Source organism: Hemiscyllium ocellatum, chromosome 6 (genome assembly GCF_020745735.1).
Source record: "Hemiscyllium ocellatum isolate sHemOce1 chromosome 6, sHemOce1.pat.X.cur, whole genome shotgun sequence".
In the NCBI taxonomy this organism is placed as follows: domain Eukaryota; kingdom Metazoa; phylum Chordata; class Chondrichthyes; order Orectolobiformes; family Hemiscylliidae; genus Hemiscyllium; species Hemiscyllium ocellatum.
The window spans coordinates 4,719,576-5,007,933 of record NC_083406.1 but is presented as its reverse complement, the minus strand read 5'-3'; the positions used below and the strand labels follow the sequence as shown (position 1 = coordinate 5,007,933).

General features: G+C 41.3%; 1 protein-coding gene across 2 annotated transcripts; it reads left to right on the top strand.

Annotated features, from left to right (window-relative positions):
* The first annotated feature begins 102,278 nt into the window (after positions 1-102,278).
* LOC132816350 (protocadherin-17-like) lies at positions 102,279-228,378 on the top strand. Of its 2 annotated transcripts, none has more exons than XM_060825803.1 (4): positions 102,279-104,831; positions 128,943-129,001; positions 129,120-129,292; positions 225,603-228,378. In XM_060825803.1, exons 1-4 carry the CDS (start codon positions 102,345-102,347, stop codon positions 226,292-226,294), a joined length of 3,411 nt encoding a protein of 1,136 aa, XP_060681786.1. In that variant the 5' UTR covers positions 102,279-102,344; the 3' UTR covers positions 226,295-228,378. The 2 variants fall into 2 exon arrangements, with proteins under 2 accessions (XP_060681786.1, XP_060681787.1); XM_060825804.1 differs by lacking the exon at positions 225,603-228,378 and adding an exon at positions 136,215-136,290.
* The last annotated feature ends 59,980 nt before the right edge of the window (positions 228,379-288,358 follow it).

The window sequence follows — 288,358 nt, the reverse complement described above, 5'->3', positions numbered from 1 at the left end:
AATAAATATTGATTAATAGTTTTATAGATTTCCAAACTAAATTAACTACATTACTACTTTTTATAACACCTACTGTCATTTTTCCCTTGTCTCTCCTACATCTCCCCAGTCTTTGACTTGATGAATCTATTTCAATACATGGATTCAGAAAGTCTATGACTAGGTATCGAATAATTTGAGGTTAAAATGGTGATTTTTTAAAAAAAATTCCCTCCAATGTGGAAACAGGCCGTTCAGCCCACCAAATCCACACTGACCCTCTGAAGAGTCACCCACCCAGACCCATTTCCCTCTGACTAATGCACCTAACACTATGGGTAATTTAGCATGGTAAAAACAATGACTGCAGATGCTAGAAACCAGATTCTGGATTAGTGGTGCTGGAAGAGCACCGCAGTTCAGGCAGCATTCAAGGAGCAGTAAAATCGACGTTTCGGGCAAAAGCCCTTCATCAGGAATACAGAGTGCCTGAAGGGTGGTAATTTAGCATGGCCAATTCACCTGACCTGCACACCTTTGGAGTGTGGGAGGAAACCGAAGCAAACCCATACAGACATGGGGAGAATGTGAAAACTCCACACAGACAGTCGCCCAAGGTTGGAACCAAACCTGGGTCCCTGGTACTGTGAGGCAGCAGTGTTAACCACTGAGCCACCATGCCACTCCTGATCTTGCTCCTTTCTGTTAAATTAGAGTTTCAATGGGTCTGGCTGAACGAACTTGCACGGGCATAACTGCGTTAAAAGTGACACAACACCAGGTTATAGTCCCACAGGCTTATTTAGAAATACAAGCTTTTGGAGCATTGCTCCTTCATCAGGTGGTTGTCTGCACTCCTGCAGGAGTGTATAAAGATTACAAGGTGGTTATACTGTTCCTGCTCCATTATTAGTGTCAGATTGCATTGGTTTTATCCCCTAGGAAGAAGTGAAGTAATCCATCCCTGTGTGTTGCTCTTCATGGAAAGGAGCTTGGTTCCTTGTTGTGTTTGCCTGTTATTTAAGGTTGTTTTCCAAGATATGAATGAACATGTTGGCTTAGGAATAACATAATTTGTTGCTTCTTGTGCTTTTAGACTGTAGCAGATCTTTGAGAAGTAACCTTTTAAACTGATTTTGCGGTAATGAGATTTTGGAGCAACAACTCTAACAGGAGACTGGAGCATTAAATTGCTTCGGATTTTGTGTTGATGTTATCATGTCCAGTATCTTGTTTGGATGAGAGGACTGTCTCCTCTGCTCAGGTGGCTTATTGCATTTTAAGTCGACACTCTGTGGAATATACCATGTTAACTGAAACCTTTGCTGTAGAATGCTTCTTGCAAAGTATTGTAGAATCTGTATCCACTGCAATAGGGACTGCTTGTTCTAGACTTAGATCCTCATGTGTTTGAAATAAAATCAGTCACTGATTTATCTAAAAGGCTAATGGCAATTCGGTGAGCTCTTGATAGAACAGTGTGGTTAAGATTGTCTCATTAATAACAAATATATATGATCCACAGATCTCCAAGAGAATTTATGTACGCTATTGAAGCACGATCTTGCCAGCATTTGTTTTTGAAATGAAAAATTGATCAAATGCTGTTTGGCGGTTGTCCAATGCAGTCTACTTCTCATTTATCTGTTGAGTATGTAACACGTGATCTTACCCCATTCCCATGCAGCAAGGAAGTGGGCTGACATGTTTTTTACTTCTGTCAGTTCATTGATCTAACAAATGGATCTGAAAGTCTAATGTTGTGGAAAGATTAGTACTGATAAATTTTGTTATGCTGTTTGATAGCCATTTGAATTTGCTGATGATTTTCTTGATTTGGATGAATATTATTAGGCATTCGTGTTCTTGTACTCCATTAATTTTATCATCTTATGATAAAGCACAATGCTCCAGCTGAAGCCTAACTAGTGATTTGTAAAAGGCTTATTTCCTTGTTTTTTGTGTAGATGACTTCATAAATAAAGTTGAGTCCTTTCTGAACTTATCGTTCTACCTTCAAAGATTGGTTTCTGTGAACCCCCAGGGTTTTTGCATATTCTTTCAGATTGAATCATTTGTTATCCTGTTATTCATAACATTTGTTCTGCTTCAGTACTGTGTTAACATTTGGGATTTCAAAGATATGCACGTTTCTGTTTACTTTGTCCTCTATAATTCACTGTAATTTGCTTCGATGACAGATCAGACAGATGAGAAACGCACAGCAAAATGATTCAACTTCTACATGTTGAAAGTGAAGAAGATCTCATTAAGTGTAAATAATGGATTAGCATTATGTACTTAAATTGAACAATAAACTTCTGATGTTGTGCAAGACTTAATAACTCATTAAAAAATCACTAGATTTAAAAGGATTTTCTGTTACTAGGATCAAGCGACAGAAATTGTGTGCTGGATTTTCACTTGTCTAAACAGCTGGAAGCAGAGAGTTGGATGTGTCATTAGTTTGCAGAGTCAACTATTATCAGCTAATGGTTGGGCTAGAGAGCTGATATAAATCATCCTTTCTATTTACCTAAAAGCAAACTTTGACCAGATTAAGTTAAAAATCACATAACACCAGTTATAGTCCAACAGGTTTATTTGGAAGCACTAGCTTTCAGAGCACTGCTCCTTCATCAGGTCATTATGATAACCACCTGATGAAGAAGCAGCACTTTAAAAGCTAGTGCTTCCAAATAAACCTGTTGGACTGTGAGCTGGTGTTGTGTGATTTTTAACTTTGTACACCCCAGTCCAACATTGGCACCTCCAAGTATGACCAGATTAACCAGCCTCTATTGAGGCACTATAAAAAAGATAAAATCAAATGGTTTTTCAGATGTCTGTGACCATTGGTGTGCCATAACGATTGATGCTAGGTCCACTGCTTTTTGTCATTTATATAAATTATTTGGATGTAAACATACGAGGTATAGCTGGTTAAGTTTGCAGATGACACAAAATATGTGGTGTATTGAACAGTGAAGAAGATTATCTCAGAGTACAACGGGACCTCAATCAGATGGGCCAATGGACCGAGGAGAGGCAGATGGTGTTTAATTCAGATAAATGTGAGGTTTGCACTTTGATAAGGCAAACCAAGGTAGGATTTATACAGCAAATAGTAGAGCTCTGGGGAGTATTCCAAATAAAAAGACCTAGGAGTGAAGGTAGAGTTCCTTGAAAGTGGATAGAGGGGTAGACAGGTGGTGGCACGCTTGCCTTCATTGGTCAGACCATTTTGTGCAGGAGTTGGAACACCATGTTGATGTTGTACAGGATGTTGGTGAGGCCAATACTGTGTACAGATATGGTCACCCTTCTGTAGGAATGACGTTGTTAAATTTGAGATGGTGCAGAAAACATTTACACGAACATTGCCAGGACTGGAGGGTTTGAGTTGTAGGGAGAGGCTGGAAAGGCTGGGGCTTTTTTCCCTGAAGCATTTGAGGCTGAGGGCTGACCTTTTCGAGGTTTATAAAATCATGAGGGGCATGGATAGGGTAAATAGGAAAGGTCTTTCTCTAAGGTGGGGAAATCCAAAGCTAGAGGACATAGATTTAAAGTGAGAGGGGCAAGATTTAAAAAGGACCCAAGAGGTAACGGTTTCACTGAGAGGATGGTGCATGTATGGAAAAAGCTGCTCGTGGAAGCAGACGCAATAACATCATTTAAAAGATATCTGGATGGTTAATGATTAGGAGGAATTCAAAGGGATATGAGCCAAATGCTTGCAAGTGGGATTAGGTCAGATTGGAGGACGGCTGGTTAGCATGGACGTGTTGAATCAAAGGGTCTGTTTCCATGCTGTATGACTCTATAACTGGAACAGAACCTTATCAAAATCCAATCAAAACATTATTATCAAGGGTAACAATGCACTCCAGCCTGTAAAGGTCTCCTCCTTTCTAGATTCTTTTCTTAATCTACCTGCTTGGATACAGATCTAAGACAAGCCAGAGTTTAATCTGGGTGTCCTGGCTCAGAGGTGAGTCCACTACCACTGCACCACACCAGTCCTCCCTTTCCCTTTTCTATTCTGCAACCATTGATGAAATGTTTAACATATATCCATATCAACCATTACATACCAGTGGAGCAGATGGGACTTGTATCTGGTCCTCCTGGTCTAGAGGGAGAGACACTTTCCTTGTGCCACAAAAACACTCCTTCTCTTTTCGATCCTGAGTGTATTGGCCTCTTCGGTTAACAACGGTTGAGAATGAAAACTAGTGACTCTATGTAGAAAAGGCACCTGTTTAAACAACAAGATGTAGTTGATTGTTTAATCCATCATGTACCACATTGGCTAATTAGAGGTAATTAGGAAGGCTATCAGGGTCCAGGGGTGGCATCTCTGACCCCTCAGGATCTCGAGTGAAACTCCTGAATTCCCCACACAAGACTGTTCAGCATGATCACATATTGGCTGGAACTGAGTGCAGTTTCCAATATTATCCATTTCAGAGGATAATATTGGAGACAATATACAACAGGGCAAGGCACAAGGAGATTGACAGGAAGGATTCTCCAATGTGTTTCAGAGTTTAACTACACTGTGGGTGTGTCAGACACAACGAACTGTTTCTCCATCCCAAAGTCAGTCTAACCCGTGCACTCAGCTTTTAGTTGAACAGTGAATAACTGCTTGTTAAACATTGGAGGACTTTAAAATATTATATCCTCAGAGTTAGTTACAGTCATGGAGGTATATATCATGGAAACAGACCCTTTGGCACAACTCAGTTCCAGCCTGTCCAGCTCTCCTTATAACTCAAGCCATCCAGACCTAGTAACATCCTCGTAAATCATTTTACATACTTGCCAGTTTAATAACATCCTTTCTTTAGCAAGGCGACCAGAATTGTACACAATACTCCAAATGTGGTCTTTCCAATGTTTTGTACAGCCAATAACATAACATCCCAACCCCTGTACTCAATGCCGTAACTGATGAAAGCAAGCATGCCAAACTTCTTCACCATGCTGTCCATCTGTGATCCCACTTTTAAGGAGCTATGTACTTGCACCCCAAGGTCTCTCTGTTTAACAACACTCCCCTGGCCCTACCATTAACTGTGTAAGTCCTGCCCTGGTTTGTCTTACCAAAATGCAACTCCTCACATTTAACTGAATTAACCTCCATGTTCCATGCCTTGGCCCAATGGTCCAATTGATCAAGATCTGTTATACTCTCAGATAAGCTTGTTCACTATCTACTATAGCTGATCTTTCGATTCACCACCCACTAATTAGAACCCAGTATACGTGGGTTAGAAGTGAATTTGGAGTGGAATGCAAGTTTTTAAGACTTTGGCATGCTAGTATTACAGTTTTAAAATCTGCTTCCCCCACACATTTTTGTCACCCTGTTGTACATTGTACCTTTTGTACATTGTAATGAGGCATGTAATATACAAAAGACAGTATGGGTTCTAACTTATGAAGCAAATAACCATGAGGAAGAATTCTTTATAATTTTTCTTCATATTCTTGATTATGTGATTATCAATAAACCATGAAAGAAGCTTCTATAATTGACAAGGCAGCTGTGGTTATAAATTCTATGCCTCCTAAACCATCTGCATATTGCATTCAGAGTTCAAGACAAGAAAGAGTTGCAGTTAGATATGAGGAGGCTGTTTGTTTTGGCTAGAGGGTCCAGAAGTAGAGGTTACACACCCAGTCATTCAGTACTGAGCTGAGGAGAGCTTTTTTTTCACTGTTTCGTAAGTCTTTGGAGTAAAATATTGGAGAAACGCAGCAGGTCTGGAGATATCTGTGGAGGCAAAAACAAAGTAAATGTTTCAGGTCGATGACTTTTTATCAGAACGGGAAGATCATTTGTCAGAATTCTGATGCAAGGTGATTCCCAGCAACCTCCCATTTGCACACAAGCACCCACAAACTGCAAACACTCCATCAAAACAATGAAAGTTTCATAGCATTGTTGTAATGCTCCTAACCAGGTCACATCTTCTCCAGAGGAATATTAGGTCACGTATGAACATGTGACTAAAGATATTTATCACCTGTGGGCTTGTGACCTTAACAGTTAGCCCTACTTCTCTCTCCACAGATACTCCCAGGTCAACTGAGTATTTCAACAATTCTGTTTCTTTTTTACAATATGTAACCAAGTTTTGTTTTTCTTTTTACATTTCTTTTTGATGGATACCTATTGGCCTGGCTGTCAGACAAAACTCCAGTGTTCCTCTTTGCCCTGGGATCTTTTACATCCCTGAGAGAAGTAGCTGGCAGCCAAACGTGAGCACCAATTAAAGTTCAGTACTCCCGGAGATTTTATACTCCAGTGTCTGCTGTCTTACCTAAACTACAACTTACTCATTTGCAGGTGAGTGGAGCCAGTGAGCCACAGGAACAATCACCATGGTCCTACCAAACCATAGGACTTCTCTCTCATTACAGAGAGATTTTGGAAGGTCAAATTTGAATACAGAATTTAAAGACAGGATTCTTGGCAGTGTGGAGGAACAGAAGAATCTTGGGGTCCATGTCCATGGCTCCCTCAAAGTAGCCATCCAAGTTGATACAGTTGTTAAGGGGTATGGTGTGTTGGCTTTCATTAGCAAGGGGACTGAGTTCAAAAGCCGTGAGGTTATGCTGCAGCTCTAGAGAGTCCAGGTTACACCACACTCGGAATACTGCATTCCGTTCTGTTCGCAAACTATAGGAAAGATGTGGAAGCTTCAGAGAGAGTACAGAGGAGATTTGTCAAGATGCTGCCGGGACTGGAGGGCATGTCTTATGAAGTAAGGTTAAGAGAGCGGGGGCTTTTCTCATTGGAGTGAAGAAGGATGAGAGGTGACTTGATAGAGGTGTACAAGATAATGAGAGGCATAGCTGGAGTGGATAGCAAAAATCATAGACTCATAGAGATGTACAGGATGGAAACAGACCCTTCAGTCCAGCTCGTCCTTGCCGACCAGATATCCCAATCCAATCAAGTCCCACTTACCATCACGCAGCCCATATCCCTCCAAACCCTTCCTATTCATATACCCATCCAGATGCCTCTTAAATGTTGCAATTGTACCAGCCTCCACCACTTCCTCTGACAGCTCATTCCACACACGTACCACCTTCTGCATGAAAACGTTGCCCCTGAGGTCTCATTTATATCTTTCCCCTCTCACCCTAAACCTATGCCCTTTAGCTCTGGACTCCCCAACCCCAAGGAACAGACTTTGTCTATTTATCCTATCCATGCCCCTCATGATTCTATAAATCTCTATAAACTCCTCAGCCTCCGATGCTCCAGGGAAAACAGCCACAGCCTGTTTAACTTCTCCCTATAGCTCAAATTCACCAACCCTAGCAAGATCCCTGTAAATCTTTTCTGAATCTTTTCAATTTCAGAACTTCCTTCCAATAGGAAGGAGACCAGAATTGCATGCAATATTCCAAAAGTGGCCTAACTAATGTTTTGTACAGCCACAACATGACCACCTGACTCCTGTACTCAATACTCTGACCAATAAAGGAAAGTATACCAAACACTTTCTTCACTATACTATCTACCCATAACTCTACTTTCAAGGAGCTATGAACCTGCATTCCAGGGTCTCTGTTCAGCAACACTCCCTAAGACTTTACCATTAAGTGTATAAGTCCTGCTAAGATTTGTTTTCCCAAAATGCAACACCTCACATTTATCTAAATTAAACTCCATCTGCCACTTCTCAGCCCATTGGCCCATCTGATCAAGATCCTATTGTAATCTGAGTTTACCCTCTTTGTTAACCACTACACCTCCAATTTTGGTGTCACCTGCAAACTTATTAACCGTACCTCTTACATTCACATCCAAATCATTTATATGAATGATGAAAAGTAGAGAATCCAGCACCGATCCTTGTGGCACTCCACTGATCACAAGCCTCCAGCCTGAAAAACAACCCTCCACTACCATCGTCTATCTTTGAGCCAATTCTGGATTCAAATGGCTAGTTCTCCATGGCTTCCATGAGATCTAATCTTGCTAACCAGTCTCCCATGGGGAACCTTGTCGAACGCCTTACTGAAGTCCATATAGATCACATCTATTGCTCTGCCCTCATCAATCCTCTTTGTTACTTCTTCAAAAAACTCAATCAAGTTTGTGAGACATGATTTCCCATGCACAAAACTATGTTGACTATCCTGAATTAGTCCTTGCCTTTCTAAATACATGTACATCCTGTCCCTCAGGATTCCCTTCAGAGACTTTTTCCCCAGGGCAGAAACAGCAAGGAGACATAATTTTAAGGTGATTGAATGAAGGTTTAGGGGAGATGCCAGAGGTAGGTTCTTTATGCAGAGAATGGTGGGTACGTGAATGCACTGCCAGCAGTGGTAGTAGAGTCAAATGCATTAGAGACATTTAAGCAACTCTTGGATAGGCACATGGAAGGTAATAAAATGAAGTGTCTGATCTTAGAGTCAGAAAAATAGTCAACACAACATTGAGGGCTGAAGGGCCTATACTGCCCTATGATGGGAGGTCACCATACCTCTGACAAAGATAGAGGTTGAGAAGGAGGTGCCCTTCACGGTAACCTCAGTCATGGCACGAGTTGAACCTATACTGTTGACAGTATTCTATATTGTAAATCACTGATGTGACCAACTGAACTAACCAGCCAACCATGGTCTTCAGCTTTGTTTCTGCAGATGTATTCACCTATAGTTGGCACAAATAAACAGAGAAACATAACATTTAGAGACTGAGTACCTCACTAGGTTTAAGGTCTCTGTGTTTGTTATTTGGTTCTGTTTACAAACAAAAAACAAACAAACAGTGACTTCAAAGTAACATATAACTTGAAGAGCATGGCTTGGCCTTTACTATTCTAGGTAAGGCATCTGCTCATCCCAAGACCACAGGAAATTACAGAGAGTTCAGAACACAACCCAGTCCATCATGAAAACCAACCCATTCCATCCACTGACTCCATCGACATTTCTTGCTGTCTCAGGAAAGCAGTCATCAAAGACCACCCACCCCCCCCACCCCGGTTATACTCTCTAACACCCTCGTCACCCTCTTCCATCGGACACAAGATACATAAGTTTGAAAACATGTAGTAACAGATTCAAGAACAGCTTCTTCCCCACTGTTATCAGACTTATGAATGGATCTCTCATCTTGATCCTTCTCTGCACCTTCTCTGTAGCTCCAACACTATATTCTGCATTCTGTTCTATTACATAAGGTACGATTTGCCTGGTTAACGTGCAAAACAACACTTTGCACTGTATCTCGGTACACGCGATAATAATAAATCAAATCAAATTAAATGAACATGCTCCCTCTGACAAGATCGAGCAAAGAAACCCTTTCACTTTTGCTCAGTGTCAATCTTTGTGACAGTTTGCAAGTTGCTACAAGGTAATTATTCATTGCAAAATTATTCTTTGTCACCTGAAATTGTTTTACATATAAAATAGATTACCATAACCTTGTCTGACTAATTGGCAATGGTAAGAAGAACATTGTTCTACTTTCAAGAGAATAATGATGTTTGAGAGAAGGCGGCATGGAATTAGTTTTGTTTACCTCAGTAACAAGCTAATAGTCACAATAGACTGCATGGTTTCCTTTCCAACACACCATGGGTTAGGAATTGGCCCATGGGAGTTTAGTACTAAATTGCCATAAGACAATGATCGTTGGTCTCCATAATCTTGATTAACTTTATTTCTCAGATTGACAGCATAGAATCTGCTCATTCATTCAAGTTGGCACCTTTCTTTTTCTTCGCATGAAAGATCCATTTTCTTTTGACTCCACGTTCTGGAGAAAAAAATGCTACAAGTTAAATTTACTTCATACTGGAAATGCCATCATTCGGATCAGATGGTTAATCTGCCCTGAAGGACATCAAATGCCAAGCAAAAAAACAGAAGTTACTAGAAAGGCTCAGCAGGTGTGGCAGCATCTGTGGTGAAAAATCAGAGTTAACATTTCGGATTCAGTGACTCTTCCTCAGAACTGGACCCGAAACGAGATAATGCCAGACCTGCTGAGCTTTTCCAGCAATTTCTGTTTTTGTTTCTGACTTCCAGCACCTGCAAGCCTTTCAGTTTTTATTGAGAGTAAATGATGTTTATTCTATCTACGTGTCTGGGGAAAAAAAATACTCTCAACCAGTATCAATAAAGCAAATTACCTGCTCATTACTGTTTTGGGGATCTTGATATGTGCTGTGTTTTCTGTGTTCCCAAAAGACTTCTGTGAATCTAGTGAAACAATGAGGACTATGACCATATCCCAGGAATTTCCTCAGACTGGCCTGTAGGTTAAGGATTTATATATAGCTGGACTGGCAGGTAGTTCTGAGGAGTTGGGGAGGCTGCAGAAAGATTTAGAGTCAAGATTAGAGTGGTGCTGGAAAAGTACAGCAGGTCAGGCAGCATCCAAGGAGCAGGAAAATTGATGTTTCGGACAAAAGCCCCTCATCAGCCATTCCTGATGAAGGGCTTTTGCCCGAAACATAGATTTTCCTGCTCCTTGGATGCTGCCTGACCTGCTGTACTTTTCCAGCACCACTCTAATCTTGACTCTGATACTCCAGTATCTGCAGTCCTCACTTTCACCTTGCAGAAAGATTTAGGCAGTTTAGGAGAGTGGTCCAAGAAATGGCTGATGAAAATCAACATGAGCAAATGCGAGGTCTTGAACTTTGGAAAAAAGAATACAGGCATGGACTATTTTCTAAACAGAATTCTCTAAAGGTTAACTTGCAGATTGAGTCAGTGGTCAAGAAAACAAATATTATCATTGATTTCAAGAGGACTGGAATGTAAAAGCAGCAATGTGCTACTGAGACCTTATAAAGCTCTGGTTAGGCCCCATTTAGAATACTGTGTCCAGTTTTGGGCACCACATCCCAGGAAGGACATACTGGCATTGGAGCATATTCAGTGGAGATTCACACAAATGATCCCTGGAATGGTGGGCCTAACATACGATGAACAGCCGAGGATCCTGGGATTGTATTTATGAGAGTTTAGAAGGTTATGGGGAGATCTAATAGAAACTTAAAAGATAATGCATGGCTTAGAAAGGGTGGATGCTGGGAAATTGTTTCCGTCAGGTGGGGATACTAGGACTCGTGGGCACAGCCTTAGAATTAGAGGGGGTCAATTTAGAACTGAAATGAGGAGACATTTCTTCAGCCAGAGAGCGGTGGGCCTGAGGAATACATTGCCACAGAGCGCAGTGGAAGCCGGGACGTTAAGGGTCTTCAAGGCAGAGATTCAAGGAATTAAGGGATACGGGGAGAGTGCGGGTAAGTGGAGTTGAGATGCCCATCAGCCATGATTGATTGCAGAGTGGACTCAATGGGTCAATTGGCCTTACTCCCACTCCTATGTCATATGGTCTTATGGTCTTATATGTACTCGGCCGCCCCTTTTGACTTTTAAGTGTTTCAATTTAAAAATAATCAGCAACGTGTTTAAATATTCACATGTTACACAACTACTCTTGACAGATGCTTCAATAAAAAGTAGTAAAGTTATTAGTCAGAACACAGTGCCAATGTCAAAAAAAAGTAAGCATAAAAGTTACTTGTGAAGGTGAAAATAAAAGCAGTCACTAATATTATTGCAGATTTGTCTCTTTATCAAGTGAAGGGGTTGAAGCCAGATACAGTGGCTCTGATGGTTAATAGAGTCTGGTCCTAGGTGGCCATAATGAGCTAAAGTCAGCCAGCATTTCCTATCTGTCACCTGCAACTCCGACAGAAAGTGCACTTTGGCTGCAACAATGGGTGGAACTGCAGATACATGTTTTATCAAGGAAGTGAGAGGACCAGTGAAGCAGTAGGCCAGAGAGAAGCCTCCCAGGTTCTCTGTGCTGATCTTGGGCCACAGTCCACAATCTGTTCCTGACAGATTACCCCAAACGGTGAAGTTCCCAGCTGAGGAAGGACGAATTGACTCCCCTTCTTTATTCAAACGCCCCTCAGTTAGTTGTAACAAATTTCATTTGAAAAAGATCCCTTCCCTTGTGGATCTCTTTCAGCAAGATTGAAATAAAATTATGATTTAACTGCAGCCATGGTTAACCAGGCTTTCTTGAATTAATAAAGAAAAAATGAATCTATTAATCACTAAATGCGAGAAGAATTATTAATGCAACACATATTCACTCAGATTAGAAACAAGAGACAAGTCCAAAATTATGTAAGTCAGAAAAAAAAACAGTGATATGAATCAGTCTCTGATTGTTCATGATGAGTGCATAGTTGCAGCCAATAACATGAAGTTTATCGGTTGTGTCGATCTTGGCATTTGAACAGGTGATTTTTCTAGATTCTTGGTTTTGTAGACTAATTAAAATTTCTTTTAACCTGATCATTGCTGATTAAACTGCTTTGTAGTACAGAAGTTGGAGAGGGTATTTACCTGCAGCATAATGGTAAACAGGGGATAGTTCTTCAACTGTGATCTTTACAGCACACTCACAGCCTTCTCCAGTCTGGTACACATGAAAGCATTCAGTCCCACTGGTCCACTAAAGTCCAATTAAAACACAAATATGACTGCAATTTGGAACACAATCTATGATTTTCTGATCAGCAAGGAGTCACCAGCCCCTCAATGTCTTTGTTGACACAAGACATCACATTCCAATGTGTTTGAAGTTTGTTGGACATGTTTAGGTGTTATATCCCACAGAGAATTTACAGACACCTGCCATCATTGTCACTGTGCCAACCTATTCTTTTAAAAATAAAAATGGCACATTTTGGAATTAAAAATGAAAACAAAAAGTCTCTATGTATTTTGGATTTCTGAACTATTTTAATAACAGCAATGCATTTTGGGAAGTGGAAAGGAGGAGAGATGTGGTACTTCTATAGGGAATACAACTGCCCTGTAGGATACATTGTAAGAGGGGACATCAATGTCAACAAATGGATCTGGCCTTGGGGATTTAACTGCAGCCTTACAAAATGCTTGATGTCATACAAGTGGTTACAGGACATTTAATTTAAAACATCATCACCTAGCTATTGTGTTAACACCTCACTCAGAGTTTAATGTTCAACAATACTGGGGTTGTGTCTGTGTGGCTGACCTAAGGAGATTGCTGAGAGGCAACAACAGAGGTTTAAAAGACCTGCATTGGTGGTATGTGGGACTTTGTACCAGCTGAGTAAAAAAGGGGAGGCTTTCTAGCCCTTGGCCCCTCAGATTCCCTGTGCTTCATCCTTACCACCTCTTATTCCACCACCCACACCAACTCTGGTCCCTCATGACCCCCAAGCCAAGGTGTGCCCCACCTCCTATCTGTACCTTATGCCCTCTCATGCATCCAATGTCAAGCTCTGGTACACTTCCAAACTCATTCACCCATTACACATTGTATCGAACGCATGAACCTTCGAGTGAATCTTACAGAATTAAAAATCACATAACACAGGTTAAAGTCCAACATTTATTTGGAAGCACTAACTTTCGGAGTGCTGTTCCTTTATCAGGTGGTTGTGGAGAATAAGATTATAAAGTCTTTATGGTCTTATTCTCCACACCCATCTAATGAAGAAGCGTCGCTCCGAAAGCTAGTGCTTCCAAATAAACCTGTTGGACTATAATCTGGTGTTGTGTGATTTTTACCTCTGTCCACTCCAGTCCAACACCGGCATCTCCAAATCATGAATCTTATAGTGGTAGTAAAAAAAACTATTGGTTCATAACTTGCCACTTCAAAACAACCCGTGTTACTTCAGACTGATAAAAATGTTAATCAGACAGACAAATGTTAATTAGAATAGCAGGAACTGTGTAAATAAAGGTTATACAATGGACAGAAGAGATCAGAAAGCTTCAGACCTTTTAATCAAATAGTATTATCCCTGGCGTTCAAGTGTTTCAATACTCTAATGAATATCGAGATTCAGAGCCAAGACTGGTTTTTAATTTGAGGTGTGAAAGCCCATCAGTCCTTTAAAAGCTAGCTCAACTTGATGAAAACTGCAGAAGTCAATGTCAGGCCTGATACTACAATGGAGCCAGACCAGGTGAGAGCAGTCTGACTTGAGCCAGACCGCATCTTTAGAAGTCACTGCTGAAAACTACAATCCCCAGAAATAAGATTGGGAATCCGAGAATCCCCATTTACCCCAGCTGGAGTAAGTCCTAGAATTAAAGAGTAACAAGGTATTGGTTGTTACAGTGCATTCCCACTTCCCTTCAGGATGTTCCTGCTGTAGTTTTTTTAAGATTAGATTACTTACTGTATGGAAACAGGCCCTTCGGCCCAACAAGTCCACACTGACCCACCCACCCATTCCCCTACACTTACCCCTTCACCTAACATTATGGGCACTTTAGCATGGCCAATTCACCTAACCTGCACATTTTTGGACTGTGGGAGGAAACCCACACAGACATGGGAAGAATATGCAAACTCCAAACAGACAGTCACCTAAGGTGGGAATTGAACCTGGGTCTCTGACGCTGTGAGGCAGCAGTGCTAACCACTGTGCCACCATGCCGCCCATTTACATCATGTAAACTGATACTTCACTGACAGCCAAACTCTCCCTTTTTATACTCCTATTAGAAATTCACCAAAAATCCTCAGACAGCATCTTCCAAACCCATGACCGTTTCTGTCTAGAAGGATAAGGGCTGCAATTAATGTGGAATTCAAATCCCACATTCAAATTCCCTTCCGAGTCAATCACCATCCTGACTTGGAAATATATAGCCGTTTCTTATTATCACTGGGTCCAAATCCTGCAATTCCCTCCCTAACGGCATTGTGGGTCAACCCACAGCAGGTAAATTGCAGCGATTCAAAAAGGCAGCTCACCCCCCCCACCTTCTCACTGACAGTTAGGAACAGGCAATAAATGCTGGGCCCAGCCAGTGACACCAACATGCCTCAAATGGGTTTTTAAAAAAGCTGGCTTTGAGGTTATGAGCTGCATAATTCAACCAATTCCTGAAACATTCCCAAATTCCAGCAGCTATGTCTCTATTCCTTTAAAAGATCCCTGACTGTTGGCCTGAATATCTGAATAAGATCGCGTTAAAACAAAAGAAGTGCTGATAATGATCTTGGTATATTATTATATTATAAATATTATAATGGTGGATTTTGTAATTAACTTTTGGTTATGGCTAGGAGTAAGTCTAGCAGGAGAAGACCCATGTGTTCCCAGACCTTTTCAATAAGACCCTGGAAACAACTTCCTCAACAGTGCCCTTTCCAATGATGCCCTAATCTAAGACACTCTCCCTAGTACTGCTACTCTCGGTGGGGGGGTGGGGGGTGGGGGGTGGGGTGGGATGCTGCAGTGCAATTAGAAATCTGCTAATGCACCACCTAAGTAACAGTTAACATTTGAGGTGTCAGCAATGTCTCCAGCAGTCTTAAAAGACCTAGTTCTGCAGTCTATTCTAGATGAGGAGAGGTTATGAGTTGCTGACCCAAGTGACAGAGAGGAGAATGCAAAATGACTGTAATAACACCAATTAAGTTCATGAAGTGGAATAATGGGTCCAATTAAAGCAGGCCATTTTCTAATTTAGGATTGCTAAAGCAGTCTACAAACATATCATTTATGAGTCAACCTTTGGCGAAGGTGTTAATGAGGCTAACTCTTCACCAAATGAGCAAATTGGAGTTTTGTCCTGACTTGGCTGCCATCCTTCCTTTCAGCGAAGGAATGACATGAACAAAAGACTGAGGAAAATACAATTGCCAAATTTCACTGAAGAGAATCTCTCCGAGCAAGGTGAAAATTGTTCTACATCAGGGTGACACATACAAGGTCCTAAGTTCTGCCAGGTGGCACAGTGGTTAGCACTACTGCCTCACAGCGCTAGAGACCTGGGTTCAATTTCCACCTCAGGCAATTGTCTGTGTGGAGTTTGCACATTCTCCCCGTGTCTGTGTGGGTTTCCTCCCACAGTCCAAAACTATGCAGGTTAGGTGAATTGGCCATGCTAAATTGCAAGTAATGTTAGGTGAAAGGGTAAATGTAAGGGAATGGGTATGGGTGCGTTGCTTTTCAGAGGGTCGGTGTGGACTTGTTGGGCCGAAGGGCCTGTTTCCACACTGCAAGTAATCTAACAACCCTCCACTTAGGGGAATCATTAGATAAAAGTTTAAGTTGTTGTTTGGGGATGGATAAATCATCAGCATTACTAACAGTGCCCCTTTTTTGAGAAACCAACAACCATGCCTACAATTTCAATTGACCTTTGTTCAAATACATTTAGAAAGGAAACAAGTTGTTTACTTAAATGTTGAAATAAGTCAATACCAGGTGGTCAACATGAAATAAGTCAATACCAGGTGGTCAACATGAAATAAGTCAATACCAGGTGGTCAACATGCTCATGTCTGACAAATTCAATTGAATTCTTTGATGAGGCGACACAGGCAGTGGATGAGGGTGTTACTGAGGATGTTGGATATTTGGACTTTTAGACATATCAAGTCTGTTAGCAAATTTGAAATGTTTGGGATTGATGGGTCCTTGGCAGCATAGAGTAGAAGGTGGCTAAAAGAGACTAAAAGAGGTATAGGTAGGCATTTCTCAGACTGGAGATCAGTTGCATTCCCCAGGGATCAGTGTTCGGAACCTTGCTTTTTCTGATTTATATAAACAGTTTGGAGATGAGTGTTGAGGGTAAAATCTCCAACTTTGTAGATGCTTCTAAGCTAGGGAAAATAGTGAATTGTAAGGATGATACTGAGTGACTTCAGAGGGATGTTGACAAATTGGTCAAATGAGCAGACACCTGGCAGATGATTTCTCAATGCAGAGAAATATTAAGGACTACATTTTGGCAGGAGGAACCCAGAGAGACGATGCAGGTTCAATGGTACAGCTTTGAGGAGGATACAGGAGCAAGGGAACCTTGGGGTTCATGTACATCATCCTCTGAAAGTGACCAGGCAAGTTGAAATAGTTGTCAAAAAGGTTTGTAGAATCTTTGGGTTTATAAATAGATACACAGGATATAAAAGCAACAAAGTGATGTTACACCTCTACAAGTCACTGATCAGACCACATTTGGAGAATTATGTTCAGTTCTGGGCATCTTATTTAAAGGAGGACGTTAAAGCCCTGGAGAGAGTGCAAAGGAAATTTACTAGACTGAGAGATTTTAGATACAAGATTAGAGAGATTGGCTTATTCACCTTGGAGAAGGAAGATTAAGAGGTGACCTCATTGAGGTGTACAAAAATATAAATAACATACGGTATTGAAGGAAATCCTTTCTCCACTAGTCAGGATGTTCATAACTAAGGGTCACAATTTCAAAAGTCCCAGCAAGAGAGCTAGGGGTGAGAGGAAGAGAAACTTCTTTACTCAGAGAGGTGTGAGGATTTGGAATGCACTCCCTCACTCAGTGGTGAAGGCAGAATCCATAGGAGATTTCAAAAGAGAGCTGGATCTATTTTGAAGGTAATGAAGTTACAGGGCTATGGAGATAGGGCTGGAGAATGGGGCTAGCTGGATAACTCTTTTGGGGAGAAAGTGAGGTCTGCAGATGCTGGAGATTAGAGCTGAAAATGTGTTGCTGGAAAAGCGCAGCAGGTCAGGCAGCATCCAAGAAACAGGAGATTCGACGTTTCGGGCATAAGCCCTGAAGAAGGGCTTATGCCCGAAACGTCGAATCTCCTGCTCCTTGGATGTTGCCTGACCTGCTGCGCTTTTCCAGCAACACATTTTCAGCTCTAACTCTTTTGGGAGCCAGTTCAGACATGATGGGTTGAATGGCCTCTTTCTGTAATGTAATTCTAAGTTTCTATGATTCTATAATGTGTATTTTGTGTGTGTGTGTGTGTGTGTTCCTCCCAATGGAACCTTTTTATTTTTCCCAACTTATGCCCACTCGTTGTGAAGGCCCTCTGTGCTGACCTTCTGACAGCGGTATCTCTCCGTAAGATGGCTTATTCAACTAATGAACAAATAATTGTCTGCAAGGATAGGGGAAGCAGTCATTAATAACTGCACATGGACCTGTACAAAAATACAATAATGCGGATGCTGGAAATCTGAAATTAAAACCAATGAAGCTGGAAGTAATCTGTAGATCAAGTAGTATTTTAAGAGGAAGGGTTATGATTGACACAAAACATTTACTCTGTCTCTCTGCACAGTTGCTGCTTAACTTGCTGAGCATTTCCAACAATTTCTGTTTTTATTCCAAATGAACGAGTAATCAGTTAAGGAATATTCTGTCCTCACACATTGAAAGATTTGAAATATCTGAGTCATATGCCAAATGAAATGTTTATAAATGCCAATACCACATTTGGAAAAATCTTGTGATGTGAGTTCCAAAGTTTTATCTGTGAATTTCCATACCTAGAGTATGAGTCAATTACTGTATATTGCAGTTCCTACCCTCCACAGGCACCCGAACCACAAACTGAGGATTGGAAACTCAGTGAAATAGTTTCTTTTAATTGAAGTATAAAACTATAGATAATCATATCTGGAAAACTCAACAACACAACCTGTCTGAAGATACTGCTTCTATCAACTGCCTGAAAAATAGATTAGGAGAAATTGAGGATTGCAGATGCTGGAGATCAGTCAAAAAGTGTGGTGCTAGAAAAACACAGCCGCTCAGGCAGCATCGAAGGAGCAGGAGAATTTATGTTTTGAGCATAAAATCGTCATCATTCCTGATGAACAGCTTATGCTCAAAACGTCGACACTCGTGCTCCTTGGATGCTGCCTGACTGGCTGTGCTTTTCCAGCGCCATACGTTTTGACTGAAGAATAGATTACATGAACCTGTGTAACAGAGCCCAACTGGAGACACACAACAGTTTTAAAGGTGTATGACAATAGACTGTAATTGCACTGAGCTTCCAGTGATCTTTCTGAGGACACATTATTGTACTTCCAAAATATCAGAGAAATTGTGTTCAAAGCTGTGTCTGTCCAATCTTGTGTATTCCCAGCAGCACTAGTTGGACAATAATATTTGTATGTGTTTCATCTATAATGGCAAGAGTATACTTACCATCTTAGATCTTATTTGCTTTCGGCTGTGCATGGTCATTACGACATGTATATTACATGAGTTCTCCAATACCATTATCTCTATTGTTCCTTCTTTTCCAGTTTGGGCAATGGCCAATAATTGTCTCTGGCTACTCTTGAATTGTTCTCAAATTGTGTCCTCCTGACTTAATCAATGTGGGACTGCTAACATTTAAATAAGTAAGAAATAACTCGCATTTACATAGCACCATTCACAATCTCAACACATTTCGAACTGTTTCGCAACCACTGGAGCATTTTGTTGTCATGTCAGGAAATTCAGCAGACAAATTACACACAGCAAGGATCCAAAAACAGCAATGGGACAACTGATCAGATAGTCTTTGTTTTTAAAATGCTTTGATATAGTAGCCAAGGAATATTGTAGACTAACCTTAGTTGCTCACCTCCAGAGCTTTAATGTAGAAGGGAGAGTAACATAAAAAAAGGCTGACCATCTAATACTGATCCTGCTTTCTCGCTGTATCCTTTAATCTCTTTAGTTCGAAGAGCTAGAGTCTGAGAAGCAGTGCGTTCAGGAAGATTTACAAACTTAAAGAGAAAAGTAGAGGCAATAAAATACCATAGCAATTTGGATTAAGACAAGTGAAGTGGTACAGGAAGAGGCTGGGATTTAACATCCACAAATAATTGCACAATACAAATATTGGAAGTAAAAAGATAAAAGCAAAGGCTTTTTATATGCACTCTCAATAAAATAAATGAACTAGTGACACAAATACAGATTTTTAAAATTCAAATGAATCACCATTGCGGAAATATAGTTACTATGTGAAAAAGATTTGGAAAAAGATTCTCAAGCATATACAACATTCTGAAATCAGATAAGATAGTGAAAGAAGACTAAAGTTGATGGTTAATGTTGGCAGAAAGGCATTGTAAGAAGGGACCATAGCTCAGAAGATGAGGAAATAGAATTAATATGAATGGAGATTAAGAATACCAAAGGCAGTAAGTGTTGGTGGAAGTATGTTTCAGGCTATTTAAGCCTGGCTGTATGATTGGAAAAAAGATTTAATCACTGTAGAAATAACTGTAGTAAATTTTAATCTTCATCTTGACAGGACCAATCAAATTGATAATATGTTGGTAGACTATTTCTGTGGCTGTTTCCCTGAAACATCACTAATAAATTATGATGGCCAGAGGGTTACTTGAGCAGAATAGACTGGAAATGGGTGTCAGGACAATGCAAAAATCCTGATACAACTGACTCCACAGAAATTACACAGGAAATCCAAAATTTGAATCATCAATTACCATCTTTTTGGAATCCTCTGAAAAATTTCCTCAATATTGAACATTTGAAAATTCTGAGGTTAAAAGAACCACCTACATTGTTCTCTAAGAGGTTGCATACAGTCTTCAACAACGCTCTTGATGTTTCAGAGAAAGCTAGGTACTGCAGGAGTGGAGTGCCTTATCTCCTGCTTCCAACTCCATTTTGACTTAGCCCCCTCCCTCATTCCCTACCTCTCCCTCTCCTTTGGTGTTACTGCATCAGCCCTTATAGGTTATTGATCAATTGGAACATGAGTGAGTTGGTGTGGCAGTGAATGGATGAAAAATACTATGGGTGACTTGGTGGTGAGAAACTGATACTGTTTGGTTGTGTGCGATAACGTTTCTGGATATACAAGAAAGATGGACCACCTTCATTTGCAAAGACATAGACCCAATTCTGCAGATAATTGTCCTATTATCTGTTGTTTGCCCCATTTATTCCTTCATGCTCCTTATCATCTTCACAACTTTCTACTCTCTTTATTCCCTTGTCTCACTCACACCCCCTCATCCCCTTCCTCTAACATTATTTGTTACTTAGAAGGCAGCTAACCAGGTTAAAAAAATTCTTTAAAGAATTTAATGAAAACTTTGACAGACTGAAAATTTACTACAATCAAACAGATGGCTGTTCTTTAAAGAATGAATAAAAGCCATTGGAAAATTTTAGCTAATTAGCTGTTGATCTCATCCTGTTGTATATCTTCAATAGTATGTAGTGCAGAAAATCAGTTGATCCACTGAACGATCTATTCTAAGGTATCTTTTTCACTTTTACACTGTTGTTACTTCACTTGTCAGTTGTAAAACATAACTACCTAGAAGCATATTATTTAATGTTCACTTCCCTTTTCCAATCATAGTACTGTCATAGCTGGGTTCAATAAACACAGATGAAACAAGTTACAGCATTTTGTAATGAATTGTAAGGAGAGTAACATTATTTCTGCTCACCCCTTCTGTTCTCCCAATGCTCATGTCTCTAGTCAGCAGGTGTGATAAAGAAAGGCTTCCAAAATCTATCCTCCTCCATGAAAATTGCAGGGTTTCTGAATGTTTACTTCCAGAATGATGCCAGAACTGCTAGCCAGCTGGGTGCAGGAATTCTGAAACTAGCCAGAGATAGAAAAGAGGTGGAACTAATGGACCTACGGTCCGATCAGAACCTTTTTCCCTCTCTCTGATTCTGTCATTTCAGATTGTCAAGAGAAATCTGACTTTATTTGTCAGGAACATGTTCGAATCAATTATTGAGCAGATCTTAATAATACACTGAGAAAATCATCATACAATGTAATGTTGTCAAAATTATTTTATGGAAATTAAATTGTTTCTGACAGATTCATTAGTGTTATTGTATTGCAACTCGTGGTTTGTCTGGGTGAACTAGGACTTCTGAAATGCATCACTCAAAAGTGAAGAATTAATACAATTGAGAGTAATCATTTTTAATATTCTTTCATAAGACATGGGTATCTCTGGCTGGACCAGTATTTATTGTCTATTCCTAACTGCCAGACAATGGTTAAAAGTCAACATGGCATGGGTATGGGTAGGGATGGCAAATTTTCTTCCCCAAAGGACAACAGTGAACCAAGTGGGTTTGTACAACAATTGACGGTGATTGCATAATTGCTGTTAGACCAGCTTTTTCCCCATTGAATTCAAATTTCACCACTTGCCTTTATGGGATTTGAATCCATGTTCCCAAAGCTTTACCCCTCAGAGTCTGGTTTGGTAGGTCATTGACATTACCCCTTAGTGCAGCTGGGTCACTCCCAAGTTCTCAAATTTGTTCCTGACATCTCTTACCCTGCTTTCTTCTATGAAAGCACTTCTTAAAATATACCTCTGTGGACAATCATCTCACCTATCATCTCTTCAGTTAGTTTAATCTTTTTATTATTATTCATTCACAGGATGTGGACAACACTGGCCAGGCCAGCATTTATTACCTATCCCTAACTCCACAGAGGGCAGTTAATTGTCAATCACTTTGCTATGGGCCTGGAGTCACGTGTAGGCCAGGCCAGGTAAAGATGGATGTTTCCTCCTTTAAACAGACATTGGTGAACCAGATGGGTTTTTCACACAATCAACAGTGGTTTCATGGTCACCATTAGCTTCTTAATTCCAAATGTTTATTGAATTCAAATTCCACCACCTGCTATGGCAGGATTCAAACCCCAGCCTCCAGAATATTACCAGGGTTGCTGGATTAATAGTCCAGGATAATTCCAGCAGGCCATCAGCTCCCCTATTCATACACACATCACTGGGTCAGGTGGGATTTAAACCCAAATATTCTGACCTAGAGGCAGGGACCCTCCCATTGTGTCAAAAAACCCTCCTAATACCTTTTTATTTTGGTCAGCTTCACTTTATTTCATAATGCACCTGTAAGCATTTTGGGAAATTCATGATGTTAAAGGTGCTATATAAATGTCTGCAAAGAATTCTCCTTCTCAGTCTCTCCTCTCACCTGATGCCTGGTGACTGTCACTTTAAACTCCCACTAGTCCTCTCTCTTTCTCTAATGAGAGAGTAACCCTATGGGTCTGGCAGGACTATGATGGATTTATTATTTGTCTTCATATAAGTAAGATGTGAAGGAGCAGTGATGGGGTGTACAAAGTTAAAAATCACACAACACCTGGTTATAGTCCAACAGGTTTATTTGGAAGCACTAGCTTTCGGAGCACTGCTCCTATATCAGGTGATTGTGGAGTATAAGATTTTAGGAGCAGCGCTCCGAAAGCTAGTGCTTCCAAATAAACCTGTTGGGCTATAACCACGTATTGTGTGATTTTTAACTTATTTTAAGTAGCTATTGATGGAAGAAAGAACATCCCTTTCTTTGCACTGTAGCAGTTTTTGCTCACTAGTCAGCAGAGAAGAACAGTTGACCCGTGACGTCCTGAGATTTTCCACTGGCCATTCCAATCATTATTCTAGTGTAGATGGGAGTTGCTTGTGGGGACAATGCAGAATCCCCCTCCTAGCACATGCCAAAGGAATTGTCTGGGCAGTTGAAGATTCTGCTGGACAATTTGTCTGCACCTGGAACCCTCCAAACTTCACAATTCAAATCTGAGAATTCAAAGGTTTCCAAAGAAATTAAGTAAAATGGTTACTCAGGATAGATTGGACACTCCCTACTCTCCGAGCCCTCTGAAAGTTGTTGTCAGGATCTTTAAATGTCAGAATACAGCAGCTAACTGCTCTGGGAAAGGGTCAGCATTTACCTTCTCCTGACATTTCTATGTTGAGGGAAAAAAGTCAGATTGGAAGCACAGCTCCACATTTCTGAGGGGGCCCTGAGCATTGTCCCTTTTCTGAAATGCAGAGCTCCCTTTGTTCATGAAAAGGGAGCTCAGCATGAAAACCTGCTGGGGATTCTATCCCAACCCTTCTGTATATGAAAGGAATTGTTTCTCACATCATTGAGTGGGATAAGCCCATCTGACTTACATTTCTCTAGCTTCCTGCAAAGCTGGCTCAGGACTGTTTAGCTGTTTTACTTTTGAGATTGGTTTGTTTCTCAATCCTCCTTCCCTAATACAAGTTAGCATTATAAACATAACAAACCGAACAGCTGCACATCTGCAAATATGATTGTGGAATTGACAGCAAGCAACAGAATTTTCACAGCAACCTTTCCAACTTTTGGTTTGGGAAACAAAGCTTGATTGAGATTTTCTGTTAAGGTGATTGTGCAGTTTTAGCTTTAAGTATCTCAGTTACTACAGATTTGCGGATTAGGGCATTTGGAAATCTGATCAGCTTGGTACACTTTACTGGACTGATAGGAGGTTACATTTTAAGATGTTAAAGGAACATGAGGCACTGAATTTTGCATCTCACAGAAATAAAACATGCTTCACATTTTCCAAAGAACATTTATTCAAGCCTTTGAATTGAAACATTCTTTTCATAAACAAAACAAAATTGTGCTACCTTTTCCAAAAGAAAAATTGTTCCATTAGCAAACTGCACTTTATTAGAGTGGGCCATTAAACATAGACTACATGTCTATTGATCTGCCTTCCAATAACGTGGAGCTGAGTTTTATGAGTTATATTTACAGTGCTGATTCCCACGTATGCAATACAATTGGACAGAATAAGCTGCTGCTCAAAGATTGCACAGGGGCCTTTGCTCATTGAACTACACTGAGCTGCTTGGGCTGTCACTTAAGAACATAGGAACAGGAGTAGACCAATCAGCCCCTTGAGCACCCCCCCCCCCCCCACCCCACCCCCATCACCGCCCCACACACACACCCACCACCTCTGGAACCCTCTCAGGCCAATACATGGTGTGGTTGCTACTCCTTATCAGCCACCATTTTGTATGGGGACCATTACCACCAGGGCCCTCCAGGCTGAGGGATGGTGCACTCAAGGAGCCAATAGGGGGAGCAAAGACAGCAAGGTGGGCAAATGAAGGATTAATGTCAGGGTGCAGGGGCTGGGAGGAAATCTGGGATAAAGATCAATGTCGATTCTCCTGCTCCCTGGACGCTGCCTGGTCTGCTGTGCTTCACCACTACCACACTCTCAACTTTGGCTTACTGTAGCAACATTTCATCATTGGCTTTTGGACCTACAGCATATGAACATATTAATCTGATTGCATTGCTCCTTAATCTGGTTGCCTGAGCTTATTCTGTAGCACTGAATCTGCCACCTCTGGAGCTCCCATTTTTCCTCATTGTGACCCTTTCACATTGTCAAATTGTTGAGATAATGGCAAAGTCTCTGCCAGAGATACCATCCCTCTTGTGTCTGACTGATGTGGGTGAAAACTTGGGACTTTCCTTCTTACTGTAAAAGGGCTTAATTCTGTATTTGTATTCTCCAGAGTATTGCTGGTTCATGCCAAGCCTTCCAAGATATTTTATCCGAGAATAGGAAAGTTAATGTTTCAGGCCAAGCCCCTTCATCAGAGCCTGAGGAAGGGTTTCAGTGGGAAACGTTGCTTTTCCTTCTCTTTGGATGCCGTCTGGTCTGCTGTGCTTCTCCAGCTCCACATTTATTGACCCTGCTTCCAGCATCTGCAGTCCTCACTGTCTCCAAGACATCTTACCCATTGTTTGGAGGTTTTCTGAACTGTAGCTTTAGAATTATAATGTCCCCAAGTTCCATTATCCATCTTCAGAGGCATCTCATTTTCAGATTTCTTTCTTCAAAATCTTCTGAGGTTATGGAGTGCCTTTGGGGTCTTCCTGCCTTTTATTCAGATGCACAGTCAGCATCTTCCTGTCCAGCTTTCAGAGCCTTCCTTTCTCAGCTCTATGGTCTGTCTTTTAACTTGACATGGTGGCTATGGACATTTGTTTTTTTTTCCCCCCTAACTACGATTATGCTTTATTTTATGCTTTCAATCCGTACTGCACATTGAGATACTGGCCTGGTGTATCTCTGGGCTGTAGGTGACGCTGGGCCAGCTTGTTTATTATCCCTAAGTATTTTAGTGCTTCTATACTGTAACATTCCTTTATTTACCATGCAATCCTGCTTATGGTACACTTAACCCTACAGGGCTTCACCTCATCTTTACTAAACTGTTGCAAACTTCTGAAAGTCAGATCCTCTTTCCAACAAATGTTTGAGCTTTCAAAGTAGTCATGTTGATTTCCTAACAAAATGAATGCTTATTTAAAACATTGGGAAAACAAGCAGAACCCTTTTCAGGCTAACTCAGATTAGATTCTCCTGGATTTGAACCCTTATTTGTGTCAAAATCCCTGTGAGGGGAACCAAAATGATGACATGTACTAGCTGACTCCCCTCACTCAAACGAAGAAACTACCGAGAAGATTTCATATTTTGTAACATCTGATTTAACACAACTCAGAAACAGAAGTTAATCATATATAATCATGTGATACTTAGAATAGTCAACAAAACAAAGTTTTGACAATATTGGAGCAACACAGCCCACCACAGATCAGTCCAAGCTCCAACTCCATCTTCACTAGCCCAGTGTTCTATTCTATGGACACCATTGTAGTGAGGGTACTGGGACTGAGGGAGCAATACAATACACTCAAAAGGGAATGCCTTCTTTGGTCTGACACCCTACTCATCCCAGACCCCGAGAATCATAGAATAGAATCACCAGATTCCTACAATGCAGATAGAGGCCATTTAGTCCATCACATCCTACTGACCCTTCAAAGAGCATCCCACCCTATCACCAAAACCCCACATTTACCAAAGTTAACCCATATAACCTGCATATTTCTGAACTATGGGACAATTCAGTGTGGCTGATCCACCTATCCTGCACATCTTTGGACCCACCTCAACCATTCCACTTTCTACTGCATTCACCCGAGTCCATGGTCATCCTTATACAACTTTGATGTTCCCTTCCTTCCACTGCAGTACAGGAAGCTCCACTAACCATGGGGCAGTTTTCCCCAGGACTTCCCTCCTTTTAATTAATTGCCCTCGCTCTCACATCACTGAGTTCACAGTGTTAATTTAGCTAGCACCATTGACATGGTTCATTGCGCCTTTGACCAACAGTTGATACACAAACTGCTTTCTGTATGCATTAGAAATCAACAACTTAGTTGTAGTTTGCATGTTTCATGTACTTGTCCCTTCAATGTGCCAACATCCTGAGAACATAGATACTGCAGGCAGAAGTGGGTACTGCAGATGCTAGCAATTAGAGTCAAAATTAGAGTGGTGCTGAAAAAGCACAGCAGGTCAGGCAGCATCCGAGGAGCAGGAAGATTGACATTTTGGGCAAAAGTCCTTCATCAGTTGATTTTCCTGCTCCTCGGATGCTGCCTGACCTGCTGTGCTTTTCCAGCACCATTCTAATCTTGACATAGATACTGCAGTATTGCCCATTAAAGTGACACTGACTCAACTGGACCTTGGGCATGATCTAAGACTTTTTGCTACATTGTTCATCCCTAAAATGGCAAAAGATGACAGGGAATGGAGCTTGTGTTGGACACCATCAGTGCCAGGCTTCAGCTAGGTGTCAGGTACTTCTCCCCATACTTTTATGTTCCCTTTTACCTTGCACTGCCCTGACACCCCATTTCCATGCCCAACATGTTAATTCTCCTGCTCCTCGGATGCTGCCTGACCTGCAGTGCTTTTCTAGCATCACACTCTTGACTCTGGTCTCCTACACCTGCAGCCCTCACTTTCTTCCAGTAAGCCAAAGCCTGAAATAAAGCATCATGGAATATAATGTGTTGATTAAAGGATTCAACATCAGTCCCATTTGGAATTTTATGCCAGAATGGAACTTAATCAGCGATCTCAGCTCTTGGGAGAGCCTGTGTAGTGGATTTGTATTATCTTGCAAGATATTGCAAGTATGAATTTTGAAGGATGAATTAATTAGAAACTAGTCAGTAGACAGTTAGTTTGAGAAAGAGAATGTGTTAGACTGTCTTCAATCCAAAGAGGTTTTATACTGGAATAAGCAATCTGATTTTCAACACAGACAAAAATCAAGATCTAAAATCTCTCAGTACTGTCAGAGAGATTCTTACAACATGGTCAGATGGGTAGGTTTCAAGATAGCATTGTCACCCTTCCAAAAGCTTGTCAAAATGCCAAAACAACTGGAATGAATCATTGGCCGTATTAGATTGGACACAGTGTGGCTCCATAGAGAATCACAAATGTGACAAATGTGTCCAGGTGAAGGAGCTGAATGTGAAAAATGTGTCCAGTTGAGTTAAATTGGAAAAATATGGTTACAATATAGCCTTCAGTTCAAAAACAAAGAGAAGATCTTGCAAAAGGAAAATGTCAGGAGTAATGGAAATCATTCAACAAGAAAAAAAGTTCAAGTAATTAAAGATATTGAACAAAAAGTGAACACAATATTTCTGGGAAGGTCAAAGAGAGTCAAAACATAGTCTTGACCATCAATTTGAAGTTACAAAATTGCACAAAGATATAGGATTCAAATTTGACATAGGAACAGTTGTTTCAATGCCATGAAACAGCTTGCTATGGTTGAAGTCTCAAACCAACAAATATAAAATTCCAAGGGTCAGGAAGCACAGAACTCTGGCTGCATGAGGAAATCATCCATACACCTTAATCAGTGAGGATGAAATATCAGTGAAATGTTATTTGTACTGAGGAATTAAAATGGCTCTTTTATGAGCAAAGAAAATGCATGAATTCACCCGATCTGGCAGCATTTGTGAAGAGAAATCAGAGTTAACATTTCAGGTCCAGTGACCCTTCCTCAGTTCCTCAGCTTTTCCAGCAATTTCTGTTTTTGTTTCTGATTCACAGCATTTGCACCTCTTTTGGTTTCTATCATGTATTCATCTTAGTCTGTTACAGCATAGGTACAGTACTTTAATTTGCAGATGGGAGAGAATTCCAGCTAGAATTTCCAAAGCCATTTAAAGGTTTAGGCAAATTAAAGGAGGTATATCGCATTACTATGAAATAAAACACTACACATCTGCTTGTCCGCTCCCAGGAGAAGCCAAAGTAACAGTCAAAGCTGTGAAGTCACTGTGAAGCATAAGATTCTCGACCAGAGATTAGCTCAATGCATTAACAAGACAACATCAACGAATAATAGATACACACCAGCAGAATTGTTAGAGTTGAAAAGGTTAAAGAGACCAATTTTGGAGCACAGCCTCAAAACAAACATAAACTTTCAAGACCACAAGAAGATAAAACAATTAGAGAAAAACCACCACAAAATGTGGCAGAGTTAGTATAACTATAGACACAGGGCAATCTCTGTCAATCTTAAAACCAGGCAGAAAGTCTGGTTAAGACATAAATAGTCAGATGCACACACTCATTAAACAAATGGAAAAATCAAGGCCTTATATTGTCACAATCTTTGAAGGGGCATTCAGGAGGAACAGGAAGACATTAACCTTACTTGAACAAAGAATGATGTGGACATGCTGGTGTCAAAGGTCACCTGATGAAGGGGCAACTCTCTGAAAGCTTGTGTTTTCAAATAAACCTGTTAGATTATAACCTGGCATCATCTGAGTTCTGATGTTGAGCAAAGGAGGGAGATTATCACAGAAGGTGAGTCAACAACTTTGGAACAACATCAGAGAGTGCAGGGAAGGGTGACACATTTACACTAATGTTAGACCCAAGTGGCTGTCTGAGTTCCACACTGTCTAGACCTTGGAGTTTGGAGTTGTGGAGAGGTGCTAGGACAGTGGTCCTAGATCTTCTGATAATTATGATGGCACTAATGAAGTGTAAGTAAGTACCAGAAAGTAGTTGATGGATAATGTAGAGAGTCACATGGGGGAGCATATTAATAGGAACATAGAGACAGAAGTGGGCCATTCAACCAATTAAATCTGCTCTACCATGCTGATCATTTACAAAATTACTATCTTCCCGCACTATCTCCATTTGCTTGATTTTAATCATCTCCAGACACCAATAAATTACCGCTTTGAACATGCTCAATAACGTTTTGTCCTCAACCACTTTCTGTAGTAATAAATTCCACAGTCCTACCACTCTCTGGGTGAGGAAATTTCCCCTCACCTCAGTCCTAAAAGGTTTATCTCTTATCCTTAAATTGTGACCTCTGGTTCTGGTCTCAACTATCATCAAGAACATCTTTCCTGCATCTACCCTATCTAGTCCCATTAGAATTTTATATGTTTCTATGCGAGCCTTTCTCATTCTGCTAAACTCCCATCAATAAAATCATAACTGACTCAATCTCTGCTCACCTGTCGGTTCTGCCATCCCATAAATCAGTTTGATAAACCTTTGCAACACTCTCTCTGTAGCAAGAACATCCTTCTTCAGATAACAAAACAAAACTGCACACAGTATTCCCCATGTGGTCTCACCAGTGCCCTGTATATATCTGCAGCAAGACATCCTTGTTCCTGTCCTCAACTCCTCTCGTTATGAAGACCAAAGTAGAGTTTGCCTTCTTTACTACCTGCTGCACCTGAGCAATTACTGTCAGTGACTAGTGCACAAGGTCACCCAGGTCCTGTTGAACGTTCCAATCTCTCAATTTATGGCCATTCACATAATAACCTGCCTTCCTAGTTTGGCTACTAAAGTGGATAACCACACATTTTTCCACATTATATTGGATCTGCCATGCATCTGACCACTCAGTCAGTCTGTCCAAATCAAACTGTAATGTCTCTGCATGCTCATCACAGCTCAGCCTTCCACCCAGCTTTGTGTCATCTGAGAATCTGGAGATATTACATTTCCTTCCCTCATCTGAATATTTAACATAGATCATGAATAGCTGGGGTCCTAAACCAATCTTGTCCAATCTTATTCTTCAGAAATCTAGGAAAATCCAGGCTCAGTCTCTACAATAGCTGCTCATATAATGGATAAAAAAGGGAGCTCCAGGATTTTAACCAAGCAACAATGAAGGTATGATGATACAGTCCCAGCTCAGGATGGTGTGGAACTACATCGCAATTCCATCATTGGAGCAGTGGAGGGGAACCTGCAGGCAGTGATGTTCACACACATCTGCTTCCCTTGTGATAGAAGCCATAGGTTTGGAAGGTGCTGTTAAAGAAGCCTTGTTGAGTTACTGCCATGCCATCTTGGAGATGGTAGGCTCTGCTGACAATACGTGTTGGTGAAGGGAGTGAATGTTGAAGATGGTAGATGGAGGTGCCGACTATCTTCTTCAGGGCAATTATATCTGGGCAATAAATGCTGACCTAGCCAGCGATAACAATTATCACTGTCATCACCAACCAAACACCTTCTTGGAAAAAGAGTTATCTGGACTTGAAATGTTGACTTGTTCTCTCTCCATGGATGCTGTCTGACACACTGTGATCTCCAGCATTTGTTGATTTCAGTACCATTGGTCAGGCAGGGACAGCACCATTGGTCAGGCAGGACAGCACCATTGGTCAGGCAGGGACAGCACCATTGGTCAGGCAGGGACAGCACCATTGGTCAGACAGGGACAGCACCATTGGTCAGGCAGGGACAGCACCATTGGTCAGGCAGGGACAGCACCATTGGTCAGGCAGGACAGCACCATTGGTCAGGCAGGGACAGCACCATTGGTCAGGCAGGGACAGCACCATTGGTCAGACAGGGACAGCACCATTGGTCAGGCAGGGACAGCACCATTGGTCAGGCAGGACAGCACCATTGGTCAGGCAGGGACAGCACCATTGGTCAGGCAGGACAGCACCATTGGTCAGGCAGGGACAGCACCATTGGTCAGGCAGGGACAGCACCATTGGTCAGGCAGGGACAGCACCATTGGTCAGGCAGGACAGCACCATTGGTCAGGCAGGGACAGCACCATTGGTCAGGCAGGACAGCACCATTGGTCAGGCAGGGACAGCACCATTGGTCAGGCAGGACAGCACCATTGGTCAGGCAGGGACAGCACCATTGGTCAGGCAGGGACAGCACCATTGGTCAGACAGGGACAGCACCATTGGATTCACTTAGAATCATACAGCTGTACAGCATGGAAACAGACCCTTCAGTCCAATTCATCCATGCCAAACAAAGATTCAAAATTAATCTGGTCCCCTTTGCCAGCATTTGGCCCAGATCCCTTAAACCCCTCCTATTAATTTATCCCTCCAGATGCCTTCCTTCCTGTAATTGTACCAGCCTCCACCCCTTCCTCTGGCAGCTGATTCCATTGATGCACCACCCTCTGCATGAACCAGTTGCCCTTTAGGTCCCTTTAAAATCTTTTCCTTCTCATCTTAAACCTATGCCCTCTAATTTTGGACTCCCCTATGCTTGGGCATACACCATGGTATACCTTATCTGTGCTCCTCATGATTTTATGAACCTCCATAATGTCAACCTCCAACACACCTGCGAAAATAGCTCCAGCCTATTTAATTTCTCTCTATAGCTCAAACCATCCAACCTGGGCAACATCTCGTAAATCTTTTATGGGCCCTTTCAAAGTTTCACTGTATCTTTCCGATAGCTGGAAGACCAGAGTTGAGTGCAGTATTCCAAAAGTAACCTAATCAACGTCCTATACAGCCACAACATGACCTCCCAACTCATTTAATTAATGCACTGACCAATAAGGGCAAGCATACCAAACACTTTCTTCATTATTCTGTCTACCTGGAACCCCACTTTCAAAAAGCTATGAACCTGCATCCAAGGTCTCTTTGTTTAGCAACCCTTGATTCTAAAATTATGGTCATTGTGTTGCCCCGCCCTATGTACTCTCTGATGTAGTCTAGATATGGCTATTCCTCATCTCTGATAATGGGCACAAGAATGCCAGTCTAAGCAGTGATGCTCACATACCATGAATTAGCCCACCTGTATCCTTCCAACTCACACACTATCCTGACTCCTTCACTGTCACTGGATCAAAATCCTGGATCTTCCTTCTAAGAAAGCTCTGGGTGTACCTGTCTGTCAAGGACTACTGTGCTTCAAGAAAGTAGTTCACCAACAACTTTCTCCAGGGCAATCAGAAACTGGGCAGTAAATGCTGGCCACTGATGTCCACATCCAATGAGCTCCTGAGGGAATTGAAGAATGTCCTTCTTGAGTTAATAGCAGGTTAAGAAGACCAGCCTGCTCTTTTTGTCACAAGAATGGGCACTGAAGGTTAAATGTTGCAGGTATATTGTGTGGCTGCTGACATGGTTTACATATCATGTGAAAATACCACTGCTAAGGACAATTTTCAGCATATCAATATCAATAGTGGTCTCTGAGACATTCTGACATGATCCACAAGTTTCCCTTCCTACTGAAAATGTCATATATCATGAAAGGCCAAGTAAGTGCTAACTTGCAGATTCCTCTACCTTCGGTTTGTGCCTGCCAACCTGAATTTGTTCAGCATCAGGAGAAGAAAATTCAGCCCTGTATAATTTCAAAATCATTCAATTTCCAGAGCACCATCCAATAGCAACAAATTCATTTTCATATTTGGTTATAGATCACTTCATTGACTTTTGTCGTTTCCCAAAATTAATAAGATTCTGTATTATTCTGCCTATCAGTAAAAACATACCTAATCCATTCAATGTTATAAAAGTAGAGAATAATAATTACAGTATTTTGGATGTGAAATCATTGAGTCATAGAGATGTGCAGCGCGGAAACATATCCTTTGGTCCACTTCGTCCATGCCGATCATATATCCTAACCTAATCTACTCCCATTTGCCAGCATTTGGCCAATATCCCTCTTAACCCTTCCTATTCATATATCCATCCAGATGCCTCTTAAATGTTGCAGTTGTACCAGCCTCCACCATTTCCTCTGGCAGCTCATTCTATACACGCACCACCCTCTGTGTGAAAAAGTCACCCTTTAGGTCCCTTTTAAATCTTTCCCCTCTCACCCTAAAGCTGTGCCCTCTAGTTTTGGACTCCTCTAACCCCAGAGAAAGAATTATCTATTTACCCTATTCATGCCCCTCTTGATTTTATAAGCCTCTATAAAGTCACTCCATAGCCTTCGACACTTCAGGGAAAACAGCCCCAACCTATTCAGCTTCTCCCTTTAGTTCAATTCCTCCAAGCCTGGCAACATCCTTGTAAATCTTTTCTGAACCCTTTCAAGTTTCACAACATCCTTCCGATAGGAGGGAGAGCAGAATTGCATGCAATATTCCAAAGATGACCTAACTAATGTCCTGTACAGCTGCAACATGACCTCCCAACTCCTGTACTCAATACTCTGACCAATAAAGGAAAGCATATCAGTTTGATATAGCATATTAAATCTTTTAATGTGATTCCAAATAATGATGAGTCTTAGTTAATAGCTACTTAGAAGCCTGTTTGTGCCAGTATTGTACCTGGCGGGTGTTGCTGGAAAATATGACAGCTTTACCTATGTAGGCTGGAGTTCATAAGGGACAGCAGCACTGCCTCATCGATGGCACATTTGTACCACCAAGGATATCCTCAACTCTCCATCCCCAGCTTACTGAAACTGATATTTCACTTTCCCAACACAGTGCCATCAACCCACACACCCCTCCACCCCTCCGCCCCACCTCCCAATCCATTAGCTGAGACCTCTGGTCAGTTTCAAAGAAAGGGCATCCTCCAAGGAAGGGAGTGGAAGCTGGACCTTAAATTGAAGAACAGTGCCTCTGTTAAATTGCTGTGGGGCATCTGTCAGCATTATGAACGGTTTCACCCTGTTGTTTCAGATCATGGGCTGAAACTGCAGAGCCCCGTATAATTTCCAACACTAATGCAAATACGAACACAAAAGATTTTGATTTTCCATTCATGTTAGAAAATCCACTTTGCTCCTTAAACAAAACACAAAGAATCAACTGATTTGATTGGCAGGAAACTGATCAAAACAGATGGTCAGTATTATGGTGCAAAGTTGATTTCTATGTGCATTAAGCTTCCTCACAATATAAGTAGCTGTGTTGTATAGTGTTTGTTTACATTAGATACATCATGTATGTATGGAATTAAAGATAATGGTCGAGTGGGTTTGATTACAACAATCTCAGCGAACTTCACAGTATTAATTCTTTCACTACCTCCTCAGCAAATTACATTTAAAACAGATTACAGCCCACCTCTAATTCTCGAAACAATCTGGTATACACTTAAAGGAATAATGCTGTTTAAGCTATGATGACATTATATCTTCAGCCTATAGTTTAACATTTTAATGAAGAGTTAATGTTGTATAATCTTAACATGTTCACTCAGATTTCTCCCAGACTGAATGTGCTGGATTGGGATTTATCTGATTTGCAACTTGAGCCCAGAGTTTTGTTGTGGCAAATCGGAATTCCTAAATCCTGCCTTGAAACATGGTGTATCCTATATTCAAAATGGCAGTGTTGAGGGCAGGTTGAGTCTCATGCACACATTATTTGTAGTGGTGACTAGCCATTTAAAGCACATATGATTTTGGCATCACTTTACTATGGAAGCTGATAGGTACAGGTTAAACCCACTCAGAATAGACCTGAACTTTGTGGATTTGTTTAGAGAGCCCTCAGTAAAGGCACGAAACCAATTTAGACCCGGACCTTTGAGAGAGATAGGGTGCCACTTATTAGAGGCAATGGTACCCTTTGGGAGAAGTCAAATACCCGTTGGGATTGTTAAATGGCAAGAAAATGTGTTTAAAAAGTGAATAAACTCATTATTCTCAAATTCACATTGGATAGTTCAACACACCTGACAAAATGAAATGCCAAAATTGTCATAGCTCCTGTCGCAGGTACCAAGCATGTCAACATTATCAACAAGTGATTTCTCAGTGAGCTATCAATAGTGCCTAAAACACCTGGCAATAGCGTCACGCTATTTTCAACTGCTACCATTTAAATCTTTTAAATATTTCTGAGTGCTAAAAAAAAATGATAGCTTGCTATTTCCCTCTGCCTGTTAGCATAATCTTGAGGCTTTACATTATTAGATTGCTGTTGCATAACTGATTTGACATCAATCTACCACCACAACACTGTGGCTTCCATTTTTCAGTTTGATCAACAACTGTAGATGGTTTTGGGTTCCTGAATATGGGGCTATCAGTTCCAGAGGTTGTTGTGTTATAATGAAATATTTGTTATAAGGCCTCACTTTGTGGAAGGAATGTAAATGTAGAAAATATTTTTTATGAATGAGAGAGGTATTCTCAATATAATGAAGTCTGCAATATACACTTGGAGCTTTATTTAGTCTCAATTCTGCATTGCTCTTGAAGTCTGACCATAGTGGATGCCAGGAAACAGTGACGTGTGCAGATGCTGGAGATCAGAGTTCAGAGTGTGCTGCTGGAAAAGCACAGCAGGTCAGGCAGCATCCGAGGAGCAGGAAATTCGATGTTTCAGGCTGGAGCCCTTCATCAGGATGGTGGATGCTAGCTGAGTTGGCCTGATAGGTCAAAGAGCAAAGGGTAGTGGATGGGTGGCATGTGTTGGCATTAAGTGACACTAATTTGATGGGCATGAGAAGTGAGTAAAGAGGGTTGGGAGGTGATGGTTGGAGGGTTTCTTTTCACCTTTTATCCTTGAAGTTTGAACAGAGTTCCCAATCGGTGAGATCTGCACACAGCAGCATCCCTCGAACTGTTCACCCTGCATGCCCCTGGACTGACAATCCTAACAGCAGGCGGGTATATTTGAAAGTAATGTTTATGGAATCCTCCTGACTCCGTGATGCTGTGGTGAAAACTGGATCATGTAATCTAGACAACACATCCTTGATTCAAATCCAGAGAAGTGTTGAATTTTAAGATATTCCATCAAAGCAGGCTGACAAGAGGACAAGTGTAAATTTGGGTGTAGGGATGGTAGCACTGCATTCATGTGGCCTTCCCCTTCTTTGCTAGTTTTGTTTATCAGCATTGGGAGGGTGTATTGAGTAACCTTCCCACCTTTAAGCTCAGTGGCCAATTAAAGGCCTTAGAAAGCCTCTTCCCACTGCTGCAGTGATGAGGATGAGTTGTCCAAGACACATAGCAAGGCTGCCATTTGAACATTCATGGCCTAGGGGTTGCAAGCTTCCTCCCATATGAGAACCATGAGCCCAACAAAGGTCCCATGCCACATTATCTCTCACCCCAATCTGCTCCTAAACCTGGCACCTTACCATCACTCTGTCATGCTAGAAGCTGCCAAGTTGTTCCCGGTAAAATGTCTGACTTACATCCTGCTCACTGGTAGATCAGCATTTAAGACTGCACTTCCACTGGTGGCCTTCACTCCTGCTGGCATTGTTGGGATGGAAGAAACAATAATAGGCATTCAATTGACTGGATTTTCAGAGGAAAGACATCCTCTCAATTAGGTTGTAGGAGATCTGTTCCAAGTCAATCAATGCCCAAAGGCAGCACTTTGTGGCCTGCAGAGGAAGACTTGTCCGTGATTTTATTTTGCCAGGGGTGGGACCAACACCTTCAGGAAAAATTAGCACAGAAGATGTCATTCCATTCACTCCACATGTTCCAACTAACTAACTCACTGAACTGCCCCAATTCTTTCCCAGATCCCTGCAAGAGTTTTCTTTTCAAGTTTAAATAACCATCCCCTTTTAAAAGTTACAATTGAATCTATTTGTACTATCCATTCTGTCAATAATTTTGAGTTTATAAAATAACTTGAAATTGTCCAGTGAAATGTTGGTGCCCATCATTGTAGCAGAATGTTTTGAAACTTCATTCGGTTTCAAATGTGACCACTGATGCACAGAACACAAGGTTACTAATTCTGCCATGTTGATTGTTGCCTGATCTATGTGTCTCCTTGAAAGGGAATGCATGGGCTTTAATCACAAGGTGGGTGGCTCACCCATTCATAAGCCTGTCATTAGCTTGAAGATGGCTGTTGAAATCCAAACACAACTTCTTCATAATAAACAAACATGTAGGTAGGCAAACATCTCAAATCTTGCTGGAGCTGTCTGTTAGAGCCATAGAGTCCTACAGCACAGAGATAGGTCCTTTGACCCAAACTTGTTCATGTCAACCAAAATGTCCATCCATGCTAACCCTGTTTCCCTGCACTTATAGAGTCTTAGAGTCTGTTGTTATTATATTTCCTCTATGGACCGGTGGTAGAATTTATACTTCTGAGTGAGATTGTTATAAGATGTAGAGTCACACTCCAGAAATTTTAGCACAAAATCCAGGCTTATACCACAGTGCCATATAAAGGGAATGCCATATTTTGTGAAGAACCATATTTTAGAGAAATGTTAAACTAAAGCCTGAATTTCTTTTGCTTAGGGCTGTTTTCCCTGAAGCATTGGAGGTTGAGGGGTTTATAAAATCATGAGGGGCATGGATAGGATAAATAGACAAGATCTTTTCCCTGAGTTATGGGAGTCCAGAACTAGAGTGCATAGGTTTAGGGTGAGATGGTAAAATTTTAAAAGGATCCTAAGGGGCAACATTTTCACACAGAGAGTGGTGCATGTATGAAATGAACTGTCAGAGGATGTGGTGGAGATTAGTACAATTACAACATTTAACAGGCATCTGAAGGGATATATGAGTAGGAAGGGTTTAGAGGAATATGGGCCAATTGCTGGCATATGGGTCCAGGTTAGGTTAGGATATCTGGTCTGCATGGATGAGTTGGACAAAGGGTCTGTTTCCGTGCTGTACATCCTTATGACTCTATGACTCTCAAGCTAGTGTAAATGATCTTGGCACTATTTGAAGTAGAAACTCTGTTGATGTCCTGGCCAACATTTATGCTGTGTTACCAATACCTAAAATAGGTAGCACAGTGGCTCAGTGGTTAGCACTGCTCACAGCACCAGGGTCCCAGGTTTGATTCCAGCCTCGGGTGACTGTCTGCATGGAATTTGCACATTCTCCCTGTGTCTGTGTGGGTTTCCTCCAGGTGCTCCGGTTTCCACCCACAGTCCAAAGATGAGCAGGTCAGGTGAATTGGCCATGCTACATTGCCCATAGTGTCAGGTGCATTAATCAGAGGGAAATAGGTCTGAGTGGGTTACTTTTCGGAGGGTCAGTGTGGACTGGTTGGGCTGAAGGGCCTGTTTCCACACTGTAGGGAGCCTAATCAATTATTTATTCAATTCTGATGAGGGGTCAGTGAATCCAAAACATTGACTCTGCTTTCTCTGCACAGATGCTGCCAGACCTGGTGAATTTCTCCAGCTATTTCTGTTTGTGTTTCTGATTTCCAACATTCACAGCTCTTGAATTTATATTGACACCATTGCTGTATGTGGGATCTGACTTCACACTAAATGACGGTACTTCAAAAGTACTTCATTGGTTACAAAGTGTTTTGGGATGCCATGAAAGTTACTACACAACCTCAATATATGTTTCTTTCTTTTGCTGCTTAAAGTTTGAATAGAAAAGCCATAATCATCCAGTCATAAATTGATACTGCAATTCCTAATCCTTGCCCCATCAACTGAGGTTATATGACATGAATACACGCTCACCAGAAATCTATCTCCACTAAGTGGCACCAATGAGCAGATAGTGAAGATTTCTAGAAACCCCATATTTCACTATCAGTTTCCCTGCCATATGCTGAGGGTTTTACTCTGCAGCTCAACATCAAGTAGTTTATGATGCTGTTGAATTTCCATTCTTTTTGTTATGTGTATATAGAAGAGGAATTACTTTGCAATTTACAACAAATCTTTTGCGACTAATAAAAGAAATTGCTTATTTGACTTTCATATTTCCCACTGGTATAACTTTTCTTGCTTTTTTTTCACAACAATTAAATTTTGCAATTTACTGCCTGGTAGTATCAATCACGTTGGCAGTAAGTGAAGTCATCCAGCTTATCTGAAAGCTTGTACAGAGAACACTGCGCTACATTTTAAAAAAAATATAAAACTAAATAAAGATTAATTTTAAAATGGGTATTATGTTAAATAAGAATCAGGAATATCACTAAATTTACAAGTCCTCTTCAAATGGAGAAGTTATGGAAAAGCAGTGTAGTCCACTGCAGTTTTAACCATTGCCAAACACCATTGTACAATTTTGGGAAAGTTCACCTTCTACAAACAGGTCATGATGCTCTGAATCTTGCAGATAACAAGCCTCATCATTTCAGCACACACTTGAAATCTTACAAAAGAGAGTTAGATTCAAATCTGTGAGAACCAAGGTTGCTTCTGAATATATTGTATCAGCATGGATATCTGGAACATTGTAATAAAAAACACAAGTTCTGAGGATGGGTCACCGGACCAGAAATGTTAACTTTGATTTCTCTTCATGGATGCTGCCAGACCTGCTGAGCATTTCCAGCAACTTCTGTTTTTGTATCTGGAATATTATGTTGGTTGCAGTTGCTACTTGGAATATTTAGACCAAAAATCATAGAACTGCCGATGCTGAAAATCTGAAACAAAATCAGAAATAACTGGAGCCTGGCAGAGTCTGTGGAAATAAAGTAGAGTCAATGTATCCAGTAACCCTTCTTCTGAAACATTAACTCTGCTTTCTCTCCACAGATGCTGCCCGACCTTCTGAGTTTTTCCAGTCATTTCTAATTCTGTGTTGAACATTCTGATGCCTACTAATCGAAAAAGCTACATGAGTGTAACTTACAAATGTGGCAGTTCAATGTAGTAGTTGCTTCTCATATGTTGTTGAAGCTGTCCCATTATCAATGGTATTCAGCAACCAATTGGCAAAGAGATCATCACGTCAATATTAGAGTGGAGAGAGGTTCACAGCCGGAAAAGAAGAATTTTTAAAGGTGCAATGCTGAAAAATGGTGATAGATAGAACAATTGATGAAGAAAAATGAGACAAATAAGATTAAAATGGTTCATTGATATTCAGGTGGTGAGGTGATGAATGTCTTTGAAACAAGTAAGAATGCTTAAATATAGCACATGCCAACTGTGTAAAGGCAAACTCCGAAAGGCAGGAAGTAATAACCAGGAAGAGGCAACTGAGAAAGATGTCCAAACAATATAACAAGATGTCCATTTATAATAATAGATATGTAAGAGCTAGGGGAGCAGTGAATAGAGCATTTTCAGCCTTGCCTCCCTGGTAGAAATTTCACTCTTGACTATGGGTTCAAGAATAATTCCAGAAACTTTAATATATCATCAAGGTTATGAATCCTCTTCAGTGCTAAAGGCTTGCTGTACAGTCACAGGTACCATCTTCAGATGTGATGTTAAATCAAAGCCCCACTTGCCTTTGAGTACATGTGACAGTAAAGCTAATTTTAAAATTCTCTCCACTCACCTCAAAGGATTCCATTTCATTATTTGAAAAAGGTACCCTTTAGCCAATGCCTAAAAATTATCTTAATGATCATTTATTGTGTGGGACCTTAGTGTGCCCAAATTAGCTATCTTATTTCAATTGATGTAAAGTGTTTTTCTGATAACATGAGATCACAATAGGCACTATAGAAATATAATTTCTCTTACTGTCACCTCAAAGATGTAATTGTTCCCATTAAAAGCTGAGGGCATGGAGGATAAAAATCTTTAACGAGAAGCTTATGGAAATGAGCTAAGAGCAAGCATAATTGGCATAACCTAGACATGATTGAAATCAGATAATGACCAGAAAAATAAAGTTATTAGAATTTAAATTGCTGGTTTTAAAATGTTTGGAAGAGAAAGGGACATGATAATGGTGTAAAGGTTGAGTAGATTTATTCCTTGGAATGGATTTTGTAGTGACTGAAATAATAGTCACGTGTAACAAGAAATATGGGAGGAATAATTTTGGATGACTTTGTGGAAACAGAGGACAAATAAGTGGAAACAAGGAGGAAGTAGCTACATTGCTGCAGTGGGCTCCCATGTGAACCAGAATGACATAAGGACTTAACAAGCAAAATAAATAACGTTATAGTGCAGAGAAAGAGATCTAGTAGAAATAACATTAGCTGAAAATGTGTTGCTGGTTAAAGCACAGCAGGTTAGGCAGCATCCAAGGAACAGGAAATTCGACGTTTCGGGCCAGAGCCCTTCATCAGGATGAAGGGGTCCGGCCCGAAACGTCGAATTTCCTGTTCCTTGGATGCTGCCTAACCTGCTGTGCTTCAACCAGCAACACATTTTCAGCTCTGATCTCCAGCATCTGCAGACCTCACTTTTACTAGAAATAACATTAACCTGGTAGTAAATAGAACAGGATGTGTGAGTAATGGTTAGACTAGGATGAGGAATAAAGGTGATGTGAACAGTTATAGAATGTATAAAAACTTTTAAATATAAAGCAAGGGACACAGTGTTCCAGTGGTTAGCATTGCTACCTCACAGCTCAGGGACCCAGGTTTGACTCCGCCCTCAGGCAACTGTCTGTGTGGAGTTTGCACAATCTCCCCGTGTCTGCGTGGGTTTCCTCCGAGTGCTCCGATTTCCTCCCATAGTTTGAAAATGTGCAGATTAATTGGATTGGCCGTGCTAAATTGCCCAGTGTGTCCAGGGATATGCAGGCTAGGTGGATTAGCCATGGGAAATGCATGGTCACCAGGATAGGATGAGGGATGGGTGTGTCTGGGTGGGATGCTCTATGGAGGGTTGTTGTGGACACAATGGGCCAAATAGCCTGTTTCTCCAACATAGGCATTCTGTGACTCTCATGCGAGAATAATTATTAAAAACAAACTAAAAAGAGCTTGAACAATAGTGTGCTGAACATTCAAAGCAAAATGGCAGGCCTGGAGGCAATCATTCAAAGAGAGGTACTAGGTGCAATTGGGATAACTCAAAAATTTTCACATCTAGATGAAGGCAGTTAAAATCATAGGATATAGTATATTTAGAAAAAAATACAAAAAAGGAGGTGGAATAACCGAATTAATTGGAGACAACATAATAATAGTAGAGAAAGGACATGAGATTAAACTGTCAACACAATCCATATGAATTGAGATAAATGATAAGTAGGTATCAAATATGATAAATAGGAGGATTCTGCACACAATCTAATAATGGAAGGGAAGTGGAGGAAAATTTATTGAATTAATAAAAGATGTAGAATAATAATAACAGAAGAGAGTTCAAATACTCAAAAATTAGATGAAACAGAGGGCAGTGAAAGAGAAAAAGAAATAGAGTCTGTACTCAGTAAGTAAGATGAGAGCAATTTATTGTGAATGTGGTACTGGAAAGTAAACTGACCAATTAAGAGAAGTAATTATCGGTGACAATTTTGGCAAAAGCAATAACAATATAGAAAGTTTTAAGATAATGATCAATAGAGGCACAAGTTAAAAATAGCAAAATAGGAGAAACATTGGTCATGAGCCACAGGGTTTTATTTAAAAAATAATCAATAGAGTTACAGTGATATGTATTCCACTACAAAAATATTAAACCGAGCAATACTAAAATATTGTGGATAAATAAAATGCTGAGAGCAAAATTGAAATTATAGAAAATGGCACACAAAAGTACAAAATAAATAAAGCAAAGGATGAATAAATGAGAATATAAAAATAAATTGCAAATTAATATACAGACTCATAAATAAAAGAGGAAAATTAAGATAAAATAAGATACTGTGGGCAAATGTTACCTTCTCCGGTGTTGTATGCATAATGACGAGAAAGGTGGAAAATTACACTGAGAATGAAAACGTCTAATTCTCAACAGCATGAAAATGTTTCTTAATCTTCTCGTCAATCGGTAAATGGCTAATTCATGATCTCGCCATTAAACAGCGATACTTTATTTTCATGTATCTGCATCTCATTTAAACCATTATCACCTTATTTCTGAGCTACTTCCAATTCACCTCTCCTTTGCTAAGTAACTGGATGGGGCAAATTCACAACATATAAATCAGAGTGTACATGGTGACTGCAGCTGACTGGATTCTTGCCCCTACCACTATGCAAATATTTCTTTCCAAACAGTGCTGTTGTGATCCATGGTCTCTGTCCTTCTCAACTCTTCATCCAGGCATGTTACCATTGGTAAATCTTCTAGAAGAAAGTGAGGACTGCAGATGCTGGAGATCGGATCTGAAAATGTGTTGCTGGAAAAGCGCAGCAGGTCAGGCAGCATCCAAGGAGCAGGAGAATCGACGTTTCCTGAAGAAGGGCTCATGCCCAAAACGTTGATTCTCCTGCTCCTTGCATGCTGCCTGACATGCTGCGCTTTTCCAGCAACACATTTTCAGCACCGTTGGTAAATCACCAATCTTGGCACATCATCATGTCACTCTCCCATGAACTCAGATACAACTTCAGCCCTTCAACACTTTCCTTTGGAATTAGAGACATCAATGTATTGTAGACTTCCGTCAAGTTTATCTGCAGGGACATATATGTATGGCATCTACCTGCACATGTGCTATATCCCTCTGAACTTATCATCCTAGTACTCACTCAATTTTATCGCTTACCTGGAGCCTGCTTTCCTTTGTAAACTTCACATTGCTTTCTTAACACACACTGACTGACCAACACTGACTAACAGCTGCCAGGCACTGTGTGGTTTATATTGCTTTTGAGCAAGCAGCTTGTATTGTGCAGACTACTGAATGGTTAATCTATCAATCAGTCAAATAGGAGAGGAGATCTCAGTATGCAGAACCGTCGATGTCAATGTTAGAACTGCAGAATGTGCTAACTGTTTATGTTGCAAACACATTAGTTGTGCTTCAAGCAAATTGTGTGTTTAAGTCAAAAGAGAACAGTCAAATGGGAATAGTCCGCAGTGGGGTGAAGAAGGACTACAGTCAGTAAGAAGGTACCATCATTGTTAGTCAACGTAGTTGGTAATGGTTATTCAGGAACTTGTTTCCAGCAGCCTTTGAGATCTGAGTCTGGCCAGGAAGGATTAGGAGTTTTTTTTTGGACAAGGTGGGTGTGAGCCATTTAATGAATTGATGCATGTGACATTGAGAGTTATCTTCAACAAGAGTTGGTGGGATGGAATGCAATGATGTAATTAAAGCGAATGTGAGACAACAGAGAGAAGATGGTGACACTTGTGGAGCACAGAAGACCATTTACCTTCATCCTGCACTGCTGGATGACTCTTTACAAGTGGGACACCACATTGACCTGGGCTGCAATCCATGTCTGACGGCATGGCCTCCTGTGACAGTCAGCTGTCCATCACCCAATGCACCAATGCCTCCCAGCTCCCTGTTTGCAAAGTGCTATGTTTTCTTCTGTACCGTGTATTTGGTAATAATGAGCAAGCCCCAGAATGTGAGGGTGAGTCCCTGGCTCTCAGTGACAGAGGGGACAGGTAACTGCGCTTTAGTTACAATGGCAAAGGCATAAACACAAAAAGGTCCCACCAATGGCAATGGCTTCCACCTCTCTAAATGCATGATTCCACAAAAAAGGCATTAATGAGTCTGAGACAACAATAGAAATTGATGGAAAACCTCAGCAAGTCTGGCAGGATCTGTGAAGAGAAATCCAAGTTAATGTTTCCGGTCTGGTGACTCTTCCTCAAAACAAGGAATAAGAATGCTGTCTATGTATTTGATAATAAGCTTCTAAATGAAGTGGAGGAGAAAGGGATCGAAAGATATAGAGATCCAAGTTGAGGACTAGATCTAAAATGATCATTGAAAGCATTAAGTAAGAAGTGGAGTCTCAGATAGATAGGATAGATAGGAAGGCATTTGGTATACTTTCCTTTATTGGTCAGTATTGAGTACAGGAGTTGGGAGGTCATGTTGCAGCTGTACAAAATATTGATTAGGCCACTGTTGGAATATTGCATGCAATTCTGATCTCCTTCTTATCGGAAAGATGTTGTGAATCTTGAAAGGGTTCATAAAAGATTTACAAGGATGTTGCCAGGGTTGGAGGATTTGAGCTACAGGGAGGGGCTGAACAGGCTGGAGCTGTTTTCCCTGGAGTGTCAGAGACTAAGGGGTGACCTTATAGAGTTTTACAAAATTATAAGGGGCATGGATAGGATAAATAGACAAAGTCTTTTCCCTGGAGTTGGGGAGTCCAGAACTAGATATATAGGTTTAGGGTGAGAGGGGAAAGATATAAAAGAGACCTAAGGGACAACTTTTTCATGCAGAGGGTGGTACGTGTATGGAATGGACTGCCAGAGGAAGTGGTGGAGGCTGGTACAATTGCAACATTTAAGAGGCATTTGGATGGGTATATGAATAGGAAGGGTTTAGAGGGATATGGGCCGGGCCCTGGCAGGTGGGACTAGATTGGGTTGGGATATCTGGTTGGCATGGACGGGTTGGACCGAAGGGTCTGTTTCCATGCTGTACATCTCTATGACTCCATGACTCTAAGATAACAAAGTTACACAAATACAAAGAATATAAATTAAATTCTTGAGGGATAGAATCAAAATTATATCAGATTTATGCAGACCTTGATTAGGCCACTCCTTGAGTTTTGTGTACACTTCTAGTGTCTGTTTGCAAATGGAAATCATAAATAATAGGAGTAAGGAGTATCGAGATGACCATAGATCTGCTGTTCCAAGTGGCCTGTTCATGCGTCTAATCTCTATGTAAAAGAATTCCACAAAAAGAAATTTCTTATAGCAACTGAAGAAATTTCAGTTTTAGAGAGTAGCTTTTAAAAACTGTAAAATAAATCAGCAACAATTGATATATTGCCCTATAAAATGAATAAAATTAGAACGACTGCAATAATGCATTAAATGCAAGGTATAAGCTGGAGGAAAGGTATGGCAATTTTCCACCATTACAATATCCCAGAATCCATACATGAGCAAACGCACCACAGATACCAATAGGACCGCAGATACAAACACCCTGCAGATACCAACACACCATAGATATAACACTCTGCAGATACCAAAACCCTGCAGATACCAGCGCACTGCAGATACTAACACCCTGTAGATATCAACACACCGCAGATACCAATGCACCGCAGATACCAACACTCCGTAGATACCAACAGCCTGCAGATACCAACACCCTGTAGATATCAACACACCACAGATACCAACGCACTGCAGATACCAACACCCTGTAGATATCAACACACCACAGATACCAACGCACTGCAGATACCAACACTCAGCAGATATCAACACCTTGCAGATAGCAACACACCACAGATACCAATGCACCACAGATACCAACACACCGCAGATACCAACGCACTGCAGATACCAACACTCAGCAGATATCAACACCTTACAGATACCAACGCACCACAGATACCAATGCACCACAGATACCAATGCACCGCAGATATCAATACCCTGCAGATACCAACACACCACAGATACCAACGCACCATAGATACCAACACACCGCAGATACCAACACACCGCAGATATCAATACCCTGCAGATACCAACACACCACAGATACCAACACACCATAGATACCAACACACCACAGATACCAATGCACCACAGATACCAATACACTGCAGATATCAATACCCTGCAGATACCAACACACCGCAGATACCAACGCACCACAGATACCAATGCACCACAGATACCAATGCACCGCAGATATCAATACCCTGCAGATACCAACACACCACAGATACCAACACACCGCAGATATCAATACCCTGCAGATACCAACACACCACAGATACCAACACACCATAGATACCAACACACCACAGATACCAACGCACCACAGATACCAATGCACCACAGATACCAATACCCTGCAGATACCAACACACCACAGATACCAATACACCATAGATACCAACACACCGCAGATACCAACGCACCACAGATACCAATGCACCACAGATATCAATACCCTGCAGATACCAACACACCACAGATACCAACAACTCGTTCAATTCCTCTTCTTTTCCCCTTCGACTTATTTGCTAATTATCATACATTTGTGCTCTCTGGTTACTGATCCTTTCATCAGTTTCTTTAGTAGCTCCTTCAAAATTCCTCAGCATTTTGAACACTTCTACTGAATCTCTTCATCACCATGTCTATTTCAAGGAGAATAATCGGAAAACTCAGAAAAGTCTAGAGCATAAAATGCATTATAAAATTACAGAAAAATCCATATGATTTCAGTGTAGTTTTCTTTAATTTCTGAATTAAGAACCATTATTAAAATTGCAAAGTATCATGGTTCTGAGACCTTTGATTTCTCATAATGCAATTTAATAAACAATTAACAATAAAAACCAATCATGATGCGATAGTGAATGATACTGACATTATTCTCAAGCATATGATGGTACTCTAAGACAGTATAAATGGGTGGACCATTATAAAAGATTATAGTCCAACAGGTTTACTTGAAATCACAAGCTTTCAGAGCACTGCTCCTTCATCAGGTGAAGACTTCATCTGACAAAGGAGCAGTGCTCCAAAAGCTTATGATTTTAAATAAACTCTACATCAGAGTGGTGCTGGAAAAGCACAGCAGGTCAGGCAGCATCCGAGGAGCAGGAAAATAAACTGTTGGACCAAAACCTAGTGTTGTGTGACTTCTGACTTTGTCCACCCCAGTACAACGCTGACACCTCCACATCAACAATATAAAATGACATAAATGTGAAAAAGCAATTTATTTTGTTGTGAAAGTATACTACATTTAATATAAGTAACTGAAATTTGATTGAACAATAAGATTGTGCAAATGCAGTATTAGCATGAAGCAGGGATATTTTTAATGAAATGTTAGCAAATATATACCAAGTAATATATTAGCAGGGGAAGACAGCATGGTAATGCAAATTATACAGTGCCTGTCAAAATAAGAACAAAAATACTTGCTACAGAGAGGAAGTGCAATAGACCAAAGATCTTAGCAAAACAACTCTTGGAGTCACTGGTACTCAGTCATGAAATCTCACCAACAATACAATGGAACCCTCCCTCCCCACTGGCACATTGCTTCTATTGCACACTATTTGAAGTTATGTCAATCCTTCAGCAGAATCTCGAGGGGAATTTCTCAGCCACCAGTCTCAGTCCCCAGGTAACACATGAAAAGGAAGGTAGAGCAGTTAGCTGCTGGCAGAGGTCCATGGATTAGGGAACTTACATCAGAAACCATGGCTGATTTGAATTGGAAAGAAGGTTTAGAAAACATTGAGCTGTGGCAACTGTGGAACACAACAAAACTAACAGTACATACCATGGTGAATGCTCCTACTGAATACAGTCAGAATATTCATTAGGATACTCCTACTGCAGCTATAAAAGCTGAATTGGAGCACTTCAATCTCTCAGTTAAAATATCATGGATTTAAGGCCCACTCCAAAGATTTCACTACATAATCCAGCCTGAAACTTTGCAGTAGTATTGATAAGGAACTGCATGATTGAAGATGCCATCATTTGGATGAGACTTATATATGCCATCTCAAATAGTTTTTACAATGCCCATGGCAAAATTTGAAGATGAACAAAAGAGCTCTCCTACAAAAGCATAAATTGTCGGTAAAACTCAACAGGTCTGGCAGCATCAGTGGGGAGAAAGCAGAGTTAACATTTTGAATCTAGTGACTCTTCATCAGAAATTTAACTCGAAACAGTAACTCTGCTTTTCTCCACAGACACTGCCAGACTTGCTGAGTTTCTCCAGCAATTTCTGGTTTTGTCTCAGACCTGCTGCATCCACAGTCCCTTGTCTTGTAAAAGAGTTCTCCTGGTGTCTAGACCAATAAATATCCTTTAACTAAACCAGGTGATCTAGTTCTATATTTCATTACCTTGCTCCTCCTACTCCACAACAGTAAATAGACATCGAGTTATTGGCTACACATCAAACTGGAAGGCTCTCATACTACAAGAGGCTTTAGGTGTAAAGACCTCTTAGCTTCATGCATTTATGATTGTGGATTGAAATAGAAGAAAGGACTATTTTGAAAACCCAGGATTATGGGAAGGATTATGGCACTTTTTAAAAACAAGTTACCAGACTTGGACTGGACTGGATTGGACTGGATAGGAATGCTGCTTGGACTGGAGGGCATGTCTTATGAAGAAAGGTTGAGGGAGCTAGGGCTTTTCTCATTGGAGTGAAGAAGGATGAGAGGTGACTTGATAGAGGTGTACAAGATGATGAGAGGCATAGATAAATTAAATAGTCAGAGATTTTTACCCATGGCAGAAATGACTATCATGAGGGGACATAATTTTAAGGCGATTGGAGGAAGGTTTAGGGAAGACATCAGAGGTTGGATCTTTACATAGAGAGTGGTGGGTGCAAGGAATACATTGCCAGCGATGGGAGTTGAGTCAGAGACATTAGGGACATTTAAGCGGCTCTTGGATTGGCACATGTATGATTGCAAAATGAAGGGTTTGTAGCTTAGTCTAAACTTAGAGTAGGAGAAAAAGTCAGCTCAACACCGAGAGACAACAACCTGTACTGTACTGTACTATTCGATGTTCTATGACACTCACTGTGAGTACTGTTTACACTGCTGTTTGCTCAAGCTATGGGGAAAGTCTAGTTGCAGACGAGCTGGAGTCAAATGATGGGTATGAATGGAGATTCAGCTGACAACAAATTCCTGATGGAGGGGTTCTGCCTGAAATGTCGACTTTCCTGTTCCTCGGATGCTGCTTGACCTGCTTTGCTTTTCCATGTCACACATTTCGACTGTGACTCTCCAGAACCTGGAGTGCTCACTTTCTCCTGACAATAAATTGCTGATTGGCCTGTGAAATGGAGACCAGTTATTGATGACAAATAACTGCCTGACAACCATTGTGTGATTGACTCCTGTGTAGCTGAACAGCTACTGGGTGTGAATGCTCGGGGAGAAGCCATCAGATCTATAAAGGGAAGGAGCTGTCCCTTTTCTCTGTAGTGAAAGTTTCCACCCTGACCTTAAATTTACCTGGACCATCTCTGACACCTCCCTCCCCTCTCCATCTCCATTAATGACGACAGACTTGACACTGACATTTTTTACAAACCCACCGACTCCCACAGCTACCTGGATTACACCTCTTCCCACCCTACCTCTTGCAAAAATGCCATCCCGTATTCCCAATTCCTCTGCCTCCACTGTATCTGCTCCCAGGAGGACCAGTTCCACCACAGAACACACCAGATGGCCTCCTTCTTTAAAGACCGTAATTTCCCTTCCCATGTGGTTAAAGATGCCCTCCAACACATCTCGTCCACATCCCGCACCTCCGCCCTTAGGCCCCACCCTTACAACCGTAACAAGTACAGAACGCCCCGGTACTCACCGTCCACCCTACCAACCTTCGCATAAACCAAATCATCAGCCGACATTTTTGCCACCTCCAAAAAGACCCCACCACCAGGGATATATTTCCCTCCCCACTCCTTTCTGCCTTCCGCAAAGACCGTTCCTCCATGACTACCTGATCAGGTCCACGCCCCCCTACAACCCACCCTCCCATCCTGGCACCTTCCTCTGCCACCGCAGGAACTGCAAAACTTGCGCACATACCTCCTCCCTCATCTCTATCCAAGGCCCTAAAGGAGCCTTCCACATCCATCAAAGTTTTACCTGCACATCCACTAATATCATTTACTGTATTCGTTGCTCCCGATGCAGTCTCCTCTACATTGGGGAGACTGGACGCCTCCTAGCAGAGCGCTTTAGGGAACATCTCCAGGACACCCGCACCAATCAACCACACTGCCCTGTGGCCCAACATTTCAACTCCCCCTCCCACTCTGCCGAGGACATGGAGGTCCTGGGCCTCCTTCACCGCTGCTCCCTCACCACCCGACGCCTGGAGGAAGAACGCCTCATCTTCCGCCTCGGAACACTTCAACCCCAGGGCATCAATATGGACTTCAACAGTTTCTGCATTTCCCCTTCCCCCACCTCATCCCAGCTCCAGCCTTCCAGCTCAGCACTGTCCCCATGACTTGTCCTACTTGCCTATCTTCTTTTCCACCTATCCACTCCACCCTCCTCCCTGACCTATCACCTTCATCCCCTCCCCCACTCACCTATTGTACTCCATGCTACTTTCTCCCCACCCCCATCCTCCTCTAGCTTATCTCTCCACGCTTCAGGCTCTCTGCCTTTATTCCTGATGAAGGGCTTTTGCCCGAAACATCGATTTTGCTGCTCCATGGATGCTCTTCCAGCACCACTAATCCAAAATCTGGCTTCCAGCGTCTGCAGTCATTGTTTTTACCTTGAAGAACGACAGTCTATTTCTCCTTAGCAGTTGCTGTAGGCTGCACTTTCTTAACCAATTGGTCAGAGACTTTATAGTTTGAACCAGTCACCCTGTACCTCCTGTAAGCAAGTAAAAGTCTCTGAAGAATGATTATCAAGGAGCGGTGCAACCTGGCATCGCAGTCGACAACATGGAAACAGACCATTGAGCAGTCTTTTCTTCTGTCTCCAGCATCAATTATTTTGTGTTTGTCTGCATGAAAGTGTAGGAGGAATTTATAAGGGGATTAAAGTTATAAACTGTCAGAGTAATAGGTCATGATTTGGAGCTGAAAATGTGTTGCTGGAAAAGTGCAGCAGGTCAGGCAGCATCCAAGAAGCAGGAAAATCGATGTTTTGGGAAGGGCTCATGCCCGAAACGTCGATTCTCCTGCTCCTTGGATGCTGCCTGACCTGCTGCGCTTTTCCAGTAACACATTTTCAGCTCCGAACTCCAGCATCTGCAGGACTCACTTTCTCCTACATGATTTGGAGTTGCCAGTATTGGACTAGGGTGGACAAAGTTAAAATTCACACAACATCAGCTTATAGTCCAACAGTTTTATTCACAACTACTTGATGAAGGAACAGCGCTCTGAAAGCTAGTGCTTCCAATTAACCTGTTGGACTATAACCTGCTATTGTGGGATTTTTAGAGTTATAGGTCAATGGGTCATAATTGTTTACCAATAGTTACAAACCATTTACTTGTAGTATATAATAATTCTCACTAAAAATAGCAACCTGATCTGTGTTTGCTGTCAACTTGGGTCGCAAAGATAGTTAAATTGGGAATTCTGGGTAATTTTTTAAAAGCTTTAACTTTTGTGGTCACTTTGGAAAGAGCAAGACTTGATTTCCATCACACTACCCTGGTGAGATGTAACTTTAATTCTTCCTGTTCTTTCAGTTCAAAGACCATAAGACCATAAGACATAGGAGTGGAAGTAAGGCCATTCGGCCCATTGAGTCCACTCCGCCATTCAATCATGGCTGATGGGCATTTCAACTCCACTTACCAGCATTCTCCCCATAGCCCTTAATTCCTCGAGACATCAAGAATCTATCAATCTCTGCCTTGAAGACATTTAGCGTCCCGGCCTCCACTGCACTCTGCGGCAATGAATTCCACAGGCCCACCACTCTCTGGCTGAAGAAATGTCTCCGCATTTCTGTTCTGAATTTACCCCCTCTAATTCTAAGGCTCTGTCCACAGGTCCTAGTCTCCTCGCCTAACGGAAAAAAATTTCCTAGCGTCCACCCTTTCCAAGCCATGTATTATCTTGTAAGTTTCTATTAAGTCTCCCCTTAATCTTCTAAACTCCAATGAATACAATCCCAGGATCCTCAGCCGTTCCTCATATGTTAGACCAACCATTCCAGGGATCATCCGTGTGAATCTCCACTGGACACGCTCAAGTGCCAGTATGTCCTTCCTGAGGTGTGAGGACCAAAACTGGACACAGTACTCCAAATGGGGCCTAACCAGAGCTTTATAAAGTCTCAGGAGCACAACGATGCTTTTATATTCCAACCCTCTTGAGATAAGTGACAGCATTGCATTCGCTTTCTTAATCACGTACTCAACCTGCATGTTTACCTTTAGAGAATCCTCGACTAGCACTCCCAGATCCCTTTGTACTCTGGCTTTATGAATTTTCTCACCGTTTAGAAAGTAGTCTATGCTTTTATCCTTTTTTCCAAAGTGCAAGACCTCGTAATTATGACTGATCTCAAATCACAAGAGGAAGGGTCATCAATGAGAGAAAGTCTGAAATGATATAAAACCATTATTCTAGCCCATAGAGAAGTATGTGTTACAGAATGGCGAATATCTTAGGTAGAAATAACTAACCATTATTTAATTACTGATTCTGCAACATCACTCGTCCTTGGGTCGGTGAGAACAAAAAGGCCAAAACTAGAGGGCATAGGTTTAAGGAGACAGAAGGAAGATTTAAAAGGGATTTAAGGGGCAACTTTTTCACACAGAGGATGGTGCATGTACGAAATGAACTGTCAGAGGAGGTGATAGAGGCTGGTCCAATTACAACATTTAAAAGACATCTGGATAGGAATATGAATAGGAAGGGTTTACAAGGACATGGGCCATATGCTGGAAAATGGGACCAGAAGAGTTGAGGATATCTGGTTGGTGCAGGTGAGAACAGGCTGTATAACACTATGATGCAATGACTTTTTGATTACTGAACCCATTGTGACTAAAGCAAAACAATCCTCTGCAAGAGGATGAAAGTAAAGTCACAACAGTCACAAATACATGTAATTGGTATGGGAGCCATCCGTGCACTGCTGCTTCATCCAGAAGAGCAGTTTCAGTAAGACACATCCAGAGCGAACTGTGTGGCCCTTTAAGGGCAGAAAGAGCAGCAAATACATCAAGCATGCACATTACCAGCAGTGAAAATGAATTCACTTTTAATATATTGTCCCCTCTGTCATTCTGCAGAAAATAAAATGTCAATTGTCTGCTCGGCAAACAAGGAAAAATGGTAATTCCTTATTTATTCTCTGTGGGTGCCTGGAAGGTCATTAAGGTTGAGTCAGTGGTGATCTTCAGTATCACAATAATGCATTCCCAAGTGGCTAACTGCTCCAGCAAAGATTGGTAAACCAAAGAACACAATTCTATAACAGTATCTCTTAGAAGCCTCAGTCTATTTTTATGATACAGAGATGACTGACCTTGTTTTGTCCCACAGTGGTACCACCTGACTCAGGAACTGTGTCTCCACTGCCCTTTGCATTTTCTGATTTCTTTTGCCTCCAGTCTTACCTACAATTGATATCTTACATCTTTGGAGACAGAACAGGACTCCAACATCATTGTTTTCCATATTGATGTTTTGGAATCCTTCCCTTATTAAGTTCACTAATATAAGGAGCTAAATTTTTCAAACAATCAGGTTAAGAAAGTTTGGGAGAAGATTTGTAGCTCGGGTGCTCGTTGTTGTGGTTCTGTTCGCCGAGCTGGGAGTTTTTGTTGCAAACGTTTCATCCCCTTTCTAGGTGACATCCTAGAAAGGGGACGAAACGTTTGCAACAAAAACTCCCAGCTCGGCGAACAGAACCACAACATCAGGTTAAGAGTCAGTACAGGGAGTTACAGGGAGGATTTCCTCTGAGGGACATATTCTGATGCAGGAATGCATGACTCACCTCATTACAAAGGCACCACAGCTCCATAACACTGTGTCTACTCACTCATTCGGGACACCTCACTACCCTCTCCTCCACAACCTCATCAACCTCCTTTCACCATTAAAAGCTGAATAGCTGTGCCAGCCATTGTTATCCCACTCAATCCCTTCTTTTGTCTAATTCCAGGGAAGAAAATGTGGAAAAAGGATGGAGAGTCAAGATGGATGGTAAGGTGCCTGACACTCATCTCACCATCCTCTCATTTTCTATGAGGAGAGAATTCTTGCCTTAAAGGAAAAGACCATAGCCATTCGTCTGATGATGTTGAGGCATTATTCTCTATTGCCAGCATGGTGAATGTATTCTTCACGCAGGCAAACTTCTACCCCATTTACAACTCATCTCCTTTCTTGTCTTCTGCTGACATAAATGGCATTGACATAACCACTCCCCCCCTTAAAAAGGTTAGTGCTCCCAGACACCACCCATGCCACCACCTCTGAGGAACAAGACACGGACTCTCTTCGGAGAAGCTTTGGCAAGGCTGTTGCCTGCACCATCCACCAGCTCAGATACTGAAACCTCAGAAGGTTCTTTATTGAGATGTACTCACCAGGATGTGCTCCTGAGTCTATCACTGACATTGTCGCAGCAACAGGCTGGGGAAGAAATGTCTCAGGTTGCCAGCTCTTGGAAGATTCCACAAAATCAAGCACCTGGATGGCCGCAGGCATTACAGGACCCCCTGGTGTTAGCCATTCATTACTACATCAAAATGTACACCTTTGTTCGAGGTAGTCATTGCCTGGCATTTGTGTGATGCAAGCATTACTTTCCAATTGTCAGCCCAAGTCAGCATATTGTTCAGATCTTGTTGCATTTGATACTGCTTCAGTGTCTGAGGGGTCGCAAATGGTGCTGAACATTGTGCGATCATCGTCGAACATCTCTACTTCTGACCTTACGATGGAGGCAAGGTCATTCATAAAGCAGCTGAAATAGTTGGGACTCGGATACTACCCTGAGGAACTCCTGCAGTGATGTCCGAGAGCTGAGATGACTGATCTCCAACATTGCAACACAATAACCATTTTCCTATTTAGATAGAACAATACAGCACAGAACAGGCCCTTCGGCCCACGATGTTGTGCCGAATATTTGTCCTAGCTTAAGCACCCATCCATGTACCTATCTAATTGCTGCTTAAAGGTCACCAATGATTCTGACTCTGCCACTCCCACAGGCAGCGCATTCCATGCCCCCACCACTCTCTGGGTAAAGAACCTACCCCTGACCTTCCACCCTTCACCTTAAATTTATGCCCCCTTGTAACACTCTGTTGTACCCAGGGAAAAAGTCTCTGAATGTCCACTCTATCTATTCCCCTGATCATCTTATAAACCTCTATCAAGTCACCCCTCATCCTTTGCCTTTCCAATGAGAAAAAGCCTAGCACTCTCAATCTATCCTCGTACGACCTATTCTCCATTCCAGGCAACATCCTGGTAAATCTCCTCTGCACCCTCTCCAAAGCTTCCACATCTTTCCTAAAATGAGGTGACCAGAACTGCACGCAGTACTCCAAATGTGGCCTTACCAAGCTCCTGTACAGCTGCAACATCACCTCAAGACTCTTGAATTCAATCCCTCTGCTAATGAACGCTAATACACCATAGGCCTTCTTACAAGCTCTATCCACCTGAGTGGCAACTTTCAAAGAGCTATGAACATAGACCCCAAGATCCCTCTGCTCCTCCACCTTACTAAGGACCCAACCGTTAACCCTGTATTCCACATTCTTATTTGTCCTTCCAAAATGGACTACCTCACACTTGACAGGGTTGAACTCCATCTGCCACTCCTCAGCCCAGCTCTGCATCATATCTAAGTCCCTTTGCAGCCGACAACAGCCCTCCTCACTATCCACAACTCCACCAATCTTCGTATCATCTGCAAATTTACTGACCCACCCTTCGACTCCCTCTTCCAACTCATTAATAAAAATTACAAACAGCAGAGGACCCAGAACTGATCCCTGTGGAACTCCACTTGTAACTGGGCTCCAGGCTGAATATCTACCATCTATCACAACTCTCTGACTTCAACCGGTTAGCCAGTTCTCTATCCAACTGGCCAAACGTCCCACTATCCCATGCCTCCTGACTTTCCGCATAAGCCTACCATGGGGAACCTTATCAAATGCCTTACTAAACTCCATGTACACTACATCCACTGCTCTACCCTCATCCACATGCTTGGTCACCTCCTCAAAGAATTCAATAAGACTTGTAAGGCAAGACCTACCCCTCACAAATCCGTGCTGGCTGTCCCTAATCAAGCAGTGTCTTTCCAGATACTCATAAATCCTATCCCTCAGTACCCTTTCCATTACTTTGCCTACCACCGAAGTAAGACTAACTGGCCTGTAATTCCCGGGGTTATCATTATTCCCTTTTTTTGAACAGGGGCACAACATTCGCTACTCTCCAGTCCCCTGGCACCACCTCCATTGACAGTGAAGATGAAAAGATCATTGCTAACGGCTCTGCAATTTCCTCTCTTGCTTCCCACATAATCCTAGGATATATCCCGTCAGGCCCGGGGGACTTGTCTATCCTCAAGTTTTTCAAAATGCCCAACACATCTTCCTTCCTAACAAGTATCTCCTCTAGCTTACCAGTCCGTTTCATACTCTCCTCTTCAACAACACGGTCCCTCTCATTTGTAAATACTGAAGAAAAGTACTCATTCAAGACCTCTCCTATCTCTTCCGACTCAATACACAGTCTCCCACTACTGTCCTTGATCGGACCTACCCTCATTCTCGTCATTCTCATGTTTCTCACATACGCATAAAAGGCCTTGGGGTTATCCTTGATCCTACCCGCCAAAGATTTTTCATGCCCTCTCTTGGCTCTCCTAAACCCTTTCTTCAGCTCCCTCCTGGCTATCCTGTATCCCTCCAACGCTCTGTCTGAACCTTGTTTCTTCAACCTTATGTAAGCCTCCTTCTTCCTCCTTACAAGACATTCAACCTCCCTCGTCAACCAAGGCTCCCTCACACGACCATTTCTTTCCTGCCTGACAGGTACATACATATCAAGGACATGTCGTATCTGTTCCTTGAAAAAGTTCCACATTTCAATGACATCCTTCCCTGACAGCCTATGCTCCCAATTATGCTCCTCAGATCCTGTCTTGCAGCATCGTATTTACCCTTTCCCCAATCGTAAAACCTGCCCTGTTGCACGCACCTATCTCTCTCCATATCCAAGGTGAAAGTCAACCACTAACAAGCCCATCACTTGTCTCGGTTCATTACCAAGTACCAAATCCAATATGGCCTCCCCTCTGGTCGGACAATCTACATCCTGAGTTAGAAAAGCTTCCTGGACACACTGCACAAACACCGCCCCGTCCAATCTACTTGATCTGAAGAGCTTCCAATCAATATTTGGGAAGTTGAAATCACCCATGACTACTACCCTGTGGCTTCTGCACCTTTCCAAAATCTGTTTTCCAATCTGTTTCTCCACATCTCTGCTGCTATAGGGGGGCTGAGAGTAAACACCCAACAAGGTGACAGCTCCTTTCCTATTTCTGACTTCAGCCCATACTACCTCCAAAGGCAGATCCCCCTCGAACTGCCTTTCTGCAGCCGTTACACCATTTCTAATTAGCAACGCCACCCCCCCTCCTTTTTTACCACCACCAACCACCCCCCCTTAATCTTACTGAAACATCTGTATTTGCCAGGTATGTCTCTAACCAGGCATTTTTGCCCCTGATTTCCACTTGCTCTAATTTTGCTGGGGTTCCTTGATGCCACACTCATTTAAATTTGGTTTGATGTCAAGGGCTGTCACTCTCAAAATACCTATTGCAGATCAAGTCTTTTTTTTCCATGTTTGCACCAAGTCTGTAAAGAGGTAAGGAGCTGAGTGGCCGTGGTAGAACCCAGACTGACCAGCAGGAAATACGTTATTGCTGAACAAATGGTACTCATTAGCTTTGTTGATGTCTCCTTTCACCTCTTCACTGATGATCGCGAGTAGACCAGGTATTTCTCTGTGTAGATGCTGGTGTTGTATTTACACAGGGATTGGCATGTTCTGCGGTACAAACATCTAGTGCCTTCAGCTATTTCCTGGGATCACATGGAATGAACAGTAGAAGACTACATTACTGGAGACCTCTGGACAAGGCTGAGATGGATCATCCACTCAGAGTTACTTGCAATTTTGAAAATCTTCAGCCTTATTTTTTGTGCTGATGTGCTGTGCTCCTTGGTCATTGAGGGTGGGGATATTTGTGGAGCTCCTCCTCCAGTGAGATGTTTAGTTGTTCATCAACATTCACACCTGGATGGCACAAGACCACAGAGTTTAGATCTAATTGACTGGTTGTGTAATTGCTTGGTTGTGATGGTGGGCACGTAATTATCCATGCTGTGTCTTCACTAGTTCAACACTTCATCATTGGGTAAGACTGATGCAGTTCCAGCATGCGCTCTCCATTGAACAAGTGTTGAATCCCTGGCTTTTGGTAATGGTAGAGAGACAGAATATGCTGGACTATGAGCTTTCAGATTTTATTAAAATACAATTCTGCTGTTGTTAGTGGCCCACAGCCCCTCATGATTGTCCCATCTTGATTTACTAGATCTATTCAAAATGGATCCCATTCAGCATGGTAGCTGTGCCACACAACCTGATGGAAAGTACCCGCAATGTGAAGACAGACTCTCATCTCCACAAGGACTATGTGACGATAATGCTAACAAATGCTGCCATGGACAGATGAATCTGCAGAAGGCCCTTATTCACAATTATTCTCCTGCCAACTCCAGCGTGTTGCCTCCAAAAGCCACAACTGACCTCCCACAACTTCTCTACCACAGCAATGGCTGCTGTTAACCTCAACTGACATTCAGTGAAGAGGATCCCAGGACCGACAGTCTGACTGACTTAGCATTACAGTGTCAAAGACCCTGAAAGCCCTAAGCAGGCAGCTGTCCTTGTCCAACACCTTACACTGACGTCAGATACTGTCATTAACTGACTGTACTAGTCCTCACAGACTGGCTATAACCTCCCTTCAATCGACTGAAGACTGGTCCCCTTAGACTTTCAAACATGGCCTTTTGGTTGTGGCACATGCTCTGTGCTTGCCATGTAAGCAGTTGGTACATGCTGCAGATGTGACATTAACATATGAACATGACCATCCCATCACTGACCTTTACTGCCAAACACAACTGGATGCCTGGTTTTGAGTCTATGTTGAAAAGCGAGGTAAGACAGATTTACTAAGAGCCTGTATATTCTGAAAGAGGTAGCTATGTGCAAAAAAGCAAACAAAAGAAAGGCAAGATAGAGAAGCTGTGAAATTCAAGCTTCTGCACATGGAGTGAACATCAGAATAGAAGCAAAGCGTCTTGCATTGAACCCTGATCTGATGCATGAGGTGGTGTCTGTCCCTGCATGCAAAGTGGCCTTGCGCAGTTTTGCAACATGAGGTGTGAGTGAGTTCTAAACTGCACAAATGAAATTGCTGCCCACAGCAAGTGTTGTGATGTTGGGGCATGCTGGCCATGATGGAGATCTGGTGATGATGCCAGTGAGTTATAGCAACCACATCATCTCTCCGATTTTCATGATGGGCATTGTCACCATTTAGTTTATCTGTGTTGCCTGGGAGAATAGCAACCCAGCGAAATTTAGTTATAATAAAACACTAATGAGTATAAACAGATCCCTTACTGTTCACTGATGAGAATCTGTCCAGCAAGTGAAACTTTGTGCATAATGTCAGACTTCTTGTCTTGACATGGAGAAGCTCCATTTTCCATTCTCGTTGTATTTTTCCAGCAACCTCACCATTGCCTTTGTCGTACAGAGATGAAAAATCCAGCCTTAACTGGACTTCTCTGCCTGTCATTTTGGTAAGTTTGATGAGATGTTGCAAGCATCTTGGATGACCTCAGGAAGTTTAAAAATAAGGGGTCACCGATTTAAACCAGCGATGAGGCAAAGTGTTTCCGAGAGGATCTCTCAACTTTAGGATTCACTTCTTGAAAAGATGATAGAAGAATCTTGCAATATTGTTTAGACTGAGGTGGATAATTTCTTGTCGGAAAAATTATTGCAAATACTGGAATCTGTATTGAAAACAACAAATGCAGATGATCATAGCGGGCGATCTCAGTGTAGGTTCATCTAGACTTGAAACATCCAGCTTGCTCTTTCTAACCCATGTATGCTGTCTGACCCGCAGTGATCTCCAGCATTTGTTGTTTGCAGTGGATAGTTTCTTGGTAAGCAAGGGGGTTTAAGGTCATCAGTGGTAGATGGGAATGTAGATTTAGGGTTACAATCAGATTAGCCATGATCTAATTAAACATAGGAAGGATAGGTTGCTGAATTATCAATTCCTATGTTTGTGATGTCTACATGTAAAATTGGTTGGATGTACAATGAAGTGCTGCTGAAATATGATCAGTGTTATCAGGGTGGAATTGTACCAGCCCAATTCTAACCCAAAGAGATACCATTATAAAATCACTACAATATGGAAATAGGCCATTTGCCCCATCAAGTCAACCCTCCAAAGATCATCCCACCCAGACCCACCCCTCCATGGCTAGCCCACCTTGCCTGCACTCTATGGGGCAACTTAACACAGCCAATCCACCTAATCTGCACATCTTTGGAATGTAGGAGGAAACCCACCCAGACACAGGGAGAATGTACAAACTCCACACAGACAGTCACCTGAGAGTGGAATCAAACCCAGGTCCCTGGTGCTGTGAAGCAGCAGTACTAACCACTGAGCCACTGTGCCACCTGAGTGATACCATAGATAGCAATGAAATAAATACCAGCATCTAAAAGAAAATTAACATTCTTGTTAATGAAAAGATATTGGTCATCCAGAAAAAGAACTTACTTTTTTTAAATCAAATTTGATAGCAATGGCAAAATGGCAGATCATCTATCAACTCTGCCCTATCCAAAAAAGAAACAACAATGACTACTTCTTCAGAAAACATTGGAGATTTCAAATTCCTTGAAAACATATTTGGGAACCTAAAACAAAGCTAATAAAAAATATGCTTTGAAGCAGGGATACAAAAGATGTCATACCTTCTTTCAATTACAGTTACAACAAATCATTATGAAAAACATATATAAAGTAGTCTGGACTTAGATGGCAAGCACCCTCTAAGATACTGACAATATTTATTCTTGTGTATTTATCGGCAGATATTCGTAAAAATATTCAGAAAGCTGAAGCCACATTTTTCCTAAAGCCCAGTAGAGTATTTAGTTCAAGTATGCACTGAAACGTAATTAAGAAAAGCTAAATGTACTTATGCAATTATGTCAAGGAAGCTGGAATCTGAAAATATTAAAGCAACTGAAGAAAGATGTGATGGGAAAATTTGGAACAGTAGTTCATTAAAAGTAGAGCACTTCCAATGAACTACAAGATAGTTAATGTAATGCCATTATTCAAGAAAGACCAAAGGCATGTGCTTTATGAACTGCAGGCCAGTTAGTTTGACTGATTCTGTGCAAAATATTATAGGGAAACAATTCAAAGGCCATTTATCTAAATTGAACATGATCAATGACAGGCAGTGTGGATTTAGAAAGGGGAGGTCATGCAATATGACTCATGCTTTATAAACTCAATTATGTTGTTTTGCACAGATGTCAGGGCCACAGCAGACATGCAGATACATATCTGCAAGACATATCTGGATTTCCTGAAACTATTTGATAAGATCCTCATGAGAGACAAGGTGATGCTCTAATGCCAAAGGAAGGGATTTGGAAATTGCATTTGCATTTCCACTGCAATCTCTGTTAATTAACCATCAAATCCATTCCAGTTCTATGTTCACTGCATAGCATTGTTCAAGCAGTCTATTGTTCCGGAGCTGAACTTTCCATCTCACATGCTCTCAATCATCAGTCCATACCCCTGTTTCAGCTCATCTATTTCCGCGTCTTTGTTACTTGTGAATTTAACTTTTCCAATGCTTCCCTGGCTGGCCTCTCAATGAGCACTTTCCATAAATGTATGCACATCCAAAACTCTGGAGCATCCGAGGAGCAGGAAAATCGACGTTTCGGGCAAAAGCCCTCTAATCTAGACTCTGGTTTTCAGCATCTGCAGTCCTTGGTTTTACCTACATCCAAAACTCTGTCTCCTAACTTCCACCAATTTCCAATGATACATCACTCCTATGGTTGCTGACATACCTTTGCACCTGGCTCAGCAAATGTATTGATCTTAAGTACTGATTTTATCCTTATTTGTAAATGCTTGAGGACCTTGTGCTTCCCTATCTCTATAATTTCCTCTAGTCCTACAACATTGAGCTTTCTGTAACCCTCTAATTCTGGCCTCTTCCTTCTCCCTGATTTTAACCACTGCACCATTGGAAACCAACATTTTAATGGCCTAAGCTTAAAGCTCAAGAACTCCCCCAAGATACATCCATCAGTCAATCAATCCACCCATATCCAAAACACTCAAAGCCTACTGTTGTTGGTAAATCTTTTGTTTATTTGTTCTAATATTTCCTTGTGTGACTCCATATTGAATTTTGTCTGAAAATACTCCTGTGAAGCCCTTGGGATATTTGATTAAGTTCAATGTTGCATGCAAAAATGAGTTGTTATCTTTGAATTCAAATAATCAATAGATTTCTGTAAAGCTGCAGCTTGTAGTTTTTTCTCAACTTGATTGCCTTATGATAAAATTAATTTGAGTTCAACAATCGTACTGTACAAATCAATAAGGAAATACAGTGCCTTCAAAAAGGATCAACTAAAAGCTGAATGACACACATTTGAAATAGTAAAGGGAGACAATGTATCATAGAATGTCCTATCTATTGTCGAATATGAATTCAAGCCCAAGCCAAATATGCTGGTTTAAAGGACACATGTAAATTTTAGAATCCCTGCAGTGTGGAAGCAGGACATTCAACCTAAAAAATCCTCCAAAGAGTATCCTACCCGACCCAACCCATCAGCATAACCATGTATTTCCCATGGCCAATCCGCCAAACCTTGGAGTGTGGGAAGAAATGAGAACACACAAAGGAAACCCACGCAGGCCCGGGGAGAATGTGAAAACTCCCAACAGACAGTTCCCTGAGGGTGGAATTGGGCCCAGGTCCCGTTGCTGTGAGGCAGCAGTGTTAACTACTGAGCCACCATGCGGCCCGTCTGCAGTATTTCACAGTCCTCCTCTCAGAAGTGCATCCAGGATGTCACTGATCCAACGTTTGCCAGTGTCTATCCCTTCCTCTCTTTCTCGCTTAATGCAGCCTGGTGAGAACCAGGTTCTCACCCGAAAGCTGCTGCTTTCCTTTCCTCGGTAGGAGGTGATCTACTGTGCCCACCTGGCTCTGAGAGTGGCCTATCACCAACCAGCGGTCTTCATGAGCAAAAAATATTCCATTCCTGTAACGTTCAACTCATTGTGGCCATTATGGCTAGATTTTCTAGTTCTACACTCGAGCGAAGCAGACGCTTTCTATTTGCAAACTCTCATTTAATTCCAGCAGTTGGCATACAGCCCTCTGAGTGTTGCACTCCACACTGAAAACAAGTAAATCAGTTACCATGACTCATTATTCTGTGCAATAAAAAGTTCAGATCTTCTTCCAAATGTGGATCTGATGTCTACACCTCCCCGATAAAGCAATGATGGAATGCAGGGCTGAGCATGTATCTGGCATCCACTGAGCATTCCCCTGGACCTGGATCTCCATTCAGGCTGCCAAGTATGCAAATACTGGACTCACAACAATCATGAGAATGTGGGTGAAATACTCCGTCTTTAGATCCTGCCTACCCAGGGCCATCAGCACAGCTGTCTGATGCTCCCACTCTCGCCTTTCTCTATACATTAACCATGAGACTTCTGGGACAAGTCCAGGGACACCTCTTATGCGTGGGGCTCTTACAATGATCACTTTGATAATACTAAACATTCACCCATTATAAGAAGAATATATTTAATAGAAGTCAGAACTGTCTCCCAGGGCTATTGAACCTTGGCAAAATACAGTGTAATGAAACCTGACATAACTGTCTTTCATAAAGCATTAAAAACCTTGCGTTTTTATGCATGCCAAGGACATGGTTTACTGGAACATCAGTTCACAACCAAAACAGTATCTGTTACATAATGTCAGTAATGTTACATGTTACATGTTACAAAGTTACAGAGTGTTAGTATTGATCTGAATTGGATTCTGCTAGTCAATTACACTTGATCAATTTTTTACTTGTCATCTGGTAGTATTACAAAAAAAAAGATTCTTCTTAGTCTCATAGGCATTCTCATATACTGCACAAATGAACAAATAAATAGTGAGAGGAACCACAGGCATGTACTATCAAACAATACAGTGGAGCCAGCCAGATGAACTGCAGTGATCTTTCCAACCTTCTGTCTTCCTAAGCCTGTAGAATCATTCAAACACATGAGGAATTCATTCACTCACTAAAGCACCATTTAATTATCCCATTCACTGACTCTTTCACGAGAACTCTGATTTTTTTTCCCTTTCTTTTCAGTTTCGGAGAAAGTTACCTGTTGTCCTGCAGGCAAGCTTCAAATATACCTAGATTCAAGAGATATTTACAAATTAGCCCCAAATCCTTCACTAAATTACAGTGTACTGCCTCCTATGCACTATTTTGTTTACTTTCGAACTCCGGCTGAGTAAGTCGAGGATTTGAAGAATACCAGTTATCAAATATGTGATCAGATATCTCGAGAGATCTTTTTCTTTTGCATTTACCCAAACAGAACTAATTTTTTTAAAAAAATTCATTCCCTTACAGGATGCGAGCATCACTGGCCGGGTCAGTATTTATTGCCTACCCTGAGTTGCCCTTGAGAAGGTGGTGATGAGCTGCCTTCTTGAACCGCCTGCAGTCCATGTGGTGCCTGGAGAATTACAAAGCCGTGAGGAAGGACGTTCTAGGATTGTGATCCAGTGACACTAAAGGAATGCAGATACGTTTCCAAGACAGGGTGGTAGCTGACGTGGAAGGTAATGGCGTTCTCATGTTGCTCTTGTCCTTCTAGATAGCAATGGATGTAGGTTTGGAAGGTGCTGTCTAAGAACTTTGAGGAATTTCTGCAGTGCATCTAATAGATATAAAATCTAATGCACATTGTTACTCATGAGCGTTGGTGGTAGAGGGAATGGATGTTTGAGGATTGGTGCCAATCAAGTGGACTGCTTTGTACTGGATGGTGTTAAGCTTCTTGGGTGTTGTTGGAGCTGCCCCCATCCAGATAAGTGGGAGTATTCCATCACAATCCTGACTTGTGACTTTTGGATGGTGGACAGGCTTTGGGAACTCATTAGGTGAGTTACTTGCTGCAAGATTCTCAGCATCTTACTTACTCTTGCTCTCTCACGGTACTTGTATGACTCGATCTATATCTACTTACATGATAGCTCATCCAAAACATGGCACCTCCAACATGCAACATTCCTGACTGTACAGTAATAGAATGTCAGCATCGATTTTTGTGCTTAATCCCTTGATCAAAACCTGAGCTGTGAACATTGCAACACAGAGGCAGAAGTGTTAGCAATTGAACCACAGCTAACATATAGATGTTTGAAGTGGAAAGATAATTGAGACAGTCATGTCATTAATCACACAAGTGTGGATCATAATGTAAACATCTAAATTGTTAAAATGAGCTTGTCTTGTTTCTGATTTCTTGCAAGTGGTTGAAATTATATTCAGATGAATTGTCACTTCAACACTTCAGGACCTATTTATTTATAAAAATGGTTTGCACATGAGAACAATTGGCTGCCTTCAATGGAATATTTTGGCAAGATGTATTTTGCAGCCAATTTATCAAATATTTGTCAGTAAACAAATGCAGCGATATTCTTAATAAGATATGATCACAAGGGGTTTTAGTCACCAATTTCATAAAGAGAGAGAATCTTATCCATTTAGAGGCACATGTGCAAAGTACACAAAACCCTGAACCAACAATTACAAGGACAGTCACATTGTGAAATTTCCATCTATTCCACATTAAGATCAATTTAATTTCACAACTCTGCCTGTTACGGTTGTAGACATCTGTTGTGTGCTGTAAATATTCCAACCACCCAAAGTGTCAGGTGCCAAGGTAAATAATCCAGATTTTCCCATTTCATTTTCACTAAGTTACAGTTGTTTAAATGTCCCTGTGAATATTTTGCAGAAATATAAAACATGCTCTAAAGGATAGACAAAATATATTAATCACAATGGTATGTAATGTATCAAAATCAATTAACATTCAGGTACACATATTTCTTTGACAATTCTATGTGACCTCAGTTGTACATTTATGTAATATTTAGAAATTAAATATATAGAAATGCCTTGGTTCAGTAGTTCACTTGTCTCAGTGATGAGGATAAAGTCTCATTGCTGTCTATCATTGGCACACACATTTGTTTCAGTTGAGGAGTTGGGAAGTAAAGTCACTACTGGGCTGACAAAAGACTGGAATGCAAGGTCCATGTCATGTGTATCAAGCCTGACACAAACAAGAATACAGAGTCTATGCCAAATGTGAGGGTTCAGTGAATTTAACCATAATTACATTGAGCATGGTGCAGCAATAGAAATGCTTTGATTTTGACATGGAAATACTTAGAAACAGAAAAACTCCAAGTATTTTGAAGTGCCAGAAGAGTGGTGGAGGCTGGTATAATTACATTTAAAAGGCATCTGGATGAGTACATGAATAGGAAAAGTTTAGAGGAATGCTGGCAAATGGGATGAGATTAATTTAGGATATCTGGCCAGAATGGATGAGTTGGACCGAAGGGTCAGTTTCTTTGCTGTACATCTCTATGACAATGACTCTTTCTGAAGAAAACAATTACTGAAGCTGTTAACCTGAAATCTCAGGCATTCTAGATTTTGATATGAATCAGACAAAACTCATTCAATTCCCCAACTACTTAATGTTCCAATGCAGACTTGCCAGAGTAGCAGACTTTAAAACTAGAGGGCATATGTTTAGGGTGAGAGGTGAAAGATTTAAAAGGGACTAAGGGGCAACCTCTTCATGCAGAAGGTTGTGTGTGTATGGAATGAGCTGTCAGAAGAAGTGGTGGAGGCTGGTACAATTACAACATGATTGGCTACATGATTAGGAAGGGTTTAGAGGGTGTGGGCCAAATGCTGGCAAATAGGACTATATCAGTTTAGAATATCTGGTCAGCATGAATGAGTTAGAGTGAAGGGTCTGTTTCCGTGCCGTACATCTCTATGACTTTGTGACTTTATCCAATTAAATTCAGCAAATGCTTTCATTTCGATAAGTATTTCATGCTTCTCTTTCTCTCTGCTACTCTGCAAAACCCATTTAAATATCCTCTATATACTTTTTTCATTTCTATATTTGTTCCATTATCATCCATTTTTGTCTTGCAATTTATCATCCATTTTATGATGTAATTAATCCTCCCTTTCAGCCTTCCCAGATGCTTCTATTTTGTTCTTTGGCTGTCCCTTCACTCGATATGTATTTGAAAAGCTAATAGTATCTAAATCTTTGAGCTCTGATGGAGGGTGAGTGGCCTGAAACTTTACTTCTCCCTCCAGAGATGCTCACTGACAGAGTGTTTTCAATGCTTTCAGTTTTTAAAGTCCAGATTTCTCACAATCACAATTTTCCTTTTGTTTGAATGGCGCACCCTGCTGGATTGTTGACAAATGACATGAGGAAAATCCTGCTAGAATTCCCTATTTGGAGAATATCTTGATTGAAAGAGTTTATCATCAAAAGAATTTTTTTAATTGCTGATTTAGTAGAAACAGCAAGAGGACTCTGTAAAGTGCCATTGAAACTGTAAACTTAATATTTTCTATTAAAAATCTATCATGCAAAACTACTTTTCTTCATACAGAATCTTTCAATTCAAATATTCTCATGATCAAGATTGCAAGCTCGTATTTAAGAAACTTTCTGTATCATTTACATTAATCTAATAATTCAAATTAGACATTCATTTTCTCCGTGCAAATCAATGACTTAAAATTATCTGGAGTATCCTGTCTTAACATTTCTTTGGAAATCAGATTCTTTTGTTGCTGGGAATCCTGCATTGATATTTATGACATTGCCATGCACCTAACAACCAAGTTGATAGATAAAGGACATCGTGCTAATGTCAGTGTTTCAGTATTCATTAGAATTTTCAGAATTAAGGACAATCAAAATTGGATGTCTGTTTGGTCAGTTGCATAGTTTTCCAGAATCACAATACTGCAAATGTTATTTGGACATCAAATCTCTTCCCTAAAATGGTCACTGGCTGCAAACAAAATGGCTGCCAAAGCCAAATTATTCCAAATTTTCAAGATCTACTATATCTAGGTGCAAAATTGTCGATCAAGCAGAAAGCCTATTCACTGCCATGCATTTTCTCTCGCTTTGGTTGCTGTGCAAACCTTACAATGCATAGCAACCAGTTTCTCTACTCTGCATAGTTTTCAGTGAACTAATTGCTGATATGATTTTATGGGTAAACTACACCGCACAAAAAAAAATGCATTGAGATGCTGATCAGTCAACTGTAAAATGTAGCAGCGAGGTAAAAGACAAGAAAAACCACCTCAGACTGAAGAAGGGCTTGAAAATAAATGACAAGAAATTTGTTAGAAAAGAAAACTATCTGGAAGAAAGAAAGAAATGGAAAGAAAGAGATGTATTTATATCAGACCCGAGAATGTTGCAATTTGGCTATTTTTGAAGTAGAGTCACTGTGATAATGTAGGAAATGCAGAAAACCAATTACACAATTTCCCACAAACAGCAATAACTGAAAGGACCAGTTCATCTGCTGAGGTGTTAGTTGAGAGATAAACATTGACCAGAACTTGGAGAACCTCCGTGTTCTTCTTTAATTAATGGTATCTGATCTTTTATGTCGAATTCAGCTGGTAGACAGGTCCCCGTTTAATGTGTCATCTATCCAACAGCACTGTCACTGTATAGCATGTCCTTAGTATTGAACTGAAAAGACAGATTAAAAGCTGGGATCATGTCTCTAACATGAAGCTTGGACTTATAATCTTCTAACTCAGCTGAGAACACGACTGAGCCAAGGCTGAGCGAAGAATTAGAGACATATATATTTCAGGGAAAATCTGCAGCAAAAACATTTCTGAAATGTAAATCCAATCTTTCTACACAGATAAAATATTTATAGGCATGGAATATTTTTTACTGTGTTTAGATTTCTTCCCGATTGACATTTTCTCTCCTGCACAATTTTTCTTTGTCCCTGTACTAAAAGTTAATTTAGAGTTAATGAAACACATGAACTAACCAGCTGAATCCTGGACTTGCACAACAGAACAAAAAGGTGATACCCAGTTTGCAACCTGTTCTATTTGTATTTGAAGACAATAAAAATAAAAGCTGGGAGTAATGTAAATGGTCCACCATGTTCTCATTGTCCATTTAGGTCATGCACAAAGTTGTCAAAGTTAAAATAATCAATATAACAGCAGCAAATATATTGTTCTACTAAACAATAATAAATTCCTATCTAAGCTGATTTTCATTTTCCCACTGAAAGGAACCTTGTGAGAACAATGCAGCTGTTTAAACTGGCTAACATAGAGGTTAGCACTACTGCCTCACAACAACAGGAACATGGGTTCTGTTCTAGCTTTGAGCAACTATTTGTGTGGAGTTTGCATGCTCCCCCTGTGTCTGTGTGAGTGTGTCCACCCACAGTCCAAAGATGTGCTCATTCAGTGGATTAGCCATGGAAAATGCAGGGTTACAGGAACGGAGTTGTGGCTGTCTGTGGGAGAGGCTGAATGGCCTGCTTCCCCACCGTAGGAATTCTATGGTAATGTATTTTTCATTTCAGAGACCATTCCTTAAGGTTGACAGGTCATTGTAATTTTTAATAAATTATTGAGAGGCTAAACAATCTCCATTTTCACAAAGTTAATGGCGTCTGTAATTAAGGTTAGAGTGACTAAATAACAAACATTTTCTGCTGCTCAGAGAGTTTGTACAGATTTGTATTGGCAAGTCATTCCAGACAAACCTGATTGAGATTTCTAAAGAGGTGGCTATATTGGTAAACTGGGAAATGGCTATGGACATTGTATATAGATTAACATTCACATTTCAAAACACCCTTCAGCAGAAACGTAGCTAAATTTGAAGCCTGGGGAATTGCATCTGTACTTGAATAAAGAGAGGTAGAAGTCATCCTTCAACATACAAATTCCTAAATTCACTAAATGTGGAGCAACTTGAAAGGATATATCACACCTGAAGGACTTACAATGTGTAGATTTCCCAGAATTATGACATCCAAAGGTTAACATAACAGGTGAAATTACTCAAAATGGAGTTATATTCCCTGGAAATGGAAAACTTGATGGTTGATTGATGGTTTACGTGACATTAAGGGCAATTGTTTGGGTAGAAACTAATTCTGCTGATTTAGATGTCTAGTACAGGTGAACATAGTCTAAAGTATGAGCCAGGCATTTGAGGAGCAATGAGAAATTATGAAGCCCTTCTATAGGCTAATGCAATTGAAATTTGGACAATCATATGAAAGTGATAGATGATGCTCAATTTTTAAATCTGAGCTTGGTTAACAAAAATCTCTCATAGAAATGAAGGAATATGAGGCAAAGGCAAATTATGGAGTTAGGGAAGCATATTCCAGTGAAAACCTGCAAAAAACATTTTAAAAATTAGAAATAGATTTGTAAATTTTCCATGTCAATAAACATGGAATACATATTACTGAGTTTAGTCTTCTTCCATTTTTACTCTTCCTCACCAATCATTTTCCTTTGTGACTAGACTAAAAATTAATTTTTTGGTAATTTCTTTTAGTCACAGATCAGCTATGATTATATCAAGGAGTAAAATAGTTCAAGATGGAAGCATAAAATACTGGGAATATCCTAAGATTCTGGCAGTTTTCCTGCAAATAAAACCAAAAGATAATGTTTCAGAGCAATCAGGTGGACACTGAAGCCTAGAGGCAATTTTTTGCAAAGGATGTGGCATGGGCAAGTTGGGCCGAATGGCCTATTTTCATGCTGTAGATCGCTATCACTCTAAATAATTAGTGGAAATCAGGAACTTTCTGAACTTCACATTTGATTTTCATTCATACTTTATCTTTGTGTTGGCAAGACAGGCCTGGGCTGAAAATGGGTCCATCACCACTGGAAGCAGACTGAAGGGGCAATGGAGGTTTCCATTCACAGGGAACATTGATCCAATTGTATTTATGGTTGACCCTCACCCTCTAAGCACGCTCATAGACCGCCATCCTCCCTTTATACATCCTCATTTCTCCAATTCCCCCCCCCATTAAAGTCTTACATCATCCATACCTACTTCATTCCCCATCTCCCAATCTCCTCCATGCCACAATCAATTCTCCATGTTCACTTATCTAATATCCACTAGGTAAAGATTCGTGCACCATAGAATAACATTGTCAAATTTCTCAAATATTAGTTATCCTCTTATCCCTTCATAAAACTGTCAATCAAACATAACCAACAATCTTATTGAAGAAACTTTTAATCCTGTCCAAATGAACAAACAGGCACAGGTCGCCCTGCTATAACACGTGTTTCATTAATGCAAATTCATTATAACACAATTGATGAATTGGAGATACTGTTTCTAAAGCGCAAACTTTTAAAGCGTGTATTGGTTATAACACAGTTCCGGCCCTGTTAGTTTAAATGGTGCTGCTATTACACAATTTTCTTATAACATGGGCTTGCACAAGAAAGGAACTACTGCATTTCAGCAGGACCAACTATATTGAAAGAAAAACCTTTACAAGGGTACAAAAATAAGAAAATGCTAACACAGCCCTTTGCAATTGTGTAAGTAGCCCACCTATCAGGCTGAGTCCATGAGTCATTTTGGAATGTAACCAAGTCTCCATAATTAGGCCATCCAGCAAAACAGACCTGACCACCTCATTCTTGGAGCTACTCTACCTCCGTCTCATCGATCACCTTCAGAGCCCTCACTCACTGCCAGTGTTCAGGACAGGGAAGTGGCTCACAGCAGAGTTAGGGAGCTGGAGGTTCAGAGATTGGAAGGATTGGTGAGAAAGTGAGACAGGGTGAAAGAGGGACCTTAAAACAGAAGATCAATACTAGAGGTTGGTTAAGGAACAGGAGAAGCCTTGAACTAGAAAGGCAGTGAGAGGAAGGATACCTTACTGAAGGTTCAGAATATGGGATAAGTGGCAAAAAGGAGATACAGGAATCTGGCTTCTGAGAAAGAGTCATTTGACCCAAAGCATTAACTCTGATTTCTCAGCATAAATGCTGCTAAGCCTGATGAACTTTTCCAGCAATTTCTGTTTTTGTACAGGAATCAATATTGGCATCAAGCAGGGCGAGAAATGAGTAGGATGCACTGTAAATAGAAAGTTAATCATTTTTTAAAAATTATTATATAGTTTATCTCATTTACCAATGGAAAAATTGAGCACTGTGAAATATTTCTATTTATGGAGGATTTCTTTTAAAACAAACAAGGTTTTACAGAACCTAATCACAGTTCTCACATTGGTTAAATTTGGAAAGTCTCATTTGCTTAAAGTCATTTTACTTAAAGTGTCATTTTAAAAATTACAACTCCATCTTTGGTGTATTGAAATCAGCAGAAAAGAATATTGAGAGGGGTATCTAAATGATGTTCCAAACCAATCCTTCAGAATTCTCACGCAGGCAGAGAGATTAAAATTATTGCAATTGTTTCTGCAGATTAGTTGCCCCACTTCACACATAAACCATGTCATCTGATTCTATGGTTCATCTCAAGCTGAAATACATTATGACATATATTATCCAATCTCTTAAAAGTCTTAGCCAAAATCCACTCACTTAAAAATTCCTTTTGTAGTGGGAAGACCCAATTTGCATAATTGCTCCTCTCAAGCCAATTCTTACAATCATTCTTCTTCCTGGTTTCTGTATCCTTTCTCGGCTGAAAATTATTTGTCTTATTTTATCTTTATTGCACAAAAGTGAACAGAATGCTTCAGCAAGTCCAAGATCAAATGTGGAAAGAAAAAGGGCAGGCAAAATATAGAGATGTTAGCTTGAATTGCAATGTTTTCTTTATTAAATATGGAAAATTAACTGAACATTTTAGTAACCATTACAGCCACATCTTAAGACACAAACAAAAGTTCACAGTAATATTAATTATCATGAAATTGTAGATGGGATACATTAGAATTGTTAAAATATACTGTTGGCTCTCATCAACAGACTTGTAAAATGATACCTGAACAGTTGAGAAGATTTATCCTTTTTCATGCAATTGCAAGCATGTCGTGGAGACAGCAACATTCTACGTACAGAATTTATCAGATCATATTTGGAGTGTTGTCTATAAGATCTGCTACTTATAATAGTCACCAGCTTTAGAACATATTCAAATCTGTAAAGAATATTACTATCTTATTTTATGCAATGAGCAAGAAAATTTGTTGATGAAGCTAAGCTTTATAGAGGAAAACATTTTGACAAATATTCAATTTCTAAAGACATGAAGGAAAAGTAAAAGATGGGTAAAGAAAAAAAAGTAAAAGATGTTTCTTACTGAAACAGGATAGAAGTAAGAATTAAATTCTAAACTAAAAGAGAGAAGCAAACTTCAATTTCTGAATAATACATGCTTCACTCAGTTTGTGTAATAACCTTTCACCTTGCACAGCAATTGTGGACTTGACCCGAACACAAATAAACTGAATAGCTCTTTAGTTCAAGTGCCGTGGGAAGGCAGGAAGAAGGTAGACTAGTGAAATACATGAAATCAATTGACAGAACAGTTTGATGACTGTGTATGTTTTCTTACCTTCAGATTCAATTCATAAAATACTACTCTATCATTTCTGTAACAACTGTTGAACAATTCTGTTTTAATTCAGGTTAACGATAAAAGTACTGAACAATATAAAACCAAAGTAAATTAATTAAAGAATTGTTAGTTTCTCAGTACAGTGCTTATTTCCAGGCAGTTAATGCACCTATATTCTGGCAATCTAATCTTGTAAACTACTTGTTCCTGTCTACTGATATCAAATCACATGTGGCAAAGTAAAGTAATTTAATGGCACTGATAAGAAAAAGGCTTGGTGCATGTAAATGTGAATAAATATGTAAGGGGAAACAATACCCACAGATGAATAGAGATTTATAATAAAGATCAAATATTATCTGAAAATTTGTTCAAGGATGTAACTAGGCTTCCAATTTTTGATATTTTATTGGGGAAGGAGCATTAAATATTTTATTTCAGTTCTGCTAAGTCTCCTTCACTTTTTATTAAAACTCAAAAATTGATACCAGCTCAGCCTTTTCTTCAGTTACTTTGTGTATTGGTACTCCAGTACGTGAACGTGACAGTGTGGAGTCAAAAATTATATTGTACTAAAATTAAACTTGGAACAGCAAATTGTTATGAAACTACAAACTGACAGTAAGAGTGTCCTTTTCTGAGTCATTTTTACCTGCTTTATTCCAATCTCAAGTTGGTCCCTAGTGCCAGATTCAGGTTACACTGACACTATAGGTTTTGTATTGATGCACAGCAAAAGCAGTTACACTGCATCTCCAATTAAAGTTCTAAATGCTATATTAGGCCCTTGGTTATTACTAGATAGATGAATTCCCCAGAAATTTATCCTGAATTTGGCTTGCTCACACAATCTATGATACGTAGTCCAGAACATCCTATCCAACCTTCTTTCCAATCCAGTGGCCCTCATAAATCTCCAGAGAATCCCAACAGTGATCCAAAATGCCTGCATAACTGTAATAATTCAAAGCTGTGACTCACATTTCACTAAGTAGGTTATTTATTGCTGATCCATATATCAATTAGTCTTAACCAAGCAACATATTCTGATTGCAGAAAGTATCCAAGCTAATCGGAGAATTGAATAAAGAACTTGGTGACCTAGTTAAATTCAATGATTTGAGAGCATAATGTTTTTAGGTGCCTGTCTGTCTACTCACTGTGTCAATATCGTTATATCTCCACTCTTAACTCCAAAAAGGAAAACATTAAAAATTACCATTGGTTTCCTTTAAAATGTTTTTTTTCAACTTGTTTGGTAATTATTCATTTATAAAGCACAATTGTTTTTCTGCAGTGGAGCTTTAAGTTGTCTTTCTCAATTTATCTCTTGATGACCTTCCCTCTTAAATGTTGTGGGTTTTTCACCGAGTTCACTTGGCTTTAAAGCTTGACTTTCAGCATTCTGTCATCCTGTTTCATTACATGACTGCCCATCTCCAATCATCGCAAGTCAATTTGGGACAGGTCAAACAGTGAGACAGAAACCAAGACAGTTTTCTTTGGGAATATTAACTCGTTAGCCTTATTTCGTTTTATGCCTGGAATGGCTCAGCTTTATTGTTTTTATTATTAAAGCTATTTCCTAATCGCGTTATTTTAAGATGTTATTACACACCTCAGAAACAGGTGGGACTTGAACCTGAGCCTCTTGGTTCAGGGCTGAAAAATGTGTTGCTGGAAAAGCGCAGCAGGTCAGGCAGCATCCAAAGAGCAGGAGAATCGACGTTTCAGACATGAGCCCTTCTTCAGAAATGGAGGAAGACAGCTTCTTCAAGGAAGACATCATTGCAAGAGGATTTGCAGTAGGTTAAAATCTTCTAGGAGAAAGTGAGGACCGCAGATGCTGCAGATCAGAGTTGAAAAATGTGTTGCTGGAAAAGTGCAGCAGGTCAGGCAGTATCCAAAGAGGTTGCTGCCTGACCTGCTGCACTTTTCCAGCAACACATTTTTCAGCTCTGATCTGCAGCATCTGCAGTCCTCACTTTTTCCTCTTGGTTCAGGGGCAGGGGCACTACCACAACACCTTTGAACTACTAGTGACTTGGCTTTACATGTATCAGTTCCTTTCATGTATCAGTTCCATCTGTAGTCAATTAACCCCAATCACCTGCTGAGCATGATTTTGATCCAGTGACAGTGAAACAATGGTTATATTTTTCCACATCAGGATGGTGACTGGCTTGGAGGGGAATTTGCAGTTGGTAGTGTAAATGCCTGCCCTTGTCCTTCTAGATGGGAAGACTGGAGGTTGGCAAATGTGGTGCCACTGTTTTAGAAGGGCGGTAAGGACAAGCCAGGGAACTATAGACTGGTGAGCTTGATCTCGGTGGTGGGCAAGTTGTTGGAGGGAATCCTGAGGGACAGGATGTACATGTATTTGGAAAGACCAAGACTGATTAGGGATAGTCGACATAGTTTTGTGCGTGGGAAATCATGTCTCACAAACTTGATTGAGTTTTTTGAAGAAGTAACAAAGAGGATTGATGAGGGCAGAGCAGTAGATGTGATCTATATGGACTTCAGTAAGGCGTTCGACAAGGTTCCCCATGGGAGACTGATTAGCAAGGTTAGATCTCATGGAATACAGGGAGAACTAGCCATTTGGATATAGAACTGGCTCAAAGGTAGAAGACAGAGGGTGGTGGTGGAGGGTTGTTTTTCACACTGGAGGCCTGTGACCAGTGGAGTGCCACAAGGACCAGTGCTGGGTCCTCTACTTTTTGTCATTTACATAAATGATTTGGATGCAAGTATAAGAGGTACAATTAATAAGTTTGCAGATGACACCAAAATTGGAGGTGTAGTGGACAGCGAAGACGGTTAACTCAGATTACAACAGGATCTTGACCAGATGGGCCAATGGGCCTAGAAGTGGCAGATGGAGTTTAATTTAGATAAATGTGAAGTACTACATTTTGGGAAAGCAAATCTTAGCAGGACTTATACATATAATGGTAAGATCCTAGGGAGTGTTGCTAAACAAAGAGACCTTGGAATGCAGGTTCATAGCTCCACGAAAGTAGAGTCACAGGTAGATAGGATAATGAAGAAGGCATTTGGTATGCTTTCCTTTCTTGGTCAGAGTATTGAGTACAGGAGTTGGGAGGTCATGTTGCAGTTGTATAAGACATTGGTCCGGCCACTGTTGGAATATTGATTGCAATTCTGGTCTCCTTCCTATCGGAAAGATGTTGTGAAACTTGAAAGGGCTCAGAAAAGATTTACAAGGATGTTGCCAAGAGTGGAGGATTTGAGCTACAGGAGACGCTAAACAGACTTGGGCTGTTTTCCCTGCAGCGTCAGAGACTGAGGGGTGACCTTATAGAGGTTTACAAAATTATGAGGGGCATGCATAGGGTAAATAGACAAAGTCTTTTCCCTGCAGTTGGGAGTCCAGAACTAGAGGGCATAGGTTTAGGGTGAGAGGAGAAAAGACATAAAAGAGACCTAAGGGCAACTTTTTCACGTAGAGGGTGGTATGTGTATGGAATGGGCTGCCAGAGGAAGTGGTGGAGGTTGGTACAATTGCAAAAATTAAGAGGCATTTGAATGGGTATATGAATAGGAAGGGTTTGGAAGGATATGGGCCTGGTGCTGGTAGGTGGGACTAGATTGGGTTGAGATATCTGGTCAGCATGGACAGATTGGACCAAAGAGTCTGTTTCCGTGCTGTACATGTCTATGACTCTATGGGGTTTGGAAGTGCTGTCTGAAGATCTTTAGTGAATTTCTGCATTGCATCTTGTAAATACTGAAGTGTGTGTAGTGAAGGGATTGCGTAAAGTTTTCTTCAGACCAGTATCTTGAGGAATCAACCAGGGAACACATTATCCGTAGTGTGATCTTGTGCAAGGAAAAGGGGTTATTGGACAAATTCAGTAGAACTTTCCTTCAGAAAATCATCAATATACATCATAAAGATACTTGCCAGCTTCTCTTTCCAATACCAGTATAACATTATTGGGTCTGCTTTAAGGGGAATAAAATCCACTTTCATCTAATGTCAAGAAATACCATACCCTTACTGCATCCTTCAAATACAAACACGTTTGTTTAAATCCCATAATTTCCTTTCAAAGTGCTTCTTTAAGTGGTTTAAAAACTATATTGCTTTGGAACATTTGGTCTGTAAAAATATAGTTTTTATATCAATTGGCATATATTTCCATGTGTAAATAGCTAAAAGGGGGTTAAGAAAATCTTTAAGATCACTTTTGCTGCAGTAGAGTAACCTACTTTAACATCATGATGTCCATTTTCTTTTCTGCAAAACCCTGCAACAATGCTTTAGCTTAACTTGTCCCATCAGGAAGCATTTCTTTTCCCAGTGTATACCTATCTGGATGACAAAGCTTGCTCTCCCCTACCTTGTACTGCGGTGTAGGTATCAAATTATTTTCAGTTCTCCAATACTTTCTGTTGATCTATCTTTTAATTTGTTTGTAACCACTCAAACTTCTTGATTATGACTGCATTTATTTGTTATTGTATTCCCAGCCTGTTTTATAGTCTTTGTTCTTTGTCAAACCATGACTTCTACTCACCCTTTCATCTCATGTTCACCTACAACCACAAGACCTTCCTTCCTATGGTCAGAATTTGATTTGCAAGCTTGTGATCTTTTCCTAGGGTTATATTCACTTCCAGGTCCACTTTCAAAACTTGCACTTTGTTTTCTTGCATTACATATCTTTAGTCATTTTGCCAATCCATGGATCTAATTTCCTGACCGCCAGCCTAAACATTTAGCAAAATTTGTATTTGCTACTTGCTTTCCCTGCTCTCCCAATAATGGTGGCATTGCTCCATTCACTGGCCCCTACTTGTATATATGTTACTTTAGTGCCAATGTCTGAATGTTGTCTTCTGGGACAAATACCTAAATCCTGCGTCACATTATAACATTTTACATAATCAATCTTCATAATCTGATCCTCGTGATTGTCCACCACTATATATATGCAAAGTGCAGGCATCTCATCACTTTCTCAGACTTGTTCATGTTTTCTAAGAGTGTAATTAGTCTCAATTAACCTCAAACGATGCACTCTAATGGTTTATCTGTCATGTGTTAAAATTGCTGTTCACACATAACACATTACCTGAACCTTTCCACTCTTTTTGCCCTCCTCTTTTATAGCGTATCATGCCACCTGGATTAAAATTTATTGCTGATGGCCTTTGCCATAAGTTTCATTGAATTTTCTTTTAAATTGCAACCTCAACGAATGCATAAATACAGGGCTCAGGGAAGTGGAACTAATTGTAATCCTTTCCCAAGTCAGGGCATAAACACTCATTACCCAAGGAAATTTTGGATTTCCACCAAAAACCAATTGCTATGATCATGACCTTTAACTATATACATGGACTTTGTATGCATAGTCCTTGCTAAAGCAGGTGTTAATTTATAATTTTGTTGGTCCACTATGATTTTCTGAAATATGTCATCAGTTTCTACAGGATTTATTTCACACACTCCAGTACTAAAGGTATTTTCCCACTGCCACATTCATTACTACAATGGTCAAGTACTTCCATATTGCCAAATTCATCATAGGCAAACTCCCCCCATATCAATTGCCCAAATGATCAGTTAGAAATCGAGCCAGCATACTCGGTCTGCTCCTTATCTATTTCTCCATTACCTTGTGTACATTTTTTTTAACTGGATATATTCCTGCAGACTGAGGAATCCAACTGCTTTATTTATGAAATGCAAGGTGAAATTGTTATTTCCTTATCCAATATTTTCAAGTCTGTTGCCATAACTTTATTAAAGTCTTTTGCTAATATCTGTGATGGTTCCTCCTATATTTTTCATATATGTCACTTTTATTGCTGATCTTGTCTAAAGTGTTCTTCTCTATAATTTAGTATGATTTTTAACCTGTGAGAAGACAAATGCACAAGCTGCTGATATACTTTTGTGATAGATAGCCTTCTTTTCCATTAAATTCCTATCTTTTGATGCCATTAACACTTGCTTAACATTTTGATGAGAGGAGTTATAGTCCAAATGGTTTATTCAAAATTCCAAGCTTTCTCAATGCTTCATCAGGTCAATACCTCACACCTAATCTAAAATAGGCCAAGACCATAACATATTTTGTTTGTAAGGAGGTATCCAATATCCACATATCCATTTCATTTTTTCTATTGATCATAAGGCTTAGCTTCTCAAAACATCTATGGGAATCTATCCTCACACTTTGTACTTGGTTTAAGCCATTCTACTTCGAAGCATTTCTATTTATTTTATTCATTGCAGGATGTGGGTGCTGTTAGCTAGCCAATATTTATTGTTCCTCCCTAGTTGCCCTTGAGAAGGTGGTAGCAGGCTGCCTTCTGGAACTGCTGCAGTCCACCTGCTGTGGATTGCCCCACAATGTCCTGAGTGAGGGAGTTCCAGAATACTGACCCAGCCCCATTGAAGGAACAGTGATATATTTCCAATTCAGAATGGTAAGTGGCTTGGAGGGGAACTGGCAGGTGGTGATGTTCCCATATATCTGCTACCCTTGTCCTTCCAGATAGAAGAAGATGTGGGTTTGGAAAGTGGTGTGTTGGGATTTTTGGCGAATACGTTCAGCACATCTTGTAGATAGTACAAATTGCTGCTACTGTGCATCGTTGATGGAGGGAGTGGATCCTTGTGGATGCTACATGCTACTTTGTCATGGATGGTGTCAAACTTCTTGAGATTTGTTGGAGCTACATCCATCCAGGCAAGTGAGGAGCATTCCATCACACTCCTCATTTGTGCATAGTAGATGGTGGGGAGTCAGGTGAGTTACTCGCTGCAGTGTTCCTAGCATCTGACCTGCACTTGTAGCCACTGTTTTATTTGGCAAGTCCATTTGAGATTGTGATCAATGGTAATCCCGAGCACATTGATCATGGGGTATTCGGTGATTGTAACACCATTAAATGTCAAGGGATGGTGGTGAGATGATCATAGCGTGGTATTTGTGTGGTATAAATAGTACTTCCCAACTGTCAGCCCAAGCCTGGATATTGTCCAGATCTTGCTGCATTTAAGCATAGATTGTTTTAGCATCTGAGGAGTTGCAAATGGTGTTGAACATTGTACAATAATCATCAAACATTCCTACTTCTGACCTAATGGTAGAGGGAAAGTCATTGATGTAGCAGCTGAAAATGCTTGGGCCTTGGACACTACCCAAAGGAACTCCTGCAGAACTGTCCTGGAACTGAGAGCACTGACCTCCAATAGCCACAATCATCTTTCAATGTCATGAGGTGAGGGGCTGGTGTTGGACTGGGATGGACAAAGTCAGAAGTCACACAACACCAGCTTTGTGTGTGAGAAATCATGTCTCACAAATTTGATTGAGTTTTTGAAGAAATAACAAAGAAGATTGATGAAGGCAGAGCAGTAGATGTGATCTATATGGACTTCAGTAAGGCGTTCAACAAGGTTCCCCGTGGGAGACTGATTAGCAAGGTTAGATCTCATGGAATACAGGGAGAACTAGTTATTTGGATATAGAACTGGCTCAAAGGTAGAAGATAGAGGGTGGTGGTGCAGGGTTATTTTTCAGACTGGAGGCCTGTGACCAGTGGAGTGCCACAAGGATCGGTGCTGAGCTCTCTATTTTTTGTCATTTACATAAATGATTTGGATGCGAGCATAAGAGGTACAGTTATTAAGTTTGCAGATGACACCAAAATTGGAGGTGTAGTAGACAGTGAAGAGGGTTACATCAGATTACAACAGGATCTGGACCAGATAGGCCAATGAGCTGAGAAGTGGCAGATGGAGTTTAATTCAGATAAATGCGAGGTGCTGCATTTTGGGAAAGCAAATCTTAGCAGGACTTATACAGTTAATGGTAAGGTCCTAGGGAGTGTTGCTGAACAAAGAGACATTGGAGTGCAGGTTCATAGCTCCTTGAAAGTGGAGTGGCAGGTAGATAGGATAGTGAAGAAGGCATTTGGTATGCTTTCCTTTATTGATCAGAGTATTGAGTACAGGAGTTGGGAGGTCACGTTGCGGCTGTACAGGACATTGGTTCGGCCACTGTTGGAATATTGCTTGCAATTCTGGTCTCCTTCCTATTGGAAAGATGTTGTGAAACTTTAAAGGGTTCAGAAAAGATTTACAAGGATGTTGCCAGGGTTGGTGGACCTGAGCTCCAGGGAGAGGCTGAATAGGCTGGGGCTGTTTTCCCTGGAGCATCGGAGGCTGAGGGGTGACCTTATAGAGGTTTACAAAATTATGAGGGGCATGGATAGGATAAATAGACAAAGTCTTTTCCCTGGGGTCGGGGAGTCCAGAACTACAGGGCATAGGTTTAGGGTGAGAGGGGAAAGATATAAGTGAGACCTCAGGGGCAACTTTTTCACGCAGAGGGTGGTGCGTGTATGGAATGAGCTGCCAGAGGATGTGGAGGAGGCTGGTACAATTGCAACATTTAAGAAACATTTGGATGGGTATATGAATAGGAAGGGTTTGGAGGGATATGGGCCGGGTGCTGACAGGTGAGACTAGATTGGGTTGGGATATCTGGTCAGCATGGACGGGTTGGATCGAAGGGTCTGTTTCCATGCTGTACATCTCTATGACTCTATATAGTGATTTCAAATAATCCTGTCGGGCTATAAGCTGGTATTGTGAGATTTTCAATCTTTCCATGTGTCAGATGTGAATCCAATCAGAGGACAGTTTGCCCCATGGAACCCATTGATTCCAGTTTTATAAGGGTTCCTTGGTGTTACACTTGGTCAAATGCAGCCTTGATGTAAAGGGCCATCACTCTCAGTTCACTTTGAGAATTTAGTTCGTTGGTCCATGCTTGAACCAGGGCTGTAATGAGATCAGGAACTGAGTGGCCCTGGAGGAACCCAAACTGGGCATCATTGAACAGGTTGAATTGAATTGAATTGAATTGAATTGAATTGAATTGAATGTATTGTCACGTGTACCAAGGCACAGTGAAAAGCATTGTCTTGCAAGCAATACAGGCAGGTCACAGAGTTAAGTAGCACAGATAGTAAATAATAGGTAAACAGCGGCAAAAACCAAAACACAGGGAAAGGGGGAACGTTAAGAGTTTGTGAGCCCATTTAGTATTCTAATAACAGTAGGGTAGAAATTGTTTTGAAACCGGCTGGTGCTTGTGTTCAGGCTTCTGTACTTTCTCTCCGATGGTAGAGGTTGTAGAGAAACATTGCCAGGGTGGGAGGGATCTTTGAGAATGCTGGTGGCCTTTTCTTGATAGCAGGCCTGGCAGATGGATTTGAGAGATGGGAGGTTTGCCTTTGTGATTGTCCAGGCCGAGTTCACCAATCTCTATAATCGTCTCCAATCTTGAATGGTACAGTTGCCGCATCAAGTAGTGATACATCCAGATAGATTGCTCTTGATGGCTTATTGCTGAATAGCACTGTTAATGACACCTTCCATCACTTTACGAATGATAAAGAGTACACTGCTGGGGCAGTAATTGGCCAGGTTGGGTAGTTGTTGAGTGGATACCAATGCTGTAACTGTACTGGAAAATCTTGGCGAGGGGACTGGCATTGCTAGTTCTTTTTAAATCAAATTCAAATTCAATTCTGCAATGGTGAGATTCAAACCCAGGTCCCTAGAATATTAGCTGAGTTTCTGGATTAATAGTCCAGTGATAATGCCACTTGGCCAGCTTACAATTGCCTATCTGAAAACAACTCTTAGCTCCCAATCTTCAACTTTATGCAACCGTTCTTTACTCTTGATTTCAAGTTGGATTGAAGCCAGTTGGTAAGACAGAAACCAGAGCAGAATTCATTAACTACTCCATCTTATTGCTCCCTCCACGCTCTTTTTCCACCTTGCCCAATTGTTTATATGTACTCAGCCAGTTGATCAATCTATTAATCTTAATCATCGACTTAACTACCTGTTATATTGACAGGCTGACCCCAAGTACCAACTGATGATATGTTCTTCCTCAACCTCTTTTCTATATTAACTGTAAAGTGAACAGATATTTTTAATGTGTTTGGGTAACTTTTCATTACAAATTAGATTTGCGCAATCTCTAATATTTAGTACAACTTAAAAGGAAAGATGAGAATTAATAAATGCTTTATACTCTGAAGAATTTTCTTCACAGTTACATATGGCAAATGTCCAGGAGATTAATTTTTAATTACAAAAGACTACAGAACAATTCAGAAGAGTTGGCAACTCTATTTCGGATAGGATTTGAAAATTTTATCACTAAATCTTCTCTGTGGATTCAAAAGTCATTGTGTCTAGTTTACCAGACTTCCTCGAATCTCAGTGTACTGCAACTGGATTTCCTGCATCAGCTTTTTGCAAATGTCGTTGACCATAAGACATAGGAACAGAAATTGTGAAATTCAGCCCACTGAGTCGGATCCACCATTCAATTATGGCTGATTAGTTTCTCAATACCATTCTCTTATTTTCCCCCCATAACGTTAATCCCCTTGACAATCAAGAACCTATCTATCTCAATTTTAAGTAGACTAAATGACTTGGCCTCCGCTGCCTTCTGTGGTAGTGAATTCCATAGATTCACCACCCTCTGGCTGAAGAAGCTTCTCTTTATCTCTGTTCTAAAAGCTCTTCCTTTTACTCTAAGGTTGTACCCTCAGGTCCTATCTCTCCTACCAATGGAAATGTCTTCCCAACATCTGCTCTGTCCAGGCCTTTCAGTATTCTATAAGTTTCAATTAGATTCCCCCCTCATCCTTTTAAACTCCATCAATTATTGACCCAGCATTCTCAAAAGTTCCTCATATGTTCAGCTTTTCATTTCTGGGACCATTCTCATTTTATGGGATCATGTTGGTCTTCTTTTGAACTAAATATTGGCTTGTGCAAACATTTATTCACTGCAATGCATATCCTAAAGGAGAATGAAAGAACTTGTATTTATCGAGAGCCTTTCACCGCTTAAGGATGTCTCAAAATACTTCTAGTCAAATGCAGTCTCTATTAGAATATGGAAAACACCACAGGCAGGTACAGCAAATTCTGTAGAGACAACAAGCTGATAGTGACTAGCAATTTGTTTCAGTGTTGGTAAGGATTCATATTAGTCGTCTAAAAAAATGTTCCACATTATTTTTTATTCTTATTCATTTGTGGGGTGTGGGTGTTGCTGGCTGGGCCAGCATTTCATTGCCCATTCCTAGTTGCCCTTGAAAAGGTGATGGTGAGCTGCCTTCTTGAACCACTGCAGTCCATCTGCTGTAGATGTATTCAGAATGCTATGTGAGCGGAAATTCCAGGATTTTGACCAGCGACAGTGAAGAAATGCGATATATTTCCAAATCAGAATGGTGAGTGGCTTAGAGCGGAACTTGAAGATGGTGGCATTTCTATGTATCTGTTGCCCTTGTCCTTCTAGATGGAAGTGGTCATGGGTTTGGCAGGTGTTGGCTGAGCATCTTTGGTGAATTTCTGCAGGGCATCTTGTAGATAGTGCACACTACAGCTTCTGAGTCTCAATGCTGGAGGGAATGAATGTATATGGATGTGGTGCCAATCCAGTGGGCTGCTTTGGCCTGGCTGGTGTCAAGGTTCTTGAGTGTTTTTGGAACTGCACCATGCAGGTAAGTGGGGAGTATTCCATCACACTCCTAACTTGTGCCTTGTAGATGGTGAGCAGGCTTTGGGGAGTCAGTCTGAGAGAGCATATATTGGTTTAAAAGACCTTCATATTTGCTCAGCAAAGCAAAGAAGTGCCCTCCTAGATTATGTGATCAAATCCTGGAGTTACAGCCCTCTGACTGAACAGCCAAGTGATATCAACTGATCCACAGCAGTTACTACCAATCTCCCAACCTACTTTCACATAATTGCCATTCATTCAGAACTTTTGAAGGCCTTGCTTTTTCTAACCTTTCTATTAGATTTCAGTTGGAAATTGTTCTGAGTTAGAAAGAAACTGTTCTCAACTGGTGTTTTCTATTTCATCAATGAATTCAACTTCTACTCAATAATAATCATAATCATTGCAATTAAATACTCATAATTTCAACAATGTACATATCCTTTTTTTCCATTTTAAAAGTGCAGTGCAAATCTAACAGCACATTTATAGTTTATTGGTTACATATTAGTAGGAATTCAGCCATTTCCCCTCAAACCCATTCCACAATTAAATTTGATAAACGCTGATCTGTATTCCAAGCCCATTTGCTTCACTTGATTCCACATCCATTAATACCCTTATATAACAAAATTATGTCTCATTTTAAGGGCATGCCAAGGTCATGGAATGGATTGTATATTGCAAATGAAATTTATTTCTTTTCTGATTTTTTTTATCCTCTTCTGTTATTCTGAAAACCACTGCAATATTATTATCTAGCCAGTCTGCCATTTCCATATATTTAATCGCAATATCACGTGCCCCTGCCCTCAAGGTGCCCACAAAGTCCTTAAGCACTGCCTTTCCTTTAATATACTTGGAATAACTTTTAATGTTGTTCTCGATATTGCATGCATATAATTTTTCTTACATAATTTGTCATCCCTTGTTGATCATTACATTTCATCTCATATGTGTGATTTCCACTGTTCTGTGTATTTATATTTGTACCAACGTTTATGAGCCAAGATTGCTAGTTGTTCAAAAAAAACCTTTATTCCTTGAAGATTTATATTGATATTCTATAGTACATGAGACATTTCTTAATTGCTTTTTCCAAGAAATTAGAATCAGTCTCTAGCACACGCATACTACTCAATGGCTTAAATTCACCACAAACATTTCTTTCTAAATTTGTAGATTTCTGTTGAAATATGGTGCTCCAGGTGAAATGACCTGATTCTCTTGCATGACACTGTAATATATTCCTCATACCACAGTATGGAAGAACTGAATGTACTGTGGTTTGGTTTTTGACTACAGTCATATCTTACTTCTGGATTTCTAACCAGCTTCATTGAACAGTTGTATCTTCTATACTTGTCATCGGTTGGTAGAACTCTCGCCTCAGAGTCAGAAAGTCATGGGCTCAAGCCACACTCCAGAGACTTGAGTACATGATCAAAGCTGACATCCCATTATGGAGCAAGGGAGTGTTGCCCTTTCGAATGTTCTGGCTTTTGAGTAAGATGTCAAACACTTTCCAGTTCTGATGAAAGGTCATCAACCTGAAATGCACCTAAAAATGTAACTCGTTATCTTTCCACAAATGCCATCTGATCTACTGTGTGTTTATATAAATTTCTGTTTTACCTGAAAATTTTCATACATTAAGCAGTTACCATGTTTTTTAACAATGCAGATAGAAATGGAAGAATGGCTTCATGCATGGTATCTTTCCTTCAACTTTAAACAGTAAACTGTTTACCAGTCCATCTCTATAGTTGACTGAAAAAGTGCAGGAAAATGGAATTAGAAAAGTTGCTGATTGTTTCTTGACCAGCAGAGATTTGGTGGGTTGAATAGCCTTTTTCTGAGGTGTAGTCCTCTATGACTATGATTCAATGATGATGATATGCAAGGAATTAAGTTTATTTTATGCAATATGATCTGGAGTGAAAAAAATGCAAATGCTTTAAATCAGAAACAAAAACAGAGATTGCTGGAAAAGCTCATCAGAGCTGAAAATGTGTTGCTGATGAAGGGCTTATGCCCGAAACGTCGAATTTCCTGTTCCTTGGATGCTGCCTGACCTGCTGCGCTTTTCCAGCATTCCTGATGAAGGGCTTAATCCCGAAACGTCGAATTTCCTGCTCCTTGGATGCTGCCTGACCTGCTGCGCTTTTCCAGCAACACATTTTCAGCTCTGATCTCCAGCATCTGCAGACCTCACTTTCTCCTCGGTAAAGCTCATCAGGCCTGTCAGCGTCTGTGGAGAGAATTCAGAGTTAATGTCTCGGGTCGAGTGACCCTTCCTCTTGATCTGAAAAGTTAACTCTGATCTCTTTCCACAGACACTGCCAGAACTGCTGAGCTTTCCCAGCAATCTCTGTTTTTGATTACAATCTGGAAAGTATGGCTTCAAATGGTGGCAGAAAGAGATTCACTAACTATCAAAAAAGAACTAGGTATACACATGATAATGAAAAAGTGGACAGAATTACAGTAAAACAGCAGGGAGCAGGACCAATTGGATACTTTTTTCAAAATGCTGGCTAGACATGATGAACTGAATGGCCTTACTCTGTTCTACATCATTCTTGAATTCTAAGAATCATGATACAATTATAAATTAACTTCAAGTTTTGGAATTTGGAGTCTGCCTGGATTTCCTGCAATACTTATACAACTATTTAAGTTGGCGTAAACAACAAACACCTGCATGACCCTCAGAGAGAGGTAGGGCCGATCAGGGGTAGTGGAGAGAACTTGTGCCTGGAGTCTGAAAAAATAGGGGAGGCCCCAAATGGGTTTTTTGTTTCAGTATTCACTAGAGAGAGGGACCTTGTTGATAGTGAGAACACCATGGACCAGGTTAACAAACTTAAACAGATTGACATTAAGAAAGTGGATGTGCTGGAAATTCTGGGAAGCATCATGATAGATAATTCCCCAGGCAGGACCAGATATATCCAAGATTAATGCGGGAAATGAGGGATGAGATTGCTGCGCCTCTGGTGATGAACTTTGCATCCTCACTCTCCACGGGAGTAATACTGGCTGAATAGAGGGAGGCAAATGTTGTTCTTCTGTTCAATAAAGGGAATAGGGAAATCCCTGGAATTACAGACCAGTCAGTCTTATGTCTATGGTTAGTAAGATACTGGAAAGAATCCTGGGAGGTAGGATTTACGACTATTTGAAGAAACATAGTGTGATTTAAGATAATCAGCATGGCTTTGTGAGGAGTAGGTCGTGCCTCACAAGCATTATTAAGTTCTTTGATGACGTAACGAGACAAGTTGACGAAGGTCAAGCAGTGGATGTGATGTATATGGATTTCGGTAAGGCACTTGGTATGGTTCCCCGTGGTAGGCTCATTCTGAAAGTTAGGAGGTATGGAGTACAATAAATTTTGGCTGTCTGGATACAGAATTGGCTGGCTGAAAGAAGACAGCGAGTGGAGAGTGAGGATACAAAGGTCATCACTAGAGGTGCAGCAATCTCATACCTCACTTCCCGTAGTAACCTTGGATATATCTAGTCCTGCACGGCGGTGGTAGAGAATGGAAAATATTCCACCTGGAGGTCAGTGACTAGCGGTGTCCTGCAGGGATCTATTTTTGGGCCTCTGCACTTTGTAGTTTTCATAAATGATTTGGATGAAGAAGTAAAGGGTGGGTTAGTAAGTTTGTCAATAACACAAAGGTCAGTGGTGTTGTAGTTAGTGTCGAGGGCTGTTGCAGGCTACAACAAGACATTGACAGGATGCAGAGCTGGGCTGAGAAGTGGCAGATGGAGTTCAACCTGGATGAATGCAAAATGATTCATTTTCGAAGGTTAAACTTGAATGCTGAATACAGAGCTAAAGGCAGGATTCTTGGCGGTGTGGAGGAACAGCGGGATCTTGGAGTCCACATACATAGATTCCTCAAAGTTGCCACCGAAGTTGATAGGGTTGTTAAGAAGGCATTTGGTGTTTTGGCTTTCATTAACAGTGGGATTGAGTTTAAGAGCTCTATAAAACCCTGATTAGACCGGACTTGGAATATTGTCTCTACTTCTGGTCACCTAATTATAGGAAGAATGTAGATGCTTTAGAGAGGGCCAAGAGTGTGGTGCTGGAAAAGCACAGCAGGTCAGGCAACATCTGAGGAGCAGGAAAATCGATGTTTCGGACATAAGCCCTTCGTCATCATTCCTAACAAGTTGTTATCTCTATCTTAAAATCTCTCTTTGAGAAAAAACAGGATGAAATAACTTCTTAAAGCCACAGTATCATCACACTGACTTGCTATTTGGTCACATCTATCTGCAAAGTTAATTTCTTCCCCTTGCTTTATCTTTTTAAAATAAAGTAACATTAATTTCTAAAAGTATCATTTGAACCTTGTCTGAAGGCTGACCATTCATAAGTTCAACTGGTTTGTGAGTGTGCCTAATGTGTGAAAACATGCCACTCCTGGTCAATCACAGTCATGTAACTCATGTCTCACACTAACGTGACTGACCATTAGATACAAAATCATAAGGTTTCGGAGAAGAATTAGGCCATTCAGCCCTTGACTCTTAACTGACCCCTGAAGTGTACCAGCAGTGTACCTTGAGTTTTATACCGTGTACTCTACTGTATAAAACTCAAGGCAACTGGAGATGGGAAGTAATTGCTGGCCTCACCAAGCACACTTCCATTCTGAGTTTGAATTATCTAAAAAAAATTGCAAAGCATTTATTTTCATAAAATTGCAATTTAATTCGCGTCCGCTGAACCTGGACATCTGTTTTACTGAACGTCATCTCAGCGAGCTTATCCTTGATATTCAATTTTTGCTTACTTGTATGGACAGTTTATTCTTTGCGGAGCTGCTTCATTTAAAACTGCAACATACGTCAGTTCAATAATCTTACAAGTATCTGCAAGGTTCTTCCACAGTAATATAGTGATCTTTCAACACCCCCACCCTTTCCATTACTTCAGTTGGTAACATGATTTTCATGCATAATATGATTTCCCATTAAGTAGAATTTTTTTAAGTTTCACCGTAACTTCTCAAAATTGCCTTTGGCAGTTATTGTATGTTATATTAATAATCAACAGATTGTTACATAAGTAAGGGAAGGAAAACTGTGACCTTTGGTCTTATCTTGTATTATTTTATAATATCCATAAGTTACCTAAAAATCAGCCACATTGCCTAAATTTCTCTTTGTTCCACCTTAAATTCCAGTTGGAATTATGATTATTAAGCTATTTAGTTGGCAGATTTAAAGACTTTTGATACTTTTAATGATATCGCGGATTCCATAACAATACCCACAAATATTTCTGCTTTGTTTGATTATCTGTTCCCACCCAGTTGTGGACAAACCAATATATTTGGCAGTTCAACATTGGCAATACCAAAATCACCTTGTTTGTCTTTCACAAAAACTCATGTTTGCTTAAACCCCAGGCAATACGGTGCACCTACAATATCACACTCAACCTCGAACAGAATTTGAATCTCACATTAGTCTATCGTGAAGACTTTTAAATATGAAACAATTAAACTCTTAATTTAAAGCTTTATTTAAACCCATTTCAATCCTCAAACATTCTGAAAAAAAAGTCACCAGATGTTTTCATCCAGTGTCAACCCTCCCAACCTTAATTCAGATCAACCACGACCATATTGAATAGTAGACTAGACTCAAGGGGCCAAATGGCTTACCCCTGTTCCTACTTCTTATGTTCTTATAGATTCCACCTTGTCCAGAATTGCAATGCTGTAACCCATATCATACGAAATCCTGTTCATTTTAATGTTTCTTTAATAGAAATTTAAAATATCTTCCTCCCTTCTGTTTTTTTTGGATTTTTCTATGCTATATAATGTTGTGACAGTGTTGTCTGATTACCTGCAAAACAACCAAGGTATTTTTTGGCCTTGAGGGTAGTTGAGAAGAGGCAAGTACCATTCAGATCGAACAAGTGGCAGGCAATGATCATCGCCCTTTGGAGAATCTGATCAGTTCCCTTTGGTATGCAAGGTAGCATCAACATTGAATTCCCTCAATAATATCCTGGACCACTAGAAACAATCATTTTGATGAGATCAGCAATATAACTGTAGAATTGAGGCTGGGATTTCTGCAAAAAATTATTCACCTCCTTTCCACAAAACACAAGGCATAAGTCAGACTTGCATTAAAATATCTCTACTTGTTCAGTTGAAAGAAGCTCCTGCAACACTCAAAAGCCTCAATAGCATCCAGAAAAAAAAGCTATCTTTTTGATTGCCACACTATTCGCTATCTAAAGCATTAACTCATTCCCATAACAGCAAAAGGCAACCACAGTGCACGCCATTCACAAGATACAAATAACAATACTCCAAGGCTTTTCAGCAATACCTCCCATATCTGCGATCTCTACCACTTAAGAAATAAATGCAGAGAATGATAGGGGGCACCACCATCATTTTGTTTCCCTTCAATTCACACACCTGACTTTGACATATAAATTCATCATTCTTTCAACACAATGTACAAAATCCTGGAATGTCCTCCCTAGCAGTATTGCGAGAGTACCCTTGTCACAAGAATTGCAGTAGTTTTAAGAATATGGCTCAGCACCAGCTTGCTGGTAATTGATGATGCACAATGTAAGTTGGTCTTGCCAACGATGCCCACATCCCATGAATTGAGACATTTTAAGGATTATTTGAAGTCCTTCTACAGAGCAAGCAACTGCCCTCTTTAATTCAGGTATTAGGAGCATTAATGAATTTATTAATTACATCAATGGCTGTGCTGTCTCAATGGTGATTATGCACCACTCCAATGAAAATCACTTCCAATCTGATAGTGTCAGACTCTTTCAGATGTGTTCATCATATTGAGGTCTGCACTTTTCTTGAAATATATAGCATTATGTCAGGGGGCAATTATTTCACAGGGGTTATATAGTGCCCTGTTTTTAAACAAATTATACCTTACATGTACAGCAAATCCTGTTATCTCCAGGAATCACCCATCAGTCAACCTCTCCAGCCCTGGACTGATTCCCTGGAATTGAGGTAAAAACAATGACTGCAGATGCTGGAAACCAGATTCTGGATTAGTGGTGCTGGAAGAGCACAGCAGTTCAGGCAGCATCCAAAGTGCAGCGAAATCGAGGTTAGCGTTTCGGGTAAAGCTAGCTTATCTCTCCACTCTTTAGGCTCACTGCCTTTATTCCTGATGAAGGGCTTTTGCCCGAAACGTCGATTTCGCTGCACTTTGGATGCTGCCTGAACTGCTGTGCTCTTCCAGCACCACTAATCCCTGGAATTGAGTATCTCCTTCCTGACACTTTTATCCCGTCTATTGTCTTTATCAGCAGATCAACAGACAAACAAAGAAAACTCCAAAAAAAATCTGGAAATGGAAAGATGCCAAAAACAGAAGGGGATTAAGTTTGTGATGCATATGATACACTGTAATATACGTTCTCATCATTCCCTGACTTCCAAGTAGTTGGAAAGCAGTGCAGAAAATACCAGTGAAGACGGCCATCCTCACAATGTCTACAGAACCAAATTTCCTATTAAATTTTGCAATTTTTCATCCACTTGCTATACACTTCCATTTTAACTTTGGAACATGATGGGAATGTTGACTGTCTAATACCAGCTCATTACAGTGTTGTGATGTTGTCTGGCTAAAATCGCCGAGTAGCTGCAGGTGTTCTCACTGCCATACAATTTTATTTGCATGCACTAATTCTGATAGAAACTCCTACATACAAGGGGTATGTCTACTTTAAATTTAATCTTATGCTACTGACAAGAAACTACCGTAAAGTACTCAAAGCAACCAGAAAAAAATATTGCATATTTCCAGTGTACCTTTTAGCAACAAACAGGTAAAAATGTTAAGTCCACAGACATAATATTATGTCCGGTCAACAGGACATTACAGTTTTCATTACAGTTCCAGATAGGTACTCCAAATTGTTACGCTGCTGAGCACTGAGCTATGAATTGGCTCCCTTTTTTTATTTCCATGACCCCTTAGTTGTTTGCAACATGCATACTTTAGAACATCATTGGTTGAGGTTACCATGAAGCTCCCACTATCTCTATCTCAATCTCAACACTCAGGTGAGGTTTGATGACCCTCAGGTTTACAGTGGCACAATGGTTAGCACTGCTGTCTTGCAGCACCAGGGACCCAGGTTGAACTCCAGCCTTAGATGACTACTCGAAATGAAGGGCTTTTGCCCGAAACGTCAATTTTATTGTTTCTCGGATGCTGCCTGAACTGCTGTGCTTTTCCAGCACCACTCTAATCTAGAATCTGGTTTCCAGCATCTGCAGTCCTTGTTTTTATCTATGTGGAATTTGGACATTCTGCCTGTGTCTGCATGGGTTTCCTCCCACAGTCCACAAAGATATGTAGGTTAGGGGCATTAGATATGGAAAGTGGGAATATAGAGTGAGTCTGGGTGAAATGCTTTTTAGAGAATTGGTATGGGCCAAATAGCCTACTTCTACACTGTAGGGATTCCAAGATTCAGGTTAAACTACCAGCAGTTGTCTCTCTCTCTGAAGAAGCAGTCCAATGGTCTTTTGGGGCAATGGTCTTACTTATTCATTTAGAAATGGATCCTTTTCCTTCTGGATACCTCTCCCAAACCCAAGTGTACCAGTTTTTTTAAGAGGAGTGAAGTTAGCAACTTTTCTTGAATAATTAGTGAGTGAGCAAATGTACAGCCGATGAAGAATAATCTGAATAAATGTGAGGTTATCCACTTTTGTAACAAAATTAGGAAGGCATATTATAACTTGAATGGCTGCAAACTGAGAGAGGGGAATGTTTAGTGAGACTTGGGTGCCCTCGAGCACCAGTCGCTGAAAGTAAGCATGCAGGTGTAGCAGTCAGTGAAGAAGGCAAACTGTATTTCAGCCTTCATAGTGTGAGGATTTAAGTATGGGAATAAGATTTTGCGCAATTTTACACGGCATTTGTGAGGCCAAATATTTAGCTTTGGTCACTTTGTCTGAGGAAAAATACACTGGTTATAGAGAGAATCTAGCAAAGGTTTACCAAAACAGAATCCTGGGATGGTAGGACAGACGTATGAGGAGAGATTGAGTTGGTTAGGATTGTATTCACTGGAGTTTCAAAAAATGTGGGTGGATCTCTCATAGAAAATTTTAAAATTCTGACAGGTTGAGACAGATTAGATGCAGGGAAGATGTTCCCACAGTGTCGGAATCCAGAACCAGGGGGTCATAATTTAAGAATAAAGTGTAAACCTTTAAGGACTGAGAGCAGGAGAAATTTCTTCAACCAGAAAGTGGTACGCCTGTGAAATTTGCTATCACAGAAAATGGTTGAGGCCAAAGCATTGTGTTTTCAAGAAGGTAAATTTAGCTCTTGTGGCTAAAAAGATCAAGGGATATGGGGGAAGAGTGTGATTAGGGCATTCAGCTCGATGATCAGCCATGATCATATTGAATAGTGAAATAGGCTTGAGGGGCTAAATGACCTAGTCTGCTCCTATTTTCTATGTTTATTGAATACAGAAAGAATTAACAACACACAGATTAGGAAAAGAAATGAAACCAAAACAATGAAGTTTTTTTTCAAATGCTTTTGAAATCCAGATGTCTCTGCATTGTTTGTGAAGTGCAGATAGTTGAATGTTGTGGCCTCTGCAGTGAAGCAGCATTGTCATTTGTAGGTGAGCAGTCATTTCACGATCTTAGCTTTGCAAAGATCTTGAGATTCTATAGTACTGACTCCTTTCAATCAAGATTGAATTCCAGCATTCAGGGTACGATGTTTGGGGCCTGGATTTTCTTTTGGCTGGCTGTTAGCTTGCATACTTTCAGCAGGAAGAGTCTTCATCAGCAACACAGGGGGTAACAAGGCTGTGGCTCTTTGACTGTGGCCTTAACACACACATTAACACACACACACCCAGACCAGCGCAAATTACAGCATTCAGTGCCATCTGTATACTCAAGCATAATTAAAATTGGTTTTTGGAACCCCATCCTTTTTTTATTTTCGAAAGGAAAAACACAAAATTTATCTGCAATTTGGGACATAATGATCAGGCAGAACCTTGCTATTGAAAAGGGAGTCAATTGTCCCTTGTTATTTTTGTATTCACAAGAGTTAACAGTTCAGCCTGTTTTCAGCTGCCTCATCTGCCCATTCGATGAACTGTTGTTTGAAATAGCCTTCACATCCATAGGTGTGAAATTTTGTGTTCTCTATCTCTCCAGATAATAATTTCAATTCATCTACAGCATTTTTTGCAGCTGCATCAGCTCTCTTTCAGAAAGCAAACTTTGGGATTACAAGTTTAAAATGTCCACAGTAGATCAGGTTTTGACTCATGTTCATGACAGTATGTTGGTAAATTTGAATGTTATGATCACAATGCAACAACGATATTCATTACTTTTTTTTGTTAACTGATCAGAAATGCAACCAGCCTGATCTGTATACTCTAGTAGCCACATGTGACTAGTGCCCACTATTATGTCAATTAATAATTTTATCCAGTTTCAGACTTTTGGAGAGAGAGAAGTTGCATATGACAATAAAAACAAATTTAAATTTATACAGGATTTTTCACAACCTGAGGACCTCCTAATTTCAATATTTAGCAAGTACTTGTGAATTATTACCAGTATTATAAAGCTGGAAACATAGCAGCCAATGTGGACACCACGGGGTCCACAAACAATGAGAAATTAACCACAAATCTGTTTAAATAATGTTAGTCAAAGGATAAGTATTGACTAAGAAACCTTGAAGATCTTGCTAACATTTCGAGTCTAGATGACTCTTCATCAGAGTGGACCTGCACTGATTTCCAGCATTTTATTTTTGTTTTCAGTACAGCTTCCAGCACTTACAGAAATTTGTTCCAATCTTGAAGATCTCATCTGTTTTTCTTTGAAGAGTGTCACAGGATATTTTATGTCCACCTGAAATGGAATCTTGGTTGAACAACTCTGACCATGCAGCATTCAAGTGTCACTTTAGAAATGCTCATGTCTCAGAAGTGGGGCCTGAATCCACACCTTTATGTACCAGAGCAAGTGACACTGTAAAGATCATCAAGAATTGTTTCCAATACAAGTCTGCTCCGCTGCTGCTGCCCATAACCTGTTTAATATTTGACCCCAAGAGGAAGTACTAAGCACAGCAGGAATAAAACGGCCTATTTCCAGCTCTGTAATTTCTATTGTTCAAATCCACCCTTGCTTCAGTATGTCTGCTGATGAAATCCTCATCTTTGCCTGTGTTACCTGGTAGCCTTAATCTCTACAACGGCTGCCTTGGCAACCTCCTGCATCCCACCCTCCATAAATTTAAGGGCAGTCAAAAGTCTACACATCCCATTCAGATGTCACTCCTATTGCTGATCTATATTCGTCTATGGTTAAACATCACCTTGATTTTAAAATGTTCTTCCTTGTTTTCAAATCTCTTCATGGCCTTGCTCTTATCTCTGTAAAGTCCTTCAGCACCCAGATCTCTCTGAGACATCTACATTCATCAAATTCTGGCACTTTCTGTGTTCCCAATTTCAATTCCTTCACCACTGATATCTGTGCTGTCAGCCTCCTGGACCCAAAGCTCTACAATTCACTGCAGAAACCTCTGGGCTTCTATATCTCTTTCCTTCCTTCAGACATTGCTTAAAACTTGCTCTTGACGGATCCTGTGATCCTGAACTTTAATACTGCCTCATGCAAATCATTGTCAATTTCTTTCCCTGAAATGCTTCTATGATGATCCCTGGGAGAATGCAGTGTGGTACAACAATATAAATTTGAATGACTGTTATTGTGGAGAGTGGAACTTGCATGAGTTGCAAGCTCACAGTGCATAGCTTTCCATCCATGAGCATCAACAAACTGAAAATAATAAGCCCGGCACTCTACTAATGCTGCTCCTAACTTGGAGTGCATGACATCACCCTGTCAATATGACCTACTATTTCATTTTCACTTATGTGATGATCTAGATTCCCTATAAATGCAGTTTTAATTCACTGAACAGCCCTGTGTGACAGCGAGTTCCACATTCTCACTATGCCTGATTGAAAATGCTGCCTGAATTTCTATTGCATTTATTGGTGACTACTTAGTATTTATGGGCCTTTGGTACAAACTCTGCAGTAAAAGGAAACAACCTATGTCGGCTCCATTGAACCACTCCTTAATTTTCAGGGTCTCGATCAGGTCACCTCTGTTTTTTTAATGATACAGAGGAAAACACTAACTTGGTCTCTTTGAGATGGTTGTATTCTTAGTTCTTGTGTCATCCTTGTAAATGCGGAGATTTTGTCGTAAATCTAAAATAAACTAATTCATTGTGTGGTTGAAATACTGTGAGAAAGTACAAAAAAGTACTGAAAAAGGGCTTTGCTACAATAATGCTCGCATATTACTGTCTAAAGCAAAAACAAACTATCTTGGACACACGCCCCTATAAGGACCTGTAGAAAGACTTTTATAAAATCAAGGACTGCAGATGCTGGAGACCAGATTCTAGATTAGAGTGGTCCTGGAAAAGCGCAGCAGGTCAGGCAGCATCCGAGGAGCAGGAAAATCGACGTTTCGGGCAAAAGCCCTTCAGCAGGAATATAAAAGCATGGTATTATGCAGAATTCCTGCTGGGAATGTTTACCCGCATTTTGCTGTTTTATCGATGTTTACCAAAAATAGACGACGATATCGATATATTTGAGTGACATCGGTGAAACTGGGGAAATGGAAACTTGTGGCTGAACACGCTGGATGGGTTCAGGCAGTTTGCAAACAACTGAACCGCTCTCGGAGCCTATCAAGATGTATCAGAAAACATTACCTCCACGTCTCATCAATCTCTTACGGCCATCTGCTATTTTCTACATCAAATACACACACTAGAGTGTCTCCTTGTAATGTGCAGTGAAATAGTTCAAATTACATGGTACAATAGTCCGTCTGCTCAGAGTACTGTGCGATTTAATCAGAGGCGAGTAGCCGCTGCCCACTGTACCTGTCAGTGGCGAGAGTATAATCTGGTACTGGAGGCGGAATAAATCTTTGTCTCGATTTGAGCGTGTCATTGAGATCGCTGCACTCGCTACAGGCTCCTGGAGAAAACGTCTGAACAAGGAACAATTTCGCAAGCAGCTCCCCCCCCCCAAAAAAAGTTAAATCTTCCGACTGCTGGCTACATGTCATTACTTTGCAAAAAAAAACACTGCAATTCTTTCAACTCGTGCTTTATTATGACCATCCAATCCTCTGTTAAACGCCACTTGCTACAAACTCCGCTTTCGCTCCTCGGACAGAATAGATTGTAATTAAGCATTTCCACCCACATCGGAACAGATGCCAGCTTCAATACACAACTGCCAACTTTTAAATCGATTTTAACATCGAGCAGAATACCGGGATATGATCTATTTGACGCGCATTATTGTTGGAGATCGGTTAAAGGAGATGTTGCTGCCGTCAATTCTTCCAGTAATGCTCCTGACTTCCTATTCGTGATCTCGCTATAGGGATTCGGCAAAGCAGCCGAGCCCCTGAGCACACGCCTTCGTTGGGAACTTAACCTGGGCTGTTTGGTTTGATGTTGTGGTGCCTATTTACAGCTATGTACCTGTACACCCCGTTCCCGTTATTGACACTCGCGCGAGCGAAGTGACGATATTCCACACAAAATAACACGAATCCAAAACTTCTATCTGTGGTGACAATGAAAAGAGAAATCCGCCTTGTTTGCCTGTGATCTGTTTGCAAAAATCACGTACACAAGCTCTGGCAGGTTTATTTTGGACCCTGTGATTTTTTTTTGTCCAGTCCTGCACTCTCATTCTGTCTCCTACCTGTTTGCATCATCACATGCACCATCAATATATTATACATTTTCTTAAAAAAAAGACATTGTGCCAGTTCCTTCGCTATGACGATCATTTGTATTAAGTTGCCTCCTAACCGGTATCTACTTTACCCCCTAGTCGTCAGCACTGACGCACACTGAACGTTATTGTGAGTTCGCATTCATATGAGAGATCCAGTTCCCAACGCTGTCATCTTTCCAAGCACTTTCTTCCCCCCATCACCCGCCTCCTGAGAACATTTCACTTTGGAGATTTTAACTCGAATTTTACAACAAAAAAATAAGCTTCCAATTAAATTGCACTTGGCTACCGGATCCATTCAGAAAGAATTGCCGGCGGGATTGCAGGAGCACATACCCGCGGTCCGAGAGCGAGCCCTCGGGAGCGCGCATGGTCATGCTCGCTCCCTGGCGGAGACCTCCCTCCCCCTCTCCACCCATTCCCCGGTTTGCAGAGTCCCCTCCGCCCCGCACTATCCCCTTGCCCAGCTCCATTGGCCGAGGTCGGTCTGCTCGAATTGGGCGGTACCACAGGAGTCCGAGCACTTCATTGGCCGGAGGAGCCTCGGGTTTTTTTTTGTGCAGCCCCTTTATAGGTTTTAACGGAGGAAGGAGGAGGGAGAGTGGAGCAGGGGAGGGGGGGAGGGAAAGGAGGAGGAGGAGGCACGGTGCTGGAGCGTGTCGGCGAGAGGTTCATGTCCAAAAAGGACACTGGAACCAGCGAGGGCGAGGAACATAACGAGAAGGCAAGGGGAGTGCGAGAGAGAGAGAGAGACACACACACGCAGAGACAGACAAACCAAAAGCAGAGGGAGGAGAGAGAGAGAACATCTCAAATCTCCACGTCCTGCAGCACTCAAGACTGTTGCACATCACAACTGGAGAGAATCAACAGGGAAAGTAACGTGTATGTGTCACCGAGAGCTTAAGGCTGCTGCAGAGATTCGATCCGATCTCATTTATTTATTTTTCTCTCTTCTTCCTTCACTAAGTGTCACCGAAGCTTCGCGTCGCTTCTCATCGTTTCTTGAGTCGACTTTTTTTATATAAAAAAACGGGAAATCCTCGGGGTTCCAAATGACAGCTTTTTTATTGAGAAGAAAAATTCAAACGGCCGCTGTCCGACTGCGGGGAGAAGGAACGGAAAAAAAGGAGAATGCTTTTATTTTAATGTTTTTTCCTGCTGTTTGGTCCGGAGTCACAGAGAGTGGGAGAGAAAACAGCTGCCTTGGATTTTGAGTGGAGGGAGAGAAAGAGGCGCAAACACACACAGATAGATATTCATCCAGACGCTGTGAGAGAGTGTGTGTGTGTGCAGCATGCAAAAATTCTGACCAGCTGCATCTCATGAAATTGGAAGGAACACATCGCAAGCATTGAAAGTGGAACATCGGCGGCGCCGCGGTTTGCGGATTTCACTTGAGGGCGAAAAGGCAGGGGGGAGAGAGAGAGAGAAAGGGGAATAAACGGGGGAAGAGAAGATTTTGTACCTTGTGTGCAGTTTCTAAAGAAAAGCCAGATCGCTGGGTGGCAGAGAGAAGACGGGGGGTGGAAAAAAAGTGTTCAGCAAGATTATCAATATACCCCACCTTCCTCGTCCTCCCCACCTCTGAAGGATTTATAATGCAAGATGGTGACCAGAGACTTTGCTCTTGTGGTCAAACTCAATAACAATTGGAAATGATTCTTGGAGTGAGGTCTATCGACGCTGCTGCATGCTTGTTTGTTTTGCGAGCTGTTAATCAACAGGTTTAACGCCCTGGGACTGAGAGGTGGGAGGGGGGGGGAATATATAAAATAACAAAAGAAAGTGAGGGGTGGTGGGGGAAGAGGGAGAGAGAAAAAAATAAACAGTGAAAGGAGGGGGGCAGGAGGAAAGGGACAAGTTCTGGGAATGTACCTGCACACTGTAATTTTTGCCTTATTGTGGACTGGAGCGCTGACCTTGAAGAATCTGAAATACACGATCCTGGAGGAGCAGGGACCCGGGACGGTGATCGGGAACATCGCCAAGGATGCGCGGCTGGCGAGCAGCAGCCCCGAGCAGCGGAAGGCGAACTTTCGGGTGCTGGAGAACTCGGCGCCGCACCTGCTGGACGTGGACCGGGAGAGCGGCTTGCTGTACACCAAGCAGCGGATCGACCGGGAGGCGGTGTGCAAGCGGGCGCCCAAGTGCCTGGTCTCGCTGGAGGTGTTCGCCAACGACAAGGTGCTCTGCATGATCAAGGTGGAGATCGTGGACATCAACGACAACGCGCCGAGCTTCGCGAGCGAGCGCATCGAGGTGGAGATCCCGGAGAACGCGGCGCCGGGCACGCGCATCCCGCTGGCCAGCGCGCGCGACCCGGACGCGGGCCCCTTCGGCCTGCAGGGCTACGAGCTGAGCGGGCCGGGCAGCGGGCCCTTCGGCCTGGAGGTCAAGTCCCGCGGCGACGGCACCAAGTTCCCCGAGCTGGTGATCCAGCGGCCGCTCGACCGCGAGCAGCAGCCGCGCCACGTGCTGCAGCTGACGGCGCTGGACGGCGGCGAGCCGCCCAAGTCGGGCACGGTGCAGGTCCGCCTCGAGGTGGTGGACACCAACGACAACAGCCCGGCGTTCGAGGAGCCGAGCCTGACGGTGGAGGTGAGCGAGGACACGCCGGCGGGAACCGTGCTGGCGCGGGTCAACGCCAGTGACCCGGATGAGGGCAGCAACGGCGAGGTGCTCTACTCCTTCAGCCCGTACGTGAGCGCGCGCGTGCGCGAGCTCTTCTCCATCGAGCCGCGCACCGGCGCGCTCCGGCTGCGCTCGCCGCTCGACTACGAGGAGAGCAGCATCTACGAGATCGACGTGCAGGCCCGCGACCTGGGCCCGAACTCCATCCCGGCCCACTGCAAGGTCTCCGTCCGCCTGCTCGACGTCAACGACAACGCGCCCGCCGTCAGCTTCGTGTCGGTCCACCAGGGCCCGGTGAGCGAGGCCGCGCCGCCGGGCACCGTCATCGCCCTGGTCAAGGTGACCGACCGCGACTTCGGCCGCAACGGCCAGCTGCAGTGCCGCGTGCTGGGCGCCAACTCGGCGCCGTTCCGCCTGGAGGAGAACTACGACAACTTCTACACGGTGCTGACCGAGCGGCCGCTCGACCGCGAGCTGGCCGAGCTCTACAACCTGACCATCGTGGCGCGCGACAACGGCAGCCCGCCGCTCAACGCCAGCCGCTCCTTCACCGTGCGGGTGGCGGACGAGAACGACAACGCGCCGCGCTTCACCAAGCCGGTGTACGTGCTGCAGGTGCCCGAGAACAACATCCCGGGCGAGTACCTGGGCTCGGTGCTGGCCCACGACCCGGACCTGGGCCAGAACGGCACCGTCTCCTACTCCATCGTGCCGTCGCGGGTCGGCGACGTCTCCGTCTACACCTACGTGTCCGTTAACCCGTCCAACGGCGCCATCTACGCGCTCCGCTCCTTCAACTACGAGCGCACCAAGTCGTTCGAGTTCAAGGTGCAGGCCAAGGACTCGGGCTCGCCGCCGCTCGAGAGTAACGCCACGGTCAGGGTCACCGTGCTGGACGTCAACGACAACGCGCCGGTCATCGTGCTGCCCGTGCTGCAGAACGACACCGCCGAGATCCACGTGCCCCGCAACGCCGGCCTCGGCTACGTCGTCGCGACCGTTCGGGCCGTCGACAGCGACTACGGCGAGAGCGGCCGCCTCTCCTACGAGATCGCCGAGGGCAACGAGCGGCACCTGTTCGACATGGACCCCAGCAGCGGCGAGATCCGCACCGCCCAGGCCGCCTGGGACGAGCAGGCCGCCAGCGCCGAGCTGGTCGTGCGGGTCAGCGACCACGGCAAGCCGTCCCTGTCGGCGGTCGCCCGCCTGGTGATCGTCGCCTACCTGGGCGCGGCGCCCGACGACGAGCACCGGCTGCGGCGGCAGCAGCGGCCCTGGGACATGTCGCTGCCGCTGATCGTCACCCTGAGCTCCATCTCGGTCATCCTGCTGGCCTCGATGGTCACCATCGCGGTCAAGTGCCGCAGGGAGAACAAGGAGATCCGCACCTACAACTGCCGCATCGCCGAGTACTCGCACCCTCACCTGGGGGGCAAGGGCAGCAAGAAGAAGAAGATCAGCAAGAACGACATCATGTTGGTGCAGAGCGAAGTCGAGGAGAGGGATGCCATGAACGTGGTGAGCAGCCCCTCGCTGGCCTCTTCTCCCGTTTATTTCGATTACCAGACCCGCCTGCCTCTCAGCTCCCCCCGCTCGGAAGTCATGTACCTGAAGCCCACCTCCAACAACCTGACCGTCCCCCAGGGCCATGGGCTCTGTCACACTTTCTCCGGACAGGGTTCCAACCCGAGCGACGGGACCTCGACGAGAATGTCACTGATTCAGGTAAAACGCACGTTCAGGGCGGCAGCACCCTACCTAGTACGAGCAAAGGTGGCTGGCACATGCTGGGATCTGGACCGAAAGCAGCCGACGCCGGAGATCTCCGCTGTGATCTCCAGCATTTGTTGCTGTTCAGTAAATGCTGGAGATCACAGCGGGTCGGGCAGCATCCATGGAGAGAGCAGACTGACGTTTCCAATCCTAGACTCGGATCAGGCAGCATCCAGGGGGAATCAATTACTCCCAACGTTAACTTGCTCTCTCACTATGGATGCTGCCTGACCCACAGTGATCCCCGGCACTTCTTGTTTTCACAACTCTAGTGTCATTCATGCTTTCGTTGCGTTAGACCTGTTGCTTTTGGAAAGTTATTGACCACATTGTGCCATGCGTCTTTAAGGCTTGGACATAGAGTTCTGTGCACTTAATATCGATCATGAGTCAATACTTTCATAATATAACGCGTTCCCTCGTGTGAATGTATTGACTCCGTTATTGATCTGCATCGGGGTTAATGACTAAAGTCGTATTGTGTAAGGTAGAAATTGGACCCATGAAATTCTGGACCGGGGGAATGTAAGGATCCCACATAAGCACGAGTCCAAATTTTCTTTTTATTTCCTTGATTGCTAAATGCACTCGAGTATGTCTGTTCTGTTGTTGCTAACGAAACAAAAAAACACTTCCACAAGTCAACCTTAAAACTGAACAGACTTTGATTTTATTGTTTGACTTTGAATCACATTGATTTTTTTTCAGAGGAAATGTATCTGTGGATGTAATCCACAGAACTTTTTATGGTTTCATTGAAGGAATGCAAGGCAACAATGCTTAATATAGATTGTGGGGAGAAAACACACCAAAATTATGCCTCATTTTAAATACGAATAAATGGCATTAACTTTTCAAAACAGTGATATTTTCTTTTGCTACAATCAAGCATTTAATTTTGTAATAATTTGGACATCTGCATCGCACAAATTTACTTTAGAAAAGCTTAAACCGTGGTCACTACTTTAAAACGTTTTGATTATCACAAAGGAACATTACCTGAGTGTATCAGTAATAAATGAGAGCAAATGTGATGTTTATGCTGTTATATTTAGCACAGCAAAATGTTTCTAATACTTATTTATTCTTGTATGTGGTTCAGCCAGATTTCAATGGCTACCTGTGACATCTAACATTTTAAAACACTCAAGTGGTGAATTCCACCACCTTTTATATTATAACCTCTGGAACCCAAGCATTAGTCGCAAGGCGGTGTTTATTCTCAATGCCAATTTCTTCTGGTAGGTTAGTGGTTCTGTTGGCTTGTTTGCTACTTTAAATTGCAGTTGAGAGCCAACTTCATTGGTGTGGGACTGGATTGACATACATGCTATACTGGATACAGGCGGCTGTTTTTCCTCCTTACAGGACTTGAGGTGAACTACTTGGGGTTTTACAGTAATTTAGCAACTTTGCAATCCCTTTCACTGCTACTCATAATTACACTTCTCACTGAAAGTTGTTTGCACTTGTCAATTGACAATAGAAACGTAACTGCAAATGGTGATGTTGATTATTCTGAAAAGGTGAAAGTTATCGTCCAGTAAATGTGGTTGGTTGATTGAAATGTCTCCTTGGAAGAGCTAAATGATTGCATGTGATCTCAGTTTAATTTACAGAAATATTCTCATTTTGTGCAATATGGCTTGTGAGTAAGAACAAGTCTTAAGATTTTCACATTGAAAAATAGATCAACTTTCCATTCTAAGTCCAGAATGCCTTGATTATTGTTGCACAGTGATTCTCTGATACCTTTCTGTCGGTGAATGGAGAAATTAGTTGTGGAATATCCTGTTACTATCACATGCCAAGACTTTTTTAAAAATAGGATTTGCTGGTAGCCTAAATTATTATCACATGAACAAATTTACCTTGAAGTCAGTATCCTTTAGATTTACGTGTAGGACACTCTCATGTACTTTCACCTATTCAAGTGATTGAATTAGACTGTTTTACAAAGTTTAAATCTCTCAATGATAAATCAATTTCTGAATTGCTACATAAAGCATTTTCAGTAATTATGTGAGGAATGAAAATGGCATAGCAAACCATTACAAATAGCCACATCTGCATTTATATAGTATCTTGTACAATATTAGGATCTCCCAAAGCACTGTGGAGTCAATGAAGCACTTTTTGAAATGCAGTCACTTGTGCAATGCAGATCTAGCAGCAGTCAATTTACACTGAACCATAGTCCCACTGGCAGCAATGAGACAATTATTTGATTATATAGAAGAATAGTTATACCTATTTTAAAAAGTTAATGAATGGATTTACATAATCAATACATAAAAAACACACTCATACAAATAGTTGATGTATAGTTTTACAAGTTTACAATTGATAACTGAGGTTGCGAGATACTTAGCGAATACAAAAGTTTAGAACTGTTGCATTGTCTATAGCTGGTTGGTGCAATTTAGAATGATCATATATTTCTCATTGCTTCCTCGTAAATCCATGATCATACTGAACACAGTTCTGCCAAATCAACATCACGTTTCAGCAGTACATTCAGCATACACACAGATAATGGTACTCTTGCCAGGAATAATTGAATATTTTCACTGTAGGTTTGGTGATAGAAAAAGCAGAATAAATATCACGATAACTTGTGACTTGTAGAAGTTTTATTTATAACAGAAAAGCATCATTTTTATTTTGGACAAACTCAGTGCAATACGAAATCAAATAAGGAAAGTAAAGGGCACAAGATCTGCTTCAATCAAATAACAGCTCAGGTGAAATCAATTAATTTAATGGAAAGTGTATAATTGACAAAACTGAATACATATATCCAAGAGGCCACCTGTAAACGTGTATCAGAAATAGATTAATCAGATAAATCCAGCACAGCTGTCATTTGCTAAGTCTTTCATATTTAGTCTATAATAGTGTAGGTGAGATACAGAAGTTAATTTCTGTTCAACATTTCAAATTAAACACTGGTGAATGTGTTGTAAGCACCATTTAATTGTGGTGCCTTTGTTGTGTTTGGTAGCAAACTGATATGTGACAATATAATGTGTATCTATGTTTACCTTATTCAGTTTGCAGATATTGAAAACATATGATCTGAATATAGAATGCTAATCTTCTCTTCTTTCCGAAACCAAGGTGAATGTATTATGCATAATATGACAGTGCCTGTCTGTGCATGATGTTTCTTGATATATCTCCAACATGAATCTTATCATATTAATTTATCAAAAAATATCTTCATAAGATCCTATGACTGGGTAAAAAATTAGTTATATTGCCATGTATGTTTTGGCATGTTTCCTTTTTTGCAGCAAAAGTGGCCAGGTTAACTCGAGTGCTTAAACCAACACGAGAGTAAAGCTCAGAGAGGCAACTTGAAGTCTCATCTCCATTAAGAGTTTCAAACCTTGTCCCCACTGTTAATTATTGCTACCCAAGTCACCGTGAATGCCTCAGTCAGTGTAAGACTACTTAAGCTCCCATGAGCTTCCATACCAAGAATCAATGACCATTTCTCCAGTCAATGTGAGACACCTATCAAGTCAGTATGTATCTTCAAAATCAGTCTGGAACACTGACCCCTACTCAATGTTAGATCCCCACTACCATTTTAAGATATCAAACATTGGTATGAGACAGACTTCATTAAGTGAGACACCCTTACTCATTACTCAGAGACCTTTGAGTGTCTTTGGGACCCTTAACACTCAACTCCCAGTCAGAGACCATTCCGTAGTGAAAGATCCTTTTGTAAGAATGAAACTGTTGCATCATTGTGAAACTTCCGAGCAGGTGAGATTCCTTAAAGGCTTTGTGTACCTGGTCATTGTGAGGTTACCCTATTCACTATGAAATTGACCCTTTACTGTGAGTCACCAGTGAATGAGAGACCTGCAATCAATATGAGAGCCCTAATCAGTCTGAGCTCTAGGCCACTGAAACACACCTCAGGCATTTGAGATTCTTCCGGTCAGTTTGAACTCCCCTCTGCTAATGAGAAAGACTTCCACCCATCAAGGCAAGTTGTTATGACCCCCCTGTTTTTCAAGTGAGGCTATCCACTTAGTTTAGCCTCAGCCACTCAGCGAGAGTCGAAGTGATAGACCTGTCAGCGTGAAATACACAATACTTGTCAATGGCAATTCCATGTAAGCAACCGACTTCTTAGTAAATGTGAGACACCCCATCTCCGGTCAGTGAGAAACTTCTCTGTCAGTGCACAGCATTGTGCACTCTTGACTTTCTACACCCACTTGCATTTTTTGTCTTCCCTTCAGAGGTCTAAGCCCCAAACTTGATACCCTTTTTCACCTCATTGGAAGTAATTCTGAAATCTACCACTGCTGTTTTAATTATTCTTTGATTTGACACCATCTTTTCCTAATTATATATTTTTGAAGTGTCTTTACTTTCATTACATGTGTGGTACTATGTAAATGCATGTTATTGTCATTCTATATCACATTCCACTTTAACATACTCGTTTTAGCTTCTTGTAACTTATGATGTCCTCTTGTGAATGGGTGTGCACAGCAATGCATTTGCTAACCTATGTTTCAACACACTGACCTAACAGTTCAATGATTTTAATTGGCATTTAAATTGTTTTTGCTTCAGTAGCTAATGTTGCTGGGATAAATCTGCAGAATGTTCTGTTAGGGTTACACACATTATCTTAGTATCTCGAGCAGTTCATCACTGTCATCAACCATGATATCAAGTAGCACTTGCACAGCAGTAACCTGCTCACTGATGCTTAGTTTGAGTTCCACCAGGGCCTCAAAGCTCCTGACCCCATTACAGTCTTGATCCAAATGTGAACCAAAGAGCTGAACTCCAGAAGTAAGGTGAGAGTGACTGCCCATGACATTGAGGTAGCATTTGACTGAGTTTGGCATCAAGAATCACATGCAAAATTGAAATAAAACACCCTGATTTCCATTTATTTCAATTTTGCATGTGTTTCTTGATGCCAAATTCAGTCAAATACTACCTCAATGTCATACCTAATGCAGAGGATGATCTAATACCTAATGTCATGCCTAATGCATAGGAAGTCATACTTAATGCAGAGGAAGATGGACATTGTTGGAAGTCAGTTATTTCAGTCTCAGGGCATACCTGCTGATGTTTGTCAAGCTAGTGTCCCCAGGCCAACAAGCTTCAACTGCTTCATCAACTACCATTCCACTCCCCCCCCTCCCCAAAAACAGACATCAGCAGTGGAGATGTTCTGTAAAGATTGCATAATGTTCAACATCATTCTTGACTCCTCACGTAGTGAAGCAATCCATGTCCATATGCAGGAAGACCTGGACAACATCCAAGCTTGAGCTGAAATGTGCACAACTATCTGTCAATGACTAACTCCAGTAAGACAGAATCTAGTGATTTACATTTGACATTCAGTAACCTTAGCATAAACATCCTGCAGACTACCATTGACAGAAATCTAACTGGTCTAGCCATGTGAATGCTGTGACAATACACACAAATCGGAGGGTTGGAATATGCAATGGATAATTTAACACTCAACTCCCCAAAGTTCGTCCACATTCAGAACTGCCGCTTCACAAAGACTCTAGAAGCTTAACACTGTCCAAGACAAGACAGTCTGCTGGATTGGCAGCCCATCCAGCACCTTAAACATTTATTCTCTCCATCACTAATGCAAATTGGTAGCAATGTGCACAATAAACAAAGTGCACTGCAGCAAATCACCAATGTCCCTTCAAATACTCCTTCCAAACCTGCAACATCTCTGATCAAGAAGGACAAGAGCATCAGAGCAGTATCACCTGCAACTTCCCCCTCAAGTTACACATCATCCTAACTTGGAACTATACTGCCATTTCTTCATTTTAACAGGGGCAAAATCTTGGAGTTCAACACTAGATGGACCTCAGCAATGTCCAAATCTCTTGAATGAAATTTAAAATAGTCTGTTAAAACAATTTTTTTCATAAAAGAGAAGTAATCAGCCTAATTATTCATACTTTCCTTTCAAATTAGCGTGGGAAATTTTGTCGCCTCAAGGTGGAAAATGTTGGCCCAGGAACTAAATTTCTTTCCCTCACTTATCTTTTTCATGCAGAAACAAGGCCCATCCACTTGCTCCCAAAAATCCACCTTAACCTTAATCTCAGAAGATGCTGTACCAACATGACTTGTTTAGTTTATCACACAATTAATCCACAGGATTCCTCATAGTCAGATTATAAATTTATTGCAGATTCTTTGGCAGCTTTGTGCTTTTGAACTATTCCCAGCAGGTGTGAGCTCTAACTGTTCATATTGGTTTAATAACAGCTTGTTAACGTCATTCAAAGAATTTATTTGATTGGTCTCAGTTCAGACTCAAATTTAGACCTCTGTAGCAATGCTCAAAGGTAGTTCACTGCAACCCCACTAGGAATGGTCAAAAGTATCCTAACCCGTTTGTTCATATATTTATATGTGTTGTTTTCATTTAAAGTTTTCAGAAGCAAATTTAAGGGTGTTTGGTGTGGGATCTTATCATATCTGTGCTGCATAGTTTCAACTTTCAAATGCTTGTAAGAAAGGAAAATTTGATTTTCCATCAGATACAACATGGTTGTGACAATGAAAATATATTAATGTTGGCATGTTAGAAGTATTTTTACTTTACCTGGCTGAATGTGATTAAGCTACAAATCTTCAACCAGACATTAATACCCAATAAAACACAATATTTATATAAATTTCTGTATCAACATGGATGTAGTAAGCTTGAAGCATGGAAACATGAGAACACATCCAAACATCTAAGAAGGTCTAAGAGGGTGAGGTAACCACAGAAACTGCATAAACGTTTCAAATTGGCTCTTAGGTATGAATACAAGTAAAGTGTACAATTTAATTGCTGTTATAAAGATGTGGTTACAGGATGTCCAAGACTGGGAACTGAATATTCAAGAATATTTGTCATTAGGAAGGATAAGAACAAGGGCAAAGGAGGTCACTTCATGCTTTGAATAAGAGATGTGATCAATACATGAGGGAAAGAGAATCTTGGATTGAAGAATCAAGATCTAGAACCAGTTTGGATGGAGTTAAGAGATACCAAGGGGCAGAAATCATTGGTTGGAGATGTCTGTAAGCCATTATCTGGGATTGGTGATATTGGTCATAATAAAAATCAGGATTTAAAGTTTTTGTGAAGATCTGTAGTCTGGGAACTGGTTTGTTTCGTTGTTGATCGGCTCACCGAGCTAATAGGTCTGTTGGCAGATATTTCATCCTCTTTCTAGGTGACATCATCAGTACTGTGTTGCTTCCTGTGTCACCTAGAAAGGGGTCAAAATATCTGCTTACAAGCCCACTAGCTTGGCAAGCAGATTATCAATGAATCCAAAAATCAGGATATTGGAGATGTGTGTAACATGAATAATATAGTAATAGTTTACATGTAGACATGGTAAGCTTAACCAGCATATTATGGAGGATGAATTCCTGGTGTATAGATGAGATTGGTTTCTGGAGCAGTATTAGGGATTGGACTAGTTGAGAATTGATGGACTGAAAGTGATATCCTTTATTCTGAAACTAATGTCTTAAATCTAGCAAAAGAAACTGAAGATTGACTGCACCTCTTCACCCTTCTTCTCGCAAGGATTCCAGTCCAATCTCCCAGTTTTTCCATCTCTGCCACATCTGTTCTGATGATGCCACCTTTCACTGGCAGCTTCCAACATGACCTCTTTTTTCCCTCAACTGGTGACTCCCCCGCCAACACATCTCCCTGTCGCAGCCATGTCTTGTGTGTGTCTTATTTACTTTGCTCTTTGTAGAGAGGACCTATTCTCTCTCTTTCACATCCTAATTTACACCTATTGCATGTTGCATCTCTTTTTGTCTTACACCACCATTAATAACTCCCACATTGTTTTTTTACACTGGAACTCTACACCATTTGTCCCCTTACTCCTCCTTATCATTGTCAAAACAATATAAAAATAATTTTTCAAAAATGTTCAGTCCTGAATAAGACTGTTTCTGTCTCCACAGATGTTGCCAGACATGCTGATTTTATCAAGAATTCTCTGTCTTAGATTGCCAAATCCTCAAAATTTTGCAATTAAACTATTAAGTATAAGACACAGATTGGCTATGGTGGGCTGCGAAAATGCACAAAAAAGATTTGTCAGTAGACAAGCAATGTTTGGTCTTTAAAGAGCTATTTGGTAGTTTTTAACAAATGTACATTCTTCAGCCTCACAAAAAACCATGTTGTGGGGGTTCCGGTATTGGACTGTGGTGAACAAAGTCAGAAGTCGACACCAGGTCCTAATAGGTTTATTTGTAATCACAAGCTTTTGGAGCACTGCTCTTTTGTCAAGTGAAGTGCAGTTCACCTGATGAAGAAGCAGCATTGCTTGCGATTTCAATTAAACGTGGTTGTCTATAATCTGACATAAAAAACCAACAAGAAACGTGAATCAGCTGTGGCTATCAAAGGGACAAGTTACTAAAAGCCAGGCTGTGGGTGCAGCTAGCAATTAGGAAACTAAGTAGTATATTTTCTGCACTGCAAAGAGATTTGATTACTAGAGTAAAGATGTCTTGCTGCCACTAAATAGGGCCTTGATGAGACCCCACATCGAACTGTGTGTAGTTTTGCTCTTAGTATCAATAGAAAGATACACTTGCCATGGAGGGAGTGCAACAAATGGTCACCAGACTAATCCTGAGAAGGTGGTTTTATGAGGAGAAATTGAAGATCCTGTGTCTGTTTTGAGTTGAAAACTGTGAAGAATGAGGAAGAATTCACAAAATTTGAAATGACATGGTATGTGTAGGTCAGGTGTTTCAGCTGGCAGGTGAGTTGAGAACTGAGGGACTTAGTCTCAAAATAAGGAGTAGGCTACTTAAGAGTGGAATTAGGAGGAATTTCTTAATTGAGAGTATGTGAATCTTTGGAATTCTTTAACCCAGAGGGTTTTGTAACTCTGTCATTGAGCATGTTCAAGACAGAAGTCAGTAAAGTTTTAATGACGACAAAGGGTAGGGGGAATAAAGGATATGGATTTGAGAGCGAGGCAATGGCCTGGTGATATTATTACTAAACTGTTAGTTGAGAAACATAGCTGTTGTTCTATTGAATACCGTTACAGCAGATGGCAGAATTTGAATTAATTAAAATTGTCTGGAATTAAGAATATCATGGATAACGACCATGAAAATGTTGTTGATTGACAGAAAATGCATCTGGTCACTAATATCCTTTCAGGAAGGAAACTGCCATCCTTACCTGGTCTGGCCTACATGTGACTCCAGAGCCGCAACAATGTGGTTCACTCTTAACTGCTATCCAAAATAGCCGAGCAAGCCAATCAGTTGTAACAGTCATGATGGAGTCTCAAAGTAATGAAATTGGATGGACCACCTGATATCGACCTAGGCTTCAGAACAGCCCTGACATCCCTGCAAAGTCCTCCTGACTAACATCTGGAGGTTGGTGCCAGCATTGGGAGACCTGACTAACAGACTGGTCAAGCAACAGCCTGACATAGTCAGATTCATGGAATCATACCTTAGACACAATGTCTGAGACACCACTGTCACCATCCCTGAATATGTCCTGTCCCACTGGCAGGACAGACACAGCAGAGGTGGAAGCGCCTTGTTATACAGTTGGGAAGGAGTTACCCTGGGAGTCCTCAACATTGACTCCAGGCACCATGAATTCTTATCACTTGATTAAGTGGCATATCCCTACTCAAAAGCAATAGCTTAGACAATGAAATCATTTTGTTGTTGTCACATGTACCTAAGTACAGTGACAAGTTTCATTTTGCAAGCAACATAGGCAGATCATAGCATATAAGGTCATACAGAACATAGGGTGTTTAACAATTGTAAGAAATGTGAGAATAAGTTATGCTGTCGAGAACTCGCAAAGAGTCGCCTGTTGTTGGCACCATCCTGAATATTGTTTAGATACACTGGAGGAGGACGCTCCACCAATATCCCCATTCTCAATGATGAATTAGCCTAGCATATCAGCGCAAACGATAAGGCTGAAAAATTCACAACAATCTTCACCAAGAAATGCTGAATGGAAGATCTATCTTGGCTTCCTCTGATGGTCCATAGTATCACAGGTGCCAGTCTTTAGCCAATTTGATTTACTCCATGTGGTATCAGGAAAGAATTAGAGGTACTGGATATATCAAAGGCTACGGATCCTGACTACATTCTGGCAATAGTACTGAAGTCTAATATTCTAGAATTTGCCGCTCCTTTAGCCAAGTTGTTCCAGTGCAAAAATAACACTGGCATCTACCTGACAATGTGAAAAACTGCTTGGTTATGTCCTATACACAAAAAGCAGGACAAATCCAACTCGGCCAATTATCAATCAGCCTACTTTTGATAATCAGTAAAGTTGATTGAAGGACACGTCAGTATTGCTATCAAGCACCATCCACTCAGCAATAATCTGCTCACTAATGCCCAGTTTGAGTTATGCCTGAGTCACACAGCTCCCGACCTCATTACAGCCTTATTTCAAACATGGACAAAACAGCTGAATTCCAGAGGTGCGGTAAAAGAGCCTTGACATCAAGGCTGCATTTGATCGAGTGTAGCATCAAGAACCCCAAGCAAAACTGGTGTTAATGGATACTGGGGACAAAATCACAACTGGTTAGAGTCATACCTGGCACACAAGAAGATAGTTGTGTTTGTTAGACGGCAGTCATCTTAGCTCCAGGACATATCTGCAGGGGTTTCTCAGGGACATGTCCTAGGACCAACAAGCTTGAGCTGCCTTATCAATGACATTCCCTCCACCATAAGGTCACAAGTCAGGATGTTCACTGATGTTTGCAGAATATGCAGCATCATTCATAACTCCTCAGATACTGAAGCAGTACCGGAACAATATCCAGACTTGGGCTGACATGTGGCAACAGACATATATGCCACACAAATGCCAGACATTATCTATCTCCAGTAAAAGACAATCTCGCCACTACCCCTTTACCAACACTGAGTCCTCCACTATTAACACTATGTGGGTTACCGTTGATCAGACACTCAACTGGACTTACCACATAAATACAGTGTCTACAATTGCAGGTCAGAGACTGGGAATATTGCAGTGATTAACTGACGTCATGATTTCCCAAAGATGTCCATCATCTACATGGCATAAGCCAGGAATGTGATGGAATACTCCCTAGTTACCAGATAAATACAGCTTCAACAATACTAAAGAAGCTTGACACCATTGAAGGTAAAAAGCCCACTTGATTGCACCACATCCGCAAGCATCCAATTCCTCCTCCGCCAACATTCAGTAGCAGCAGTGTGTACTATCTACAAGGTGCACTGCTGAAATTCATCAAAGATCCTTAGATAGCATCTTCCATTCTCATAACCACTTCCATCTCGAGAACAAGGGTTGCAGATACATAGGAATACCATCACCAGCAAGCCACTCACCATCCTGACTTGGAAATATATCGTTCTTCCTTCCATATCGCTGGATCAAAATCCTTGAATTCTTTCCCTAAGAGCTTGTGAATCTACCTATAGCACGTGGACTGAGCAGATCACCATCAACTTCCCAAGGGACTGGCAATAAATGCTAGCAAGCAGGCAATGCCCGCATCTCTTGAGAGAATTATAAATAATGGGAAGGTGGAATTGAGTTAAGTGATCAATTATATATAGAACATAGAACAATACAGCACAGAACAGGCCCATTGGCCCTCTATGTCGTGCTGACCTGTGAACTATTCTAAGCTCATCCCCCTACACTATCCCATCATCATCCATGTGCTTATCCAAGGATTGTTTAAATCTCCCTAATGTGGTTGAGTTAACTATATTGGCAGGCAAGGCATTCCATGCCCTTACAACTCGCTGAGTAAAGAATCTGCCTCTGACATCTGTCTCAAATCTATCACCCCTCAATTTGTAGTTATGACCCCTCGTGACCAGTTTGAATGCAGAACAGGATAAACAGGTGGAATGGCCTACTCCTTTTCCTATGTCCGTGTTATCTTGTTCTGTGTTGTAAGGGCAAAGGGTGTTTATAGGCATGTCTTGAAATCAGTGTAGAGGTAAGTTATGTCATTTTATTTTCCTTTTAAGCACTAACATTGACTAAATTGACTGCTCGATAGTTCTTGCGTATACACTGATAAAAATTCTTTCAGCTTATATATCCTACCCAGTGGCTCTTCAGTTTCAAAGCACATTCACGCGCTTGTGTCTGTTTAATTCCAGACATTTTGAATTACTCACTGAGTAATCTGCAAAACCTGGTCATTGATGTTCAATTCAGAGGAATTTTTGACATGACTCACCTTTTTAATTATTTGTGGTGGAGAATATTGAAATAAGGAAGAATTACTGTCTAAGTGTGGCAATACATTGGCAAATTAGTTTGCTGCTGGTAATTAAATGTGCCAAGCAACAACAAAATAATCCTCCAACAGCAGTTGAAAGTTGGATTTTGATATTTACTGAAATAGTGGCAAGATTTAGCATTGACAAGGATGCTGCATCTAAACATAATTCAGTGTCCAGAGCAACCATTCATTTTGACTAATGACAGTGCCTACCGAAATGTACACAAATGAAGTTCTTGTAGTGTGCAAGTTTCTGTACATTTAAGCAAGTGAGCTATTTGAAAATGGTCGTTTTTATTTTGTTCTCTTGCAAATCTATTTAATTTTATTTAATTCAGCTCATTCAGAAATGCGGCATTTACAACTTTGTTACTACATAAATCATGCTTTTCTCCAAATCATAAAGAACTGATGAAACAAAAAATCTATTCTAATTGAATATAATTCAGCCTTATTTTGGCAATGTTGGGCTTTAATGTTCTCTTGTATTTCTGTATTGCACAAATTCTGACAGTCTAACATACTGGTACCTGGCTATAAATGCAGAGGTGTCAGCCTTGGTTCACTGGGGAGTATGCTAGCCTTTGAACGAAGAGATTGTGACTTGATAATACAAATTCGTGAAAACAGTGAGAACATATAATCTAAGACAGTTTTGTGGAACAGATAAACTATCAGAGGTGCTGCCTTTCAGATACAATATTAAACCAAGTTTTCTCAGGATGAAAATGATCTTGGATACTATTTGTAGAAAAAATAGGGCTGTTCTCCTCAATGTCTTGTTCAATATTTATCTCAATCTGCATCCTTAAAATAGTTTATCTCATTGTTCCATAAATTAATTTTGAAAGTCTTGCTTTGTAACAATTTTCATGCTGAGTTTCATGAATCCAAATGCTTCAATTTAATTGACTGCAAGAGTGCTTTGCAATGTCCTGAGGTTGTAAAATGCATTGCTTACCCGTGCATGCAACTATAAATGCACTCATCACATACTATAACCACTGGTTTGCTATCAGATGCATGGACTAGATGCATGATTTGTAACAGTACCGTCCAAAATAATCAGCACATAATAGTTACTTGTTCATTTCCTGTATTCTGTATGATTCAAAGATTGTTCCTCATTTGGTAAGGCTGCTTGATAATTATTACTTGTATGCATATATGTGGAGAAACCACGTAGTTTAATAGTTAGATTTCAGAGAAAATTTCAAATTTCAGATAAATTTATATGCAGTACATCAGATAGACACAAAGTAACCCTATAATCCCATGCTGTAGGTACTGAAGAGGCTGCAAAATAAGAAATCAGATGATATTGACAGGATAGCATCATTAATAGGATTCAGAACTGTTTTATTGACAAGACAGTGCTGTTAATATGACCTACTGCATTAAATTGACAGGAGAAATCTGGCAATAGAATCCTTTCTGTATTGTAATTGACAGGGAAACCCTTTCAATAGGGTCTTAATGTGCTTTTTATTGACAGTGAACCTATTGCTAAGGACATATTTTTACTGAATGATGTAAATACGTTGCTGTAGTATAGCCAAGCTAGCAGCGCTGTTACTGGTGCTGTTGGATTAAGCAATAAATGAATGAGCTGACACATATAAAAGATCACATAAATGTTTATTAAAGAATAATTATAATTGTCAACAACAGCTCCATATTCCAAAATAATTGGACATATTCCACATTTTGCAAAATAGATGAAAACAAACCAGTGACCTTTCAACACTGGGGGCATTTCTTAACGACTGTTTATATTTTTTAGATTTTTATATGTTCGAAATCTTATTGTGTGAAATTCATTTAGCTTGCCTAGTCTTGGAGCATCTTAACAGTGTTAGGAACAAAGCAAGAAGAAAATAGTGAGTTCTCAAACAAAAGCAGAAATTACTGGAGAAACATTTCGGGTTCAGAGACTCTTCTTCAGAACAAGTTCACTGGACTCGAAGCGTTAAATCTATTTTCTGACCACACAACCATCCTCTGCTGTGTGAATTTTGGCAGTGGCAGTTACATGGGTGGCACAATAGCTCAGTGATTAACACTGCTGCCTCACAGCACCAGGAACCCAGGTTTGATTCCAGCCTCAGGCAACTGTCTGTGTGGAGTTTGCACATTCTCCCCGTGTCTGTGTGGGTTCCTTCCCACAGTCCAAAGATGTGCAGATCATGTGAATTGGCGATGCTAAATTGCCCATAGTGATCGGTGCATTAGTAGGTGAATGCGTCTGGGTGGGTTACTCTTCTGAGGGTTGGTGTGGACTTGTTGGGCCTGTTTCCACACTGCAGGGAATCTAATCTAAACATGCTGTCAGACCATGGAATTTCTGTTTTTATTTCAGGTCTTCAGCATCTGTAATTGTTTGTCTGATTTCAGTGGTGAGTCTTCAATCGACTGTAGTCATTTAAACAAAAAATTTAAACAAATCCAGCTTCTTCCCCAAATGTGAGTTCACACTTAGGATATGGGAGTTCACACTTAAGATATGTGATAAGGTGATATCTGAAACGAGTCTATCCCAATTTAAGTTCCTGACAGATTTGATGAATTTGTGTGGTAGTAATCTTGATTATTCCATGGCTTTTAATAGATTTTTTTAAAGCTTTGATCGGATTTGCAAATAATTCTGATTTCAGGACCCTTATTTGGAAACCCTTTTACCAAACTTGCTTTGGCTTTTTATACAGAAAAAAGGATAACTAATAAGCAAGCGAGAAGATGGATCGATAACATTTGTTTCAAATTGGGTGGTTCAGGTACTGTGTTGAGGTTTCTATTGCAGAACTCTCAAAAAGAAAGCTCAGTCATTGAAGTGGGGAGTTTTATGACTATGTTTGTAGCTAGCATCACTGCATACAGAAACAAAAGCTGTTCATTCAGCTTCATGTTTATTTATTTTACACCTCCAAAATTCCTTGGGGTGTTTTCAGTGTTAAAAGTGGTATATTTATGTTTTTGCTGTTTATGCTTTATGTTTTCATATTGGCTGGGAAATAACTCCACAGAGACTGGTATCCCATCACTAACTCACCTCTTATTTACATTTGAATAGTACCTGACAATGGTCCGGTTTGCTTAGATCCAGCTCTCAGAGTGAACAGAACCTCTGACACTTTTGTGTATGTCTGTCAGCCAGGGCGCCCTGATTAACAGTTCCAATCCATCACTACAGTATGAGTCTCCCTTATTTCTGTTACATAATTTGTGTCCAGACAGTTTGCCCTTTCTTTGAACTGAAATTAAGTGAATGAAGACATGTTACCTAGTGGTATTAAGTAACACTTTAAGACTTACACATGAATGAGAGGCGAACAGAGGCATAGAAACCACATATGGGCAATAAGTAGCAGCTCTAAATAAGGACGAGGAATCAATGCAGGCTTGGTGGGATGAAGGGCTTGTTCCTGTACTGTAAAGTTCTTTGTTTTTACTTGAAGAGGCTTCTGAGCTGAAACCTTACACGGGCAGAAAAATAGGAGTTGTCATGATGTCATGGGTGCAACCTACACCTCCATATTGTTTTGGGAATGGATATAGCTTGTTGCACATTTTTTTCACTTCTTTCTGTAAGTGGGATATTTGAATTGCAAACAGAATTGCGACCAGGCTCATTAAGGCTACATTTAGACCAGGACATATTTGCATGTCACAAACAGATAATATGGAATACTAATATGATACAAATTATTTCTGGAGTAGCATTAGGATAAACAAAACTTGCAATATTAGGTGTGGTAGGTTTATGATATCTGCCAGGATCATCTTATCTGTTGTGCCCAGCATCATAGGAACACCAGGAATTGGATGAAGCCATTAACTTCATTAAGCAAAAAACTGAAAGAATGGCACATGTTAAAATCTGAAACAAAAACAGAACTTGCTGAAAGATCTCAGCAGGTCTGGTAGCATTTGTAGAGAGAAATCAGAATTAATGTTTCAGGTTCAGTGATCCTTCTTCAGAACTGATGGTAGTTAGGAAAATAATGTATTTAATGTAGAAGATAGAGTAGGGGGAGGAGTAAGTGACAGGTGGAGATAGAGCCCAAAGAGAGAGAAAAACAGTTGGACAAACAAAGCAGTAGGGGATTGTCACACTGGGAGAATGAATCAGTAGTTGCAAATGGAAATTGTTAGTTGCTGACAATGAGTTGTGTATGGTAGCAGCCCATGTGTTGGCAAGGCCTGGTGTATGTACGTGGGGGAAAGCTTGGACAAAAGTGCTCAAGCCCTCAAATTGCTGAACTCAATATTAAGTCCAGGAGACTGCAGAATTCTGATGCAGAGAATGAGGTGTTGTTCTTCCAGCTGAGGTTCACTGGAACATTGCAGCAAGCCTGAGACAGAGATGTTAGCTCGGAAACAGGTGTGTTGAAGTGGTAAGGTTCTTCCCTGGCCAACATCTCTCTCTCAGGCTTGCTGCAGTGCTCCAGCAAAGCTCAATGCAAGTTGGAAGAATAACATCACATTTTTCACTTGGGATAGCTGGAGTCTTCTGGACTTAATATCGAGTTCAACAATTGTAAAACTTGAGCACTTTTCCACATGCTTTCCCGAGTCCCATACACCTGGCCCTGCCAAAACACAGGCTGCTACCACACACGATACATTAGACAATAGACAATAGTTGCAGGAGTAGGTCATTCAGCCCTTCGAGCCTGCACCGCCATTCAATATGATCATGGCTGATCATTCCTAATTAGTATCCTCTTCCTGCCTTATCTCCATAACCCTTGATTCCACTATCTTTGAGGCTCTATCGAACTCTTTCTTAAATGAATCCAGAGACTGGGCTTCCACTGCCCTCTGGGGCAGAGCATTTCACACAACCACCACTCTCTGGGTGAAGAAGTTTCTCCTCATCACTGTCCTAAATGGTCTACCCCGTAGACCCCGTTAGCTACTAATAGTTCCCATTAGCAACTATTCATCATCCCGGGCTGGCACTCCTCCACTGCTTTGTTTGTCCAATTGTTTTTCTCTGTCTTTGGGATCTATCGCCACCTTTCTTTTACTTCTCCACATTCCCCCCCACCCTAATTTCTACGGAAGAACCATCCTTTTCCTAGCTACCATCAGTTCTGAAGAAGGGTCACTGGACCCAAAACGTTAACTCTGATTTCTGTCCACAGATGTTACAGACCTGCTGAGATTTTCCAGCACTTCCCATTCAACTCATTGCCTGACCTGATGACCATTCAATTAGATTATGGCTGCTCTACACAACACCTGCATCATGGATCAAATGTTTTATTTTCCTGAGAGCTCATTTAAGATTTCTCGAATAAGACTTTTTGACTTTGGGTACTTTTCCTGTCTCATTTACCCATTCATAAGGTAATGTAGTCATTTAGTCCTGGGTTTTGGACAGGATGGGGAGCATTCCTATTGCCAGAAGAAGATAGGAAACCTGAGTCTCTCTTCTGAGCTCGGTATCTCACATTTCATGGAGGTAGGATTGGGGAGAGTTGTAGTTCATGCATGAACAGTTCCTGAAAGCAGTGACCATTTAGATAATCAATGGCCTCCATGAAAATTTGGGTTTTGGAGCCCCTGGAATGTAGAACTTGGGGTGGCTGGGATGTAAAGATTAGAGTAGATCTGTTCTCGGTGCATTTTTCTGGATAGCCAGGGTGCCTTTTTGACGTGATAAGATATTCATTTGGGTCTGGTCATAGAACACTACTGATGGAGGCGGACTGTCCTATGATAAAGGTAAGGAACCATTTGGGAATGTGAAAATTTGCATGCTTTTGCGTAAAAAGTGCATAAACATATTTACTATAATGTGGGCATTGTTGGTTATACCAGTCTTCATTCCCCTTCTAAATTGCCTTTGAGCAAAAAGATAGTGGTGAGCTACCTTCTCAAACCACTGCAGTCCTTCAGAGTTTCATAGTGCTGGGAGGTAGGAAATTTCAGGATTAGACTCTGTGACTGTGTTTACGATGTTGTCGTACTTGGAGGAGAATTTGCAGGCAGTGGTGTTCTACACATCTGATCATCTTGTATTTCTGGGTGGTAGTGGTTTCAGGCTTAGAAAGTGCTGTTATTGGAGCTTTGTTGAGTTATTATGATGCATCTTGTAGCTGGTTCACACTGCTGCCACTGTGCTTTGGGTGAAGAGAGTGACTCATTATAGGATTCATGACGCATGACTTATTTCCCAATCAAGGCATACCTATCAAGTAAACATTTTGATGAACAGCCAACTGCTTACAGATAGAAGTGTTTGCTCTTCCAATGAGATTAGCTGAAGGAATTTCAATGTGTTGAATTTTTTTTGTTTCTCATGAATGACAGTATCAATAGATAGATTGCTTTTTGCCAGCATGCATCCTGAGATATGGCCATGCTGTTAATACGTGAGTTGGCATTGGTCAAGAAGTGCAAAGGGTGGTGGGTGTGTGATGAGCTAGAACTGGGTTAGCACAGGATCTATGGAGATTGTGGGCCTTTAAGTGTATGAGCGTCTATGGGAGATGGTTATCTGTGATAAGGTGATGACAGGGATGTAGCTTTACACGTGCGGTATAGGTGCAGGGGGACAGTTTGGCATAGAGTTGGGGACCATGGTGGTGGCTGCAGTGTGTTTTGTAGTAGGGCTTGGCATGTATGAGCCACGGACAGTGAGGAGATGAGAGCAGGAGGAATGATTTCTGTTTTCATTTTTACTTTTAATCTTTAACCGTAGTGCCAGAGGCCCCAGACAGACTTCCACCCAGCTCACTTCAGCAGCCTGGCAGCCTTCTCCAATCTTCCCAGACTCGAATCCCAAGCCAGTCAGCTCCCAGCCTGGAAATGAGAAGTAGCTGCTGCCACGTTTGCATTTGTGGAACTTGTATTTTTCCCACCTCAGTGCATCCAACTTGAGAATGAAAATCTTAGTTAAGAACACTAAGAGTCAAGAAAGGATAATTGTTGATTGATGGGGGACTTGGGCTCATCCAGAAATAGAATTAGAAATGTTTGCCGACTTCCCCAATAATCATCACCACTCCATTAAATTGAAAGGCACAACACACAAGGGAAGTATTAATTTCCTAGACACTATAAAATTTGAATTGGCATGGTATAACAGGCATGAGTTAAGAATTTTTTTTAATACAAACATAACTGACATATTTCTTTATACACAAAACCATCACTCTAAGCATGGTTTCTGTGAACTAGTGGGGTCACAGCTAAATGATTGTTTATTTGTCTCTAACACAGATCACTGCTCCTTGAGTAATTCTCAGTATGTGACATGCCCGAAGAGGTGATAACATATAAGTGCAAGTCTTTATGAAAGCAAACCGTTCAATATTAAAGAAAGCAGTTGACTCGTGATTATAATAGCATTCTCTCATTTAGTATCTCCTGTTCTCTTGTAGCTTTAATCTAGAGATGACCACATTAATTCATTCGGAATTATTTGCATCAGTTTTCCTGTTCCCAGTTAGCTGAGTATTTCTTTGTTGAAAAACTTAAAGTCAGTTCCCTTTTATAGCTGTGCTCTCCCCACCTTTTGAGGACCCAGTCCACCATCTGTGGAGTTTCCTGTTTGCTGCTACTTTCCTCTTGTCTCTCTCTCTCTCTCTTCCCCTTCCAGCTCCTCAGCCTTCCCAGCCAGCAACTTGTCATCCATTCGTAGCCCCTCTCCTCCCACTTTGCTAACTCTCCCCACTCCTTACAGCCCTTCTCCCCACTTTAGGTCCTCACTCCTCCTTTCCAGTTGTTCCTCCCTACCCCAATTTGCAACTTGTTCTTTATCTCTCCCTTGTAGCTTGTCTGTTCTCTCTTTACAGTGCCTTAGGCTACGTTGCTGAGCCCCAGGCTCCCTCTACAGACCCTTGATCTTCCCAGGCACTCATCCTCACTCCCCAACTTTGCTTTTGGCCTCACTCACGGACCTCTCTCTCCCCGATCAGACTAACGTTCCTGACTATTCTCACTGGCCATAATCTCTGGCCGCAGTAATCTTTGCTCTTTGGCCTCATTGACTTTGCCCACTGGCCTTGCTCCCCTTCCTGACAGTCTTGCTATCTGTTCCCTCCCAGTTTTCTCCAGCTTTCCTGACTGCTGCCACCCTCTCTGCTTTCCAATTACAGAGCAGTTCTTGCCTGCATTTACTGATGTGAGGTTGGAGCTGAGGTTTTCACTGTTCCCTTTTATCCCCAAACAATTTGGGGATTCTGAAGATGAATCCACTCACTTCCTCTGCACGGTTTCATGCTAAGCTCCCATTTACCTGCCTTTGCTCCATATCCAATGACATGCATTTTAATTAAAACCTATACGTATCTTGGTGTTAAAAGCACCAATGTTCCCTGGATTAACAGGATTTTATACTGAGTTGAGTTCCAGACTTTACTTTGGAGGTGTTTGGAGAAGGAGGGAGAGGCAGAGGGGATTCATTAGATGTATAATTTTACACAAAGTACCACAAATGTTATAGCTGATCACCTCCAATCTTTTGGCTTGTCAGTGAGTTTCATTCTGGTAACAAGAGATCCAGTTATGTCATTAATAAAGTCTGAGATAACTGGAAGGATGGTTATTTCCTACATCATAATGCTGTTTTACATCATCCTATCATAAGAAACTCATAGCATGAGGAGTTGCTACCTGAGTTTGATGTCCAACTAGTGTTAGAATATTTCCTTTTTTTTTGATGGATTCCAGGCAAGATTAGTCAATATTCAGTGTCACCTTCTCAGGTAGAGCATGACTCGTTGCATTGCCAAAATCCACTGCAAATGCAATGTCAGCATTCATTTCAAGAAGGCTTGCATGCAAGAGCAAAGTGTTCTGCTTAAGCTACATAAGGCCTAGTTCGGGCTGCATTTGGAATTTTGTGAGCAATTTTGGGCCTCATATCAGTGGAAGGATATCCTGGCCTTTGGAGTGGTTCCAGAGGAGGTTTACAAGAATGACTCCAGGGATGAAGGGCTTGTCATATGAGGAGTGGTTGAAGACTCTGGGTCTGTACTCAATGGAGTCTGCAGGTAGTGAAACTTACAGAATACTAGGAGGCCTGGATACAATGTATGTGGAGAAGATGTTTTACTAGGAGGAGAGACTAAGATCTGAGGGTACAGCCTCAGCATGAAGAGCCAAGAGATGAGGGAGCAATTTCTTCACCCAGAAGGTCGTTAATCTGTGCAACTCATTGCCACAGATACAAAGTCATTGAGTGTATTTAAGACTAAGATAGATAAGTTCTTGGTTGGGAAGGAAATCAAGGGTTATGGGGTGAAGGCAGGAGAATGGGCTTGTGAAACATATCAGCCATGATGGGGCAAATGGCCTAATTCTGCTCTTATGTCTTTGGTCTTCTGAATTCAGATACCCCAAGACTCACCAGGCTGGTGGTGCACTGTGAGCTAATGAACACTGCACCTGATGCCTTTTTTTTGTGCAGATTCTATTCTGGGAAGTTTGCCCAGAGAGCAACCTTCACAAGTAGAAAGTAAATGACTACAGGTGGGATTTCCCTGATTCAGATCTAAGTCCAAAACCTGGAATGTTTGGTGGAGAATAACCCTACCTTGTTTGGAAACCCCTTCTGGGACCAGATGCCAGCTCTACAGCTGATTGGCACCCACTGGGCTTTCTTGTGGCGAGATGAAAGACCATGCTCTGACCTAGAACTGCCAGCCAATCAGAAGTCTGCATCTCCAAAACTCGTCAACAGTTTTCTGTTGCCTGCTACCCAGATAATTGATCAGTGGTGAGAAAGGCACACATTGTTAGTTACTGGGGTCTGTGTTCAGGTCTTAATTATTTACATCACTTGTCAACAGCTTGCGTTCTGCCAACACCAGAGAGAGTAGGTTTGCAGGAGAGAGCAAGGGGTGGTTCTCAGATGTCTACCCACCTCCCATTTTTCTAGATCAAGTACCTCAGTCTTGCACAACTTAATGCAGATCCCCATCCTGCCACCTCCATCCCAAACTGACAGCCTGCCCATCCTGGTTTCACCAGGCAATTAGGCCAAATTGTTCTTGTTCTGCCTGGAGTGGACACTCAGACAGATTGGGGCCTTTACATAGTTGTTAATTAACAATTTAAAGGCCTTAATTGGTGGGTAGTAAAGGTTAACAATGGGTCTTCCAGCCCAGAATTTAATTTCTCGGGTAGTGGGAAGGGGGTGGACATCTCCCAGTGCCAACTATTTGGCCTGCATGCCATCTTCCCTGAGAGAGGAGGAAATCCCCTTCCCATGTGCCAAATGAAACAAATAAAACTAAGAGCTGCAGATTATGGAAATCTGAAATTGCTGGAGAAACCCAGCAGGTCTGGCAGCATCTGTGGAGAGGGAAAGCAGAGCCAACATTTTGGGTCCAGTGACATCTTCATCAGATAACCCAAGGCATCAACTCTGCTTTCTCTCCACAGGTGTTATCAGACCTGCTGAGTTCTCCAGCAATTTCAGTTTCTTTGTGTGTCAAATGAAATGCATTGATTTATGTTGTTTCTGTAGAAATAATAAGATTTGCATATGGTCCAGCAATAAAAGTTAACAACAAGGGTTTGTAACATGGAATGAAATTTTATTTTGTGTGGACATACCTTATTTCAACTTTTAGTAGTGAAATTCAGCAATGCCAAATTGGATCCAGCTTCTGTGGTTGTTACACACCAAAAATCCAAATCGTTGCTTATCATGTCTGTTTATTACTCTGTACATCTTTCTTGAACTAAAGACAAAGCCAAATGTCACAGAATAGTATGAACAATGTCTCAGTACTGTAGAATATAACAAATACAATGACTGTTTGAGAAATCTAATTATATTTCACTGACAAAATTTATATCTTTACATTTTCTTTGAAAATGTGCCTTAGAATGTTCAGCAGGAGAATAAAGCGACCAACATCTGTCACTATCTAAAACAATTGAAGTGTCAGTTCATTACTCATGTTTGTTTCAGTATTTTACGCTTACATAAGATCAAAAACTTCCTCATTGTTTCTACTCAGTGGTGGCAGGAATTTTGCATGGTTACATAGCTTCTTGCAATTCTGCTCAACAGTTCTTTTGCACTTTAGAAATTGAGGAGATTTTTACACTTCTTTATCAAAACATTTGGTTACTTTGAAAGTTCTGGGGTGAGTTTAACCTCATCTCACTATTCTCTACTTCAGTCATATACTATTTGCTGTGTGATATACAAAGTAATTTATCCAATTATTTTCGATACCCTGAAATAATTCAAAGAAACACAAGCACATTAACCAGCTCTCGATCAAAGAAAATTAAACACAGTCTGTCAGACAAGAAAGCTGTCACTGCAATTCTGCGAATTGTGTTATGCAATATTGAAGATATTTCCAAATACTAAAGTGATTAAAAATAATAATGAATTGAAAATCCCAACCAGAATCGCTTGATGATAATGGAAAGCCAGTGTTTTCCTTATTTTCAGCCACACTCAAATTCAAAATTAGCAGAATAAAGACTTATTTTATCTTCCATTGTTGCACCAAACCAGCAAAATTCTTGCCCTGTGGTAATCTGTTTGTTTAGCATACGCAATTATAGAGATTTTTTTTAAAGGAATTATACTGGACAAATCTAAAGATAAAAATGAATATTTGAATTATTAATCATCATCCTCTTGGAAATTTTGTTTCACTCTAGGAGATTTTAATACATACCAATAATCTTAAATTTCTTCATCTATTCTTCACAGACAGACAATTTTCCCACAGAGCCCAATTACATGGGCAGCAGGCAGCAGTTTGTTCAAAGGTAAGTGCTGTTAAATGTCTTGCTCAGGAATTGCATTTGCATTCCTGTCTGCATTGCTCAGTCAGACCAAATTACTGAAAATTGATGTGGTGATGAACAATGCTGTCTTTTGTTACAGTAGTTCCACGTTCAAAGATCCAGAGAGGGTTAGTTTGAGGGACAGCGGACATGGAGACAGTGACCAAGCCGACAGCGATCAGGATACTAATAAAGGTTCCTGCTGTGACATGTCTGCCAAGGACGCACTCAAGATAAAATCTACAACAACCAAACCCCCAGTCCCTGAACAAGGTTAGTTAAAGCTGTAATGACTCAAGAGCAAAAAACTCCAGGCACACAAAACATTTTTGAAGAGAAAATTTGATGTTTCATTCCCTATTTTGAAAATGTGGCAGAGATGGATTACTTTTATTGTGGGAACTGGAGAAAGGGTCCATTGAAAATAGTAATGCTGACCAGTGATTTTCTTTATCATCCCTTCTTCAAAAAAACACTCATTTTGTTGCATTGAAATGTCTTTTAAATTTATAAAGTAAAGACACTGGCAGGTGGATTCAGCACATTTGCACTTCGATCTCAGACCTTGTGGGTCCACAGCACAGCTGGGGATTCAGACAGAAAGGTGCACTTTCACAGGGACAGAAATCCTGCCAGACATAGTGCACACTATCTTTCTCCACAGGGATGTAATTTAGTAAAATCTGCCCTTTCTTACATTGAATTGGGGATTTTAAAGAAAAAGAGCACTTTGAAGATTTAAAATCCAGCACAGGAGTTCTCTTTCCTAGCTTCAGTTCGCCCACATTCCTTTCAGGAGGAGCCAGCCGCAAGAACTGGAGGGAGGATGATATCAAAATTGGTTGATTTGCAGATAGTGATGAGGATTGTCAAAGGATACAGTAGGATGTAGATAGATTGCAGACTTGGGCAGAGAATTGGCAGATGAAGTTTAATCTAGACAAATGTGAGGTGGTGCATTTTGGAAGATCAAATTCAGGTGTGAATTGTACAATAAATGGTAGAACCCGGAGCGTTGATATGTCCATAGTTCCCTGAAAGTGGAAACACTGGTGGATAAGGTGATCAAGAAGACATACAGCACACTTGCCTTCATTGGCTGGGGCATTAAATATTAAAGTTGGCAAGTAATGTTATAGAGGAGGCTGAGGCAAAATGTATTAGAGGTCTACAAAATTATGAGAGGCATAGATACGGTGAATAGGCAGTATCATTTTCCTGGGGTGGACAGGTCAACTACAAGAGGGCACAAGTTCAAGGTGAGATGGCAAACATTTCGGGGAGAAGTGTGGGGAAAATTTTTCTCACAGATGGTGGTGGGTGCCTGAAACACATTGCCAGTGGAGGTGTTGGAGTAAGGCACATTAACAACATTGAAGGCATACATTGATAGACACATGTAAGGGAGGCAAGCAGAAGGATAGAACCCCCAAGGGCAAAAAGTAGCGGGTCCAAATAAAGAATAAGAATCGGCATAGGCTTGGTGGTCTCAAGAACTCGTATTCTGATGAAGGGCTTTTGCCCGAAACGTCGATTTTACTGCTCCTCAGATGCTGCTCAACTGCTGTGCTTTTCCAGCACCACTCGAATCTAAACTCTGGTTTCTAGCATCTGCAGTCATTGTTTTTACCGGGCTGAAGAACTTGTATAGTTTTGTATACTCTTGCATAATGCATTTAATATAAAGATGGGATTGAAATGAGATAGTGTTACACCCAACTTTTGGTCACAATGTGTGCAGAAATATCTAGTATTGCAAGGCCACGTCCAGCATACCGTGAGTACCTGATGTATATTCAGTGCCGCATTAGCATTGACAATTTAAGGGGAGATGGTGATGTAATGGTGACTTTACTGGACTGGTCATTCAGAATTCCAGTTTAAAATTCTGGAGAGATGGATCAAAATCCCACCATAGCAGATGATGAAATTTGAAGTAATAAAAATCTGGATTTGAATGCTAGCCAAACAATGATTATGGAAGCACTTTTGATTGTTTGAAAGGGAACATGTGTTTCATTTTCTGGTTTGGTCTACATGTGACTCCAGATCCACAGCAATGTGGTTGACTCTGAACTGTCCCCTGGGCAATTATAGATTGGCTGTAAGATGTGTGCCCATATTCCTTAAAAAGATTTTTCAACAACTAAACAATCCTGGGGATGGTCTGAAACAAGTATTGGTCCCTTTGCAACATACTGTTTAGGGGCTGCATGCTTGTTTCAAGATTCCTCTCAGAAGACTGCCTTTTCTGTTCATAGAGAAAGTGAGGTCTGCAGATGCTGGAGATCAGAGCTGAAAATGTGTTGCTGGAAAAGCGCAGCAGGTCAGGCAGCATCCAAGGAACAGGAGATTCGACGTTTCGGGCATAAAGCTTATGCCCGAAACGTCGAATCTCCTGTTCCTTGGATGCTGCCTGACCTGCTGCGCTTTTCCAGCAACACATTTTCAGCTTTTCTGTTCGTATCCAACTGAATAAGTAATCCATAACTGGCTGTCAAAGAAAGGTCAATTCCCTTTTGTAACTTACTTTGTGGAGCACATCTGCTCCGCAGAATATTGTGGGCTGTTCTCTCCCCAGGATTCTAAGCTCTTTTTTTTTAATCTTCCCTCAACCAACCCTCCTCATTGTCCCGGCTGAGCAACTTTGATTGTATTAAATTGGCATTGTAGAATATAATTTTACTTTCTTGCTTATGATCTGGCCTCAGGAATTGATTTAGTAGCCTTGATTTTTCAAATACAAGTTGTTCTGCTATAACATGCGTTTTGTTAACACGAATTCACTGTAACACGATTGACAAAATGGGGTACACTGTTTCTGAACAGTAAACCTTTAAAATGTGTTTCTACTCAAGCGCAACTGTTATATAATGCAGTGTTGCACAAGAACACAACCATCGCATTATAGAAGAACTACCTGCAGTCAACAAAATAAAATATAATTTAGCACCATTTAAATAAAAAAAACACTTGGGGTAGTGGGACTATTGCAGCAACAACATGAAATGAATTTGGAAACAAGAATTGTGCCTCCTGTTAACTGTAAAAGAGGGTAGATGTCTTTTAATATTTAACGGGTCACTGTGAGTACTTTACCACCCCAATGTTTTAAAGTGGCAGAATTCTCAAAGGAGAAGGTAGGTGGAATCCTCGAGGGAAATTGAACTGCATATCCAACAATAAACAGCTTCAGTAAAAGTTTGGCAGCTATTCCACACAGAATAACTGAAGAGTACAGCTATCTCCGACTTTGTGAAAGCCCTTGGGCTGTGTAACTCTGAAGTTTTTTTATTATCAAAGACACTACAAGAAAAGGAATTGTGAGCTCTTCACAAACCAAAATATATTTTTCCCACATATGTTAAGTTATGCAGGATAAAGGCTGATATAAAATATTTTGATACTTGATACTGGCAGAGCAAAGTACATGTGGTTTGTATTCTGGCTTATCATCTCTGGGCATTTTCTAAATTTTTCAATATTCTGTCAGGAGTAAATCAAAGAGTGTATGTGCTTGCACAGCTTCCGAGTGCAGGCATAAAAATAATGATCAGGATGCACAGACCATGTCTTTCCTATTATGCCTTAGTTTACATTATTACTTGTGAGTTTCTGCAGCTCTAGTTCAGTGTTCAACCTTCATTTATTACAAGTATGCCATGTTCTTAAAGTTTTGTCTTTTTAAAAACATTCCAACAAAATGCTCAATAAAGGTTCCTTCAAGATGTAAGAAATAGACAAAATCACAAGAAAACACAGATTTTAAAAAATCAGGAGGATGAGACAGTATAAATTAGAAATAAAACAAACTATCTGTCCAGTTGAAATTTTAAAGAAGTGAGCTTCTTAAAGCATATTTAAAAGAAAAAAAGCTTGTTTTAAAACTGTGGAAATGCACTTCAAGAGGATGTGGAGGAGCTGGTATTGGACTGGGATGGTCATAGTTAAAAATCACACAACACCAGGTTATAGTCCAATAGGTTTATTTGGAAGCACAAGCTTTTGGGGTGTTGCTCCTTCATCAGGTGGTTGTGGAACATAAGATCATAAGATACAGAATTTATAGCAAAAGGTTACAGTGTCATACAGTGGTATATTTAACAAAGCTGGATTGTTAAGTCTTAAGCTAGTGCTTCCAAATAAACCTGTTGGACTATAACCTGGTGTGTGATTTTTAACTTCAAGAGGAAAAACCTATTTACAATAATGAAAATTTTAATAATTCATTTTTCTTTTACCTGAAACAAATATAAATCCAATTATAATGTGTTTTGAATTTTTTTTGATATATGTAATATTAAATCCTGCCAGAATTCATCAGCTAATTCATACCATAGTGCAAATCATAGTGCAAAGTCCTTTCTAAGCTTTTGAAATTATGTGGTTGTCTGTGCTTTCAAGATATCGTTACACATTATTGGTGTTCTGTAGACTGTGTCACAAATCCAAGTATTCTTGAGTCCTGAACCTCCTTCCAGCTTTGGCTTAAACATGGACAAAAAGCTGAATTCCAAGTGAGGTGAGAATGAGAGTCCTTGACATCAAGACCACATTCAATAAGCGTGGCATTAAGGAGCGCTAGTTGAGCAGGAGTCAGTGGAAATCAGGGGGCACACTTTCCACTGGTTGGTGTCATACCTCACAAATTGGAAGGTAGTTCTGGCTGTTGGAGATCAGAGTCAAGATTGTGGTGCTATAAAAACACATCAGGTCAGGCAGCATCCAAGGCGCAGGAGAACTGATGCTTTGGGCATTAGCCCTTCTTGTTGGAGATCAGTCAATCATTACCAGGACATCGCTGCAGGAGATCATCAGAGTCATGTCCTAGGTCCACCCATCTTCAGCTGCTTCATCAGTGTCATTCCTTCTATGATAAGGTCAGAAATGAGGGGTTTCACTGATGATTGCACAATGTTCACAATTTGTGACTCCTCAGATATTAATGCAGTCCATGTCCGAATACAGCAAGACTGGACTACAACCAGCTTGGGCTGAAAGGTGGCAAGTAACATTTGTGCCATGCAATTGGTAGGCAATGACTAACTTCACTAAGAGATCATATAACCACTACCCTTTGACATTCAATGGCACTACCATCATTGAATAATCCACTAACAACATTGGATTCCCATTGACCATTCAGCTGGACTAACCACATGCATACAGTGGGTATAAGAGCAGGTCAGACACTAGGAATAGTGCAGTGAGTAACTCACCTCCTGACTCTCCAAAGACTGTCCACCAGCTACAAGGCACAAGACAGGAACGTGGTGGAATACTCCCCACTGGGCCTGGATGGGTGCAGCTCTAACAACACTCAAGAAGCTTGACAACATCCAGGACAAAGCAGCCCGTTTGTTTGGCACATCCCCAAGCATGCATTCCCTCCACCATTGATGCTCAGTAGCAGCATTATGTACAGGTCAATCAGCTATAACGCGCATTTCGCAAACATGAATTCGCTGTGACATGATTGATGAATTGGGAGCACTGTTTCTGAAGCATGAAATTTTAAGTGCTGTTTCTAAAGCGTGATTTTTTTCACTAATGCGGGGTTGGAGAATGCAACCATTGCATTATAGAAAAACAACCTGTACCATCTCCAAGATGCACTGTAGAAATTCACCAAAAGTCCTTACTTAGCACCTTCCAAATCCATGACCAATGCCATCTCTAAGGAGAAGGGCAGCTGATACATGGGAACACCACCACTTGCAAGTTTCCTTCCAAGTCACTCACCATCCTGGCTTGAAAATATACCAGCATTCCTTCATTGTCGCTGAGTCAAAATCCCAGAATTTCCCCTCATGACATTTTGGGTCTATGTACAGCATGTGGTCTGCAGCAGTTCAAGAAGGCAGCTCACCCCACCTTTTCAAGGGGCAACTAGGAATGGGTAATAAATGCTGGCCAGCTAGCAATACCCATGTCCCATGAGTGAATAAAAAAGAAAAATCAGTGTAAGCTTGTAAGATCCTAGAACTGTTTCACTGGGCTGGACTGTACAAAGGTTTATTGTCCACAGTCCATGCTTTTTCTTGGCTGTTTCAACCTATTTTTAACATATAGGATGATGACTCTTTAATGAGTATGAGACAGGATGTAGATGCATTTCCAGGCAGAAGCCCAGTGATCAGTGGTCATATTGCAGGAGTCCTGCAAAGATGAGGCCTGAAAGTAATGTAAGTCTGGGACCACTCTAGGTTCAGGTCGGTAGGCTTTGACTGAGTAGGTGAGGGCATGTTGGTCAGAACGTAGGAAGTACACTTTGGAAAGACGATGTTGTTGGGATGCTGGTGTAATGCTCTGCTTGGCACATTCCCATTTCACTCAGCAACAGCCCACCGAGCTAAATCTGTCACAGATTGTCTCTACATACAGCACATGGACTATAGCAGATAAGAAGGCAGCTCACCCCACCTTTTCAAGGGGTAACTAGGAACAGACAATAAATGCTGGCCCAGCTGGTGACACCCATGTCCTATGAGTGAATAAAAAAGATAAATCAGTGTAAGATTGTAAGATCCTATTATTGTTTCACTGTCTCACAGCTGCATATTTGTTGTCAGCCTCTTCTGTCACTTGTTAAATCAGAGCTGTGGCAAAATGAAGTCCATTATTGGACATTGATTGCCAATTTGAGCGTAACCTGTAAGGGAAGATGGTAGCATGGCATTCTATCTTATTGGTTTGCCTGCCTGCTTTGCTATCCAAAGGGGATAATAAAGTTCAGCCCATAGTGTTTGGGCATCAGAATCTGAAAGACGCATCGCAACTTCAGTTCCATATCTGAACTACCAAACATCCTGGTATTTCCATTAAATTTAACATGCTTATTCTTATTTTAAGTTTTAATTAAGTTGAAACACAAATATATATAAATTCTAAAACTGATGTTAATTGTTGACAATAATTAGAGACATCTCACAACTTTGCGAGCCAAGTAACAGTGAATAGGATTTACAAACATTTTACGCCTGTTTATTCCTTCACAAATTATAGCTGTCAGACTATAAATATAATGGTCCAGAATGTGATTTTCATTATTACCAAGAAAGTAAAAAACAAAGTTATTAACATTTACTTCAGACATAACTGATTAACTGAATTCTTTGAAGAATCAAGTAAAATATGTACTGAACAGATACATTTTTTTGGATGGATAGTGATCTGTGTACTTGTATTTAATAAGGTCAACCCACATCACAATTGCAGTCTCAACACGAGCTCACAGGCATATCCTATAAGGCTGAGCTATGATTTATCAGGATTACCATCAAAGTTCATCTGCAAAGAACCTAGGATGTCAGGACGGACATTGCTTTTTACGATGGGGAGTTTTTGTTTATTTCAATAATTGTTGGAAACTTCAATTAAGTAAAAATAAAAGATGGTGGCTTCTGCTTACTTTACCAAAGATAACGCTTTCTTAGTCCAGTTTCTTGAATAAAAAAATCATTCTCAGGGTATGCGTATAGCTGACATTTGTCGCTGATTGCTAGTTTGGACAACCAGTGAACATGGTAAAATATTTTGAAGTAACAAAGACACTGCAGGGCTAGAACATTGAAACGTTATAGTGGTGTAGAATTACATCAATGATATACACCACAGGTCTCCACCAACACATTTGCCAACAACAGCATTGTACACGCACATTTCACAGCCAAAAAGGATAATTCTCCTGCATGAGGGATAAGACCTTGAATGAATGATTGCAGTTACTTCCTGATAGAATAGCTCTAAAGATACATGTTGAACATGTGCATTTGAGGAATTTTGTTGTCAAGCTGTTGTCATGCCATTTTTGTTGGAATAACCTGTTGTTATGATCCAAGTTGATGTTATTACTAGACAAGCCTGGTCTCAAGCAAAAACCTGCCTTGATAGATCATACTTTTATTTGTTTTGGTTTTAACTAAGTAGTCAGTTTCTGAAACATAAGTATTCAATCCTTCAACAGTAAAACAAAATAAATGAAGTTAAATAGAATAATCTAAACTGTCTACTTATAATACAAATTCAGAGATTTTAAAACATAGGTAAAAGTATAATCGCAAAACATACTTTTGTATGTTAAGTAAAAAACAACTTTTGTATGATACCCAAACCACACCATTCCTGCTACAGTACCCAAAATACCACTTATACGAACCTCACTTCAGAGCCCCTGTATCTGATAACTATATGTGTTTATGACACTTCTACTTCAGTTTTTAGCCTGGATATGCAGGTAACTTCCTGAATCTATCATACACCTGCTTAAATGTACTCAGTTTTAAGCAACCTTTTCAGGGTTTTACACAATACCTCTGGTCTCGGGCTAATTCTTCAGTTTAACCTAGTTTATTAGATAAACTTCTATTCTAGGAGCACTGCTGTTTACAGAATTGCTCCAAACTCAAACATATAAGTTAAAATAAAAAGCTATGGGGTTTTACATAACTTTAAAAAGAAGGCTGTAACAAACATTAAGATGCCATTATTTACCTCGCTGGGTCACAAAGCAGTTGAAAATAAACAAAAGTCATTGGTGGTGCAGAAAACTCATTCACTCTATAGTCAGACCTCAAAAACTGTATTCACAAGAAATTGCCACGGCTCGAAAAATATCTAGAAGTTAATTCTTAACTTCGCGTGCAGAAAACTCATTGGTTAATAACTCATTAAAAAAAACCCAAAACCAAACTTACAGTAAATGACATTTAAAAAAAGACACACATTATGTGAGGTAAAAACAATGACTGCAGATGCTGGAAACCATATTCTGGATCAGTGGTGCTGGAAGAGCACAGCAGTTCAGGCAGCATCCAAAGTGCAGCGAAATCGCATTTCGGGCAAAAGCCCTTCATCAGGAATTATATGACACTGTTTTTAGCCATATTAGCCATTCAGCACTTTTCTGTGATCAGATTAGTCCATATACAGGTAATCAAGCCATTCTTTAGGTGAATCAAAGTGTAGGGGAGTCCAAAACAGAGAGGGCATAGATTTAAAATGAGATGGGACCTCAGGGGCAACTTTTTCACATAGAGGGTGGGACATGTATGGAATAAGCTGCAGGAGGAAATGGTGGAGGGTACTTGACAAGGTAATTTTCAATTTGCTAGTGAGTAATAAAATTGGCATTGCAAGATGGGCGACATTTTCAGAAGTTGCATTATTTTTCTTTCCATTCATCAATCTGAAAATTACCCTTTGGCGTAAATAGAAAATTTGCTGAATATGGTCTTTCAAAATGTTATTTAAAATCTGATGCAGAAAAACACTGCACAACAGCCTATTCAACACACTGCTTTAATGAAGAATTTAAAGATGAAAAGTAAAGAATAATCAATAAAGGACTACAAGAGCTCTTCAGAGATAATTGAAGTCAGAGATTCTGCTGCCTGCTGGGAGAAGAATAAATATGAGTAAAAATTGGGCAGAATAGATTTGGTATTTTGTAACCTCAGCTGAATCACTCCATGTGTCTGATGTCATGCTCATCTATATGAGTGAAGGAAATCCCTAACAAGTACTTCACACTATCCTTAGAATAGTAACAATAATCATCATAGAATGGCACAGAGGAAAATCAGGTTCATGACATCAAATGGGAAGGGAGACAGTGTGGAGAAAAGAGCATAACTATCCTGCTTTTGGGAGTTTGGAGAGGGTGGGAGTGATGGAGATTGGAAAGCCATAGAAATATAGCACTCTCATTACTCAGCCCCATTTCTCAGTATAAAATCAATAGCAAACAGGACAGTGGAGTGGGCATCCTACATGTAACAAATCTCACCCAGAGGTATGTTGTCCTGCATGTTGGTGTAAGCATCAATAAAGACATTGAGACCCTTATCCAAAAAAGATGCTAGGATCTCTGCACAGGCCTGGTCTACACATGGCCTAAACCTGAAAAGAATTGATACAGACTGAAAATAAAATGGTAATGTTTTAAAAAATACCTCTTATAGAGTGGGAAGGTTATTTCCTCCAAGTCCACATTAAAACCTTGATTTTTCACAGCCTGAAAAAGTTATATACCTTAAATACTGCAAAGTATCACAATGTCCTGAGTATTTATATTGTAAATAAAGTATAACAGTGATATGTATACACCCCAGCATTATGTTTCTATTACTTACATTTTTTTACATTAATTTTAGGACTGTAATGTTTTTACCTAGTTTTTTTCCAGCATGTTGACATCTTGAATTTCTACTTCATCAGCGTTTACTCTTGATCAACTAGAACATTTGATCAACTAGCATATTCCTGATCCCATAGTTGTTGTATAGTAAAAGGTTTGCTATATTTGGTTTGTGCAATTGTGACCAGAAATGGATTCCAGAGGTCATCAACTTGAGAACAACTCTGTATTTGGTTCCTTGGGTGCTGAACAGCTTGTGTGTGTGAATTATACGGTGAGAAGCTTTCTGACCTCTGGAAGGGAAGGCAGTCCACCTAGTTCTCTGTGTTAAAGGTACTAGAATTCTGATGAAACCCGAGTAAAAAATGAGGTCTGCAGATGCTGGAGATCACAGCTGAAAATGTGTTGCTGGTTAAAGCACAGCAGGTCAGGCAGCATCCAAGGAATAGGAAATTCGACGTTTCGGGCACAAGCCCTTCATCAGGAATGAGGAGAGTGTGCCAAGCAGGCTAAGATAAAAGGTAGGGAGGAGGGACTTGGGGGAGGGGTGATGGAGATGTGATAGGTGGAAGGAGGTCAAGGTGAGGGTGATAGGCCGGAGTGGGGTGGGACCCCACCCCACTCCGGCCTATCACCCTCACCTTGACCTCCTTCCACCTATCACATCTCCATCGCCCCTCCCCCAAGTCCCTCCTCCCTACCTTTTATCTTAGCCAGGCACACTCTCCTCATTCCTGATGAAGGGCTTGTGCCCGAAACGTCGAATTTCCTATTCCTTGGATGCTGCCTAACCTGCTGTGCTTTAACCAGCAACACATTTTCTGATGAAACCCAGTTATTTTCTCCCACTAGAGCTATTGCCTTTAATCAGTAAGTAAGAGGCTTTTCAGTTAGATTTCCAATTGCCCTGTGTCTTGTATGAAGAAGTGAAAAAATGTATAGAAAATAATGAAGAACATAAAGTCTTGGCAAGCCAAAAGGATCATCTCAGTGAACCCTGTGGATTTGTGCTATTGAACTGTGGTTCTGAGACTTTACCCCTCCAGCTATAACACCAGTTTATTTTTGTTCATCTGTATCTACTTGTGTGTATAGGTGTAGGAGGTTTAAAAGGAAGTCAGTGTTTAACAAATATAGCCATATTAGTTATTTACATATAAAACATAGGAATAGGAGTCAGCCATTCAGCCCCTTGAGCTGTTCCACCATTCAGTGAAATTATGGCTGATCTGCAGCCGAACTCCACATACCTGTCTTTGGCTTTTATCCCTTAATACTTATGCTGAACAAGAAATTATAGATCTCGGATTTAACATCTACAACAGATCCAGTATCCACTGTCCCTTGTAGAAGAGAGTTCCAAACATCTCCCACCCTTTGTACGTAGAAGTGCTTCCTGACATCTCTTCTGAATGGTATAGCCCTCATTCTTGACTCCCCAACCAATGGGAGTGGTTCATCTTTATCTATCCTGTCTTTTCTTGTTAATATTTTAGAGACATTATCAGATTATCCCTTAACCTTCTAGAATCAACAGGTCTAATTTGTATAATCTTTCCCATAAATTAGCCCTGACGTCCAGGGTTAAGTTCTTGTAAACGTACATTGTGTTCCCTGCAAAGCCAAAATATCCATCCTACGATAAGGTGCTCAAATCTGTTCACAGTACTTCAAATAGAATCTAACCAGGCTTCTGTGCAGCTGCAGCTTAACTTCTACATTCTTGTACCCCAGTCCTCCATTAGCTTTTTTGATTACTATCTGCACCTACTTGTGACATTTTAAAGATTTATGCAGCTGAACCCCCAAGTCTCTTTGAACATCCATTGTATTTAACTTCATGCATTTAGAAAGCATCCTGATCCATCCTTTTTCAGTGCAAACTGGAGGACCTTACACTTGCTGACATGGAATTCCATCTGCCACAGTTTTGTCCATTCACTGAGTATCAATATCCCTTTGTAAATTTATGTTGTCATCTACAGAGTACAATGCCACCCAACTTTGTGTCATCAGCAAATTTGGGTAAGTGACTTTCTCTGCCATTATTCAAGTTGGTAAAAACTAAAGTGAATAATTGAAGACCCTAATACTTGTGAGACAGCACTAGTCAATCTGAGTACCTACCCATTATCCCTACTTTCTGTCACCTGTAACTCAACAAGTTTCCCAGCCATGACTTTAATTTGCTCTCAATCCTATGGGCATCTACCTTAGTTACCAGTCTCTTTATCAAATACCTTCTGGAAGTCCATATAAACAACATCCATAGATATTATTTTATCCATTACCTTAGTCAACTCTTCAAAAATTCAATGAGGTTTGTCAGGCATGACCTACTTATCATAAATTCACGCTGACCTCTCCCTGATTAAGTGAAAATTTCAAGGTGTTCAGTTATTCTATCCATAAGTACAGACTCCAACAATTCTCCACCATAGATGTCAGGCTCACTGGCCTGTCATTCTCTGGGTTTCCTCTTGTGCACTTCTTAAAATGGAGAGTGGCATGTGCAATTTTACAGACGGCTCACGCATTTAGGGAACTCTGAAAGATTTGTTCCTTTACTTCCTTTAACATTCTGGGATGGAAACTGTTAGGTCTCAGGGATGTTTTACCCTGTATTTCCATTAATTTCTCCATTGCCAATGTTTTACTTTGGTTAATGTTATTCACTCCCTGCCCCTGATCTGCTCTTCATTTCATCTGAACTTACAGCAAGCTATCCTTCTTTTCTACTGTAAATCTCGAGGCAAAATAATAGTTCACCATATCTGCCATTTCCCCTTTGTCAGTGACAATATCCTCTCTCAGTCTTCAGCGAACCAACAAGTTACAAGTTCCATGCTGTACATCTCTCTGACTCTATGACTCCAATTCATTGCATAAATAGAAATAAATGAGATCAGTGTGACATGCAACAAAGTAATCATAGCTGTGGTCTGAAATATTCAAGAGTTCTTGACATTTTGGAAGGGGAGGAAAATAGGAAAATGGGGTGGGGTGACTCTGTAAATAAAGAATAACATCAGTAAAATAGTGAAAAATTGTCTTGGTTCAGGGAATCAGTTTGTATGAAGTAGCAAAAGATATAAATCATCAACTTGAGTTTAAGGATTCCCTGATTGTAGGTACCTACCCTGTAGGACAGAATCTAAATCATGAAATAATGGTGACTCATTGGAAAGATATTGCAATAATTGGGGGTGATTTCAATCTTAATGTAAATTTAACACAGCAGATTTGCATGGAACATGAATTGTTAAGGTATATTCAGGGTAGTCTTTTAAAGTAATAGATTCTGAAATCAACCATAGAATATTTGTTTTAGAACCGGTGATGTATAATGAGACAGAAATAATTAATGTTATAATGGTAAGGATGATCATAACATGCTAAAATTTCACACTATGTTTGAGGATGAAAGACATGTATCTGAAAATAATGTCTTAAACTTAAATAAAGACAATTGCAAGAAAAGTCTGCTCACATGGAATGGAAAAATAGGTTAAAAGATAAGCTGACAGAAATGCAGTGGTAGACATTTAAGGAGATATTTCAACAAAGGTATATTCCATTGAGGAAAATAAACTCCTTGAGAAGGATATACAATTTATAGCTAACTAAGGAGTATAAGCACGATATGAAATTGAAAGGAAAGAACCACAGAAATAGGAGAAAAATACAAGACTAGAGGTAGGGAGAAACTTAAAATAATCGAGAGAAAATGTACAGAGAAAACTAATTGCCAAATGGCTGCAAAGTCCCTGAGACTTGAAAACCTGCATTCTTGCGTCTTAAAGAAAATGGTTGCACAGTAATAATGCATTAGTTATAATTTTCCAAAATCCCTTGGTTTTGTAAATGTTCCAGACTGTAAAGCTGCAAATGTAATACTGCTATTCAAGAAAGGTGTCAGACAGAAAACTATCCAACATCTGTCAAAGTAAAATGCTCAAATCTATTATTAGGGAAGTAGTAGTGAGACGTTGGGAAAATCGTTACAAAAACTAGCAGAGTCATTATAGCTTTGTGAAAAGAAAATCATGTTTAATAAATTTCTCATAATTATACAATAGACTTCGCTGCTTCTTCGGCAAGATTTCAGTTACCTTTTCCAACATCTCGTCCTTTAATTTAATGTTCACCTTTACGCTTCTGTGAAGTCCCTTGGACTTTATTTCTGCATCAAAGACAATAAATTAATTGTTAATTTCTTGAGGTCAGTGTGCTGTAAGGGACAATTTAGTGAAAATCTGATTGGAATTGCTTTCAGATGAGCATTTTTAGAGTTAGAGTGAATGATGGCCTTTTGAGTGTGAAATAACAGAGAGACATTGATGACACTAATCCTTGCGGAACGCAATAAATCATTAACCTTCTCCCTGAACTGCTGTGCTTTGCATCTTACCCAGGACACCAGCACTGACCTGGGACACTATCTGTGTCCAGGCTAATTGTATCTGGTGTGGCAGCTGCCTGTGAGGGGTTGCAGGCTATGGCACTACCTCCTCTCCACTGCTCTGTCTAGCACCTCCAGGAGTGAACCTATCTTTTGGGGCATATTTTCAGTGATAATGATTGAACACCAGTGTACCCAAAGTCGTGTGCAACTGGACTTTTAAGTGTGGTGCCAGTGACATAAGCACCCAAAGGTCCTTTTAATGTCAGGTACTTGCAACTGTCCTCCCACGCAACACCATGAGAAGTGCGCCAAGGAGCCTTTTGCATAATTAATGAGATTTAGAGTGGAAGGTTGAATGAGAAAACTTACTCTGGCTCTTGGCAGAACCAGGTGCCATGAATCTCACTCTTAAACATTTTAATTTTAAATGGGAAAATTCTGCCTGGTGTTTTGGTATCATAAACAATATTGTATTTATGCAATGCCCTTAAGATAGTAAAATGGCCCAAGGACTATGTCGAAGTATAATGAGACAAAACTGAACCAGTGTGAACTTAACAAAAACAGAAACTCAGCAGGTTTGGCAGCATCAGTGGAGAGAAAGCAGAGTCAGTTTTGCAGGTCCAGTGACCCTTCTTCAGAACATAGAATGATAGAACCCCTACAATGTGGAAGGAGGCCATTCAGAAACTCTGAACAGCATCCTCACCCAGCCCCAACCCCCACCATATCCCTCTAATCCTGCATTTACCAGGGCTAATCCACCTAGCCTGCACATCCCTGAACAGTAAAACAATTTAGTATGGCCAATCCACCTAACCTGTACATCCTCAAACTATGAGAGGAAGCCAGATCATCCAGCAAAAACCCACACAGATATGGAGGAGAACATGCATTCAGTCACCCACAGCTGGAATTGAATCCAGGTTTCTGGCACCATGAGACAGCCGTGCTAACCTCTAAGCCATTGTGCCACCCAGTTCTGGGACAGTTGATCAAAAGCTTCATTTAAGAGACATGCTTTGATAAGGCTTTTCATTTCTCTAAAGAGACATCTAAAGATCATTTCTACATGGGCATTCTTCTCATGTCTCTTGGGGGATCAAACTGAAGGGACATCTTTCTAGGATAGTCACCTATAATTTCAGTTAAACAATCAGGAGAAATGTCTTTACCTAGAGGGTTGGAAGCATGTGGAACATGCCCCTTCATGGACCAGTTAACTCAACTTGCATTTTGTCTCTACACGTAAGCGAGGTAAAAGCACCAACCTTCTCAAAACTTGCTAAAATGCACCAAGGTGAAAGGAAGAGAAGAATTTTCAGGAGAGTAAGACTTTTCAGACACGAGATGGTGGAGGAGGTTACACAGAATTTATAGCAGGATGAAACAGGGCATTCAGGCCAACTGGTCTCAGTTGCTGTTTGTTCTTCACAAAAATCTCCTCCCATCAAACTTTACCTCATTGCAGCAGAATAATCATGGGTCACATGGTGGTTTAGTGGTTAGCACTGTTACCTCACAGTGCCATGGACCCAGGTCCGATTCCAGACTCGGGTGACTGTCTGTGAGGAGTTTGCACGTTCTCCCTGTGTCTGCTTGAGTTTCCTCCTCCACTCCAAAGGTGTACAGATTAGGTGCATTGGCAATGCTAAGTTGCCCATAGTGTTCAGGGATGTGTAGGTTGGGTGTATTAGTCAGGGTAAATGTAAAGTAATAGGGTAGGAGGATAGGTCTGGATGGACTTGTGGGCATGGAGGGCCTGTTTCCACATTGTAGGGATTCCAATCTTCTGATCCTTAGTTACCACAATAGAGAGGGACTCAAAGCCACTGTAAGTGAACATGAAATAGAACACGGTGATGATCATGCCAGAAGGAAGGCTAGCAAAAATAGTATGTTTTAGAATGTAGCATGACCAGAGCAAGACTGGAAGAGACTGTGCAAGGCTACCTTTTACAGTAGTGTGGCTTTGTATTACATATGTTTTCAGTGGTCAGAACAGAGGGCTGTAAGTATTCAGCAACAATGTTGGCAGAGGAATAATCTATCCAAAATCATACATGTATATCTTTCCAATTCACTTTTGTTGGCATACCTTTTTGTTCAAAAAAGTAGGGCATGAAGTGTGTGGATTTTCTCCTTAATTTATACAGTACCTGTAGTCGCTTTTAAGTTATTTAATGCCTAGTATTATGGAGATGCTGGTTTTCCCTTTCAAAATGCTTTCAGTATCATTATTCTCAAAACAGCTATTAACAGCACTACTGATGTGTGTTGCCACAGTATGCACTGTGCCATGATTGAGAAACACAGTATTTTTGTTGTTCAAATTTCTCTTGCCTAGGAAGATGAAAGGATATTACATGCTGTTAAATAGCTGCATTGTTCATTCATTTATGTAATTAAAGAAGTGTGGGCTTTTCAAATTTTAAAATCATCTAATAAAATAAGATGTTGTTTATTATCAGGTGTTTGACTTCCCTTTTCTGTTTAATCAAGTAAATAGTGCCACTTGCCTTGTGATAGCCTATGCCTCCTCTTGTTTCGTATGTATCAGCTACATCAGTTCGGTATGAAAAGGTTTGATGATATAGTTGTAGTGAGGACAATGTTGGATTTTCTTTTCTTTACACACAGTTAAATTTAGTAGCTTTATTGCAATTTGCAACTGGATTAGAGCCAGTGTCTCAATTTCCATGCATACTTGAGTACTGATATAACAGTTACAAAATGTACCCTCTTTGATATTATCTTTTTGCATGTAGACACTTCTGTAATAGTGTAACAACTAACATAAATGCATTTTCTCTTCTGAGAAAATCAAAGCTATATATAAAAACAAATCTGTGCTGTCGACAATATTTATGATTATGGGAAAAACATAGGAGGTATTGTTAGTAAGTTGCAGATGTCACCAAAATTGGAGTTGTAGGCAGTGAAGAAGGTTATCTCAGAGTACAACTGGATCTTGATTAGATGGGCCAATGGGTTGAAGAGTGGCAGATGGAGCATCGGATGGTGAGGGGTGATCTTATAAAGGTTTATAAAATCATGAGGGGCAGTACTTTTCCCGAGGTGAGGGAGTCCAAAACTAGAGGGCATTGATTTAAGGTGAGACGGGAAAGATTTAAAAGGGATATAAGGGACAACATTTTCACAAAGAAGGTGGTGCATGTATGGAATGAGCTGCCAGAGGAAATGGCAGAGGCCAGTACAATTACAACATTTAAAAGGCACCTGGATGGGTACATGAATAGGAAGGGTTTAGTGGAATGTGGGCCAAATGCTGGCAAATGGGACTAGATTTATTGAGGATATCTGGTCACACCATTTCTGTGCTGTATTTTCTATGACGCTATATAAAGACTGCTTTAAGGAATAATGGTCTCGGAGAGAGAAACATGGGCTGAATTTTCCCATATTTTGGTGAGGATTTTTTTGAATGGTCTCTTCAGCACCCTGACATGGAATCATGAAGGAGGGCCATAAGTTTTGCTACTGTTGGGACTTCTGTGGCGTTCATGCTGCTGTCACATCATTTGAGGTGCTGCAAAGTAGAAATTATCCCTCACTCTGTTGTCCTGTATCAGCATCCTGAAGGAAATGACCCAGAAAGGAAAGTAAACTCCACAATTTGCTTGAGGAGAGACTGGAGGCCCTAGTGGATGGGTAGTGTTAAAGAGGACTGTGCTTTTTCCTGCTGACCAGGAAAGGAGGCTACGCCACCAGGCTAACCAACTGGAAACAAGATGTGTAATTGCAGTGTCCCAGCTGAAGGGTACAGGAGTGCAGGAAAAAGGTTCATGATCTTCTGCACTCTGCAAGAGTGACAGGATAATGAGAGGAGATCTAATTGAGGTAAGAGATGGTGAAGAGTACTGACAGATCAGATGTGGAGAGGGTGTTTCCTCATCTCGGGCAATCTAAATGAGAGATCAGAGTTTCAGGAGAAGAGGTAACAGATTTCAAACAGATGAGAAAGTGCTTCCCTCAAAGAGTCAGTAATCTGCAATTCACTACTCCAGAATGCAATGGGAGACAGGACACTAAGAATATTTGAGGAAGGGATGAGCTGATTTTTAATTAGTAATGGGCTGTAGGGTTATGGAGAGTGGAGAGAAAAATGTAGTTGAGGCCAAAATGAGATCAGTAATGTTTATATTGAATGGTGAAGCAGACTTGGGGGACTAAATTGCCTATTCCCGGTTCTTGTGTTCTTAGGTGTGACATTGTTATAGCACTGTGCCATCCACTAATATGTCCACACCTTTGACTTATGTGCTGTGACCTGTCCTTGTGCACTGAAAAGCAATGCAAGCCACAAAGGTTATCAGCCTCTATGTAAGCACAAAGTGAATGAGCACAAAGAGCTAATGTTTGATGTTTCACAGCAAACAAAGTGACCTGGCAGAACATTGCAAGTCATCAGTGTCCCTGAGTTCCAAAGTGAAGTCCCTAAAGACTAAAATGGCTTCATGAGTTGATGAGAGTAGGCATGATGAAGTGGTGAGTGTAGTAATTTGGCAGTGTCAACTTGTGTGGATGAAATTTGGAGAACAGTCGATGGATCATGCCTGGGTGTTCTGGTAAACGTGCCGCAAGGTACTTCTGTAACTTACATCTCAAGGTTTTCAGCAACTATCTTTTTCTTTGGATACAGAGATGAGAAATAAATGCTGCTTAAAAATGAGATAACCAACGCTAATGAGATGCAAATACATGGAAATAAGGTAGTTGCCACTCATTATCAGGATTCTAAACCTGATGGGGAAGTTGGAAATTCTTTCCTTGACGTTAAGATGCTGATTTTTATCTTCACTTTTGTTATATTTTCCCATATTTCACAACATTGCCGATGTTGTTCAAGGAAGTTGAAAATTCCGCCCTAACTCTACGTAACTTCAATTTAACAATTTTTAAATCTGTTTTTTTAATTCCTGCAAAACAAAATTATACAAAGATTTTGGCACAGGCAAAGGAAGATTTTTAAAATGTTTTATCAACAACATATAAATGGCAGTATTATCAGGTCAATTACCTGGCATTTTTAAATTAAATTAATTAGAATTAAGTCAAATTTCCATTGAGCAAAGTAGTGACTTTATGATTTATAATGCACTTTATGATTGGGAAATTTATTTGTATATCTTTGAATATCCAGAACCTGATATACATCTCAACCTTGAGATGCAATCAGCTCAGTTTCCATTCAGAGCAGGGAAATCTCAAAGGGAAACATAATGGGAAGGGTCCAAATAATTCTGCTATCTCCCAGCAAATGACTCCAAGCATTGATAATAGCTGAAAGCAGACTGCAAGAATAAAATTGGTGTTGCTGTCAATTTTATTTTCTCCCTGATATTTATTCCTATTGAAGGTAACTGTTACAGCCTTGCAGTGCTTGTTTTGTATTTCCATCCAACCCCATCTTCACTTTCTTCTATGTCCACTAAATTAGTTAAGGTGGAAAATTAGAATAAATTTGATAACTATACAAAAATAGTGGATAAAGAAAATTAAAATCTGCCTTCAATTTAAAATAAAATTTACAGCAATCACGAGATAATGTAGATGCTAAGTCAGCATGAGGCAGAACAAAATCCTCTTGCACGTTCAGAGCCAAGTTGAAAATGGATTTTTTTTTAAACACCAGTTAAAAAGACAGATAAACTTTTCCTGACCAAGGATGAAGGAGTAAAAAATGGACTTGGGGACCGAAGAATACAGAACGGAAAATAAATTTGGAAGAAGAGTAAAGAAAAGACAAGGGCACTGACTATGTTGGTACTAAGTTAGCAATAGTGAGATTCTATGAATTGTCCCACTTATTGAGGAGTTGAGTTCAGAAGCAGTGCTTCTACGGTTATACAGAGCCTTGGTGAGACCACACCTGCTGTACTGTGTGCAGTCTTGGTCTCCTTCCCTAAGAAAGGATAGACTTGCCAGAGAATTCAATCAGCTGATTCCGAGGATGGCAGGACAACCGTATGAGAAGTGATTGGTTTGACTGGGCCTGTGTTCACTGGAATATAGTTGGATGAGGGGGGATCTGATTGAAACATATAAAATTCTAACAGAGATGGACTGACTAAGTGCAAGGAGGATGTGTTCCCTGGCTCAAGAGTCTAGAACGAAATAGAGAAAAGGATAGACTATTTAGGACTGAGATGAGAAAAGGCTTCTTGACTCAAAGAGTAATGAACATATGGAATTCTCTATAACAGAAAGCTGTGGAAGCGAAGTCACGGAATATATTCAAGAAAAAGTTGTATTTTTAGATTTTAAAACATGCAAGTGTATAGGTACAAGGCTTGAATGTGGTCATTGAGTGAAAGGTCACCCATAATCGTACTGAATAGCAGAGCAGCCTGAAACAGCTGAATGATTCTGTGTGTGTTGAAGCAGTTATAATCATTTTTGTACCTGTAAACTTGAAATATTTTGGATGATATGATGAATCACTTTAAGGAAGATACTTAACACGAGTCCACAGATTCACAAGAAAGGTCTGTTGAACTTCAGTATTGTAGATCAATTCTCTATGGCAGAGCTAGGAAAAATATTTATAATGTTTGTAGTCAAAATTAAAGGCACAGAGTTTGGGGATAGATCTTGCTAAACCAAAGCAGACTACTCTGGATGTTAAAAATTTCAAATGAAAACCAAAAATGCTGGAAACGTACAGGCAGGTGATGTCGCATCTATGATTTTTCATCAACATTGGGAAAAATCTGAGATGTAACCTGGCTTAAGCAGGAGAAGGAAGAAAATAAAAGGGAAAGGTGTGTGATAAGTAGGAGTGTGATAAGAAAGATCAAATGATAACAGAGATGTTGTGGCAAGACAGAGAAGATTTTAATGGGACAAGTTTAAAAAAAACACAAATTTGGCTTAAAGAAGGTACAATTGAGGCAGCATCGATAGCTGCAGTCCAAAAACAAACAAAACTAGACAGAGATTATGATTTGAAACTGTTAAACTCAGTGGTTAATTCAGCAAATTCTAAATAGCCTAATTGAATGGTTTGGTGCTGTTCTTCAACTATTGTTAAAACAGTGTAGAAACTGCTGGCAGTGTCGAGAAAGTGGGACTGATGGAAATTAAAAATGGCAGGTGATGGGGAGCCTGGGATCATGCCTGTGAACTACCTAACCTATGCTTCATTTCCTAAAAGTAGAGTGAATTAAATGCAACACACTGATAAAATTACCAATTAATCATTCTTTATATAGGTTGGATGGTGGGGAAGGACGGGAATAAAGGACAGGTCTTAGATTGCGCTAACCTAGGAAGGCCCCATAGGAAGAGATTGTAGGGGGTAACCGTGGAATAAACCAGTGTCACATAGGAAATGATATCTCGGAATGCTGAAAAGGAAGGAGAGATTAACTTGTGTTCGTTGTTGGCATCATGCTCAAGGCAACAAAAAGATGATCCACTGAATATGGAAACTAGTGAAGTGGAAGTTGAAGGCAGGGGGAATATACCATGCTCTGAGGGGAAGAAGAAATAACAGTTGAAAAGTGGGAGATGGGACTAACATGGATCAGTGCCTTATAAACCACAAAGGTGGCAAGCATCAGCTGAAGACAAAGGAAGGCACGTTGGAAGCATTATCAGAACAGATTCAGAAATTGGGAGAATGGAAGAGGGGTGGATGGAAATTTAGTTAGAGTGCATATAGTGGATATTAGTTACTAACCTATCCTTAGAGACAGAGAAGTCAAGGAAGCAAAGGAAAAGTCAGGGTACTTCAAATATAAGTGATGGAAAGCGGAAAATTGGATGGAAAGTTGTTTTTTTTTTAGTCTGGAGCTGGGAGCAGGAAACAGTCATCAGTGTTTCCGAAACAGAGGTGAAAAAAGTAACCTGAGTCGTACTGAAGCAGGGATGGTCAACATATCCCACAGAAGAGAAACTTTACTCATCTCGTCATGACAATATTAGCCAGGTCATCTAAAATAGGGCAAAGTGGGAAAAAGTGAGGACTGCAGATGCTGGAGATCAGAGCTTAAAAATGTGTTGCTGGAAAAGCGCAGCAGGTCAGGCAGCATCAACGGAACAGGAGAATCGACGTTTCGGGCATAAGCCCTTCTTCAGGAATCAGGATTCATGAAGAAGGGCTTATGCCCGAAACATTGATTCTCCTGTTCCTTTGATGCTGCCTGACCTGCTGCGCTTTTCCATCTAAAATAGGGGGTCAATTAAGTTATTTAATGTTAAAATGTACAACAGACCTTGCGGTTTGCTTGGATGATTTGCTTAAAGGGAGATGCATCTGTCTGTCTAGCACGTGAATACACAACCATCCCAGTACATGGAAAACATCTACAGTTAAAGTATATAATCTTCTATACAAATTGCTTGAAGCAGACACTAAAGTCTTATTAATAGGAGTCTTAGAAGTAAATTATGCTTATGCCTGTCAGATTAGCTGTTTGTTACCTGTTGGATTCTGGGTGAATATTCATGAAGAGCTGCAGAATCCTTTTGTTGTGAAGTATAGCAGAGTCAAAGTAATATCTTAGAAGGAAATAATAGCTTTCCTTATTTCAATTGAATTGTTTTGTAATTTTCCACTGATTACAGTGCATTCCTCTCAAATGTATATTTGTTAGAAGTGAATCCTGTTTCATTATGGAATTGTAACTTAAGTGGAACTGATAGTTGTATTAATTAGCTAGTTTATTATTTATAACAGAGCTGATTAATGTTGGGAAGCAAGCTGAACTGTGCTTTACAGAGCATTGGAGCTGTGGATTTTTTGATTGTTATTATTTCATATGCCAGAAACCAAGCGAACAGCCTTGTTAATATTGCTCATGGATTTTACGTACTACCTGTAGAGTCCAAGAAAGGGGTTTTACTGAAAATTGAGGCAAATGCCAGATTTATTATTTGAGCATTTCCCAGCGGAGCTGTACAAGTATTGAGTTTTGTAATATGATTGAAATTTAAATTATGAATGCTGTATCTAAGGCAATGCAGCTAAACATTTTAATATTTATTGTAATTATATCCAAAATTATGTTTTGAAACAGGTTAGTATGTTAATTGGCTTTTGAAACTCTAACCAGTAGATATAATATACAATAAAAGCCACTGCAGATTAAACATCATCAATTAGGTTCATCTGCATTAATTTTAAAGGTACATCCAAACTGTCATCTTATACCTCCATTGAAACCTGATTAGCGATCTGCCCAGACTATTGTTATTCAACATTGCACTGTGATAATATTGTATCCACCAGTACTGTATCCTTTGTGTTATATAATAACGCATCTGAACACGAATATTAACCCTGTCTCACAGTGACAAGCCTTGCAGCTATGGCAGTGTTTCAGCAAGAAGTTCTTAGCATTCTGCTCAATCTTTATGCCTTAACTAACATAAATAAAACAGATTATCTGGTCATTATCATATTGCCATTAGTATGACCTTGCTGTGTGCAAATTGACAGCTATTTTCTAACTGTAATTAAATGTCAAAAGTATGTCATTTTCTGTGAAGCATTTGTAAGTGAGAGTTTTTAAATAGCACCATATAAATGAAAGTTCGGTCGTTGTATTTATCCAGCTGATATCTATGATTTGCATCCATCACTTAAAAATTAAAATGTTCTAGTTGTTTTGGGAAGATTACAGGATTTATCAATGCATTCAAATGTTATTGGAAGTCTGCTTTTTATTGTACATTATTTAACTGAAGAACATATATATTACCAACTTCATAGATATTAGTAAGAAAAAGAAATTACGTCTCTTGGGATATAGTGTTCCTTCAACACTTTTACACTTTCAGCTCTTTCTTTAGGTAAATACCCTGACTCATCCTTGATAATTACTTAAATGACAATGCGGTTTTCTCAGCTCATTCATCCTGCAAAATTAGTTCATATTCAAAATTGTTTTAATTTTTTCTTTTAAAAGTAACATTTCTGTTTCTTTGCTGAATGGAATAAAGCAATGGTATTTTAAATTAGAAAACCCAGCTTATCCTTGTGACACACATAAGCAGGTTAGAATTTGTAGCTGGAAGTTTGTTGAATCATTGGGCTCAGCCTTGGGAGGTTCAGGGAGTAGTGTAATTTTTTGTGAGGAAATTTCAAAGGAGAGCTGCTGAGAGCTTATCCCCATCAGCAATTTACTATTAGATCTCTGTCTGGTTGGCACCCCCTCCATGAGCAAAGTAAGTGAGAAACAAAAACAGAAATTTCTGGCAAAACTCAGCAAGTCTGGGGAGAGAAAGCAGAGTTAATGTTTCAGATCCAATGACCCAAGTGAGTCTGACAGTGTGTGAATAATGTTCTACTTTGAATAATGTTTGAGAGGAATTACTTTCGATGCTGTGAGTTAAAAAAAAACAGCACCAACAACAGTACAGTACTCCCTTAATGTTATACTGATGTGAGTTTAGAAGGTATGTTCATGTCACTTTAATGAGGCTTGATACCTAAACTTCTGATTCAGTCATAAGAATGCTACCACTGAATGATCCTAAACTGACAAAAAGGAGATTAAGTGCCAAAGGGGCTTTTATTCAACATCATCCATTTTAACCACAAAGAAAAATCAATGCTTAGCCCATATTGTGAAACAAAGCCCAGGATGACCACCATTAAAATCAAAGGATTGGTCACAGGAACGTGCCTGTCAGCTGTACCAACTGCTGCCAAAAATAATTGTATCACCTTGCCAATTGAATCCAGACGTACTATGCGGAATGGAGTGAAGGGTCAGACAGAATAGGTGAAATGTTCCTTGGTCTGCAGCCAGGTGCGCTAGATTGACCAAGTGAGCGAAATATCAGAGTAGACAGATTGGACTGCACACACTGTAAAGGAATCCACTCAATCTTCCATCTATCAGAACTAATAGAGAAATGTAATGGCTGAATTCCTTCACAATCACTCCAAAAATCCTGATTTTCCAATACTGGCTGCTCCTGGACAATTAATAATAGTACCACAAACATTCCCCCATGATATCCAATAGTTGAAATATTATTCATTAACTGTTTGAGTTTTAATGTTCCTCATCTAATGTGTGAACCCTTTAAAGTGGTCTTGTAATGTTCAACAACTTGGATTAATGTGTAACATTATCTTGCAGGTACTTCAGTTGAGCAGTAATATGCTTCTACTGATTTTAATGCATGGCAATTGCTGGATGATAATGGAGTTCTTGACTAATTATGTCATTGAGAAAATGTGACAGTCCATTATAAAGGATGGAACAGTGAAGCATCTAGAAATTCACAATATAATCAAACAGAGTCAATATGGCTTCATGAAGGGGAAATCATGCCTGGCAACTTCGAGGAGGTAAAAAGTAGGATAGATAAATTGGAGCTAGATGTTACATTTGGATTTCCAAAAGGTTTTTGATAAGGTACCACACATAGCACTACTTTATAAGAGCTTTGGCGTTTAGTGAAGTATATTAGACTGGATAAAGAATTGGGTAACTAATAGAAGGCAGGGACTTGGGATAAGCGGGCATTTTCAGAATGGGAACCTGTAACTGATGGAGTGTCACAGGGATCAGTGCTTGGGTTATAGTTACTGACTATATATTAATGAATAAGGGAGGTGAATGTACTACAATCAAATTTTCTGTTGACACAAAAATAAGTGGGAAGGCGAGTAATCAGGATGACTGAAAGAGTCTGCAGAAGGAGTAAAGGGACAAAATCGCAACAGATGTTATGTAATCTTGGAAAATGTGAAGTTACACATTTTAGCAGGAACAATAGAGGAGCTGAATATTACTTATGTGGAGGAAAATCTACAAAAAGCTGCAGCACAAAGGAATTCAGGGATTCTCATGCACAGAACATTAAAAAAAACTAGCATCCAAGTTCAGCAGGTGATAGGGAATGCAAACGGAATGTTAATTTCGAAAGGAAGTGTATAAAAATATGGAGATTGTGCTAAAACTATATAAGGCACTAATCAGACCTCATCTGAAATATGATGAACCATTTTGATCGCCTTATCTTAGGAAAGATAATACTGGCATAGGAGGCAGTCCAGAGAAGATTTATTAAGTTGATTGCAGATACAGAGGGATTATTTTATGAGGAGAGGTTGAGTAAGTTTGGCTTGAACACATTGGAGTTTGGAAGAATTAGGCAGTTACCTTGTTGAAACATACAAGATTCTTTTGAGTGCTTAACAGTGTAGATGTGTAGAGATGTGGAAGAATCTAAGATCAGAAGGAATAATCTCAGATTATCAGCTCAACCATTTGAAACAGAAATGAAGAGGAATTTCTTCTCTCAAAGTTAGTAAATCTGTGGAATTTTTTACAGTAAAGAGCTGTTGAGGCTGCATTGTTAAGATTGAGATAGACAGATTCTAATCAATATGGGAATATGGCAGGCAAATTGTTTTAAGGATTATCAAATCAGCCATGATTTGGAGATGCTGGCGTTGGACTGGGGTGTACACAGTTAAAAATCACACAACATTAGGTTATAGTCCAACAGGTTTAATTGGAAACACTAGCTTACAGAGCGATGCTCCTTCAACCACCTGATGCAGGAACAGCGCTCTGAAAGCTAGTACTTCCAATTAAACCTGTTGGACTATAACCTGGTGTTGTGTGATTTTTAACTCAAATCAGCCATGACCTCATTGAATGATAGAACAGACTCGAAGGACTAAATGGCCTACTTCAACTCCTACATATTATGGTCTGTAGCAATCAGTCTTTCAAATGTGTGCAACAGACTAGACAGGATTCAAAGAACACCTTAGTGGATGAAGAGCCTTGGGAATCATAAGTCAAAAGTTACCTTTTCTTCTTGAATATACTAATACATCATGTTTGAAATTATACAGGCCATATCCTGAAATGTTACTGTCTGAATTCAGTCCATAAAATATGCATCCATATGAATCAAATTATTTTCAAAGAGGCTCCATAGATTGGTCATTTGTCATTGAAATATTGTTTTTGCAGTTTACTTTTAAATTTAACATGTTCAAGCATGAGATGTGTCTAACCGTTACTGTAATGGAAATGATGATAAACTTGTCATTCTGTACATAATCTGTTCCCTTTAGAATTCGAGAGGCAGCAATAATATTAACTTTCACTCTTTCTCATGTGAACATGTTCCATGTACATAATAACTCCTCACAATTCAATCCCTCATCACCATAATGATTTGGCTGTCCTTTTGTTAAATTGTAGTGAAAATGCTGTTGTTATCCTGTTTAGTTTAATCACTTTATCAATGAATAAACAGACTAATTTCTTCTACACATTGGATTTGTAAGTTTATTACCAAGTTTCCAAATCATTGACATTATCATTGAAAGTGATCATGCTTTCAGTATGTTTCCCCATCAAAGATTCCCTCCATTCTGTCCTGACAGGAGTTGATGCCTAGATTCCTGCCCATTTGTCATTAGTTACAGTCCAATATCTGGCACATTCTTCTTGAGTCAAACAACAATATCAGGGAGCTACATGGCATATTCCTGGCCTGATTTGTCTTACGGCAAGGATTGTGGAGAGTGATCAGCACTGCAAGCATTGGTTAATGTTGACTCAGCTTGACTCTTCTTTGTCTGAATGATTTACCTACCTCTTTAGATCATCAGAACATTGTTTATTGAATTGTACTTTACCTGACTGTCATATCCTTGAATAAGCTATACCAGTCAATAACCTAATTGTACTGGAGAAATGAAAGTATGTAGTTCAGAAAGATTTTTACCCTATGGAAAGCAACCTCATTTTGAATGATTTTTTTCTCTGGTTTCCTGAATGAAACTACTGATTTGCAAGACTAGAAATAGTGTTTCTGTAAATGAAAACGCCAGCTTTACTACTATAGATGCAACCTGGTGCTCGATGCAAATTTTAGATTCTCCAACACATTATCTGTACTCAAGCACACTAAATAACTCAGACTGTTTATACAAGCAGCTTACGCTGAGACATTTCTGAAAATACATTTTTGAAAAATCAATATATCAGCAAACATCTGAAACCCAGAACAGGCTTTTAAGTATCAAACATCAAAGGAGCTATCCCAGCCTATTTCTGTCTGCAGTGTGCTTTCTATCATATTTAAATTAATGATTGAAATGCTGATAGCTGGCTGAATTTCTAGCATCTGCTTACAAAATTATATTTTGATATCTACTATTCCCAAGATGTGGAAATAAAGAAGTGTTGATAGCAACTGTGAAGACAGGTTTTGAAGTATGGATCGGTAAGGATTTGGGTATTTCTGAGGTTGCACAGATATTAACAATAATTGATTATTACCTAGCCATAGTAATTCTTCTGTACACTGTAGATAAAAGTAGATTATTCACCATGTAAGATTTTATAGATTAAAATTATCACATTGGTTTGTGAGTCTCGTCAACATGCAGCAAAATAGTTTTAACTGGCTCCCGTTTTTTTTTGGCATATTTCTGGCAGCAAAGTGACTACCAGATGCACAGTTTCAGCACTCCCGTTTCTTATGTGAATTCTGGCCCACTAAGGATTAGGTTCAGATTATTTAGAGTAGTATGCTTACAGCTAATATAAGAACAGTCTGAGCTATATTGAAACTCAGGTGCCTGAGTATCTGCCATCCTGGTCCTGTGATCATCCCTGTCTACAGAACTGATGTTACAACACAACTTGAGGCAGTTGTTCCACTATTCTGCTCCTCCTCCATGCCTTTACCCCCTTTAAAATGATCGCTTCCTTACTGAGGAATGGTTCCATTGACATTGGGAGTTTCCCATTCTTCACCCAAATGTTATTCTGTATGCAATGTCATTCTCCAACCAAGGGAGGCTGTTGCAAGCCTACCCAGTGGTATTAGCACTTGCACTTTCTGTCAGAATCTGGAATGCTGAAGCCAATTACAATCTGCTCAGACTGAATCCAATGAATAATGATATAAAACATTATCAAAGTTATGATAGGGTTTTGAAATTGACTAGGTCTATCATGAAGAATTATGCAGTTGGCTGTCTGGTTGACTTTACCATTATTCACTAGTTCTGACTGAAACTAGATTCTCACATTGTTCTCATTCCATTAATTATTTCTCTAAGATGTAAATTTCTTTCGAAGTAGGCCACCTTAACGTTTTGTATGCAGTGACATATTCTACTGTTTTGCTTCTCAACTCATTGTCATTTTTGCTGATACAAAACATTTAGACACACAGGTATACATTATAATGTTCTTGTCAACCTACTCGGCTGCAAGTGTTTAAAGCTCTCTGAATGGAAATTGTGATCAAAAATTTACACAAAATTTATTACTCAAAGAGAAGCTGCTATTTTACTTGGTTTTATTGTTGTGTTAGTGCCTTTGTATGTTCTCAGGGAAAAATATGCTGGGCGAAACAATATTGTTGTCACTTTATGCTTATTATCACTTTACTGGTTGTAATTGAGAGTGACAGTAACAAGAGTTTACTGTATAAAATAACATTTTTCACACATTTATTGCTGACTTTTCTATGTTAGAATTTGTGCTGCAGCAGAGGCGGAAACATTTGGCAGAATCCAAGAGGGGTAAGAGCAATGTGAGCAACTGTGGGATTTGTGGCAGAATCGAACAAGATGTCCAGTGAGGCCTGTCTTGGGGGCATCTTGCTCCATCTCTTTACACACACAATGTGGTGAGATTTTCACTAGGCAGCTGCAAGTTGCCACTTGACAGCCAATTGACAGTCACTAAAGTTTGCTAGATGCCTTGTTGGCTGCCCCACTTGCCTCATTAATGTTCATCTTTCCATGCTTCAAACTTGCTGAACATTGAGAAAACTTGACATGGAAACCAGAGAGGCTACCTGACAGATTCAACTCACTGCCTGATCTGAGCCACCTCTATGTAGCGTATGACCAAATCTCAGCTCAGGGAATGCTCCACGGGCACCAACTACATTGCATGCCTTGTCCACTAACTTTGCATCTGATATCTGCCAAACTGTCACAAACATCTGGGGCAGTACGGTGGCTCAGTGGTTAGCACTGCTGCCTCACAGCACCAGGGACCCAGGTTGAATTCCTTCCTCAGGTGACTATGTGTGTGGAGTTTGTGCATTGTCCCTGTGTCTGTGTGGGTTTCCTCCGGGTGCTCTGGTTTCCTCCCACAATCCAAAAATGTGCAGGTCAGGTGAATTGACCATACTAAATTGCCCGTAGTGATAAATGCATTAGTCAGAGGTAAATATAGGGAGTAGGGGAGTTGGTCTGGATGAGTTACTCTTTGGAGGGTCGGTGTGGACTTGGTGGGCCGAGGGCCTGTTTCCATACTGTAGGGCATCTAATCTAATCTTGGTGCCTCTCTGAGGCCACTTGTGAAGTAAAGATTAGCATTTGCAGCTCTCTGGTAACTGATATTGAATGATAGCTGCAATTATACTGAATGTACTGACAGGCACCTCGCTAAAGGATTGGTTCGAACTGCTTACTTGTTGTCTTAGTTCTTGCACAGTTAGCAGTGACTTGCACGCTTGTATCACTGACAATTAGCATGCTGGCAATTCAGCCAGCACCAAAAGCACACTTGAGGTACTCCTATGCAAAGACATGTTGCTTGTAATGCTTCTCATTAAGGATCTGTCCAGTGGGAGGCACATTTTGGTACGTGACACACTGAGATAAAAGTCAGCATGTGGTATCTTTGGATGAGGTAAGGTACCATTTGTGAAGTTAAAGCATCTCTTCAGAATTTCTTCAGTGTGAAATGTGTATAACACTTTGGGCCTGGCAAAGTTATCTAACACAAAAGTGTGGCGTTTTTTAGAAAAATTACAATGTATTTTAGAGTGCTCGTTCACCTGGAACTATTCTAGGGATCCTGCTGCATGACTGCTTTCCCAAACTGTCATTTTCACAGTATTGTACATATTGAGTCGGTAATTGGTAGACAAGTCCAGCTTCTTATTGAATGGAAGTGTTTGTTAACATAAGTGATAGGACATCAGCAAAGTAAAGTGCAAAGGGTAATGGTAGGAGAACTTGAGTTGCAATAGGGGTTGTGGAGGTCAATAAGGATAATCGGAGGCACAGGGTAGCACAGTGGCATGAGGGACTATGAGAAATGGCTAGCTGAATGGTTATAGGCTGACACGCTTTTTAGAAAAGGATGAGGATGGGCCCAGGAATAAAAGGGAAAGGTTAATTTTACTCAGATAGATCTGATTTGGCCCAAGTCGACTAGAAGAAGCTCCTTACAACTAACACTGTCAGAGAAGTTGGAGGCATTCAAGGAGAAAATACCAAGATTACAGGGCTAAAGTGTTTCCATAAGGGCAAATAGCTGGACTAACCTCTGCATCCGGTCTGCCCATTGCTATTAAACTTGTGCTTTTTTTTCAACAAGATCACCTGTGATTCCAAATTCAAGTGACTTTCCTCTGAATCAATCCAGTCTCTCTCTTCCTACAACAATCAGGGAATCCCAGGAATGTGTGGCATGAGTGAACTTCCATTGCATTCCCTCTATGACAATTAAATTCCTTCCTGGGTAAAGAGATCAAAAGTACACAATACTCCTGGTGTGATCTCTCCAAAGCCCTGTACAGCTGCAGTAAGACATCATTGCTGCTATGCTCAAACTTCTCTTGCAATAAAAGCCAACATCCCTTTTGCCTTCCTAGCTGCTTGCTGTTCCTGCATGATCGCTTTCAGTAACTGGTGTGCGCGAATACCCAGGTCTTTTTGTGCATCAAGACTTCCCAATCTATCTCCATTTAAGTAACACTCTGTCATTCTCTTTTTCCTGCTGAAGTAGATGACTTCATACTACACTGCCTCTGTTATGTATTTTCCCGCTTGCTCAACTTTGTCTAAATCACCTTGAAGCCTTTTTACATTCTCCTCACCACTTACAATCCCATCGAGTCTTGTGTCATCAGCAAACTTGTAAATATTACATTTGATTCCTCATCCAAATCATTGATATGTATTGTGAATAGCTGCAGTCCAAGAACCAATCTCTGCAATTACCACTGGTCACTACCTTCAATTGCGAGAAAGACAAATTTATTTCTCCTCTCTGCTTCCTCAGTTCTCAGTTCAATCATTATTAGAACATGTTACGTCCTCCATCCTCAATGAATGCCATTATATTCCCTTGGAGAACAGTATGTGAACTCTGCCTGATTATCTTGAACTTTTCTATGTACCTTGCTAGAGCTTTAATAATATCGTCTAACATTTTCCATTTGATAGATGTTAAGTTAGCTGGCCTGTAGTTTCCTGATTTCTGTTTCTCTCTGTTTTTGAATAAAGGAGTTATGTTTCTTTCTCTCAAACGAATATTTCCCTTAATGGAGGAACTTTGGGAAAATTAAAACCAATGCATCAACAATCTCACTGGCTACTTAATACAAAAATCAAGGATCAAATCATTTTGTGTCGTTTCCCCCCCCCACTCTCTGGGTCGAAGCAAAATGCTCAGAAACAAGATGTAGTTTTACCTCCTTCATGTTTATTCTGGGCCCTGCAGGGAGAGAGAACGATCGTCCATGTACATAGAGACATGAGTTCACAGTCTTCTCTGAAACAGCAATTTCTCAATGAACTATCTCGTCATTTTGCAGGGAAGAGCATCCAGATAAGGCAACATACATTAATTGGTTGACTATTACAATCAGCGAGTGTCAACAGTAAAGATTAAGCCATTTGCTGTAATACACTGAATAACTGGCTTCACATAATGAATATTTTTCACTTTGTTAAACTGACTTCACATATTGCATGCTACCTCATCTTGTTAAATGGCTGTACATAATGATTGCTTTTCCACCTTGTTAACCCATTACCCTTGCCTACAAAACCCCATTGTTAACTGTAAGTTCTTAACTGATCTGAGTCATGCTCAGCTGAACCTTTTAAGACCATAAGACATAGGAGTGGAAGTAAGGCCATTCGGCTCATCGAGTCCACTCCGCCATTCAATCATGGCTGATGGGCATTTCAACTCCACTTACCCGCATTCTCCCCATAGCCTTTAATTCCTTGTGGCATCAAGAATTTATCAATCTCTGACTTGGAAGTTTAATGTCCTGGCCTCCACTGCACTCTGCGGCAATGAATTCCACGGGTCCACCACTCTCTGGCTGAAGAAATGTCTCCGCATTTCTGTTTTGAATTTACCCCCTCTAATTCTCAGGCTCTGTCCACGGGTCCTAGTCTCCTCGCCTAACGGAAACAATTTCCTAGCGTCCACCCTTTCCAAGACATGAATTATCTTGTAAGTGTATCATGTATTATCTTGACAAAACTCAATAACACTTCTCTGCTGATTGTAATTTTCTCAAGTTTCTCTCTACTTCCTGTTTCCTGATTTATCACTGCTTCAGAGATACTACTTATATTCTCTGCAGCGAAAATGGATGCAATATACTTGTACAATTAATCTGTCATCCCTTGACTTTCCATTATCAATTCTCCAGCCTCACTTTCTATAGACTCAAAGCTTACCTTGTTAATCCTTTTATTTTAAAAATATATTTAGAAACTCACACTGTTTTAATATTTCTGACTAGCTTTCTATGGTATTGCCATTTTTCTCTCCTTTATTAATTTGTAAATCATTCTTTTTTTTTATTTCTGTCCAATCTGCTGACCTACCACTTGTCTTCACACCCTCATATGCTTTTTTTTTTGTTTGGTATTATTTTTAACTTTTCCAGTTAACCAAGGATGGTGGATCTGTCTGTTGCAAATTTTCTTACTTTTCAGAATGTATTTGTTTTGTCTATTTTGAAATATCCCATTCAATGTCTGGCATGACATCTCTATTGATCTTGCATTCATCTAATTTGCCTATTCAACCAGTTCTGCTTTCATGTCCTCATAACTGGCAGTGGTAAGTGTTGTTTTGCAAGTAGTACAAAGACATACAGACCAGAGGGTGTTTAGGCAGAGCAAGGCATACAAGGTCATGGTTGCACAGGAGGTGCACAAAAGCAACATCAACATTAGATTTGAAATGAGAGCGGTCCATTCAACAGTCTGATAACAGCAGGGCAGAAGCTGTTCTTGAACCTATTGGTACGTGTGTTTAAGCTTCTGTTTGTTCTGCCTGATGGAAGAGCATATAATCGGGATGGGAGGGGTCTTTGATGATGTTGACTGCCTTTCCATGTCAGCAAGAAGTCGAGATGGAGTACATGGACGGGAGTTTGGCTTGTGTGATAGTTTACGCTGTGTTTGCAACTTTTTGTAATTTCTTATGGTCCTGGGCAGGACCAATCCATGATGCACCCAGGCAGAATGCTTTCTGTGGTGTATCTGTAAAAGTTGGTGAGGGTCCTTATGGACTTGTTGAATTTTCTATGCCTCCTGCGGAAGAAAAGGTGTTGTTGTGTCTTCTTGACCATTGTATCTACATGGGAGGACCAGGACAGATTGTTGGTAATCGTCACTCCCAGAACCTTGACAGTCTCCACTTCAGGTCCATTTATGGAGGAGCTTTAGTATTGAAACTGTAAATTTCAGTTTGGTGTCAACTATAAAGTCATTTATAAGCAAAATTTGATTTGTTCAAAAACAATTATGCCTCCCAGCATTCAGAGTATGGCGGTCCTAAGATTACATCAACGGAATCTTATGACTCATTCCTCTCTCATTGGTAATTTAGAATCATAATGTTTTATCCTGGTAAACCAATTTTTCTTAAAATGACCAATTTTTACCTAACCCTCCTAGTGAGAAACTAACTGAATTGGATTATCCTTCCCCGCTCCTTACCCTCAGCTCCAGCCCCCACTCCTATTACCACCAACTACAACAACATTATTGTATACTGCATCTGCATTTATCTCCCAGTGACTTCAGTTCAATGTAAAATTTGATAGGATATAACAATCTGTGATCCTGTCTCTTTGGGGCCCTTGTATGTGGGCTGAATTAACATTACCTCCGATGTTTACAATTTCTCGATTGAACATGAGTTTATCCTTTGCAGCAAATTTATTTTGTGTTGTTTAATCTGTGACTTCAAAGAACCAAAATCGACAAAACCAGTCCTGCACTTATTGATAATCAATCCTTATAACCAGACCTCCCTTTGCATTTGGCACATCCGATTCTTTCTTGACAGTATCACTATCCTTTGCATTCCATCAAAGACTAACCTTCAGTTATATGACACACATGTATACTGCTCCCCCTCATGTTATAATGCATTCCACTGAAGCATGTAGGTCATTCATTGTTTGTTTCAGTGCTGAACAGATGCAGTTAATCTGCACAGCATAAATTCATCCTGACTCATAATAATCATTTTTCTTTGACAGACATGCTTAATTATGTTTCTATCATGCTCTTGAGTGTCTATTTTGCTGTTGAGGTTCAAAGACTGTAATTCTCAGTGTTATGTTCTCCTCTTGCTTGAAAATTGTACCTCATTAGCCACCTCCCTGTCATTGAGTATATCCATGCTATTGAGTGAACATGTCTACCAGAACCTCCCTGAGAACTTGTTTATTCCATTTCAGGAATTTCTGAGCTGATGCCTTCAGTCCTGGATGACTTATCCACTCTGTCTCTACCGTTTTAAGTACTTTTTCCTTGCCAATGCCTATCATCTTGACACAGTTTTTCTGCAACCCTGTTTAACTTTTTCAAAAATGGATGAACTTTTTCAAAATTGCGTCCTTCCCCTAATCTTCTCTGACTAATCTGTCAGTTTTGTCTTTCGGAGGCACAATTTATTTCTGCCCATTATGGATAGAACTGTAAAACTTCTTTCTATTATAATTTTTCTGTCTTTTTAGTTCCCAGTTGCAGGAAATAGTTGTTTGGTGGAATGCAACACTTTCATGTTTTGGAAAGGTAAATGACAGTATCAGATGCTGTTATCCAGCTGGAGGTGGACAGATGTAATTTTATCAATACAAAAGGGTGAAACTCAGCATCAGAATTACTTCCAAATGTATTTTAAAGCTACATTTACTCACGGTTTACTCACCTAACTTCCCCACCCTTGAGAATAATTTAATTCCTGTTAAAGACTTCTTCCATAGTGACCTCTTTTTGTGTTTTTTTTTAATTTAACAAAACTCATCATAGATTTAAACTTGCAACTTGTAATTGATAATACTCTCAATAATTGTTTAATATATTTCTGTGTCATTCTTTCATTGGTCGTTCCAGTGTAGGTATTAACCCATTTGAAGCAATTGATCTTCGATGGGGGTGAAACCCAGACTTGGTGCAAGATTAGAGCAGTGGGAGGTCATTGGTTGCAGGTCAAAATGAAATAAGAGATGCTTGGAATGAGAAAGAGGAGGAGAAGGATGTTGCACGCAGATGTGCAGAGGAAATGAACGTGAGAATGTGGTAGACAGCCCTACCAGGAGAGGTAAGAGGAGAAGGGGTCACAGGGGAAGAATGGAACAGGATGAGGAAAAGGCTGAATCTGAGCAGGGTGAGAAGATTCAGCTTCTGGTAAAGCCTACAGACTTTTTTTTCTGCTTAGTTTTCACAAGGGTATGGGTAAAGACTAAAGTAAGTGCATAACATTCCCAAGCTGGAGTTAACATTCAGTGGGATGGGGCGGAATGGGAATTTGCTTCAGTTTCTGAACACATTCCTTCCAAATATTTAGGAGGCAATTAGCTCAGAACAAGATCACTGCTCTCATGGGTCCTGAAATTCTACTCCTTATAGTGGGCAGGTTTCCTGCCCTCTTTGGACATGAGTCTATCACAGTTGAGGTGAGCAAAAACAAAATGCTTTTTTGTTCACTGATATTTGGCAGGGGGAAAAGTAGCTGTATTAATACTGCAAGGCATTCAATTTGCATAATATGTGTTCCAGGAAGACGCACTTGGAGGATGAATATTTGCATTGAAAACAGAATTTCTCTGCTTTATCACAACAGAATAGATCCTGAAATGTTTTAAATGGCATGATATAACCTCTGGTTTAGTAGTTTGAGATTGGATGCAAGTTATCAATTTTATTAATATATAAATTATATTAACATAGAAGCTCAGCACTGTTCCTCAAACTAGACTTTTAACCCTCATTCAAAGCATTCCTTACTTTGGCTAAAATTTGTAACTTGTGTCCTGGAGGTCTGTTTCAACAGGATTGTCATAGTTGGTTAAAGTAAGTCTCTTTTAGCTTTTAGGACTGTTCATTGAATATATGCTTCAGCTGTCAACCACATGGGTAGAATATGGTTTCCTGTTGTTCTACTTAATCTAATTTTCAAAAACAAAGGTGAAAAATGCAGATCAACAACAGAAAGATAAAGGAAATCTCTGTCATTATTTGTAAGATACACAATTGGGAATTTGACTAAAAGATTAGGTCATCCAGTAACAGCACACTTGAATGCTCATCAGCAAATGTTTTGTTCACCAATGGGTTGTAGTTTGTGTGAATCTGAAGAGAGTTGTAATGCAATAGCGAATAAACAGGTCCTGATTACTTACACGATAGCCTGTGTCTCCTCAGATGATGGACTGTGTTCTGTTGGTCACCTCTCTGATGGCATCATATGTGGATGCATAAACATCATTTCTGACATGGTAGTGTCTATCACATTCTCTGCAATGGAAGGGCTGAGATGTGACACAGTTTACTGACCCTGATTTTCTCTGAATTCTGCTCTCGGCCAGATGATCTTTTACCTTTCTTCACTTCGTGCAATGCCCCATTAATGACATCCCGCAATTACGCAATATCTTCAAATCTGGTGGAGGGTGGTACAATTACAACATTTAAAGGACACCTGGATGGGTATATGAATAGGAAAGGTTTAGAGGGATATGGGCCAAGTGCTGTCAAATGGGACTAGATTAGGTTAGGACATGTGGTCGGCATGGACAAGTTGGACCGAAGGATTTGTTTCCGCACTGTGCATCTCTATGATTCTATGACTAGCCATTATATCAGAAAAAAAGGAACAGGAAGCTCTTGAGAGCTATTTTGTTTCACCCCTGCAACTTCACCAGAAAGACAGCAAAAGTGGAACCTACACATGTAAATGGGATTTCCAACAATAATACAGCAGTGAAATGGTGAATATTGACACATTTCAACAGGAATTTCCCCATTTGGAAATCATAACATTGAATTTTAGTGTGCATTGAGATTAATAGAGAACAGATGGTTAACAGATCTCACAAAGTAGTTAAAGGTAAACTGCCATATGTTAAAAATGTGCCCAGTAACATAATCAACCATCATTTCTAGAATTAGTAATGATTATAGGTCAAATTATTAATGTGAAGCATATCAAAGTCTGTCTGAAATATGGATGAGCACAATTTTTCTGGGTCAGTGATTCCCGAACTGTGGGTTGTGTACCTGATTGTGTTTGCAGTTTCCACTAACCCTGTCAGGTGTACCTTTCCTGAGACTTCAGTCCACAGCACATCCCAGTGGAATCCAGCACTGCCCTTGCCCAGCTTGACTCTAAGTTGGTGAGGAAAATACCAACTGGTGCCAACGCTATGAACATTATTTTCTCATCCCTTATTTTCCTAGCGAAGGTGGTAGTGAGCTGCCTCATTGAACCTCTGCTGCTCATATGTGTAGGTACACCCACAATACTGTTAAGGAAGAACTGCCAAGACATTTGACCCCGTGGCAATGAAGGGGCGGTGGCATAGTTTCAAGGTAGGCTAGTGTTTGGTATGGAGGAGAACTGGTACCTGGTATTCCATATTTCTGCTGACTTTGTTTCTAGGTTAGAGAAGTTGCAGATTTGGAAGATTCTAGTTAAGGGGACTTGGTGAGTTGTTCCAGTGTATCTTGTAGATGGCATACACTGCTGCTACTGTGTGTAGAGACAATGTTGAAAGTGTTAGATGGGGTACAAATGAAGTGGGCTGTTTTATCCTGGGTAGTGTTAAGCTTCTTGAATGTTGTTAGAGCCTCTGTCATTCAGACAAGCGGAGAGTATTCACTCACACTCCTGTCTTGTAAATGGTAGGCAGGTAGTGAGGAAATCAAGAGGTAAGTTACTCAATGCAGAATTCCCAGCCACTTATGTGATCTTGTTAAGACAGTATTTATATCGTCAGTTCAAATTAGTTTTTGACCAATGGTAACTCCCAGAATGTTGTAAGTGGGGTATTCAGCAATGGTAATGACATTGAATTTCAGGTGACGATGGTTGGATTATATATTATTGGAGATGTTCATTGCCTGGCACTTGTGTCGTATAAATGTTACTTGTCACTTTTCAACCTAAGACAGACTGTTGTTCAGGTCTTGCTGCATTTGGACATGGACTGCTTCAGTACCTAAGGAGTCATGAATGGTGCTGAACGTTGTTCAACCATCAAGGTACACCCCCACTTCTGACCTTATGTTAGAGGGAAGGTAATTAATGAAACAACTGCAGATGGTTTGGCCTAGCGCACTACCTTAACAAGCTCCTGCAGAGATGTCCTGGACCTGAACTGATTGATCTCCAACAACCACAGCCATCTTCCTTCATGCGAAGTATGACTCCAATCAGCACCGAGTTTCTCATTTCTGATTCCCATTGATTGTTTTTGGGAGGATTCCTTTATGTCACACTCAGACACTTGCGGCTTTGATTCAAGGGTAGAGGGTCTCCCTCTCTTTTGGAGTTCAGCTGTTTTTCCATGTTTGGACTGAGGCTGTAATCAGATCAGAGGCAGAATGGCCCTGAGAGAATCTAAACTAAGCATCATAGAGCAGGTTATTGCTAAGCCAGCGCTGCTTTGTGGTACTGTTCAAGGCACCTTCCAGCATTTTACTGATATGGTACATTGTGTAAGTAGTCAACATCCCCACCTCTGACCTTATGATGGAGTGTAGGTCACTGATGAAGCAGCTGAATTTCATTCACTATGGTAACATTCTGTGACTAACATGATAGATGTCCAATAACCACAACCATTCTCCTTTGTGGGTATACAACATTTCTAAAGGATTCAATTTCTATAATGTATGATCTTTTGATCTATAAAATTGAATTTCATTCATGGGTATACCTTACACTATCCATGAAATTTTAAATTAGAATATTTGGAAAGATAAATTGACAAATGAAGTCACACCGTCAACTAGTTTATCTCAATATCCAGAAAGTTTCTTTAATTCCTGTTTATAATTACACTTTGTCACTTGAATGTAAGTAGTACTAATCTGATGCTAGCATGTTAACAATACTGTAAGCTTACCTGCAGTAACACAGCAGTTCAAGAAAGCAGCTCAACACTACCTTTTCAAGGGTGCTTAGGAGAGGGCAATAGATACTGTCTGTATAAGAATTTAAAAAGTTGAAAGAATGGAAAATATTTGTATAGCATGTTTTGGACCACATTAAGTCCCAAAGTCCTTCACAGCTTATCGAGTATGTTGGAATACATTGAGGTACATTCTAATTTTCAGGTATAAGCTTTGATTCAGTCAAGCAATCTTGCTTCTGAGTTAGATGTTTGATGGATTCAAGATTCACTACAGAGACTTGAGCAGATAATCTAAGCTAATAATTTTGGGAGTGCGGTCTTTCAAAAGGGAACATAATTGTAGCCCCAATGAATTAGTTTTCAGCAACAGCTATTTGCACTGCTATAGTCTTCCATCATGTGAATGTATATCAAAGCACAGGGTAGTATGGGGAGCAGGTATGACTTAACATTTAAGGAAATATTTACTGCTAAACTCCACCTAAAACAGATGAACTTATCGGGGAGAATGAGGTTGAGAAACGTATTGGCCATAATTGAATGGCAGAGCAGACTCGATGGGCTAAATGGCCTAATTTATGCTCCTCTGTCTTATGGTCTTATGATCTGGTCATCATTCTGTTGCTACCTGTGAGATCTTGCCTCACAAGGCTGTAAGTGCTTGGGATGCAGTTCAGACTATAAAAATACAACTTCATTCTTTTATCAGTAATGGTCTTCTTGTGGTTAAATATTAGTTACAATTCCAGCACTTTCACTCAATGAATTCAAATAACAAATTTGCAATCTATATTTGCAAATTCAGGGATAATTATTCAGGCTTATGAAAGGAAGTCTCACTTATTTGCTAACCAATAAAACCTTTCATTCTCTGCTCTCACAATCTGCCATAATCCCAGAGTTAAAAGTGCATCGAACCACTATGCCAATATCATATTTCTTTTTGCTGTACCAGGCCACAAATTGAAATAGGCAATTTAGTGTGAATATAATTAATTAGTGGCAAATTAAGTCTACTTCAGGGATGTTGGCTCACACTCATTATCAATGTACTTGTCATTAACAGACACCAGAGAAAGTAGGTTTTGATTCCTTGAGACTGGATTCATTTTCATTTCAGTTCCCAGAGGTAAAGGAAACTGATTCTGTCAATGTCTGCACTACCTGCTTTTTTAACTTTTCTTATTTAATTTTGATAATCAGTGGCTGCTTTTAACAGTTGATTCTGTGCATTGCCATCATGGAAACCTTTGTGAATATCAGGGCATAAGGACTTACGAACTAGGAGCATGAGCGGGCAATTCAGCTCCTCAAGCCTGCTCCACCATTCCTTACAATCGTAGCTGACTTCATCTCAGCCTCACATCCATTTTCCTGTCTGCTCTCCATAGCTCCCCATTACTCATTAAAAATCTGCTTATCTTCTCCTTAAATTTACTCAATGTCAGCATCCAGTGCATTCTGGGACTTTGAATTCCACAGATTCGTGACTGTGAGAGAAATAATTTCTTCACATCTGTTTCAAATCTGCTATCTTGAAACTCTGACTTCTCTATGCTTACTTTGTAAGTTCCCTTTGGCATCTTATACACCTCAGTTGTATTTCTCATTCTTCTAAGTTCTAGAAGGTGGAGGCATACCTGCTCACTGTCTCTTCATAAACAAACCCCTCATTTCTGAATCAATCTGGTGAACCTCCTCTGAATTGCATCCAATGCAGCTACATCCCTCTTCAAGGGACCAAAATGGTACACAGTATTTCAGATGCAGTCTCACTAATGCCTACTACAGTTGTAGCAACACTTCCCTACTTTTCTACTGTAGTCCTTTAACAATAAGTGTCAAAATTCTATGTGCCCTTTCTTACTTGCTGTACCTGCATACCAGTTTCTAAGCTCCTCACTTTCTACAACTTCTGCATTACCCATTTCTATTGAGATGATGTTAGTGTCCTCCACTGTAAAAACTGAAGCAAAAGATTGATTTAGTGTTTATGCCATTTCTGTCTTCCCCACTGTTAACTCCCCAGTCTCATCCTTCAAGGGGCTAACATTTACTTTAATTACTCCCTTCCATTTTATATGCTAAGAGGTTTTTGCTTTCCATTTTTATATTTTGTGCTAGTTTTCTTTCATGATCTACCTTTGATCTTTTTATGACTCTTTTTAGTACCCTTTTGTTGATCTTGAAAAATTTACCAAACTTCCAGACTACGACTGACCTGTGATATGCCTTAATTTTTGTCCCTAACTTTATCATTAACTTCTTTGCTTAGCCATGGGTGTTCTTTTCCACTCTTTCTCCAGTACTAGTGCCAATATCCCATGAATTTTAACCCATTTCTTCCATACAAATTTTTGAGCCATATATTTAACTCTTTAATCATATTGACCCTGTCTCTGTTGGGAGATGATGGCCTAGCGATATTATCTGTGGATTGTTAATCAAGAGACCCACGTAATGTTCTGGTGGCCAGGGTTTGAATCCCGCCACAGCAAATGATGGAATTTAAATTTAATAAAAGTATAGAATTTAAAGTCTAATGATGACCATGAATTCAATGGCTTTTGTCAGGAAAACCCATCTCATTTACGAATGTCCTTTAGGATAGGAAACTGCCATTCTTACTGACATGGACTAGATGTGACTCCAGATCCACAGCAATGTGGTTGACTTTTAACTGCCCTCTGGGTAATTAGGGGTGGGCAATAAATGCTGCTCATAGGTTTAAACACAGAATTGAGTACTGACAGTCCAATGTGAAACTGAGAGAGAGCACTCCATTTTTGGAACTACTATCTTTGAGATAAATAGTAAACTGAGATTCTACTTATCTTCACAGGAGGATGTAAAAAATTCCATTGCATTATTTGAAAAAGCACAGGTAGTGTCCCCTGTGTCCTGACCAACAATTGTCCCTCCATAAACACCACCAGAAACATATTACCTTCTTAATTATCTGATTGCTGTTTGTGGGAAATTGCAATGCATGAGTTGACTGCCACATTTCTTAGGATTATAGAATCATATTGTACAGAAGAGGCCCTTGGCCCATCAATTCTGTACTGCCAGAAATACTCTCCTACCTACACTTTCACACAATAGAATCATAAAATAGTGACTACACTTCAGAATATTGTGGGACGTGACACGTATATTATGTGTATTGTACACAGGATTTGGGTGTTCACATATTTACTCTTAAAACTAGGAACAGACTGAAATTGTGACAGTTATGGTTATGCTGTGCATAAAATGTGTTTATTTATAAAATAAAACTTGATAGTTGTATAAAGATTGGCTCTAGTTATTCATTCACGACCTGGCAACACGTTGGGTTGGCTGGATATCAGAAAAGTAATTACTTAAAACAGTCTTTTTTTAAATAAATATTTATTTATTTGATGCCGTACGTCTTTTATGAGTCTTAATCAAATGTGCACCCTCATTTTTGATGTTGCTGATTTACTCTATTGATCTACAATTCCCTCGTTTGTCTGTTTCACTGATAAAGATTACATCACAGTCGCTAGATGCAGTCATTGCCTGATCCTGTGTCAAGTTTCTTCTAAAAGCATTTCCATTACAGATCGTTCTTTTCTGATTTAAGCAGGTCTGTAACTTACTACTTTGAGGTCAGCCATTTTTATTTGGCTCTGAGCAATAACATGACATGCATCAGGCATATGACCTGATGGTGAAAAGGTCTCAGTCTCCATCTTACTTAGGCCAGTTGCAACATGATATACTGAGGGAAGAGTATAACTGTTTGTGATTGAATTGTTCGGTACTAGAATCATAGAATCCCTACAGTGCAGAAGGAGGCCATTCAGCCCATCAAGTCTGCACCAACCCTCCAAAGAGCATCGTACCCAGACCCCCCCCCCCCCCCCCCACTCTAGACCCCTAACCCCACATTTTTACCATGGTTAGTCCACCTAGCTTACACATTCCTGGACACCACAAGGTAATTTGCCTAACCTGCACATCTTTGGACTGCAGGAGGAAAACACAGTCCCCAGTGGAAACCCATGCAGACATGGGGAGAATGTGTAAATTGCACACAGTCAGTCACCCAAGGGTAGAATTGAATCTGGGTCCCTCATGCTGTGAGGCAGCAGTGCTAACCACTAAGCCACAAACTAGCTCAAACAGAACAGTATCTGTGCTTATTGCACATGCAGGTACCAGGACCTGTAAAAAAAAATCACTTGAAACAGTACTACACCGCCAACATCTGTTTCTCATGTTACAGGAGCTAACAAAAGTATTGCCTCATGTGATACACATGCCTTGTTCAAAGTAGAAAGCATCTACACTGTGTTTATGGCAGATCATGTAGCCAGAACAGATCAATAGTAATTATCCAAATTAGATTTTATATGCTGGTTTCCTCTGAGTTGCACCCAAACTGATTGGAACATTACCCTTTCTAGAATAAGCTATTCCTCTCTACACTTAAGATCTATCTATCCAGAATGACCCTTTTCCTCTATTCTGTTTCTCTGCATTATTGAATTTTCAAACTGTATCTATAGTCTGTCTCTAGACTCCAACCAAATTTCAGGCCAATATGTGTAATTTCATTCACTCCTTGTGTAAGGAACATAAGAACAGGAATGTGCGATTTAGCCGTGTTATGACTCTGTGGAATAGTGCACTGGAAATCAAGTCCCTCTCCTCCGAGTTATCACAAAAGTCAAAGATTTTAAGTCGTATTGATAGAAAGCAAAGACCAGGTTTCCATACTGAACCAGAATCACGATTTATCACAAATAATTAATCTGTCACTTCAGATAAACAGTTACAAACATTGGCATAGATTGGTTACTAATTTAAACTCTAATCCCTTCACAACCTCCCCCTTAGACAGACCTTCTGGCCAGCAGGTAGGATTAAATAGGTCATGGAAGGGGAAGGGAAGCTAGGAAAGACAGTTCAATAGTCTTTGTTCATCGGTACCATTGTTGAGATGACCCTTATGCCTTTTCTGCTGGCCAGCATGCTGCTTCAGTCGTCTTTCCTCAGATGCTTCCACTAGTTGGTGAGAGACACAAGTTAGCTGGTACACTTAGAAACATGTGTTTGACATATCTGTTAAAAGTGACAGCATATAACAACTGTTGCAAAAAAAACCTAATTTTAATAATGGTTACAATAACTTTTGGCTGCAGAGAACCGAGAGACTGCTCTTGAGCCCTGGGAAAAAATTGAACACTTCTATCTCTGTAACTTATTCTTACCTGATCAATTACCAGAGGATTACTCACAGTTATGGCAGACAGAAAGATTTCTGCCATTGATAATTGGTCACTAGTCAACAGCCAATCTGCTTCTTGTTGCCACAGAAAGCTAAATCATTATACACCATAGCTCCAAATCACCTACAATTCAGCTTTCAATTACTGCTTGTTCAAACTTGATGCTTGCCACAGGTGTCAGATGATTTGTTTTGTCAGCCACTCTTTCCGACTCTATCTTCTTAAATAGCTCTTTCTCAATTCAATCCTACATTTTCAAAACAAAAATTAAAAATACGCTGTCCTTCCAACCCTGGAAAAATGTTCTGCAGTTCAGTGCAATCAACAGTTGATCTACAGCCTAACTCCATATACCTGACTTTGCACAAATTATTTCATAGGTTTGGCTAACAAAAATCTGTACCTCCATTATAAAATTAATATTTGTCATTTTCAAGAGAGAGTTACAAACTTCAACCATCCTTTACATGTAAAGATATTTGCTCACCTCACTCAGTTAAAGATGTTCGCTAACCTCACTCATGAAAGACTGGCTCTATTTTTTTGTTTGTACCCTCTAGTCCTAGAACTCCCCATATAAAGATTTTTCTTTTACAGTTCTTCTGCCTGTTTCCCCTGTTCTCAAAAATTTTCATCAAATGACCCTTAATCTTCTAAATTCCAGGGGCTACTGCTGTACCTTATGTAACTTCTGCTTATAATTTCGTTTTTGTAGTCCATGTGTTAGTCTTATGAATTTTAATCCAAGTCCAGTTTGACCTAAGATGTGGTGCCCAGAGTGATGCTCAGTCTTCCTACTGCGTCTAACCAGGGTTAGATATCACAGCAACAGGGGTTCTCCTCCTATGAATTCCATTTCTCTCAATCTAAAGTTCAACATTCCATTAGCCTTTTTGATTATTTTCTGTATATGTTCACCGTAATTTACTCATATGCAGTTGGACCTTTACATCTATTTAAGCCTGTACTATTTCTAGTCTCCAGGTCCTGAATTCTATTCATGATATTTCACTTTTTCTTAATGGACCTTCATTTGTTATAGATCATTAACTATATTTTCCATAATTTTAATGTATTTGATTTCAGTTCATTTTTTTATGTTTTTTGACAGCAAATGATTTGGATGACACACATTATCCACTGAAAAATGTAACAATCATATTTGCAAACCTGAGTTCCAATCCAAGAATGGTATGACCATTGCCCGCAATCTGCTTCCAAAGTCGAAACACATTAAATGAAGGATTTAGTACCAGTACTCTATGTTAGAATACTTCACGGAGCTGATCTAATCTTTCATTTTAATTTCCTGTTGCTATTTTCTCACATTCAGTGGTGTCAGTCACTCCCTTCAATGAACAGAGCAGTCTTAAAATAGAGCTAGGACATGTAGGAGTGCGATCAGGAAGCTGTTTTTTTAAAGAAAGAGCATTGGAAATCTGGAACTCTGCTTATTTCAATTGAATTGTTCAAGACTAACTAAGTCTAACAAATTTCTATTAAGTAATAATGTCTAAGGATAAAAGCAAAAGTGAGTAAATAAACTTGAATTATTGATCAGTGAGAATACTGAATGGTGAAACAGGTCTGAAAGGCCTGCTCATGTTTTTGTGCACTTCTTTCAATTGTGGGAGTTGATTCATTTTGTCGTCTATCTACTTGGTTCCATCTTTCCTAAGGAGGATTAAGTTGACACCAGATGAGAGTATACTTTTGTTCAATTCATTAAACCACTTTATTCGACAGAAAGGTGAGTTTATGCTGCAATTGTTAAGATTAAATTCATTTAGCTCACTGGACGCGACTTAGCTCCATGCAGGTCATTAAAATAATGCATGATCCTCCACTCCACACTTGCAGCAATGCGTCGGCACCTAACCTCTCTACAGTCAGCCTTGACACAACTGCGAGGCACACTCTCTCAGAATTACACAAGGACCCTTCCTTTACTATATTCTCAGGAGAATTCATACTCTCAACAAACAATATTTCAACACTGTCTCAAACATCAAAAACTGTAAGTACAACAAACTTTTATCTACCCACCTACATAACCAGCACTCTTCAAACATTCCAGAAGATTTCCCCGGCCTCTGGAAATGCTCGGACGCCATTAGCCGTGCGGCTGGTGCAGCTACCATCCCCACGGTGATCGATGACGTCACTTCTGCCTCCATCATGGCTGCTTCCACAGTCACTTCCACCCCTCACAATTCCTCATGCACCACACGTGACATCACTTCCGCCCCTCACATCATCGTTGATGTCACACGCTCAGTGACTTCAGCACCCCCCACTGCCGTGATTGCCACCACTTCCGCCCCCACCAACACCACTCACCTACATTCTGCTGACACGCCCCCCCTGCACATCCCACTGTCACCATCCCCGGCCCCCAGAACCCTGAGGGGAATACCACCCCTGCTCATGACTCCACCCCCATTCCCCCCCACCACCACACCCACTCCAGCTACAGGCTCTGCCCCCACTCCCAGCTCCACACACACACTGGGTCCCAGCTCCCAGCCCTACCAAGTTTTAACCATTCCCCCAGACCTCCATCTCATTGAGGACGAACGATCAGTCTTCAGCAAAGGACTCACCTTTATCCCCCTCCGCCCACGCATCAATGAATTTAATACACGCCGTGACGTTGAACACTTCTTCCGCCGCCTCTGCCTCCGAGCTGACTTTTACAATCAGGACTCCCGCCCACCTTCCGAGGACCCTTTTGCCCACCTCCAACACACTCCATCCACCTGGCCTATTACCCGACCTCGACCTCTTCATTTCCAACTGCCGCCAGGACATTAACCGCCTTAACCTGTCTACCCCCTTCTCCCACTCCAACCTCTCATCCTCACAATGCACAGCCCTCCACTCCCTCTGCTCCAATCCCGACCTCACCATCAAGCCAGCAGATAAAGGGGGTGCAGTGGTAGTCTGGCGCACTGACCTCTACACCGCTGAAGCCAGACGCCAACTCGAAGACACCTCCTCCTACCGCCCCATCGACCATGACCCCACCTCCCATCACCAAACCATCATCTCGCAGACCATACAGAACCTCATCACCTCAGGAGATCTCCCACCCACAGCTTCCACCCTCATAGTCCAGGAACCCCGCACTGCCTGGTTCTACCTCCTTCCCAAGATCCACAAGCCTGACCACTCTGGCCGACCCATTGTCTCAGCAAGCTCCCACCCCACTGAACCCATTTCTACCTACCTCGACACTGTCCTATCCCCCCCAGTCCAGGAACTCCCCACATACGTTTGAGACACCAACCACGCCCTCCACCTCCTCCAAGACTTCAGTTTCCCCAAACCCCAGCACCTCATCTTCACCATGGATATCCAATCCCTCTACACCTCCATCCGCCATGACCAGAGCCTCCAAGCCCTCCAGTTTTTCCTCTCACAACATCCCCAACAGTACCCTTCCACTGACACCTTCATTCGTTTGGCTGAACTGGTCCTCACCCATAACAATTTCTCTTTCGAATCCTCCCATTTCCTCAGACCAAAGGGGTAGCCATGGGCACACGTATGGGCCCCAGTTATGCCTGTCTCTTTCTTGACCATGTAGAACAGTCCATCTTCCAGAATTACACCGGCACCACTCCCCACCTCTTCCTCCGCTACATTGATGACTGCATTGGCGCCACCTCGTGCTCCCGCGAGGAGGTTGAGCAATTCATCAACTTCACCAACACATTCCATCCTGACCTTAAATTCACCTGGACCATCTCTGACATCTCCCTCCCCTTCCTGGACCTCTCCATCTCCATTAATGACGACCGACTTGACACTGACATTTTTTACAAACCCACTGACTCCCACAGCTACCTGGATTACACCTCTTCCCACTCTACCTCCTGCAAAAATGCCATCCCGTATTACCAATTTCTCCGCCGTATCTGCTCCCAGGAGGACCAGTTCCACCACAGAACACACCAGATGGCCTCCTTCTTTCGAGACCACAATTTCCCTTCCCACGTGGTTAAAAATGTCCTCCAATACATCTCGTCCACATCCCGCACCTCTGCCCTCAGACCCCACCCCTCCAACTGTAACAAGGACAGAACCCCCCGGTGCTAACCTTCCACCCTACCAACCTTTGCAAAACCAAATCATCTGCCGACATTTCTGCCACCTCCAAATGGACCCCACCACCAGGGATATATTTCCGTCCCCACCCCTTTCCACCTTCCGCAAAGACCGTTTCCTCAGTGATTACCTGGTACGGTCCACGCCCCCCAACAACCCACCCTCCCATCCTGGCACTTTCCCCTGCCACCGCAGGAATTGCAAATCCTGCACCCACACCACCGCCCTCACCTCCATCCAAGACCTGAAAAGAGCCTTCCACATCCATCAAAGTTTTACCTGCACATCCACTAATATCATTTATTGTATCCGTTGCTCCCGATACAATCTCCTCTACATTGGGGAGACTGGGCATCTCCTAGCAGAGCGCTTTAGGGAACATCTCTGGGAGACCCGTACCAATCAACCACACCGCCCTGTGGCCCAACATTTCAACTCCCCTTCCCACTCAGCCAAGGACATGGAAGTCCTGGGCCTCCTTCACCGCTGCTCCCTCACCACCCGATACCTGGAGGAAGAACATCTCATCTTCCACCTCAGAACACTTCAACCCCAGGGCATCAATTTGGATTTCACCAGTTTCCTCATTTCCCCTTCCCCCACCTCACCTCAGTTCCAAACTTCTAGCTCAGCACTGTCCCCATGACTTGTCCTACCTGGCTATCTTCTTTTCCACCTATCCATTCCACCCTCCTCTCTGATCTATCACCTCCATCCCCACCCCCATTCACCTACTGTACTCTATGGTACTTTCTCCCCACCCCCACCCTCCTCTCATTTATCCCTCTACCCTGATGAAGGGCTTTTGCCCGAAACATCGATTTTCCTACTCTTCGGATGCTGCCTGAACTGCTGTGCTTTTCCAGCACCACTCTAATCTAGAATCTGGCTTCCAGCATCTGTATTCCTTGTTTTTACTTTGCCAATACACTTGTCTTGCTTGGCTTAATTCAGAGTTAACTCCTCCATCTTCTATCCTTCTTAGCCTATCTCTCTCTTGTATTTCTGTCTCAACTGTTGCTTCTGTTGTAGCTGGACTCTTCATACCTATGTCTCTTCTCATCCCAATTACACAAGCAGGCATCTCAGATTTCTCTGGCATGATAAGTGAAAGGTATTCAATGAAATATCCAGACCAACTAATGAATTATTTATTGTGGGCAAGTTTTGTTCTGAATTTCAACGTCATTTTGTCAGGGTTCCCATTTAAGTGGGAGAGTTATTTTTAAAAATCTAGTGTTAAAAATGCATACAGCTGTGGCACTTCTATTTCTGTAAACTCCTGTCGCAAGAAATGTCAAAACAGTGAAAAGCAAAAATAATATCAGGTTGGAAAGGCCATTGGACCCAATGGAGTTTTTGAATGTATTCACTATCTTTTTTGTGTGTTTAATTTTAATTTGCATTGGATCTGTTTTTTTCCACATTAGTTTACTTGGCAAAATGTTCAAGATGGTAACAGCTCTGTAGGGTAAATGCAGCAAGGCATAGTGAGGAGTCTCACCCAATGGAGAGAGGATCTGCAGAACTAAGTATAAGAAGCTGGAACACCCAACTCTTAGATTGCCACATCTTCAGAAAAACACCGCTGTCCATGTCTGATGCCAACATTTCAAGGTTTGGTGCATTGAGGTTCCGACAAGAACAATCTACACTTATATAGTGCCTTAATGTCCAAAATTATCCTGAGCCAGGGTAATGTGATTAAAAAGAGATTATATCAAGCCATCACCATTAAGACAAGCAACCAAATGTTTGAACCAAACAATAGATTTTAAGGAGGCTGTTAAAGAGCAAAAAACAAAGTGAGGATGTAGAGAGGTTTAGGAGCTATTTCCAGAGGATAGGGGCCTAAGCAGCTGAAGGACAGACTGACAGTGGTGGAGCGAAGGGATTGAAGAATGCACAGGAAACAAGTTGGAAAAATGCAAAGTCTCCATACAAGAAATGTAATTTTGTTGCAAAAACAGAAATTGCTAGACAAATTCAGCAGGCTTGGCAGCATCTATGGAGAGAAAGCAGATTTCGCATTTTGGGTCCAATGACTCTTTAGCAGAACTAGATCCTACTGGGACAGATAGCACATAGATTTTGCTGCGTTCTCATTTGCTTGATTATGTTGTTCAGTCAAACATGATGAGACTGCTGTCTGGCTGAACACCCAGCATGGACTGTTGTATTGCATATGGATAGCATAAGTTTCATCTGCCCAGCAGCACTTAAAGGCAGTCTGCCACTCAAAGGGGAGGTGCACTGTTAGGAAGGAAGGCTCATTTCACTGCTAGTAGTGCAATGATTACAAGTACATGTTTAGCAAATGGAGCATCAATGAAGAGAGGTGGTTCCCAGGCTTAGAGATATGGCACCAAAGCCAAGATTCTGGCTCTGAGGATCTTGCAGCTGTGCCACACGAATTTATGATGTTACATGGGTAATCAAAGACAATGAATGGATCTTTAAAGGACCTCATATACATTCAACATCAAAATCTCATGTTACTCAGTGCACTATACCCCTAAAAGCTACCCATCAATAGCCTGGAATCTGGCTACAATTCAGATATTACAACTCAGCCTCATATTCATTTCAGAGATATATGCCTCAAACCCACTACTGGCAGTGTCCATCTCTCCAGCTAGGAAGTCAACACAAACATGGTATATGTCATTTTCTGACTTCAGGACCTCTGACAGCAGTAGAAACTGAAGCACCCGGACGAAACCCACACAGACACGAGGAGAATGTACAAACTCCACACAGACAGTTGCCTGAAGCTGGAATTTAACCTGGGTCCCTGTTGCTGTGCAGCAGCAGCGCTAACCACTGAGCCGCAGTGCTGCCCTTGTTCTACACAGTCTTCACCACATTGCCGGTTACAGTCCACCAGAAGGGGACAGTTCCATCTGTTGGCAACAAAATGAAATGACACTCATCTTACACAACCATTGGATGTTCACAACCTAAGCACATTTTTTTAAAAAGAGTTATCAATGTTGTGAATAGTAATAACATCCCTCCCTCTGCAACAGAAACTCTTGGTTTGAGTCTGATGTGAGGTCATATTGACTGTTAACGTGCATTGATAACGTGGCCAGTCCCTTTTATTCATTCATGGGATTTCCCATTCCTTGTTGGCCTTACAAAGGTGATAATGAGCAAGCTTCTTGAACCATTGCAGTCTGTTTCATACAGGTAGATCCACAATGCCATTAGTGAGGAAGTTCCAGGTCTTTGACCCAGCAACCAGGTGATGAGTTAATCACTACTGGATTCCCAGCCTCGGACTTGCTCTTGTAGTCATAGTATTTAGTTGGCTAGTCCTAATCAGTTTTTGTTCAATGGTAAGCTCCCAGAATAATTATATTGGGGAATTCTGTGAAGGTAACTCCGTTGAATGTCAATGATTAGCATTTCTCCTGTTGAAAGTGGTCATTGAAAAATTTCTATGTGCCAAATGCTACTTTCTACTTATCAACTCAAGTCTGGAAATTGTCCAGGTCTTGCAGCATTTGCACATGGACACCTTCAGTATGTGACGAGTTATGAATAGTGCTGAACATTGTGCAACCATCAGCAAAATCTCCACTTTTGACCTTATGATGGAAGGAAGGCAGCTGAAAATTGTTGGGCCTAGGGCACTACCCTGAGGAACTCCTGCAGACATGTCCTGGAGCTGAGATGACAGAGCTCCAGCAACCACAACCATGTTCTTATGTGCCAGGCAGGACTCCAACCAGTGGAGAGTTTTCCCTTGGATTCTCATTGACTATATTTATGAGGACTCCTAATCGCCATACTCAGTCATGTGCAGCATTGATTCAAGGACAGAGAAACTTCCCTCCCCTTTGGAGTTCACCTGGCTTTCTATGTTTGGACTAAGGCTGTCATCAAGTCAGAAGTTGATATCAATGGGCCCGACAGAATCCAAACTAAGTGTCATTGCAAGTGCTGCTTGGTAGTACTGTTCAAGGCATCTTCCATCGCTTTACTGATGATCAAGAGCGGACTGATGAGGCAGTAATTGGCTGGGTTGGAGTTGTCCTGTTTTTTGTGTACAGAACTTATCTGGGCAATTTTCAACATTATCAGGTAGATGCCAATGTTGTAGTGTACCAGAACAGCTTGGTCAGTAGCACTGGATGTTCTGGACCACAGGTCTTCATACTACTGCCAGAAAGTTGTCAGGGCCCACATAGCCTTTGTAACATCCCATGTCTCTGTCTGTTCCTTAATATCATGTAGACTGAATTGAATTGACTGAAGACTGGCATGGCCCTCCTGAAAAGGCTGAGATGGATCATTTAATTTGAAGTTTATCAGTGCTCCGAATGAGTGCTTCTGGCCGGCATGGTGGCTCAGTAGTTAGCACTGCTGCCTCACAGTGCCAGGGGCCCATGTTTGATTCCAGCCTCGGGTGACTGTGTGGAGTTTGCACATTCTCCCCGTGTCTGTGTGGGTTTCCTCCAGGTGCTCCGGTTTCCTCCCACAATCTAAAGATGTTCAGGTTAGGTGAATTGGCCATGCTAAATTGCCCAAAGTGTTCAGGGATGTGTAGGCTAGGTGCATTAGTCATGGAAAATGTAAGGGAATCAGCCTGGGTAGGATACTCTCTGGTGTATCGGTGTGGATTTGTTGGGCCAAATGGCCTGTTTCCAGACTGTAGGGATTCTATGAGTAAAAAATGAGGTCTGCAGATGCTGGAGATCACAGCTGCAAATGTGTTGCTGGTCAAAGCACAGCAGGCCAGGCAGCATCTCAGGAATAGAGTCTATTCCTGAGATGCTGCCTGGCCTGCTGTGCTTTGACCAGCAACACATTTGCAGCTGTAGGGATTCTATTCTAAGATTATTGCAAACTCTTCAAACTTATCTTTCACACCACCGTGCTGGGCCCTTCCATCATTGAGGATGCAGTTATCAGTGGAGACTTCTTCCCCTAGCGAGTTTTTTAATTGTTTGGCACCATTCACAACTGTATGTCAGGACTGCAGAGCTTAGATCTGATCCACGGTTATGGGATCGCTTTAACGTATCACTTGCAACTTATATTGTTTGACATTCAAGTAGGTCTTGTAGCTCCACCAGGTTGACAGTTCACTTTTAGATATGCCTGATGCTGCTCTTGCCATGCCTTCCTGAACTCTTTATTGAACCAGGGATCATCCTTTGGTTTGCTGGTGATGGTAAAGTGGGGGATATGCAAGACCTTGAGGTTACCAATTGTTTACAGTTCTGCTGCTGCTGATAGCTCTAAATGGCTTATGGATGCGGAGTCTTGAGTTGATTGATCTTTTTGAAATCTATCCCATTTAGCCCTAAGTAGTATTTCATTTAGTATTAAGTGGTAATAACTGTCAGCGTGCAAAACCTTCTATTATGCCTAGAGCAGGCAGTTTCTTGGCCAGCATCCTGCAGGAGGCAACAACAAGCTACTGCAGTTCTTCTCCAGAAGTGTGGACTAATCCAGTGAAGATCCATGGGCCAATCTCTGAAGTGAGGATAGGAGAAATGACAGACAAAATCGCAGCTGTAACATGAGGAAATATCAAAGGCAGTTTGCAAATTGTAAGGATCCCAAACAGCAATGGGTTCAATTACCAGGTAATTCCTTAGTGCAGACTGACGTGCCAATCTAGTTAACACTCTGCACTTTATGAAACAGAGTTAAAGCCAATGTCCTTGTGACTGAGAGAGTTAAGTTCTCCTTGAGTACTGTGAACCAAAGCTGAGATTTTGCTGTGTGACAGCACATTGGCAGAACAAACTGAATGGCAAACTATTACATTGCCAAATTATTAAAAGAAACAAATGGCTTTGGCAACGTCATAATAACATTAATCTGAATTTATATATCTCCATTAATGCAGTAAAAGCGCTTGATATTTTAAACACAGTGCTGCTGCTGTGAAATAGAGAACCTCTTAAATTTGAGGGTTTTTTTGAGTGAAATGAGTACTGACTGCATCTATGTCACACCCTTTTAATGTCAAGATTCAGAAAAGCTTTAAAACCAACAAACTTTTGATGTGTAATTACCCAAGCAGGAGGACAGCCAATTTCCTGGTGCCTGGAACGCATTGCCAGTAGAGGTAATAGAGGCAGGCACGGTAGATTCATTAAGGTGAGTCTGGACAGAAGAATGAGTATGTGGGGAGCAGGGTGATACAGATCCTTAAGAATTGGGAGATAAGTTTAGACAGTGGATTTGGATCAGCACAGGTTTGGAGGGTCGAAGGGCCTGTTCCTGGGCTGTAAATTTTCTTTGTTCCTCATTCCCCAAAAATCCACAAACAGTACCGTTTGTGGTAAAAAGGTAAATTTTTGATGTTGATTGAGGGATAAATATTGACTAAGAATCCTAGGCTGATAGATAGCCTTGCTGTTCTACAGCAGAGTGCCATGCAATCAATTTCCCCACCTGAAGGAATAGAGACAGAATTCAGTTTAATGTCTCATCACATAAACCTTCCACACTCTCCAGAAGCATGTATCTGGAAATTATGAAAATCATCAAGTTTCTATCAGTTAACAGAGAAAAGTCATAAAATGCTCGCAGAACTTATCCATAAGACAGACTCATGTGCCTGAGAGTTGCACACAGTCCTCACCAGAGTCCTCATTAGCCTGAAATAGCAGTCCTGACAGCAGAGATGAGAACCAATACATAGAATAAAAACAGCAGCAGAATAGGGAAGACACGAGGAATGTGACATGTGTGCAGCTTTCTGCTTTTCCACCCATTTCTTAATATCATTAGCAAATGAGTAAAAGAATCAAACACTTGAAATCGATTCCAGTTGACATTAATTGACATCGACTTCTCTGCAAGCTGTTCAGGCTGCCAGGTATTTCACACCTGTTTAGCTCCAAATTTATTGAATTGCCAGCTGATAAGACTTAATTCAGCATGAAGTATATCATGTGTGTATCAAGAACAAAATGCGGCAACTAGTCCCTCATCCTCAGACAGCTGTGAACAGATCTTAACTCTGTACCAATACATTGTGCTGAGATTGAGTGAAAGCTGGGAATACAGCAGTTTTTATAGATTCAAATATTCATGGGAAAACAATGTCAAGAATGACTTTCTTTATATAAAGAGCAGCAGTATTGGTACTTTGCACTGCAACCTTAAACCTCAACTCTCCTGAGAGTGATGACTTTGGACTGAATTTTGTTTGCAATTATTTCAACTATTCTGGAAGTTTTCTATACAATAAGACAGTAAAAAGTGAGGTCTGCAGATGCTGGAGATCAGAGCTGAAAATGTGTTGCTGGTTAAAGCACAGCAGGCTAGGCAGCATCCAAGGAACAGGAAATTCGACGTTTCGGGCCAGAGCCCTTCATCAGGAATGAGGAGAGGGTACCAGGCAGGCTAAGATAAAAGGTAGGGAGGAGGGACTTAGGGGAGGGGCGATGGAGATGTGATAGGTGGAAGGACGTCAAGGTGAGGGTGATAGGCCGGAGTGGGGTGGGGGCGGAGAGGTCAGGAAGAGGATTGCAGGTTAGAAGGGCGGTGCTGAGTTCAAGGGAATCAACTGAGACAAGGTGGGGGGAGGGGAAATGAGGAAACTGGAGAAATCCGAGTTCATCCCTTGTGGCTGGAGGGTTCCCAGGCGGAAGATGAGGCGCTCTTCCTCCAACCATCGTGTTGTTATGTTCTGGCGATGGAGGAGTCCAAGGACCTGCATGTCTTCGGTGGAGTGGGAGGGAGAGTTAAAGTGTTGAGCCACGGGGTGGTTGGGTTGGTTGGTTCGGGCGTCCCAGAGGTGTTCCCTGAAGCGTTCTGCTAGTAGGTGGCCTGTCTCCCCAATATAGAGGAGGCCACATCGGGTGCAGCGGATGCAATAGATGATGTGAATGGAGGTGCAGGTGAATTTGTGGCGGATGTGGAAGGATCCCTTGGGGCCTTGGAGAGAAGTAAGGGAGGAGGTGTGGGTGCAAGTTTTGCATTTCCTGCGGTTGCAGGGGAAGGTGCCGGGAGTGGAGGTTGGGTTGGTGGGGGGTGTGGACCTGACGAGGGTATACAATAAGACATTCTAGAATGTATATTGCTATTTTAGTTATTTTGAATTGTGATAATGTAGAAATTCTTGGCATCCAATTTTTGCACTGAAATTCTCACGGAAATGTGACAGTAATCAAAATAACTTTTTTCATGATGTTGGTTGAGGGACAAATGTTGGCCAGAATGCCCTCTCCTCTCTTCTGTTCAAGACTGAACCATCTGAGAGGGCAGACTTAGTTGAATATCTCATCCAAAAGGCATTACACTTGACAATTTAGCACACACAGCACTGCAGTAAGACTTGAATCTACATCATGGAGGATAACATCCCATGTTATCCATATGCGCTGTGTATGAGAAACCAGAAAGTTGTTGTTAGCACAAGAGCATCACAACACAACAAATCTGTCCTCATTCAACCTACACTTATATATACAGCTTGCTATCAGCTGTAAATGCACGAGAAGTAGAAACAAGGAGCCTTGCTGATTTTTGCCCTCACCACCCTAGGGTGGTGAGCCCAACTGTGTCACCCAAATTCTTGCCTCAGCTCAGACCTGGTGCAAAAATAGAACAGAACATGGGATTATTTGTGGCTGTGCAACCCAGGTGGAATCTTATTTTCATGAATTATTTTTCAGCCATGATTCATCGGCAGCCCTTCTTGCCTCAAAGTCAGCAGGTTTGATTTCACAGTCGAGAGTGTGGTGCTGGAAAAGCACAGCAGGTCAGGCAGCATCAGAAGAGCAGGAGAATTGACGTTTCGGGCATAAGCGCTTCATCAGGAATGAGGCTCATTCCTGATGAAGGGCTTTATCCCGAAATGTTGATTCACCTGCTCCTCTGACGCTGCCTGACCTGCTGTGCTTTTCTAGCACCAGACTCTCGACTCTGATCTCCAGCATCTGCAGTCCTCACTTTCTCCAGGTTTGGTTTCATGTTCCATTGCAGGCACTTCAGCCCATAATTGAAGCAGGTGCATCCTGTAGGACTGCTGGAGGTGATGTCTTTTTGGATGACACATTGAACCCAGCTCTATGTGCCCTCTTAAGTGAGCATAAATATCTTAATGATATTATTTTGAAGAAGGGAAGTGGAGTTCTCCATTGTGCCATAATCAATATTTATTCCGCAATAAACTCCGAAAAACAATTAACACCAATTAGCTGCTTGCTCTGCACAAATTGCCTACTGTGTTTCTTACATTAGAATAGAGACTATGTTAACAAAGTCTTTTGGAATATCCTGTAATCCATCCATGTCTTAATTCTGAATGATCATCATGACCCTATCACTGTGCTTATTAACTGACACTTCCAACCAAGCAATGTTTTGATTTTAATATTCACTTCCACGTTTTTCAAATCCGAGTATTGCATTGCCCCTCTCTCCAGCCTACCTTCCTCCAGCCTCACAAGGTATCTGCGTGCTTTTCATTCTGGTCTCAGGCATCCCAGATTATAATTGTTTCTCTATTGGCAGCTGTGCATTCAATTGCCTCGATCGCAAACTTCAGTTTACTCTTCCAAAATTTTTCCACCTGTCTGCTATTCTCTTGTAGCACACTCCTTTAAACCTCTCTCATTGACCAAACTTTTGATTATCTTATCTAATGTCTTATTATGTGGTTTGGTGTCATACATCCTTTGCCCCCTGAAATACCTTGGAATGTTTTATTACATTAAACATAGGTAGTTATTGTTGCCATTGTATCCATGTATTTGTGGTGTGCTGACCATCTTTAAGATGGGCACAATGTAAATGCTTTAAAACATGCTACCGTTACTGATAGTTTGTTATTTTTAAGTATAACACAATATAGTATTTTTTATTTGCCTCAGTGATTGGCATACTTGGTGCCAGTCAAATCACTGACCTTGATGAGATTGTAGATTAATGGCGAGTAAAGTCTGTATCTTGTCAGGCTAAGGGAAGTAGAATTGAGTAGTTGATCTTAACCTTTTCTCATTGTTCATGTATTTAAGATTAGTTTTCTTTTCTTGTGTGTGACTGAGGCAGAAGAAGTGCTGTGTGTTCCTTAAATGTGCCAGTACAGGAATCACAGTTAAACAGATGTAAGGCCAGACGTATGATTTTAGGAAGTACATGAAGGAGAGTAGAATTAAGCATCTGATTGAAAATCTGGTTTTATGGGACCTACAAATAGTTTAGCTGGTGTTTTTAAAGGTGATAATAAGGAGAATCACATTGCTGAACGGCCTTCTTAATGCAGGCGAGACTAGATAGCACAGCCAGAACAGTCAGAAAGTGAGAATTTAGAGGGAAGCGTTAGGTTAAAAGCTGTGAAAATCATGGAAGTCGCTCCAGACAGTAGCACAGGTGAGTGCAGCACCTATAATGATGAACAGCAAATGTATTGCAGACAGGCAATCTGTATTTACAATGCTAAACTAGGTTCTGCAATACTAGAACCTAGTATTAACTGTTATAATTTAACTATTTCAGCATCATGTCAGACACCTCACAACCCATCAAAGGACTTTCTGCTTTGTTGTGCGTAGACTGGAGGCAAAGTTTCTGCTTTTGGGGACAGGGTGTCCCGCCTCAGAGAGCTGCTTCCCAGTTAGGTGTGAGTAGTTGTCCAGGGATGGCAACACCAGTGGTTTAGGATCTTGTTGTGTGCATCATGGCTGATGTGTTTCCCTACAATGCAACAGTGATCCTCTTCCAAGGAGGAAGTGGTAAATAGATATCTAGTCGAGTAGACCACCTTGCCCTGGATTATGTCAACTCTCCATAATGTTAATGTGGGTGTGCATATTATGGACTTAGTCAGTCACCTTGTTGAGTTTTGCTTTATAAGTGGAGAGTCTTTGACGAGTTAGGTGATGTGTCACTCACTGAATAATATTATTGTTTCTACTGCAATATTTGGCAAAGGAAAGGAAAACATTTGATGTTGGTCTTTTGCAAACATGTCACAGTACCAGCAGCCCCCTCCAATAATGATTCTGTGGGCTTTTGATATCTAACAATAGAGTGATTTCAGCAATACCAGAGTTTAAATCCTCCTTTAAATCATTTATATTACAACAAGATAGAACTTCTCTCTCAATCGTATAAAGAGTCCCAACAGGAGTTGTTAGCAGAAAAACAACAGTAAACATGTCAGTTATAGAAAGCATACACCTCTTACCCATGCTCTTTGTGTATATGGTTAGTCTGGAGAGTGTCGACAAATCAATAAGTTTTGCAGAGAAATAACTTGCTCAGCTTGTGGCAGACCCCTGATAGGTTTGTGTGAATGGAAACAAAGTGAAATGTTTAATTCCAACTTATTTTGACTGAGAGAGGTCATGTTGCCTGCATTCACCAACAGTGGGCTTTGCCTAATGTATTTAAAGTATGTACGCTTAGAGATCATGTTGATCCTTGTTTCAGCATTTAGATAAGTAGGTTTTAAAGGATTATTAACTAACTCCAAATGCCTGGCTACTGCCAATTGCATCCCACGACATAAAGGCAGATCTATTTCCCCTTACTAGCACAAAGAGATTGACTTTTAGGAGGAGATGGAATTGAGAAAGAGAAAGGTTGTAAGGAGAGCAGAATATAAGCAAAATAAACAGATGAGGCAAGTTATTTTCTCATAAGTTAAAAATATGATTGGGAAATCTATGTCTTGAATGATATTTTGCAAATAAAATGGAGTAATCTGATTATCAATCTCAATTTGTAAGTTTATTTGGGCTACAGGAGTCTTTAAGGTTAAGCAGGATTACATCGGTCTTAAGCATTTTGTGTATCTGCCCCACTCCAGCGAATTGAGCACAAAATCAGGCTTGTATTCCATTGCAGTATGACAGTCTGGAGCAAGGGATAGCTGTAATATTGGAAGTCCCAGCTTTCAGAAAAGTCATTAAAGCACATTTCACTCACACACACACACACACACACACACACACACCAATTTGTCAATGAAAACAATCACATGGCAGTATTCTGAAGAGCAGGGGAGTTGTCTCTCAACCAGCATCATTAAACTGCCTGTTTCCTGGCTGACTTTGAGCTGGTGATTGTGTCCATTCTGCCTGACCTCACTCTTGGGGCGCCTTGCCCCATAGCATCAACTGCAGCTGATTGCTCTGATCTTGAAGCAGACACTGTGAGATGTAAAGAAAGAGCTTTCATTTGTACAGCATCTTCCATGACTTCAGAAAGTTCCAAATAATTTTACAATCAGTGAAGCAGAGTTGCCACTGCATTATTGCAGGTCAATTGGTTAAATGTGATGCACCTTCTTGCTGCATTGGTGGCAGAGGGGACACCTGGCTGCAGTAGGCCTGAAGCAGGGACGCCTGGTGGAGTTGTTGTTGCTGTACCTGGAGCAGGGACTCCTTGAGGCCTGAGACACCTTGCAGAGACCCTATAGAAGCCCTGGAGCTGTATTTGAAAGGCCCCTTGTACAGAAGATGAACTCAATGTAGTTTCATTTTTTTTTGTAACTAACTGGATTGTAACAATAAAACACTTTAACTGCATCTTTCTTGATATATGTGACAATAAATAAGTGTGTTACCATGTGCACAGTGGCAACCATGTTTCCCTAAATGCCTGGCAATCTTCCACTTTCATCAGAAGTAAAGTTTCACCCCCATTTTAATTTGTACCAAAGTAAGGTGTGAATAAAATTTTGTGAGCATAAACTGAATGTGTAATGAATTGATGAACACATTAGAAAGAGGCTCAGTAAGGGCCTAAAATAGATAAAATATATAGCAGCGATTAGGAAATTAAAAAGTCAGATTTCTGTAGAAATAGCTCAGTAGTAATTAGCACCACTGAATTTATGAAAATTTTGAAATAGAAATTAAGTATAAATGTCTTTACGGAACAAGAAATATTAACAATTATAACAGTATTGTCAATTTCTTCAACAGTATCAAAACAATCCTATGTAGCCTAATGAATGGAAATTAACCAGGTTATAGCATTACTTTTTGTTGTGCTTTTAGATAATTCAATGAAAATATTGAGATTTTTAGTGTAAATAGTTACATGTGGACATCACTGGCTGAGTCAGCTTTTATTGCCCATCCCTAGTTGCCCTTGTGAAGGTGGTGGCGAGTGGCCTTCTTGAACCGTTGCAGTCCATGTGCTGATCCACAATTCCATTAAGGAGGGAATTTCAGGATTTTGACACAGCAACAGTTCAAGGAATGGTACTATATTACATGCCAGGATATTGAGTGGCTTGGAAGGGAAAACTTGCAGGTGCTGGTATTCCCATGTATCTGCTGCCCTTGTCCTTCTAGATGGAAGTAGTTGTGAATTTGGAAGGTGCTGTCTGAGGATGTTTGGTGAATTTCTGCAGTATATCTTGTGGATACTACACACTGCGACTGCTGAGTGTCAATGATGGTGACAGTGGATATTTGTGGATATCGTGCCAACCAAGCAAGCTGTTTTGACCTTGATGATGTCAATTGTTGATGGAGCTGCACACATTTAGGCAAGTGGGAAGTATTTCATCACACTTCTGACTTGTGCCTTGGACAGATTTTGGGGAGTTGGGAAATGAGTTAATCACCACAGTATTACTAACCTCTGACCTCTTCTTGTAGCATTGTGTTCATCTGGCAAGTCACATAAATACAGTGTTGTGTTTTTGCCAATGGTAACCTCTAGAATGTTGACATTCAGTGATGTGGTACAGTGGTTAAATTGTCTGTTATTAAAGATAATCATTGCCTGACATTTATGTGACATTAATATTACTTAACGCTTTTCAGCCTCAAGCTGGATATTGTCCAGGTCTTATTGTATTCGGATGTTTCAGTATACTGCTTTAGTATCTGAGACGTTGTGAGTGGTGCTGACTATTGTGCAATTGTTAGCAAACATCCTCACTTCTGAAGTTATGATGAAGGGAAGATCATTGATGAAACAGCTGAAGATGGTTGGGCCTAGGACAGTACCCCAAGAAACTCCTGCAGAGATGTCCTAAAGCTGAGATGACTGACATCTGATCACCAAAATCATCTTCCGATGTCAGGTATGACTCCAATCAGCAGAGATTTTGTCCCTGATACTGGTTAAAATCTGGAATCAAAGTACTCCTTGACACCACACTTGGTCAAATCTGGCCTTGATATCATGGGCTGTCACTCTCCCCTCATCTGGTCATCATCATATTGTTCTTTTGGAAGGAATTTTGATAAGGGTAAGTAAAGAGAAATATTTAACACAAGCAAAATGGTTGGAACCGAATAACACAGATTTAAATTCATTGGCAAAAGAACTGACAGAAGATGAGGATTTTGTTTTAAGTAATGTGTTTTGATTTTTGACAACATATCTGAAGTACAGTATCTGAAAAAGTTGTGGAATTAAATTCAGTCTTCCAAATGGAATTTTGTTTTTATTTGAAGAGGAAATATTTTCCAGGAACCACCAATGGGGTTAGACTTATTAGGTAGTCCATTCAGAGAGTTGCTAAGCTACCAACTTTAGGCTGACATTGTTAGTGACTGTAAACATTTTGAGAAGATGTGGAGTTTAGATAATTAACATTAAAATGTAAGTACAGATTTCTTTCCATTATACGGTGGACAAAGAAGAAAAGACATTTGTAAATATTGCTTCGAGCAATATTTGAGAATGCATTTGTTGAACTGTATATCAGATTGATTTAAAATTAATGTAAATCCTTCAGTAACAACTAATTTTCACCATATTTTTCATAAACCAGTTAAGAGTGCACACATGCCCTGTGGATGCCACAAGTGTTTACCACAGAGATTCATGGTGAAAAATTGCTTTATTGTTAAAGTAGCAAAGGGGAACGTCTTAGTTAGCTTTTGATCATAGAAGGTAAGAGTTAACTACAAGCACTTTCCCTAAATGAAGGCAGGTTTTTCTTTTAATGGTATAAACTTTGTAAATAAATAAAGCTAACTCATTGAATAGCAGAGGTTTATGAGATTCCCATTCATCTATTCTTTGAACGGTTTGAACTGTACTTTCCAATGACCCTGTTGACACTTGTAAATTGTAATATCTATTTGAGTTGCTAAATTGACTTGACAATAAAAAATGAAAATGTTGGAAACTTAAAATAAGCAAGAGAAAATGCTGGAAGCATTCATCAGGTGTAGCAGCTGTGGTGAAGAAAATCAACATGTTTTAGTCACCACAGTATTCTATTTTGTCCACTGATGATTCATTGAGTATTTTCATCTTCTAATATTCATTTAATAACCAGTTCCTTTTACAATAAAAGCTAATAAAAACAATAAAAATTAATAAACTAATAAATTGCACTTTTCACACACATGCTCAATACGTTTATAAGATATTGCTTTGTTTAATATTTAAATGGAGATTTAAGCAGTTCATTAAACATTCAAATTCTAATATTGCAATAGGCAGCTGAAATCATTACCAACAAACATGAATCTTCCATTAGCAGGAGGTTGAAGCAACGTTTACTGCTTTATCACAGCCTCTCTCTAATTAAAGCATACAAAATTGGCAGGAAGAACTACATCTTTCATATCTCAGGAAAAGGTAGCCGGATTGAACAAATTAAATTCTAGAATTAGATTAGTTTCATTGTACAGTTCAGAAATCTGGGAAACACCTTTTTTTTCATCTACTTTGTTGAAATGAAGTATGCTGTTGAGGGGATAACCAGAAAATTATCGCTCATTAAACTAGGAAACTGACTTAAATCTGTGGAATATTATAGATTATCCATGAAATCATCCAGAACAGTTTTTGAATCTCTTAGCATTTATCAACTTGTAGCAGCAATTTTCTTCAGGAGGAATTGTTGTCAAAATTGACCAGATAACAACTCTAAAGAAGCAATAATAACCAGAAAATGAAACATGATAAAGCTTAGAAATGTAATAAATGCAGATTGGCACACATACAGACCTCAACTAGAATGGTAAATTGCTGAGTGTGCCAAAATGTCAGTTTACCAAGATGTTCCAAATTCACATAATCTGCTGATCCATGATGAGCTAATCCTGCTTTAACGCATTACTGTGCTAAAAAGCCATGTTTAGATAATGTTGCACCATGTATCAGCTCTTTATTCCTCAGAGGGATTGTTTCTGGTTGACATAATATCCAGCTGATTCTGAAACAAATATGACTTTGAGTGAATATGTAGGATGACCTCGCCACATAATTGGTGTGGGTATTCAATTACAGTTTTAAGTAGACAACTCATGTGAAGTTGTCATGATTTGTTAAAGGATGTCCTCTCGTTTTAAATGAAACCACTGTACTCACCAGAATTGAATCATTTCAGGTACTTCTTTTTATTTTTCCACTGGATGTAGGAGCATTTAGAATTAGAATCCCGACAGTGTAGAAACAGGACCTTTGGCCCAGCAAGTCCACACTGACCCTCCAAAGAGTAACCACCTAGACCTATTCCCCTATTACTGTACATTTCCCCCTGACTAATGCAGCTAACCTACATATCCCTGACCACTACAGGCAATTTAGCATGGCCAATTCACCTAACCTGCCTATCTTTGGATTGTGGGAAGAAACCAGAGCATCCGGAGGAAACCCACGCAGACACGAGGAGAACGTGCAAACTCCACACAGAGAGTTGCCTGAGGCTGGAATCAATCCTGGGTCTCTGGCGCTGTGAGGCAGCAATGCTAACCACTGAGCCACCGTGCCACCCCTGCCAGGCATGAATAAAGGAGAAAATAAAAGTAACTCATCAGCTGTTGGCATTTAGTGCCTGTGGCACTTGCTTAATATTAGAAACTTAGCTACTCAGAATTTGAGAGGTGTCCATATCAGAGTGTAAAGAAAATTGAAGGAATTGCCACAGTAGAGTTGTTTTCCCCTGGCTAGGAAATCTAAAACATGTGCCACATGTCTCAGTCTAAATTAATGATTCTATATCTTGAAGCTTTCATTACTCAGAACATTGTGAAACTTTGGAATTCACCATCGCAATGAATTACAGATGTTCCATTGTAGAATATATTCTTGTTGGGAGGTTGAGACTAACATCCTCTTCAGTAACTAATTTTGGAAGAGGGCAAGATATTTACATTATGGTGTATTTAATAATATCAGTTAATAGGATGTGCTCTGCATTTAATGTTAAGGTTACTAGATAGTTCCCATTGGTTTAATTGTATTATTGGAACCGCAGGAGATGGGTGAGGTACTAAACGAGTATTTTGTGTCAGTGTTTACTGTGGAGAAGGATATAGAAGCTAGAAAACTTGGGGAAATATGCCCAAACTGCAGAAGAGGAGGTGATGGACCTCTTAAAATGCAATTAAAACAAATAAATCCCCTTGAACTGATCAGGTATACCCTAGAACTTTGTGAGAAACTGGGACCATTGCTCAGATATTTGTATCACTGATAGCCACAGGTGTGGTACCAGAAGACTAGAGATTGGCTAACATGGTGCCACTATTTAAGAAAGGTGGTAAGAAAAAGGCAGAAAACTGTAGATTGATGAGCTTGATATCAGTAGTGGTCAAGTTGTTGGAGGGAATCCTGAGGGTCAGGAATTGCATGTACTTATTTCCTGTCCCTGATTTCTCTTCACAAAGTGCTGGTGATAGAAGTACTTTCACAGTGCTCGCATGAAGTGAGTTCAGGATTTTGACTTTACAATAATAGTGAAAAGAATTTGGAGCTAGATTTTCGTCTTGGAGGCAGGGACATGATCAAGTCGGACACGTGTATCCTGATGCAGTTTGGTGACCGCCAAGGCTTGCCCCAGTGCTCTGAGACTTTGGTCTATGTTTATAAAAGGCTGGTGGACCCATTAGCACTAATCCCTCACCTACCTAATCTATTGCACCTTCCAATCCCTCATGGACATTAGTAGGAACACAACTGGCCATTCATCCCCTGAGTCGTGGCTGATCTGTGGTCTTTCTCCAGATACCTGCCTTTGGTCAACATCCCTTAATACCTTTTGCTTACCAAAAAATTATCTGTCTCAGATTTAAAATAAACAAATGATCTAGCACCATTTAGCACAACAGACTCAAAATGTCAACTGTTTTGCTCTCTCCATCAATGCTACCAGACCTGCTGAGTTTCTCCTGCATTCTGTTTGTTTTCAGATTTCACAGTATTTTGCTTTTATGCAATCATTACCACTTACACTGCCCACTTTTAAATCAGGCAATTATTTAATATCTGGCGAATTGTATAAAGCATTTTTCAGTTCCAATGAATGTTAATTACAAAGTCACCACTTTTAGCAAGTTTAACGGGCCAGCTGTTTTGGACAGAAGCAGGTGTTCAGTGAACAGTTTGCACCTTGTTAAGGTGCAATTATCAATTCTAATGAATCACCTCAACCTGGTGTCAGATACACATTAGCACCTCAGGAGTATTCTCCCCCTATAATAGGTAGGGATTTCGGAATTGGCTGATAAATAAAATAGCAGCTTCTCCACAAATCCTTTTTAGTAATGGTGCCACTTTAGAAATGTGGAGTTCCACTAATACTTCATTACAATTGTGTCCATTTATAAAGGGATAAATAATTTGGAATAAGTAATCTGGTCTGGCTCTAACAAAAGGTATTCTCAGAAAACTTGCATTTATATAGTACCTTTAACACAGCGAAACAAATTGTTCAATTAGTTTAATCAGGCACAAAATCAAAGCAGAAGAAAGTGAGGACTGCAGATGCTGGAGATGAGAGTCGAAAAGTCACTGGAAAAGCACAACTGGTCAGACAGCATCTGAGGAGTAGGAGAGTCGTCGTTTTGGGCATAAGCTCTTAATCAGGAAGGAGTTGCGAAATCAAAAAAAGAAATACTGGAACAAATTCACTAACAGCTTTATCAATTGGGTAGTTTCTAAGAATAGACTTAAAGGAGGAAAAGAGATCAAGAAGCTGAGATATTTAGTCCATAAATGTTTTTGCGCATGAGACTGAGAATTTAGATGTTTGAACAATGCATCTCATTGGGAAATCAATGATTATGCACATTTCATTTACTGTGCTGCATTTTAAACACAAGGGCAAAGGAGCTGTCTGAGGAAGAGAGAGTCCTGCGGGAAATGCACCCAACTCCAACTCCTCGAAAACTGAGTTATGTAGCTGCAGTTGGATGAACTATGGATCATTCAGGAGGCTTAGGGGGAAATTGAGAGGATGTACAGGGAGGTGGTCACTCCCCAGACACAGGATAAGGATAGCTAGGTTACTGCCAGGGGGAGGCAAGGGAACCGACGGTCAGAGCAGGGATGCCCTGTGGCCGTTTCCCTCAGCAATAAGTGTACCATTTTTAATACTGCTGGTGGGGACAGCCTACCAGGGGAAAGCCATAGTTGTCAGGTCTCTGGCACTGTGGCTCAGAAGGGATGTGGGGAAAATAGAAAAACGCTAGTGGTAGAGGACTCAATAGTTAGATGGATTAACAGGAGATCTTGTGGTCAGGAACGGGACTCCTGAAAGGTATGTTGCCTCCCTGGTGCCAGGGTCCGGGATGTCGCCGATCGGGTTTACAAGATTCTGAAGGGGAGGGTGAGCAGCCAGAAATTGTGGTACATATTGGCACCAGTGATATAGTCAGGAAAGGGATTGAGGATCTGAAAAGTGACTACTGAGAGTTAGGTTGGAAGCTGAAGAGCAGGACGAGTAGAGTAGTGGTCTCAGGTTTGCTACCGGTGTCACGAGATAGTGAGATGAGGAACAGTCAGCAAATGCAGCTTAACATGTGGCTGCGAGGCTGGTGCAGGAGGGAGGGCTTCAGATACCTAGAACATTGGGATACCTTCTGGGGAAGGTGGGAACTGTACATGAAGGATGGGTTGCACCTGAACTGGAGGGGTACAAATGTCCTGGGTGGGAGATTTGCTCGTGTGATTCGGGAGGGTTTAAACTGGTTTGGCAGGAGGATGGGAATCGGAGCCACCGGTCTGAAAGGGGGTCAGTTGCAGACAGGACAGTGACAGGATATACTGAATCTATCAGGAAGGTTTCTCACGTGATGAAACAAAGGATCAGTTAAAGTGTGTCTGTTTTATTGCAAGGACTATCTGGAATAAGATTGACGAACTTAGAGCATGGATCAGAACTTGGGGCTACGATATCGTGGCCATAACGGAGTCGTGGGTTTCACAAGGGCAGGAATGGTTGCTTCATGATCCAGGGTTCAAAACATTTAAAAAGAACAGGGAGGGTGGAAAAAGAGGAGGGGGTGTAGCATTGCTAATCAAATAGTGTATCACAACTACAGAAAGTAAGGTTGTTGAGGAAGGTTTGTCTGCTGAGTCAGTATGGGTGGGAGTTAGGAACAGCAAGGGAACAGCCACCACATTGGGGCTTTCTACAGACCACCCAATATCAGTAGAGAGATTGAAGAATTCATAGGTGGGCAGATTCTAGAAAAATGCAGAAGTAGCAGGGTTGTTGTTATGGGCGATTTCAACTTTCCCAATATCGACTGGAACCTCCAAAGTGCAGATGGTTTGAACGGAGCTGCTTTTGTCAGGTGTATTCAGGAGGGGTTCCTTACTCAGTATGTAGACAGACTGACAAGGGGAGAGGCCATTTTGGATTTGGTGCTTGGCAATGAGCCAGGACAGGTGTCAGATCTCACGGTGGGAGAGCACTTTGGTGAAAGTGATCACAACTGCCTCACATTTAGCATTGCCTTGGAGAGTGAAAGGAACAGTTACATAGGAAGATATTTAATTGGGGAAAAGCAAATTATGACGCTATCAGACAGGAGTTGGGAAGTACAGACTGGGAGCAATTGTTTCACAGAAAGGGCACAGCAAGCATGTGGAGACTATTTAAGGAGCAGTTGTTGCGAGTGATGCACGAATTTGTTCCTCTGAGACAGGTAAGAAGGGGTGAGATTACCCAAGGATGACGAGAACAAAAGAAGAAGGCAGCTTATATAAGGTGGAGGAAGCAAGGATCTAGCACAGCTTTAGAGGATTACAGGCTTGCTAGAAAGGACCTCAGAAATGGACTGAGGAAAGCCAAGAGTGGGCACAAGAAAGGTTTGGCAATGAGGATTAGGGAGATCCCAAAGGCATTTTACTCATACGTGAAGAATAAGAGAATGATCAAGGAGATGGTAGGGCCAACCAAGGATAGTGGAGGAAACTTGTGTGTAGAGTCTGAGCAGATAGGGGAAGCCCTAAATGAGTTTTTTGCTTTGGTTTTCACCAAGGAAAGGGAACTTGTAAATGAAATCTTTGAGGAGCTGGGATACAGTCTTGACAAATCAAGATTGATAAGGTTGATGTGCTGGAAAACATTAAGGTTGATAAGTCTTCAGGGCCAGACCAGAGTTATCCTAGGCTGCTCCAGGAAGTGAGAAAGGAGGTTGCTAAGCCGTTGGTGAGGATATTTGCCTCCTCACTCTCCACGGGAGTCATACCGGAGGATTGGAAGGAGGCGAATGTTCCTCTTTTCAAGAAGGGTAATAAGGAAATCCCTGGCAATTACAGACCAGTCAGTCTTACGTCTGTGCTCAGCAAAGTTTTGGAAAGAATTCTGAGGGATAGGATTTATGACTATTTGGCAAGGTATAGTGTGATTAAAGGCACTTGGCATGGCTTTGTGAGGGGCAGGTCATGCCTCACAAATCTTATTGAGTTATTTGAAAAGGTGTCAAGACAGGTCGACGAAGGTCGATCAGTGGATGTGGTGTCTATGGACTTCAGCGAGGCATTTGATAAGGTTCCCCATGGTAGGCTCATCCATAAAATCAGGAGGTATGGGATACAGGGAGATTTGGCCATCTGGATTCAGAATTGGCTGGCTGAAAGAAGGCAGAGAGTGGTTGTAGATGGAAAGTATTCTGCCTGGAGGTCAGTATTGAGTGGGGTCCCGCAGGGGCTTGGTTCTTGGGCCTATGCTCTTTGTAGTTTTTATAAATGATTTGGATGAGTAGGTTGAGGGGTGGGTTAGTAAATTTGCAGATGACACAAAGGTTGGAGGTATCATCCGTAGTATAGAGGGCTGCTGCAGCATAGCAGAATGCAGAGCTGTGCTGAGAAATGGCAGATGGAGTTCAACTGGATAATGTGAAGTGATGCATTTTGGAAGGTTGAACTCGAATGCTGTATATAGGATTAAATACAGGATTCTTAGCAGTGTGCAGGAATGGAGGGATCTGGGTGTGCAAATACATAGATTCCTCAAAGTTGCCACCCAAGTGGATGGGGTTGTTAAGAAAGCATATGGTGTTTTGACTTTCATTAATGGGGGATCGAGTTTAAGAGCTGCAAGGTTTTGCTGCAGCTCTACAAGTTCCTGATGAGACCACACTTGGAATATTGTTTCCAGTTCTGGTCGCCCTACTATAGGAAAGATACAGCTGCTTTTGGGAGGGTGCAAAGGTTTACCAGGATGCCGCCTGGACTGGAGGGCTTGTCTTATGAAGAAAGGTTGAATAAGCTCGGATTTTCTCTCTGGAGAGAAGGAGGAAGAGAGGAGACCTGGCTGAGGTGTACAAAATAATGAGAGGAATAGATAGAGTCAATAGCCAGATACTTTTCCCCAGGGCAGGATTGACTGGTATGAGGAGTCATAGTTTGAAGATATTAAGAGGAAGGTATAAAGGAGATGTCAGAGGTAGGTTCTTTATGCAGAGAGTTGTGAATGCATGGAATGCATTGCCAGCTGTGTTGGTGGAAGCAGAGTCATTGGGGACATTTAAGCAACTAATGGACATGCGCATGGATAGCAGTAAGTTGAGGGGTGCGTAGGTTAAGTTATTATATTTTACATTAGGATTAAACCTTGGCACAACATCGTGGGTCAAAGGGCCTGTTCTGTGCTGTACTTTTCTATGCTCTAAAAATGAGTGGCAAGTTAGATCGAACAGAATATGAAAAATAGCCAAAAATGAAAAGTAACTCGAAAAGGTGGGGAAAGAGTACAATGGAAAGCTAGCCAGAAATATACAAAATAAAAGTTAATATGAGTTTCTATAACTATTAAAGTAAAGAAAATAATTAATAAAGTGAGTGCTGGTCCGATTAGAAATGGCTAATGAGATAGTGTTATTGTTTTTATTATTGCAAGGGAAAGAATCACAAGCAGAAGAAAGCAAAGCAGGAGAAGTTGCCAGTAAACTTCAAAAAGAGATAATGGTGAGCTAGAACGAGGGAGTGGAACTAAATGGATAAATCTCTTGAAAACAACAGTGCAGGCATGGTAGGCTGAATGTTCTCCCTCTGTGTTGTGGGATTCTGTGAATCTATGAAATTGACAAATCCATGGTTGTTAAACTGTTGTTTCCGTAGTTTGACAATACCATACTTCAGCCATTCAGAATCAGAATTCAGCAGTATTTTATGTGAAAATGTTATCTTCACCAAAACAGAATTTGTCCTGCAGCAGTAACAGGATTGTAAGTTGTCTATTTTATTAGTAGCAGCTATTGTACATGTCAGTGGAATAGTACTAGTTGTGCTTAAATTCCTATTGCTTAGGTGCCTGAAGCGATGCAAATATTCTATACTGTGCATACCAATAACTTCAAACTCGCCTCAGGCCATGTTTTAGAGAGAAAAGGGCCGTTACCTCTGCCTGGCAATATTTCCACTTGTTCTCTGGTTTATTCAGTGAGAAAGCTATTGGAATATGCTTCCTAAAACAGCCTTAAAAAAAACAACTTTGCAGCAAAAAGAATTACCCAGCTGGAACTGCCAAAATATAGATACAATTAGATACATCAGCAACATTTCAGTGTTTCAGCAAATCTTGTTTTCCCACTCAGAACACCAAAGTAGGAACAGTTCTATCATTACAGTACAGAGCATGGAAGGTTGCCAATCTAAAGACCAACCGACAAGAGCAGCAGCTTCCTGTTTAGGAGAGGGCATCTGGGTTCTACTGGTTGAGCAATATGGCAGGTACCTGGAAGGAGGTAACCAGCTCACTTCCTTTCACATGTTGATAATGTTTCATATGTGCAAGTAGCCACTGAAAATAGGTGGAAAACACAGCTTGCAAAATGAAGACAACAAATCATTATTTAAAAGAGGCTTGGAGCTTTGTCACAATTGCTTCTACTAGGCCACTGTGTCTTTGACAGGGGTGCACAAGACATTCCTAAGGGTTCCTATGGTTACAGGGGGAGGAAATTCTTAGCTATGGCAAAAGGGAGTTTACAATTGTTGTGTTATATCTCATGGTCAGTATGTTCACAGACCTTTAAGAGACATGCATATGATATTATCACTGTAGCATAGCATATATGAGGGTATAAAGATCTCAAACTCCATCTTGGGGTCACACATTACCAGCAGCATGTTCCTCTGTTGTATTTAATAGCTTAATGTTAGCTCAGACACATTATTCCCTGATGAATGTAATGTTTGTATGTAATATGATAGCATGATGTATAAAAATGCCTATCGGATCCTTCAAAATATCCAAGTCCAGTTTCTGATGTTACAATGGATAACATAATCATTGCCACTGCTGGTAAATATCCTGCTGGATGCAAATTCACATCAATTATGATTGCTATATAAAGTATTTTTGTAGTTTTATATATGATTTATTATTCTTTGCTCATCGGTCACTGTAGCAGAATTTAAATTCTCCTGAGGTTGGAATTGAGGATGTGGGGTGGAGATTTGCCTTCTGGCCTTTGTCTGATTAAGTCCACATCAAGAAGGCTTGTGATTTTCGAAGCCCTAAAGTGGGCAACTAATATGTCCTTAAGAGTTTCTTTTCACCCAGTGATGGAGAGGGTGTTGAGTGTGAGGGGATCCTGCACACAAAGCCACTCAGTGTCTGATTGAGAGATTGGTCTTCAGGAGGTAGGGAGAGGATCCTTACCACAAGGGCCAGCCCTGAAATGCCCTTTCCTCTGACCGTCTCAACCACTACACTCAGGCAGTTCACAACTCCTTCCTTTCAGTCACTCCAACTGATCCATTGCCTGGGCCCCTCATTAACCCTAGGCCTCTGGATTGCTGCTGGTATTGCTGACAGGAAATGGAGAGCTGTTGTAGAATGTAGAACATCAAACCTGTCAGTCACCTGTTGACCAACAGATCTTAGCAACCAGGATTTCTGACCCCAGGAAAGGCCAGACAGTGGAGAGTTATGTGCCTGGTAGCACCTTAATTCCTGCAAGCCTTGTCTAGTGAAGATTATACATTTTTTTAACCCATTGTGAACATTAAATTTCATCCAATGTGTCTCACCTTCAAGCATTCACAGACCAAATTAAATGCAGGGTTTTCTTTACTGTGTTATCTTTTACTGTCCCTTTCCAGTCTTTCAGAATGGGCCTCCTAATGCTCGAAATGAATTTTCATTGATGATAATTGCCTTTGTGATCTGTTTGAGTGAGATTACAAATTTGGTGTCAGGTTATAGGTGATTAGCAGGCTGAGATGCATGATCACTTTGAACTGAATCAGGTCAGTCCTTCTCATTTCATGTAGCATTCTGAAAACTAGCAGAATGTAAAAGTATGTTGAGTGTGAAGCTCAGATGGAAGATGGAATAAGTAGCAGTTATTAGTGATTGTGTGGTTTACTATGTTCCATGCATAGGCAAGGTATGAGGCCCTAGTTTTATCTGGCTGCTGCTAATCAGAAATGCTGAGCATTAAAAGGATTGTGTTTCTCCAACTAGACTTTCAATCTACATTCAAAGTTTACCTCTACTTTAGCTAAAATTTGTAACTTGTGCCCCGGAGGTCTGTTTCAACAAGATTAGCATAGTTGGTAAAAGTGACAGTTTCTTGTAGTTGTTAGGACTGTTCATTGACTATAGGCTGCAGCTGTCAACCACACGTGTTAAATACGATTTCCTTGAAGTTCTACTTCATCTAATTTTCAGAAAAACAAAGATGAAAAATGCAGATCAACAACAGAAAGATTAAGGAAATCTCTGTCATTATTTATATACACACTTGGGAATTTGATTAAAAGATGAAGTCATCCAGTAACAGCAGATAAAACACACACAAATGATCATCAGCAAATGTTTTGTTCATCCATTTATATGACTGACTTTGTGCATTTTGAGGATTTATGATTGTAGTTTGTGTGAAACTGAAGAGATGTGCAATGCTATAATGAATAAACAGGTACTGCTTACTTACCTGATAGCCTGTGTCTCATCAGATGATGGACTGTGTTCTGTTGGTCAGCTCTCTGATGGCATCATATGTGGATGCATAAATATCATCTTAGGAGCCCCACTCTGATCATGGTAGTGTCTATCACATTCTCTGCAGTGGAAGAGCTGAGAAATGACATAGTTTACTGACCCCTGTTTTCTCTGAATTCTGTCCTCGGCCAAATGATCTTTTACCTTTCTTCACCTCGTGCAAAGCCCCATTAGTGACATCCCGCAATTACCCACTATCTTCAAATCTGTTGCAGTTTGTTATATTCTTAGCACCCCTTGGCAGGACAGGGTGATCAGCTCAGAGGTCCTCCATAATGCTAGTTTCATTAGCCTTCGCTCATTGTTAAAATCAGTTTCATTTATGGTGGCTTAACCATGTTCCTATATGGATGTCATCCATTTACCCAATAACGTGGTTACTCAGCCTTGACCTGCTGTATGTCTATACCCATGTTACAAGGACACCTGTAAAAGAGATACGGAGGTGTTGTATGTTCACAGTATTGCACTTGACCTTTAGTAGTGCTTGCTGGGATGGCCAAAGCGTGTCACCAGACATGTTTGTTCAACAGTTTCAGGACCTCAGTTCATATTAAAAGAAGCGAATTAGTTAAAATGAGGAAGGTGCATGAAATAAGCCTGTTACAATGTTAGCATTTTCAGAGATGCAATTTGTTATAGATCAGTGGGACGTCAGATCGCAGTCTGTGCTTGTGCAGCAGATGCGAACATTTTTTAGAGACTCACTGCATTTCAGAGATGATGTTTGCAGGAAGGTTTGGTAAACTAAAAAAAGTAAGTGATACAAACCCCAAGAGAGTCCGAGAAGAAATTAGCAAGTCAGAGCAAGACTCCGTACAGTTGCTAGGGGATCAGTCTGCATATATTATGGCCCCATTTCCATAACAGCACTCGATGCAAGGATAAATAACATATTTCACAGCTGCAGGAGAATTGCACCAAATGATAATATGATGAAGGACTTCAGGTACGTGAAGAGACTAGGAAAGCTGGGATTGTTCTCCTCAGAGCACAGACAATTAAGAGATTGTTTAATAGAGGTGCTAAACTCTAAGGGTTTTTCATGCAATAAGAAGGAGAAACTGTTTATAATTGCAGTTGGATAGTTAACCAGAGGACAAATGATTTAAAATAATTGACAGAAGAACCAGAGGGAACATGGGAATTCTTTTATACAACATGTTATGATCCATAACACATTGCCTGAAAGGTAGACTCAGTAGAAATCTTTAGAAGGGATTTGGATATCAACTTTAAAAAGACAAAACTTGTAGGTTATGGGGAAAGAATAAGGGAGTGGAACTGTTTTGATAATCCTTTCAAAGTGCTGGCACTCCAGCAGTGGAAGGAATGCCACAGCAGTTTTCTGCAAAGGACAAGACTGAAGTATTTGCAACCATCTGTGGCCAGATGTACTGAGTGGGCAATACACCTTGGCCTCCTCCTGATGTTGTCAGCATCACAGCTGCCACCTTTTTTGGGTGGGGGATTGTGTTGGTGGCATGCTGGCATTGCCACTGGACAAATAATCCAGAAACCCATGAATTTGAATCTCATCTTAGCAGGTGGTGAAGTTTGAATTCAATTAGTAAAAGTGAACTAGTTGAACATTCACCATGAAACAATTGTAGATTGTTGTCAAAACCCATCTGGTTCATTAATGTCTTCAGAGATGGAAATATGCTCTCCTTACCTGATCTCACCTAAATGTGACTTCAGATCCATAGCAATGTGGTTGACTTTTCAATGTCCTGATAAGCGACTCAGTTGTATCAAACAATTACAAAGGTCACTGAAAGGAATCAAGCCAGTCTGATCATTGAGCATCCACTGAAGCATAAGAAAAGACAGTGGCACATAGAGTCCTGCCATCAGCATTCTCTCTTATTGTCTTAATTATTGGATGAGCAGGCCTCGAGGCAACTTCCAGAATTGGAAGTCATTGCCATGATCAGTGTGCCAACACAAATCGCTGGGCAAGGGACTGCACATTGACTACATGCTACAGGATCCTTGTATGTTTGGGGGGTAAGGACAACTTAGGAAGAGCTGTCACACAGAGTAGTCAAGCATTAGCCTGACATAGTCATACTCATAAAAATGATAAAGACTATGTCCCACACACCACCTGACATCCCTGGTCAGATCTTGTCCCACCAGTAACAGAATTACTAGAGGTGGCTGCACTAGGGTATACATTCAAAAGGGAGTTGCAATGGGAGTCATCAACATTGACTGTGAACCCCAGGAAGATTTAGGACATCAGGTATTAGGACAATTGAGGACAAAGTAACATCCTGCTTATTAATACCTATTACCTCAGGTCATGTGATAAATCACTGCTTATCCATTTTGATTATTTGGAGTGTGCAGTAAGGGTGGCAAAGACACAGAATATACTCTGGTTGAGGGACTTCAGTGTCCTTCATGAAGAGTGACTCAATAGCACCATTACTGACTGAGCTGGACATATCCTAAAGGGCATATCTGCTAATCTGGTTTTGCAGGCTAACCTGCAAAATATCTCCATTGTGTTGTATGGCACAACAACCACACTGAATTGAAAGATTTTAAAAAGATCTTATAACTTGAAACTGTGCATCCATGGAGCACTGTGGGCCATCAAAGGCAACAGAATTGTATTCAAGTACCATCTGTAACTTCATGGCCCAACATATTCTTTATTCTATCATTTCCATCAAGCCCTGAGATCAACGCTGGTTCAATGAAAAGTGCAGGAGGTCATGCCTTGAGCAACACCAAAAATTCCTAAAAAATGAGGTATCATGCTAGTTAAGTGAAAACACAGGATTACTTGCCAAACAGAATTAGCAGCAAATGATTGACAGAACTGAGCAATCTGACAACTGCTGGGAGCTGTCACACTGTGCAGTGAACCAGTTCATTGGAGGATGATGCCCCACAAGTATCTCCATCATCAATGCTCAGGAATTCCAGCACTTTCGTGCAAAAGTCAAGACTGAAGAACTTACAAGGCAGCTTCAGCCAGAAGTGCCAAATGAACTATCAATCTCAGGAACTAAAAGTGTCTCTAACTAAGCTATTCCATTAGAATTACATCTCTGGCATCTACAAGGCAATGTGGCAAGTACCCCAGGTTGTCCAGCTCACAAGAAGCAAAACAAATTTAACCTGACCTTGTACTGCCCCATCAGAATACTCATTATCATCACCTGAGTGATGGAAGGTGCCGTCAACAATGCTATTGAGTGGCTGTTACTCAACAAAGCGCTGCTGCTCACATACAATTTGGATTCTGACAAGCTCATTACAGCCTTGGTCCAAACATGGATCAATGAGCTGAACTGAAGGGGGGAGAGGTGTATGGCCTCCTTCACATGAAAGGGACATTTGACTGATATGACATCAAAGAGCCAGTGGAATTCAGGGTGAAAGGTCAACCATCTCAGCACAGGGTAAATCTGCAGCAGGAGTTCTTGTGGCACAATGGTAGTGTCCCTACCTCTAAGCCAGGAGGCTGGGGCTCAAGAATTCCCCCCTCCCCCCCCCACCCCAACCACCATCTCCAAGTGTGTGTATAATATCTCTGAACTGGTTGACTAGAAAATATCTAAAATTGCAGGAGTTCCTTAGGAACTAGTTATCATCCTGACTTGGAGCTAGATTTCCATTCCTTCGCTGTCACTGGGTACAGAATATGGAAATTCACTTCATCATTGTCCTCTGCATGACCCAACACTTCATGGACTTCAGGAAGTCAAGAAAGCAGCTCACCACATCTCCTTCAGGTCATTGAGCATGGGCAGTATATACTGTCATAACAAGTGAAAACCTATCAATTAATTTTAAAAAGTAACTGGCTTTTTGTACCCTTTGCTGAGAGAAGCGTTTGGTTTTCCTAATGATGATAGTGTTCTGACAGTGCAAATTATTTGTTGGCGCTGCATCTAAGTTTAAATATGTACCTCAGTGACAATGGATTTCACTCCCTCAATGTCCAGCTGCTGTGACAATACACAGAGAACCATGCAGGTCAATTCTCAATATTCTTGCAACGGTCATGATGTATTTATTCTCTGTCAGTCTGCCATACTATTAGTATCTGAGTCACTAGACCAAAACAGAGAAAAACAAACAACTGCGGATGTTGAAAATCTGAAACAAAAACAGAAATTGCTGGAGAAACTCAAATGATTTAGCAGCATCGGTACAGAGAAAGCAGGGTTAGTGCTTTTAGTCCAGTGACCCTTAAAAAAACCCTATTCTAAGGAATGGTCCCTGAACTTGAAACGTTAACTGTGCTTCCTCTCTCTCTCACATGCTGATAGATCTGCTGAGTTTCTCCAGTAATTTTTGTTTTTGTTGTAAACCGACTGGTTAGGTACTTAATGACAAAGGCCAACAGTCGTCTACCTTGACCAGTTTATAAGGCTTTTGATGTCACCACATTAAAGCTTTTGAAGTTAGACAGCTGTGAATGACCCTTAGCTCTCTGATCCCATTGCCTTTTCATTGCCCTTCCAAATGTGGCAATGTGGCCTTCTAAACTCTTGTGGATAAAGAACCTCTCTCCTCTTCTACATGTCTTACAGTAAGTGCTATGCCAGAGAACCTCAGAAGTTCACTTTCTGCCATGTTGTACTATTCTTGTCTCAAACCAACTGCTGAAATGATTTCTTACACCAGCTGAAAATGCATTACCCTTTTAAGAAGAGCAGACATAGTTTTAAGTTACGCAGGCTAGCTTGAACTCATGTTGGCTACTGGAGAGTGGTAGGAGAAAGTGAGGACTGCAGATGCTGGAGATCAGAGCTGAAAATATGTTGCTGGAAAAGCGAAGAGGTCAGACAGCATCCAAGGAGCAGGAGAATCGACATTTTGGGCATGAGCCCTTCTTCAGCCCTTCCTGAAGAAGGGCTCATGCCCGACCGTCGATTCTCCTGCTCCTTGGATACTGGTGAGTGGTATTCAGTTACTTGACAGCTTGCTTTATGTCCATGTGTTGCCTTTGCTGGAGGCAACAGATGAGGTTTCAACATTCATCGTGAATCCAAACATTTTTGGGTTTTATTGAGCCTTAAAATTTCACCTGTTCTTTTTTTTAAAAAATGTTGAATTTTATCTGCTTAGTATCAGTAACAAGATCATAAACTAAAAGCACTAAAAATAGATTGTTTTAAATGCCTGGTTACCTTGCATTTTTTGTAATGTGAATATGTAAAACAATTTTGAGTATCCTGCTGGGGAAAAATTGGCATTAACCTAGTGTCAATGGCATTGGTGCATATGCCTTCAGCTATGTGTTGCTATCTTTTCGTCTTGTCATCCCTAACACACCACCTCTGCTACATTTAGCACATACACTATGTAGCTGTTAAAAATGGGAATCTGTTCTACACACGGAAAGAAATCTGGGCTATAATTGCATATGAAATAACGATTGGTATGTGACAACAATTTGCAGAAGTCCAGTTTTGGGGTTCTACTCAAACATTACCCTTCCATCTTAGAGCATTATGGAAGTGCTTGATTTAATGGAAGACCAGATTTCCTGTCATTTATTATTCTGTTTAATTTTTTTTACACACAGCATGTAATATATTCAGTATGTGCATCTCTGAAACAGTTACCTCTAGGATCATGACTTTTTACACTTGCAAATTGAGGTTTAGCCAGTATTGTTCAAATTTCATTGCCCTACTCTAGAATCATGAAAGGTTTTGAAAGTGTCCTGAAATCATGGGGTCCTGCTCTGCCTCCAGAAATTGGATTGAGCAGGACCCCTGGCTGTTGTTAGTGGAGGATATAGGCCTCCAAGTCAAATCATTGAGTTGGCAGCACTCGACTGGTGTGTGCTTTGAAATGATCAGGATGGACAATTCATGTATGTGGAGGTCCCTGGCATGAAGAGATATCAGGAAGCTGGAGCCTAGCTTTGCCACTCTAGGTGGGGAGCTAAGCCGTGATTGGTGGGCAGATGGGATTTGTTCCCAGTAAGAGTGTCATTAACTCAAAGTGCACAAGACTCACAGTTCTGTGGTGGTTGGAAAGGAGTCTCATCATTAGGCATAGTCATGATGAGTCAAGTTAGTTTTAAAAATAAAATAACCTGGAATTTGGAAACCAAAATGCATGTTTGAAAAGTAGGAACAAAATCTAAATCCTGTTGAGTTACACAAAGGTGGGACAGTATGTGCAGTTGTACAGGACATTGGTGGTCGCACTTGGAGTATTGTGTCCAGTTTTCGTCACCATTCTATAAGAAGGATGTTATTAAACTGGAAGGAGCACAAATGAAAATTACAAGGATTTGCCAGGACTCAAGGGTCTAAGTTAAAGGGAGAGGTTGAACAAGCTCGGACTTTTTTCTTTAGAGCGTAGGAGACTGAGGGGGATCTAATGGAAGTGTATAGGATCGTGAGAGGCATTGATAGGGTGAATGCACACAGTCTTTTTCCCAGAATTGGGGAATCAAGGTCTAGATGGCATCAGTTTAAGGTTAGAGGGGAAAGAATAAAAAGGAACCTGAGGGGCAAATTCTTTTACACAATGGATGTACGCATATGGAATGAGCTGCCAGTGAAAGTGGTTGAGGCAGGTGCATTAACAACATTTAAAAGGCATTTGGACAAATACATGGATAGGAAAGGATTAGAAAGAAAGGGCCAAGTGTAGGGAAATGGGGTTAGACTGGATGAACATTTTGGTCGGCATGGACCGGTTTAGGCCAAAGGGCCTGTCTCTGTGCTGTAGGATTCTATGACTTGCATTTACCCAACCGTCCATGCAGAGAAAAACAGAGTCAATCTGCCCCATTGCTGCCTTCAGTGTGCTCTCAATCATCAGCACAGAAAAAGAAGAGAAGACATGGTTCAGAGTGAGATCAAGCAACACTTACTCACCAACAACCTGCTTATTAAGTCTGAATTTTGGTTGTACCAGAGCCACTTAGCTCCTAACCACAATTCTGAAAATTGAGTGTTGCTGAACAAAGAGACCTTGGAGTGCAGGTTCATAGCTCCTTGAAAGTGCAGTCGCAGGTAGATAGGATAGTGAAGAAGGCGTTTGATATGCTTTTGTTTATTGGTCAGAATATTGAGTACGGGAGTTGAGAGATCATGTTGCGGCTGTACAGGACATTGGTTAGGCCACTGTTGGAATATTGCGTGCAATTCTGGTCTTCCTCTCGGAAAGATGTTGTGAAACTTGCAAGAGTTCAGAAAAGATTTACAAGGATGTTGCCAGGGTTGGAGGATCTGAGCTACAGGGAGAGGTTGAACAGGCTGGGGCTGTTTTCCCTGGAGCGTCGGAGGCTGAGGGGTGACCTTATAGAGGTTTACAAAATTATGAGGGGCATGGATAGGGTAAACAGACAAAGTCTTTTCCCTGGAGTGGGGGAGTCCAGAAGTAGACGGCATAGGTTTAGGGTGAGAGGGGAAAGATATAAAAGGGACCTAAGGGGCAACATTTTCACGCAGAGGGTGGTACTTGCATGGAATGAGCTGCCAGAGGATGTGGTGGAAGCTGGTACAATTGCAACATTTAAAAGGCATTTGAATGGGTATATGAATAGGAAGGGTTTGGAAGTATATGGGCCGGGCGCTGGCAGGTGGGACTAGATTGGGTTGGGATATCTGGTCGGCATGGACGGGTTGGACCAAAGGGTCTGTTTCCATGCTGTACATCTCTATAACTCTATGAATGAAAAATAAGTACGACTCTTCAGATGATATTTTCTAGAGATTTCTTTCCTTTTTTTTAAAAACATTAAATTAGAGCAATGTGTTCCATGGATTCTCAGTCTCACCTTGGACCATTCGACACCAGGAGGCTGAGTGGAAATGTAGTGCTGGGTTGAGCATCTGCAATGGAATTTCCTGGTGTTTCCACTAAATGTGCAAAACATAAAATCTAATTTAAAATCTTTTCCTTATTTGTTGAGGTATAATGGAGACACAAACCAAGAAGAGGCAGAGATTTCAAAATATTAACGAGGGAAACATTGCACTTTAAATATAGTGACTTCAGCTGGGATGATGAGTCTCACATATTAGGCATCTGTGTTTGAACAGATGTCTTTCATTAAGAACCAGAGGTTCTTGTTTCTGTCATCAAAAGTTGAAGCTAAATGAGACCATGAAATTCGACGTTTCGGGCATAAGATCTTCATCAGGAGGGCTTATGCCCAAAACGTCGAATTTCCTGTTCCTTGGATGCTGCCTGATCTGCTGCGCTTTAACCAGCAACACATTTTCAGCTCTGATCTCCAGCATCTGCAGGCATCACTTTTTACTCGCTAAATGAGACCATGTCAAAGGTCTGTGAGAAAAGGAATTTGGCTGCTTAAATGATAGGAGCCTGCACAGCCAATTGTACAGCTGAGTTATCAGGAGGGCCACAAAGCTAGACCTTTATTGTCTAAATGCTGTTTCTTGGCTCAAGGATACTCTGTCCTTGATTTTTTTCAGAGCGGTAATAAACCAGGCTGGGCTCCAATCAGACTGGTTTGGTAGAGAGACTAAAAGGATTTTGAGAGGCCTTTTGTTTCTATGTAAACAGATGAGACTTCAGGCCAAAGTGTGACCTGTAGAATGAAAGGGGAGTGGTCAGCTCTCCAGCTGAGCAGTTTAGTTCAGTCCAGAACTGGTTGGGAGTTCAACAGAGAGCTTTAGAGTCATAGAGTCCTAGAGATGTACAGCATGAAAACAGACTCTTCGGTCCAACCCGTCCATGCTGACCAGATATCCCAACCCAATCTAGTCCCACCTGCCAGCACCCGGCCCATATCCCTCCAAACCCTTCCTATTCATATACCCATCCACTCTTCCTACCTTCCTAACTTCAACCTGTAAGCATTTGTTCCATTTTTTAACTGTGTTTCTAGAGGAAACTGTTGTGTATGTTCGGACAGCATAATTAAGTCTCGTTTAGGTAGACTGAGTTCTGTAGGGGTTCTTTATTCTGTTCTTTGTATTTCATTGTGTAATCTTGTGAATACATTTTTATCTATTTTTAACCTGGTAGTCAACCTAGCTAGCTTAATCTGGGTAATTTTCACTGTACACTTACTGAAACAAATTGTTAAGTTATGGTCTGGGCTACCTGCTTAAGAATGTTTTAAGTGGTCTGGCCTAATCCATAACAGGAGAAAACAGTGAATAAATTGTCTTATAATCTTTACACATCCTGCTGCAAATTTCTATTTCAGTGCATTATTGTAATCTTCCTTTTATTGAAACCTTCCCGTTCTTTCTGTAACCTTGCACCTCCTGCTGTTCCTTTGCTGATTAGCGAGCAGGAGACCGCCACACTTTCTAGCTAAATATTTCCAAATGCATATCACAAACAACCAGCATAAATCAGTCCCAGATTTTTACTTGCCTTCCAGTGGCGTAGCATCTGGCCTTTGCTTAGCATCACCACTTGGCAAATTAAATAAGACTTTCAAAAAAAGCTACGCTGAACAAAAGTGCCCATCCTACACAGAAGCACAATTCCTGCTGCCATTAATGGTATTTTTATAAATTCAGACAGACAAATGAATGTTAAGACTTATGAAAAGAAAGAAATCCTATTTACGTAGCTTCTTTCATGACCTAAGGAGATCCCAAAGCAGTTTGCAGCCAGTGAAATAAATTTGAAATGTAGAAAGCACCAGCCCTATCAAATTCTAAAAACCAAGTAATCTGTTTTAGTTTCATTGGTTTATGAGAGAGAGAGAGAGAGAGTGGACAGGGGAAGGTGCCCCTATATTTCATGTAGTGCAGTTGGTTCTTGAATCATTTTAAAGCTCCATTCCAAAGGATACATCTGACAGTGCAGCACTGACTTAGCACTGCACCCTCTTGAGTTAGATCTAAATCGTAGCCAACAGAGTTTAGGCTGAGAAGACTGAGTGTGTGCAATAATTGGGTAAGAAAGTTTACATTTTTATTTTGAGGAAAGCTAACTTAGTTTGCAGTTGGCCTTAAACTGAAACAGACAGTTTAAATTCTGCCAGCCTTACATAGGTTTCTTTTTCCTGTGTTCCAGCGAAAGAACAGCTCAATTAAGAACCAGCTAACACTGTCTCATAAAGTTAGTAAGTTAGTATTTTGTGTTGAGCATAAAAAGCTAACCAACCTAGTGTACATTACACTGGTATACTAGAGTTAAGTGATTCAGGGAACGTGGGTCAGTGGAGAGAGGGAAAAGGTTGTTCTGTTGTTCTTCGTTTTGCTTAAACATTTTCAATCTCCAGGAATTGATTTTTAGTTTGCTACAGGAGAAGAAGCTGGTTAATTGATGAGTATCTGATTCATTCTTTTCCTAAGGTTCAGTATAATTTGGCAACTAGCAGTAAAATTAAGACAGCATCTAAAAACATAACTAGATGTAGTGTTGAATACAATAATTAAGTAACTCCTTAGAATACATTAAGGATGGCAAAACAGGTGATATGTCAGAGTTATGTAAGTTACTAAATACCAGATCTTCAGGAGTGAACGTGTGTGGCAACTGTTTGAAATTCAAGCAGCTTCAGCTCAGACTATGATCTGGAGGTTGAACTACAGCTAATTGTTCAGGCATTACCTCAATAGGTTACCTGGATTCTTTGCATACGGAGGCAGTCACATCTTTTTGCCCCGGTCTTTGATTGGGTTAATGTTCAGCTACCAGAAGAGTGTGACTGCAAGTGTGGCAGGTAAGGGGGCACAGACGGCAAGCGTGCCGGAACTTCAGCCTTTGCAGTAGTCCAACAGATTTAAGGTCTGTCAGCATGTGTTACTAAGAGTGAGGCTTGCAGAGGATGACCTGACCATAGCACCATGTAGACAAACACACTCGAAAGGAAGGTAAGAATACCACCAATATAGGCAGAACAAGGAAGGAGTTTCTGCATGGTCACTGTGTGAGGAGCTAGGTGCCAAGTTAAGAAATAAGTCCTCAAAGGGCATAATTTCTGCATTACTATCTGAGTCACATGCAGATTGGTATAATAAAAATCAGGTAAGAGACAGAAATGCTTGGCTCATAGTCTGGTGTGAAACAAAACGCGTTCCAGTCTGTGGGGCACTGGCACCAGTAATCGGCAATGAGGTACTGTCCTGATGGAACAGTCTGCATTTGGAAACAGTATTCTCGGTAACTGCAAAATGAAGCAAGTAGAGAGGATTCTAAATAAATAGTGAGGCAGAGATCAAATTTGGACAGATACGGTAAATCAAACAGTAGAGTTAAGGTTAATGAAAGAGATAAGAAATGATAAACAGATTGTGACAGGAAGGAATAGAGAATATGAATCTAAGAGTTAACCAAAAGATAAGACTACAACTTTAAAGAAAAAGGATGAAACTAAAGGTTCTGTATCTAAAATCATGTAAAATTTGAAAAAATAAGGTGAACTGAGAGTACACATAGAAATTAATAAGTACTATTGAGTAGCCATTACAGAGACATTGTTACAGGCTGACCTGGATTGGGATCCAAATCTTGAAGGGTGCAGGACATTGACGAATGGCATGCGTAAGGAAAGGTGGCTCTGTTGATGATGTAGTACAATAAAGGGAGAGCATCTAAATTCAGAAAAATAAATGTAAAATGGGTGAAAATGAGAAATTGTTTAGCAAAAAGTTAATTGTAGGATTGGTGTATGGGCCCCCTAAAAGTAACCACACAGTAGGATGGTTCATAAAATTAGAAATAATGTGAGCTTGTCAGAAAGGTATGGCAATAACCATGTGAGATTTTAATCTATGTATCAACTGGAGAAAGCAAATGGGCAAACTTAGCCTAGGTGAGTTGCTGAGAAAGAAAATGTCAGGATAGTTTAATGGGACTTCATGTTCTAGAGCTGACTAGAGAGTCGGCAGTACTAGAGCTGATGTTGAAATAGGATTAATTAATGATCTCACAGTGTGGGCGCCTCTAGGTAGCAATGGTTATAAATGATTGAATTCTGCAGTGAGATTGAGAGAGAGTGGAATGTGTCCAATACTTTTTTTTATTTAAATACGATAATTATACAAACATGAAAGCTGAGCTAGCTGAAGTGAATTGGTAAATTGGGTTAAAGGAGAGGTCATAGAGATGCAGTGGCAGACACTTAAGGGGATATTTCAGAATACACAGAAAAGGTATTTTCCACCAAATAAGAAAAATTCCATGGGGTAATCCCAAAAACCCCAGTAAATAGGAAATGATAAAGAATAACATCAAACCGAAAGAAAAATCATATAATTCTGAATGGACAGTGGCGGATGAGAAGATTGGATAGAATATAAAAATTGGTAAAGAAGGACTAAAATATAACTGAGGAAGGATAAATTAGAGCACCAGAGAAAGCTAGTAATAAATATAAAAACACTGAACAAGATGGTCAGTTAGTAAGTTTGCAGATGACACCAAAATCGAAGGTTACCTCAGAGTACAATGGGATCTTGATCAGATGGGCCAATGGGCTGAGGAGTGGTAGGTGGAGTTTCATTTAAATAAATGTGAAGTATTGCATTTTTGAAAAGCAAATCAGAGCAGGACTTATACTCTTAATGGTAAGGACCTAGGGAGTGTTGCTGAACAAAGATCTTGGAGTACAGGTTCATAGCTCCTTGAAAGTAGAGTCGCAGGCAGATAGGATAGTGAAGAAGGCGTTTGGTGTGCTTGCCTTTATTAATCAGAGCTTTGAGTACAGGAGTTGGGAGGCGATGTTGCGGCTGTACAGGATATTGGTTAGCCCAATTTTAGAATATTGCGTGCAATTCTGGTCTCGTTCCTATTTGAAGGATGTTGTGAAACTTGAAAGGTTCAGAAAATATTTACAAGGATATTGCCAGGGTTGGAGTGTTTTGAGCTATTGGGAGAGGCTGAATAAGCTGGGGCTGTTTTCCCTGGAATATTGGAGGCTGAGGGGTGACCTTATAAAATCATGAGGGGCATGGATAAGATAAATAGACAAGGTCTTTTCTCTGGGATGGAGGAGTCCAGAACTAGAGAGCACAGATTTAGGGTGAGAGGGGAAAGATATGAAAGGGACTTAAGGGGCAACTTTTTCACACAGAGGGCTATGTGATTCGGAAGGGTTTAGAGGGATATGGGCCAAATGCTAGCAAATGGGATAGATTAGGTTAGGATATCTGGTCGGCATGGGTGAGTTGGACTGAAGGATCTGTTTCTGTGCTGTGCATCTTTATGACTTAATTAAAGTGAAGAGCTAACAGTGAGGTGCTATGAAAGGTAGATAATTAATTTAGGAAAATAATGAAACAGAAGATTAACTGAACAGCATTTTGCATCGGTCTTCACTATAGAGGACACAATTCACATTCTAGAAGTCAGGAAATGGAAGTGAGGGAACTGGAGAAACACAGGAAAATCATAATCACCAGAGAAGTGGCACTGACTGAATTACTGGAACTGGAGACTGATAAGTGCTCAGACCTTGATGGACTGTATCCTAGTGTCTTAATAGAAGTGGTTAATGAGATAGATGACACATTTGTTTTAATTTTTCAGAACTCCTTCAATTCAATTTGGTCATATTACATTGGAAGATACTGAACGTACCTTTTTTCCCAAAATGGGAGGGAGTAAGAAATCAGAAAGCTACGCTATAGTTACCTTTACATCTGTCATAAAGAAAATACATGAAGCTTTCAATAAATAAGTTATAGCAGGACATTTGGATTAGTTCAAGGTAATCTGGAAGAGTCAACATGGTTTTGTGAAAGAGAAATCATTTTTCAGGTTGGTGAGATATAACGAGTTCTGTGCCATGTGGATAAGACCTCAACAGTTTACAATTTGTATAAATAACTTTGATGAAGGGAAGGAGGAAATGAATACCTATTTTCTGACAACACAAAGATAGTAGAAAAATAAGTTGCGAATAGAACATGGCAGGTTACAAAAAATGCAAATAAATTAAGGGAATGGGCACAGATGTGGAAATGAGTTATGATGTTGGAGACTGTGGAATTGTCCAGTTTGGTGTGAAGAATTACTGTCTAAGTGGAAAATGAGGTTCTTGCACTGGGATTCGCTAGGACATTACTGCAGGCCTCAGATGGAAATGTTCACTTGAGAGCAAGATGAAGTAAGAAAATGGGAAGCACCTAGAAGGCCATAGTCATTTTTACAGACAGAGCAGAGATGTTCCACAAAGCAGTCACCCAGTCTGCATTTGGTTTCACTAATGTTTGAAACTAATACCTACAATGGAGGAGTTGTTACATGAAGAAAGGTTGGACAAGCTAGGCTTAGTTCCACTAGAGGTTGGAAGACTAGTGGTGATTTGATTGAAACAAAAGTAACATTTCTGAGGGGTCATAACTAACATTCCCTCTAATTTCCCTGAGGTACATGCACAGTGGCAACTGGAAAACTGGAAGTGACTGTTTTGGCATGCCAATCTGGCAGGCACTAACCCACAGAGCACAGCATAGATGGAACATTGGTTTTGACAGGCTAAATGTAGAGAGGAGGCTTCTTCTGATGGGCAAACCTAGAACTGGGGTTACAGGTTAAAAATCTATGCTCACTCATTTAAAACAAGTTAAGCAAAATTCCTTCTATTAGAGTCTTATAAGTCTTTGAAAAGTTTGCCCTGAAAAGGTGGTGGAAGCAGGGTTTTTGAATATTTTTCAGGCAAAGATAGATCAAGATAAGAACTTAAACGGTTATCGGGGGAAGACAGAAATGTGGATTTGATGTTACAGTCAAATCAGCCATGATTTTATTGACTGGAGAAGCAGGCTCGACAGTCAGACTGGTCTCCTCCTGTTCCAGGTTCAGGTGTTTGTATGAGAGCGTATAATGTTGAGTCATAAATTTGTTCACAGTTGATGCATACTTTGGTCCTTTGAGATGTTCCTGATGATCCACCTCTTGGAGCAATGATGACATGATGGGACACAGTAGGAGGCACATTGGTGGATGGAGGGGATCATTTAGCAAGATCTCCAATGCCCATTTCAGCCCACTCAGGGCCAGAAATATGATGGCATCTATCTCTATGTTTGAGCTGCCAACAGAGCCACCAACTCTTCTTGGTGATTCTTAACAGTCCTGAAGACTAGAGTTCCCCAATTCATTTCACAACACAGTAGGCAATGTCAAAGTTTCCACTAAGTGAAGGAAAAAATGCACTTTGCCAAAGAGAGTGGCGATAGGACATCTTGTAATATTTATGAGAATGTTACACTTAGCAACCAGAGAAAGATTTCTCCTTTGGATATTTAATATAAAATAAAATGCAAGATCTGCTCTTTTCATCTGCTTCCTTGTTTTGAACCTTACAGTAACTAAAATTCAAAAAATCTTCAGTTGGCTGTGAAACACTTCACAATTTCCCAGTGTGAGGTCAATAGAGAATAGGTGCAGGAGTAGGCCATTCTGCCCTTCGAGCCTGCACCACCATTCATGGCTGATCATCCTCAATCAGGGTCCTGTTCCTGCCTTATCTCCATAACCCTTGATTCCACTGTCCTTGAGAGCTCGATCCAACTCTTCCTTAAACGAATCCAGAGACTGGACCTCCACTGCCTTCTGGGGCACTGCATTCCACACAGCCACCACTCTCTGGGTGAAGAAGTTTCTCCTCATCTCTGTCCTAAATGGCCTACCCCTTATTTTTAAGCAGTGTCCTCTGGTTCGGGACTCACCCATCTACGGAAACATGTATCCTGCCTCCAGAGTGTCCAATCCTTTAATAAGGTCAGGTGTTATAGAAATGAAAACAAATTCTTATGAAAATTGAGTTTCATAAGAACATCAAAGTGAAATGAATCATTTTCCCCTGACAGTTTTGAGGGTATGATTCTTAAAGTTTCAACCTTAATGAGAAGGGTGCTTGCCTACGGTTTAAGTAGGGAGATTCTGTCACTAGTATCTCTAATCCTAAGCTATTGGTAAGTTTCAGACCATTTTGAACAAATTCCACCTCAGCTGGTGGAATTTGAATTTTGTGAATAAATATGAAGTATAAAATATTAATGGTAACTCTGTAAAAACACATCCAGTTCACAAGTGTCCCTCACTGAAGAAAATCTGCTGCCCTTACCTATTCTGACCTATATATGATTCCAGATCAACAGCAATGTGATTGACTCACAACTGCCCTCTGAAATGATATGGTAAGGCGTTCATTACAAAGACTGATTAGGGATAGTCAACATGGCTTTGTGCATGGGAAATCATGTCTCACAAACTTGATTGAGTTTTTTGAAGAAGTAACAAAGGGGATTGATGAGGGCAGAGCAGTACATGTGAACTATATGGACTTCAGTAAGGCGTTCGACAAGGTTCTGTATGAGAGACTGGTTAGCAAGACTGGTTAGATCTCAAGGGATACAGGGGGAACTAGCCATTTGGATACAGAACTGGCTCAAAGGTAGAAGACAGGGTGGTGGTGGAGGGTTGTTTTTCAGACTAGAGGCCTGTGACCAATGGAGTGCCACAAGGATCGGTGCTGAGTCCACTACTTTTCATCATTAATATAAATGATTTGGATGTGAGCATAAGAGGTATAGTTAGTACATTTGCAGATGACCCAAAAATTGGAGATGTAGTGGACAGTGAAGAAGGTTACCTCGGATTACAACAGGATCTTGATCAGATGGGCTAATGAGCTCAGAAGTGGCAGATGGAGTTTATTTTGGATAAATGTGAGGTGCTGCATTTTGGGAAAGCAAATCTTAGCAGTACTTATAGACGTAATGGTAAGGTCCTAGGGAATGTTGCTAAACAAAGAGACCTTGGAATGCAGGTTCATAGCTCCTTGAAAGTAGAGTTGCAGGTAGATAGGATAGTGAAGATGGTGTTTGATATGCTTTCCTGTATTGGTCAGAGTATTGAGTATAGGAGTTGGGAGATCATGTTGCGGCTGTACAGGACATTGGTTAGGCCACTGTTGGAATATTGCGTGCCAGTTCTGGTCTCCTTCCTATCGGAAAGATGTTGTGAAACTTGCAAGGATTCAGAAAAGATTTACAAGGATGTTGCCAGGATTGGAGAATTTGAACTATGGCAAGAAGTTGAACAGGCTAGGGCTGTTTTCCTTGGAGGGTCGGAGGCTATGGGGTGACTTTATAGTGGTTTATAAAATTATGAAGGGCATGGATAGGATAAATAACAAAGTCTTTTCCCTGGGATGGGGCAGTCCAAAGGTAGAGGGCTTAGGTTTAGGGTGAGAGGGGAAAGATGTAAAAGAGACCTAAGGGGCAACTTTTTCACACAGAGGGTGGTGCATGTATGGAATGAGCTGCCAGAGGAAATGGTGGAGGCTAGAACAATTGCAACATTTAAAAGGCATCTGGATGGGTATATGCTTAGGAAGGGTTTGGAGGAATATGGGCCGGATGTTGGCAGGTGGGACTAGATTGGGTTGGGATATCTGGTCGGCATGGATGAGTCGGACCGAAGGGTCTGTCTGTGCTGTACATCTCAATGACTATATCTCTGCATTTAGCAATTGGCAATAAATGTTGGCCATCCCATTTTAAAAAATCAAGTGAAAAAATAGCTTTTGGGTTCAATTCTCATTGCAGACTTTGAGCCCAAAATTAAGGCTGACTCTTTAGTGCAAGTCCTGGAGGTGCACTGAGTGAAAGATGCTGTCTTTTGGTTGCTGAGGCCCCATCTCTCATTTTAGGTGAATTTGAAAGACCCCATGACAGTATTCTAGAGAAAAGTGGGTGTGTTCTCCTGGCCTATGTGTATTCTTCAATCAGAATCATATAAAATTTAGTTTCCCTGGTGGCCTAATGGTTAGGATTCAGCGCTTCCGCCACCGCGGCCTGGGTTCGATTCCTGGTCAGGGAACGGGTACTTTCTAAAACTATATCCGTTAATGTATTATTGCATTCAAAATATTAAGAGAAAGCAAGCATTTGTGGCTGGCACAGAGGCTCAGTAGTTAGCACTGCTGCCTCGCAGTGCCAGGGACCCGGGTTCAATTCCAGCCTCGGGCGACTGACTGTGTGGAGTTTGCACATTCTCCGTGTGTCTGCGTGGGTTTCCTCTGGGTGCTCCGATTTCCTCCCACAATCCAAAGATGTGCGGGTAAGGTGAATTGACCATGCTAAATTGCCCATTGTGATAGGGGCATTAGTAGAGAGTAGGTGAATACGTCCGGGTGGGTTACTCTTCAGAGGGCCAGTGTGGACTTGTTGGGCTGAAGGGCCTGTTTCCACACTGTAGGGAATCTAATCTAAAATATTAATTGGTCTTTGCCACATAGCTGTATGTGGTTTTCCATCTACTAATTAGCTGCTGTGTCTCCTACACTACAACATATGTATCTCCTCAGACATCTGGTGGATGTGAAAAATACTTCTTTTAATTCTCTGAAAAGCTTCTTGCCTGTTCTTTTAGAAGTTGGAAAAAATACTTTAAACTGTATTTTTATAATAATGATGATAAAATCCAGCTATTATTATTCAGCCAAGCAAAGTGTAGGGAAGATTTTAAGTAACGGCTTCTTCAAAATAAGATTGCAACCAAAATATTCTCTTTCCTTATGAGTAAGTGAAATGAAAATATGGTCATGGAGCTGAACCAAGTGGGTTATGGCGAGAAATGTGACAGAATCACACAAGAAACTGGTATGGTCTGACTTGACATCGGGAACAACTCGCTGCATCTTTTAACTAAACCCTGGGCAGTGAGGCAAGATTCTCATTAGGCAATAACGTGTTGCTCATTAAGGAAGATTGCTACTTGTTTACCACCTTGTTAACTGCACATCTCACCTCACTTCATCAATACACTTGCCATGAGCAAACTAAACACCCAGAACTTCCAACATGGGAGTTAAAATGGGTAACTGGTGACTTCAGCTCCTAACTTACTTCAAGGGCCCTCCATCTTGGACACGAGGCATGTTCAGGGTACATGCAGCTAATGCACTGACAGGACAACTCTGCTCTTCAGTGGTGCACCTCAGACAGCACTAACAGCTATCAATGTCATGCTGAAGCAAAGACACTTTGTACTAAGCCGCCAACATCCAGCTTGTGGTCTGAATCAGGTTCCAACTCCGAGCTATTTGCTTGCTCTCCTAATGCTCACTCACTTTGAGTCTATCGGGATGCTCACAGTATCCCTGCCTTGTATTGCCTTACCTTGCATCTTGGTAGCTCACGCTTTAACCAGGGATACATGGCTCCCATTGCTGTTGCTTTGTGATTTAACACAGACACAAAGCCAGGAAACTAGTCATGGTTGTCAACCATCATCTAAAGGGAGGTAGCTTTTGGTCAGTGAGTGAAAGGCCGCCTCTGCTACCAGTTCAGGGGCATGAGCTCAGTCATCACTAACTGCTCATGGATCAGAGTCAGGATCCTCTCTTCATAGTGAGCAGTCAACGTCATTCCTGAACTGGGAGAGACAGAGTATTATGGGCGATGATGTTGGTGGCACACTGTTAGTTTTCAGTGCAGATGGATAGAGGTCCCAACTAAGTGACTGGGCAGAGCACAGTAAGCATGAAGGGATAGTAGCGTCTGGGGCAGAATGGGTTGGGGTGCTGGAGCAGAAATGAGCAAGAAAGGAAAGGTGTTGCAGTGTTAGAGCGTGAGCTTTGCTGGGAGGTGGAGTGAGGGTAATAGAGTGACGGTGAGGTATCAGAGGGTAAAGGCACTTACACTGGGGGAGAAAAGAGAGTAAATGTTAGAAGTAAATGTGAGGTCTACCAAGGTGGCAGAGTAAAAGTTAATGAAAACAAAAACAACTGCGGATCTTGTGAATCAGAAACAAAAACAAAAATTGCTGGAAAAGCTCATCAGGTATGGCAGCATCTGTGAAAAGAAATTTGAGTTGACATTTCGAGTCTGGTAACCCTTCTGCAGATAGTCAATGAGGTGAGTTTGATGAGATGCAACCTGAAAACTCTCTCGGCCTCTTAGAGAGACGTCCTCATAAAACTCAACGAAACTAACATTTCGCCAAAAATTATTATAATCAGCATGTGGTCTCCAGTGAATTTCAAAACTTGCTTTGTTTCAGTATTTTTAATTATAGAAAGAATGTTATAAAGTGACGTTATTCTAGGAGTTATTTTCACATTTTTACACATTTGAGGATAATTTTGATGCATTTACATAGTTGTATTCATAGCGTGTCATTTAAATTGACCTTTTACTCAGCCAAGATTCATGTTGCAAATGAGATATATGTTGATTGTAGAGACTACCTGAAATTATTAAGGAAAACATCATCTCCTGTTAATTGAAATCATTTATGTCTGAATTATTTTGGCTTTTAGAATCTGACTGCTTGGGGTGACACTTGTCCCCCGTGCTGACACGTTCTGATTTTGGCAATCTAGAATAACTGATTAAATCGCTTTAATACTAACTAAAATGATTTGCTTTCTTAGGGATAATAGATTTTGTTTGTTTTTCTTACAGAGAAGGAGGACTGCGTCAACTGTACAGATGAATGTCGTGTCTTGGGTCATTCCGATAAATGTTGGATGCCTCAGTTCCCTGTCTCCAACCAAGCTGAATGTTCAGATTATCGCCGGAATCTGTTTGTGCCAGCAGTGGAGACCACAGTTGAATCTGAAACTCCAGAAAGCACAGCTCCTGCTGGGAAAAAAACTTTCTGTACTTTTGGGAAGGACAAACGAGAGCACACCATTCTTGTTGCAAACGTTAAACCTTATTTAAAAGCTAAGCGCGCTCTAAGTCCTCTCTTGCAAGAGGTCTCATCGGCTGCAAGCAGTCCAGACAAGACTTCAGTTGCAGGCAGTAACAGCTCAAGTAAACGACCTATGGGTGCATTTGAAGTGAAGCAGAAAGTGGCCGACACATCAACAGATTCAACCGCCCAATATTTACCATCTGATACCCACTACCCATCACCTGACAAACAGCGCGATAGCCACTTCATTACACCCGAAGCGGTGGCAACTGTCTTTGCAGATGTGCACTCCAGAGCCGGCCGGGAGTTCAATGAAGTGGACACTGTCTTGGACCAGTATGAACCCACAAGCCGGGACCTCGCTCGAGAAGGCGTAGACGCCGAACAAGTGGTTCGAGAAATTGACAAGCTTTTACAAGATTGTCGAGGGAGTGACCCTTCAACTGTGAGAAAGTGAACACTATTATTTGTGACAGTTGCCTACCTTTCTTCTAAAGGAAGAATCGCTCAAAAGTTTCGAGACAGCATTTTTTTTTTCAGGTGATGAAGCACCAATGGCAGAATACAAGGAAAGGTGATTCTGGTTAATGTCTGTGAGTTAGAATTCAAAGTGTCCATTTGTGCACGTTTTTTTTGTGTCTAAGGAAACAGAACATGCTGGTATTTTCACCAGATTAGTTGTGAAAAGTTGCTATGTTTCATTTGCTGAATTGACAATCTTAAAATATGCCCTCCCTGAGATAATGAAATGAAAAGTGTAGGTGCTGTCAAGCTGACCAGTGAATACAGCTCTGCATATTAAAAAAAATGTTTAACAAAGAACAATGCAGGGCAAAATTGATAAGAAATAAGATATCAGCTTTCTGGTAAACATTGCAAATCTTTAATTCCAAGTGTACAGTTATTGTCAGCTGATGTAGGTGTCCTTATGAATTAGGTTTATCTGCAGTAAACATTGCCTCATTGATTGTCGTCCCATAGAATATTTCATTCTGGATCATATTGCAATGATGTACATCTTGATATTTTGTACAAACCCACTTGAAAATATTTCTCCAAAATGGGTTCTACAAACACAACATTTGCCCCATGTTCTCAAACCTAATACAAAACTACAAAATGGTTCTTCTGGTTATTCTCTAAGCTGTCCTACCAAAGAGTGACATTTTAGTGTCCAGTTGTTTAAATTCCTCCTCTCCATTTTAGTCATCAAAATGTTGTCACCATATTATTGTTCAATAGTAAAATATATTGTGTCCCAGATAAAGAAGTACTGTTCCATATTTGTAGATGGACACTAAAATGACTCGTTAAGGGGAATACCTATTACGTACTAGCAAAGCAAAACATATTGATGTGCAAATGTAAGAATCATGGAGTGTTTACACTGAATCTAGCTTTTTAATTGATTTATTGCAATATCAGTGCATATGAGCCAAACTTGTTAATTGTACTAAGAGCTATATTGTGTATTTTATTAAATTAATATATAGTTGTGTTGCAAAATATTTGGGCTTATATTGTATTTGGCAAATGTTGCCTTAGTAGCTGTCGAACTCTATGAGTTTAATTTCACAATTTTCCCCTTTTTCCCTTTGGAATGTGGGAAGCAGTGTACACAAGCAGATTCTGTTTAACAAGCCAGTAGTGTATGCTTCAAAGTAACCCTTCAAGTATATCAACCATTTCAAAGTTTGGTGACTGAATTACAATTGTGTACTTGTCAGTAATATCTTGGAGTTGTCTCCATATTTTGAAATGATTCTATATTGTAGAATTTTTTTTTGTGTGCGCTGCAGTTTATGTAGAATTGACCAATGTCAGGTTAACTCAACTTGATAGCTAAAGAGGAAAAGCACCTAGGTTTTGTAATTGCTTACACAGAGCTGGAAATTAAGAAAAGTAACTTGGGCTGAAAACTCATTGGTGATGCTATTTAGTCACTTTGCTATCTCTTTGTTACTGAGTAACATAACTGTCCAGTTTCTGCAAAGTGTTTTTCATTAAGTCCACATCAACATAATAAAAACATAACCTCAACATTTTAATTAACAACAAAACAAAAGAAGTAATGCTGAATAGCAATGAGGTATTTGCACAGCCTCATTAAGCTATACTTTCAGGATATTTGTTTTCTCATTTGAGTAGAAGTCATCGAGGTCAACAGCTAGTGCTGATAGCCAACATAATATACACCCACTCATTATTGTCTAATTACATTATTTTGGCATCAAGCAACATTAATCAGAGCAGTATTCAGGAGGGATTTTTGCTATCAAGGTTTGTTGACTTGAAGTGTAATTGAATGAGTCCTGATTGAGGTCCTGACTTTCCCATCCCCCTTGGTCCTTCAGCCGATGTTCTACATTTATCAGTCCCTGCCATCCCATAGGGCTCAGAGCTACACTGGGCAACTGGTGAGAACAGCATATGTTGTATGGAATAACTCAACTGCAATTGTTAAATGGCTGTGTTTTAATGTGATCTATCTGGAAAAATGAGGACAAAAAAATTAAAGAGATTACTAACATCATCGATAAATGCTTTTGCATTCATTAAACCCATGGATGCCTCTACCAAAGGACACCTCTCTGTGATTACATGTGTGTGGTTCCAATGAGTAATACAAGGTACTTAACTGTCAAAAACAGGTATCTGGTTGCCAACAAATTGAATTCCTTGTTTCGTAGATTTGACAAAATTGTATTCTTCTTGCAAGTGTCTCAGGTGAAGAAAGCTGCTGGCATTGTGATTAAATGTCATAATGGCATCACTGTCTTTGCTGTAAACTAACAGTTTAAAAAGCCTACTTAAAAAATTAAATTTTACACTTTCTGAGCCCATTAATGTATATTGATGACAACTAGATGTTACATTGTTTGATCTAAATTGGTGAATAAACCCACATCTCACAAGAAATGAGATTATAACTGATTACATTACAGAACACGAGGATCAACCGTATGCATTTGCTGATTCATTGTGCCAACAGAATAGCGCAAAACTTCAATCAGTAGAACCAAATAATTAGTTTCCCAAGCTTTAAAGAGCAAATGAAATGAATAAGGCATGTCATTGAATCTGTGTTAACTTAAATAACTGATCAACTGCCAAACTATTGTATGACTTTTTGAATGCCTTTTAGTAACATGGTTTTGTTTAATAGATGTCCTGTTGGTTTGGCAACATCATAAACTTACCTTTGTAATGCATAAATAAACTTGGCATCCTCTTGGAAAAATCTAACAAGAGATCAATGCCATATAAAAGGGTTTGAATGCAAATGTAATTATGGTCATTATCAGGGACTGTAAACATTTGCAGAAGAAATCTGAGATCCTGCAATTATTTGACAGAATAACATCACAAAATTTCACATTGTTAAATAAAAACAAACTTTTCTGCACACCAAAAAAATTAAACTGAGCAATCAGCATTAGTTAACAATGTAGCTTACAAAGATTTATGCTTATAAACTCAGTTCTCTGTTTACCTTCTCCCAAGAGTTCACTTGCCTTCTGAATTCTTCAAGGTTTATTCACTTTTCCTGGGACAAACTGAAAAAGAGCATCATCACTCTCCTTAACTCACTCTGATCTCTCTATCTCAAGTCTTTCAGCAAAACTGCAAAGTACAAGATTACATGGGGGACTGGCCGTTAGCATTTGGCTAACTGACCTTTCAATTTCTTTATCAATCTCTCAACTCTGTATTTCACAGCTCCAACAGAGGCCTCCCTGCAACAGTGGCTTAAAGCATCCTCCCTTTTCAATAGCTCACTGCTATTATTTTTAACTGCAGCCAAGCTGATAATTTCCAGAATATTAACTGCAATGCAGTTAACTGCCATTTTTAGCAAATCACGGTGGAGTTCTTTCTAAAAATCTTCCAGTCATCTTTCCTCTTTCACTTTTGTATTTTGAATACCAGCTCCCATTCACAGGCTGCATCAAGGAAGATAGTTCCAGCATTTACTCTACTTAAGGTGTGGGTCCAGACTTTCAGCTTGCAAAGACAAGGTCAAAAATCACATTGTACCAGGTTATAGTCCAATAGGTTTTATTGATAGCACGAGCTTTTGGAGCTTCTCACCTCCTTCAGGTGCTAGTGAGAGAGGGAGACCTTAGACACAAAATTTATAAGTAAAAGATCAAAGAGTCATACAACTGATGCAAACGAATTGAGCACCCCTAAAATGGCTGTTAATTCTGGCTTATAAGTTCTGTGCCTATGGTCTCCCTCTCTCACTAGACGCTGAAGAAGGAGAGAGGCTCCAAAAGCTTGTGTTTTCAAATAAACCTGTTGGACTATAACCTGGTATTGTGTGACTTTTGACCTTGTCCAACCCGGTCCAACACTGACACCTCCACATCATAGCTTCCAAAGAGTTACAGGTGCATAAGACCTAAAGTTCAGATTGTTCAGTTGTTTTTCAGAAGCAGCCAGTCTTGCCTGCTGGCTATGCCTCAACTGAATTCATAAAGATAAACTCAAAACAGAGAATCTCACTAATCCGCATCCATATCCATGGCAATGTTACAGACACGGCATGTTCCCAGATTAGAATGCAAATTAGCTACCTTTTTAATTCCAAAACCTTTAAATCCGTGAAATCACATAAATAATGTACCCTTTACTTGAAGAACTGCATTTGTCACATCTCCAGGTCTTTAGCTCAGTAAGCCTACCTACTATTTATCTAGCTGTTAGCCTCTTAAGTCAACAACAGCCCCAACCTCTCTAAGTGTAATTAACTCCAAGCTTATTTAATTTTCATTCAAAGTTTGTGAGAAGATTTGTAGCTCGGGTACTCGTTGTTGTGGTTCTGTTCGCCGAGCTGGGAATTTGTGTTGCAGACGTTTCGTCCCCTGTCTAGGTGACATCCTCAGTGCTTGGGAGCCTCCTGTGAAGCGCTTCTGTGATCTTTCCTCCGGCATTTGTGGTGGTTTGTATCTGCCGCTTTCGGTTGTTAGTTCCAGCTGTCCGTTGCAGTGGTCGGTATATAGGGTCCAGATCGATGTGCTTATTGATAGAATCTGTGGATGAGTGCCATGCCTCTAGGAATTCCCTGGCTGTTCTCTGTTTGGCTTGTCCCAGTGTTGTCCCAGTCGAATTCATGTTGCTTGTCATCTGCGTGTGTGGCTACTAAGGATAGCTGGTCGTGTCGTTTCGTGGCGAGTTGGTGTTCATGGATACGGATCGTTAGCTGTCTTCCTGTTTGTCCTATATAGTGTTTTGTGCAGTCCTTGTATGGGATTTTGTACACTACATTGGTTTTACTCATTTTCATTTACTTCAGGGCTACTTTTGGTGGTTTCTCAAGCAGCTAATCCATCTTCTGTTAAAACTTTAAAATGAAAAAGCTTATTCTAGCAGATGAATTATGACAATAGATATATATGGCAATAGCACTGTCAAACATTTAAATATATCTTATCCTGTGATGTGTTATGAGTGAGTCAGAAGAAACATTTGCAAAGAACGACCACATTACATTCTTATAGGTCAGTGTTCATTATATAAGAATGCGTACGAAGAATACCTGAAAACCTCTTAGAAGAAAGCTCAAAAGAATAAAATAGTCCAAAAATAACAAAAATGAAACACAAAAAAGGAACATTAGATATAGAATCATGGGGGTTGAACATTGAGCACAGAGACTTGGTTCAGCCCAGCAAGGAGAAAAGAAAACAGATGATTTCAGATTGTACTAGAAATAAAATAGTATTTTTGTCTTTGTACAAACAGAATAAGAAGCTACGAATCAAGAATGTATGGTAAAGCATGTAAAATAACGAAACAAAAAATCTCTGGGCATAAAATGGCAGGTGCCGATGTTGGACAGAGGTGGACAGAGTTAAAAATCACACAACATCAGGTTATAGTCCAACAGGTTTATTTGGAAGCACTAGCTTTCCAAGCACTGCTCCTTCATCAGGTGGCTAGTGGGATGGGATCAGAGGACATAATTTATAGTTAAAGATCAAAGTATCATACAACTGATGCGATGTATTGCTGTTTAGTCTTTAATCACCTAGAATGGGGATGCAGGTTTTGATTGATTAATATGTAAATCCCTGAACTACTTTCATAAAATGGCAGAGCATTTTTGAGAGAATGCAACTAAACGTGTAAAACTAGACAGGTCTGGCAGCATCTGTGCAGAAAGAGTTACTGTTTGGTTTGGACTCAAAATATTAATTGTTCTTTTCTGCACAGATGCTGCCAGACCTGTTGCGGTCTTCCAGCCCTCTCTGTTTTTATTTCAAGTCTCCAGTACTAGCAATATTTTTCATGTATCACAGAGAAAAAGTGGCTTTGAAACTGAAGATGACCAGGAAAAAATATGTCTTATTTGTACATGTGGGAGGAGAGAAAGATCAAGCTAACTCTAACCAAATTAACTGTTTATTTTCTGGAACCAGACCATTCGGTGGAAGACGAGTGCAGAGAAGAGGGCTGAGCCCGGAACTCGTCCACTTTTTCTTCTTTCCTCATCTTTTTACTTTTGTTGCTTTTCCTTTTTTTTTCCTTTTGTTTTCTTTTAAGCCTGGAGATTGGTGGATGGAGGAGGAGCCCTCTGGCGGTGGAAACAGCCAGGGTCTTCTCACGAGTGAAGAGCGCGTTCCAGGTTGACTCCCCTGGCACAGACTCGAAGGCTAGGCCAAGGCTCCAGCTCCACAGCTATACCTAGACCTGAAGGAGCAGAAGGGTCAGACAGCGGATCAGCAGCAGTGGATGAGGAACAAGAGGCTTCCAGAGTCCCAATGTGGTGGTCCTGATTCAGCATAGCTGTCTTATCCTGGCTTCATCCATGGGGTATTCCATCATTCCTTAATCGGCTTTCCCTGAACCCACAAGCCGTTAACTGAACTGTGATGAACTTTGTCTTAATTTTACTTTCTATTATTATGTATGGCTTCTGTCTTTTATTGTTGGCGCCATAGTGTGGCAACTTATAAAACTTTTCATGTAAAAGTTCACGTGACAATAAAATTTCTATTTCTGTCCTACATTAAGAAATAAGTTGGTCTGCCACAAAGCAAAGAAAATGTAAATTTATTTCACAGCATCTAGGTCTCAATTTTCAACTACGTTAAAACAAAGAAATATGCCAGTGAAGATCAAGAAATTAAAATGGAACACATTTAGAAGGTAATCTCTTTCCCCAAGGCCTGGAGTGGTCAGAAGCCCAACCAAATTAATCATGAAATATGATCAAAGCAGTGTTTCCATAGTCTGTGTTCTATTAAGGTAGAGTGTATGGAATCTAAGCTGAATTACAGGATTGTGGCAAAGATATTTATATAGACCTGTGAAGCAAAGCAGAAGAGAACAATTGTATCAAAAAGACAAGAAATCTATCACATGCCTATCAGGAGATTGCTATAGAAAAAAGAGATTCTGGATCAGTGGTGCTGGAAGAGCACAGCAGTTCAGGCAGCATCCAACGAGCAGCGAAATCATCCGCTTGTTGGATGCTGCCTGAACTGCTGTGCTCTTCCAGCACCACTGATCCAGAAGATAGAAAAAAGAGAAACAGTTTTGTATAAAGTAAATGAGAAGAGAGGAGGCTGGGTTCTAAACAATCTATAGCATCTGCAAGACAATGGTAAATAAAATCAGGAGTTCAGACAAGCAACCCCACTAACACAAAAGATAGCACTCATCCACTAACATCACATCATTAGTTAAGGCATAACTAATGCCTCAAGTGGGTGACAAATAAGCTGAACATATTAAAGATCAAAAGGCTCAGGAGACCAGTAACCAGCTTACTATAGAACAATGCAAATCCCTCCCCAAGAAAAAGCATTTAACTGTTGAAATACTTCCATAAAAGCTTTTTTCTTTAATCACCTGGCATCTCACATACATAATAATCTCCACACAAATTGAAGAAATCAACACATCTTTGGCTGAATGGATGTTCATACTGATTTTGCAAGACCTAGAGAATTTTTAAAAATTAAATGTATTTGCAAGAGCCAGGGATGAGGGACTTTAACATATGCCCTAACTGCTATTAACTGAAATGGAACATGACAAATAGTTTTACTGCCCTGACAAACAAGGGATAATTCCTTTCCTTGTGGTAGAATTTAACTTTCAAGAATCTTCCCATCAATTAACCAGCACATGTTTGAATCCTTCATAATGGACATTAGTCAAGAGGACCATATCCTGAGCAGGAATGGGAAATTCACCGTGAGTTTCAGTAAGATCTTAATGTTGAGTGGAAATTCAGACATTACCCTGAACGGGAGTAATGAATCCTCCCAAGCAGAAGTGTGACCTTCAACCTACACTGGGTAACAGAATTTCATCCCACAGGAGATCCTGATGTGAATGAGGAACTCAACCTGAGCAACAGTGAGGGGAGGGAGAAGCTGTCAGAGTAGTGGCTATGTCACTAGACTATAAAACCAGGTTCATGTCCTCTGGACAGGCGTTCAAACCCCACCATGGCAAACGGTGAAATTTAAATTCAATAAAATTTGGAATTAATAAGTTCACCCAATTATGACGATCCATCTGGTTCACTAATGCCATCCTTACCTAAATGGCCAAATGGGACTCCAGGCGCACAGCAAAGTGGTTAACTCTTTACAGAAATGATTTGGATGCGAGCATAAGAGGTACTGTTAGTAAGTTTGCAGATGACACCAAAATTGGAGGTGTAGTGGACAGCAAAGAGGGTTACCTCAGATTATAACAGGATCTGGACCAGATGGGCCAATGGGCTGAGGATGGCAGATGGAGTTTAATTCAGATAAATGCGAGGTGCTGCATTTTGGGAAAGCAAATCTTAGCAGGACTTATACAATTAATGGTAAGGTCCTAGGGAGTGTTGCTGAACAAAGAGACCTTGGAGTGCAGGTTCATAGCTCCTTGAAAGTGGAGTCGCAGGTAGATAGGATAGTGAAGAAGGCGTTTGGTATGCTTTCCTTTATTGGTCAGAGTATTGAGTACAGGAGTTGGGAGGTCATGTTGCAGCTCTACAGGACATTGGTTAGGTCACCGTTGGAATATTGCGTGCAATTCTGGTCTCCTTCCTATCGGAAAGATGTTGTGAAACGTGAAAGGGTTCAGGAAAGATTTACAAGGATGTTGCCAGGGTTGGAGGATCTGAGCTACAGGGAGAGGCTGAACAGGCTGGGGCTGTTTCCCTGGAGCGCGGAGGCTGAGGGGTGACCTTATAGAGTTTTACAAAATTATGAGGGGCATGGATAGGATAAATAGGCAAAGTTTTTTTCCCAGGGGTGGGGGAGTCCAGAACTAGAGGGCATAGGTTTAGGGTGAGAGGGGAAAGATATAAATGAGACCTCAGGGGCAACATTTTCATGCAGAGGGTGGTGCGTGTATGGAATGAGCTGCCAGAAGATGTGGTGGGGGATGGTACAATTGCAACATTTAAGATGCATTTGGATGGGTATATGAATAGAAAGGGTTTGGAGGGATATGGGCTGGGTGCTGGCAGGTGGGACTAGATTGGGTTGAGATATCTGGTCGGCATGGACGAGTTGGACCGAAGGGTCTGTTTCCATGCTGTACATTTCTATGAATCTTAACTAGCCTTTAAAATGGCCTAGCAAGTGAATCATTTGTATAAATCTGCAACAAAGCCTAAAGAAAAGAATGAAATTGAGCAAACCATTGGGCATCGGCATAAGGACCAAAAACAGCAAGGACATACACAATCAAGCAAGGACATACACAATCAAGCAAGGTCCTCTTCACTAACATATAGAGTCTCATGCCAAAATTAAGAGACCTATAAAACCAAAAACTACAGATGCTGAAAATCAGGAGCAAAAACAAAAATTGCTGAAAAAAAAATCAGATCTGGCAGAATCTATAAAGAGAATGCAACGTGAACATTTCAGGTCAAGTGACCATTCTTTAGAACTGATTGTGGCTGGGAAAAGATTGATATATGTGCTGAATACAGAGTGGGGAGGAGTAAATGATCGGCAAAGATGGAGCCCAGAGAGAGAGAGCAGTAATTGGGCAGGCGAAGGAATGGGTAAGGGTCAGCCCAAGAGAATCAACAGCTGGTAATGGGAACCATTGCAGGTTGACAATGGGATGGTCGTGAAAGCAGCTCATCTGATTACAAGGCCTGATGAGTGGGCATTGAGGTAGGGACGTGGGAGAAGGTGTTCAAGCCCTAAAATTATTGAAGCCGCTATTGAGTCGTGAAGGTTACAGGGTCCTCAAGTGGACAATGAGATGCTGTTCTTCCAGCTTATGTTGAGCTTTGCTGGAGCACCGCAGCAAGCCTGAGACAAGGACGTTGGCCAGGGAATAGGGTGGGCTGTTGAAGGGTAAGGGTAGGCAACAGGAAGCCCAGGGTCATTTTTGTGGACAGAATGGAGGAGTTTTGCAAAGTGGTTGCCAGACTGCTTTTTGTTCTTGTATTTTTGCTCCCTCTTCAGTGTTGAAGCTGCACCATGCCCTCACTACCCAATCTGAGACATCTCTCTGCAACTGTGTACTCTCCTCACAAATGAAGTTATGAGAAAGCTGTTCCCTCTTTACTCATTCCAGTGAGACCTGTGGGTGAAATGTTGTGGGCCTCACTGACACTATTGCTCTCCTGATACCACACAGGAGAGTGTCTCTCTCCTCTCAGAATCCATTGGAGTCTCAGGGAGGTATCAGAAAAGTGTGTGACCATAGGGGCCACTTGCCCATGTCAGCCCTGGCTGCCTAAACACACTGCTGCTTCACAGCTTCAGGAAACAGCAGGAACTATCACAGCTGCCCTTTTCACATTTTAAGGTCACTCTCCATAATTAAGTCCTACACTGAGGTTGCTCTTGAAGCTGTCAGTTCAGTGTTAAAGTTACCCTCCAAACCACTTAGGACTTTTGCATTTGAAGATGCTGATGTAAGTACAGGGTTAACTCACAAAAACATTCTTGCAGTTCATTCCCCATCCTTGATCAAAATTCCAGCACAAAATATTGGCCAGTAGCTAGATATGGTCGTCGTGAGTCTTTGAGTCAGAATTTTCAGAAAATAGATTAATTTTCTTGGCAGTAGATCTTTAAAGCAAGAGTTATTGTGATTTTATTTTAGGAGGAAAGAAAATGGATAGGTCAATAATTATGCCAGAAGCAGCTAAAGGATGAATAGAATGTTCATGGAACAATGCAGATAATTCATAACATTTATAGAACAGGAGACAGTTTCCATTTTGAGTCAAAAATGTCTGAGGGGAAGGGGGATTGTATAAAAATGTCCACTAAGACAGATGGAAGTTCTGATATCGAGCTCCAGGTACAATTCATTTAGCATTGAGGCTATGAAACTAGAAACAGTTAGGAACTAGGCAGCAACTATAAATCAGAAACTAAGCAGATGGTGGCACCACAGAGGAGGCTGTGAGAGGAGATACCTTGAGGCAATGTAAGATGATGGAAGGGTATATCATAAGACCAAGTAGTGTGTATGACAAGTCAATGTAGTTAGGAGTGAACTAAACTAATTGCTGGAACTGGGACAATACCGCAGATTTCTCAGCAAATCTATAAACAGCTTATCAGGGGTGATGATGAAATATGTGGCCCAATTGGCGTCAAGTGGGACAAGGTCCACCTCGAATTTAGGATCACTTTACACCAGACATTATGCTTCTCATAATCAGTATAGTAATATTCTTGCTAGACAGTGGCCATTTGCCAGCTGATGGGCATTATTGACTATTAAATGCTTTATTAATGACCCAACACTCTTCAGGGACCCACGTTTGATTCCAGCCTCACGTGACTGTGTGGAGTTTGCACATTCTCCCCGTGTCTGTGTGGGTTTCTTCCGGATGCTCCGGTTTCCTCCCACAATCACAAAGATATGCAGGTTAGGTGGATTGGCCATGCTAAATTGCCCATAGTGTTCAGTGATGTGTAGGTTAGGTTCATTAGTCAGTGGTAAATATAGAGTAATAGGATAGGGGGATGGGTCTGGGTGTGATAATCTTTGAAGGGTTGGTGTGGACTTGTTGAGCCAAATGGCCTGTTTCCACACTGTAGAGATTCTATGAAAAACTCAACAAGAGAACCTGAGCAAGTACCTGGTGGATTCAGCTCACTGCTCAATCTGAATGACTTCCATTTTGGACACTGGGCACCAAGATCTTAGGGCATGCTCTATGAGCACTGGTCACACATACATTCCACATCAGTGGACACATGGCATAGCCTAGAAAGCCTCATGGCACATCTCAATCCACTTAAGATTATGCTTCTGCATTTCAGTGTTGTACCTCAGGCTGCAACAACAACTATCATTATAATGGTGCAGCATGGATACATTCTGGTCAGGGACGTGTACTCCACTCTGCCTCTCTAGATTCTTCACTCACTCTTGTACAGCTCACTCACTCTGAGCCTATTTGGATGCTCACAGCATCCCTGCCTAGCATTGCTCTGCCTTACCTTTTTGTATTTTGTCCTATTGGCTAGAGATCTAGATTAGAGTGGTGCTGGAAAAGCATCATAACATTTATAGAACAAGAGGTAGTTTCCATTTTGAGTCAAAAATGTCTGAGGGAAGGGGGATTGTATAAAAATGTCCACTAAGACAGATGGAAGTTCTGATATCGAGCTCCAGGTACAATTCATTTAGCATTGAGGCTATGAAACAAGAAACAGTTAGGAACTAGGCAGCAACTATAAATCAGAAACTAAGCAGATGGTGGCACCACAGAGGAGGCTGTGAGAGAAGATACCTTGAGGCAATACAAGATGAAGGAAGGGTCTATCATAAGACCAAGTAGTGTGTTTGACAAGTCAATGTAGTTAGGAGTGAACTAAACTAATTGCTGGAACTGGGACAATACCACAGATTTCTCAGCAAATCTACAAACATCTTATCGGGGCAATGATGAGATATGTGGCCCAATTGGCGTCAAGTGGGACAAGGTCCACCTCGAATTTAGGATCACTTTACACCAGACATTATGCTTCTCATAATCAGTATAGTAAAATTCTTGCTAGACAGTGGCCATTTGCCAGCTGATGGGCATTATTGACTATTATAGAGTCATAGAAATGTACAGCATGGAAACAGACCCTTCAGTCCAACCCGTCCATGCCGACCACCAGATATCCCAACCCAATCTAGTCCCACCTGCCAGCACCCAGCCCATATTCCTCCAAACCCTTCCTATTTATATACCCATCCAAATGTCTTTTAAATGTTGCAATTGTACTAGCCTCCACCACTTCCTCTGGCAGCTCATTCCATACACGTATCACCCTCTGTGTGAAAAAGTTGCCCCTTAGGTCTCTTTTATGTCTTTCCTCTCTCACCCTAAACCTATGCCTTCTAGTTCTGGACTCCCCGACTCCAGGGAAAAGACTTTGTCTATTTATCCTATCCATGCCCCTCACAATTTTGTAAACCTCATGCTGGCCTTTTAACTCATTACGGGTTCATGAACAGGCCGAGATCATTCCAACTTCTCGAGTCTATTCCACCAGCGTGGCTGATCTGTGATGTTACTCTATCTATCCACCTTTTCCCACATATCCTTAATTCCTTTGGCTCACTATCTGTCTCTGATCCATCAAGCATCAGTCCTTCGCTCACACTGAGTCAAGGGTAACCTCTGATACCAACCCAGAGCCTGATCACAGCAGTCTGAGACAGGATCTTCTCCTCAAATCAGTGAAGTGGCTGAATGATGGGCAGCAGACAACTCATTTACATGTTTCTGGCCAACTGTGGGCAATTACCTTCCTGGAACACGAGAGAGACAGGTTTTATGAGAACTGAAAGTAGGAGGCACAGTTGTTACTGTTGGTGCAAGTAGGGATGATGTCTGAGTGAGTGAGTGGGCAGTGAAAGGGCAGGCAAGGTTAATGATGTTGGGATGGGTGAGAGTGGCAAGAGGGAAGGTATAGAACTCAGTAGTGAGAGTGGTAAAACATGAGTTTTGTTAGGAAGTGCTACATTAGATCGAGTGGATCAAAAACAGTAAGATCGTGGGCCAAAGGCAGTACTGTGTTGTACTGTTCTATGTTCGAAAAACAGAAATTGCTGGAAAAGCTCGGCAGGTCTGGCAGCATCTATGGAGTGTTAACATTTCTGGTTGAGCAGCCCTTCCTCAGAAGTGATGGTAGCTGTGAAAAAGTTGTTCTTATGCAGATGATGGAGTTGGAGAGTAGACGATAGGCGGAGATTGAGCCCAAAGAGAGAGAAAAACAGTTCGACAGATAAAGGAGTAGATAACAATCAGCCTGGGAGAATGAATGGCTGCTAATGGGAACTATTAGTGGCTAACAATTGGTAATGTGTAATAGCAGACCATGTGGTAACAAGGCCTGGTGTGTGGGGGGTTGGGGTAAGGAAAGGGGAGAAGCTCAAGCCCCAACATTGTTGAACTTGATATTGAGTCCTGAAGGCTATAGAGTACCCAAGCAGAAAACGATGAGCTGAGCATCTCTGGAGCTCTGCAGCAAACCTGAGATAGAGATGTTGGCCAGGGAACATGGTAGGGTGTTGAAGTGGCAACGTCAATAGGTAGGATGAGTGTTAGGAAATGGAGAAAGGATAGTGGTACTTAGTGAAGTGGAGAAGGACATCGACCGGACTGAACATTCCTCCTTACCAGAGAGACAGCTCCAACACAGGTGGCAACTTGGACAAGATTAGCATGGTCTGTTATCATAGGCCCTGAGCTAGTCCTGAGGGTGGAAGACCACCCTCATTGACACCACCCCATCCAGGAGGATCTCCAGCACCATGCCCGCAAAGCAGGGCATCAGTTTCTCCCATCTGCCCCATTTCAAGGGCAAATATCAGAGGGGGACAGGGCAGTTCCTCGCTGACTATCTGGATGCATCACCAGTTTTCAAAGATGATACAGACCAAAGGGCTGATGGGCCTTTGGCAGATATCTGCTGAATGGCAAGTTTGTCTGGGAGCACCACATGGAGAGCTGGGGTGAAGATTAAATGTGAGATACGCCAAAGGGGTAATTAATTAAATGAGTTTGGGAAGATATGACAAAAGACTCATTGTGTCTCAGAGCGAAAGCCTTCCAAAAACCTGATGCAATTGGACTCAACGAAAGTCACTGAAGATGACCTTTGGACAACACAGAAATTGTGTAATGCTGAGAAAAGATTTATTAACCAGTGCATTTTCCATGGTAATGCTCTACTAACGGGTGTCCACTTGAGAACCAATCAGCAATCTCCTCTCATGGATGGTAGAAGTGTTTTGGGGAGTCGGGAGAAAGTTACTTGCAACAGAGGTCTTAGTCTCTGACCTGTTCTTGTAATCACAGTACGTATATTGTCCAATTCAGCTTCCAGTAATCAGTAACACTCTTGGTATCAAGCAATGGTAATGCCATTGAATGTTAAGAAGTTATAGTTAGATTCTTGCTTGTTGGAGATAGTCCAAGATGGCTTAGTCCCTTCACACCAGCCATGAACACTCTTCTAATGCTAACCTTTGCAAAATCATTAACTTGTGTCATAACTCTTACCACACACCACACTCTACACAGACGCTGGAGATCACAGCGGGTCAGACAGCATCCATGGAGAGAGAGCGAGCTAACATCTCCAGTCTAGACACTTCTTTATCAGAGCTGAAGTGAAATGTGAAGGGGCAGCACTTATGCTCTAGTTTTCTTTGGTGAGGCTGAGGGGGGTTATGATAGTTAGTGGGTGTAGGGTGCCGGTGAGGAAAGGATCTTAATAGTTCAGGTGAAGTGATCGGAATGTGAGAATGGCAGAACGATGGTGTGTGCAACTGCCCGGACTGGAACAAAGAGTAAGTAGGATGGGGGACGGGAGGATGTCATAACAAGCAAAAAGGAAGGAAAGTAAGGTTCGCAATTTAAAGGAGTTGAACTCAACATTAAGTCCAGAAGGCTGTAAAGTGCCTGGTCCGGAGGTGAGATGTTATTCCTCCAGCTTATGCTGGGATTCACTGGATCACTGCAGCATGAGCAGGACGCAGTGTTAAAATGACCAGCTACAGGAAGGCCTTGTACACAGGCAGATATTCCACAAAGCAGTCACCCAGTCTGCATTTGGTTTCTCCAATGTAAAAATAAATCACACAACACCGGGTTAATGTCCAACAGGTTTATTTGAAACTGCAAACGCCACTGTAGAGTAGGCCACATTGGGTGCAGGGAATACTCAAGATTGGAGGAGATACAGGTGAAATGCTGCTTCATCTGGAAAGATTATTTAGACCCTTGGATGGTGAGCAGAGAGGAGGTGGAGGGGCATGGACGCGTTGGTCCAAAGGGTCTGTCTCTGTGCTGTGTACCTCCATGACTCTGTATAACTCTATTTAGCCTCATGATCCTCAACCAGTTACAGCAGCAAGCCATTAAAAACAACTCATGCATCTTCCAGAATTATGCAAATTGAATATTTTGGACTTCAGTAAACAAATGGTACTAGTGTACTACAGCAATGACAACATGCATGTCTTCTGCAAGTGTTCTGCTTCCCTCACCCATCCTAACTATCAACGTTTCTGTTTTTCCTTCAGATCTTTCCCAACAGTTGTAGCCCCTGAAATCCATAGGGGGAAAATACTTTTAAAGAGCTTGTCAACGCAGACTGGTACAGAGCTGGGTTCGAGGTAACTCCGTCTGTTCATGGTAAGCCAACTGGTGCTGCTCAACAATATCAACTGCTTGAGATAGGGAGAGTCCAAAAGACATCTCATTCGAAAGTAATGTCTTCTGAGAAATGCAGAGACTGCTATCAGACTCTTTGGGTTTTTCCACATTGTGGTATTGGTGAAAGCTCCATTAGCTGCCTTGTTCAAACCCACGCTTCACCTTGGCAGAGAAAATGGGTTTGAGTTGTGACATCCATCTTTGGAACTGGGCAAAGCCAGTTGCAATGGAGAGGCTCTGATTACAGCACAAGTCAAACAAATTGCCCTCGCAGGATCTCAGCACGCTTGTCCCCTTGTCATCCCTCAGTCAATGTAGAGTATGGTGCCAAATGGCCAGAGCTATAGGGAGAGGTTCAATAGGCTGGGACTGTTTTCCCTGGAGAGTAGGAGGCTGAGGGGTGACCTTATAAAAGGGGGAATGGTCTTTATGGATAGCACATAGGGGTGGGGAGGGAAATATATCTCTGGTGATGGGGTCCTCCATATACATCGCATCATCCTCCACCATTTCCACCACTTACAAACAGACCCCATCACCAGAGATATATTTCCCTCCCCTCTCCTAGCTGCATTCAGTAACGACCATTCCCTCCATGATTCTCTTGTCAGGTCAATGCCCCCCGCCAAACCTGGCACCTTCCCTGTCACCACAGGAAATGCAAAACCTGCACCCACAACTCTCCCCTCACCTATGTCCAAGACCCCAAAGGAGCCTTCCACATCCATCAGAGTTTTACCTGCACTTCCACACATGTTATTTACTTATTTGTGGGTGGCACGGTGGCACAGTGGTTAGCACTGCTGCCTCACAGCGCCAGAGACCCGGGTTCAATTCCCGCCTCAGGTGACTGACTGTGTGGAGTTTGCATATTCTCCCCGTGTCTGCGTGGGTTTCCTCCGGGTGCTCCGGTTTCCTCCCACAGTCCAAAGATGTGCAGGTCAGGTGAATTGGCCAAGCTAAATCGCCCGTAGTGTTAGGTGAAGGAGTAAGTGTAGGGGTATGGGTGGGTTGCGCTTCGGCGGGTCGGTGTGGACTTGTTGGGCCGAAGGGCTTGTTTCTATACTGTAGGTAATCTAATCTAATCTAGCCCAATGCGGATACAGTATCCTGTTGCTCCCAAAGCGGTCTCTAAATTGGGGAGACAGAACCCCTACTCACAGAGCGCTTCAAGGAACACCTGTGGGACACCCACCCATGGCAGAACACTTCAACTCACCCTTCTACTCCACCAAGAAGATACAAGTCCTGGGCCTCCTCCATCGCCACTCCCTAATCATCTGATGCCTGGAGGAAGAACCCCTCATCTTCTGCTTTGGGACCCTCCAACCCCAACCTTATCCCAGTTCCAACTTTCCAACTCAGCTCCACCCTCATGACCTGTCCTCTTTATCTTCCTTCCCACTTATCTGCTCCGCCTCCTCTCTGACCTATCACCTTTACCCCCACCTCCATACATTGCACTCTCAGCTATCTTCGCCCAGCCCCAACCACCCTCCGATTTATCTCTCCACGCCCTCGGCTCACAGCCACATCCCTGATGAAGGGCTCTTGCCCGAAATGTCAATTCTCCTGCTCTTTGGACACTGCCTGACCTGCTGCGCTTTTCCAGCATCACACTCTCAACTCTGATCTCCAGCATCTGAAGTCCTCACTTTCTCCTAAAAGGGACTATTCAATGTCCTTGACCATGATGGTTAAGGAGAATTCAATGGCACTTTATGCATATATAGGATCAAGAAGGTAGCTCAGGAAAAACTAGAGTCACTCAAGGATAAAGGAGGGAGGTTAAATGTGGAGTCAGAGGAAATGGGTAAGGTCCCTAATGAGTATTTTACATTTGGGATTCACCACAGAGGGATGTGAGGAATGTTGAGGTTAGGCAAAGGCATATGAATATTCTCGAATAGGTCAACATAATGAAGGAGGAAATGTTGGTTTCTGTAAAATACATGCAGGTAAACAAGTACCCAGGGCCAGATGGGATCTATCCTGGGATATTGTGGGAGGCAAGGGGGGATTAGCTGGGATCTTAACTGATACCTTTACAACCTCTTTGTCCTCAGGTGAGGTTCCAGAGGACTGATGAATGGCCAATGTTTTTCCTTTGTTTAAGCAGGGAAATAGAGGGAATCCAGGTAATGCCAGGCTGGTGAGCTTGATGCCAGTGGTGGGGAAGATACTGAGAGACAGGATTTATTCACATTTGGAAGTGAATGGACTTGTTAGTGATGGGCAGCATGGGTTTGTGTGGGGAAGGTCAAATCTCAATAACTTGAGTGAGTTTTTTGAGAAGGTGAGAAGAATGATTGATGAGGGAAGGCCAGTGGATGTTGTCAACATGGACTTTAATAAGGCATTTGATAAGGTACCTCATTGCAGAGTCTCCTAGGATCTGGAGTGATCTGGAGTGATCTGGCTGGACGGATATAAAACTGGGTAAAAACAATGACTGCAGATGCTGGAAACCAGAGTCTAGATTAGAGTGGTGCTGGAGAAGCACAGCAAGTCAGGCAACATCTGAGGAGCAGGAAAATCAACGTTTCGGGCAAAAGCCCTTCATCAGGAATAGAGGCAGGGTGCCTGCAGAGTGGAGAGATAAATGAGAGGAGGGTGGGGGTGGGGAGAAAGTAGCATAGAGTACAATAGGTGAGTGGGGCTGGAGGTGATGGGTCAGAGAGGAGGGTGGAGTAGATAGGTGGAAAAGAAGATAGGCAGGTAGGACAAGTCATGGGGACAGTGCTGAGCTGGAAGTTTGGAACTGGGGTGAGGTGGGGGATGGGGAAATGAGGAAATTGGTGCAGTCCACATTGATGCCCTGGGGTTGAAGTGTTCCGAGGCTGGAGATGAGGCGTTCTTCCTCCAGGCGTCGGGTGGTGAGGGAGCGGCGGTGGAGGAGGAGGCCCAGGACCTCCATGTCCTCAGCTGAGTGGGAGGGGGAGTTGAAATGTTGGGCCACAGGGCGGTGGAGTTGATAGGTGCAGGTGTCCCAAAGATGTTCCCTAAAGTGCTCTGCTAGGAGGCGTCCAGTCTCCCCAATGTAGAGAAGACCACATCGGGAGCAACGGATACAATAAATGATATTGGTGGCTGTGCAGATAAAACTTTAATAACGTGGAAGGCTCCTTTGGGGCCTTGGATAGAGGTGAGGGAGGAGGTGTTTTGCAATTCCTGCGGTGGCAGGGGAAGGTGCCAGGAAGGGAGTGAGGGTTGTTGGGGGACGTGGACCTGACCAGGTAGTCACGGAGGGAACGGTCTTTGCGGAAGGTGGAAAGGGATGGGGAGGGAAATATATCCCTGGTGGTGGGGTCCGTTTGGAGGTGGCAGAAATGTTGGTGGATGATGTGGTTTATGTGAAGGTTGGTAGGGTGGAAGGTGAGCACCAGGGGGTTCTGTCCTTGTTACGCTTGGAGGGGTGGGGTCTGAGGGCAGAGGTGCGGGATGTGGACGAGATGCGTTGGAGGGCATCTTTAACCACGTGGGAAGGGAAATTGTGGTCTCGAAAGAAGGAGGCCATCTGGTGTGTTCTGCGGTGGAACTGATCCTCCTGGGAGCAGATACGGTGGAGGCGGAGGAATTGGGAATATGGGATGGCATTTTTGTATGAGGTAGGGTGGGAAGAGGTGTAATCCAGGTAGCTGTGGGAGTCGGTGGGTTTGTAAAAATGTCAGTGTCAAGTCGGTCATCATTAATGGAGATGGAAAGGCCCAGGAAGGGGAGGGAGGTGTCAGAGATGGTCCAAGTAAATTTAAGGTCAGGATGGAATGTGTTGGTGAAGTTGATGAATTGCTCAACCTCCTCGCGGGAGCACGAGGTGGCGCTAATGCAGTCATCAATGTAGCGGAGAAAGAGGTGGGGAGTGGTAATTACGGAAGATCGACTGTTCTACGTAGCCAACAAAGAGACAGGCATAGCTGGGGCCCATGGCTACCCCTTTGGTCTGGAGGAAGTTGGAGGATTCGAAGGAGAAATTGTTAAGGGTGAGGACCAGTTCAACCAAATGAATGAGTGTCGATGGAAGGGTACTATTGGGGACGTTGGGAGAGGAAGAAACTGAGGGCTTGGAGGCTCTGGTCATGGCAGATGAAGGTGTAGAGGGATTGGATATCCATGGTGAAGATGAGGCGTTGGGGGCCGGGGAAACGGAAGTCTTGGAGGAGGTGGAGGGAGTGGGTGGTTTCTCAAACATATGTAGGGACTTCCTGGACTAGGGGGGAATAGGACAGTGTCGAGGTAGGAGGAGATGAGTTCAGTGGGGTGGGAGCATGCTGAGACAATGAGTCGGCCATGGTGGTCAGGCTTGTGGATCTTGGGAAGGGGGCAGAACCGGGCAGTGCGGGGTTCCCGGACTATGAGGTTGGAAGCTGTGGGTGGGAGATCTTCTGAGGTGATGAGGTTCTGTATGGTCTGGGAGATGATGGTTTGGTGATGGGGGGGTGGGGTCATGATCGACGGGGTGGTAGGCGGAGGTATCTTCGAGTTGATGTCTGGCTTCAGCGGTGTAGAGGTCAGTGCACCAGACAACTACTGCACCCCCTTTATCCGCTGGCTTGATGGTGAGGTCGGGATTGGAGCAGAGAGAGTGGAGGGCTGCGAGTTGTGAGGGTGAGAGGTTGGAGTGGGGGAGGGGGGTAGACAGGTTGAGGTGGTTAATGCTGGCTTGGTCATAGAAGATAGAGAGTACCGGTGGAAGGGTGCTTTTCAGCTTGGAGATCAGTAACTAGTGGTGTTTCGTGGGAACCATGCTGGAAAGTTTATTGGTTGTAACATATATAAATGGTTTGGAGGACAATGTAGATGGTCTGATTAGTAGGTTTACAGATGACATGGAAATTGGTGGAGTTGCAGAATTGGATTTCAAAGGATACAGCAGGATAGGGATAGATTACAGATTTGGGCAGAGAAATGGCAGAGGGTGTTTAATCCGGACAAATGTGAGGTGATGCATTTTGAAGGATCAAATTCAGGTATGAATTTTAGAATAAATGGCAGAACCATTCAGAGATTAGATTAGATTAGACTTACAGTGTGGAAACAGGCCCTTCGACCCAACAAGTCCACACCAGCCCGTCGAAGCACAACTCACCAGACCCATTCCCCTACATTTACCCCTTCACCTAACACTACAGGTAATTTAACTTGGCCAGTTCACCTGACCTAGGTAAAAACAATGACTGCAGATGCTGGAAACCAGAGTCTAGATTAGAGTGGTGCTGGAAAAGCACAGCAGTTCAGGCAGCATCCGAGGAGCAGTAAAATCGACATTTCGGACAAAAGCCCTTCTTCAGGATCACCTGACCTGCACATCTTTGGACTGTGGGAGGAAACCGGAGCACCCAGAGGAAACCCACGCAGACACGGGGAGAACGTGCAAATTCCACTCAGAGAGTCACCTGAGGCGGGAATTGAACCCGGGTCTCTGACACTGTGAGGCAGCAGTGCTTGCCACTGTGCCACCTGCATTGACATACAGAGGATTCCGGGTGTTCAGGTCTACCAATCCCTGAGAGGGGCAAGACAAGTGGATAAGGTGGTCAAGATGGTGAACTGCACACTTGCATTCATCGCATAGGGCATGGAATATGGATGTTGGCAAGTTAAGGTTCAGCTGTATAAAACTGTCGTTAGGCCACATTTAGAATATTGCATGCAGTTCTGGTTGGCAGACTCCCAGAAGGACTTGGAAGCATTGGGGAGGGCACAGAGAAGCTTCATCAGGATGTTTGCTGGTCTAGAGTGCTTTAGTTATGAGGAGAGGTTGGATGAACTCAGATTGTTTTCACTAGGAGGCTGAGGGACAACCTGATAGAGGTCTACAAAATTATGAGAGGCATAGATAGGGTGCATAGCCAGAGGCTTTTTCCCAGGATGGAAAGGTCAACCATAAAAGGGTACAGGTTCAAGGGGGAGAAATATGGATAAAATTTTTCACACAGAGGGTGATGGGTGCCTGGAACTCACTGTCAGTGGAGGTGTTGGAAATAGGCACATTTGCAACATTGAAGGCATATATTGAGAAACACACAAACAGGGGGCAAACAGGGGGATCGTGACTACATATAAATAAGTAGTGGGTCTAAATAAGGGTTAGAAATTGATGTAGGCATGGTGGGCCCAAGGGTGCTCCTGTGTTGCATTAAATTTTTGGTGTAGACATTGACTGTCATGTTTTATATGGTATACCTGATCAGCCAGTGATAAAACTGAGCCAGAGAGCAAAGCAAAACCCTGTGTGGTATGGAGTCTTATTAACAGATTTAAATATCATCTACCAATTCGGAGTAGGTTGGTAACTCGGTACCTTCCCCCTCTCCCTTAAACCTGGGAATGGGCAGCTTTGAAAAAAAAATAGGGTTAAATATTGAAAGTTTTTACAGTTTTGGTTTGCATGTGTTTTGGGATTAACATTTTCCTCATTGTGTCTTCTATGCTCCAAGGGTCAACCACATGTTTCAAACACGGCTTTCCTAATGGATCAAAGGTTACAGGCAGTTCTTCTTTCATTATTACCTTACACTTCGTTAATTGTAACATTTTCACCCCTGTAATTTTCTCGTAGCTGTTTCAATATCACCTTTATTCTTAAACTAATTACAGCTATGAACTAATAGTCAGAAAATTACCTGTTTATTTAATTGTACTGTATTTCAGCTGCTTAGGTACCTAGTTATCACAAGCATATGTAAGCCTGCAAAACACCACATTGTTAACAAGAAGTTCCAATTAAAACTAATTGTGAACCTTTCCCACAAAATGACTTGTGTCTTCAAAAGCAATTGCCATCAATCCATTCAGCAACTTGGGACATTGTTAAATTAGTAGCTAATATAAACAGTATTTCAAACACAAAAGGCATCTATTTGAATGTAACTAAAGAAATTCAGGATGAGATACACACATATCTGTAACTCACACTTGGCTACGGCATCAGTTGTTCTCTATAGCTATCATCTCTTTGACAACGACATCAACTGTGAGTGCAAAGCTTCTTCCAATTACCATTTCATTATTCGGAACATCTTGTAGTTTTAGAATTGCTCTCTTGTTCATCCTTAGGTTTCAATTAAGTTTCAATAAGTCTAATTGCACCAATCTTTTCAGTTGTTCAGTTATTTATTCTCATACTTTATTCTTTATTCCTTGTGTTCTAACTATTTGTAACATGCATTTTTTCTTAATTTTGCTGACGTTATTCCCTGAATTTATTCCCCTGTTTACAGTCTCCACATGTCGGTGCATTGCTTTAGCAAATTGCTTGTACAGCTGTCTGGTTTTGATCTCTCTGCCCTGCTTCTCCCTAATTTATATAGAACACTACAGCAGTTTTCATGTTCTGCATCAATAATTTAACTTTAAATTGAATTAGGGAAGCCCAATCTTTGTAAAAACATTCCAAAAGTACACTAACAGTTTATTTCCACTCATTGTTGTGATTTTGAACTTTATTGTGGATATTGCGATATGTAAGCCAGAGAAATTGTAAAGATCTTTTTAATCTTATGGTACTGTAATTCCTCCACTCTTCAAGTATTATTGCTGAATGTCAGCCCGCTACAAATGTGAGGAGTATAAAACCTCCAGTGCAGCTCATCCAAGGCAATGCAACCCATCAAATACTTTAAGTATTCTGTTTGGTAGCCTTAGTTGTGTACTCCACAGTTAATACCATAAACAGAGTTGTTTGTGCTACACTGAGGGATTTGTCTGGTGGGTGTACTTTATGTTACACGTGTCTACCTTCATTGTGGAAAGAAAATCTCTCACTGGATGCGAAATGATAAAGGTCTAAGACAGTACAGGAAATTAAATATTTTTGTGAGGAATTTAGTTTTGGCAATGTTAAAAAATGATTCAAGAGCCTAGACAGTGTGCCTGGAGACTATTTAACCAGGGCAACTCATTACGATAACCTCAGTCAACAATTATATAATGTACTTTGTTAAAGCAGTTTCTGTCTCACAATCTGCAGTAGAAAGCCTGACTATTCCTTGCCTTCCCTATCCTCAGACTGATTGATTAGTACAATATCGGGAAAGTCAGCCAGGATGTTCTGGGTTAAACCTACGTTCCCATTCTGAGTCACTCAGTTCCACAGTAAATAGTGTTTGTCAGTGGAGAAGTGGAACATTGCTCTCTGTGCAAAGAAACTGAGCCTGAATTCTCCGATGGCCAGACAGTCATTACTGAAGTAGAAATGGGAAGATCCCCATCGGACACTGCTCAGTCGCCAATGTAGCAGATTTAGAACAGCGTTACAGAATTACATTACAGAGGGAGGTACATTGCGCCTGTACCAGCTAGTTCCATTCTCCAGCCCTATCTCTGATCGCTTTCAAATCTACATCCAGATCTCCTTTGAAACCTCCTCTGGAACCTGCCTCCGCTGCACTCCCCAGGCAGCACATTCCAAATCCTAACAACTGAGTGACAAAATTTCTCCCCATCTCACTCATAGCTGTCTCACTTGCAATCATGAAATTGTGACCCTTAGTTACTGGTATTCCAACTAGTGAAAATAGAATATCTTTCTTTACCCTGTCAAAAGTTTTCATAATTTTGAACACCTCAATAAGGTCACCTTCTAATCTTCAGTGCTCCAAGGAGAATAAGCCTGACTTCTCATTTTTGCTTGTATCTAAAATCCCTCATTCTTGATATCATTCTAGATAATCTCCTTCGATCCCTCGCCATGGCTTTAAGATTCTTCCTTAAATAAGATGCCCAGAATCGAACACAGTACTCTAAGTGTTGTCTGATCAATGATTTGTAAAGGTGTAACATCACTTCCTTGTTTTTATACCTTATGCCTCTATTCATAAACCCAAGGATCTCATAATCCTCCCTAACAACTGTTCCAACTTGCCTGGCCACTTTCCAAGAATTATACACCTGAATCTGGAGGTCCATCTGCTCCTGAACTCTGATCGAAGTTGGACTATTGAGTCTGTATGATCTCTCCATGTTTCCTGCAGCAAAATGCACTCCCTCTCATTTCTCTGTATTGAAATGCACCTGTCAGGTATCTGCCCATTTAGCCAACTTGTCAGTCTCCCTCTGAAGTTGCTCAGCATCATCCTCACAATTCCCTATTCTCCCTAGCTTAGTATCATCTGCAAATTTAGAGATTTTGCCCTCCACATCTATCTCCCAAATCATTTATATAAATCGGAAGAGATAAGGGTTCAAATGCCAATACCTAGGGAACTCCATGTTCAACCTGTCTCCAATCTGAGAAATACCAATCCAAACTGCCCTCTGTTTCCTATCTTTTTGCCAATGTCTAATCCACGCTGCCAGGGACCCATCAGTCCCAAATGTTTCTCATCTGTTTACCAACCTATCATGTGGCACTGTTTCAAATGTTTTCCAAAAGTCCAAATATACAACATCCATATCTTTGCCATTACATATGTCACTTTAATTAAATTTGTCAGACACAACCTGCCATTGAAAATACATTCAGATCAATGGTGCTGGAAGAGACAGCAGTTCAGACAGCATCCAAAGTGCAGGGAAATCAATACAGCAGTTCAGGCAGCATCCAAAGTACGGCAAAATCGATGTTTAGGGCAAAAGCCCTTCATCCTGATTTCGCTGCACTTTGGATGCTGCCTGAACTGCTGTGCTCTTCCAGCGCCACTAATCCAGAATCTGGTTTCCAGCATCTGCAGTCATTGTTTTAACCTCATTGAAAAATTCATGTTGATTGTCTACTATTAACTAATTTCTCTTGAAGTATATATTCACCTTCTCCTGTGAAATGGCCTCCATCGGTTTCCCTACTTTCAGTGGAATTGTCCAGGAAATGGAAGATTCCGTTGAGCAATTCCATGGAGCCAGGAACCCTCTGAAAGTTTCTATTTAAGTTAGACAATGTTATAAGTTCTGTTGATGTTCAGTAAACAGCTATTCAGGAAGCATTAGAAATTAATAACTCTTTGGTAACTATTAAACTGAAGCAGGAGAAAGTGAGGACTGCAGATGCTGGAGGTCAGAGCTGAAAATATGTTGCAAGAAAAGTGCAGCAGGTCAGGCAGCATCCAAGGAACAGGAGAATCGACGTTTCAGGCATGAGCCCTTCTCCAAGTAGGCTAAAATAAAAGGTAGGGAGGAGGGACTTGGGGGAGGGGCGATGGAGATGTGATAGGTGGAAGGAGGTCAAGGTGAGGGTGATAGGCCGGAGTGGGGTGGGGGCGGAGAGGTCAGGAAGAAGATTGCAGGTTAGGAAGGCGGTGCTGAGTTCGAGGGTTGGGACTGAGACAAGGTGGGGAGAGAGGAAATGAGGAAACTGGAGAAATCTGAGTTCATCCCTTGTGGTTGGAGGGTTCCCAGGCGGAAGATGAGGCGCTCTTCCTCCAGCCGTCGTGTTGCTATGGTCTGGCGATGGAGGAGTCCAAGGACCTGCATGTCCTCGGTGGAGTGGGAGGGGGAGTTGAAGTGTTGAGCCACGGGGTGGTTGGGTTGGTTGGTCCGGGTGTCCCAGAGGTGTTCCCTGAAACGTTCCGCAAGTAGGCCTACATTTCAGAGAACACCTCTGGGACACCCAGACCAACCAACCCAACCACCCCGTGGCTCAACACTTCAATTCCCCCACCACTCCACCGAGGACATGCAGGTCCTTGGACTCCTCCATCGCCAGACCATAGCAACACGACGGCTGGAGGAAGAGCGCCTTATCTTCCACCTAGGAACCCTCCAACCACAAGGGATGAACTCAGATTTCTCCAGTTTCCTCATTTCACACCCCCCTTTCCCCACCTTGTCTCAGTCAAATCCCTCGAACTCAGCACCGCCTTCCTAACCTTCTCCCACCCCCACTCCGGCCTCTCACCTTCACCTTGACCTCCTTCCACCTATCGCATTTCCAACGCCCCTCCCCCAAGTCCCTCTTCCCTACCTTTTATCTTAGCCTGCTTGGCACACTTTCCTCATTCCTGAAGAAGGGCTCATGCCCAAAATGTCGATTCTCCTGCTCCTTGGATGCTGCCTGACCTGCTGCGCTTTTCCAGTAACACATTTTCAGCTATTAAACTGAAGTCCCAACATACTACATTCCACCTTCCCAATGATACCACCTCTGCCCCCTTACAACCTTCTGGAACCCTAACTCAACACCCCCATTTTCTCCCTGAGACTCGACACCCACCATTACTGCTCACCCCGGCCTCCTCCCTGAACATGGACAATCTCCTTCTCTGTGACCAAATCCCAGCATTGCTGCCGCCATATAGGAACCAACAACCTCCTGCCAGAGGACCTGATATTCCTCCCTCCCCTGTCCCTAGACTCAATAGACCCACCACCCCCCAGCGATCCAACACCATCTGTCCCTGACTGCCACCCCATGTGACTCAACAACCCCCCAACCCACCTTACCTGGTTACTCTCAATCACCCTGATCTACCCCAATCTCTATTGTTTAACTGGCTCCCTTCCTACCTTGAGCTCTCCACCCTATCCACCTAATCCCCTATCCTTTACCACTTGCTGCTCTATCCTGAAAGCACGTTACCCACTCGGTTCCCCGGCTTCCTGGTTATGTTATATTACATAACTATCCTTTTCCTAAACAATATCCAAGTGACAGTGCGTGATGCCAGACATTGAGGCCACACACAATGGCTTCACCCAATTATTCTGTCCTGTGGGAGTTTGCTCAGCTTTAAAGTACTGAAAATGTGTTGCTGGAAAAGCGCAGCAGATCAGGCAGCATCTAAGGAGCAGGAGAATCGACGTTTTGGGCATGAGCCCTTCTTCAGGAAACGGCCCATGATTTCTCCAATAGTCCCTTTGAGCAGTGTACAGAGACATGTGACAAGGTAAGAGTTATTACATAAAATTACAGCAAATATCTTTAAAGTTATTTATCTATTAATGTACTTGGGATAATTTTTCCCTGTTAGAGATAAGTGAACGTTATTTGTTAGTAATTCCGCATTTTAGTTAATATCCCAATTGTTTATGTTTTTAAAATGTTCTTTTCTTGCTTTAATAATACATAATTCACAAAAGGAAATTGCAAATTTCACCACGATTTAAATCCTCTGTTTTTCTCCTAAGTGGTCTTCTGAAGCTAGTGTAAAAGTCAGCAGCATAAGCAGGATGGGAGAGATGGTAATTATTTTTTTAAAATGCCGATAGCAGATCAATTCACTGAAGATATCAGCACCAGTGCAGCCGGAAATATCAGTATCGGATATTGCAAACAGTATTCTGGAGATCTGAGCACAGCTATAGGCTGTTACACCAGTGTTCAGAGTGTCCTGTGCTGATAGTCTGTCTTTAAAACAAAGTTCCTTTTGCCTTCTTGAGGGAGATGTTTGTGTAATAATATCAGTGCATTAGTAATCCAAATGCCATGCCTATTGCTCTGGGAACATGAGTTTAAATTCCGCAAGGGCAGCTGCGATGATTTTAATTTGATTATTGAATCTGGAGTCTCAATCTCTATGAAATAGTGACAGCAATCTTCACATGATGTACAAACCTTGCTGTTTAGTGAATGTCCTTTAGGGAAGGAAGTGTATAATTCTTAAATGGTCTGGTTTACCATAAAACCATAAGACCACAAGATATAGGAACAGGAGTAGGCCATTCGGCCCTTTGAGTCTGCTTTGTTATTCAATAGGATCATGGCTGATTCCACATTGCTCACTGCCATTTTCCTACCATTTTCCCTTTATCTTTGATACCAGGACTTATCAAGAATCTACTAGCTCAGCCTTAAAACTACACAAGGTCTCTGCTTCTGCGGTTCTCTATCCCAAACAACCCTTGTCGACATACAGCAGGACCTGGTCAATATCCAAACTTGGTCTGACAGAAGCAATTAACACGTTGCTTTACCAATGCATGAAATGATCATCCTCAATAAGAGAGAATTTAACAAGTGCCCTTGACATTCAGAAACATTAGCATCATTATATCCCCCACTATATCAATATCCTGGAAGTTACCATTGACCAGAAACTGAACTAGACTAGTCATATAAATGCTGGGTTAAAGAGCAGGTCAGAGGCTAGGAGTACTGTAGTGAGTAACTCACCTCCTGACTCCCCAAAGCCTGTCCACCATCTACAAGGCAGAAGTCAGGAGTGTGATGGAATACTCCCCATTTGCCTGCTTGATGCAGCTCCAACAACACTTGAAGCTTGACACGATAGCTCAGTGGTTAGCACTGCTGCCTCACAGCATCAGGGACTCATGTTCAATTCCCGAATCAGGTAACTGACTGTGTGGAGTTTGCACATTCTCCCTGTGTCTGCGTGGGTTTCCTCCAGGTACTCTGGTTTCCTCCCACAGTCCAATGGTATGCAGATCAGGTGAATTGGTTATGCTAAATTGCCTGTCGTGTTAGGTGCATTAGTCAGGGGTAAATGTAGGGGAATAGGTCTGGTTGGGTTGCTCTTCGGAGGGTTGGTGTGGACTTGTTGGGCTGAAGGGCCTGTTTCCACATTGTAGGGAATCTAATCTCATCAAAATCATCCCATTTCTTTGGCACCACATTCACTCCCTCCACCACCGATGCTCAGTAGCAGCAGTGTGTACCATCTACAAGAAATTTGCTAAGACTCCCTGGACAGCATCTTTCAGCTCTATGATCATTACCAGCTGGAAGAACAAGGGCAACAGATGTACAACACCACCTGCAAGTTCCTGCCCAAATCCCCTCCCCGTCCTAACATGGAAATATACCACAGTTCCTTCAGTGCCACTGGGTCATAGTCCTGGAAATCCCTCCCTAGCCCCATCATGGATTTCCTACACCAAATGGACTGCAGTGATTCAAGAAGGCAGCCCACCATCACCTTCTCAAGGGCAAATAGGGACAGGCAATAAATACTGACCCAGCCAGTGACATCACATCTGTTTAAAAATGGGAAAGACTGGGACTTGAATCTTGAAGAATACAACACGTTTGTGAATGACCAGGAAAAGATGGTGACTTTATTCACAATGAGATCATCACTTAATCCTATCTCTTTGCACAACACCAGGATAAGTATCGCCAGTTATCTGGTTGGCTCCAGAATATGGCTGTTCGAAGAAACTATCCTAAAATCATTGATACACTTTTCATCTTGACTAATTTACCATCTAACTTTTCCAATCTATCTATAAATTAAACTCTCCCAGGCAGTTATTCATCAAAGAATATATCTGTCAGTCAGGACTCCCTGATTGGGGCTGTTAATCATGGAGCCCTGGCTGACAGGTATAAACAGGAGTGTCAGGGGTTCTGCTCACTCTGAGAGCTGGCTCTGAGGGAGCTGGGTCAGTGTCAAGGACTCTCCATAGGTAAATAAACAGGGACTTGGTGATGGAATACTGGCCTCTGTGGAGTTGTTTCAGTGGTGACTCGAGAAAAGCACACTCCTGAAGATATTGGCTAGCAACAGTTGTTCTTTTGAGTTGGGGTAAGCATTGCTGGCATCATGCAGTTATTTGGGAAGCTTGACTTGTTTGATTCTGTGTTAATGCATCCTGACAGGGATGGGGGAGAAAGTAATCCATTTACAAAAACAGTTGCCATTGTATGTAAATTAATGGCGTGGCGGGGGAGATGGTGCAGAGAGGGAAATGTCTGCCTAATGCTCCCTCCTAAGTTTCATCCGGACTCCACCCTGCTCTTGACAATGACTGAAGCCTATTTATCAAACTGACTGCCTCTGAGGGACCATAGCCATCAGTGCTGTGATACATACCTGTGATACATACCACCCCATCAAGGTCTTCATTGGTCTTCCCTGAAGCAAAATATGTTCTCTCTCTCTTTCTTTCTCTCTCTCTTTCTCTCTCTCTTTCTCTCTCTCTCTCTCTTTCTCTCTCTCTTTCTCTCTCTCTTTCTCTCTCTCTCTCTCTCTCTCTCTCTCTCTCTCTCTCTCTCTCTCTCCATTCCCATTCTCCAGGGTGTAGCCCCCTCATGCTTGTAGATCTGTCACATACAGCTCCTACTTCCACAGTCATCTCACAAGTATGTGGCAATCCAATATTGACATTGCTAGCTGGAGGTGTTTGATCAGATGACAGACCCTTTCCAATAGTGCTGTGGTGTTGACCTCTCTCTCTGTCCTCCTGGGATCGCTGTAGTTGGATTGGCTATAGTTCTCAGATGTTTGAAAGCAGGAGTTCAAAAAGGAATGTTGTTGGGTGGAGAAAGTACAGTAGGTAAAACGAGATGTCCATAGCCTTACCTTCCAGCAGCTTGCTTAGTGTACCAGATAGCAGGGTGAGGGGGGACTGCAAGTTGGGAAGGAACATAAGGCTAGTGCTATTTCCAGCCCCCAAAATCTTCTCTGAAGTCTAAAGTTTGACAGCCTGAATAGCAGCTAGCTCCATGATGCAGAAAGCCATCTTTTCTGGGAGATGTAAGGGATGCAAGTATCCGTGACTCCCACTTGCTTTCCTTCATTTTAATCCATCCTGTCCGGCAAAAAGTGAAGCCGGGAGCTGTAACTGTGTTACAGAATGGTTGAATGACATGCCTTATGGGCTGAAATTTGTGAGAGTTGTGGGAACTGAAGGTGCACAAAAATGAGGTAGGAGATCTAAGTGTCAGATGTGAGTCTTATTGAATGGATGTGATTGGAGTGTGGAGGAGTGATAGGCCGAAGATTTAGTGGTTAGATAGATTTTTGAAAATGCATTCACTGACCTGACCATTCCCTCGAGGTTATTGGACTGCTGGTGACTTTGCTAATAGGTCCTTGAGTCAAAGGCCAGACACTGACCATTCTGCATACCTACACACAATCCCTGCTGATTATGACACTCCCTAACACTTCTCCTCTGTCTATCTCCATGAATAAGACCTCCTCCAGGGCCAGACCCGAGAACCTGCAAACGTTTTCTCTTTCAATGATCCATTTTCCTTGTGCAGAATTGCAGCTCCAGAAATCAGCTGCAGCTTCTGTGATTCTCTTTCGTGCACCTTCCCTTTAAGAGGGACAGACTTACTTTATGGTTGTCTGTACATTTATTCTGTGCCAATGCTAGATGGCCCCAGGAATGGTACCCAGGCGGGCAGCACCAGGAACACCATCTGACCAAGGTTACTGTGCGCTAAATGAGGAGGCACCCCTAATTTTCAACCTTCAGGGGCACATCACAGCCAGCGCCTCCCGTGCCTAAAGGGTGGCATGGGCCAATATCCAGCCACAGACCTTCAACTTTAGTGCCTTCAACATAAGAATGAAATGAGAGTTTAGGAGAATTGTAATTACTGTAAGGCATTGTTAGAACATGGTTGCTATTATGTTGTTGATCTTTCAAATTCTGCCTATTCCATGTAATGGTTACAAAGTTAAAATTGGAGACTGGAACTGAAGTGGCAATGATGGCATGGGATACAAAATTATTTAAGAATCTGAAAGCAGAGGATAGTTGGCGAGGATCTTTCAGGCAAATGAACACCACTTCTGGCTGCAATGCCAACCTTGCAGAGTTGGTGCTCTCTGATATATTGGTACCATGCTGTCTTTCTGGAATGGTATATAAATCTCACCTCATAATAACTGAAACCCCTTTCAATATAAAGTGAAAATGGGGCCCAGTTGGAAGCAAGTGCACTTCCAACATTTACCCAGCAGGGCGAGGAGCCCACCTTTAGTGTATTATCTAGATTTTGAAAATATTGGTAAGAGTCCCACAGGAACTACCTCTTCTTCCTGATCTGATGATCCTTCTATACAACAGAAAGATGTGAAATGAAAAACAAACAGCACCAAGTTACATATTGCTACTGGACTGACTGCATACTGTGCTTTAGCTTGATTTGTGACAAATTACTGTCAAGTGAATGCTGAAAACTATCAATGGGCAAATCCCCAGGAGTGTTAGCACCTCGATAAATGTCAGTATCCTGCTGATCCCCTGTATGGAGTTAGAGCTGGAAGTTTTCAATATGGTGAACAGTTTTGTTTGTGGAATCTCAACACTGGCCATCCTACACTGGCTTTTGTTGAAGACCATTTCATCTTTACAAAAATGAACAGGGCTCTTTATTTCAGACAAAAGAAGATTGTAGCACAATGCTCATGTTGAATAGGAGAGTCATATATCAAAACAGTTGAATTTCAAACAACATTAAAGGGACATGTATGTTTTGAATTCAAACTGTAAATAAAAAGTCAATCTTTTTCATGGACAGCTTTACATGTTTTAGTTTGAATGCTTCTGAAATCTTCCAACATGTGGTTCACTTCTGTGCTTCGCTTTGGGTGGGTTACTGGGTAATTACAAATTTTTAATGATCTCTGTGGTTAATTCCCTCATTTCCCTGGATTGCAAATTAGTTCAGCATCTTTTTTCACATTGTGTGGCTTCTCTTGTACAATCATGCTGCATTGGCAGAGAGCGATATCACATTTTACCCAAGGCGCTGTCTACTCCTGTGTCATTTGAGGGTCATCCTTTTCACCTGAGAAAATACATTGCATCATTTTCTTTTTAATTCATTCACGGGATCTGACTGTCAGCAGCTGGGCCAGCATTTATTACCCATCCCTAACTGCCCAGAGGGCAATGAAGAGTCAACCCCATTGCTATGGGTCTGGAGTCACATGTACTCCTAACCGGGTAAGGAGGGCAGTTCCTTCCCTAAAGGGGATTAGTGAGTCAGATGGGGTTTTCCAACAATCAACAGCCGTTTCATGGTCATCATAAAGACTCTTAATTCGAGATTTTTATTGAATTCAGATTCTACCGTCTGTCATGGCAGGATTTCTTTGCATCTGTCTTCAACAGAGCATTGACCGTGAAATGAACCATTTATATTCGTTGTTTGCTCCATTAGGGCTTACTTTTATAATATGCAATACAGATTTACCATATGCATATTATTTATACTATATGGCAATTTGAATGGTATATAAATATGCAGCATTATTGAAATAATTTCTCAAAATAATTGTAGTAACTGATTTGAACTCCAGAAAAAGAGCACTGAATGAAGTCTTTTTGTAACTGTTTTCAAAGTTGATTGACATTCCATCCATTAATTTAGCAATTCACTTGTTCCAAAAAAAACATTGGCAAGCTGTACCTTTAGTGTATAATGTCTACAGGATGCTGCATTAACACCAGAGCCTCTCTCAAAAGCACCTGCAAAACCCACAATGTTCAGCAAGCAGAAAGACCCGGGAAACAGACTGAGCTGCAGGTTTGTTTCCATGTGGCACACCATCGCGATTTCAACATCTACCATTCCTGATTCTACCTTGCCCCTGATTCAAATCCCTGGAATTGCCCATCTCACAGGTAATTTCACTGAAAGGACTATAGCTTTTCAAGAGGTTCACCTCCACCATCTGAGGATGTGCAGGTTAGGTGGAGTGGCCATGGGAAATACAGGGATGGGGTTGGTGTGGACTTGATGGGCCAAATGACCAGCGACCACATGGATTCTGATTCTGGACAATGACGGAAGGCCAAAAAACATTTAGTATGTTCTGAGAACTGATTTAAAAGGAAGAAAAATACACCACATAAGCAAACTTGTGGTGATTGGAACCAGGTGGATCTTATTGACTCAGAGATCTTTGATTGGCTGAAATTAACAACCCCAATCAGGAAAGCTCTGGCTGACAAATATAAACAGGAGATTGGGAGATAATAAAAATAATATAAACAAGAGATTGTATATGGCCATACTAGTCTGAAAATTCCCAATCTCATTGGATCTCGGAAGCTTAGCAGGCTCAGGCCTGGTTAACACTTGGATGGGAGACCGCCTGGGAATGCTGACTCAGCATTGCCCTCTGAGAAGGACACTGCTTGTCACTGGCCACTCGGGTGTTTCCTTTCTTCCTGGTAGTGGAATATAAATAAAAAAGAAATATAAACAGGAGTGTCAGAGGTTCTGTTCACTCTGAGAGCTGGCTCTGAGGGAGCTGGATCTGTCCATGTGTGTATAAAGGGGGACTTAGTGACAGGACTGGGCTCTGTAGAGTTATTTCAGGATTAGAAAGTGTCTAAGCCCAACTATGCTCTATCGCCTCTAGTCATAAAAATAAACAGAAGATTGGGGGGCTGGGGTAGTCCGGTCAGTCTGCGGGGCGATTGGGAGCTGGGTGGTTGACGACCAGCCAGGAGGAAAGTGGGCCAGGGGAGGGTCGGTCAGTGCACAGGGTGGCCAGAGACCAGAAGGCCGGACATTGTCCTGTAGGAAGGCTAGCTAAGGACAGTCTGATCAATATGTGGTGCAGACGGATGTCCGGTGTCCTTTAGAGCTGTATGGAGTGTGTGCTCTATGCACTGTTTCCCATTTGATTGCACAGTCTTGTCTGTGTTTGTTACTGTTACCTTTGTCTGAAAGTGGGACTTGAGGTTTGACTTAATTTCCCTGAAAACTGGTTGAACGGTGGGGTTTGGGGTATGGCTTTTCTCCCCCTTCTCCTGTATATAGTGGGTTTTTTTTGTGAACTACTGTTTTCTGTTTATTGTCAGCTGTATTTTGTACTATTTATTAAAATTTTAAAAAATAAACAGTGGATTTAGAATCTCCCCACATCAGGGATTGACTCTGAGCTGTCTGACCACAGCCAGTGAACTGTGCACGTGTAAATAAAGGGGGACTTGGTGATTGGAAACCGGCTTCTGTGCCATTATTTCAAAACTCTTTAACGTAAAAATGAAAGTTACATCTCCCTCCTGTATATCCTGACTGTTCAACCGAAAGGGCATATTTCAAATAACTGATGACATGCCAACAATATAATATTTAAAACAAAAGTCCCTCTTAAAATTTGATTGGGGTGACATGGCAGCTCAGTGGTTAGCACTGCTGCCTCACAGCATCTGGGACCTGGGTTTGATTCGCACCTCAGGCCACTGTCTGTGTGGAGTTTGCAGATTCTCCCCATGTCTGTGTGGGTTTCCTCCGGGTGCTCCAATTACCTCCCAAAATCCAAAGATGTGCAAGCCCGATGAATTGGCCATGCTAAATTGTCCATAGCAATAGGTGTGGGTGAATGGACCTGACTGGGTTACTCTTTGGAGGGTCAATGTTGACTTGTTGGGCTGAATGACCTGTTTCCATACGGTAGGGAATCTAATCAAGTAAAAATTAATTAACACTCCAAAAAAGATCCCTATCTAAGCAACAATGTGAAGTTGTAAACTTCCAGTTGGATATTCTTGGTGTAGATTTCCTCCAACATGACACCCTACTGCAGTCAAAGTCAGGCATTTAAAGGACATTATGGAAATGTAGCTGAGAATTGTAATTAAGAATTCAAGTTAGTTCTGCTCACAGAATCCACAGCTGGTACAGCAAATCTCAGAGACAACCTGGCATACCAGCTTACATCAACATGCCAGAGATAATGCAAACAGAAAACTGTTTATTTTGCTTTCACATAAGCAAAGCAATTTTTTTCCCCCAATTCAAATGGAAAATGCTGCAATTTGGAATGAGCAACGGTCTGCTATTTCAGTTTTGTCATTGCGCGTAAGAGTTTAGAGCTTTACAAGCCATTTGTACAGCAAAAAACACTTCATTCCATAAAATAAATCAGCTGCCTGCATTTCAAATGCACCTCATCTATATTGGATTGTGATCTTATCCCTTTGCTGGAGTAGTAAATCATAGCTTTACACAGTTGCTTGGCTTTCTTTCTGACAATATTTTTGCAATTGATAGCCTCCACAGACTTTCTCCTTGATACTTTTTTAGCATTATTAATTCTCTGGATTATTGCTGCCGATCTTTGAATTGCCACTATAACACCAGAAATACTGCCAACACTGGAAATCTGAAATAAGAACAGAAGATGTTTGACACCATTAGTGGTTAAGGTAGCAACTATGGATAAACAAACAGATATAAAGGCTTGGATTCTGTAGTAGGAGTAATGGCTAATAATTTTTGCACTAAGCATTATTTTTAAATAAATTAAATAGCCAACATTCAGCAACTGTGTGTATATTGTAATATGTGGACATTAGAAAGTTGCTGTCTGCATTTGTCTGCTCCTCCAGCACCTCCACTATATTGGTTACTCACCAAGTGGAGTATAATGGAATAGTGTGAAATTACAGCAATTAGTTTCTAAACATTACAGAAAAAGTTAGAGCAGGTGTATTCAAGTATAAACGATTTCTGAACAGTGTGATTCATCTTAATCTTTATGATAACCAAATAACCACTCTCGCACTGAAAATGTACCTTTAGTGTTAAATCAAATTCTTCCAGATCTTATTATCATAGAATATTTATGAGAACAAAATAATCCATAGTTTCTTCTCTTTGTTAATTGTCTCTTTACTTTCCCCGTTTCATTCACCTCATGTCTTGAAATTTAATATTCAAATAAATATTCTAACTCTTTGCACACATGACTCCCAATAACAATTGGCAGACTAAATTCCATTCTGGTAGAGTTTGGTCTATACTCCATCCCTTTCCAACTTGCCATTGGTGTATTTTCCAGTTGCTTATTTCATCCCCACCTCTGTAAATTTGACAAAATTTTATTGACTACAATTGACTGATTTCTTCCTTTTTTGTTGATCACACACTTTACCATGGGTGTTCTCCTGATCTCCTTTCAGCATCAGATTGTGGGCGGCACGGTGGCACAGTGGTTAGCACTGCTGCCTCACAGCGCTTGAGACCTGGGTTCAATTCCCGACTCTGGCGACTGACTGTGTGGAGTTTGCACGTTCTCCCCGTGTCTGCGTGGGTTTCCTCCGGGTGCTCCGGTTTCCTCCCACAATCCAAAGATGTGGGGATCAGGTGAATTGGCCATGCTAAATTGCCCGTAGTGTTAGGTAAGGGGTAAATGTAGGGGTATGGGTGGGTTGCGCTTCGGCGGGTCGGTGTGGACTTGTTGGGCCGAAGGGCCTGTTTCCACACTGTAAGTAATCTAAAAAAAATCTATAGGGGCTTTCTTGGTCCAGGTTTCAGTGCCCAGGTATACCTTGACATGTGCCGCCCACTGGCCCTTACCACCACTGAGCTTGAGTAGGGGTAGCTTTCCCATCTCTGGGTTTGGAGCACTTGGCTGGTTTCATGGTTTACTGTCTGTGGTTTCACTTCAGGCTCTTAACACCCACTTCTGATTCTTTGGGTGCAATCACTGTTGCCGCACATGGTAATGGGTGAACAACGACAGGTTTAATTGAATGTAAATATATATAGAGGATGGTAAGTGAGGACAACCTAACCTTAGAAACATATAAAATCCTGAAGGGTCTGGACATCCTAAATGAGGAAAGAATGTTCCCGATTTTGGGGAAGTCCAAAACTAGGGGTCACAGTCGAAGAGTAAGGGGTGAGTCATTCAGGACTGAGATGAGGAAGAATTTCTTCATTCAGAGTTGTGAATCTGTGGAATTCCCTCCTACAGGAAGCTGTTGGGGCCAGTTTGTTAGATATATTCAAGAGGGAGCTGGGTGTGGCCCTTGAGGCTAAAGAGATCAAGGGATATGGAGAAAAATGGGAGTGGGATACTGAGATTTCATTACCAACATGATCATATTGAATGGTGGTGTGCAGGCTTGAAGGTGCGGGAGTAGTCCATTCGGCCCTATTTTCCATGTTTCTAACTCTATAGATTCAAGCTTCAGTTCCCTGTGACCTACATCTCTGTGGCCTCGTTCCCTTGATATATGCTCATCGAATACATGCAGAGTAAAGGTTAGGTAGCTTTTATTTTGCTGGAACTTTAATACTTTTAATGCATATTAAGTACTGATGCTTATCTGTATTAAAATTAAAAATTTTATCAGCTTTTCGATGCAAGCTTGCCTTCCCAATTTTTGCTGATCAGAAAATGATGTGCAGCCCTGATGCTAACTTAAGGTTGCCAACTATTTTGTACTGATTTTGAACTAACTCTGACGTAAAATCTTATCCGTGGTTATTTTGATGGAATGATAAGTTTAAAAACTGACGGTTACAATTTCTGTAAAAACAAATTATTTTTAAAAAACGTTTCAAGACAATTTTTCCTTACGATAAAACTTCCACGTAATCACAGAAAAACTCCAATTTCTTACAAAGCTACACTTTCGGTTGTTTTTTTTGTGTGTGGCAAAAAACACTAGATTAGAACAACTGAACTTCATAAATTACAGCAAAAATGTGACTGTAAATTTATGCTGTTTATTTCATTTATATTTGATACTTTGCTGCTTGATAAATTGCATGAACCGTCCAACAAGAATGGACATTTTTAAAGGCCTTCAGAAATAGCTGAAAATTAAATGATATGTCATTGGTTTTGTGATGACAGCAGGCAGATGAGGCTCATTTACTGTAGAAGTTGTCAACTTGTGATGAAGTAACAGCACGCATAAGCCATAACGATTGAGGAAGAATGGTAAGCAAACAAACACAAGCAAGGAAGAATAAACATTTAAATGGCACCTTTCATAACCTCAGGATGTCCTAGTTGCTTCACACCAGCTAAGTAATTTTAAAATGTAATCACGACAGAAATGTGCAGAAACATGGTAACCAATTTCAGCACAGCAAAATTCCATTTAAGAATAAGAAATGAGATAATGATCATGATAATAATGAAGCACTGTGGATGCTGGAAATCTGAAAGCAGAAAGTGCTGGAAAACAAATAAAGGGTTGCTGGACTCAAAATGTTAACTTTGATTTTCTCTCTACAGATGGTGCCAGACCTGTTGAGCTTTTCCAGCAATTTCTGTTTTTGTTACTGATCAGATCATGCATTTTTCCCATTCATTCAGAGTGTGTGTGTATCATTGCTTGCAAGGCTGGCATTTCTTGCACTTTCACAATTACCCTTCCCTGCCATCTGGGAAGGTCCACCCACTGTGCTGCTGTGAAGGGACTTGTAGGATTTTGATCCCAAGACAGTGAAAGAATAACATCTGGTTCTAAATCAGGACACTGTGTGGTTTAGAGGGGAGACTGCAGCTGATGGTGTTATCATGCGTTTTGTGTATTTGTTCTTCAGTCTCAATGTAGGAGAGGTAATGGACTCATGGTATTATCACTGGACATTAAAAACAGTTTAGTGACTGGAGCACCATTGAGGTATTGTCATTGTTATAATGAATTATGAACTGTCCATAGGTTGTGAACAGATTCTGTTGTTGAGTCCATTTGCAAGTCAATTTGTATGGAAGTCAGAATACAACTCAGGACAATATAAAGTAGCTGTCTGCAAGTGCAGGAAATGTTGCATGCCAGACCTGTAAAATTATACCCTTGTATGGGATTGCATTATAAATTGGGCATTTGCGATTCCGGGACCTCCAATATTAGGCATGGCCTGCCCAGTTAGCAGATGTACCTGAATTCCATCTAGTGTATCCTTTATCATGCATTTAGGAAACTTGTCGCCAGGATTAAAATGTGGCACCAAAAAGGCCTCCAATAATAAATAATCAAAATTAGTGCAACAGAAGATTTTAAAAAATCTTAAGGAAATGCTCAAAAAGGTCAAAGAAAGCAGCCAGTGCCTGTTTCCAGGATTCTTCCTGCTCTGTTAGAGTGACAGGACGATGCTTTGACAATTCAGGCAATGGGAGCAGTTCTGATGTTCCTTAAAGGTCTAAGCTGTCTGCTCTAAATATGGAATGACTGGTCCTCAGGATTGGAAATGGAGCTTGTATTTCACAGAGGAGGCTAAGAGTTCAATTCCCTTGTACTTCCATCAGTGACTTCAGGATTTCTGGTTTGCATTATTTAAGTATACATTACATTTTAACTGCCAATAATGTGTATTAAGAGCTTAATATTTTCTTTAACTTCTCATTCGATGAACTGCAAGAGCTTGTATTTAGTGCAAGCAACATGCATTACCTAACTCTTTGTTGCCTTTCAATTGTTTTTCTCATGCTCCATGTTCCATTTTCCCTTACCCCCAAACACCTAAACGTTTAAAGAAATGTTCTCATAGTTCATTTTATTGAATTAGTTGCAAAGATGTATGTACCTAACAACTCCTCCATTCTCGTTGTCTTTCCACTTACTTTTAAAAAAAAACATTCTGATCTTATCATGCAACTTTGAATCAATTCCCGGGGCAAATTAATTTCCTGGAGCTTTCTGTAGGTGATGTCAGTGACTCTGCACCTTGAGTAGAAACAGGCACGTGATTCCCATTTGAATGTGCTGAGAGAGCAGTGCTAAAGCCTTCCACCCCACCTCCTCACTCTTTCAAATCTCTGGGTCAGCGGAAGGAAGGCTGAAGGCGTGCAGTGAAACGGCCCACATGCAGGATCTGCAGTGTTCCTAGCAATAGTAAACTTTGTCAAAACATCAGCGAAATGTTACAAAAAAATCTTTTCAGGATGATCTGAAGATCTCAGAGTCATTTAGTTCCAAGCCTTTTTTTCAGGATTGCAGCTTAGTCTCTGTTTTCTACCTGATGTTCCAACCCTTGAAAAAACCACAACATCAACATGCATAACACAACTGCATTATGCAAATGCCAAGAAAGGTATAGAATTCTCTGCCATGACAGAAAATAAAGATTTTTAGCTGTGCTCCTAACCTACTTTAGCCGGAATCATAGTGTAAAATGAGGCCATTTGGCCAACGATGCATCTGTTGACTCTTTGGGACACCCATCCAATTAGTCCCACCCACCTTCCCTTCAATTGTAATCCTATATAATTTTTCACTTTCAATTATAAGCTTTTGAAATTTATTTTTGAACCTGCTTCCAATGCCCTTACAAGCTGTTGCTCCAGACTTAACAAACACTGGATCAAAAAGGATCTTTTTGAGAATGAAAACATCTCTCTCATGCTTTTGCCAATTGCATTAACTTCTAAACATATCCACCGCCCCCCCCCAAAAAAAATCCATTCCCATTTCCTTGGATTTGGTGGTAATTTTATTTATGCATTTTCTACATTTTGATGTCACAGGATTATGCCAGTGCTGTGGTTCCAGATGGTGTCAGACTTTGTTGAATTTCCAATTCTGGGAGGGGTGCGTAAGGATGTTGGTGCTGGTTGAAAACGACATTTCTGGAGAGAATCACTCAATCTTGATTTTTCTGGAGAGTAATGCAGTTTTCAAAGGGAGTAAGGCAGGTGGGATCTGCAATCACCTATGAGGGGATAGCTAACAGACTAGATAGACCAGGAACTGATTTTCAAATTGGGCATCAGCTAGTACATGGCAGGGAGCCAGAACAGTTTTTTTATGGACAGAGGCTTGTTGTGAGATCAGTCAAAGTAACATTTGGCTCATCACTTCAGCTAATTCCCTGAGGACTGAAGCTTCAGGCCTGGCAGATTCCTGCCTCATCTCTTGTATAATACAATGGCTTATCCCATTGTGGGGACAGCCTCCATTTGACATTCCTTCTCCAACAGACATATCCTGCCTTCTCACTAACTTGGTGCTGATCCCACACCCAGCACAATTAGAGAATTAACATTTCTGGAAATTACCTGGTATGGGTCCGTTCCAGACTACAGTCTGAAAACAAAGTCCTCTGTACTTTTCTTGACACTTTTACAAGGAAGCTTTCTGAACAATCACACTTCATTTTTGAAGCTATTTTCAGAAATGGTAGATATATTAATTTTTCATGTGAGGTTCTAGTTCTGTTCCTTAGAATTGAAGTTTTAAATGAAATAACAATAAAGGTATTGAAGTTCCCAAATAAATCAATATCTCAGATGAGCTTAAGATCGTCTTGGTCTTTCTTGTCTGAAAGGCCAATCACAAGTTGAAGCACTGGGTTGTACATGAACGGTACCATACATTCCTAAATGAAATAACTTGTAAAATAAAATAAATTATCAACGATGAAAGAAGTACTGACGTTAGATAGCATTCACCCATCTCTTTCTTCTTAAACAGTCCACAGTATTCAAGAACGACATGCTTCACTGCTGACTGACTGGTAGGTCCAATACACAGTTTGCAGAGTTTACCAGATGTGGGAGAATCAGGAAGATAAGTCATTCGGAAGGTTTTGCACTCAATCTAATCCCTTGACTTTACTTCTGCAAGTTCACAATAAAGTCTCCGGACATGCTTTGTAGCTTCTAGGAGAAAGTGAGGACTGCAGATGCTGGAGATCAGAGCTGAAAATGTGCTGCTAGAAAAGCGCAGCAGGTCAGGCAGCATCCAAGGAGCAGGAGAATCAACGTTTCGGGCATGCGCCCTTCTTCAGGAAGAAGATTCCTGAAGAAGGGCTCATTCCCAAAACGTCGATTCTCCTGCTCCTTGGATGCTGCCTGACCTGCTGCGCTTTTCCAGCAGCACATTTTCAGCTCATGCTTTGTACCTTCCCAAATGAACCTTTGTCTGTTTTGGTAAGGCACAAGTCAGGGACTTGAGGATGTGTAACCTCTTCGGCAATGGTTTAAGGATGTCCCTAAAGCACTTCTGTGGAAAGGACTTTGATTGCATAACGCTTTGATGCTGGGAAACTAATCAGGGGAGAGGATGCTGTCTCTTAATGGGCCACCTTTAATACAATCAGTTTTGGAGAATTTTGCAATGGCATCACAAGGTCATGCCTATATCTCCTGCAGTCTTAAAGACATAACTGGCAGTGTGGGGATCACCATCCTCAAATGTCTTACCCTGATTGAAGTAAAAGCTGAGTTGGCACATTGGAGGCAATGATGAATTATATCATCTGTGTCTGCCTTTGTCAGGAGGAAAATCACAAGATGTGGAGAAAACAGCACATTTTCCAAGATCACTCCATTGATTTTAATTGCTGATAATTGGTGATGGGTGAGGTGGGCGATGGGAGTGGTGCAGAGAGATAGAGTTATGCTGTGGCAAATATTTAAAGAGGGATGTGTGTTTTCCACTTGTTTAATGAAAGGCCTGCATTCTTTGCGTTTTTGACATGAGCACAGTGTTTTAGACAAGGTAGAAGAGAATTCTTAAAACCTTTGTTTCCTTTCCAACAGGCCGTGACCAGTGTGCTCTTCAGAGGAAGATTTGTTTGATTATTAAACCCTGAGTGTGTGGGCAATCCGAATAACAAGTATCAAGCATTTCATGCATTTATATCAAGAGCAGGGATGTCTCACTCCAACATCTGATGTTATGGCATTCACTCACACAGTTACATAAATATATTCAAGTGCTATTGAGGGGAATAGTGCACTTTTACAAGATATAAATGAAGGAACAGTTTTTAATTAATGAGATTGTCGTGTTCATGAAAACACAGCAGTGACCGCATAACCGATTGCCGTGTTCATTTTGACACTGCATTTGCTGTTTGGATCACACATTGTGAGCCTGCTAGAAAGGATATTTACAATCCTGAAGGTTAGTTTAAGTAAATTCAACATCTGAACTTATATACCAAAATTGTTTCAGGATTCTGGAAAGGAGAAGTGTTACTATCTGTAGGCAAGTGAGTTGCTTGTATTCTCATGACCAGGATGTCAATTTGTTGTATTGGTGGGCCAGAAAAGAAAGATGCTTCCACACATTGTGACAACAGCCTCCAGTTCTTTGTAAAGCTGTGGCATTCCTGCCTTTCCTGCTGCTGTGTCTTTCTTTCTGCAGCCGGGGTGTAAAGATCACAAACAGTCAATCATGTTACGTCTCACAGTAGCACTTTCTTTTCTGTATATATTAGTGGCCTTAGGTCCGAGGACCATAGCCTGGTTTATTATTTGAAGATATGTAATCACTGTCAGTGTTTCAAACAATACCTATTCATTAGGAATATTTTTCAATGGCTTCAGGATATGTAATGTTGCATCTGAGATGTACCTTTCTGTCTCTACTAAACAGTGAGTTAATTTCTGAATATGAACGGCACTGTATCTGACCTTTGGTGGCCATCTCCGAAGCACCTTATCTTCTTGTTTAAGGAAAAGTTCATTTCAAAGAACCACATTGAGCAACATTTGTATCTTAGACATTAAGAATATATTGCACTTTTCCAGGAATGACAAGACACACAAGCACCTTTTGCATACAGAAGCTCAAGTTCTGAAGTTGCAGTGATAGCAACACAGGCTGAACAGCCTAGTCCTGCTGGAAGTAATTGGACAAAAGGCAAGAATAGTCAATGACTTTAATCTGATCACCCTTAGATGAACAGATCATTTTCTTCTTCTTCTATCAGTAATCTTCTTGTAACAGGTGATTTTATTATTGATTAATATTATTGATAGTTGTTGAAAAGTACCATTGCCTCCTTCGTGAATTCAAAAGCTCTTAAAAGTTGTTTGGTTGAAACAGTCACACTTGGTGTTTCAGTGCGATCTTCTACAACATATTAACTCTCGAGCTACATTGAGTATTCATTGTATGATTCTTATCCATGAGACTAAAACATATCCACCACAAAAGCGTTCTCCACAAGCAAACTTTGCTCACCCAGATGTTGATTTCCTGTTGAATTTCTGAGATAGCATCACCAAATCCTCTGTGGTTTCTGACGTTCTTAGGCCTTGCTTTCTGTCGTACCCTATCGAAAGAATAGAATAGATATTTATCGTCACGTGTACACAAAAAATACAGGGAAAGGTTGTAGAGGTTGCCTCACCACAGCACCTACGTCATTGACAGAAGTCATGCATAGTATAAAGTAAAATTTAAGACTGAGTTCATCACAGTTCAGTTCAGGTAATAACTCCTGGGCTCGGGGGAAGCCAGTTAAGGAACAATGGAATACCCTGAACCTGAGACTACCCCACCAGGCCGCAGGAATGCTGGGTCAGAAGCCTGTGCCAAACAAGACCACTATGCTGGGCCAACGCCACCTGCCAGTCCACTGGAATACCTGGACTCTGAAGACTTCCATACGGGATGTGATCTTGTAAAAACACACCACGAGTCAGTGATTATTGCCTATACCTTTGTAGACATGCCTAAATTGGCTGGCAATCTTATGTCTTTTACAAAGATAACCACTCTGTCTTTAAACGGACATAGGGAGTCTAACCAATGGTTCTGAGTCACAGGACATCAAATGCCTCTGTCACAAACCTCTTACCCTTCCTTTATAAACTCCACAGTAAGCACAGCTAGGTCTCCAAAGTGAAAGCAGGATCGCAAAATCCGGAGTTACACATGTAATAAAGAAATACTGAGAAGTACCAATTTTAATTTCCACTTGAAGAAAAATAACGTAAGGAAGTTTACTCTTCACATCAAACCCAACTGCAGCGTGGCAGGAAGCAGAGGGCAAGGGTCAAGGAGCGTTCTGTGATTGGAAGCCTGTATTTGCAAGGATCAGGTTGGGGCCCTTCCTGCTTGTGGTATGTATGAATGATTCAGACTTGAATGTGCGAGGGTTGGTCAGTGAGTTCACGGATGATATGAAAACGTTTGGGGGTAGTAAATACAGAGGAACCTCGATTATCTGAAGGACACGGGTGGGGAGTATTCCGTTCGGTTAATTGAATGCTGGATAACCTAGTTAGCCAAGCATTGGGACCTTGAGATCTTGTTCGGATAATCCAAAACTCAGTTAATCGAATGCCAGATAATCGAGGTTCCTCTGTAGTGAGGAGGATAGCTTTAGATTACAGGGGGATATAAACAGGGCTGGTCAGATGGGCTGATCAATGGCAAATGGAATTCAATCCAGATTAGTGTGAGCTGATGCACTTGGACAGGATAAACAAGGGAAAATTTGGCGAATGGTTTGACAGAGTGAAGCACCATGGATAAGAGGGACCTTTGGCTGCATATTCGCCAATCCCTTAAAGAAGTAGAAAAGCTTGACAATGTACTTACAAAGGCATATGTGAGACTTGTCATAATCAGCCAGGCTTGGAATTTAAGAGCAAGGCAATAATGTTGGAGCTATATAAAACATAGGTTAAGCTACAATTAAAGTACTGTAGTTCTGGGATCTACATTATAGGAGGGATATGATTGCACTGGAAAGGGTGCAGAAGAGATTTATGAAGAAGATGCCTGGGCTGGAGAGTTTTAGTTATGGAGAGAGATTGGACAGACTGGGTTTGTTTTCCTGAGGGCAGAGGGGACTGAGTGGGGACATGGGCTAAGATGGATACAATTTATGAGGAACATAGACACGGAAGAAACTTTTCCCCTTGGTGGAGGGATAAGTGATCAGGGGGATTTGAGACAAGAGGTCAGAGATTTAGAGGGAATGTCAAGAAACCTTTTCTCACGTGGAGGGTGGGAGGAATCTGGAACTCACTGTCTGTAAGGGTGGGAGAGGCAGGGACCCTCATCACATTGAAGAAGAAGTTAGATGGGCACCTGTGATGAAGAGACATACTAGGCTATCAACCGCATGTTGGGAAGCGGGACTTGAATAATTTGATGTTTTTTTTAACTGGTGCAGATCTCATAGAATCCCTAGAGTGTGGAATCAGGCCATTTGGCCCATTGAGTCCACAGTGACCCTCCAAAGAGAATTCCACCAAGACCTACGACCCCTACTCTATAACTCTGCATTTCCCATGCTTATTCCACCTAACCTACACACCCCTGGACACTAGGTGCAATTTCCCATGGCCAATCCACCTAACCTGCATATCTTTAGACTGTGGGAGCAAACTAGAGCACCTGGAGCGTATTGAGCACCTGGGGCGTATTCATGCAGACACAGAATGTGCAAATTCCACACAGACAGTCACCTGAGGCTGGAATTGAACCCAGCAGTGCTAATCATTGAGCCACCGTACTGCCTCTGATTCAGAAAAAAATGTCCCTGGTGCTTTGAGTGCAATTGAATGCCTTACCACACACTCCAAAGTGGCACCAATCGGATGGCACAATACCACATTGGCCCCAATAGGAAATAGCTATAAGATAGATATCCCGACACTAAAGATCAAACAGAGGCCTATTGCATCCAGGGTGTTAAAATGGAAGAACTTGAATAAGACAACTTAAAACAGGGACACTGTCTACATGCAGGATGCAGATCCTTATTCTTTAATTGATATTTATTTTCTATCATTAAAAAGGTAGGAAACTATGTCCTGCAAGGTTTGGATCTTAAATTCAGCACTGAATAACCTGGCTAGAGTTGCCATGGAGACAAATCTTCTCTTTGAGATCGTCTATCTTTCTATTCATCCGAAGTGTTCTGTGGCTTTAAAAATCCTAACTCCTGATTGGTCAAGAGCACAGAAAAGCACTTTTTTTTGTAATCTATATGGAACCAGTAGTAAAATTTTCAGAAATATTGCAAGCTATCATCATCAGGAAACTGGATTGAAGAACTTTAAATACAAGGAAATAATGGAAAAATGGGATTACAGCATGAATGTAATACTAAAAAAATCCAAATGTTCCTTTCAGATATATAACCTTTAGGTTAATGTTCCTGAATATACACAGTCTACCTTTATTGCTGTGGTGTCTATTTCAACAGTTAACACAATTTCACACCAATTACATGTTGAGTAGATGTGCTGGACTTGAAAACTGAAACAGGGTGTTGGCATGAGAGCTTCTTATTTCTGTTCTACTTTCTGCTGGTACTATATAACTTTCATTGCTAGTTATCCAGCATAAGGGTGTCTGCTATTTTCAGTTTTCCAAATTCACACCTATGCTAAGGGATCTTGCCCACCAAACACACGTTTTGGAAATTCACATGAAGCGTGAAATTAAAAACTCGCTAATCTAATGCCAACTATAGAGAGCCATGCTCCATTGTGGTCTCAAAGCCCATGGCTCCCTCAACAAATGTTGAAGAAAATTCCAATTGCCAACACAGTAATAAACTGGAACAGAAACTTAGAAAACCTTCCAGATCCCATTTCACAGTCTCTTGACCTGTTTGATGTACAGTTCACTGTCTTTCATTCAGCCCTATTATAGTCTTTCTCAAATACCATGGGATCCATAAAATAATTTTCATTCATCATGTCAATATAACAGAATTCTTGTCCATGCAAAGCATCGAATATAATTTGTAATGCAAATAGCCAGACTGCAGAATTTACACTGGCAACCTCACCTCAGGTTTTTTTGTAAATATCACATAAGCTAGTGAACTCTTATGTAAGTTAGTGGCGGCACGGTGGCACAGTGGTTAGCACTGCTTCCTCACAGCGCCTGAGACCCGGGTTCAATTCCCGACTCAGGCGACTGACTGTGGAGTTTGCACGTCCTCCCCATGTCTGCGTGGGTTTCCTCCGGGTGCTCCGGTTTCCTCCCACAGTCCAAAGATGTGTGGGTCAGGTGAATTGGCCATGCTAAATTGCCCGTAGTGTTAGGTAAGGGGTAAATGTCGGGGTAGGGTTGGGTTGCGCTTTGGAGGGTCGGTGTGGACTTGGGCCTGTTTCCACACTGTAAGTAATCTAATCTAACTCAGAACACCATCTAAACTTTTCCAACAAACCATTTAACATCAAGTATATACTAAATGAATGTATGAGATAAATAGTATCCACATTATGGAACTGTAATTAATTTAGTCTCACATCATTAATTTATTTATGTTTAACTACTGCCCCCTGTCATTTATTCAATACCTGAACCAAGCTTGTATTCAGATCTTCATTAGGATGAAATGTATTGAGAAAATAAGCCTCTTTCACTGTAAGATCAGTAATGTCACACACAAGTGAGTTGATCTTTGCACCTCTTCTTTGATTTTTCACTCCTGGTAAACCTCAGGTGAATTGGCCTAAGTGATAGGTGTATTAGTCAGAGGTAAATCTAGGGTAGGGGAATGGATCTGGCTGGGTTACTCTTCAGAGGGTTGGTGTGAACTTGATGTGCAAAATGGCCTGTTTCCACACTGTAAAGAATCTAATCTTCTAATCTAATCTCACAAATGTTATTATGTCTTTGATTTTGAGGTGGTTAATATGGTTGGAAATTAATGCAGCCTTGCTGTACCAGCACTCTAGGTGTGAAGCTCTGAAATCTGCAGTTTTCCAAATGTGGACACATTACACCTCACAATACCATCTGGAAATACCTGTGATAGTTATATCCTGCACATGCTCATTAAGGGTCGAGAGTGTAGTGCTGGAAAAGCACAGAGGGTCAGGCAGCATCTGAGGAGCAGGAAGATCAACGTTTCGGGCAAGAGCCCTTCATCAGGAAGCACCACACTCTCGACTCTAATCTCCAGCATCTGCACTCCTCACTTTTGCCTACAAGCTCATGAAGGTCTCACGCTTAAATACTAGAGAATGTGCCCTGAATATATTTTCAACACTCAGAGTCAATATAACATAAGAACTACATGAGAAACAATTCCCTTTCAGTTCAATCTTTGCTGATATCTTTTCATTGGTACTTATTCAGGTTTCTGTGTTGTCTTCTGTTTTTCATTTTGTTAGTTATGAAGAAAGACTAGGATTTATTTCACTGGAGCATGGGAGCTTGAAAGGTGACTTGAAAGAAGTGTATAAAATAATGAGAGGCGTAGATCGAGTTAATGGTTGTTGTCTTGTCCCTAGAATGGACGATTTCAAGACTAGTCGTACACTTTTAAGGTGAGAGGAGAGAGCTTTAATAAACACATGAGAGGCAGATTTGTTGCAGAGAGTGGTTTTCACTGTGAAATGAACTTCCTGAGGAAATGGTGGATGTGGATACAATTGCAGTGTTTAAAAGACATTTGGATAAGCACATGATAGGAAAGGTTTGGAGGGATATGGGCCAGGAGCAGGCAGGTGGGACGGGTTAGTTTAGGATTATATTCAGCATGAATTGGCTGTCTCCGTGTTGTATGGCTCAGTTATATTGACCTTACGAAACAAAAGAAGATAGCGAGATAAACTGGGAATATATAACTTTTCAACTTATGTAATGCAATTGCTAGCCGTGCCTGTTTCTCCAGGGGAGAGTTGTTTTGTGCTATGTGGTGTAATGCTCACAATTGTGAATGCCAGAGAAATCTGAAGTCAGAAGACCGGATCCTCAAAATCTTAGTGCTATACAGTTCCCATAAAATTGCAACAGAGAAACAGGCAGCCCATCCAAGATTCCATGGTGGTGTTTAACCTCCACACAAGCAAAGGTCTCAAATTATGTTTCAATGTTCTTCTCAGATGATTTTTTAACTCTTCTCTATGCAACTGATTCTTTAATCAGGGCCTAGTTTCTTATATTCTTTTCTGCTTCAGTCAAAAATGGCAGCAATCCATTCCACAGCCTAACAACCATGAATGAATACAACTTCCTCCTGCCTTTTGACCTACAATTCTTACATTGAGTTGTACATCCAGATGTCGGGAGAGCCTCTGGGCAGATGGATGCCTGGCAGCTCCCTTTGCTGAGGCCTCAGGCTTGCAGGGGCTGGATGGTGGACAGCAAGGTATATATTTCAAGGGAGCTGCCCTCCCGCCCCTCCCCCCCCCGCCCCTCCATATTGGGTGCCCTCAGGCTTTATGCCTATATGGGTGCATCCTTCAACACCACACCTCTCCAGCCCTGTGAAGAGTCTACCCACTCATGGCTGTGTTCCCTTCCAACCATTGTTTATTTGGTGATAGACACAGGGAATCTTCAGCTCTTCTAAACATTATCTGTGTGGTCTTTCCTCTTGACTACGCGTACTGTCTGATGACTATCTAGAAGTTGCTTTGTTACGGGAATCTCCTGAGCGTCATCCATATATTTGTGCATCAAGATTATAACTCTGCAAAGTTTGCTGAACTTTATCGATGTGTCTAGTTGTTGAGCTTTGTGCTGAGTCTTAGGCAATTTCTGATTATTAGAATTTCTACACATTGTTCCGCAGTGCCCCACTGGAGCACACAACTTGCAACTATCGTAGAATTCTGAACGCCACTTTGGGAAATGGAATAAACATGATACTTTTCCCCAACGACAAAGCACCTGCACAACCCTTTGGTCAGGAACCAATCCGTAATTAACTTCCAGGCTTGGCTTCATGAGTAAACAAAACTGCATTTGTTCTGTTTTGTCTTTTATACAATCTGTTACCCACAGTCCAAATGTCATCTTTAGTTCCCAGATCCCAGCTGCAAATAGTAATTGAAAATATATAATGAAAAGTCAGTGAGGGATTTAACAGTCCTCTGCATGAACTTTTTCAGACCTACATATAAAATACGCCACTGATAATATCGAATTGTATTACTCCTGCGATTTCACTGTCAAGAGAACATTTTGATATCATCTTCCTTTCATCACAACCATGGAAGTAACATGGGATAGATGTACTTGAACACAGTAATATTTTCTTGATTAATAGTGGTGACTTGTCCCAACAGATAGACAGTAACCAACTGCAGTCACATTTGTAAAGCAGTGAGATCATCTCTGAAGGAGATATTTACAACAAATGGAATGCCAGTCCTTGTACTTTCAGACAATGGACCACGGTTCACAGTGAGTACTGCAAATGTTCATGTTATTCACATGGGTTTGTCCATGCTGCCAGTTCACTAAGCTGCCCTCAAATTAATGGTGAAGTTGAAGAAAGTGTGTGTTCAGTGAGAACATTGTTGAAGAAGAAGAATGATATCTGATTTGTGTGGCCGAGCTTTCGTTTGTACTTTGAATGTTCTTGTGGAAGATGTACCTTCAGCTAATGCGAAGCACTGGGTCACAGTGAACTAAAACATCAGGTGGCATCTACAATTCTCCCAAAAGACCTTTGTTGTGCTTCCTGCCTGTACCACATGCCGTCTGGTACCACAAGCAGTGGCTCATTGTTGATCGCTAGGTTGGAAAGGAACTTTTCAACTGTTTTACCATATTTGGGGACCTCTGTCATATAGGAACACATGGACCTGAAACAGGAGGTCATTCCATCCATCAAAGTCTGCTCTGACATTTAATATGCTCATGGCTGTCTGACATGCAAATTGTGACGGATCCATCGGACACTGGTGCCAGGTTAATCCTCCCGCACCATCTTGTTGGGTTTATCAGCAGTGAAGGAACCCTAAACTTCAGTATTGAACCAGTTCCCTCCCTTACTTTTCTGGATACATTGACTTTGACTTTGCTTTGGAAATAGATTTATAGGGATTTCTAACCCTGTGAACAGCTGCATAATTCAACTGTAATGTTTTCTGGCTTTTCAGTCCCTGCACTTTGCAGATCAGCTACAAGTCCGTCTTGCTGATCAAGACTCTGGTTCTGAATGGCATGCAGCATCTCTGATTTCCTTCACTCACTATTCAAGGTTGCTTCCTTCCACTACTCCCATTACCTCAGTTCTATCCCTCCCAGTGCTGATAGATTTCTTTCCCATATTGGCTGATGACAGCTTCTCAGCTGAAAATGTGTTGCTGGTTAAAGCACAGCAGGTTAGGCAGCATCCAAGGAATAGGAAATTCGACATTTCGGGCATAAGCCCTTCATCAGGAATCATGCCCGAAACGTCGAATTTCCTGTTCCTGAGATGCTGCCTAACCTGCTGTGCTTTAACCAGCAACACATTTTCAGCTTTGATCTCCAGCATCTGCAGACCTCACTTTTTACCTGATGACAGCTTCTCTCCAACCCAACCGCAATTCATCATCACAAAGAATCAAAACTGTTACCTTGTTTCCCTCTTTGAGGAGGTCAGCAACAGTAAATTCTGTTTGATTCCTATATCACTCTTAGAAAAGACACATCAATATCAGAGATAGCATCTACCTTCATGGGCATTGCCATGGTTTGATCTTACCCTTGTACACATTCTGTACAAGTTTCTTGCTATACTGCACAATCTGGAAGCAATCAACCTTTTATTGCATAAATTACATCCTGCCTCTTTAGCAGTGTGTTTTCATGCCTATGTTTGTCTTTGCCGCACCAATTACAGTTGGCTGTTAATGGATGCTCTTCCCATCTCCTCAGCTTTTTTTTAATGACACTTTCCGTTAATATATTTGACAGAGTCAGCTGATTCTGAGGTCAGTCTCTCCCTGTCACCTTGACCTCAGCTTGTCAGCTTTAGCTGAATTATCTTTGTGAAGGTTAGATCACCTTTTGGCTGTAAGTAGTCAGGCAAAGCATCATCTAACAATGCCTTGACTGTCTCTGATCAGTTTATCTTACAAGCTGCAATACTGACAGTCCTCTATACCTCTTTATGGATGCCTCACAATGTCTTTCTGATGTTGAGTATATTTATTTAAATCTAGCCCCAATCAACAATAATATTCCCTCTCAAACTGAAATATAGATTAAGAGCTGAGTTTACTTAATCATTTGATTAATTTGATCATTTGATTTGATTTGATTTATTCCTGTCACATACCAAGATAAAGAGTGAAAAGTATTGTTTTGTGTGCTATCCAGACATAGCATTCCTTATATAAGTACATCAAGGGTAACAGGACAGAATGCAGAATATAATGTTACAGCTATGGCTTTCTCTTCATTGGTATCCCCTTTAATGAGGATATTATCAGTGCCCTCACCCACAAAATAATGAATGTGCCTGTGGGGACACATGACACACAGGAGTTTATCGAACATCACCCACGTCTCGCTTATATCTTCCATGAGGCTACACACGAAACCATATTGTGATGGTGCATTACTTCCTATATTGCCAGGTTTGGTAGCATGATTAAATTACAAACTATTCTATTTGTCAAAGTATTAAGAGCAGGTTAAGTTGGTTAGTTATGGTGCAAAAATTCAACTTGACTTGCAAGGCAGGATCATACACATCTGCCTTGTATTCATCAGCAAATGAAATATTATCTATCATGCACTGTGACCAAAACAAAGCTTTCTGCATGATAACATTTTCCCTGTCTATGGTGAAAATTCAATCTAATCTCCATATGTATGAATGGGTAAAAGGACAAGATATATTCAAGCATTTTTTAATGTATGAAGACAGAATATCAGAGTTCCAGGCGTATATGCCACATACATGATTCCCTTGCATTTACACTATCTTAAATCGAAGACAAACTGGAGATCTCTTCAGGCATCCCTCTCTATTTTCAAATTTTGGAAAAGGAGAAGGAGGATTACAAGATTTATGTCTCATGAGATCAATGAGGAAGCTTCCTTCTGCTGCTCGGCAGGTGCACAGGCCCAGACATTCACAGCTGGACATGTTGGCAGATTTCTGTCTGCACAGATTGTGCTTCTGTGAGCAGGTTGTCACTGAAATTTACTGCTGCCAGAACGGCAAATCACTTCAGCAGCTGAAACAACTCTATCAGGTGCAGTTAAGGTGATCATTGCCCTTAGCCTTTTAAATAATGGAGTTGTTTCAAACAACAATAAGAGGGAGCTGCAGAGTCACTCGACTGCCACCACATACTTTTATCATTCAAGTCAGGGATGTCTTGTTTGCTAAAGCATCCCAAACTGTCCACCTCTCCATAGAAAACACACAGCAACATGTTCAGTTTTAATCTGCAAAGTGCGAGCCATCAGCATGGGCAGGCATCTGATAATACAGAGCTTTCATCTCAGATTTCTTTCTATTTCCTGATCTGAAAAGGCACCAATCTGTGTTTATAGAATTACAAATCAGAAGAGGCCCTTCCACCACTGACAAAACGACTCTAAATCTACACAAGTACCACTTCCCAGCTCTTGGCCTATAGCCCTGAACATTGTGACATTCCAGGTGCTCATCCATCACAAAGGTGGTAAAGTTTCCTACTATCTTGCAATGCATTTCAGATTCCAATCACCCTGTGGGTGAATATATTTCTCCTCAAATGCCTTCTAAACCTGCCCTTCATCTTGAAAATGATGTCCCCTCATTATTGACCCCTTGACTAAGGGGGAAAGCTTCTTTGTATCTACCCTGTCCATGGTCCTCACAATCTTATACACCTATCCCAGTTACCCCAACATCCCACCCACCCCCACCCCCTGCCCCAACCCATCAACCATCTCTGCTCCAAAGAAAACAACCCGAGCTCATCCAGCCTCCCTTCATCGCTACACTGCTCCATCACAGATAACATTCTGGTACATCTCTTCTGCTTTATCTCCAGTGCAATCACATTCTTCCTATCGTGCAGTGACCAGAACTGCATACAGTAGTCCAGCTGTGGCCTAACCAAAGCTTGCACAGCTCCAACATAACCTCCCTGCTTTTATAATATATGCCTTGATTGATAAGAACAATTATTGGTTATGCCTTCTTTACGATCCCTTTTATTCTGTCCTACCACCTTCAGGGATCTGTAGCTCAGCTCCACAAGAGGCATCTGAGCTTCCTAGCTTCCGGCCAGTCACTGAGTACTCCCTTGCCTTCTTGTTTTTTTTCCCAAAGTGCATCATTCCCATTTGTCAAGATTAAATTCCATCTGACCCAAGCTGTTCATATTCCCTTGAACCTAAGACCTTCTTCCTCACTATTAACCACATAGACAAACGTCATGTCATCCACAAAGTTTCTTCGATATCATTTATGTACATATTGCATGAGCTTGGAGAACAGGTATTGCGACTGACCAGATAAGGCCTGCTGCTCTGGAAATTGTCACGTTAATTAACTTTAGGACAAGTACCTGTTCCTGTCACGTCTGAAACACGAATAGATGGCTAATGAGAAACCTAGCGATAGAGAAGAAGAATTGCGAACCATTGGGCTTTTACCAGATTGTATCATTGGCATAATGGGCATGGTGATGTGCCTTCTGTTGCATGGACAGTCCATCTGATCAACCTGGTTGACAATCCTTAGACTTACGGAGCCTCCCCTAATTGGGCACTTTGTGGCCTGTAGAGGGACCTCTGAGGCAGCCTTCTAAAGAACGTTCATTGGACCCAAAATGTTAACTCTGTTTTCTCTCCTCAAATCCTGCCAGACCTGCTGAGGTTTTCCAGCAGTTTCTGTTTCTGTATCTGATTTCCAGCATCGACAGTTTTTTTGCTTTTTTTATATGTATAGCTGAGGTATTTCTGGCCCTGCCCTGACAGAATGTAGCCTACTGTGTATCAGGACTGTGCGTTAAGATGTAAATGCTGACCAGGGTATACCACTGCGGAAAGTTCCTTTTTGTTGTTTTTCAACGTTGTGCCACAGACAATGCTCCTGTTGAACTGGGTGCATGCACAGCACTGAAACAGTATCGTGCAGATCTTGTTCCATCGAAATGTCGCAACTGCATAGTTAAGACTCTCACATTTAAAAAGCTGAGCACAACAACATTTTAAAGGGAAATTGTCCATGGATCTTTTACATTGATCTAAGAGGGTTTATCAAGCTCTGAGCTTAGTACTCTCAAGCAGATAAAGCCAGTGACATTGCAGCACCTCTGAACTGAATTCATTCAATTCATGCAATTATAAAGATCCTGTTCCTCATGTAACTCATGTCCTCCATTGTACTATCACTGTGTTGGCATCTTCCACACTTGGATGTTGAGTTGTCATTCCCCCCCACCCCACCAATCTTCAACTTCACTGCTGTCTCTCTACCCCAGCATGTTTCCTCCAATTCACATGCTTCATTCCTCCCAGCCTCCCTGCCACAGTAATGGGCCCTGAGAAACTCTGATTGAACAGATCTCCAGGATCGCCCCAACCAATAAATGACTGAGATGGACAGCCCCAGCTGATGTATGACTAGTCCCCTGACTGACCTCTGTGCCTCTCCCCAGTTGGCTATCCACATTTCCTGACTGGTCACACACTGAACCTGCCGGACTGACCATTGCCCAGTCTCCAGAATTGAGAGAGATGGACCCCTGACCCTGAGGAGAGTTCTAAGCCCCTGGACCGATTGGCAACATTGCCCTTGACTGACTGCACTGGGTGCTTTCCATCTCACGATAGCCCTATCCCGTCGACTCGACTGTGGACTATCCTGCTTCAACCCTAAGGCATGGCCCTTTATTAGATGCACACTCAATGTTTGCTGCACTGGCTGCTGCCACAGGCTGAGAGTGTGAGATTGACATATCATTGTGTCATAGAGCAACATGTTGCTTGGCTTTGATTCTACGCTAAACTGCAAGACAAGACAGATACAGTGTAATCCTTAAAACTGCAGGTAAGCAAGCAAAGTATTGAAAATCAATTCAAAGCAAGGCAGGAATGCTGGGAGGTAAATGAGAGAGAGCTGAGAGTGCAAGCAAGCAGCCTTTAGGTACAGCCCAGTCCAATCTGTGAGCTTGGTCCTGTCTCTGTGTGCTAAGTGTCCTTGTAGCAGCACACTGATAGTTGCTGTAGCTCCAGGGTGCAGCGTTAATGTGCAGTTACATACTGTAAGTGGATCAGAGATGTACAATGATGGTGCATATCATGTAGGTTGTAAGCAAACACTGCTAATAGAGCATGCCCTGAGACATTGCCACTCTGTGTCTATGGTACAGGTCAGGAGGAGCACATAGAATACAGGAGTGTCCTTATCCCACCCTGACTTTCACGTCAGAATTCCCAGTCTCTCGTTTTTGTCCAGCGCCTGTTTGATTTGGAGACCACATATAAATGGGGTGAGATCGAGCAGCAATGAGTGACAACACGTGTCAATCCCCGTTAAGAGGCTTCTGTCCACTCACTGGTGAGAAGTTTGTCTCCAACTCCTGAACCTACTTCGTGAATGTGACTCATTGCTCCCCACATCACAAAGATCTTCACTGCACTTCTGAAGTGATTCCCCCGAATTCCTCTACACAGCCCACATCAGACACACAGCAGCAATGTCTCAGGGCATGCACAGTCGGTATTGTTTTTTTCCCTCACAGCCCATGCCATTTAGATCCTTGTGGTACTGAGGCCCAGGAGGTGTCGGTTCAAGGCTCACATGCTCCGGAGGTCATAGGTACATAGTCTTAAAGCACAGAAACACACCTTGAGTCCAACTCATCCACACTAACCAGGCATCCCAACCTGACCTCGTCCCATAGACCAGCATTTAGCCCATATCCCTCTAATCTCTTCCTATTCATATATCCATCCGGATGCCTTTTCAATGCTGTAACTGTACCAGCCTCCTCCACTACATCTGGCTGCTCATTTCATATACATATTACCCTCTGTGTGAAAACGTTATCCATCAGGTTCTTTTTAATCTTTCTCCTCTCACCTTAAACCTATGGTCTCTAGTTTTGGACTCCCTCGCCCCCAGAAAACGACTTCGGATATTCACCCTCTCCATGCCCCTCATGGTTTCATAAACTTCTATAAGGTCACCCCTCAGCCTCCAACACTCCAGGGAAACAGCCCCAGCCTGTTCAGCCTCTCCCTGTAGCTCATACCCTCTGGTCCTGGCAACATCCTTGTAAATCTTCTCTGTGCCCTCTCAGGTTTGACAACATCCTATAGCAAGGCAGCCAGGACTGAATGCAGTTTTCAACAGTGTCCTCACCAATGTCCTGTGCAAATGCAAAATGACCTCCTAACTCCTATACTCAATGTTCTGACCAGTGAAGGCAAGCATGCCCAGTGGCTGCTTCACCACCCCATCTACCTGTGACTCCACTTCCAAGAAACTATGGGTGCAGGTTCATAGGTCTTTTTGTTCGGCTACACTCCCCAGGACCCTACCAGTAACTGTATATGTTCTGATTTGGTTAGCCTTACCAAAATGCAACACCTCATATTTATCTAAATTAAACTCCGTCTGCCAATCCTCAACTCATTAGTCCATCTGATCAAGGTCCTTTGGAACTCTGAGGTAACCTTCTTCACTGTCCACTGTGTCACCTGTGAACTTACTAACCGTGTCTCCAACGTTTACATCCAAATCATTCATGTATTATGCTGACACTAGATCTTTAAAAGGTGTATTTTGTCCTGGTTTTTGTTTGAACTGCAGTTAAACTCTAATTTCTCTTCACAGGTGCTGCCAGACCTGCTGAGCTTTTCCTGCAATTTCTGCTTTTGTTTCTGATTTACAGCATCTGCAGTTTTTGTAGTTATTATTCCAACTCCTTCCTCCTTGTTGTTTATTTTAGCTATAGTGTATGATTAAAGTATTAGAGTGGATAGAGGATTGGTTGACTAACAGGAAGCAAAGATTGGGATAAATGAGTGCCAACTAGAATAGCAATCAGTGACCAGTGGTGTGCCTCAGAGATTGGTGTTGGGACCACAATTATTCACAATTTACATCGATGATTTGGAGTTGGGGACCACGTGTAGTGTGTCAAAGTTTGCGGATGACACTAAGATGCGGTTGGAGGGGTGGGGTTCGAGGGTGGAGGTGTGGGAAGTGGATGAGATGCACTAGAGGGCATAGCCTCAAGCCTCAAGATTAGAGAGAGGAGATTTAGGACTGAACTGAGGGTTGTGAATCTGTGGAATTCCTTGCTCAGTGAAATAGTTGATGCTACTTCAGTAAACATTTTTAAAACTGACGTAGATTTTTTTTTTGAACAATAAAGGAATTTAGAGGTATGGTGAGAGGGTGGGTAAATGGATCTGAGTCCATGATCTTATTGAATGGCGAAGCAGGCGTGAAGGGCCAGACGGCTGACTCCCACTCCTAGTTCTTATGGTCTTATGTTTCAAAGTGTGCTCTGCTTCAAATATAGTAGTTTGATCAATTGAATTACATCTGGAATGTAATGCCTGGCACTTATCTTAAGAATAAGAAAAAGTTAGGGTCTAGACTAATTTCTCAGAAGGTTTGATCTGGTCCATAGTATATAATGAGAAGCAGTGGATCCAGCACTGATCATTTTGATGTACCTCTGGTCACAGGACTCCAGCCTGAAAAATATCCCACCGATACCACCTTCTGTCTCCTAACTTTAAACAAATTTTGTATGCAATTGGTTAGATCCCCCCCAGGATCCCATGTGATCTAACCTTGTTAACCTGTCTACCACGAAGAATCTTGTCAAACGCTTTACTGAAGTCCATATATACAATTAGTGGGTGGCACGGTGGCACAGTGGTTAGCACTGTTGTCTCACAGCGCCTGAGACCCGGGTTCAATTCCCGACTCAGGCGACTGACTGTGTGGAGTTTGCACGTTCTCCCCATGTCTGCGTGGGTTTCCTCCGGGTGCTTCGGTTTCCTCCCACAGTCCAAAGATGTGCAGGCTAGGTGAATTGGCCATGCTAAATTGCCCGTAGTGTTAGGTAAAGGGGTAAATGTAGGGGAATGGGTCTGGGTGGGTTGCGCTTCGGCGGGTCGGTGTGGACTTGTTGGGCCGAAGGGCCTGTTTCCACACTGTAAGTAATCTAATCTATATAATATCTACAGCTCTGCCTTCATCAATATTTTTTGTAACCATTTCAAAAAACTCAAATAAGTTAATGTACCACAATTTCCAACACACACAAAACCATGCTGACTATCCCTAATCAATCCTCATCTTTCCAAATACATATAAATCCTGTCCCTCAGAATCCCCTCCAACAATTTAGCCACCACTGATGTCAGGCTCACTGATGTTCCCTGCCTTTTCCTTACAGCCTGCCTTAAATAATGGCACTACAATAGCCAACCTCCAGTTTTCCAGCATCTCACCCATGGCTATCTCAACAGGTTGATTAGAAAGACAGCTATTGCGATACAATGTCAATTGTATTGGCTGAAAAATGATTCATGCAAAATAAAGCCCACGTCATTCAGGGAATGGGAAACTTCTACCCGAAGATTTGACCATTGCAGGTTGATCATAGCTATTTCTGTGGAGCAGAATTAGTTACAGGTGACCTCAAAATTATCACCTTCCATCCACATTTCAGAAGTTAAGCCAGAATAAGGGTACAGAGCTGAGTCCCTCACACCATGAACTGTACATCTTTAGCAATGTGCTCTCACATGCAATGTTGCCTTCCTATGTTGTGGAGCTGGGACTGGGATGGAGGACAAAATATTATCAATCCGACCACACATGTGATGGATGCTGAAGAGCAGCAACAGTCTTCCGAGGGGGAAATAAGGACATTGAACTTAGAATCCCTACAGTGTGGAAACAGACAATTAAGCCCAACAAGTCCACTCTGACCCTCCAAAGAGTAACCCATCCAGACCCATTCCCCTACTCTATCGCTCGATATTTCCCCTGACTCATGAACCTAACCCACACATCCCTGAACACTACGGCCAATTTAGCACGGCCAGTTCACCTGA

Bases quoted from the DNA above. Each gene is read 5' to 3' on its own strand.
- LOC132816350 (XM_060825803.1), top strand. From the start codon at position 102,345: ATGTACCTGCACACTGTAATTTTTGCCTTATTGTGGACTGGAGCGCTG. The intron at 104,832-128,942 runs GTAAAACGCACG...TATTCTTCACAG, and splicing joins CGAGAATGTCACTGATTCAG to ACAGACAATTTTCCCACAGA. The intron at 129,293-225,602 runs GTTAGTTAAAGC...TTTTTCTTACAG, and splicing joins ACCCCCAGTCCCTGAACAAG to AGAAGGAGGACTGCGTCAAC.